The following is a 288,358-nucleotide window of genomic DNA, read 5'->3' on the forward strand; positions in this document are numbered from 1 at the left end:
CTCATTCATAGCATATCGTGTAATCATTTGGATCGAAAAGGAATAGGCTGAAGCTCTGAGCTTATAAATGCCTATCCTTTAACCTTCACATTATTATTATTTACACTTTCTACAACAAATGCTTCTAGCATTTCCACCCAAAAAAGAAGCAAACACAAAACACAAAAAAAATATATATATATGTAACAACAAAGAACCAGTAAGAAAAGAAAAAAGGATAAATCAATAATAAATAGTCCCGATTAAAACAAGGACAAAAAGATCAGTAAATGTTACCTGCATAATTCCATAATTCTCTCTCTTGCATCTTATCCTTCAATCTTGTTGGTATTTACCAATCATGGTCTGTTTTAAACTATTTTTAAACTGTATGATGTTTTTATTTTGTTTAAGATTATCTGGCAAGCTATTCCACAACTTAACCCCTGTAACTGAAATACACATACTTTTAAGTGTTGTTTTAACTGTTGGTTGTTTGAGATTATGTTCCCCCCTTAACTCATATTGCCCATCTCTATCCTTAAACAGTTTTTGTATGTTGCAGGGGAGTGAATTATTTTTTAGTTTATGTTATTGTTTGTGAGGATGCTAATAGCCGCGAACGATGCTGATATTTGATACTGGCCATGCAGTGACCACAGGCCTGGCCCACTCACTCACTCGATTAAAGCCCCCTCTCCCCCCGCGCTGTGCCAGCTGTGCTGGAGGCTCGCTGAAACCTATTCTGGGTAACATGATCGCAACGAGGGTGGAACTCACAGCGGGGAAGCATCTGCTGTGGGACTGGGGAAGCAGGACAACTGTGCTCCAGTCACATGTCATTATCAATGACGAGCAACAAATCCGTGCAGCGGAGGATGACTGCCACGCCAGTACACACGAGAAGCATTCATTCCTCTGACTGCTGACACAGTGGAATACTACCGATCAATGCCGTTGGTGATATGGGAGCTCCTACCCATGTGGCTCGATGACTTTTATCAATTTATTGGGTCCGGTCTAACTTCACAGCCTGTCAGCATATTTTATGAGGCCAAGAAGTTCCAGTTTGATCCCGTACTGTACTGTAGATTCATCCCAATGCTTTCTTTTTCTTTGCTTTCTTTTTGAACTTGTTTTTCATGTTGAGTCTTTCTCCCTACCAGCATCGGTGCTCTAATGTTTCTCCAGACCCCGCGGACGCCAGAGCCACTTGGCACTCCTTTTTAGATGCTTGTCAAAGTCAACAACACACCCCGGACCTCTCCTTCATCTGAAGGAGGCAACACTTTCGCTTTGTGCCAGTGTGAGTGCCCATCTGCTGTCCTGGCACAGCACACGTGCACGTAGATTAACTACCTCACATCACTGCAGGCTGCTCTTGGCCCAACGCAGAGCTGGCCCTGGGACACACAACAACACACACACACATGGATATCACTCCTGAAGTGGGCGGCCTAATGGAGAGGTCAGCTGAGCCGGGAACTACCAGGAGAACCAGAGGAGTTTCACCCGGGGACTGTTCCGACTTGGCTGCCTTCTACATCAGCGCAGAGGGAAACATACTTGAAATATGTAATCACACTGTTCCCCCACAGGTGCTGTGAGAGATTTGTTTTATTTCTTTAATTTAGCCAAAAAGGACACAAGCAGAACAGCTCTACTCACAATTCAGGGCGGCTACCTGCCCACCAGCCCCACGAGATAGGACGGTAGATTGGACCACACTTCAGCAGCCGGGCTGCAGGTCTACGCAGGAGGAAGCAAACAAATTTAATTGTTTTTCTCTCACACCCAAGAAGGCTTTATGATTAATTATTCAGCAAGATTTTTTTCCCGATCCAGGCAGTAAAAGCAACATCTGTCATTTATTTAAAGCCGGGAATCAAGTCCCACACACATTACGGTTTCACGTTTCAATTCAAAGGTCTCTTAGCACATCTGCTGTTTCCAAAACAGGGGATGGAAAAAAGCCTGCTCGAAACAATTGTTGTCCTTTTTCTCCCCCACAGGGACTAAAATGTGTCATCCAAAATGAACTCTTCGTCGATACGGAGGATAAAAAAGCTTTAAACCTTCATCAGTGCCTACTCTTGTAAGGTATCAGAGCTGTGGAGGAGACACAGTGAGGCTAAAATCCAATTTCATACCCAGACGACCAACTTAAACAGTTGAGGAACGACATCTGGCCTGCAGATCTCTGGTGCTGCTTGCGTCTTAGGAAGTGATCCTTTGGGAGGCTGTACGTAATGGAAATAAAGATAGCGTTTCAATTAAGCCAACATATACCACATACGGCAGGAAATCGTTGTATTTTTGCATCCATAGTTAGAAATCATCTGTGATGTGCAGATAACAAAGTTATGAGTAGATAGAGCAGCACACAGGGATAAAAAAGTGAATCCAACTTCATGAGCAAGTGTGTATTTTCCCTGAACACACAAAGACAATCTTGTGTGAAAGAGCTGTAGCTTTTAACAGTTCTTTATGCTAAACTAAGCTAATTATCTTTAAGCTTTGGCTTCTTCTGCAATGAAAGATATAAGGATGCCTTTAATCTTTAAAAGTTATGTTTTTCCAATTAAACCGAAGCCTCGTTGAAGTTGTCTTCCAATTAGATATTTAATATCAATAGTGTGAGAGTGAGCCTGACTAGCTACCCTTATTTTTGATGCAAGAATTAATTCTGGATCGTGTGGATTCAGCTTTGATTTCCAGAGGCGGGTCACAACGCAGAACAAACAGCCTCCATGCACCACTGGATGAACATAAAACCAATGAAAGAAACAAAACGGGATGCAGAACATCAATCAGCCATAACAGCACCAGACATTCTAAATGTGCTGTGGGGAAGCAACCAAGCGATAGTAGTCTTACTTCTAGTTTGCAACAAATCAGTGAGTAAGAACTAAATGCCTCAACTGACCACTGGGGGCAGAGCGCCAAAGGCCAGTCAGTCCTCATTATTAAAATGTCCATATCTGTAGCAGAAATGTACATCAAGCCTGCTGCTTATATTTAATATATATACGCATACATACGCATACACATACACATACACATACACATACATATATATACACATACAAACCCAGTGAGTTTTTTTTTGTTTTGTTTGGGGGGGGGGGGGGGTGACATCCACTGCCAATCCAGGAAGCAAGAGCACACGGAGCCACACGTCGAGCACTGGAAATCTGCAACAAAAACCACAAACGAAACACAAAACCAACACAGAGCCGACCAAAACACGAACAGCAATCGACCCAAATCTCGAAATCTGAATACGGTCTGAGCTAAGCTACCGCTAACTAACCCCAAAAAACTACAGAGCAAGCATGCAGGTGAACAAGCCAGTGTGTGTGTGTGTGTGTGTGTTTGTGTGTGTATGTATATGTCTGAGTGGCTGTATGTGTGTGTGTGTGTGTGTGAGCGTATATATGTATGTGTGGTTAAGTGTGTGTGTGTGTGTGTGTATGTATATGTGTGGCTATGTGTGTGTATGTGTGCATGTATGAATATATGTATATTTGTGTGTGCGTGTGTGTGTGTGTTTATATGTCTATGTGGCTATGTGTATGTATGTGTGTGTGTGTGTGTGTGTAATAATATAGTATAGTGGGGGAGGGGGGGAGGCAACCCCGCCACCCGCGAGCCCAGAGACCGACAAGGAAGAACCCGGAACCCAGGCCACCAGCCTGGTTCAAATAACACTTTCACCTCAATGATAACTGTATGCAGAGTGATGTTTTATTTTATTATACCACATACGGTTATAGTACGTAAAGCAATACATTTATAAATGATAGCTTTTGATTGGCAGCTGGCACAGCCAATGGATAGCCGTCTTCACTTCTGCCTTTCAGTACTTAGCGGTGTTTTAACTTCTGAGCTGTGGATAAAAGTCTTGACTGAGCATTATCATTCATATTTTAAGAAAAATACATTTTGATGTGCTTTTAATTTTACTAACAGGCCGCTGCGACTGGCTGTAGGTTGGCCTGAAGGGTCCGAGGATGAAGTTTAGTTCGGCGGCCCGCAGCTAACCAGGCGTCAGCTAAACGCAGCAGTTGTTTCCGATTCTGCTTTCCGGGAGCTGCTGTGGATCCTTTCATGATCTTTCCAAGCGGACGTCTCCAGGCATCCATGGTATATTAGTGTACCAGGTTGAGCGAGGGGGTCCAGCTGAGCTCGAGTCCTCATTTCAGGTGTTTCAGTAGTGATACCACCTTTGAAAAAACTTCAATCATGACTACAGCAACAATTACTTTCCCTTTGGGGATTAATCAAGAGTTTTTGAATTGAATGTGAATACTTGAAATGGTGATGTTTGGACAGACTTGATAAGAATAAATGCAAGGTGATATTAAATGGCAGTAGGTTAGCGTAAGCTAAGTCGGCCAAGCTAACACGGCTATGGTTGCCAGTAGGTGGGTGAGTTCCAGCCGGCTTCCCGGGCATTTCTCTGCTTCCTATTTTGAAAACTGTCCGAAAAGACACTGAGGAAAACAAGAAAGCGCTTATTTTTACAACTACATTTATTTAAAAAAAAAAAAGGGAAAAAAAAAACAACAACAACAACAAAAACCGACCAAGGTCCCACCAGGGATGAGACAGTTAACAGGGAGAGAGACATTTTTAAAAGCATACAAACCAGCAAACTGTTAATCTAGCAGCATCCAAATGTTGGAATCTCCAAAATCTTCATTTATATATTTAAATATATAGTTTTGTTTGTTTGTTTTTTAATGTTTTGCCCTGGCAACCTATCCATTTTACAACATACACAGAGCTTTATCTCTCCTTAGTGCAGAAAAACAAATACCCTTAATAAAATAAACAACTTTAGGTTAAATAAGCTTAAATAATAGAGTTAAATACAAGACACTTCTGTGGCAGTTATGTACAGAAATAAACACATTTGGCATTGTAATTGTGGTTCACTGGCGCTTGCTCTAATGCTCTAGAAACCACTGCATAAGAACACATTTTGCTGTGTTAAACTGCACACACGCACGCACGCACACAGTACGCACACTCACACATGACTTTATATCAGTGAGCCACAGACAAGGCATGTGTTTATAAAAAGAGAACTAAAAACAAGAAACAATCCATTTACAACCAATTTTAGGCACAGTCTCCTCCAGCTTTAAAAATACATGTCAAATACAACTGATTCTCAAAAAGAAAACTCACTTTTGTGCTAACTTCTATATTTTTGTTGGGTTTTTTTGTCTTTTAAAACACAGTTTTGTAACTACCACTTTGTTATTGCTAAGACATTGTGACAGTGAATGGAAACTACTGACGAATGTGTGTAGGGGGAAAAAGCACCTTAAAACATCAAAATTACTGCCATGTGACCCCTACGTTACAACACGGAGGAAAAGAAAAGGCTGGAACTGATTTTAAAACAAAATCTCTGAACATCAAACCTCAAAACCTTTGTGACTTTGGGAACCAGGATTCCAGAGAGGAAAAAAGGGTCTCAGCTACATTCGTTCCCACCCCAACCGTAGGTTTCAAGACCCCCCACGTTTCCTCCTGGTGCAAGCAGACAGTAAGTACGTCTTCATTATGTCCAGTACATTCCTCCCTCCCTCCCTCTCTCCCTGTCATTCTCTCCGTTTTCTCGTGTCTGTGAAGGTCGGCACAGAAACAGCTGTGTGCCAGTGTGTGCAGTATGATACAGTACAGCTGAGTATACAGTACAGTAGACTGACGTGACTTACGTAGGTAGATTAAATGTTGACTACAGTAAATGAGCTTTACATTCCACTACTGTAAAAAGATCCCGGGAACTCAGGAGGGGCCCCTGGGGGATGCCTTTCTCAATTCCTCCCTCCAGTGCTGGAGGCGGGGCTTCCCTTGAGCCTCGTTTGCCAGGATGGAGAGACTGCTAACGTCGAGCAGCCCTGCACTGCAGACAGAAGGGATCCCACATGTAGGTCCAGATCAGGATTTCAAGTGTTTTTCCTCACAGGGCAGCAGCAGTCTCGTAAGAATTGGACTTTTCAAAGTGTCTCGTTCACTCTAGAGGCTAGTAATTGCCCTGTTCTTTATTTAGTCGTCAATCATCTGGGAGTCTTAAATAGGAATTGAATCAGGGGCCCAGATGGGGTGTACCCCGCCTCCTGGTGCATTTAAGTATCCCCATCAGGGTTTCTTGTCAATGGAGTGAAAGAACCACTCTGTGAACTTCCTGAGCTGAGCTGCTGCTGTCTGGCTCTCCTCCTGCAGTCGCATGTTGTCCTGTCTCAGGTGTTGCACCTCCTCCTGTAGCATGGCCTTATCCTCTTTCTCCTGTAAGCAAAGAAACACAATCAAAATGGGGACGTGCAACGAAAAAAAAGGAAAAAAAAATAAAGGTACAATAAGGGTGATGAAAGCCCTGCTATTACGTCAGCGTGGTGTACACAGGCGGCATTAAAATGGAAAAGCAGCCTTTCCTCTGCTCTGACAGAAGTGCATTTCCTGTCCAGTTTTAAGAACATTAGTGAGGGTGGGGAAACGGTGCACTGAGACACAATGAGCGAAGGAAGTGGGATATGGAATTAGGTGGATGAGTTTGTATAGCACAGACCTCGGGGCACCCATTACTCATTGTCAGGCTGCGTGACACAGACGTGCAGTGTCTGGTGTTGTGGAAAAGAAAAAGGACAAAGGTGCCAAAAATGTAATTGAGAAATTAGCGTCTTATGTGAACTTGCCTTTCTGAGGTCGTGCTGCAGCTGCCTGAGGATGACCTCCAGCTGGTTGACTTTGCCGGTCAGCGTGGATGGAGCGCTGCTGTTGGTTCACACAAGCAAGGGTGTTGGTAAGAAGAGTCAAAGACCAAAACTAGTTTATTAAAAATCAAACAAAATGACACTAGGTAAGTTATCTTCTCTATACATATAGACATTTTGCCAAACTATGTAAAAAGAGTGAGTGCTGCCTAGGCCTGTGTTGAAAAAATCGATTTACCAATTCTAAATCGATTCTCATATTAATTCCTAAAAATCGATTCATATGTCTAAAGATCGATTTATTTATTTGGTTTTTAAAAAAAAATTTATTTATGTATTTTTTTTTTTTTCATCATTACATTACAACTTTTGGTTATTTTTTTGTTTATCCCCAAAAAAGGAATGTTTTGTTGGACACGAGAATAACTGGTGCAATGTTTTTGCCTTTAAATATGTTTAAAGGTATGAAAACATTAAAGGTTAGGTTATAATTGCATAAATTGTCTATATTTCATTACTTTATATACTGTCTTGGGGTTACATTTGCAAAAAATGCTAAAAACCAAATGCTCAAAAATTAAAAACCAAAATAGACCAAAAATGGAACAAATAAAAACGGAATGTGGGAAAAAAATAAAACCGATTTCATCCGTCTCTGTTTCCTCCCTGGATCTGTTTGGTAATTCTGACCCACGATGTTTCTGAAAGCAGTTCTATCAGCATTCTGGGAGCTGATTGGTCCTTACAGCATCATTAGCTGCCAATACTTGCTGTTTAATCTCAATATAATACTAGTAGTAATATTTTGCATAACTACAGTCATATAATTCATGCAACAGCTCAAAAAACAGTTTTAATAACACTAACCCAAATCAATATCGGAATTGAATCGAATCGGATCGAATCAAATCTTGATAATCGATTCTGAGTCTTAAGAATCGGAATCGAATCGATTCTTGACATTTGAATCGATCCCCAGCCCTAGTGCTGCCAGTATCATCCAGTATTCAGCGTTTAGACTGTGCGTGCTGCACAGAGCTGCAACTGCAGCAGCACTTTCCCACCATAATCACTAAAAATGCTGCACCAGGTGAGAGAGAGTGCCGACGTGACACAGATATTTTTAATGCGAGGTAAGTGTGCCCCTTTAAGCTCTCTGTAGTTTGTTGTATTGGAACATCAGTCTGCAGGAAACAACCGCAGCATCAAGGTTTACTTTGCCATTACCAGCTGAGGGTTATTTAGTTACCTTATCTTCTCCATACAATGTGTAGATTTAAACTTATCACATCATTTTCTGGTGTAGTTCTACAAACTGAAGGCGACTGAAACCCTGAATGGAGATGCATTATTTAGTGTTTGCCCGTGACTTACAGAACCTGTGATGTAGACAGGCTGCAGGTGTTGCCAGTAATTCTTTGCAGCAGATGGTCACTTATACCCTGTTTTCTGTTCTTATTTAGAAAATTAGCTCGAGCTCATCAATCTGTTTTTTTAAACACTTCTGGAACGTTGAGATGTGAAACGATCCAACATGCAATAGATATGAGTAAAACTATTGAAGCTATCAATAAGAAGGTATTGATCATCATCTGTTTCAGGTTGTACAATAAGAGACAACTATTGATGTTATGACTTTTTTTTTTAATGCGTGAACTGGATTTGAACCATTTTATTTTTAGGCATAAATGCATATCAGTAGTTGTAGTTTAGACCTCCACTAATTTTTTGTTAGCATTCCCTGCAGACCAGCAGAGTGCGTCACATTTAAGGAACGACATGCTGTGGAAGAGCAAATAATCAAGCAAGTTCACAAGGGCTTCCTCCACGCTTCAATCAAGTTCTAGCTTGGCCTAAAGAAGTTTAAAAGAAAGAAAGGAAGAAAGAAAAAAGGTTCACAGTCCTCCAAGCTTGACAGGCCTGCTGTGCCTAGTAACGGTTGCTAAGCTGTGACTGGACAGTTAGAGTTCAAGAGGAGAATGAGTCCTCACTTTCTATGGGGGTTTGTGTGCTTGTGTGTTTGTGTTGTCAGTGAAGCCTACTCTGCCTCCAGTGCTGCTCCCTCCGCCTCCACGACCCGCCTGGTCAGCTCTCTGGAGATCTGCAGCGCCTCGGCCCGCTGCATGTCCGTCATCGTGCAGAAAGAAGCCACGCGCTGGTCTGGGGGCAGAACAGGTGACGCAAAAAGGTCATGATCTGCCTTTGAAGTCAGAACAGGAAATGTGTTTCATTTTGTCTACAAACTACTAAAATAGACCGGGGCGACACAATTGTGCACACACATTCCTGACAGGATGGGCGATTCATTCACGGTTTGAATGAGTGAATGGTTCTGTTCAAGCATTGGTGCAAAGCCACCAAATTCATCCTGTACTGAGAGGTAATAATCAGACAATAAGGAACAAGGTGCTAACAGGATATCTGTAGACTGTTAAAGACACAGTTAGGTCCCTGTGGTGCATGTGCAGCGCCTTCACCCCTCAGAGTATCCGCTGACAGCTGTTTGGCTCGTAAAGGGCTGGATCCCAGGGAGCTGTAAGACACCAGTCATGCTTGCTTTACCCTATCAGGCCCTTAAGCTTTGTCAAAGCCGCATGGAAAACCCAAACTTGGCATGTTATGCTCGGGGACTGCTCAGTTTTAAGGCGTAATGCTCTTTTCTCTAGTAACCACTCCCTCTCAAGCCCCTGGTCTGAGACTACAGATAGGAGGATCTGCATATTCATAGAAAAGATTAAGCAAGCACTTCCATTAATTTAGCCCCAAAATGAAAGCTAATCCAATCCAAGACAAAAGCGGCTGAAACCCGGAGCTGCTTGTTCCAACAAGGCAGGAAAAGGGAGACCGGGCTTTCATTTACATATGAATGAACATCATCTTCATTTTTGATGGCTGTTTCACAAAGATTAAAGACCTCTCTGAAGGAAAAGATGGGTGCCAAGAGCCAGCTTGTCATTTTTTGCCTGACCTTATGTCCAGAGTTTGTTGACATTTTGACGAAAGTCGCAAAAACAGATTACTGTAAAGAGAAATCCCCACAACTGTGAGTGGACGTAATATTCATGTTTATTTGTGTGTTATTATTTCAATACATACAACATTTGAGTGATTGCACCAAATCCTTGTTGTTGAAATTTACCAAAGCCTATTTCTAATCCCATCTGCTTTTACTTTTAAATGTTAACATAAGACGCAGCTTCTCTTTTTCCCCCCTCCTCTCTTTTTGTGAATGCTGCACGCTAGGAGAGATTTTTTTTTATTTTTATCTCTAAATCATGAAAAATGAAACTGAGCAGTCTCTCAGCATCCAGGCGATTGGGGGTTATGAATGCTTTACAGCTGCGACGACAACCCCCTTCTCCCCCGGCTCTGAACAGAGCTGGTTAAACATACATGGCACTATGGCCCCGAGCCCCGAGCCACTTTCTGCTCAGCAACAAGGCACCAGTTTACTCGCGCTGCCGTCACAACCGCCTTTCAGCTGTCATCCAGATCCTTCATCGTCCACCGCGATTCCACTCCATCATTTGACGGACTCCACACTTTTCAGCAGAACCAAACGAATCAAAGAAAATATCTCAGAATTGACAATTGACTGATCGCAAGCTAAATTATCCGTACAGCGGTTGAGGTCAGTTACAGTTCAAGTGGAACAAAACAAACAAACAAAAAAAAAAACCAAGTCATTGCATGCTAGAGTTACCGCTGTAGATGGGGAATGCACTGATGTGATAATGGCTGAATAAATACTCAAATCAAGCAGAGGTAATGATGATGATGCTGCCCATGATGTGGTTCAGTTGAATCATTCTTTAATGGACTAAAATCAGAGTTTAAATTTGAAAAAGCAATTTTATATTTTCTCAGAGTTCATGTCACATGAGGCTGACCGTCACAGCAACTCTCTCTGGTTAAAGGGGTCTGGTAACCTTCCACCCACAGCTGTTTCCACTGGTACAGGATTTACCAAACCCACTCCAATGGGCCGGGCTGCGTGCCGCGTGACACATACGGGAGCATCCAACAAGCAACCCCTCAAAAGAAAAGATCTTGGATCATCAGGTTTTCACTCCAAAACCGTTGATAGTTGTCCAGCCGCATTCCTTCTCAACAAAACGCTATTTTGGATGTATTTTGTTGATACAAGTCTGGTTGTTGCTCTACCTATGTCACATTCGTCACTTCTCTGATTGGTTGTATGCGTATCCAGTGGCCTCGAGAGGTGTTCTTTGTATTGAGAACAATTGTGGCTGGCCAGGCATAATCTAAATCCTCAAAAAAGATGTGCTTCGGTCATAAACCACTGTTTTCCACCAAAACTCCCTGTGTAACAGAGGGGGAATCAATACTTTCCAATACCTCATATCCAGACTTAATGGACGCAAAGAGAGAAGTCGAAGTTTCCCCAAAACTACCAACACAGGAGCTTAATAGTCTCCACTTGAAGAGATCTGATTGAATGGGTACTTGGTGGTTTTAAGGGTGTGTTAATTGGCTCCATGTCACTGTTGTAAAATAATGTCTAATTTCTCCAGATTAAAGTGCTTGATGGGAAGCTCAGGGCAGCAGTGCGAAAAGCAGAAGGATTCCCCAAAAGTCACCTCCTTGAGCACTTAAGAGACAGTAATAGGAAGACAAAACACACAGGTTACACAAACCTAAGCATGCACGCCAGGGAGCACTTGCGGATTAAAGACACACAAACACTCATGTCAAAGAGAAAGGACATCAACTCTCAGTTCTTAGGTTTTAAGTATCAGTACAGGATGAATAAATTACCCAGGTTTTACCAAGTCTTAAAGTGAAGTTTAAAGTCAGATGAACAACATCACATGACGCGCACGTTCTTATTTAACCCAAACTAAGCATAAGTGTGAAAGTACGCCATCACTGCTTAAGTAATAATTAAGAGGGTAAGCAGTCTCCAGAGCTCACTAATCAAATGCACTTGATTAATTATCAGGAAGTGTGATCTTCTCTATGAAAGTATAATCTTTGGTGTGTTAACACAACGTCAAGGAGGAGATACATCAACAATAGTCCTAAATAGGAATGGGTGATATTTTACCGTTCACAATAAACCGTCAAAAAAATTCCCCACGGTAAGAATTTGTCATCTCACGGTAAAAATGATAAATTGAGGAAATTAGCCAGAAAGAAAGAAAGAAAGAAAGAAAGAAAGAAAGAAATGAGCCTGAAAGAAAGAAAGAAGGAAAGAAATGAGCCTGAAAGAAAGAAAGAAGGAAAGAAATGAGCCTGAAAGAAAGAAAGAAATAAAGAAATGAGCCTGAAGGAAAGAAAGAAGGAAAGAAATGAGCCTGAAAGAAAAAAAGAAAGAAAGAATGAAAGAAAGAATGAAAGAAAAAAGAAAGAAGGAAAGAAAGAAGGAAAGAAATGAGCCTGAAAGAAAGAAAGAAGGAAAGAAATGAGCCTGAAAGAAAGAAAGGAAGAAAGAAATGAGACTGAAAGAAAGAAAGAAAGAAATGAGCCTGAAAGAAAGAAAGAAGGAAAGAAATGAGCCTGAAAGAAAAAAAGAAAGAAAGAATGAAAGAAAGAATGAAAAGAATGAAAGAAAAAAAGAAAGAAGGAAAGAAAGAAAGAAGGTAAGAAATGAGCCTGAAAGAAAAAAAAGAAAGAAAGAATGAAAGAAAGAATGAAAGAAAAAAAGAAAGAAGGAAAGAAAGAAAGAAAGAAAGAAAGAAAGAAAGAAAGAAGGAAAGAAAGAAAGAAAGAAATGAGCCTGAAAGAAAGAAAGAAAGAAGGAAAGAAAGAAGGAAAGAAATGAGCCTGAAAGAAAGAAAGAAAGAAAGAAGGAAAGAAAGAAGGAAAGAAATGAGCCTGAAAGAAAGAAAGAAGGAAAGAAAGAAGGAAAGAAAGAAAGAAAGAAAGAAAGAAAGAAAGAAAGAAAGAAAGAAAGAAAGAAAGAAAGAAAGAAAGAAAGAAAGAAAGAAAGAAAGAAAGAAAGAAAGAAAGAAATATTCCCGTTGATTACACCTTTTGTATTGGTATTTTTTTATCGTCATTTTTATCGTTATTGGGATAAATGCCAGAAATTATCGTGATCATTTTTTAGTCCATACCACCCATCCCTAATCCTAAAGAAGATGCTGCTGATGATTTGAATTCGTCTCTTGCTGCCACAGGTAATGAATATCTTGCTGTCACTGACACGCCACGGTATCTTCTACATACCAGCGTCTTCGAGAGCGAACGTGAGACCATCAGTCCGATAGGTAGGACTTGACTAAAACCACGCAGAGCAAAGTCATGCAGCACCATGAAACCAAGCACAGCAGCAAACCCACATCACAACGGCTACAGCATAAAAGAATTAAGACTTTTTAATGGTCCAGACCTCAAATCCTGTGGTGGCACCAAAGATCCTCCACAATGGTATTAGAGATGTAATAAAACAAGTTCCTGTTACTAAAAGCATGTCAACAAGCCACTGACTCGCAGGGATTACTTTGTTTTCCACAAGCTGCTTCTTCTGCATATTGAGTTAGTTTTAGTTATGTAAGGACTCACCCGGTCATGTGTTGTTGTTCATCGGAAGGCTGTATTTACCTCATTTTAAGACCAAGTAAGGATCAGATGTTGGTTTGTTTTTGTTAATTGTGTCCAGATACATAAAACCTTAAAAAACCAAAGGGTGAAATACTTTCCCGTTGACATGACTGTACAAGTTAAGCAGCCAGAGGGGACACTGGGGGCAGTTAAACAAGGTGCCAGCAGCTTTAGCCGAGCTGGTTACCTTCGAAGGCCCGTGCTGCGTCAACCAGGTGAGACCAGTCCAGGCCAGAGGCAGTGTCTGGGAGGGGCATGAGGCCCGGGTCGTTGAACTTGGACCTGTCCGCCAAGGAACCGTCAGAGAACCAAAACTCACCTGAAGAGATAGGCAGGCATGTTGGATCAGTGTCTGAGCCCGGCCTTGGGTAAGGGAGGGCTAATCTTTGAGTCGCATCAGACGAGAGGAGTTGGGGAGGAATGGAGGGGCATAGAAGGGGGGAGGCAGGGAGTTCATTGGAACTGTTTTATTGAAATTCACCTAAACTCTGCTGTCCAAAATCAAAGCACTTGGCTTTATAATCAAGTTTAAGGTAACTGCAACTCCAGTCTGTATTGGCTTTCACAAATCCTCCTACTGGTTGCAAACAATCACACTTTTCAAAAAGAGAAGGTTGGTATCTAAGTGACAGCACTATAGGCTCCAGTCACATTAAACCAACTTCTCTGTGAATCACTTACAAGGCTGTGTCTGAGGGACGATAAATGACTTGTCTAAGCGAATGTCTTCATGTTTCAATCAATACCTCCTTTCCCTTCCCTCTGTCCCTCCCACCCTTTCTCCCTCTCAGCTTTGAAAGACAGAGAAAGCAATAAACAAGCCCCCGTTCTTCAGAGAGGCATTTAGAAAAGCCCGAGCGGGGAGGCAGAGAAGAGGCAAAAGGGAGCTCGGGGTGAAGCTGACATTCTCTTTTCAATTTATCAAGCTTCTGGAAGCTTGAGTGATTCACTGTTTACCAAATTGGGCTGTTTCAAAAAGGGAAAGGAGAGAGCTGGTATTTTCTCAACTATCCTTCAAAACAATCAGGGATCCATCAAGCTGACAGCTAGAAGAAGCTGGACAGAAAAACATCTTCCCGAAGCCCATTTTTTTGGTTGGCATCTAATGGCGGCAGCAGGAGACGGGTGAGGGACGGTATGGAAATGAGACAGCGGGGACAGAGGGTAGGCAGGCGGGGACTGATGACTGAATGAGACATTATGTATGACAGACACTGTGAAACTCCAGGTGGAATAAAAAAAAACTGACATGTTTCACGTCACACATCTCAAAGACCTGCAGCAGCGCAGGAAGCACACATCACAATTCTCATTGACTCGTGTTTTTTTCTCGGGAACCTGGGTGAACAGCAGGGAAAGGAAAACTAGCCAGCTGTGTGACAGGTGTTTACTTAATGCCAACGGAGTGGCGCTTAGCTTTCAAGTTGCATGCAGCCTCACCCATTTCCAATCAACGGTAATCAACGGTATTTATTGAGGAGTGTTGCTGGAGTGTTTTCACTTGTGCTAAAGGCATTAAAAAGTCACAAGTAACTATATCCTAGCTGTCGTCTGTCACTAGACAAGAGGAAACATAATCCAGGAGCAGCATGCTGACAAAGTGCATATTAGGCTTCTGGGTCTTCAAGGGAGTTCGATAAGAGTTCAATAAGCTTCTCCTCAGTGTTGATCAACTATTGGAAAGTGTTCTGTACATGTTGGATTAGGGCTGGGCGATATGGACCAAAAGTCATATCTCGATATTTTCTAGCTGAATGGCGATACTCGATATATATCGATATTTTTTCTGTGCCATAATTGGGGTTTCCCCCAAAGCATTATAGCATAGCATCTCTGTTAGCTTCATTTTTTTCTGAGGCAAACCATTAAAAAAACAGTCAGTTTTATACAAAGCCTCGTGCCAAATGTCACACAGGTTCCTTTATTAACAGAGGTCTGCACAATATCAAAATGTATAAAACAAATGAAATAAAAATAAACTGCCTGCATATATAGAATAAAAATGCTTCTTGAATAAAATAAAACAAATATCCCTTTCCTGCATAACAATTAAATTAAAATACACTGTGCAATAAATACAATGTAGACAGTAACAGGCAGACTTTTCCACTGAGGTTGACGGTTGTGCAAATAACAAAACATTTGTGCAAATCTCAAATAAAACATTCAAGTCAATTTGTCACAAAATAAGCTACATCAAAATCATAAAAAAAAAAAAAAAAAAATTGTAATAATCGATATAAACGATATTGTCTCGTACCATAACGCGTTTGAAAATATATCGATATATATTAAAATCTCGATATATCGCCCAGCCCTAGGTTGGATCTTACTCACTGAGCTGGACTATCCAGAGTTTCAGTATCTACTCACTCCGCAGGTTGGATCCTCCCTGGTTGTGGATCATGCGAGGAGGCAGGGTGCTGTGGTAAGGTGGCGTCGTGCTGAACAGGATGTCGTTGGGCATGGCTTGGTCCAGCATGGAGCTGCGCGAGCTGGCATGCGACGAAGCCTTGCGGTTGCTGCACACGCTCTCGTCTGACAATGTCCTGTATATGGACCGCCTCGGTGACAGGGTGCCCACTGCTGACACCTGAAGGGGAGGGGGGAGAAGATGTTAATACATCACAAACCTCCATGTGCAGTGTCAAGTTGTCGTGAACAGTGATGGGCAGAAACGCGTTAGAAGTAACGCGTTACTGTAATCCGATTACTTTTTTCAAGTAACAAGTAAAGTAAGGGATTACAATTGCAAAAACAGTAATTAGATTACCTTTACTCTTCTGAAAGAAGGCTGCGTTACTGCTTTACTAAATGCAGTATTTGTTTTGTGAAAATATCTCATGACTTTGCGCCGCTCATACTGACGTATGAGCGGCGCAAAGTCAGTGGTGAACCAGAGACGACATGGAGTGCGAGAGAGAGCAGGAGCATGCAGCGTTTAACGCATGGAATTACAGACATTATTTTGAGTTTGACTCGGTCAAAAGTGATGAAAACATTCTCGTCCGCTGTAAGGTCTGTGTGGGAGGAAAGCTTGTTGCGAGACCCCCGGATTCCTCCTCCCCCACTGGGGCTGCAGCGCCGGCTGCCTCATCAGACTCCAGCGGGAGAACTGCCGGTGGCCCCTCTGCTGCTAAACAGGTGAAACTAGATGTAAGACCAACGGGACTTAGTGCAGCTGAATTGAAGAAGTTCGTCGCAGGTTATATTGTAGTTCAAGTCAGATAGAGCTGTATTTTCTGGATCTTAAAAGCTCCTTCAGTGAGCGGTTAGTGATGCCTCAGTGTTCTACTGAACGACTCAGACGCTCCTTTGTTCCTGCAGCAGTCAGATATTTTAACCACAAATAGCGGCTGTCTATTGTTGTTCTTGTTGTTGTTGTTTTTTAATCTTCTGGAGGTGTATATTTTCTTATATTTATTTATTTATTTATTTATTTATCCTTGCCTATATTCATATCAATTTAAATCACTTGCTTTGAGCAGCCTACTCTGTTGTATGAAGTATCCAATCATGTTGATAAGCTTTGTGCAATGGTATGGAAATGTTTGTATTGTTTGTTAAGTGGATGTTTGTGTTTTTATTGCGTGGCAAAGCAGTTTCCCCTTGGAGATCAATAAAGTTTTCTAATCTAATTCTAATTCTAATCTAATATTTTGCCCGACATAATGTGCATAAATTTAAGACTGAAAATAATAAAAACAAGTTTAAAAATAGACCGTTTCATTTAGCTACTTATTGTCATTTAATTTTATATGGTGGAATATGCACAAAGAATAGAATTAAACTGAAAGTTCTATTGTTTTATATTGTTCCAGTAAAGTGTATTCAGGTTGTGCATCATGTTTTTGAAAAGTAACTAAGTAAAGTAACTAGTAATGTAACTAATTACTTTTGAAAATAAGTAATCAGTAAAGTAACAGGATTACTTTTTTGGTTCAGGGATCAGTAATCAGTAACTAATTACTTTTTCCAAGTAACTTGACCAACACTGGTCGTGAATGCCCCCATCCCCACCGGCCGTGTTCCTCGTCGTTTCTCGAGGGCGACAGGTTCACATGAGCAGGCAGTTGGCCTGTGATGGAGGGGACATCAGAGGACTCTGGCAGGAATCAATTACATTCTTTGCTCTCAGGAAAATGCAAATGACTGAGCACAGCTGGGCAGTGTCTGACAGAGTGGTAAAAACAGGGGACAGGGCTGACGGAGGTGGTGACAGAGGTCACTCCCCTATGGCAACCAGTGGTCAATGAGCTCAATGTGCGAAGCCACACATAGCACAGAAGGAGTATAGGTGCCGTGAAAATAGCTGGAGAAGAAAATGTGAGGCGACAGACGAGCCTGAGATACAGCCATGTGAAAAAGGAAATACAACCTCCTTTTAGTTCTAAGGTTTTATGGATGCAACCTCAGGACAAGTGTGCATGACGTATCCTCTTCCTCTTCAGACATTTCTGTTACAGACTCACTCGACTTGTTGCATGACCAGATTTCAGCCGAGTTTCAGGTCAAAGCTCATCGTCCACATTAAGGTCACTATTTCCACTTTAGTTGAGTGTTACAACGAACACCTTGTTGCTGATGTCTTGAGGGTTTTGTTCAGATTCAAATTTTCAATTTAAAAGATTGTGATTTCTTTTTTAATGCCCTGATTTTCTAAAACCCTAGAATTGAAAAAAATTTGTATTTGTGTTTTTCCTATGACTGTATACAGGACTGTCTCAGAAAATTAGAATATTGTGATAAAGTTCTTTATTTTCTGTAACGCGATTAAAAAAACAAAAAATGTCATACATTCTGGATTAATTACAAATCAACTGAAATATTGCAAGCCTTTTATTATTTTAATATTGCTGATTATGGTTTACAGTTTAAAATTAAGATTCCGGGAATATTCTAATTTTTTGAGATAGAATATTTGAGTTTTCTTAAACTGTAAACCATGATCAGCAATATTAAAATAATAAAAGGCTTGCAATATTTCAGTCGATTTGTAATGAATCCAGAATGTATGACATTTTTGTTTTTTTAATTGCATTACAGAAAATCACAATATTCTAATTTTCTGAGACAGTCCTGTATGTATTTAATATACCACAATACATTCTGGATGGATACAAGGATGCTTTGACATGTAACCTGAAAAATATGAGTGACTAAACCAAAGTCGCCTGTCAGCGTTTTTATGCTGCATTTGATGGTGTTAATGTAAAGAAAAAGAAGGATCTAAACCAGACATCCAGGCCAGACAGTCGTGGGTTAGTCAGTGGATCTGGACCACTGTTGGGCTGTATGGTGAACAGGTCCTTGTGCTAAACCGTGCATAATTTCTGAGTGCGACTGTGAGTAAACACTGAAGGTAGACCCTTGTTACAGCCGTTGCAGCTACGTAACTGCAAAGGGATGTACATCACGCCCCAACCATGTGTGGGACTGACTTATACCAGTGATCGATATATGGTGCTCTGTGACAGTTTGTATGAATGACTTGTACTGCACTGCACCTTCTTTGAAATTCATCCACAGGGGGTCAGACTTTGTGTTATTTAGTTATTGCTCGAGTAATAAAATCATTTTACTCTGGTAGGCGAGCAAGTTCATTTATCAGAGTTTGGCCAACGAGAGCCACCGCAGAGGTTAGGATGACCAATCCCAGATGTTTCAGGGGCTACAAACTTGTCACGAGAAAATAACGCCTGAACATGCAGAAGAATTACACAGAACTTTAGAGGAGCGTTCCTGACTGTGGCCGCAGTTTTGACGGAAGATCTCCTGTTTAAACATACTGAACCGCAAAGACCAATCCCATCAATCATCGTGCCATTTAGCTTACATAAATACAGCAGGAGCAACATCAAAAGCAGCCACAAATGATACGCAGAGCAGTTGTGCAGATGGGTAATTGTCTGCTTTGGGCTTACCAGCTGTAACCAACACTAGACCGGTACCCCCGCAAGCCAACACCCAGCCAGCTCCATTTCAAGGACAGATCCCCCACAAATCCCACGATGAGATTGTTACTAACATCTAGTCTGTCTTTAGAGCAGATATACGTTTATGGCCTCCTTGAACATTTTCCACCTCAACATTACACGCTTGTACACCTTAAGGTTCCTGCTCGGCAAAACAACTTTAATTTTGTTGCCCCTGTATTTGATGCAAAAATAGCAGAGAATAAATGTGCCAATAAACTGAGTTGCAGCAAGAGAAACAATTTCCCAAACAGCCCCAACACCACCTATTCATTACATGCACAGCATCAAATGAGGCTTTCTGAAAACATCCCATCACTGCTTCATTGATTGCGCTGTTCACACTATGGAGAGAATATTGAAAACTCGCACGATTCTCAGTTATTCTCGTGCCTCCTAATCCACCTTAGCTGGCCTCAGTCTTGGCCCCATTTGCTCTATTAAGTTATTTTAATTCCTCAGTAAAACAGCAACATTTTAGTAGTTATGCCAGCATTTACACATGCTCCAGATTTCCCCTAATTTCCCCAACTTTGGTTTTTGCCGTCTACACTGAACAAAGACACCACTGCCCTTTGACGTGCCACTTGGGAGGATGTGTTGGACAACCACCTATTCAGATGTTTTTTTTCCCTTTCTTTTCTTTCCCACAGAGGGTTCAAAACAGGAATGCTGTGGGAGAATAAGCTGTGAACGGCCTTTCCTTTACGTCAGCCACACAATGGTTCGCCTGTCCGTGCAAGGGCCGTCCAAGCGGACACTGAGGCTGGCAAGGAAAATCATGTGCACCTGCTCACCCACACAAAGACTGGCATCGGGTGACTGCTGGAATGAACATTAACCTTTACTGTATCCCCTGATTAATCACTCAGAAGATTAAACAAGTCACGCTATATTATGCAAATGTGAAATGTATCAACATTGTTTCTAGCATTGTACTTCTTGTAACGTGATTCTTTTTTATGTGCCAGTTTAGGATTGAAAACATGCGGTCCAAAAGGAGCTGCTCCAAAAAAAGAGCACCATGTGTTATTCGGGATCATATGTGTGTATGATTGGATTGCCTGACACTGTGCCCTCCCCGATGCATCTCTTGCCTAGATTGCTTTTCTGTGCCCTACATTATCAGACTAGACAGAGCAATTACAACAAAGACCCTGCTGTTATTTGAATTAAACAATCAGTCCGTGGCACCTTTGAACAGGTTACTGAGCTTTCCTTCTCTGCAGGAAACAAAGTTAAATCAAATGAAGGTATGAGCTCCTCTTATTTTAGGCTAGGCGCGAACACTGCCTGGGTCTTTAGTAAGAGCCGTTTTTTTGTACAGCGAGCCAGGAGAAGATAAACAAGACAAGCAAATCAGTGCACTGAGCTGATTCATGTGAGACAGGGCTTGCCTGTGCCAGAGGACATAGCCAGCTTCTCCAGGGGAGTGAAGTGCATTTGTATTAGAATTGAGCAGCATCCAAAAATAGCCCATTTGTCCGTCTCCAGGGTCCCTTCCTGGTTGATAATGGATGTGGGATAGTAAGAACTGGAGATGCAATTAATAGACTCTGCAGGACCCAGGAACACCAAACAACAATGCACTCTGTGAAACTTCCTGCTTTTAATTCATGAAATCCCCACTGAGTAAACTCAGGCCCCTTTATAAATTAAATTAAGCAAACACTGTGCCAGTCTGTGGGGACACAAGGGGTCTAGTGTCGGTAGAGAGAAGCCCTATCAGCGCCGGAGCACAGCAGCTATACCAACTGATAGGGTCTAAATGGTTTTCCTGTACATACAGACTTACCAGCAAGAGCAAATAGCTTGAAGGTTTCCAGTGTATGCTTAAATGTCATGCAATAAATGTTTTAGTACTTTCTATACAGTTTTAATGTGTTTCTCTCTGGCTTTTATAAAACATCATAAATCTCATGTGACTTTGTGTCATCAGGCATTCACTAAATCAATTCCTATGACCTCACCTTCCGACTCCTGTCTTCTCCAGGTGGGCTGTCGGGCAGCATCATCTTAAAGTATTCCTCTTTCGAAATTCGCTGCAGTGATTTGCCGTCTAGTTCAGCAGCCTGAAGCCGGCAGGCTGCCTCTTGTGCGTACAGCTGCCTGCAGACAACACACAGGGCACACAAGAGCACAGCTCATCACTAAGGTCATCTTCACATCGTCCTGCGCAGCAGGCCTTGGGGCCGTCGCAGCCCGGCCCCTGCTACGACGAGAACACTGGCAGAAGTACGGCGTATCCAGGAGGAGGGTCCGCCTACAGTAGCATGCCAACAGCAGGGACCTCCGTGCTCAGTACTAGTCAGGTAAGTGAGGGGTAAGAGGGATGAAGAATATGCAGGTTAATTTAGATGCAACAGGTCCCCATATCCAAATCATTGTTAGGGAAACCGCAGAGAGTGCAGCCAAGAAGCAGTGTGAGGGTTAAATAAGAAAAACAAGGGTATTTGGAAAAGATTACCACAGACCAAAAGGAGTGCTCGCACAAAAAACAAAGGAGGGCACAGGAGCTGTTCGACAGGGATTGGAGAGCAACCAACATGAGGTGACATGTTTTCTTGGCAGCGGTTGTCAACAGTTTTGTTAGAAAACATTTAAATGATTCTGAGTGTCGAGTGCTCACGGGGGTGGGACACGGGGCACGGAGGACGTGTCCGACCTGTCTGGTGAAGGCGTGTGGCTGTGAGACCTCTGCTTTAAGTGAGCAGCCTGAGCATGACACTCTGAGTGCTGCTGGCAGGGTGTTAGATGGCCGCGGGGAGATTCATTAGATGGCTAGACGATGCAACAGCCTGGCTCCGGCGGTCACCTAGAGACAGTACCGCTCAGAGTTGCACTGTTTCGAGCTTTTGGCACCATGGCAACCAATCCCTAAATATCCAAAGTGATACTGAACATGTCCTCGGAAGTGCAGTGTTCTGGAGTCCAAGTCCAGGAAAAGTTAAAGCAATTAATTAAATTTTTCATACTCGTAGTTTTATGCTTCAAGCTATAACTCTATAACTCAGCATCTATTTATAGGTAGTAATGCACACATCAGTGCACACACTTAACCATTTTTCTATATTTTAACAAAAATATCTCTAGATTTGGAAAAGGACTTGGGCCGGAAAATGTTACAGCCATACTGATATTTTTCCAGAGGTGGGTAGTAACGAGTTACATTTACTCTGTTACATTTACTTGAGTAAGTTTTGGGAAATTTTGTACTTTTAGGAGTAGTTTTGAATCACTATACTTTTACTTTTACTTGAGTAGATTTGTGAAGAAGAAACTTTACTCTTACTCCGCTACATTAGGCTACGTTGAGCTCGTTACTTTTCTTTTATCCCTTTTATCCACGTACAGTACACGTCAATCTCATGACATCACCGGGTGATTCTTTGGGAAAAATGTTTGTTTTTGCATGTTTTGTCACATTTACACAGACTCAAACACACAAACAGATTTCTATGAGTTCATGGGCTTGTTCTAGTTCTGCCTGGTTAAAAAAGAAAAGTACAAAGGCTTGAAATTTTGTGCTACTTGTGCTTAATTTATTTTTTTATTTTGTTATTATTTTATTTGTTAAAGTACTTGAATTTACTTTAAGATTATTTTAATTTAAGCTATTTTTTATTAATTTTAATTTATTTTATTATCTTATTGATTTAATTTGCCTGAAGATGATTATTTTGAACTTTTGTCTGTTTGAATGGTTGTTCAAAAAAATCTGACGTTACTCAACAGTTACTCAGTACTAGAGTAGTTTTTTCACCAAGTACTTTTTTACTTTTACTCAAGTAATTATTTGGATGACTACATTTTACTTCTACTTGAGTCATATTATTCTGAAGTAACAGTACTTTTACTTGAGTACAATTTTTGGCTACTCTACCCACCTCTGTATTTTTCTACTTGTTTATGCATGCTCTCCGCGCTCAGTGTGTCACGTGACAGGACCTGCCATACAAGCGGACGAGGGTATTGGTCGGGGACAAAGTGGGTGGGGAAACGTGTAGGGAAGCAGGCTGGGTCAGATTGGGGCCACGGTGTGGGGGGGGTGGGGGACTTAAACTCTGTACCTGGAACGCTCAGACAGCATTTTGAGAAGGAAAGCTAACAAGCTCTCTGCTCCTCTGAAACAAGAAACAGAAGCAAGAGACAAACAACCCAGGGTTAGAGGCAGTGTTGTACATCCCGCATTACATGTAGTGTTAGCACAAACGGGAAAAACTTTTTGGAAAGGAGGAAGAGAAACTTCATTACGTTAGAACAATATCTGTGAGTAATATTAGAGCATTTATCATGAGGCACTGTTATGCAATATGAAATAAAATGGTAGGAATATATAAACAAGCAATGGGGAGTATAACTTAATTACAGGACTTTTTCATAAGTCGGCAGAAGATGACTTCAGAGCATGTGATCAATCACACAGCAAACTCTGCAGCCTAAATGAAATTACTTGGGAGACAAAGCTGACTATTGTTTAGTTGTTTTTTTTTTCCTTTTCCAGTTCAAATCTCAAAGTCTCTCCCCTGAAACATGCCCAGAGCTCACACATGAACACATTCAAGCACATGCACTCAATGCGGACTTCTCATCTGCAAGCTATTTAAGCGTCAGACAGATGCTGTCAGTCATCAACGCTCGTATAACGTCTAAGGAGAGTGCACTTTCTCAACTTTTCTAAACGACTGTATAAATTCCTCCTCCGGGGCGACATTTCTAGCACCTTCTCTGTGGATGGTGTGACAGTGGTGTCTTGCTGTGCGGGTCTTGGCCTGGCTCCCAGCAGATTTGCTGATCTGTCAGAGGCTCAGGCCTCGCAATCCACGGGGACCTGACTTCAGAGGATCGATCAATAACAACATGTGACATGTGTCAAGTGTATTATGTCAGTGGCTTCATTGAGCTTATTTATTTTGTGGCTGTCTGCTTCAATCAAAGCCGGTTTATGCACTCTTGGCGGGCCAAGTCTGAGAGAAGAGCGCTTTACGGCGAGAGCACAGTTCACACCTGGTATTTACATGCTTCTTGGTTGATTTAATCACAGGTGGCCGATTTACACACCTGCCATGAGATTGCAGATGTTATCAGATCTCACTCCGGAGCTACAAAACCAACTAAAAACGGGATAATGGAAAGTTTTTTTTTGTTTAAAGTTTGGAATTTGTTCACTGCTGCACAGATTTGAAATGTAGCAATACAAATTTTACTAAATTTGAGATTTACAGCTTTGATTCAAGGGGTTAACTGTTTCAGAATGATGGACATTTGTTGAACGACCCCCATTTTCATATGGGTAAAAGCTGCTGAGCTAACATTTAATAGTTTGTATTCAAATACCTTACAGCCAATAACAGCCTGAATCTACAACCCATGAATGACGACACATCCTGAGACTCCTCTTCTGTGATGCAGTGCCAGTCCCACACTGCAGCCACGCTCAGCTGTTGCTTGTTTTTATTGAAAAATCTCTTGAAACACATCTTCATGCCAGATGTGAATCGGACCTTTTCTTCTTCTTTTTTTTTTTTTTTTTTAACAAGAGCATTAATTAAGAACGAGTGCAAAAAAAAAAGGAGCCATGTAGCTTTGCATGATTTGCTAGCACCAGCCATAATGTGAACCGTGTGAGCTGGAAGCAAACTGGACTAAATCTGTCATGCTTTTGTGGTATCGTGCCCATTTGGTAATGGTTACTTCATTCATCTTCTGTCTTGGTTTTGTCTCTCTCTCACACACACACTCACCCACACTCTGAAATGTTGGGAGGTCCCTCAGTGCTGTGGGCATCATCATCCTCATCACCATCATCATCACCAGCCATCTTCATGCCCAGTGGGTGTTTGCAACTGGACTGTGTGCGTGTCTGTCCACAGGCCTCTGAGCTGGGTCCTGGGCCCGGCTCTGGACCTGAGCTGCTGGTCTGGGGGATGGTGTACACCTTGGAGGAGTCAGCAGACACACAGTATCTGGCACCGCGGGCCAGGGGACTCCCAGAGTGGTGTGAGCCACTGATCAAAACAGCAAAAAATAAAGCATAATGCAACTCAAAAGTGATCAAAGCAATGAACGAACATTAAAAACAGAAACAATAAGTGAAAATCATGATAAAAACGCATATAAAAAATATGTACATGAAAATATGCGGGGGGCTATGAGCAGCAGACCGGAGCCAAATGTATTTAAAGAGCCAGATGAATTTTTAAACTCAAGATGGTTCATGAATTGCCAAGACTCCTGTTGGCCTGTGGAGGATGACATAATTTCCTCTATGCACTGTGCTCCAGCTAATTCCCCTTTAACCTACTTTTGAAGATGACTCAGTTCCAGTCGATCATGTGAACTTTGTCCTTTCTATATTCCGTGAAATATCAAATGGCAAACCACATTTATGGGTCAGTGCATTGAAGCCACAGAGAGGCTTATTCTCCATTTACTCTCAGTGCTAAGAAGAGGTCCTCAGACATCTGCTGCTGTGACCCCTGCTGATGTTTTTGGCTCTCCAAGCATAACAAGAAAAGGCTCTGCATGCCGCTGTGTAAGTGGTATCAGTGTGAACCGACCCTTGAAATTATGATCAAACAGTTGAAGTTACGCTTTGTTTTTGAAGCATTTGTGGAACAAAATTCTTTCTGCTTGTTTTAAAACAAAAGTACAAATTCTCCCCCATCGTGTACCGGGTCAGACCATTTCCTGATGATTATATGCGTCATTTTGTCACATATCACTTCGGAAACTCAATTAAAGGAGCATGAGGCAGGATTTATGAAAAAAAATGTGTATACGTTTTAAGTTTTCTAGTAATAATGTCAGATGAAGCGTTCCAAACCAAAATGAATGAGCCCTTTAGTGTATCTCTCCGTTGCCTTGTACAGGCTGTGTGCTGCAAAATGTGCTGCAATTCCGGACCGGAATTTCCCGCGCTGTCCTGCGGATGTGACGTCAAATGACGCTGCATGTGCGTTCTCGGCGGCGCACGAGTAAACATTGGATACGCGTTTGAGTCATGGAGGCAGCTTCAACTTGAATTGGGACTGAATGAAAACAGATGCTGACATGGCTCATTTCCTACTGACCAGGTAAGATAACATTGTAAATCATATTTAGAGCTTGATTTGAAAATCACATGAGATTACACACGTGCTCCCGTGCCGGCTTCGCTGTTGGCTGCAGGAACCCCGACGGTCATCGTGGCGCTAATGAGTCTCATTTCTTATTCTTGCCTCATGCTCCTTTAAGATGAAATATGTCGTTTCTTTAATTAATTTCATCATTGATATGGAGGTGAACGATTTGGATTTCAAGTGTCTCGTCTGCTTGGGTTTCCTTCATCTTTCAGATTTAGATCAACCGTACATGTTCATGATGATGCTGTTAAGTGCTTCGGAAAACCTTTAATACTTTTAATCATAAAACATCCTCCTAAAACACCTCGAATCTGCTTTAGGTGGAAGGACGACACACTCAGTTTCCATATTCATGACCATCTGGGTCACACCTTGAAAAAAAAGTGCTCCAACCGCTCCACTGTGTGTTCAGGTGACTCTCTGGTCTCACAGACCATCATGTAAAAAGTGAAAAGCATCGCTGTAGTCCACGTGATGGCGTTAACGCTTTCCTCATTTCTGAATGATGTTCTGGGAGGTCGGTTCTGATGCCTCCCACACGAGCCGATGATCTGGACAGACTGCAGTAACATAACCCTGCATGGCGTCAACAAATAGATACCTATTCTATTTCACAAAGACAGCCTGTGTGTAGCTGCATGTCCAGCCCTCTCTGGCATCCCTTCTCTTTCCCAGATGGTGTGCAGTCTGTTGAGGAGGGCTCGGAGGACAGTGGAGGACTTGCTTCACCCTCAGAGCGGCTACACCCACGGCCGTCAGCACAGCTGGATAAGTGAGGCGGTGGGTCAGCAGACATCGAGCATGACTGGGTGAGAAGGTCAGTAAACAGGCACAGGTCTTGTTTCTGCATCCATGTTTGTCTGTGTGTTTGTCTGCCAGGACCCAAAATGGATTGAATGCTTTGGCAGTAGTGGTGTGTGAATGTGCACCCACGCATTCCAGCACAGTGGATTTTGCTGCGAGCCATGTACCATGAAAGAGGGTGTGAATATCCAAAGCGGACATATCAGCTCAGTGACCCAAGAAGAATTAAGCACAGCAGAACAAAGTATTTCATCAAAGAGACAAAAAAAAGAGAAAAAAGAGAGCAGAACTTGCAGTGACATTAAAAATAATATAAAAAAAAAACGGACAGGAAAACTACAATTTCCTAGATACGTTTCTGGGGCTTCATCATAGCTTAGAAGCTATTTTCTCATAATTTCTTCAAGTTTCTCAAACTCTGCAGGAGGGATTAACATCACTCTTCACTTTCATTTGATATTTTGAGGTAAGTTTAGAGAAAACTCCCAAATACAAACATCCATAACATCCATAACTTCCATAACTGCTGGATTTGACTGATGAGTGTGAACGCAGCATAAACAACCATCTAATCTACATTTATGACCCTTATTTTTTACACATCTGAATCTTAATGCAAAGCAGAGCTTTGCTAGCCAAATTCCCACCAAAGTTTAGTTTTTGACTGTACCAAAGCGGACATATCAGCTCAGTGAGCCAAGAAGAATTAAGCACAGCAGAACAAAGTATTTCATCAAAGAGACAAAAAGAGAGAAAAAAGAGAGCAGAACTTGCAGTGACATTAAAAATAATATTTAAAAAAACGCACAGGAAAACTACAATTTCCTAGATACGTTTTGGGGCTTCATCATAGCTTAGAAGCTATTTTCTCATAATTTCTTCAAGTCTCTCAAACTCTGCAGGAGGGATCACTCTTCACTTTCATTTGATATTTTGAGGTAGGTTTAGAGAAAACTCCCAAATACAAACATCCATCACATCCATAACTTCCATAACTGCTGGATTTGACTGATGAGTGTGAACGCAGCATAAACAACCATCTAATTTACATTTATGACACTTATTTTTTACACATCTGCTAGCCAAATTCCCACCAAAGTTTAGTTTTTGACTGTACCTTGAGTGGGATGAGATCTCGCTCAGGTCTCCGATGCTGCCCTCCGTCACATGACTAGACATGATAGCTGAAGCAAAGCCCTGCTGCAGGTACAGCTTCCCATTATCCTCCTCCGACGCTCCGTCCTCGTGGTGCTCCGCCGCCCAGGGGTGTCCCGCTTCCCCCACCCTGCCCTGCAGCAGCACCCGGGCCCCAGGGGGGATGCAGGGATTAGTGTCTATGCCGCTGTCCGTGGACGCCCCCTTGATGTAAGTGAGGCCCAGCATCTCCGGGTCCATCAGGTCCCCGGAGCCAAAGTGCTTATCATCACTGTTGCTGGAGGCGTTGCTTGAAAGAGTGTTGCTACTTGAGTGACTTGAGTTTTTATCCCCCGTCTGGTGTGGAGAGAGAAGCAGAGGAGGAAAGGTGATGGAAAAATAAAATAATAATCTATCAAACAAGGTCAAATAGCAGATGCAAATAATTTTTCCGGTTGTTTTAACATGCTTGCTGCACCAGATGAGGAGTGGTTTACCCGTTGGGCTACATCATATGTTCATGTGTCCCTGACTGAAGCGACAGCTTGTTTTTGTAAGGGCTGCTGCACTTTTGGCAAGCTCATGGTTATAAGTCAGAAGAAATACAAGCACAAAAAAATGCTGAATGTCACATAATTTTAGCATAATCTCCTTTACTTTGGAAGTGAGTTCAGAAATCCCTATCATCTGGCTCTTAAATCAGTTTTAAAAATGGGATTAATATATTCACCAACTATATTCTTCAGGTCTGATAATTACAGTCAGGAGTCAAAAAATAAAATAAGTGTAACGTGGCCTCAGTGTATTTATCCAATGTCTATCAGTAGCTTAACAAATTAGACTGAGTAGACAGACGGACTCCCAGTAAAGAGGGTAATAACGATTAATCTGAGAAAGTAAACTATAAATTACATGGGATTGGGCTGACATGTTGTCTTTATTATGCGATACTTAATGCCGCTAAATCATGGATGGAACGAAAATCACATCACATCACAAACAGTTGGAAAAACAGGGTCTCTGCATTAGGGAGAAATTGTGCCAAGAGAGCGATTTCATTTTTCATCCACCGGCCATGGTTAATGCAATGATGGCTTAAAGCGCTGACTGAACGAAGTTGTTAGCTATGTCTGCCAGCCCCCGGCATGAAAGGAGTAGGAAAAAAGATTGTGTTGCATAAAAAAAAAGAGGACAGGGTAATAGAGAGAAAGAGGACATGAGAGGCTGAAGCACTTAATATATTCAACCTTTAAGTAAAACCTGTCCCAGAGAAGCGCGTGAGAACCAGAAATGGTGATGAGATGAGAAATGTGATAACTACAGGGGCCCTTTGAAGAGGACAGCACAAACATCTCCTCTGAGCACGTCAATTTAGGTCGCGATTTCTGCAAAGCGTATAAACAAGAGCAATCTGATGATACTTTTTAAACCCAACACCAACAGGAAACTTGTCTGACAGTGCAGATCTGAGCAGAGCAGAGCAGTCTGCTGCAGGCACAGCCTGCTTGGAGGCTGCACCAAACTGTAACGTTTCTAAACTTCCATTAACTTCCATTAACATCATGAGAGCGGCTTATGTCAAATAAAATCAGAGCAGACCACACATTTACCCTGGACAGCTTGTTTGGGGAGTCTTTTCCTCCTTCCCTTTGCTTCAGAGGGTTCAGGATCTTGGTGGAGGGGATGTGCCATTTGGCCTCTGTTGAGCCAGAACAAACTGGGTTTTAGAGGCAGCAGGTCTGAACGGGCAACATAAATCACTTGCAAGCACCTCAACCGTGCCTGCATGGACATGAGACTCGCCTGCAGATCTGGTCCTCTCCAGAGTGGGCTCTCTCTCCCTGCGGATCTCTCCATCCCCTCCCTGGATGTCCCCTGCCCGCTCGTGGAGGATAGGGGATGGACACCTGGTGGAAGAAAGGGCAGGCAAAGGCGAAGAAAAGACTACATTATTTTTGCTCTACAGAGCGAGCTCTGTATTCTGCTGAAAGAAAAAAGAAAGCTTCAATAGATCTGCCACAGATTTACAACAATTAGTTCAAGATCCTTTAAGGTCAAATCACTTGAGCTTATAATAGAATAAAGAAGCTGCCAGAGAACGCTGGCAAGAAGAGACCCCCCTTTCATTTGACTCGATTCACCAAGCGCTTTCTTGCTCGTGACAAAAGGAAAAAGCAGCACGTTTTTCAATGCAGGTCTTAATTAAACCTTTTAGACCTAATAAGGGTTATAGCAAATGAACAGAGGCCACGGCGTCTTGTTATCTTTAACAAAGACTCCAACTAGAGATTAATCAGCGAGCCTGTTGTTCTGCTCTGGAGCAGCTCTGACAGGCCTCAGTGGTCCTTAAGAGTTCACAGTGCACGTTTGAGGACGCTGACAGGAGAGCAGCGGTGGGGGACTCCGCCTCCTGTCAGGGTCTGTAAGCATTCACACGCAGACAGGGGTCGCAGGTGGAGTCACCCTGACACGTTACGCCGGCTGTGCAGACCTGCAGCCTCATTTTCATAAGCAAGTACACATTAATAGATGTATTTTAGATTCAAATCAGGAGAGATCGGAATATGAGATGTAAAGAAAGAAGTATAACAATGTTTTCGCTGACAGATGCTAAAAGACTCGTCCCTGTAGCCTCGACAGAATTTCAGTCTATTGTGATCATTTTTTCTTTTTTAAACAACAATTTCTCCAGCGGCTATGTCCAAAATTGCAGTGTGGTTTGCTGAAGTGGTGCTTCAGTTGCATTAGGAAATAATGAAGGCCCCCCCTCATAATTACTTTCAATGGTAGGTGCCCATCTTTTTTGTCGTTTGAACAGAGAAAAAAAAAGAGGTTTCCAAGTAAAGAAAATGCTGTATTTGTTTTGAAAATGTAATGTCTGTAAAGCATAACTTTAATGCACCACGTGCTTATGTTTATTTGAGGTTGCATTAATATACCCCTAAAAAAAAAAAGAATCGCTGAACTGAAGTCTGAAACCCAATTACTGAAGGGAAAGCATCCATGAGAAAAAAAAAAATCTCATACATGAAACTTATCAACCTCAATTTTCTCTCCTTTATGCTAAAAGCTATTTGTAAATAACGTGATGACTGGTCAGAAGCGCACTGATGATTTGGTCATTTCATGCAGAAAAATTGCTGTCATTTTGTAAAATTGCAAGGTCTAGGGAAATGGTGCCGGGACTGATTGTAGCTGCGTACGCTGCTGCAAAACCCGCATAATCCTGGAGCTTTTACTTGAAGGGATTTAACAACAAAAAAAGCATGCTTGTGGTTCTGTACCCGTCATATACAGGCTGCTGGGACCAGTTGCCACTGCCACACGGCCCTGGATCACTGGAGGAGGACTGGTTGCTAGGGGAGCTGCGGTAGTGCTGGTCTCCCTTATTACACGAGGTGAGCTGGGGATTCTCCATGTCCTGCATTGTTCTGCAGAAGAAACAAAAAACACGCAACCAGTCAGTCAAAAGTGATGAAAGAATATAGTGGTAATTATTTTAAATCTCTCATCGTGGGCATGTTCACATCTTTGACAGCCTGTTCGGTTTAACCAAAGGTCAACAAGTAAAAGGTTTGAACTTAACAATGGTGTTAGAGTCAGCAGAGCATGATTCCTCATTAGTGATTTTCAATATTTCCAACACTAATCCACTTGCACGAATTATTATGAACAAAACCTGGCTACATCACATTCACTGAAGCGTGGTTCTTTCAAACTTATTACACGCATATCAAGCGCGTGGTTATTGGGTGTAAAGTGGTCTGCTGCATGCTGACGTCTCTTGTTTTCCAGAGACAAACAAAGTGTTATAATGAAAAAGCTTCAGTGACTAATCCAGATGGCAGCACCTGTGTGCGTCTGGCGTAAAGGCAGAAAGAGATTGTGAAGGGAAAGTTAACATTTCAGCTCAAAAACTACTCACACGTGATCCATTAGTGATGTTTAGTCAATAAAATAGTTTTACTGTTCTGGCCATCGTCTCAGCTCAGCCTGTCCTCTAGGTGCAGCCCGCTGCTGTAAGCTCACCTAACAGCTGAAACCGAACACCCTGTTGCTTACTTTCACTTGAACAGATAAAAACAGGCAGACGGCCGTCTGGAGTGACAAATAAACACTGGATTTTAAGTCGTGCTCGGTGCCCGGGGGGGGCTCCCTCTTAACCAGCACACCAAATAAGGTTAAATTAGCTGAAATAAAACTGACTGCAAAAACACAGGCGGGATGGCTTTCACATTAAGCTTCCAGCCAAGTCTAGTTGGACATTCAATACCTTTCACATTTGCTTCTTTTCTGCTTCCACATTTGTTTATACAAGACGCTTTTGGACTGCGTTTGTATTAACTTCATTTCCCAACTGACAAAACCATTTTTTGAGATAAATTCAAACAAAAACAATGATTTACCGCAAGCACAAAGGAACGTCTCAAGATTGGCAATGTATTGAAAAATAAAGCAAAAATAATTTAAACATTCAAATATAGATGGATGGAGATGGACAGAAAAAAAGAACTTTATTTATCCCCAAAGGGTAGTCCATTTAAGAGACGGCCCATTATTTCTGCTCCGTCATGAGCTCTCCTTTATCCAGACTCCCATGGGAAACTAATCTGTCAGAAACTAAGCTGCAGAGCACATCATCAAACACGTACTACATTTCCTCTTATTTGTCGGGTTCAGGCACTTTAATGTGAAATGGCAGCGGCTGCTTTTTTGTTCTCCTTCTCCTCCTCCACCGACATTAAATGTTCTGAGAGGGATATCAAATGCAATGTTTCTCTCTGCGCTGCTACAACATTTGAACAGCCACAGATTACAGGCCGGTCTCATTTTGCTGAACGTTGGGCACGTTTTTCTAGCGTAGTGTTTGGATTTTGCTGTATGTGTGATGACATAATGCTATGAACTATTGAAATCCAGATGAGACCAGACCAGTATTTCTCACAATCCTGTCAGAAGAAACAATAGCTGAAGTATTTTAGTGACACAAACTGTCAGTTGTGAGATTCAGTTCATTCAGTGCCATCTCACGCGTGTATCTTACTGTTACCTACCTATTTCAATTACTAACAGTTTGCTAGTTATCTAAAAAGCCTTCTCACATGAATATTAATCTTGTTTTATTGCTAACTCTTTAGAAAAAAAAAAAAATTTTCTTTACTTTTCAGAAAAATTACCACATAATTTATGCTGTTTTATGACTGCAGAATATGTGCCGGTATAATACACCCCTACTGTCTCCCTCTTGACTCCTTCCTCTTCCTCTAACGCTCCCTCTGGGGTGCTTTGTATCATAGTCCAGGAAAAAAAGCAGTCTCTTTGTTTTTACAGTAATTGGATGAGATGAGCTGAGCTGTGTCAGTGTCCCCATCACCTCCTCCTCAGCGGGGTGCAGGAAGAGGGAGGGAGCGGAGAGTGGGAGGTCTGCAAAGACGGTAAGGAACGGAGCGAGAAAGAACGGAGTGCTCCTTCTGCCAGAGACTCTGATTAGACGGAGAAGGCAGCCGATATACCAGGACAGTGAGAGCAGGCGACACCAGGGGAGGTCGGTGTGACACACTGGAAAGGTTATCATGACTGCAGGGGCTTCGCCAGGATGAACAAATCACTGCTTTACATGGCTCAATGGAGATGTCCGAAAAGAGAGGCAGCCTCTGATGGGAACAAAGTCTGAGAGTGGCCTTATCATCTAAAGGGAGATGAAAGCAAGGCTATGAATTCATTTGACTAAAATGCTCCATTTATATATATGCAAATAGCTGAACACAATAACAACTCCTCAAAGTGTCCCTGTGGCTTTCTTCTAAATGAGAAAAGCTGAGAGTTCAAAGATTTCATCTCAAAGGATTACTATCAGACATGGTATTTGATTTTGAGTTTCAGGAAAAACCTCTCCCAGCAGGCTGTACCTGCACTAATGTCTTGAATCAACATTGATTTTTGAAAATAATGACTCTTTATGCCTTAGACCATTGAAAAAAATATATTATCATTTAACAATTCTTTGTTGATATCTACTTACTCGTACTTTCACTGCCATCTTACTGCTAGCTGTGGAAGTATGTGGACAGTGAGGAAAAAGTGGATAATTTAGACGTTTTCAAAGCACATTCAGATTATAGTTAAATATTATGTTTTTTTGACCATTAAAAACCGGTGCTGGTGCTTGTGCTAGGCCGGTTTTAGGCCCAGTTCCAAACTGGTGTTAGCCGGAGTCAAGTTCTCTTGTCTGACTATGTCTGACTTGGCAATAAAGTTTTATTCTGATTCTGATTCTACAAGAACTGGCTTGCTTTTCCACTGGCCGGAGAGCATAGGAAAGCCAGCATGTTCCCTCAGAACACCAACAGTTGGAATCAAAAGTCAATACGTGCAAAAATCTTGTTTGGAGTCCTGTATTGACTCAATGCAACTTTCCACCATCGACATCAACATGAATTTATGGCATTTATGTTTCAGGATGAAAGTGAGTCTTTTCAGAGTCCCATGCTTGCTGTACAGTACACATATTTTTAATTACGTGGTTAAATCAATAAGAAATGCATCCAGAATTTGCTGTTTTACACTCGCAGAGGTTGTTTGGTTGGTTACGATCATCACGGCCCCAGCCGTGACGTAGAGGTTCTTGCATATTCTCCAAACCTTCACAGCAAGGTTTTGAAGCCAGCGTAGCACAAGTTTTCTTGGCATGGAGTCCGTGGTTTTTACTTGTAGTCGGCGGTCGGAAAACAAAAAACTGTGCTAAGTCTGGCAGTAGCACCGAACTAGCACTGGCTTTTGTGGAAAAGCCCTAGTATGGATAAGGGAATATATTGAAATTGGGATATATTCAAAGACAAATAATTCCATATTTGACTCAAAGGGTAACCCATGGACAGGTGTGAGCTCTTCCTATATTATTGTGCCTCTCCATCTGCCTCTCCATCTCTTAAGCTCCTACAAAGTCTGGAGTTGATTCCAAATGCGGCATTATCCTTGGAAAGCTGCTGCTGTGAACCCACAGTATACGTCAGAGAAAGTTTCAGTGGAAGGCGATCCTTAGATCACAAGAACAAAACACATTTATCAGAAGCCAGCAGGAACTTTTAGGAGTGGTAAAATGAAAATAAAAATGCTAATCAGCCTGGACAGAAGACAGTGGGGAGTGATTGTGGGATCCTTCCCATGGAAAGGAAAAACCTTGTCCCGTGAGCTTCAAACCATCCAGTTAATTGAAGATTTCCCCAAGGAGGAAATGGAGAGGATTAACCACAAAGAACAGCTATTCCAAAGCCTAAAGAATAAAAAAGGTCATATAAAACCAAAAAAAAAAGCTAGAGTGGTTCTGGGACAGCATTCATAGTTCTGCATATTAGTGGATGCACATATATCTGCAAACATAAGCTCATAAACCTCATGAACTGTAACTTGAATATGTTTTGGTAAAACTGTTCACATACTCCCAGAACTTATCGTAAATGAACAATTTATGCGGTCGTTCAAACTTCTTACAGTGAGGATTTGCCTGAGTGAAGTCAAGATTATTTTCTTTGGGGTCGAAAAACCTCAGTTAGAAGTGTCGCAGGAAACAACTGAACAACCCAGAAGTTGAGTGTCCTGTTACAAACTCTGGTGCCGTTCACTAACTGGTGTTGAATCGTTAAATTGTGAAGTTTTTTATAATATAATTCGTTTTTTTGGTGTTTATCCTCTTAAATGTACTGTTTTCTACATTTTGGCATGAAGCAGTTTCATTACCAACTACACTATTTTGAATCTCCTGTGATGTCTAGGGGTGGGCAAAAATATCGATATGGCAATATATCGGGATACTTTTCCAGCCGATTCAATATCGATATTCAAAATTTGAATATCAATTTTTTTTTTTTTTTTATCCCCGATTTTTTTCCCATTATATCACCCAGTGCTCCTACCTAAGTGACAGTCCTGGGCATTGCCACTCTCTACCAACCCTGGGAGGGCCCAGCACTGAGCTCAGGTTTTATTTCACGTTTTATTTCATTTTATAATTTATTTTTTATATAACACAATTGCCTGTCCTTAAAAAATGAAAAATAATGGACAGAGGTTTATTTATTTATGGATTTATATCTATAATATATATCTAATTAAAGCAACCTCATACTACATTTTATGTTAATTTCATATGATGTAAATGATATGAAAAACATATACAAATATGTTGTAACTTTAGCTTGTATAGTTATAATAAAACATTGTTTTGACTCAGTTTGTCCCATGAATTGTCACTATAATCTGATGAACGTGCAACTCGGATTTTAAGATCCATCACTATCATCTGATGTACATATATACAACTTGGATTTTAAGATGTGTAACGCATTTTTACATTTTTCAGTGAACTATGTAGAATATAATAATCGGGATATCGCATAATCGGGATATCGCAATGTGTATCGTATCGTGGCTCAAGTATCATGATGCGTATCGTATCGTGAGGTCCTTCCCAATACCCACCCCTAGTGATGTCACAAGCTTTTACATGTTCCACTGTAGCTGGAAACATAAAAGAGAAACTAGTGGAGAAAGTTAAAAAGACTACCTGCAGCCATCTGGTAGTTTCCTATCAAAGGAGGTGCTACGTGGAATAGCTGCTTGATGCTGCTGGAGGATCTGCTGGCACTGCAGACGGTCGGGGCCCTGAGTGGGCGAGCCTCGGGACAGAGCCTGTCCAGCAGCAGAGGGAACGCGGTGCCAGGTGGTGTTTCTCCTGAAAGGTGTCTTGTACTCGCAGGGCGTTCCCTCGCTGTCCACCTTGTACTCCACCATTGGTATCCGGTAAAGCTCGGAGCAGCCCCTGAGACGGAGGGATTGACAAGGACACAAACGTTGGAAGGTCATAGGTGAGTTTCATAAGAGATGTTCTTAATAGCAGCAGTGTTCATAAAAATCTCATGTCAACTTTTAGCCTGACATTAAACAAAAAATCAGATCCGATAAAGAGACGAAACAAAGGGAGCAATTAAAAACATGCCTTGAGGAATTAATGGAAAGACAGGCAGCATTAGTCTGAACAAAATGAAGGCGTCTCATCGAAGACGGGCTGAGGCAAATGTAGGTCAACGCACCTTGAGCGAATAAAGGCGTGTTCTACCTTCTCCAGATCCTCTCTGTTAAGAAAGGGTTTAACTTTAGTGAAAATGAAAAAGCTGGAAAAAAAACGTACCGTTAGAACATTGTTTAACTATCTATTAAACCTTAAGCTATCATCAAACATAACTCCTGGATTTCTCACAGATGGTTTCAAGTATGAAGTTAGGGAACTCAGAGAATAGAAGACAGAAGACCAAGGATATTTTTTTCTTTGTTCTAGTGTAGAAACTTCTGTGATATCCACAGCTTTAAGATTTTAGTGCACCACTGTCATTAAGGATTTAAAGTCAGATATATTTGCAAATCGTCTGCATAACTATGAAAAAATATTTTATGTTTGGCGATTATTGGTCCTAAAAGGTAGCAATTATAGAGAGAAGAGGACAGGACCCAGAATGGAACCCTGTGGTACCCCGCAAGAAAGAAGAGAGTGGGATGAGGAGAAGTCATCCCACTAAAAACTCATATTGGCTAAATAGGAGTTGAACCATGTAAGTGCCATGTCTCTAATGTCTATGCAGTGCTTTATATGAAAGAGGAGGCCTGCTCGGTTTTTTGTCAAGATAAATTGGCACTAGCCTTAAAAAAGGTAATGTGTTGCAACCATGATTCATATTAAAATAAATTAATTTCCTTAACATCTTGACATCTTTTTTTTTTACAAGTTTTACATATTATACAAAAATGGTTATTTTTTTAATGGTCGCGCCACATGATATTTCATAAAATGGACGTCGTCAGTCAAACTTTGTTTGTATATTATGATGGAAATATAAATATAAATGTGTATAAATCTTATACACTACAAGACAGTTCAGAAATCATGCCAGATAGGGCAGAGGATTAATTTAAATACATTTAGAGTGATTTCAAAAAAAGTTTTCAAAACAAGAGTCCTGGTCGGACGGTCGCGCCACTTGACATTATGACGCTTAAAACAACAACAAAATCCCAAACTAGTATTTTTTGTAAAATTCAAGTGAGTCCATATGTGGGACAGGTAGTTCATACATATGGCATTTTTTTTATCCATTTAAACCTTTTTTGAATTGAAAAAAAATCTGTTTTTCAGAAAATATAGGCGTCACGTCATTGACCCATGTACAAACAAGGCAATATTGTTATGAACTTTAATCAGAGTTGACTCAGTACCATGACAAACTTTGAAACCGGACTGAAATTTGTCCAAGACAGAGTTTCACATGAAGATGCTTGTTGCTCTATAAAAACAGTCTTTTGAACCTTAAAAAAGGCAGTAGATGAGAGACAGGTCTGAAACTGGACAGTACCAAGGTTTCTTAACAAGGGGTCTGACAGCAGCACGTTCAAAAGCAGGGGGGACAGAACCAGCAGGCGCAGCAGAAAAGAGTGAAACACCTCCTTAATCTTGTTGGCAGGAACTATGTCCAAGGGCCAGTTGGCAGGTTTCACACGTTGCAACACCTCAGTGAGCAACGATAGTGAAATTGGCTCAATTTCTCCAAATACAGCACAGTTTGTGTTACAGGGTATTGAATCATCACTAAACTTAACACTACAGTTATGTCAATTAAAAGTTACCGTCTCAGTAAAATAATATAAAAAGTTCTTGCTAGTCCTAGGTGAAGCATTAGTAAACGTAGGGGCACAGAGCGTCCCGTGAGTCTGTTGTATTATAACATCCTGGGTTGATGACAGTTGCCAGATATAATAGATGACGGTACAAATCAGCCTCCTTCACAGCCTTCTGAGAGAGTTTCCCTTAATAAACCAAGTGATACAAGTAAGTTATCCCCCTTCCACCTTTGTTCACCTTCCCTGCAGCAGCGCCTCAGGGCCCTGGTATCATTTAGCCAGGGATCCACTCTAGGTTTGGTGCATTTAAGCTTAAGAGGAGCAACAGAGTCAAGGACTGCAAGAGCTGTGGAGTGGAACAAAGACAGAATATTATCCGAGGAAAAGGGAGCGAATACTCAGTTTGGAGTGTAAAACAAATAGGCCATGGGTAAAATCTTGGACATTTTAGTATACATCCCGCAATAGACTGGGAATCAGTCCAGGGTGTACCTGCCTTTTCAACCAGAGACAACTGGGAAAGGCTCCAGCTAAGCCCTGTCTCCTTTTATAGAAAGAAGAGGGTATACATAATGGATGGATTAAAATATTCAGTATTTTGCGGTAAGTAAAGGGTTAAAAGTAGGGTGTACTTGAAAAAGGATGCAGAAAAAAGTATTTTAAAAGTACTTGGGAGTGCAGCTTAGCTTTGCCAAGTCGCATCTGCACAAACCACTAGACTTCTGGAACAGTCGCACGGACAGATGAGAAGTGGAGATGTTTAACCATAATCCACGGTGCCACATTTGATCACAACCAAGCACAGCCCACCAGCACGTCATTTACTGTCATACACGGTGGTGGAGGCTGGGGTGATCACCTTGGCACCTTTTAGTTACTGAGTCAATTATTTACTCTTCTATATAAACAGGTTTTCAGCAGTCAAATCAGAGGCCGTCTGTCTGAGAGCAAAAACAGAAAAGACTCTTGATCTTAAAACGGCCGGGTGTAATTCTAGACCTCAACTCAGGTGAAATGCTCGAGGGGGACCTGAAAGAGTGGTGCACGGACATCTGCAAACCTCAGTGAACTAAAGCAACACTGGCTGAAGTTCCATGACATCAATGTGGCAGATTAATAATGCAACATAAAAACACTTCAGGTTACTAAAGGCAGCGCTGCAAGCAGTTGTATATCTGCCATGCACCGCTTCTAACCTTGTGTTAACCTTTGTTAAACAGTGTTAAATACCTTATGAGATGCTGTAATATGTTATGTTTTGTTGTTCAACTGGGGTTGCATTTTTTTTTTCAAAAAAAGAAAAAAAAGACCAGATGTGTGGGTTTTTTTTAAATCATGCCTTGATAGAAGAAATGCAGAATTATATGAATTAGATATATAGCTCCTTAGATTCATTATAACTAACAAACAATCTAATAAATTATTAGTATTTTAATAAATTATTTGCATGTAATTACATATATTATGTTTTTGCACAATACATTGATTAATTGGTCATATTTTGTATATTTTGTCCCACCATGAAAGCAATCAACTGATCCCAGAAAGTTTAACCTGAAGCAGACCTCCAGATATGGTGTGATGCATACTTACAACAATAAATGTCAAACATACATGTTCGATTGTGCACACAGATGCCCTTTGGGCAGGTCAGATGTACTAAAAAGAAAACTGAAATCATTTAGGGCATATTAATAAGACGTGAAGATCTGTACCTGCCACTTCGCCAGCTAGGGGTCTCCCTCTATTCCCCCTGCATAGTAAGCTTTGCATCCATCCATCTCCATCGCATTTATGCTGAGAACACTGAAGATCTCTCCGAAGGACATGGCTTGTGATGCCATTTCATGCAACATTAATCTCTGGTCCTGGGCAGAGGCTTGGTGTGTGTGTTTGAAAGCACGGAGGGTGGAGGGGGGCTGCTAGGGTGACGGGTAGGGGTTAAACAGCCTGGGTGCTGTTCTAGCTTAGCTCAAAGTATCTCAAGCATGACCCTAATGATTACACTGTCCTCCCCCCCTCCCAGGTCCATTTTCCAGGATGCTCTGAAGGAAAGAAAGCTGTGTATACTTTGCTGTGGTCACACATGTACACACAGCGGGGACCGAACCGAGGAGGGATCGCTAGCTGATTGCAAAGACAGCGGCGAAGGGGACGAGTAATTCATCTCAGAAGGACCCTCTCATCAAACGAGGGCCTGGCGCGGTTGTTTACAGCTGACCTCCCACTGCAGCTGTGAATGTTGTAGGATGCAACTACAACAATCCTCCACCACCTCCTCTAACATGTCTCTCAGATTTGGTCAGCATCCTGCATAGGCTAGCTTCTCCTTCTCCTGCGGTCAAAAATATTTAGTGACTGCATGCATAGTGCATAAATAACTGGTCTGATAATGGAACCGTGAGAGCAATGAATGGCATTTTAGCACCAGATAATTAGAGGTGCCCACAAATGGTTAAAAAGGAAAGTACTTTGTTAGTCGGAGCTGCTGCTCGTGGACAGAGCGAGGTGATTTATTAGATAGACTCATTATCCCATTACTTTCATTGTGAAACCCAGGCTCCTTTCAATCACGTCCGCTCAGGATACTAACAAGATTGTTAAATTCTCAAGACTGATGGCCAATTGTCTTTAAACATGGCTACTAATCCACTCATTACCTTGATTAACTGTGTGTGTGTGGTCAAGCTCGGTTGCCACACATCATTAACTGCCGAAAAGGCTAAGCCTAGGTAACAAGTTGTCAACAGCAAAGGTCTCCGCCACTGTCTCTTGCTGTGCTTTTTGTACCAGAATAACCAAGAAGTGACGGGATGAATTTCTCCTACGAGCCTTATATTCTCCACGAGCACCAATACAACTTAGCTGGAAGCAGCAATATCATTTGTGCTGACTTGATGTGAGTGGAACATGCTTGTTTGCAGAGTCTGGAGGGGCGGGGAGGATTTCACTCTCAGTGTATATAAATCATGGACAAACAGTAGGAAATTGGTGTTTGGTCAACAGTTAAAACTGAGCTGGAGGCTATTGGTGGAGGAGATGGTGTTAGACGTAGCCAGCGAGCCATAGGGAAGATGAGGGAACAAGATAGTTCAAAGAAATAATGCTGTCTGTTGGCTCTCAAGTCCAACAAGACCTGGTGCTGGACAAAATTATGTTACAGTGGTCAACTTAAGCTTGTGGTAGGGCTGTTCGATTTTGCCCAAAAATAAAATCTCGATTTTTTTCTCTCAAAATCCGATTTTCGATTACGATTACGATTATTTTGTGAATTAACAAAAGGCAAAGAAATGATTTCAAATATGCTGTTTTTTTATTGAACATTTGCCCCATTGGGCTTTAAGTGCAAACTTTGCTCTTATTAAACCAAAAATGAATGAATAAAGTGCAAAACTCTGTAAAATAAGTTGAAAAAAAGTTGGAAAAAATATAATAAAATATAAATTTTATCTCTGAAAAAAAAATCAGCAAATCAGCACTTGCAAACATACAGTAAGTTATATTTCCAATTAAATAAAACAAGACATTTTCTAATTAAACTAAACTGGGTCTTTGCATGCTAAATAATAATGCAACCCATGAAGGAGGTAAAGGTGTGTAATGTCAGTCATTACATTTGCTATTCACATTTGCACGTTTTTTGCAAGGAACACGAGCCGGTCTACCGCATCTGGCTTGAGGGATGCCCGGTGGCATGTTACAACGCCCCCTCCTACACTAAAGAGCCTCTCCCATGGGGCACTTGTCGCAGGTATTGAGAGGTATTTCCATCAATCATTAATATGTGTGCAGACAAGGTTAAAAAAAAAAAAAAAAAAAACGATTTTACGATTTTCACGTTTTAACATCGTTCTAATTACATAATCGCGATTACGATTTAAAATCGATTAATCGAACAGCCCTAGCTTGTGGACATCCAAAACTTAAAACAACCTAATTATTCACCACTGCTTGAGATAATAGGAAAAGCCATCCACCCGTGTATTCCTCCCCTACACTCAAAACTGGACAGTTTCAAAATGAGCCTCGGTTAGCGAGGAAAGTTAGCAAATAGTTTTTCTGCCACCGGGTCTTTAGGAACTACAATAGATCAGTGTGACAGCAGGACCTTGGACCCCAGAGACCTGTCACTTCAGTGACAAGCCTGTGAGTGAGAGACGAGCTGATGCATTCCCACAGTCAGTGTCCATGTCACAGCAAAGAGTCACCGAGGTTGGGATCTTGACCAGCCAGCGCCAGACCACTGACAAAAGATTCATTAAATAAGGCGTGACACAAAAGATACAGAGTTGTCAAAGGGACAAAAGACTAACCCATGATTTCTTTTCTCCCCCCCAAAATTGTTATTCAGATAAGAGAAACCACTCTTGTGAAAGATGTGGGAGGATTAGGCCGAGGACTTTGTAATGCAGGTTTTATGGGTTTGGGTTTAGCTGCGTCGTCGTTAGCAGGGTGTTGGCATGGGAAGGGAGAAATCCGGCTTTACTTGAGTGCAGAAGAAAATCCACAATGACTAGTCTGATTACACTTCAAAAGAAAGGTCACAAGTGGACATTTAAAAGACGCAGGCGAGACTCATGGTCAGAATGGCTCTGGCGCAGGTTAGACACAAGTCAAATTCAAGTAATCCACCATTTCAATCAAATCGTTGTGATAAAAATCTAAAATGGTAAAAGAACAAAAACACGCTGGGAGTAAAAATCCTCTCTATATAGTTAATGATTTCCCCTTTTTTTGTTTTTTTTTTTATCAAATTTGTATTTATTTTTTTCCTTTTTCTGAAAAAACAACATGGTGCAAAAAAAAAAAAAAACACCAATACATAACAACAAAAAATGAATAGATAAATGTAATAACAAAAAAACAAACAAATACAAAACAAAAAAAAAAAAAAAAAAAGTAATGCCCATATTATTAAGTATAACAATGCAAAATTAACACATAAATTAAGAGCAAAAATAAATAAATAAATAAATAAATGAAAATAAAATCATAACCCCAGACATTACCCACCCACCCCCTGGATCCTAGCAGCTTTAAATCACATCAATGTGTTTATAATATAACTTTTAACATGGTATACTTAGTTTTCCTTTATCACACTAAGGACATAGAAATTATGTATAATGAATAGTTCTTTTTTTTTGTTGATGCTGTTTCCATATCTTGTAATACTACTTCATTTTAATCCACATTGCACTGATGTTTTTGTTTATCCTTAGGTCTCTGATGACCACATATCAAAACATACAGGCACTGCCATGTTCTGTGCATCACATTCCTCTTTAAAGAGCAAGATCCAACCCCCCATCTTTTTCATCTTTTTCTCATTAGTTTGATCCAGAGCCAACATGTTGAACTTGTTTAAAACTTTTGAGTGTGGCGATGGAAAAGCCTCTGGTATTGTGCTGAACTAAAACCACATCCTGCTCCAAGTGTAAATAAATACAGTCCAAGGTAAGGTTAATCTTTGACTCATATGTCCACTGGATGAGTGAGGCAAATTTTCCAGGCCATAAGTCGCTTTAGTCATCTCTCTTTCCAAAATATTACTTGACAGAATGTCATCAACAAGATGACAACATCAGTCTTCAATGAAAAGCGGAGGACTTCCTATATTACGGAGTGTAAACAATACTGTGAGAGTGTAGAGCAGTTAGGAGGAAGGACACTCCTACCCCCTATGTGTGCTTATAAAAACATGTTTCCCTGTCATGATAGCAGTGTGGAGCCGTGCTACTTTGTCTGGAGGTCACAAGACTCTTGTCCATTGTCCCCAAACCACCCCCGACCACCCCCCTCCAATTTCCCTAAGGCCTCAGGGGGCTAAACTGAATTCCTTTCCTTTGAGATAACAGCGTGGAAACTGGAGCACTCTTTGTCGACTGCAATACTTTAGCAACTCAAAGACAAAGCAACAAAAAGAGATGAGGGTACTCAAGATTCTTCACCTGACCCCTTATGATTTGTTGGAGTCTTAGGAGAAAATTCACAGGACCCAGGATGAACTGCTGCGGTACTCGTGATGGAAAATCTCCCAGCGGGCCTCATCATCAGCGATCAGTTTGTTTTTTATCAAATCTGCTAATTTGCTGCAGGAAATGCAATACATGGGTATCACATTACTTACTAACCACATAAACCATCATAGACTTGTGCTATGCAGAGCATATTTTGGGGTGCAATGTATTTCAGTCAAACCAAGTCAGAAGTCTACAACTGGCACCGCCAGCCTGTCATTTCTCCAGTCCTCCGTCCTGTAACCAGAGCCAGCAGACAGGCGTTTGCTAACACAGAACCTGTTCTGGACGAGGCTTGTTTTGCATGTTTTTGCTTTCCCTGAACTGCGATTAAAATTGCATCATCATGTGTCATCACTGATTGTGGGAGGAGGATTAGACGGTGATTCTGGCAGGGAGGTTGCTCTGTTACATTCACACACGGGCATGTTGACCCGCCATGTGGACGAGGAAATATGTTTCTTCTTTGTTGCCAGGCAAGAAAGCAAAGTTGACGCAGCGTTAAACATGTGCTTACAATGACCTAGTTTACATGCACTCAATAACCTTTTTAAAACCCAAATATTGGTAATAACCCAAATTTGCACGGCCATGTAAACACCAATAACCCCTTTGAATAACCCGAATTTGCTCATATTCGGGTAATAACCCGAATTAACCCCTGGGTTACTCCTTTTAAAACCCGAATATTCGGTCATGTAAACGCCTAACCGAATATTCTGATCAAACGGAACATGAATTTGTTTTCTGTGCATGCTCTGTTTGCAAGGAATCCTGGTCTTTTGAGTCCAGGAAGTTCTTATAAACACGGAGAAACGCAAGACCACGCCACACTTTTGGAGTGAGGAGGAGACTAATCATTTCATAAATGTAATGAAGGATATGAACATTTTGGCATTTGTAGACGGTAGAAAGTACCGGGATAGCGAGATTTACAAGAAGGTGAGGGAAAAGTTGCGCGAAGCAGCATTTGTTTTGAATTTGGATATAGGAAGAAGAAGCCGAAATGACGCTAATTGCGTCATCACATTCTCCGCGCGTCGCTGGTTTGATCCAGATATCCCGAATGATTAATTACCAAGTAAACAGGGATAACCCTGTTTGCTCATGCATGGAAACGTAATATTCCGAATGTTTCAGTAACCGGAATATTAGCAATAATTTTGACTGCATGTAAACGTAGTCACTGACATCTGCGTGTAACACACACGCACGCACGCACGCACGCACGCACGCACGCACGCACGCACGCACGCACGCACGCACGCACGCACGCACGCACGCACGCACGCACGCACGCACGCACGCACGCACGCACGCACACGCACAAATACACACCAATGGCCTGCTTCCATAAAACAGTAATGTACAGTTTTGCATGCATAGAAAGCTGCAAAATGTACCACAAAAACTGCCAGACCACAGTGGTTGTTGCAGGGTATCACAACCTATGGTATGGTACTCTTAAGGTGGAGCTGGCAACACAGCAGTCAGTTGATTGGTGGACAGAAGATCTTCCTTGTGACATGGAGATAAATACATGATGCTCCACTTCGTTCGTGTTTTCTCTCACAAAACTTTTTTTCCAAGAAGAAACCAAACAATGAGCTGGAAGCCCTTTTGTGACTGAATTAAGTTCTTCCTTGATTGTATTTACTGGATACGGTGTGTCACATGGGTACGATATTACTGTTATGTAGTTGAGGTAGCATTCAGCGAACACACCTGGCAGTGGAAACACGAGCTAAATCAGTGCTCACTATTCCCAACTGAACCATAAATACCTGAACTTGGCTGTACTGCTCAGAGGAAACGTTGTTTACTACATAATACATAATACATGATACCCTTTTTGCACCATGCTTTTGATTCCAATGATTAGCTAAGATGAGCTAAGACCATCATTAAGAGAAAACAGGCTTACATCATGCTATTGTTTCTGCTCAATGTGGAACCATTTTATTGTCCTTTTGCGTGACAACGTGGAACCAGCATTTTCTGGTACCAAAAAAAAAAGAGAAGAAAATCTCACCCTGAGGCAGAAGCAAAATAAAGATGCTGCAAATGTGAGTGTGAAAGAGTGGCAGATGCAATTTCACAGTGCTGTCTGTTTTTTCTCAGACAAAACAAGCAGATGTGCCTTACACAGACCTTTATCTCCTCTCATCACAAAATCATCTGAAATGTGTTTTTCTCCTTTTAGTACAAGAGGAATAGACTTGCAGGTGTGAGTCCTTAAAAAGGCACAAAACCCCCGTCCTAATGGCCAGATAGATACACATGGTTAGGAAAAAACTATCTGCAGAAAATGGCAATGAGAGCAGAGCTATTAATCAAAAAGGCTCATCTCATTATCATCAGTGAGAAATGCTGAGCGTCCATGTCTGTGACCGCACAGCTCTGCAGGAGCTTTCTCTCCAGAGAAATCAGAGACAACAACATGAACAAACAGTATGTACTGTAAGCATTTCTTTATGCTGATCGTCTTAAACATGAGAGCAAATGTCAAGTTTGTTACGAGCTGCATGGAAAAAATGACAAAAAGCAACTCTCTGGTATTGCTTTGAGGCTTTTGAGGAGCACCTGCTTCCGTCTCTCTGACTAATGTACCTTTTTAAAAACTGGAGAAAGGCTCTATATGTTTTGTAAGACACCTTTGTCTGAGGTGCTGTTGGCTAAAATGTTGGTGGTGAAGTAAAATGAGAGAAATGAGAGCTTACCTCCGAGGAGTGCCGTCTTCATGAGGCTGGATTATAACCACTTTGACAGTGACAGATGTGCGCAGAAGGTCAATCATCTGCTCGTGAGTTAGGGTGGCAACGGCCACCTTGCAGATCTCCACCAGTCGGCTGCCCTGCCTCAGTCCTGCCTTCCAGGCGAAGCCAAAGGGCTCCACATCTGCCACGATGCCCTCAAAATTGACGTGGAAACCGAGCTGGCCCAGGCTGTTCCGGCGTAAAGTCATTTCTGATGTCTCGCAACCTCTGGTGACAATCTGGAAACAGACGCAAAATGAATGCAGTCATCATCTGAAACAGAGGGGGATCAGTTTTCTTGAGAACTGAAATGATACTGAGACACAAAGATGGAAAACATCTGAGAATATTTAGCAGAAAACAAAGTGCAATACACATACACACTGACGGAGGGTGGGGGGGTAGATATGAGCAAACACACAAAAGAAAAACATGCACATGAGGGAAAAAAATGCAAATTAAACATCTGAAGCAGAACAAAACTTTTATCCTTTGGCAAAAGGACGTCTGAGTATGTTTATTTGGCAAGAAGAAATAACCTTTCTAAATTGCAGTTAATGGCTGTGGCCGGAGAGAGCAACAGAGCTGCTGAGTATCAGCAATAAAAGCCTGCATTACGCACAAACACACACCTGTCCCTCTGGACAGGAACTACAGTAACTCTGTGGATGCTACATGGGTACATGCTGTATGAATGAGAGTATAATTGGCCCCTGGGACATCAAAGTCTGAGTCTATTATCTGGAGTTGTTGTGCTCCAGAAGAGCTCTGGAGCACAACATTTATACAAAAGCACTTTATCTGCATCAACTGGCAGTTAATGAACGCATTTTGTTTTTCTACAGCTTGAAACAAAAAGCGTATTCCCTTCAGTCTCCTCCCAGCAGATCTGGAGACAGCGCGCAGGGACTTGACACTTCGCCCATGGACCTTTGGTGGGAAGGCTGGCTGAAAAGTGAAGTTACTTCCTGTGCAATTATGCCCTTGCATGTAAATTACATTGCCTGCTTTGCTCAGGGGTTTCCAGGCATTAACCTTTGCTTGAATGCAATTCAGGTTCAAACAGAGTTCATTAACCTACTTTCATCAGCAGGAATCTCTTGTTTAAAAGAAAAAAAAGACAAAAATCAATAACCATAGGAACAAGAGAGGAAAGATAATATGTACTGATGACATTTAAAGACCTACTCATTTATCGTGCAAGTGCATGGCAGGGCTGCATATATTCCTGCAAATACTTTTGCGGCAACTGGGATAAAACTTGCACTGCGTGCGATGATTAGTAATCGCCCATCAGATTAGTTGTGGTTCAGTTGTGGGTGAGTGGCTCCATTTGCGTTTGAGCAGCAGCTGCAGTGACACATTAACACACACTATAGATTTTCAACACTCCAGGCTCCCGCTATGGCAGAAATTCTACCTGCTGTGTGAGGAGACCCAACACAACCATGATGCACTGCCACGCAATACAGGAGTCCTCACAGCAAGATCGCAAAAAGTAAAAAAGAAAAAACAACAACACTTCATCAAGTTAATTTAGGAAAGTGACGTGATCCTCTCAACTTCTCTCTGCAGCAGAAACGTAAATGTTCTCCTCTAATCTCGTGAACCAGAAGAGGCATAAACTAAACAAGCATTCAGCATAAAACTTTGATGGAAATTTGCTCTGGTTTGCCTCTGGACGGCTGAAATTGATAGTCCTTGGGTTTGAGGACAAGCATGATCTAACGGGAGACATTTCTGGTCTTTACGGATGATAAGAACAGGAACATGAATCTGTGAGAAACTATGAGTGCCCTTTACATTCGGCATCTCACCAAACTATCTTAAATGGCAAAAAAGAAACAACAAAATTAAATAAAAAAAGCAACAGACTCAAATGTTTCGTCAAGTTGCTTTGCACTGATGCTCAGTGAGAAGTGTGATGGACGGAGCTCTGACCGTGATGACAGCATCTCAGAGCACTTCTCAGAGATATGACAAAACCTTGGCCTTGTACCAGTCCTTCAACAAAAACAACAACAATAATGGAACAGACGCATATCTATCTACACAGTTCAACCAAGGGTCGGCACTTCCCCCAGGGCTGTACATTTGTGTTTCTCATATTCATTAATGCCTAAATCTATGTCAGCAGCTTCTAATGTGATAAAGGATGCTTTTGTTTAATGGGGCAAGAGCAGCTCTGGCGAGACGTTAATGTCTGTAGTGTAGCAGATTAATACTGATTACTTGGTTCACAGATTGGCAGAAATGTAATCAACAAATATTATAAACTATTTGTCATGTTAATAGCTAAATATGCTGTTTTTCTCAGTTATGCGTGGTGGTAAAATTACTTTTGTTTTGTTTTTGGTCCGTGGATTAAGGACAATATTAAGTAATGTAGAGACATTAAAGAGGAGGTAATGTTTAATTGGATGGTTTATGGATTAGATAATGCAATCGTTAATTAATATATTTACTAATCTACCCATAGCTGTGAAGAATTTAGTATAAAAGGCAGACGGACAAACAAAACGGAGCAGGCCGCCCATTTTGTTCAGGAAACAAAACAAAGCAAACGCCAGCACATATGGTCCCCGCGCCAAGAAGACTTGTCTTATATGAGCTGAAAATGTGGCCACCCATCTCAGCAACACCCTGGAGAGCTGGACATCTCCACAAAGCTTTTAGTTGTGCTCTCACACTGGGCTCCTCTGTGCATTACAGTGGGCAATCTGTTCGCTCTGGTTCGCATTACATCACAAGTCCGGCAGCCTGTAAATCCTGCCAATGAAACATGATTCGAGTGAACCTCTGGGACATTTGCAGACACCTTTGGGACAAAGTCTGCACGTTCAGCACATGTGCCGACTGCTGCTGATCCATAGTATATTTATATATATTTTAAATTATGCATAGCTCCTACTTCTAAATATTTTGAACAGATGCAGGGGGAAGTGAATGTAAGAGATAAGCATAGCGAATGAAGAAGTGAAGTCCATTGGCTAATCACAAACGCTAATATATCCTGAAATGTCGTTATATGAAGCAGACACTGTATGGCATCTATGGCCTTTCAAAATGAATCATGGAAAATACTCCCACTGGTTTTTCTGGGGTTTTCTTTTCTTATATTATTCAAATTGCTAAAAAGAAAAAAGCATACGCTCTGAGCACATTTACTTCTGTATAGCACAGTTCATGGACTCTTTTGAGTTTGTGAGTTAGCTGCATATAATATGATAATAAAATTATCTCTGTGTACAGAATCAGATTGAGCAGGAAGCGGACTGTCACTCCCAGGATCCTGACAGGACCGCTGACTTTCTGGACGGAGTTTCGTGGAAATTTCAAAAGGCTTTTGAATAAGCTGCCAGAAAAAAAGACGATGAGAGAGTGCAAGGGCGCATGCAGGCAGCCACAAATAATCTTTTGAATTTTCAAAGTCAACCTCAATGTTATTTGAAGGAAACAAGAGCTTGTCTGATTAGAGGTTCGGTAAACTGGTCATGGATTACAGAATAGGAAAAACAAGCCAAAGCAGCAAGGCAAGGAGCGTTAACAAGAGATTTTCCAGGTTCTGTGCTGGGGAGCAGTGTAACCAGGAGTGGCAAAGATAGCCATGGGATAGCTGTTTCAAAAAAAGAGGAATGTTTTTGATAGAACTGAAGTAGTATGATGTCAAGCCTACTTTATTCTTAGTTTGTCAGACCCGAAAATGTTTCTGTTTCCCGTCCTCCCCATAAAACTGAAACTGTGTTGGTGTCCTGTTTAAACTGCCTACTCTACCTGCACCCAGATATATCCTCCAGAATAAACAATGGTCCAAAATCACATCCTCTCTAATCCTTCGTTCAACTAAATGAACTGTTCAGTGCAGAGAACGGCAGCGGCTTTAGTTTTTTTCTGATGAAAATGCAACAATATCTCATGATGGTGCATCCTCATCCACCTGTGAGCTTAATGCTTGAGTGGATGGGTGACTGGCTGCACATCTCTGCAGAGTGAAGAGCCAAAGCAAATTTGATCATGCTCTCTGGAGTCCAATTAATCTGTAAAACAACTTCACACTGAAAGACTATGTTGAGGACCGGGGGCGAATGACACAAACAGCCGAGGCTCCGTGTGGAGGCGCAGTGCGTGAGACTCGACCGGACAGATGTAGGTTAAGAAAGCAACAATCCTGCTGACCTAATGATGAAAATGAAACAACAATTCTGTGGTGTGTGGACAACCTACAATAGCAAGAACAATATTTGAAAGAATATGCAGAATTTTCTCCACAGAGGCCGCAATTATTCAGAAAAGAAACCACTTGAAGTAAAGGGAGCTATTTCCAAGAAGTGTGTGAAACACGGGTTTGCTGGGTCACTGCAGTTACAGTACGCAGCTCCGTCTTTTAAATGACACCAAATCCTATGTTTGTTTGTATTTATATTCCTCTTTGAAACCAACAACAGGGCTTTGGTGTTGCAACTGCATGGATAAAAATCCTTTAAAAAGGCCAAAATCCTTCACAGGTTCCACATATTTCTGAAAAATGTCCGGGCCTGAACTCTCGTATGTTGCCACCCATCGAATGTCTGGCTGCTGGCCAAGTGTCCGTCATGCCAAGCAGAGAGTCGCCATAAATACGTGTTCTTGACATTTCCAGAAGCAAACAAAGCCACAAGCTGAAAACAGCATGACCAAAAACACCAAGCTAAGACTGTAATAGGCACGTGAAAACATCCCTCGTAGTTGTTTGTTTGCTGACGCACAGGGTTGCATTTTACCGTATACATCAAAACTGTTATATGGATTTACATGTACCGGTACATGCAAATCAAATGAAATCTAAATTAAACGTTAAACAAAAATGAAAATCAGGCTCAGCCCCTAACAAAAGGATTTACTCGCTTTGTCAGACAGCTGCAGTGTTTTGAAGCTAAATAATCTGCTTCCTCTTCTCTGAAATTTCTGCATGCTGTGATTAGCGACTTACACTGCAGGCAAAGGATTAGTGTACAGTACAATCCAGGAGTCATTAAGACCTCCAAGATGACATAGATTAGTGGTGGAGACTTTAAAGGTCTTACCTCTAGTCTTTGCACCATCTCCCGGATGTCTTCGCCGCAGTTGTCGTGCGCCGACAGCATGATACACTCCCCACGCTCGTAGAAGATCTTAATGCTCATAATCCCTGAGGTCCATCCGATCACGTCGCGACACGAGCAGTTGAACACCACATTTTTTGAGTCCTCTTCAATGAGCACAATGAACTCATTAGATATGCCGAGCAAGCAGTCCACGTCCTTCGACTGACCGAAGTCCCGCGTGCAGACGCTCCAAGTGATGGCCCCCACACTCAACAGGTGCGCATCCTTCCTGGGTTTCACCTTCTCCTTCTTCTTGGCCCCAAGATTGATGAAGCTGAATTTGACAGCTGAGTCTATAGTCGCCGTGCTGACAAAGTTTTCCGCTAGGTCCTTCAGGTATTCCTGCCTCGTGCGAGTCGCCATGGCCCTGAACTTCTCAGACTTGTGAGCAGCGTTCTCGCCATTGATGACCTTGGCGAGCAGGAAGTCCCTGAAAACTGCTGACTTTGGGAAAGTTACAGACTTGGGGATAGGGGGGCCGAAGGGAGGAACATTCTTAGATCTGGATACAGCAACGCTGCAAAACAAGATCGGGATCAATATGTGAAATACAGCAACTGACAATTAAAGAGGGAGTGAATGACTATTAAACTGTTTGCACGATGAGCAACCATGTGAGTGCTGAAATGTATTGCTTTCAGGAAAATTGCTTCTGATGAGATGGAGGGGAAGCTCAGACTAATCTTGCTCTGTTTAACAAATGCTATGTTATTAGCAAGAGTGATCTTGACTTAAATGCTTGGGGATAGGGCTGTAAATCATAATTTCAAGGTGTCTCTGAAGATAATAACTGTATCATCCTCTAACGGAGCAGGAGGCTTTTGATTCCTGCACATTACCACGAAGTCACGACCGAAACCACAGAAAACAGAAATCCAGAAATCTCTAATTATTACTATTTTCAATGACGATCTTTCTGAAAGTTCATGTGGAGCCATTTGGGATCAAGACATTAGTGCGAAGCACATCAAAAGATGAACACATTCTCTTTAATTGTAAAGTATGTTATATCCCGGGGTTTGACTTTGTGTAGTACCACTTTCATTCACTCCTCTTTCTCTCTACCAGATGAAGTACAGCAGCTTGAGTGAGCCCCGAAGGTGAGGCTTGTTAAATTTACCTGTAGCACACGTTATCAGTGCAGGGGTTGTGGACTTTGACGATGACAAACACGTGCTGGAAATGAGAGCGGATGTTTTTCGGAGTGAAAGGGAGGGCCCCCGGCTCCTGGAATACTATGGTGACGATGTCATTGCCAATGTGCCTCTTCCTTAATAACTATACAAAGAAAGAGAACAAAAACACGGAAACATTGAACAAATGAAGGGTGAATGTGGTGATACTGTAAAACAGGAGGAAAATTACTGAGAATGACATTCACTGATCAAGATTACAAGTGGCATGAAATCATAAAGGTTTTTCTGAATGTCCCCAAGCGTAAAACTGAAACTGACTCAGCATTTTTACAACACCGTCTATCTCATCTTAAACATCAGGCCTGATAAGCTATTGTTTAATTTTATATCAAGTAAGGCCTGATTTATACACGGCTCTATTTTTCTTGCTTTAACATTTAATTCTTTATTTTTAAATGGAAGATATTTCCACCTCTTCACATGTCATGGTGCCACCTCAGTTGTTGCTGACAGAGATTGAAGACCAGCCTTATTGATCAAGCGTCTAGAAGTGCTTCCACTTAATGTGGACTCACTTCTGCACGTGCACACCGAGAAATTGTCTGTTTATATCCATCTTTTTGGAACGCTGTTTTTTTTGTTTTTTGTTTTTTGTTCTTGCTATTATTTCAATACAATGTATTTTCTTGGTGAGAACTTTGAATAAGCCCATTTAGGGCTTCCTTTCTCACCTGCACATATTTTCATGCTTTTATGTTCATTTAAACTTTTGTACCGTTTTTTTATGTTGTGCAAATAAACAAATCAAATCAAATCACCTATGGAGGTTCATTTTTAGCACACAAAGCTGAATCCTGCACGCAACCGACGCACGAAACCAGCCCAGCTGTTTGAGTACCTTTGCACAGTTTATATCCGACAGAATCACGTTTCATCATGTTTGGATACTGAAAAGCTACAACGATGAAAGGATTTTAAGGTGAAAGTGCTAACTAATTTGGGATCATTGAGTGAAGGGCACAAATTCTCCCAAAACCCAATTTATTTGACAGGTATTGTTGGATTGTGCTGATTATTAACTCCATTCTGCCTGGAATGAGGTTTCCAGTGAAAGTCCTAAAGTGTCCAAAACAAGCAGGATTAGAGGGGACAGAGGTGAATTGGATAGGATGAGGGATGAGTGGAGCCTGCTGGAAGATTAACACCAGGGATTAAGTTAAACTTTACCACTCCATGAAATACAACTGGAAGAGAAAAGAGAAAGACCACCTCATATCCCAAATACTTCACAGGGGTTTAAAAAAAAATGCACTTGATAGATTTATTTCCGCTGTATTTCACATTAAATTATACCTTCCTCCACTCAGAGACTTGCCATAAATACAGTGTATTCAAAGGTAATTTGTCTGCGGGATCATATCCTAGTGTGATACTGTGTGTTCAGGAAGTACTTCCAGCTTTATTGGACCATTATCCACCCATCATCCCCTACATCCACTTAATTCTACTTGTTCACGCAGAGACACACAGAGGCGCATCTTATACCACGCCAGGTCTCTAGGGATACATCGATTAAAATCCTTTAATGGAGCACTGTCACCATGGCAATGCTGATGCTTTTAACTGATGGATCATTACTGTGGTAAGATGAGTCTCTTGGGAAGACGAAGAGGAAGTCTGGATTGGAGATTTCGCAGAAGAAGCTGCTCTGGGACTTATTAGCCCCACTAAACACTCAACACACAGAAGACTAAACAAGGTGGTCTGCTGTCTGGGGTTGGACTCGGTTAAGTGCGCGGATTACCTGCTGGCGGTTGTTGGGCGTGTAGGGAAGCATGGTGGACACGTGAAACATCAGCTCGTAGTCCTTGTAGGTCGTGTACAGGGAGTGTGTGCCGGTGGAGTCGGCTGCACGAGAGGACAGGGAGAACAGGCCCAGTTGTTACGGTCTCAGGAGTTATTATAAATGTCAAATAATCTGATGGATTCATCAACAGAAGTCCAGACTGATGATGTATAGATTTAAAAAGAAATATACTACAGTCCCCCTCCCCCCAGAAAAAAGCAATATGAAACTTGGTCGAGCAGCTGTACGCAGCAGGATTAAATGTGTGTGGACTGGCAGTTCCTCGTAGGGCTGTTCGATTAATCGATTTTAAATCGTAATCGCGATTATGTAATTAGAACGATGTTAAAACGTGAAAATCGTAAAATCGATTTTTCACTTTTTTTTTATTTATTTATTTATTTTTTTACCTTGTCTGCACACATATTAATGATTGATGGAAATACCTCTCAATACCTGCGACAAGTGCCCCATCGGAGAGGCTCTTTAGTGTAGGAGGGGGCGTTGGAACATGCCACCGGGTAGACCGGCTCGTGTTCCTTGCAAAAAACTTGCAAATGTGAATAGCAAATGTAATGACTGACATTACACACCTCTACCTCCTTCATGGGTTGCATTATTATTTAGAATGCAAAGACCCAGTTTAGTTTAATTAGAAAATGTCTTGTTTTATTTAATTGGAAATATAACTTACTGTATGTTTGCAAGTGCTGATTTGCTGATTTTTTTTTTCAGAGATAAAACTTTATATTTTATTATATTTTTTTTAAACTTTTTCAACTTATTTTACAGAGTTTTGCACTTTATTCATTCATTTTTGGTTTAATAAGAGCAAAGTTTGCACTTAAAGCCCAATGTGGCAAATGTTCAATAAAAAAACAGCATATTTGAAATCATTTCTTTGCCTTTTGTCAATTCACAAAATAATCGTAATCGAAAATCGGATTTTGAGAGAAAAAAATCGAGATTTTATTTCTGGGCAAAATCGAACAGCCCTAGTTCCTCGATGTTTAGGTTGGTGAACGTGATCCATGCTTTGTCTTACTCTTGTTATCCAGCTGAGCTCTGTACTTTGTGAAGCCTTTGAGGCGCACCCTCTGACCAAGCAGATCCAGGAACTCCTCCAGCGCCGGCCCAGCGCTCTCGTTGTTGTACATCTCCTCCTCGGTGCTCTGACCCGCCTTGCAGTAAAGCACCCCCACCTTGTGCTGGAAGCTGAGCTGGAAGGACGAACATACACAGAGACTCATTGAGTAAGTATCATTTCCTGTTGCTGAGATATATTCCATACCACACTCATACATGCGGCACATTATCCACTCAGAGCCCGCTTGTGCCTACTTTCCATCATGTCACAGCTAATGCAAAGGCCTTCGGAGCCCTTCTAGGAGAGAGCTGAAATCCCCTTTTGTGAAGCTAGGCCATGAACTCTCAGGAGCCCTGAGCAAAGCATAGATCAAGCTGAGCTATTAGCTGCTACTTAAGAGCAGCTGTGGACCAGAATAGGAGTGAATTAGAGACGTACAGAAGAATAGCTTCGGTTTACAGCTCAACGCTGCACATAGCTGGCAGCAATGTAATGTTGATATTTTCTAAACGACTTCATGTTTAAGCAATACCGATGTTTGGAAAAGCCATACAGCATCTGTGGCAGTGAAATACTAGTAAGAAATATTGAATATGACTCCTATAACACTTGATTCACTCATTATGACTAAGACGAGCCATGTATCTTTATAGAGGCATCATCGTTGAACAAAGAAGAATATTCATCAGCATAGGGCAACAAGCCAAATCTCACAAGTTTTCTCGATAAGAGAGATAATAAATGTGATATGAACAGGTCTTCTGAAGAGACAAGGAAAAAATACAATCTCTGGAGAGATTACTTTTGCTCTCTCGACTACTACGAATCCTTTATAGCTTACGGCGCCCTGATTCCAGCTGATAAAAGAACAAATTTTAAGGGAGAGAAATAAAAAAAGAAAAGAAAAAAATCACACATGAAAGATAACCCCTTAGGTCCGACACCTGTTGCCCAATATCTACAACTGGACCACTGTGGAAAAGTGTCAGCCTACAGGACAAAAAACCCACGGACTAATGGTTTATAAATTGAAACAAAGAAGAACTGCCCTTTTCCTGGTTGCAGGTTATCAGTTCCCAGTGTGCTCTTGACACTGTTGTCATGGTGACTCCTCTATCAGGCAGCCGGGCCTGCACTGAAGCTCCCGGGGTGATGGAAAGCTATTATACCATCAAGCTCAGGGGAAAAGGCATGATGTGCAATGATGTGGTCTTCTATTTTTTATATCTGGAATTATATGGACTCGCTTAACCTTGTGGTCCTCAGACTGGCCTGTGGCAAGAACGATCCCATGGACCTTCGGTGCAAATTTGTCATTGCTTGAAAAAATGCAAACGCATCAGGACACACAACACCTTCCGAATAATAGTACTCCCGGGGTTTAAACGTAATGTGTTAACCCCAGCTCCCGATAATGTGGAGCATGAAAAGTAATTTTATCTCTTTGTATATTATTCCTTTGTTTGTGCTTTCACACTTAACCATGCTGGCAGAAAGATTTCCATTATAGCTTTACCAGTATCTTGTCATGATTCAATCTCGTCTCAAATAAATAAACCAAAGCAATGACATGGGTTAAAAGAAATAAAGATTAAAAAAAAAGCACACAAGTATAAAACTTAGCGGTCAGGGAGAGAAATGAGGTCAACATGGTCCCTGGAGGGCTCTACAAAACACCCAAGGGATGCAGCCGGGTCCAACCTCATAACATGTCTCATCCAGACATCCGACGCTGCAGTGTAGGAGGAAATACATTAAAAGAAGTCCCCTGAACCTGCTCACAAGCCTCATTGTCTATCACAGGGTGCCATGCTGCACAGCTTTCATGGAAAAGCATTTTCCCAGATGATGGAAAGATCCCAGAAAGTATGGAGACAAAATAATGTGGATTCTGACGGGGCCATTTCATAGTGGATCAGCTCTGTATGTTTGAGCCCAGGATGCTCTGGTCTTAGGAGTTTGGTCAGCCAGTTGCTGTGTGTTTTTGTGTTTTTTTGTACATGGAGAAGACTTCAGTGGATGTGCGACTCTGCAAAGCATGGCATTTGCCTCTGACTCTGATTTTCAATTTAAAACCAAAGAAGAATATCCTGAATATGTCTTCTTTTTGCAGAAGATTCTGTCATCTTCTTCATAATTCCGGTCTGAGATCATCAATCTCTACTTGCTAACCCAAGTAAAGGAGTTCAAGTGTCTCATGTATTAGCCAATTAGGGTTGCAAAAAGGAGAAAAATGTTGAGTAATTTCACGAAACTTGAAATGGGAAGTTACAATTAACATCTACTTTGTAGGATGAAACTAGAAAACAAAATCTTCTAGTAAAAGTATGTAGTGTCAATCACAGCATTTTAATTAGTTAATCAACTGAAATATTCTGGAGTTGTTGAAATAATTGACTATCGATAGAAATTAGTAAAAATAGGCCCAATGAATAGATCCGAACTGCTCAATCGGCATGCTAAAGCAAACTATCAGCATCCTGTTTGGAGCGAGGAGAACTGAATGTAGGAAGGATGTTTTATTGCCAGTGATGCTACTTTAGGACTGGATTTACATTACAACTCTCACATATGGACTTAAGATCTTGTGAGCAAATAAAAAAAGGTGCTTGGGTAGATCTAGAATATGCTGGAAGCATTATCCAACCCGGCCTTAGAAAGCTGCAGGATGTCCCTGAAGGACAACACTGCTGGGGGGGAGAGGGACATGTGAAGTGCTCTGCTGAGCCTACTGATCCCAGTACCTGACCTCTTTTATAAGTGAGAGACTCTGGATGTATTGCTGCTTTCTGCTTGACATGTTTAAGTTCAAAAGAACCTATAAAAAAGGGTAACCTCCTGATTCACGACCCAAAATGTCCCACCTACATACTGTATGTGAGCTGCACTTTTCCCCCCACTGCAATCACAGCCTCAGTAGGTGGTTAGCGTCCCCCTTTGAACTTGTAGAACATATAACATTAAAGCTAGAATTATCTTTTAGAGCTGAACCGTGCCTGTGTGGGTATCAGCAGCCTTTTATGAACCCTCTAGGACTTCTATTCTGGACTGCTTCAATCCAGCGGCTGAAGACTGAAAAGCAGCCCTGGTAACTGGGAAATATCCTTCTTTCATTCTTTATTGTTGTTTTAAATGAGAGACATGCAGTGAGATTAGCTTTGTTTGGTCAGAACAATTATTGATTATTGGAAAAGATTAGTAACCTTTTTCTGACCTCTTCAATGCTGCGTTTACTATCCAACACTACTATCCACATTTTCTATGCTGACAGCTGCAAGTTCACCTTATTTAGTTTTTATAATGTCTTTAAGAATCAAGAATTTCAAATTAAAGTTGAAAAACCACAAAACTGACTGTTTCTATTTATTATAATTGTGGTATTTTTTGTGAAAATCTTATTGTTTTATTATTTTACCTAGAAAAATATGTCATGTATGATTTATACCACTGAAAATCACTTTTCAAAATCATATTAGCTGCCTAATGCTTTTTCCAGTCCATCTGCACATAGTCAGCTCCGTCAGTGATCTAAAATGTGACCTAAAATACATTCACATATGCTCCATTCTCTTCTTACGTCCAAATCCATTACAGCAAAGTCCACAACCCCGCTTTCAGGGATATTCTTTCTGCAGTACTGATCGTGAGGATATTGTGAATCTTTCTGCCTGCAGGACACTCTCACTTACCCAGCCTGCTTTCAGATCGGCAGCAGACGCCATTTACCGCACAGAAACACTCAAGCACAAAAAAGAAAGAACGAGTAGTGCGTGTATACATAACAAATAGGAACAGCCCAGATGTGATCACTACGCCGCGGCAACATCAGCTTCCCAACAGAAACACATTAACGCATAACGAAGCGGTCCAAGCCCAGCTCGCTTAAAACAGCAGATTAAAGGGGTGGTTCACATCGCAAACATTTGCATGGTAAGCTCAACATTAATGATTAAAACGGGAGTGCACATAAATACTGATATCCAAATATAAAACTGGCTCCTTCTGGATGTTTGGTTTGAGGTTTGGAAGGAGGAGAGCCAGCTGGGAAACTTTTAAACCCTTCTCAGCCTGGACCCTCCACCTCTTCAGATGGTTTCTTTTTCCCCCTAGTGTGTCAATGTCAGTTTTTACTACAATATTTTAGAGAGTACATCTGCAGACAACATCTCATTGCAAAAGCAGGTAAACAACACTGTGTCAAACAAGCTTCAAGTCAATTATTTAAAAAGTTACTTTGCCAAAAGTCTTCCAACTCGCATGCAACTTGCTTTAGAGAGGACTCTCCACTGATCTTTATTTTTATTTGTGTTGCCAAACGTCACGTGAGAGGGGCTTTTTCTTTTAGAAGAGTCTTTATCTTGTCATCTGGAAAGATTTATGCATGCTTACCAAAGTCATTAAATTAATAAGAAGCCAATCCTCTGATAGCAGAACCAACACTTCAAAATGAGCTAATCCTTCAACTCCTCCTGTTAACTTGCTGTTTGATTAGATGAGAAATTAAAAACCTTTGAGATCATACGATAAATGGATCCGACACCTGTTAATTGAGAGAGCTTCCGTCACTCTCAGCAATTCAGTTTCTAGATGACATAAAGGAAGATGCCATCCTCTGCCACATGCTAGGAGTAATACCAAATCAGCTGCTCTCAAGTGCATCCAGCTGTTTGAAAGTCAGTTTTCCTGATGTCTGAGTAGCTCATCAGTAGAACAATAGAGTCAAGTCTAGGGCTGGGTATCGATTCAAATGTCAAGAACCGATTTGATTCCGATTCTTAATATTCAGAATCGATTATCATGATTCGATTCGATTCGATCCGATTCGATATTGATTTGGCTTAGTGTTATTTAAAATGTTTTTTGAGCTGTTGCCTGAATTATATGACTGTAAAATAACTAGTGAAATAATAATTTCACAATAATTATTGTGAAATAACTAAGAAATAAATAACTCAAACAGGCCTTTCAATATCCATTTAAAGTGCAAAAAAGAAAGAAATTACAACAGTTCATGCAGTAAACAAATCATTTTAGCTTATCTAATTTATTCTGTCACCACGCACACATATTGCCATGAAGCTCCTGGCATTTTTCAGAAGTGTCATGACAAACTGTGTGTCCGACTACTGGGATTAGAGTTCACCTGGCGAAAATGATGGGGAAAAAAAAATAATCAAAAAAAAAATCGATCTTTAGACATAAGAATCGATTTTTAGGAATTAATATGAGAATCGATTTAGAATCGGAAAATCAATTTTTTTCAACACAGGCCTAGTCAAGTCCTAAATGTTGATGGTAACAGAGAGTGGGATTTGTATTGATTTGGTTAAATGTGACATTCCTTCACAGAATTCTTCAAGGTTGAAGAAAACCTCCACAGTAGGGGACCCTCACCCCCCCGGTGCTGTTAATAATAAATGTAAATAACCAGTCACACGGTGTGGACAGAGAAACTCTGAGGGTGCTGCAGAAATGTTAGCAACAGATCCTTGTGCACTGAGCTGTAGGGTGGTAACGGCTTCCACGAGATGCCAAATGTGCATCTGCAGAGTTTAGGGGCTGTGTAAATGCTCACGTAGGTAGCAGGTGTCGAAGTAACACCCAGGCAAATGTTAGGATGCAGACTTTCCCAGCAGACCATTGTATTTTAACAAGATGGGCGGTTTGACTCTTTTCACATGTCTGTGGTTTTAGCTCTGAGGCTGATGGGTGCATTTGCCAGAATCAAAACATTCCTTTAACACTTGCAGTCAGCATGAAGGCACAAGCCAATATGTTGGGGTTTTTTTCTCTCTTTTTATATCAAAGAACTTAACTTGACTCTGCAAACCTGTTCAAATCATCAGTAAATCCAGTGGATCACCTTGGTAGCACTTTAGACCGCAAGTACATCGATGCACTAACCCCTTGCTCGTCGAGTTTGAGGAGTTGCTCCGGGACTTTCGGACTGTTCAGGGCCATCCTCAGACACGGGATGTTCAGCTCAGGGATGACGTATTCCAGCACTTCCTTAAGTGGGAGCCCTCGGGCCGTTCCATGCCTTGCCGTGGATGGAATGGCATCCTCCAGGATGGCTCCTCGCAGGGTGATAAGCTGACAGGGAAGACAGATAGTCAATATTCATTCAGCCAAGCCTGTAGTGTGCCATGTTAAGTCCTACTTGTACTGTGTTATGGTTACGGCTGAGTGTGCTCTCACATGCCGCCTTAGGATTCAGGGCAATTACTCCATCACTTTGCATTTGGACCGCACAAGAAGCTCAAATCCTGAATAATTAACATAAGCTAACTTAGAAGTAAATGTTAAGTGTTTTTTTTATATATCTTAAGCGTATTAATGCAGCAGTAAAGGATATGGCCTGAGAGCATGCACTCTGTGAACTCGTGTTGTTGTTTTTGGAACATGAAACACACACATTTACACCCATAAATCCCGTTTTCATCCCTGTGTACATGAGTTTCATCAGTCAATGGCTATCTGACAGAGAGGCTTTTGGAAAAGCAGATTATTCTACAGACTATGTAAAGAAGGGAGTGAGAGAGGGAACGGGACCGAAGAAGTGAGGGCACTGAGGCTAAATGGTGGAGAAGGAGAAAACGCAAACAGACGGGCCAGTGGTTGAGGAGTTAAAACACTCTCTGCGTGCTACTTGCAGGGCGACCGTGACCCAGATACTGTATATTGTTTTATCATGGGAGTGGTGCTTCAATCTGAGAACGGTGCTGGGTATCAGTGACATTTCCCTGCCTGACGCATCTGTTGCACCTGAATTATTCAGTGACTGAGACCAACCAGCATCAATCAAGGAAAGCTTTCAGTACACCAGGGACACCTAGACTACTCATCTAAGTTGTGGATTAATCATGCTGGGAGTGCACACAGTCATCTGAACAGGAAAATCAACTCTTTCTATTCAATAGTTGTACACACCCAGTAAAATTGCCATCTGGTCCTCCTAACCACGTCTTAAACTTATGTAAACACACCCTCAAGTGATCGACAACACACAACGTAGTACAATGTGATTATGTCTTGACCATGAACTAAAAAAAGTTTTAAAAAAAACAAAACAAAATAAAAACTACCCCATGATCCGATATGTTGAAGAATCCCATTTAGCAGAATTATGTTAATGTCAAAGGCTTTTAAAGGTTTCTGCTTCTAAACTCTACTGTTTAATGCTTTGTAACAAATGTTATGTAAAGCACTTTGAATTGTCTCGTACATTAAATGTGCTGTACAGAAGAACTTGCCCTTTCTTCTATATGATTTTGTCAGTGTCTCACACCACGGCGGAGAGGTTTCAGCTCAGTTTTCTTTCAATTGTGACATAAAGTTCATGGAACGCTTCATATCATTGTCCTGCTGTTTAACAAGACGGCCCCAAAGTTGACTCTGAAATACTCTGGGGTGCAAAGGATTTCATGCTGACTCACAGCCCACATCGTCACCCAAACATCACAGCAGGTATGAGGTTTTTATGCTTTGTTTTTACTTAGTTTATGGGGCACTGTGTATATCCTCCCTTTAGTTTCAATATTTTGTTGTCGTCTTGTAGTTTGTTCACATGCAAATTTGCGAACTTAAGCCATGACGCCATGTTCTTTTTAGGCATGTTTTCATTTTAGAAACATAAAACTATTGCTATGGTTACATCTGGCATCTGGACTGCGTCGGCGAATTCAATCCTTGAAAACAAAATAATAATTGATACATGGCAGACCGCATTTTTCTTTTTAAGTGCAACCAACGTGTGACACACAGACGAAGCCTCATGACAGATGCAACATTCCAGTGGAGTTTTCACATGTGTGCATGACTGGCTGCAAGATACGCGGTTATGTGGATGGAGACCTTTTCCAACATAGACTTGAAACGCTAATGCGGATTGCCAATCAGTTTTATTTTAAAATGGCCTCTTAAAATGAAGATCGACACAGCCCTGGAGAGAAGGAACTGAACCTTGTTCCTGGCAACCTTAAATATTCCAAAAAGAAGGAATACTTAAAAGAGTACGTAGAGTAATTCGTAGAGTAATTCATTTTTAAGGGTGTCCGGATCATTCTTTTTTAAAATACTGTGTTGTCTTAGATTTTTTGCAGTTTTTGTGAAGCGGCATGGTCTGACCAAATTACTATTGATTTCTTTTACACGTAAAACTAGAATTGGTAGAGGGTGTACCTTCTTTTTCAGAGGATTTGATTGTTTTTGCACGTTGGTGTTTGAGAAAATCAACAAGGAAGGTCGTTCACATCGGTTCTGACAGCATCAGCATTTGCATGACTGACAAGAATCGCTGGACATAGAGCGCTCAGAGCAGATTTACTTGTGCAGCTTGACTGAGCTGCACAAGCTGAAAGACCTTAAAATGTCTTTCCTCATACAATATGATAAAAATGAAACATCCAAGTCCTAACTAGTAAAAAAAAAGTACCCCAGAGTAGTGCAGGGAAAAGTGTCGATTTTTAAGGTGGTATAACCCGCCACAGAGCCATGCATTTCCCACCGATTACCTTTGTTGTAGTGTTATGAGCCTTTCTACACAGAAATCACGTTTAAAGGGGACCTATTATGAAAAACACGTTTTGCTTTAACATATATAAAGTGGTCTCCCCTCAGTCTGCCAACTCAGAGAAGGAGGAAAGCAACCAAATTCTGCAGTGTCTGTACAGCCGCCCGGATGAGCCGTCCAGTGTCACGTGACTTCTACGAGCCGTTCAGATTCTGCTCCTGTCGTGACGTCACGACAGGAGCGGTGCGTGAAACCACGCCCACAACTAACTCTGCCGGCCGGAGATTCCGCCATTTTTTCGTAGCGGTGTATCGCGTCATTGCGTCAGGCAGCCAATCAGCACAGTTCCACCTTATCATAGCTGCCCGCCCACTCAGAATCCCAAATAGAGAAGGAGGTTAGAAACGGGGAAGATAAATGCTGCGTTCCATTTACCTCGGAAGTCGGAACTGGGAACTAGGAATGACGTCACAGCCGAGTTATCAGCGTTCCAGTTACAAAGTAGGAAAACAAGATTGTAGTTCGCATATACTACATGAAAAATGTAAATTACACTATAGCAGCATATATATGCCGAACAATACTTGTATACGACTGATTTAGTGTGACCAAAACTAGAATGAAGTGCTACAAATTTTTACAGAGCTCTCTTCTACTGTTTACAACCGGGGCAGCCATCTTGGAATGTGAACTCGGGGGTGGTGAAGACTCTCCCACTTTCCCAGTGGGAAATCCCACTTTCCCAGTGGGAAATCCCACTTCGAAGGGCGTTCCAGTTGAAAAATCCAACTGGGAACTGGGAAATCCCCACTTCCGAGGACAAATGGAACGCGGCAAAAGACATGGCTTAAGGCTGAATTACACTTCTGCGTCAAAACGACGCTGTGTCTACGGCGTGTGGTTTTTGGACACGCAGAGGACACGCCGTCACATGCGCCGTCAGTGACGTGCACCTCCCGAAAATTGTAACTACGCGTCGAGGAGACGCAGACCACACGCAGACCGAGAGGGCTGTGATTGGTTCGTTTGAAAGCGAAGCATTTCCGGTTTCCGGTTTGAATCAGTAGTGAACTTCCAGGGCTTTTTTCTTCGTTTATATGTGATTTTTTTTGTTTTTGTTTTTTGCACAATAGTTGTCCTTATTTCTTTGATTTACTGTGACCGGAAAAAGTCGGATAAACCATTCAGAAAAAGATCGCTAACTAGTGGCCGCGGGGGGTACTGCACCGCGACCAAACGGAGAGACGGAGAAGTCTGAACGATTCGTGACGGCACCACGGGTGCGCCGTGTGCTCTGCGTGTGTGTGACGCAGAAGTATGAAGGCTGAATTACACTTCTGCGTCAAAACGACGCCGTGTCTACGGCGTGTGGTTTTTGGACACGCAGAGGACACGCCGTCACATGCGCCGTCAGTGACGTGCACCTCCCGAAAATTGTAACTACGCGTCGAGGAGACGCAGACCACACGCAGACCGAGAGGGCTGTGATTGGTTCGTTTGAAAGCGAAGCATTTCCGGTTTCCGGTTTGAATCAGTAGTGAACTTCCAGGGCTTTTTTCTTCGTTTATATGTGATTTTTTTTGTTTTTGTTTTTTGCACAATAGTTGTCCTTATTTCTTTGATTTACTGTGACCGGAAAAAGTCGGATAAACCATTCAGAAAAAGATCGCTAACTAGTGGCCGCGGGGGGTACTGCACCGCGACCAAACGGAGAGACGGAGAAGTCTGAACGATTCGTGACGGCACCACGGGTGCGCCGTGTGCTCTGCGTGTGTGTGACGCAGAAGTATACTCAGCCCTTTAGAGACTGAATTTCAAATTTATTTAGCAAAAACAATCAAAAGCTTGTTTTTAAGACCTTTAAGGTGCTATTGCTCACCTTAACCCACTGACCAAACAGAAAATAAGGAGCATGAGGTTGGGATGAAAAGCCATTTGACAATCTGCTGCCAGATCATAGGCGCAGAACTTGGAACAGGCTGTGTGCAAGGAGCTACAACTACCTGACTGGTTCTGAAGGTGACACGATAGTTGTACTGCATTCCTTCCTTCTCTTTCCCATCATCCAGCTTCTCCCTTCGGACGCTCACTGCCACAGGTCCCAGATGGTCATCTACACCAAAATAGCTTTGATGCTCTGGAAGAGATGCAAGAAAGATCATCGTTAGACACTAAAAGCCTTGTTCACACGTTTATGAACGTCATTAGAATATCACTTCACATTACTCAGTACATGTATTTGCTAAAATATTTAGTGGCCAATTTGTAGCACTGATATTAGAGACAATGTTACCCATGATAAGACCTGCCAGCTCTGAAAGAGGTTTCCAGGACGAGTATTAAAAAATAAAAGGAATTCAATTAAATTAAAAAGCACTGTGGCTCAGTGGTTAGCACTGTTGCTCCACAGCGAGAAGGTTCCTGGTCCGACTCCTGTGCTCAGCAGGAGTCGTGCTGTGTGCAGTTTACATGTTATCTCTTTGCTTGCATGGGTTTCCTCCGGCTTCCTCCCACAGTCCAAAAACATGTATGTCAGGTTGACTGACGATCCTAAATTGCCCGTAGGTGTGTGTGCGGGAGCATGCATGGTTGTTTGTCCATATATGTGGTCCTGCAACAGACTGGCAACCTGTCCAGGGTTAGTCCCTGCCATGTGCCTGTAGTGAGCTGGGAGAGGCTGCAGCAGACCCCTGTGAGTCTGAATGCGATTAAGCTGGTATAGAAAATGGATGGATAGATGGATTTACTTGCTGAATTCAAATCCAGGAAAAAAGTAGTTACATGTTGGTTTCACGGTCATAACCATGTCGATTCAGTTTAGAGGCAGAGTATGTGTGCCTTTATACTGCACAAATTTTGCTGAATTTTTCTCAAATCAGAGCTGGAATGTTGTAATGGTTGTCATTTTTCATGAGACCCAAGAAACAGGCTGTGGTTTTTTAATCTGCTGTGTATATTGGGTTCTTTCTGTGTAGAGTTGGTCTAGTCTTCCAATTATCTTGATGCTCCTGATGCCACTCTCCCCCAAAATGGACTGTACATATTGTTATTGTTTTTCTTTCCCTCATTATGTCATCCCTGTAACATTTTGGTTATGCGCTCAGAGTGTACCATTCTCCTCCCTCTCAAAATAAGATGGGACCGGCTCCAACCCCCTTTGACCATCTACAGGATTAAGCAGGTATAGCTGATGGACAGGATTATAAGATCAACATGCCAGACTATTTGTAAGAGCTGTAGATGAAAAAAGAGGAGATTTGTATAAATTATAAATTAAGTATCAAGCAGGGTCAGAAGATTACTGACAGCACATCCATTAGTTTCAGTGACAGGCCACGCAGCCATCAAATCTGGCATTTTACACAAAGTGTGTGATCTCTGGAAAATCATTTTCGAGAGCCCTTGACCTATGGCAGGTTATCTCAAATACTGATGGGCAGTTTATTGGGAAAGGTCCTGCTCATGTTTGTGGTGGCAAATCAAACCTCCAGCCTCAACAGCCCATTGTTCATGAACATGATCAAATGTGATGAGCAGATTACCATTACTTTCATTGCCTCCCACAAGGATGAATGTTTTAATTTGTCGATGCATGCTATTTCTTTCCTCCTGCAACACCCTCAGGCTGAGATGTTAATTTTATGAAGTAAATTTATGATAATCTAACAGGAAGATTGGTATTATATCTGCAAATTAGGAATCTTCGGCAAGATCTCTTCCCCCCACATTTCCAGTAAGGTTGCTTTTGTTCAGTCTTTCTAGGAGTTTTGTGTTGTGTGATATAATAAAAATTTTAATGAACACAAGCAGAGCTTCAGATTTCTTAGCCCGAAGATGTTTTCATCATTAAGAGCCAGAACGAATTTCATGTTTACAAAGGGAATATTATTATACCTGTGTGCTTGCTCGTCTTTGTCTGTGTGTGTGTCTGTGTGTGTGTTTGCTTAGATTATAGACAGGAGCAGAGCTTTGCACAGGCTTTGCAGTGTCCTGAGCAAACACTCCCTAATCCGGGCTAAAGCCAAGGAGAAAGACCTGGACTCAACAGACAACAAAACCTCAACAGGGAACTAGAGTGCTGACATTCACAAAGAGATTTCATCTGAAGTTTAGATTTTACATTCATGCCATTAAGTACATCGCATAATTAGGCTGAATCCTGTCACTTTATAGAATAAACATGAATAATACATGAATTGCACCAAGACAAAGCTGGATCAAACTGAATAATAAATGGCTTTATAGTTAGAGTAGACTGAGGGGAAATGCTTGGAGAGGCTTAAGGTCAAATGTTGGTAGGGTGGAGGTATGGTGTAGGAGGCCGCAAGGCATCCACACAGTAACTACACAATGAATGAGACAGCGCCGGTTGTAGATGAGACATTTATGTCAACACATTTTTAACATCTCACATACTGCTGACAATTTGCAAAAAGCTGTGAAATGGTCGACTTTGATAATAAAGTCAACTAAGGCCAATTTGTAGTGTACAGTGCAGTAATGCTTATAAAATATTTCAAATCTGTCCTACAGTGCATGCTCCATATTTCTGACATTTAGTGCTCTATATTTCAGGTCATATGTTGTCATAAGGCACATATTTTACATCAGCCTCGGTTGCATTATCTAAGTGTCAGCCCACATCCAGCATGTGACCTCAATATGGTTGTCGGGAGAAGCTGCCCTTTGACTCAAAGCGTTGCATCCATTAAGACGGCCGAGGTGGAAACATTATGGTCGCTGAGGGACAAGCAGCACTAGGTGGTCAATAAGATCAATGTTCAGCCCAGGTTGATAAAAGCTTACAGCAAAGAGGTGACATGTGGTCACGTTCGTGCAAGTGTGTGTTTGCGGTAAAGCGCAGGTGCTGACAGACTTGTCTCTGCAATAAAACACCTCATGGAGAGGGAGAAAGCACTCCATCCAAACAAAAAAAAAAAGAAAATCAACAACACATCTTCTTTGAAAGCTATAAGAACAAAACTGAAACTGACAGCAAGGCAGGGGATTATACAGTAACCTGTGCTGCCATAAACGATGAGATCAAACGGCTACAATGACTGAGGCAACATGTAAAATGATTACCAGAAGACGTTTGGTGGTACACTTGGTGAAACCACAAAGCGCATTATTAGCATTAGCATTATTTAGCAGAAGTTCAGACATGAAGTGTGAAAGGTGAAGCAGCTGTGTTCTAGGGGGCTTAAGAATGAGTAATTCAATCTGCTGAGAGCAGCAAGCACAGACAGCGGGCAGAACAGATATGTATAAAGTGGTGATGGGCCAGCGTCAGCGTGGCATTTGCAGCTTTACTCACATAGGTGTTTTAATGAGGAGAGCTGGGACCCCGGCGTACTTTTGCTGACCCCTAAAGCTTCATAGGAGGAGTCCTCACACCCTTGCGGTCCCCATGGGGAACAGCTGCAGCTCACCCTCTCCCTCACCTCTCTCTTCTCACATAACTAATGATAGTATCACTGCAGGGGTTGGAGTAATATCCCAAGGAGGACATGGACACTCCTCTGCCAAGAAAGTGTAACACACACCCTCACACCTAACACAAGTCTGCTATTGTTCTGGACCCAATTTCATATGTTCCTACAAAAATAACCGGGACATCAAAATATTTGACCTTTTGCGTTGAGTCTCATCCATTTGGGGAAGTTTTTCACAAAAGGGATTCTGCAAAATCTCATTTCAAGGAAATGATTTTGCTTGAACAGCTCAATAATCCTCAACAATGAGTAAATCAAATCCTTCTGTATCATCACTGCTGACATCTGTAAAGTCAAAAATGAAATAACATTTTTCATAAGAGTCTCTTACCTCTCCCATAGAAGTATTTCCGGAAATAGTATGCTCCAAGATCAATGTGCTCAATGATGTAGCGTTTGACCTTCTCCCTGTGGATTGGCTGGTTCTCTCGAGGCACCTCTAACACCGACACCCCTGCGTTGGTACAGTGGGAGCTTAGCGATGATTCAAAAGAGCAGCTCTCCGATATACCACTGTAGTTGGCACTGTTGATTCTGGAGAGGGAGATCTTCCTCTCTCCTTCCCCACCGATTTCATTGCGAAAGTGCGGACAGCTCAACACTAAGCCGTTACTCTTTCCATCCCCTTCATCTACATCCAAGTTCTCTTTGGGGTTCAAATCCTCCCTGCTGCCAAGTGGAGACTCAAACATGGGGGGATTGACACTGCTACATCCTGCTGCTCCGGCGTCCGCTCCAGCTCCGGCTCCGGCTCCGGCCACAGCTCCACCTCCTGACACACCACTGGCTTCGGCTCCTGCTCCAGCTGATGCAGCTGAAGCTCCAGTGGTTGTGTTCTTCCTCTGGCTCAGGTTAGCTCTGCTGGCGACGGCTTCGCTGATGTTAAAAAGCACACTCTGGACATCGTAGTGGGCAAAGCATTTTTGGAAGCTCAGAGGTCGCCGGTCGTCCTCGAGAGAGAGTCTCAAGGCATCGCTCTCGCTCTTTATGGTCCGCAGTTTTCTGAACAGAGAAGGTTCTGTTGACTCTGACTTGAGACGTCTCATGAAGGACTTCTCCCGTTCTCTGCTGTAGAGGAAGGAACTGTCCACGTAATCGTAGCCTGGAATGTGGACTATTTCACCCCTGGCAATTTGTGCTGCAGTCTGTAAGCTTGGGGACAGCGAGGCGTCACAGCGCAGCAACTCTTGGAAACCCAGAGGAGGTATGCTGCGATGGTCCAGGTTATCCACTCTGTAGCCCCGAAGCATTGTGAAGAAGCCATCCCCCCCGAGGCCCTGCCGGTCAATGGAGGACGTGCTGCCGTACTCACGGTGCAGCGAAGCTCCAGTGTTTGGGTTAACAGCGTTCTGGTCCATTATGTCCTCGGAGTCAATGTCACTTATGGTGACATCACTATTGCTTCGTTGACGGATGGGATGGAGACCCTTGAGCGGAGAGTGGCAGAGAAGGTCATTCAGGCTGTATTTGTCAGTGTAGTCCACCTCCACACAGACCGGCTCGCCCTGCTCTAGTATGTCCACGGTGTGCTCCTGCTGTCCATTCTGGAAAACTGGTATCACACTCTGGTAGTTCGGGCAGGGCCGTCCATCCCATCCATCTTTCCTCGGTGGCCATTCTGTCACCCTGGCCCTGACCCCCATTTTAGGCACGGCCGGGGCACCGTTTGTTTTCCCCAAACCATCAGGCTTCACCTGCATGCTGGAGGCCGGCGGTCCCATGCTTCCGTTCAAGGCTTTGAGTTTCCTGCTGAAGAGCTCCTCTGACTGCATAGCTCTGGCGTATTCTTCTGGGCCTCCCACAATTCCCACAAGGTTTGATTTGTTATCTGTCACAGGGCTCAAAATACTCATATCCTGTTGGCAGATTCCTTGAAGAGCTGAATTTCAGGACCCGTCTTCATCACATCATGTGATTTGCTCACTGGTGAGCAAAGGTGGAGTCTCTTTCCTGAGTCAAAGAAGCAGCCGCCGTCATAACTCATAGAGGCCGGGTGGCATGACAATTGACACGCAGCATTTGGATGTCAAGGACAAGTGTGGTGAGAGCGCTGAGGGCAATGCAGGATGACAGCTGGAAGAAACAAAAACAGAGAAGAAAATGTTCAGCCCAAAGCAAGCGTTTAAACATTGTAACAGAGACATTTTCATTTCACACATGAGAAACAGCTTTTCTCTATTGTAAATATGGAAAATCCAGTTCAACCGTTAAAAAAAAGACTGCATTGCTGACCTACATTTTCTGTGGCCTGTTATCTTCCAGTAAAGTCTCATGATGGGACACAGCTTTAGAACAATGAAGACTCCTTCACCCAATACTGCTAATTAGTGTGTTTGGGAAGAGAAGATGCTATTATGGGCTTATAACAAGATAGGTGTATATCATTGTTTGTGCTTGCAGCCAATAGTGAACAGATGGTGGTGAAGCAAATTACAGTGACAAGAGGCAGATGTTCAGTTAAATGTTCACATGCACCAATATCTGATCCAACTGTTTACAGCAACACAAATCCTGAAAATTCTGCAGCGGGGATATTTTTGTGTTTTCAATGCCGGTTCCACTTCACCTTTTTATCCGACGAAGTCGGTGGGGAAGAAAATTAACAAGAGTTAAATTGTCCCTGACAAATAAAACAAAAGAAGCCGGTAATATTAAGTGAAACTCACCAACAGGTGAGGGGTCTAGTCTACTCTGCTGCCACAACTTCAGAGGGCAACCTTTAAACTATCTCACATGGTCAGATATAGAAAGAAACTGTGTAAATAAACAGACAAAAGGCTGATATCAGCAGTTATTACTCATTAACCTGGGCATCCAAGGACAGAAGAAAGCAGAGCAAACATTGCATTGCTTTGTCCTTGGACAGCACCTTGGTTTCCTCTGGGGTATTTCAGATGTCAGACATCATGCTGCAAACTCACATGGTTTCCATTATTATTCATGAGTAATGCCCGCACACACCAGCAAAGCACTAGGTAGGTCATTGAGCCGTTTTCATCAGTGGTAGATAATAAGAAGAGTGAGCAACTTCTGGAAAACAAGCAGGATGCTCTCATTAATGTCATCTAGTTATTTTAGGTGCTGCTCCACGTCCAGTGGGAGTAGTGGATGTGAGGGAAGTGGTTGCTCTGGTCTCATCTCTTCATTCACTGAATTCTGCATGGAAGACCAGACTCAACCACAGTGCAGTTAACTGGGAGACTGGGGAGCCTCCCAAACTGACCTAAATGCCTTTTCCTTGTTCTTTCGAGCTGGTGGTGTGCTCATTTCTTCACATTCACATAAAAACCCCATGAGTTACCCAGCAGTCCCTCAGCATCACGAAGAACATGGCACTGGATCACCAGCAAAGACAATTAGCCCTGCTAACTCAACTCCCTAAGATTTTGTTTTGCTAATCATAGCTGAATGCGGGCCTGTTGTTCTGGTACTTTGCCTCAGCCCCAGCTGCGGGCCCTTAATATGACACTTTCTGCTTCCAGACAACTGTTTACATTTCTCTGTGTCATTTGGTGTTAAGGGGCAAGGAGTGGGATAAGCTATTTTAGGAGGGAAATGTGGGCCACATCAAGATTAGCTGCAAACCAGACTAGACAAAGACACCAGGGATGAGTTGGAAACATCTTCGTAATAAAGTATTCACTTCAGCCTGCATGGATGAAATAGAGGTTAATGCACGCGTGACCCAAATGTGTTGGAGCAGGATGGTTATCGAAGCTTCTCAGTCACAGACCAAATCATTCCCCATCTTCTCTTTCCGTTACGAACCAGACTTTATAAACACGGATGCAATAACAAACAGGGACGTGCATGCCATGTCGCTGTTTTGAAATGGGGATTCAAAGACAGCAAGAGACTGTGTTGTGCTATTTCAATGCATATCACAATAAAAAGAACTGCTTTGGGAAATATTTACATCCATTAGAACTACTAAATAATCAATAATGGCATGGGTAACTATCCAAATGTAGCATGTAAAAGGTGCTTATCATTTGAACTGATATTATCTGGATCTTAAGAGCTAGATCGGCAGATATGAAAAGTTTAGTTATTATTCTTACAATGATATTGTTTGTGTAGTCAGATAAAACGGAAATGTCTAACTGACAGCATAGAGTTTATAGGTGTGTCAGTAACAGCTGAGTTACACTTCACTTGCACAGAAATGGAAATGTGTTGATCTGATGAAGAAAGTATTTTTGTATTCTTTGAAAATAACTTCAACAGGACTTGAAACTCGTTTAAGTGAACTTCCAATATAATGAAAGCAAATCAAGAGGAAATGGATTTGAAAGCTACAAACGCTGAACAGATACCACAAGAAAGGGATTTTATTTTCAAAGTGAAGTTGTGTGATTAACAGTCAGCGTCTAACCTGGCTGCGTGTTGTTATAGGCCGCGAAATGGCATGTACCTTGATTTGATGTAGGTAGAGTATGTGATCTAAACAATAAGGTTTACTTTCTGGGCAACTTTAATATGGGCAGGTATTTCAAATCAAGGACACTCGTTTCTAAGCTGCTTACTTGTGCAGATACTTGCAGATACTGAAGTGCGTTCAAAAGAAATATCAATTCCTGTAGGCTGGCGTGATCACAACTTAGTAGCAATCGGACGAAATACCAAAATCTCATCACAAGATTATTTTAAAGTGGGTATTTAAATACTTGAGCTGGAATAAGTGAGTAATGATGTACATTGCATTGGTTGGTCTACAGCAGGACACCCTAGGCCGGAGGTCAATGATCGACTTTGTTGTCGTTTCATCTGACCTTCGGCCGTATGTCTTGGACACTCGGGTGAAGAGAGGGGCTGAGCTGTCAACTGATCACCACCTGGTGGTGAGTTGGATCCGCTGGCAGGGGAGGAAGCTGGTCAGACCTGGAAGACCCAAGCGTATCGTGAGGGTCTGCTGGGAATGTCTGGCAGATTCCCCTGTCAGGGAGGTCTTCAACTCCCACCTCCGGGAGAGCTTTGACCGGATTCCGAGGGAGGCCGGAGACATTGAGTCCGAATGGACCATGTTCTCCACTTCCATTGTTGACGCGGCCGTCCAGAGCTGCGGCCGTAAGGTCTCCGGCGCCTGTTGCGGCGGCAATCCCCGAACCCGGTGGTGGACACCGGAAGTAAGGGATGCCGTCAAGCTGAAGAAGGAGTCCTACCGAGCCTGGCTAGCTCGGCGGACTCCCGAGGCAGCTGACGGGTACTGGCAGGCCAAGCGTACTGCGGCCCGGGCGGTCGCGGAAGCAAAAACTCGGGTCTGGGAAAAGTTCGGGGAGGCCATGGAGGAGGACTACCGGTCGGCCTCGAGGAAATTCTGGCAAACCATCCGGCGCCTCAGGAGGGGGAAGCAGTGCTCCACCAACACTGTTTACAGTGGAGGAGGGGAGCTGTTTACCTCGACTGGGGACATCGTCGGGCGGTGGAAGGAATACTTCGAGGATCTCCTCAATCCCGCTGACACGCCTTCCGTCGAGGAAGCAGAGGCTGGGGATTCAGAGGTTGATTCATTCATCACCCAAGCTGAAGTCACTGAGGTAGTTCGGAAGCTCCTCAGTGGCAAGGCACCGGGGGTCGATGAGATCCGCCCTGAGTACCTCAAGTCTCTGGATGTTGCGGGGCTGTCGTGGCTGACACGCCTCTGCAGCATCGCGTGGCAGTCGGGGACAGTGCCTCTGGACTGGCAGACCGGGGTGGTGGTCCCTCTCTTCAAAAAGGGGGACCGGAGGGTGTGTTCCAACTACCGGGGAATCACACTCCTCAGCCTCCCGGGGAAAGTCTATTCCAGGGTGCTGGAGAGGAGAATTCGGCCGATAGTCGAACCTCGGATTCAAGAGGAACAATGCGGTTTTCGTCCCGGTCGTGGAACACTGGACCAGCTCTATACCCTCCGCAGGGTGCTCGAGGGCGCATGGGAGTTTGCCCAACCAGTCCACATGTGTTTTGTGGACTTGGAGAAGGCTTTCGACCGTGTCCCACGTGGCATCCTGTGGGGGGTGCTCCGAGAGTATGGGGTCGGAGGCCCTCTGCTGAGGGCTGTACGGTCCCTGTATGACCGGAGCAGGAACTTGGTTCGCATTGCCGGCAGTAAGTCAGACCTGTTCCCGGTGCGTGTTGGACTCCGGCAGGGCTGCCCTTTGTCACCGGTTCTGTTCATTATTTTTATGGACAGAATTTCTAGGCGCAGCCAGGGGCCGGAGGGGGTACGGTTCGGGAGCCACTTGATTTCATCTCTGCTTTTTGCAGATGATGTGGTCTTGTTGGCTCCCTCGAGCCAGGACCTTCAGCATGCACTGGGGCGGTTTGCAGCCGAGTGTGAAGCAGCTGGGATGAGAATCAGCACCTCTAAGTCTGAGGCCATGGTTCTCGACCGGAAAAAGGTGGCTTGCACCCTCCAGGTCGGGGGAGAGTTCCTGCCTCAGGTGGAGGAGTTCAAGTATCTTGGGGTCTTGTTCACGAGTGAGGGGAGAACGGAGCGCGAGATCGACAGGCGGATCGGTGCGGCGGCCGCAGTAATGCGGTCATTGTATCGGTCCGTCGTGGTGAAGAGGGAGCTGAGCCGAAAGGCAAAGCTCTCAGTTTACCGGTCGATCTACGTTCCCACCCTCACCTATGGTCATGAACTCTGGGTCATGACCGAAAGAACGGGATCCCGGATACAAGCGGCCGAAATGAGTTTCCTCCGCAGGGTGGCGGGGCGCTCCCTTAGAGATAGGGTGAGGAGCTCTGTCACCCGGGAGGAGCTCGTAGTAGAGCCGCTGCTCCTCCACATCGAGAGGAGCCAGCTGAGGTGGCTCGGGCACCTGTATAGGATGCCCCCTGGACGCCTCCTTCGTGAGGTGTTCCGGGCATGTCCCACCGGGAGGAGGCCCCGAGGAAGACCCAGGACACGCTGGAGTGACTACGTCGCTCGGCTGGCCTGGGAACGCCTTGGAGTCCCCCCGGAAGAGCTGGAGGAGGTGTCCGGGGAGAGGGAAGTCTGGGGATCCCTGCTCCGACTGCTGCCCCCGCGACCCGGACTCGGATAATGCGGTGGACAATGGATGGATGGATGGATGGGTCTACAGCAGGGGTGCTCACACTTTTTCAGCATGAGAGCTACTTATAAAATTATCAAGTCAAAATGATCTACCACCTACTACAAAAAATGCAAAACATATATTTATTTATAAATATATTGAGGATTCTTTATATCGCATGAGCCAATATTGCACAACACAACACAATTAACTATGTTCACTCAAAAAACTAAGGATCTTACCAAGAAATGTTCTTATTTCTAACCTAAAAATGCCATTACACCTGATAACACACATAACTTAAAAGGTTAGGTGTTTTTCCCACGTGTTTCAATTGAACTTTCATTTGTGTCAAGCACATTTGAAGTTCTAGTTAAGTTTTAAGTTAGAGTTTTGGCAGTGTTCAAAATAAAATGATGAGCCCTGCTGTATTGGAGCACATTAGACACCAGTGCTGCTTGTTTTATCCATGAATGACTACGGACCTAAAATTGAAAACTACCCAGTTAGCTTTATTACGTTTTTATTTTTCTGACATTTTCTGCCTTTTCTTTTAGTTAAAACTGTAGTGGGAACAGAGGTTTATATACCGGGTAAAGGCTGATTTATGGTTCCGCGTTACAACAACGCAGAATGGTGCGCGTCGCTGCATACCCTACGCCGTAGGTTACGGCGTACCCTACGGCATAGCCGTGGCAACAGAGCGCAGCACCGCCAGCCGGACCGCCGCTCTCCGCCCTCGCCGGAGAGCGGCGTAGACTCTGCGTCGATTTAACGCGGAACAATAATTTTGGCTTTAGAGGGGAAACATAGGAAAACGGACCAGAAGAATATAGCGTGGATTAAAAATAAAGGTTAAGCACTGAACTACATGTGTCTCCCGTCTGGGCCATTGCAGACTGCCTGAGCATGGCATGTTACAAAACAAACATATCCGCCGCCTCTTTCTTCCCCCTTTGCGTGCGCAGCGCATGGATGTATGGCGCAGCGTCAGCGCGTTGTGTCGCATTAAATGTAGTCCGGGCGTAATACGAGGATTTGAGCTGGTGAAATTAAACGAAAAAAAAAAGAAATTAAACGATTCCTCGAGGCAGAGAAAATTCCTCTATCATTTTTTGTAATCGAATTACTCGAATTATTCGAGGAATCGTTTCAGCCCTAGAAAAAACCAAAGGCTGAAAACTGGTCGTAACTCGCTGACAAGCTAGTTAGTTAGCACTTAGCGCAGTTGTTTGCTCATGCACAGCGACCTATGACCTCAGACAAAATTCAGATGTCATCTGATTGGCTGCCCTGTATATCAATCAAAAGACGGGATGGATGATAGGTTGACGTCAATTTTTTTAATGTCACGCGATCTACCAATAATACCTTTGCGATCGACTGGTAGATCGCGATCGACGTATTGAGCACCCCTGGTCTACAGTGTTGGATAAGCAAGATCCTAACAGGGTTTTAAGTCTCTTTAATGACGAGATTAATTTGAAATGTCTTAAGTTTAAGTTTCCTACACATCACAGCAGCCTGCTGAGCGAATCCCAAATGTCAACTGTTGACTGAAGAGTCTTTCACACTTACAATTAGAACGAGTGACAGCAAAAGGTGTCACCTGCACAAGCAGCTTTGTCAACGGTGACACTCCAACAGAGGCTTTTACGGATGACTGAGAAGAGGAGGAACAAAGAAACTGACACGCTGGAGTCTCACAGCATGACAAAGGAACAGCATGTGTGACCTCTCAGTGTTGTGTGAAAAAGGAGATACTTCAAAAGATAAGAGGAATGCAAGGCTATTAACAGAGAAAGAACAAGAAAAAAATTGGGATGAAATATATCAATAATAAAGTTAATTATCTCCCCTTGCAGAACATTATTTGAATACAAGTAAACATTAACATGACATAGTCTCTTTGCAACTGGTTGTGAATTATTGTCAAAGAAAAAAGAAAGAGAAAGAAAACAAACAGGAGCGTAGACTGTTTATTGTCATGCCGTCCTATCTGTCTGTTTCTGTCTCTACACGGGGTCGCAGCGGGGTTAGCTAGCCTTTATTACACGTCAAAGACGGGCCTTGATAAGCTGGTGAACATGGTGGTCTGTGTTTCCCTTTCCTCTCCTCTATTAACTACTTTCCCCGTGACAATGATTAATGAACACACTTGTACGGCGTCTCACTTCACATCCATCCCCCCGGTTCCCTCAACCAATGGAAAGCGTCACCAGCTACTTGGTCAGCACAATCTTCCTCTCTCTACGTGACCCGACAGAGGAGGCTGTTTTCTGTCCTCCTTTTGTGGCTGTCTGCAAAAGGGAGGCAACAGATGGAGAGTAGGCGGTCTGCTTTTACTAACAGCCCTTTTCTAACTGGAGTAATACACCACCATTATGGCTTTTTAAGACACAAGGCCTGGTGTACAAGGGGAAGGGATGAGGAAGGCAAGATGGGAGAGACAGAGAGGCCTAATTACAGTAATGAACTCATTTTCTGTCTCAGATGTTGGATGGTCTGTCTTTCATCTTGGTTCATCCAGAGAGGAGTGGCCCAGTGCTTATGCCAGGTCTTAAAATAATCCTCTGACATTGTGGCCTGATTAAAGGCCCCACAGATATTAATACGCTGTCACAAAAGTGAACACATTCTGTCCACCACCATCAGATTTATACTTTTCCTTAACTAACAGCCCGTGTCACCAGAGCAGCACACAAGGCGCGCCAGCCAACCTTGACACTATTACAAGACCAATTGACCTCCAAAGTCTTTTGTACAACTTGTACAAACTGTAATTATGGAGAAAAAGTCGCTCTTAACAAAACTGTCATCTTTTTTTTTGTTTTCTTTTAGCTGCAGTTCTGCTAACAATTTAGACATGCTTATGGGATGCATATGTGCTCTGTGAGTGACACTTCTACAACCAACAGCAGAAAGACCTCTTAAAAAAAGGAGATTTATGGAAAGCAAAGATGCCCTACAAGGCAGTACATGACAGATAATCAGTTGAGCAAGCTATGAGGCCAGCGACAAACAACTTTTGTGCAAATCCTACTCACAGCTTTCTACAGTTGGGAACACACTGCATGTTCAAAAGAGGATCACACTGAACCTTTTAAAGTATTCTCATGAGAAATGTCAAATCTTGTCTGTTTTTGGAAACAAAGCCCATTTCAGGCAGAACCAAACATGTCACATAACGACTGAAGTCAGAGATTGCATAGGACTACCTTTCAAAACAACATGTTCTACATAAACTATGGAACCCAAGATTACACAGATTTGGCTGATTGAATGATATAAACACTGTCAATAAGTCTAACTTATTTGCCCAAAATGTCAAAATTAAATGTGTTTAGTCATCACGGACACAATTTAGCTGTTTTGTTTCTACCAATGCAGCCATGAATGGAGAATATTGTTAGACACCATACTGCAAATGGTGATATATTGTGTCAAAGCTGAAGCAACATGTTTTCAGGAGAGTAAAGTGCATTGGCAGCCACAGACGATTACCTCCACACCAGTTTCCACATTCCTCTAAAAAAAAGAAAAGAAAAAAAAGAAAAGTCCTTCACAGTGTCCAGCCGACTGCACATCACATCAAAGTCAAACATGTTTGTTTTGCCCCAGCTTAGCGCTGGGTCAATCTGAGCTCAGGGGTGGACCCAGGCCTGTGATTATAGCCAATTATCTTTAATGCAGCCTTGTGTAATTGAGTCATATTAATGCTCCTCTGTTCGCCGCAGTAAGGAAGTCATAGCTGGCCTCGTCCCCCAAGATGGCTCGACCTTGGGAGCTGAGGCCAAGCCATGATGCCGTCATTCTCTCCTCCTGCAGCCAAATGCGGGTGCAATGTAGGTTAGAGGCCGCAGCGATTACAGAAAATTTCCAGCACATAGACATCACCATAAAGTGACTCAGGCAGCAATACTATGTGAAGCAAATTTGCAAGTGCTTCCCAGAGCACTCATTAACTCATATACCTTTGGTACCTGCCTTCTGCTGCTGTATGCAAAGCAGCAGGAGCCGGTCGGACATTTGGATGTGTCACACTGTGTTCATCATTAACAGGGAGGGCGGAAAAGAGTTCAAGCGGAAAGCAAACAAAAGTGAAGGCACTCTTTTTACGCTTCACTGCCCGCCATTTGATTCTTCAATAAACTTGCAATGAAAACATTGAATCACATTCCATGTCACTCCACACCCACATACGATCAAATCTGAACACAACCTTAGCATTTTGCCCTCCGAGAAGCTGATTTGAAACAATTTGGGAGCTGTTTTCAATAGTCAGCAGATGTTTTAACACTGTGGTGGGAGCAGGGGTGCATGTTTGTGTGTGTGTGCATGTGTGAGACAGAGAAGGCTTTGGGCTGGATAGATATTAAATCTATCACACTTGCAGTACAGGAAGGACAGGGTCATGTCTGGAACCAGACACAGGCATCTCCACTCTGATGAAAACACTTGTTTCTGCTTCACTGGAGCGATTTTTCACCTAAACTGGGTTATTGCAAACGAGAGAGTGAGCTCAAGAGAAGCAGAGGAAGTGGTTTAACCAGAAGAGATGGAGCGAGAGAGAGAGAAGAAAGGTATATGGAGTTCTGCCAAACCTTGCTCAAAGAGATGTGTTTCATTAAACCTCAGAAGCAATTAATTGAGCAATGCTATCCTAAAGAGTTCATTACTGGGGCCTGGGAAACCAAAAATGCCATCTTCTCCGAGCACTTCCATAACTAGAAAGAACATTTGTAAAAAGGATTGTTAAGACTTTGTGAGTGTGTGTCAACATCAATACTCCCACTGACTGAGGCTATGAAAGTTTAGAGCAAAGAAAACCAAAGACACCATTCAGCTTCTTTCCCTTTCATCTGCAGCTCCCACCATTCAACCTCACAACAGGAAAGGATCTCCCACTAGCGGACCCTTAAATTAGCACCGATGCTAAAGCCCTGCTTTTAATGACCAAGCCCTCCCCTTCCTGTGCACAGCAATAACTTTGTGCATGTGAGCTGGAAAGAACCCAATCATCTAACTCCATCCCTTTCTTATTGTGTTCGGCCCACCAAGGGAACACCTCCATGTTTCCAAACAGCCTGCAGGGAGCAATGCTGTGATTTTAATGACAAGTGTGACAGCAGGGACGCCGCCTCTGTAGGTGGCGGGGAAACCAATCAAATGAGTTCCAGCCAGCTGCCTTATCATGACCAATATGTGGAAACTCCAAAAATACATCCAGCCTTATTATCCTAAATATTCACGAGGATGAGAGTTTAACAGCCGCACATTCTAAATGTTTATTTAGGTTAAGTGGGCTTGCATAAGCTTCAGAATTAAAGATAATTCTTCACAAGTGAGCAATTTCACACCATCATCCATTTAAGAGGATATAGGGTTGTGACTGTCACCAAAGAGGCAATTCGCCCATGACACCCCACCCCCATGTAGTTTATTCTATACGTTCTTTCTGCTGACTATCCGTCTATTATTCCCAGATCTGATATACTCAATTGGAAATCGCATTTGGCATGCCTTCATAAGCTCTGGAGGTGTGTCCATCCATGCAAGAGAGCAGAATTTGAAAATGACAGAGGCCTAAGACCCCTGCGATTCACTGATATTCAAAGTGTGCATCAGCTCCAGCTGCACTCCAAGACAAAAAAAAAATATTGGAAGATTATTTAAATCTGCTCCTGGTACAGCTTTAACAGAACAACAAAACCAGATGATAAGAGGGTATAGTGCTGCTCCAAACAGACTAAGATGGCACGATTGAAAGGGAACACTTTTGTTCAAAAGTTGACATTAGCATCTGAACTCCTAATGTTTTGCACAAAACAACAGACACACAGGACAACAGTTCCTTTTTTCAACTATCAGTGCAGTTACATGCACATCTAAATCAAGCTAATCGCTAGGTCGGTGTGTTCGACTCCGCGATGCGAGGTGGCGCCACACACGCTTTTTGCATTGTCATTCTTCTGGTACAATTAGTAAATAAGCGCGAAGGAGGACAACAACATGCGAAAATATGGACACTAACGATGCAGCAGCTCTGCAAATGTCGTACATACTAAGCTGATCATGTTGCAGGTAAGATGCACACAAAGTCTCCGTCTTCTTCTGTTACCGTGTTTTTGTGATGCTGTGACTGTTATTATTCCCGCTCCTGCGGCTCGTCATTTCCAGAAGGGGGAGACCCGGGACAGTCAGTAGCTCGGCTAAGCGTGGGTTGTGTATACATGCCCAAATAACTCGGATTACGACCGCATTATCTGGCACTAATAGCTCGATCTCAAGAGCTTCAGTTCGGTTTGACTACGGTCTGGCTAAGGTGTATAGATGGCTTGTAAAACGTCAAAATCGGTCGAATTAAGGCAACTCGTCGACTTTCTGTTAGTCCATGTAAACGTACTGTATGTCTTTACAGTTCTGTCCATACCAGCTGGTTTTAGAGGGTGGAGTCATACACCTGACTTAGACCCACCTCTCGCTTTCGTGGGTTGTGCTTTTAAAAAAAAAAAAAATAAATAAAATCAGCATTTCAACTTTATATGCCCCAAAATACAGTGCGATGTGAAGTTGGGCAGAGATAAACATGGGGAAGCTGGATAATTCTACCCTAATCTGGGTCTGTGATGTCACAGTATGCTGCAAGTTCAACTCTAATGGTACTAAATGTTTGCGTTACCTTGGAGGTTTTGATTTGGTAGACACCTCTAACAATAAAACCTGCGCTCTTAAACAAAGAAAATACAACTTTTTCTTTGTTACCCAACAGATAAAAGGAATTTATCAGCAGCCCAAAAAAAAAAGTGACCTAATTTAACTCAAAAGTAACTATGATTTATTAATGTTATAAAGGCAATTTGCAACAGTTAAAAAACAAACTCAGCTTGTCATTGCTATGGATAATGACCCAAATTTCAAGTACTGAAAGTACTTCAAATTTGAACAACATCAAGACATGAAAAGACGAGAGAGAATTGTTCCTATAAAAACTTCTGCTAAAGTTTTAAACATTAGTATTAAAATGCTGCATGCACAGCAAGAATATGTACAATACAGCCCACATCTGCACAAGTGACACTGTTAATAGCAGGCTTTACAAGCGCCTCAGCATGTGGGCTTGATTTCCACCGCTGAAATCAAGCTCAAAGCAGGACTTTCCTTTCAACCCTCTTGTGTTGGCTGTAAAGACAAATCACATCTCTTCTTCATTGTACCATCGGCTTTGCCCCCCTGTTTTTTTTTCCTCTCTTTTTTTTTAACAACTCTTCTGCCATTTCCCATCTCATCTCTTATTTGACAGGCTGCATATGTGGACTGCCTTTGCAACCTAAAATCTTGGACCAGTGGAAGTAGAGCGTCATGCCTTCACATTGCAAAGTATGGTGTCACAAGCATATTTACCTAGCCCCATGGACCGTCACAGAAGCGTGTAGCGAGCTCGGCAGGACCATGGGCTTGAGATCGGCAGAGCCTGCAGCAGAGAAATGTTACCGGTTACAGAATAGAAACAACTGCGTGCACAGAATATGTGTGTGTGCGCTGCCACAGAGAGGGGACGGACCGCAGCAGGACCGAGCAACAATTAGAGGCTTCTTGTTTACATCTCAGCGCACATAGACCGAAGTTGACCCAACAACGGAAGAACAATCAGAAAAAGAGATAAAAAAGGAGGTCAGACAGCACTGAGTAAACATATATACCCTCTCTCCGTCTCGTAGTTACTCCGGGCACCATGCCCACAATGCACTGTGGGAAATGCCTACATTCACCACCGTCCAGTCGGTGCCCCAGGTGCACAGATTCAGAGAGCAAAGCAACGATAAAGAAATAAAATAAAACACAACAGTGTCTACAGAGCTGTAACCTCTGGCATGAGTGCAGCTTCAAAAGAAGTTTTTTATGCTCCGTCTGCATTCTGATCTATAAGAATTCAAAAAGAAAAATAAACCCTTTCAGCTGTTCTACTTCTAAAGACGCGACAGACAGAAAGAAAAAAAGGAAAAAAGTTACACAACACCGCCATGAGACTTTTATTCTTCAATAGCAGCTTAGCAAACCTGGATGGCTTTCTGGAGAATTAGGACAGACAACAGCTGGAGTACAAGAGACCATAAAGATATTCTCTGATCCGCATTGTCTGATATCTGTCCTCTGTAGCCGCTGCACTAACACGAGGTCACTGCCCTGCAACAGTCATCTCGCCACACATCATCTGTCAACAGCTATTCTCTCACGCGTAACATTCAACAAAATATAGCTGTTTGCTTTGCAGTGGACGTTGCAGTTTGGACTGGTGGGTGCTCGCTTCTAGCCGAGTTCTTATCAGAAGGGAGCTTTGCATGAGCATGAGTCTGTTTTCCTACACCACAGCACTCATGAGTGTGCTCTGCTCGCTGCTGGTTGTAGGTCTGGAATGTGACGGCTGCACACAGCTGAGTCCGAACCTCAGGGGTCGCTCACGATCCTACACCCGTCCATTCCCCTTGATTCAGGGAACGGTAAACGTAAACCCGACAGTAAAAGTGCAAAAAATGGGGAATTCCTTTCATTTCCTGCAAGCATTTAAATCTCATAATATCTACCATATGCTGTTGCAGAGGAAGAAAGAGACTTCACCAGACGGAAGCGGTTTGAAACATCGTGATTGTGCACAGAAGCAAGGGGAACTGTGGAAAAAGAGTCAAGGGGAATCCATCACTGATCCTTGCAAAATGACTATGCATCGTTTTAATCTCTGCTTTCCTAGAAAAGAATCTCTCAAGACGTTTTCATAATCGCTGACTCCAAGTGAAACGCTGACGTACTGCATTTTTAAATCTGCGCATGTTACGGTTTCAAAAACAATATTCATGCTTCTAAATATTCAAACAGTGTTTTGAAATTCTCTAGGCTCATTAAAACTCAATAACAGACCTCATTTAAGTTCTGAAAAAGATGCAACTCTTGGATGCATCTACATCGACGTTCGTCAAGTGATTCGTGACTATGGCCCCGTTTACACGGAGCAAAAACGGAGGCGTTTTCATGCGTTTTGGCCGTTCGTTTACACGAAAACGGAGCTCAAAGTCACCAAAAACGATCATTTCTGAAAACTCCGGCCAAAGTGGAGATTTTCAAAAACTCTGTTTTCACGTTTGCGTCTAAACAGAGGAAAACGGAGATTTAGGCTTCAGAACGTCACATTATGCAACAGAAACGTCACCAGCGTCATGTGTGCGACCTGTGTTTACAATTAGTTTGGCCACCGTCAATATTTTCTTGTATTTTACCTGTTTTATATTCTAAAGTCACACTTAAAAGTAACTCCACTTCTCTGTCACTCCAAACGAAAGACTCGTTCCGTCTTGGAAGTAAAGCCTGAATTATGGTCCCGCGTTAAATCGATGCAGAGTCTACGGCGCAGGGATATGCGGCGATGCGCGCCGTACGGTGTGCGTCGCCGCGTACCCTACGCCGTAGGCTCTGCGTTGGTGTAACGCGGAACCATAAATCAGACCCCGTCCACACGTAGCCGGGTATCTGCTAAACCGAAGATATTTTCCTACGTTTGGACCTGTCATCCACATGAAAACGCGACTAAACGAATGTTTAAAAAAACTCCAAGCTATTTATTAAATAAATGGTCTCTGCTCTTGACCACCGCTTACTGCGTTACACGACACAGAGCCTACGCCGTAGGGTACGCGGCGACGCGCACCCTACGCCTGACCCTACGGCGTAGGCTACGGCGTAGGGCTGCGTCGATAACGCGGCAGCTCCGTGGCGGGACACGGGGGGGACTCGGGTTCGTTAACTGCGGCTTACCGAGAAGGAGACGCGCCTGCCGGGGAAGCTGCACTGCGGAGGCGCAGCTTCCCCGGGAGCCGCAGATGATCTACAGGTTTGGAATGTTTATGAATGTGGTCGAAAACGCAGATCTTCGGTTATGTGTGGAAGGGTTTTTTTTAAAAACGATATAATGTGGATACAAATTATTTTATAAACGGAGGGGGGGAAATATTCGGTTTTAAAAATACCCGGCTACGTGTGGACGGGGTCTCAGCCTTAACTGGAAGTTACACGTGTCATTTGTTGATGTTTTTTCCAGGATTATGATTTGCTGGCATGACGTTAACAGCTTATTTATGCAGATTCGTGTAAACGAAGAGGTTTTGAAAACGATCTCGTGTAAACAATGGAATTTTTCAAAACGTAGAGGGGGAAATATCCGTTTTTGTAAATACCCGGCTATGTGTAAATGGGGTCTCAATTTACACTGATCCAACCACACCTTGTGAATTTGCTTGAGTTTCAGAAATCCATTGCCAGATAATGCATTAGGACGACAGCCATCCATAGAAAGAAATTAACATTCAACCTCTGAAAGGATGACCTTTACAATACCAAGATTAACATAATTAGTACCAGCAATCCATCAAGTGGGAGCTTAACCATAGTCACGGTACTGATGGCAGTGTCAAATAATCACACTGACAAGGTGTGAGGCTCAACTTTGAGTCAAAATTTCCATTCTGCAAAGAAAAACAGAGCCCCTCCTCTCATTCCAAGCAGAATAGCTTCGGTAACGCTAGCTATGTGTAATACGGGACTGATCATAGGCAGACCTCCTCCGGGTTCAACTGAAAAGGGGAGTCTCCTTCCTAGTTGTCCTGCCAGCTGGCTCTCTGCCCAGCGCCTGCCAAGCAGCACACTACCATTGTCCTTTAGTTGCTTCACGGTGTTCTGAGCAGCAAAAATAGACAGAACAACTGATTCTTCCCTATTCATTCATGAGGATGAATAACAAAAAACTGTCATAATTATACCAAATTAAAAAAAGATTTAAGTGATGTTAAAAGCTGTCACTTAAAGAGTCATTTTAATTCAACTTTAATGAGCACTGACAAAAAGAGTTTGAGGACGATCACCGTCAGGTCACAAAACACTTAGCTGAGCATCATATAACGTCATAAAACAGACGACATCAAAGTCGGGTTGGAGAAGCCCGGGCATAGTTTTAGATCTCATTGCCTGGGTCTTTTCAGACCTAACAAAGTGAAGCTCCTGAATGTTCCCAACAGAAGGAGACCATGTTTGTTCTTGGCTGCTCCAGCGGAGCCCCGCGAACAGAGAGCACTGTGCTGTGGCCCGTCTCCAAAAGGGACCATCTGTCCCCTCCGAACTGGGCCTAGCAACACCAGCCCTCACCGCCTTGGTGACGTGCAGGGTTGATGTGGCCCAGCAGGGCTCCAGAAAAACCACCACTTATTTCCATCAGTACACATCCCTCTGCCTGCCACCTCCAAGAAGCCTGCTGCTTCCCCTGCTACCTCCATACCATTGATAGTCTGTCAGCAGACAGCACTCTCTCTCAGGAAGAGTGGGAGAAGAAAAATGGTGAGAAGAGTCCTCTCATCTTGCAAAAGGAAAGCTGTTAAGAGAGTTGGGAGGTGTTCAGATTGAAAGCTTGGAGAATATCTACGCTCATTTTCCCCTCTGAGGTCAGTCAGAGTCCACGTCGCCACATTATCACAGAGAAACAGGGCTGCAAAAGAGGGAAGTAGGTATGCTGTGGGACACTGTTAACGTTGAGAATAAACACCCTGATGCAAACACATTCACACACACACACACGTCATCGGGGAGCAGTATTAATACATTCTGACCGGGGAAGCGACCTCAGCATGTGTCAGTGGCATGGACCATCTCTCAGTCCTCTCACTTCAGCCGTTCTCCATTTCTTTTCAAACTTTTTTTTTTAACCACATGATGTGGTGTTGTTGACAGAAATCTGGAATTTTTGAGATATTTTAGACTTTCTGTGCAGCAGCTGCAAGCCCTACAGCTGACACCGAATAAGGCTTAGTCCACCAAAGGGAAGATAACTGAGGAGAAAACAGGAATGAGCTCCAAATCACAGACAAATCATCCATTTATTCAACTCGCAAGAACAGCCTCTGCTTGAGATACAAGCTCATAAATTCTTCCTGTGACATGAAGCAAGAATACCGCAGCCAAGACCACTGAAATATGTTCAGTCTCTTTTTGCAGCACTTATTTGGCACATGCATGAAAGTAAAAACAATGTAAGATATCAGCATCCACGATGTTCACCTGATTAAGAGAATCCTTTATCATCAGAGCCATAAAAACTGAAAGAAACGGGAAAGTCCCGTGAGTCACTGTTGAAAATGAGTCCACTGCGGAGAGGCTATCCCAGTGCATTGAATCCATCAGCCACTTGTTGAGCGTGAGCCTCCCAACAACCACCACAGGAAAAAGAAATCCAATGATTTTCACAACAATGACGCTCCAAAATCAACAGGAGCATCGTAACTCTTCCCTCTGCTCCATCACGCCAACATCTAGTTTGGCAAGGAAATGGGAGAAATATCTATAAAAATTAGGAGGGAGAAATAACGATCTGGCAACCATCAGGGAGTCCGGTTAGTGAAATGCATACAGCTGCCCCGTAACGCACACTGCCCCCCCTGTAACAAAGCCACCAACGACTGAATGGGCCTGCAGTATTAGCATATGTAAGAGAAAGTAGATGGCCGAGCTGGAGGGATGGAGGGGGGGATGCTGAGTGTTGATGTTGATGGTTGGGGGGGAAGGGGTAGGCCATGACATTCAAAGCTTCTCTGGCTGACAGGAAGGACAGGGTAGGGAAAAAAAAGGAAAGCAGAGAAGGGTGAGGGGGGTAATCTATTGTTCCCGGGAAAAGATCCACAGGTCGAGCCTATGACCTTCCAAGTTTCTTGAGATGGCTGACATTTGAAGCAGCAGGAGATAGAGGAATCCATTTATCCACTACCTGCCAGACAAATAGAGCCAGCAACCATGACAAACTTAAACACACTGGATAAGGAGGAGCAGTGCCCAAATAAAAAGCGGAATCACACTTGTTTGAAAAATGATAATCCCTCTATCTATGCACCATAAATCTTAAAAAGACATTTGGAGTTAAAATACTGTTATGGTCCTAAAAAAAAAGAGGCAGGAAAATGCAAGTAAAGATAAATGATGTGCTGCCCTATATTATGTGATAAAAGCTGCACTTACCTACTCTGTTACGGCCACATATCATAGCTTTTAGCACAGAATGTCACTCAACATTTTGATTAGTTAGTGCTGGGAGTTGCCAGTCATCAGCTTGTGACTATTATGGTAGGTAAAATGTTGATGCTAAAATGACGTCTGAAACACTTATATTTAGCCACAATAGATGAGCTGCTTAATGGCCAGTTTAAATGTTATCTGTGTTTTATAACCACTTAAATGTGTGTGGACGTCTCAGCCGTAGGTAAGGTCATGTCAGTACTTTCTAAATTCATGAAAGCCTTTAAAAAAAAAGCAGGTTTCTAGTGTGAATCATTTGATGACACATTTCCTCCTGTTGCATAATTTCAGGCAACTTAATTGGCAAAACATAAAAACAGTGTCATTCCTGCCACTTCCTGATGACTGCTTTGCTCCGTCTGTTGCAGGTTGGAGGCAGGGACGTGTTAATAGCAGGAAATGACAGACTTTAATCAAGCTGAATGAGTGGCGGCGGGAACAGATCTTTGTGCCGCAGTCGTCTTTGATGCAGCCTCTGCAGGCAGGTTCTCAGCTTTGATTTGGGCTGAGGGGAAGGAAAGAGTTTTATTTAAAGAGTGGGAAGCCCCAGGAGGTAACACTTAGGAGTTCTTGTCACTGCATCCCAGCAAACAGACAAACCATTCATCAGCCTACACATGTGTGCAGCAGCGCCTGAAAGAAACATAAAGTCCCTCTCAAACAGTGCTCGTTTGCACCATTCTACATTTTTGTCTTTTTGTTGTTTTTTTTCCCACTCGGATTACTGGGTCTGGTGGGCAATTTACATACTGATGGTAGTCATTACACAAATGGACACGTGCAGAATGACCCACACCTACAAACGCTTTTACTCAAAAAGGTGCAACTTTTTTCCATCCGTGCAGGAATTCCTCTAAAATATGGAAACGTTTTGCTTTTCCATAGTTTCTCTTGGATAACAGGTTCAAAACGTTGAGTTCCCTGTATGGTTTCTAAATATCAGGTTAGCTTTGTACTCGATTTGGATCCTTACACGCCCAAAGGAATAATAGAAAGAAATAAACATTTATTTCAAGACAGAACCTCCGTCAAAACAAGAATATAAAATAGTGCTGCATTAAATGTAGTCACATGAGAGCTGGACTAGTTGCTGAACTTTTATCTTTTTACACAACTCCTGAAAAGACAGCAAACACAGGCTTCCCAGGAAGACATTAGTCACTTGTACAGACATCATTAAAACAAATGTATATTGTGTCTGTCGTCAGGCTATTTGCTTTCAACAACAACCCTGAGGCTAACTTCTGTCATTCAATAACCGCCATGTAGAGCCAGGCACACTCAGCATGGCAGTGTGGCAGTCGCCGGGGGTGTGCTACTTCCAGTAAACCAGTTTCGAAAGCATAATGTGGTAAAGAACAAGGGCATTTGCCTGACTGCCTCTATCGGGGGACTTTTAATAATCCGCAGATAACACAGGACAGCCATGTCCACTTAGACCGAGCTCTCGCTCATGAGGACGTGAAGATAGCCAAGCATGTAATGTATTTGCAGGCCAGTATTTTTAGTTCGGCTGATAACAGCATGTTTTGGGAAGACAAGTTTCTCTTGCAGGGTGGGAACCGGGGTGTTGAGGGAAATGGTGTGTTCCTCCTGCAGAGGGGAAAGCGGGAATGGCAGCTGGAAGGCAACAGGCAGACATCTCTGAATCTCACCTCCTCTCTGCTCTCCTCGGTTGTTTTGTGAATCTGTCTAAATTCACCGGAACACAAGCAGCACTCGCTTCACCATCCATCCATGCCACTCCATCCCCGCAGCAGAGGAGATGTGAGGGATGGGGTGTTGGGGCACAAGAGGTGAGGCGGGTGAAGAGTAAACAGCGGCTTTGTTCGCATCCCTCTCTGTTGTTGCTAGGCGACTTTTTCTGCGTATGACAGACCTGAGTGACAGTAGACCTCCCCTCTGAACAAAGATGGGACGTTGAGGGACAGAAGAGAGAGAGGAGTCGAGGAGAGTGGTTATCTGGTGACTGCAGAGAAAAAAACCCTGAGCTGGATTTGGACCGAACAGTTCTAAGAGCTCTCACAGTTTATGGGGAACGAGGAACAGAGAAATGATTGAAAGCCAACATATACCTTCATTTATCTCTGGTTACTCATCAATCATTGATATAAATGTTGTAATCATGTTTCGACCAGCCAGAGGTGGGAGATGAGAAAGAAAATAATCACAAATGCATTTGTCAAGTGAGCATCTGGTTTCAGTTTTGAACTGCAAAATACATGTTGTTGCATCATTATAACGATAGCATAATGACATAATGCAATCTCTAATCGGTCACAACCAGAGAGCTTTACTGTTCACTGGTGGCCATAAGCTCCACTTCCAGCAGCGCTTCAGTTCACCAAGTTGAGCAATAACTAGACAAAAGCCAAATCTCTATGTGCTATGTGCAGCGGATAACGGCCACGAAAGAGGAAAGAAATATACATCACCTGAATACAAAACTTTTAACTATTCAGTAAGTTGTTGCAATGGTAGAAGTGGTTACCTGCTGACAGTTGCCAGGTAAACAGCCGCAGTAAACACTGAACATGACATACTGGCGGGTGAAAATGTCCAGGTAACAACTGTTACTAACAGGTTTTTCCAGTGCTGTTGAACAGTCCATGTTTTATGTTGTTTAGCTTAGCTTGTTGTGTCGCGTATGAGTGCATTTACTTTTCTTAGCTTAGCTGCACATAAAATTGTTTTGTTTTCAGAAACATCCACTTTTTGATTCCTCTTTACATTTCCAATAATTGCATGAGTAGAGGTAAAAAATATTCTACTCCAACTTTATGGGAAGCAGTAAATATTACATTGTTATAATGATAAAATAATACCGCAACAACACCGTATGACCGGAGTCAAATACATAGTATTCAAGCCAAGTTTAAGTGCAATTCCTCCCTTTTACTGTGGTTTCTGTTTAATACAATTCTATCTTCAACTAAACACATTGCACTCAACGTTGGCTCGACCCGTCAGTATACAGCTGCATCACAGATAGTTCTGCTAATGCTAGGAAAAACTAAAATATTTAAGACCGCAAAGAAGCCATTTCATGAATTGTGATCAATAGTTTGACAAATATGATAAAAATCATAATAACTACAAAAATGCCCGTGGCTGAAAGCATCTAGTGTTTTTTCTGGGAGTTTAAGATAATGTAAACATGACAAAACCAATGAAACAAAAATCATGAAATGTAGCCTATAAAAGATAATCTGCAAAAGCAGAGTCATATGATGGTTTGTAAACCAACAAAATCCAAGAGTTTAAATTCTGAGCAGCGGAGTAATAATTCATTGAAGAGAAAAACTATTAAGTACATTTCCTTTTTTTCCCTCCTTCCAAATGACAAGATACATTTCGCATTTGGGCCTTTAAATGATTCACATGAAACAAGGTGGAGTAAAAAATCCCAGGTTCTCAGTTCCCACAGTCTCAGGAATCAGGGCGTTGTTTTAAGTGTTCAAAAGTTGATACGTATCAGCTCTTATTCACATTGCTGCTACATTGTCCACAGTGGGTTGAAAATGTCTTTTCTTTGTATCATTTTTATATTTTTAATTACACTCTGCCATCGACAACAACGTACGTATAATTAGAAATGACAGGAAATTCATCAGAGGGCCAGCATTTCCCACCACAACATACAGGCCAATATATTCCTTGACAGAAGTTTTCAGAAACCAACATCTCTGTTTTGTACGCAGTGAAGATGACATTTTATTTGGGAACGCAGTACAGGTTTTTGACAGGCGCTATAAATAGAGCATGGGGAAAGAAAATGCTGTCCGGAGAGAAGCTTTTCATTGGAAGTTTGGCAGGAGACGGCGTGTCAGATGCCAGTTCAAGGCTACTGCCCTCCTGGTGTCTGTAGAGACTGCAGGCGAAAGAAACAGCGACAGTAGAAATCATATAGTTAATAGCAGAAGTGGCAAACTTCCATGATGCGAGATTACCGCAGAGGATGCCAGATGTCTGCACTACAGTTGGCTAGAAAGGCAGAAAGCAGCATTACAAAACAAGCAGCTTAACAAGTCCTATCCCTCCATGCATCTACCTATTGGCACACTATTGGCGTTTGCACTTGTACCACAACTACAAGATTAAAAGGTGTAAAGACCAGCAATAACAGAAGATTTTTTATTTTACTTTCAAAGTGGTGTCCATGTGGTGATCTGGAGCGCCCGTTCCAGTAGAGTAACTTCCTCCTGTAATTAATGAAGTTCTCCAAAGGGAACAGTTTGATTAAGTGAAAGCTTGACTTATTCTCCACAGGCAGCTCGTCCACGGCTCAGAGAGGAACGGCTCTGAAAGAATTCCTAAGAAGTAGGCGGCCCTGGTCTTCGGTGCAGCTGGCATCTCATTTATGGAGTCACTTTCAAAGCCTTTCTCCAACAAGTGGCATCAAAACACAGATGTTCCCAGGGCAGCCAGCCACCCACATGAGCGCCCGCCCTGTGCTGACAGGATTGGCCTGCGAATGCAGGAAACAACCGAAAAAACAACTGTGCGCGTAAAGCCCCAGACACCCACAACATGACAGTTAAGACATAACTACATCAAAAGTCACACATGAGAGACGACAGAAAAGGACAACAGAGTGGAGGGAAAGAGGGTCTGAGAAATAATGACTTCGCTGAAAGGTAAAATCGTCCACAAGAAGAATCTAAAAAGGAATAAAAGTTCGAGTGAAACAGCAGCACAATTACTAGCAATCCCGAGGTCTCCCGGTCATATTGAAAGATGTGCAATGGTACTTTGAAACCGGGCAGCAGAGCAATTTGACCTCCATCCCGCTCAAAGCAGCCCTGTTAGTGGAGGGGCCCGGTAATGTCTGATCAAGTAGCAGCACCACTATATTGTTTGAGATGCACTCTATGCTCAGAACAGCGTAAAAAACTCTGTGCAGAATTAAGCAGAGTGTGTTTAAGCACCGTCCAGAACCCTGTAAAGGGACATTTAGTGGAGGGAAGAGGAGATAGAGGGAGGCCGTGGCAAATGGTCCGAGATATTTCCATTCCCTCAACCCGTTTATGGAAACATTATGGGAGTAAGGTTCAGTTCTCACGGAGGAGGAAGAGAGTTTGGGAGTCAGGGAGTGAGAGAGAGAGAGAGAGAGGCTGGAGCAAGAGAAAGAGAAAAAGGAGGGACTGTAGAAATGTTGCTCTTAGCTGTTTTCTCTGGAAAAGACCATGCTCGGTGTGTGTCCTTTATTGTCCGGCTCTCCCCCTCCCTAAGGCCACAAAAGGCTCCATTTATCAACCCTGAGTATCTCGCCTTATTGAGAAAAGGCCCTGCAAGGCAGGCGGCCATCGCATGTGCCAGAGTGACATGGCTATTTCCTAGTTAACACTTCAGTCTCAAACCGGGACTATACCCAACACAACCTCCACCAGAGCAAACAATTACCCTCTCCCCAAAACTCTCCCAAAAAAACGGGGTACATCTGTTCTGGATATTTGCATTTCTTTGGTTGACATCACAATGGACCACTTGACTTGAGGGAAAGCGAACATTTTCGGTCAGGCATGAGAAACCCTGTCCATCAACGAAGTCTTTTTCCACCCTTTGGCTTCCTCGGCCGCAGTAACAGCACATCACAAAACACGATTCGTCAACTCCGAGGCGGACGGAGAAACTTTATTTTGTGATTCTCGCTCATCAGTTTCCATTTACTCAATGTTCTCGGGAGGAGAGAGTGGACCGAGAGCAATTTTAGGACATCACAATGTGTGCTATTCAGCAATCTGCAGCTCTAATTGCAGTGAGAGGAATTTTCACATCTCCAGCAGCACCGAGGCACAACAGCTGCAGCTGGCATGGCATGTGGTGGGCGTGTTAGGGGAGGTGTGGCAGTTAAAGGGGTGTCAAAGACTAGCCTCCCGCTGAGCACCACCCACAGGCACACACCTTCACAAACACACACACAAATGCACACAGGCGTCACCATCATGTGTTTGGCTTTTGTCTTCTTGTACGGATTAAGGATGATAATAAAATAGCAAAGCATCAGAAGGAGAACTCTTAGATTTTCCTCATTTTGCTGGAACAACTATGCCCACATACTAGGGATGGGCGGTATGGACTAAAAAATGTATCACGATAATTTCTGGCATTTATCCCGATAACGATAAAAATGACGATTAAAAAAAATACCAATTCAACTCCACCTTTTCAACTATAAATCTATCTCACTCTCAGATCCACCATGTTTGTTACACAAAAACGTAATCAACAGGAATTTATCCTTCCTACTTTCTTTCTTTCTTTCTTTCTTTCTTTCTTTCTTTCTTTCTTTCTTTCTTTCTTTCTTTCTTTCTTTCTTTCTTTCTTTCTTTCTTTCTTTCTTTCTTTCAGGCTCACTTCCTTCCTTCCTTCCTTTTTCCCTTCCTTCTTTCCTCCTGCTCTCTCCTTTCTTCTTCCCTTCCTCTTTTCTCTCTTCCTTCCTCCTTTCCTTGTTTTCTCCCTTCCTTCTCCCCTTTCCTTCCTTCCTTCCTTCCTTCCTTCCTTCCTTCCTTCCTTCCTTCCTTCCTTCCTTCCTTCCTTCCTTCCTTCCTTCCTTCCTTCTTCCTTCTTTTTTCCCTTCCTTCCTTCTTTCCTCCTGCTCTCTCCTTCCTTCTTCCCTTCCTCTTTTCCTTCCTCCTTTCCTTGTTTTCTCTCTTCCTTCTCCCCTTTCCTTCCTTCCTTCCTTCCTTCCTTCCTTCCTTCCTTCCTTCCTTCCTTCCTTCCTTCCTTCCTTCCTTCCTTCCTTCTTCCCTTCCTCTTTTCTCCCTTCCTTCCTTCTTTCCTTGTTTTCTCCCTTCCTACCTTCCTTCCTTCCTTCCTTCCTTCCTTCCTTCCTTCCTTCCTTCCTTCCTTCCTTCTTCCTTCTTTTTTCCCTTCCTTCCTTCTTTCCTCCTGCTCTCTCCTTCCTTCTTCCCTTCCTCTTTTCCTTCCTCCTTTCCTTGTTTTCTCTCTTCCTTCTCCCCTTTCCTTCCTTCCTTCCTTCCTTCCTTCCTTCCTTCCTTCCTTCTTCCCTTCCTCTTTTCTCCCTTCCTTCCTTCTTTCCTTGTTTTCTCCCTTCCTTCCTTCCTTCCTTCCTTCCTTCCTTCCTTCCTTCCTTCCTTCCTTCCTTCCTTCCTTCCTTCCTTCCTTCCTTCCTTCCTTCCTTCCTTCCTTCCTTCCTTCCTTCACGTACATTGTGCATGGATTTAATGCAGAACCATAAATCAGCTTTACACAAAAACATCATCAACGGGAATTTATCGTTTTTACCGCGAGATGACAAATTCTTATCGTGAGGAATTTTTTTGACGGTTTATCGTGAACGGTAAAATATCGCCCATTCCTACCACATACCCCATCAAACACATGCCTATATGTCCTATTCTGCCTAAGGGCAGGTCATCATCATGACCTGTTAAATAGCTTAATTTGGAAGCATACGTAAAAAAAGTATTGACAGGAGAAAAAGTTATCATCACACGTTTCTTTTGCTGCTTTGGGATCTTCTCCCTTGATTGCGCCTCTTTATGCTACCATCTTATCATCCTCATTTCCGAATGCTAATTGGAGAAAAAGGCCCAGGGAGATGGGAAAAATGTATTTCTTTTCTTCCACCAGGAGCCAAGCGCACTGATCGTATCCAGTGTGAACACCCTTTGACCTTTAAAACTGGTAGGCAAGAGAAGAAGGGGAGAGAGGAGGGTTTCAGCAATGGTGAATGGCTTAAACACAAACATTCAGCACTAATAATAAGTATGCTTCTAACTGGAGACACTGCATCTTTTCTTCTACTAGCGTATGCAAGAGGAAATCATTTCACATCAATATTAATGTGATTCCAAATGGCTGGAGTATGATTCTTTAATGCACTTTGACCACAATCAAGCAGAGATCAGGCGCACGATGAGAAATGGGCACAGGAAGGTGCCTGTCCTTTATCAGAGTGCTGGCCAGGATTTACAACAGCACCCTAAATAAGCAAAGATTTCCTTATTCCTCACGTCCTTATCTCTACCCTGCAGCATGCTCTGAAGAATGTCACAAAGATGCAAAATTGAAGGAAAAAAAGACAGAAACTGGGCACTGGCTGCAGTATATCCTGTACCAAGAGAGGATCAGTGACAAAAGGCTTGTTTCTTTTTACATCTTTTTTTATTATTTATTTTGGTTAGGGGTTTTCTAATGTCAAATCAAGCAAGTTTTGATAATAAATGACTTCCTCAAGCTGTTGCTATGATCAGAATTTTACTCAACGTGGCTGTTTTTAACAGTTTAACACACTGTGTTGAAGTTTACTGGGTAACTGTGTCTAACCATGAAATCTGTGAATTCCTATCATCACCATCTTCCCTGAGAGACCACAAACAGCATTGCTATTCAATATTAAATCAATAACAAGCACAGTGCATTATGGGACTCCTGGGGCAAAAAGAGCAGCATGCATTTTTTTTCTGGTGGCATCTGCGAAAAGTAAAATGTTGGTAAAATGACAGGGAATTACACTGCCTGGCCATGGGCATTTTGATTATCCTGCAGAGCAGCAACAAAACATAATCCAGGAACCAATAAATAGTTTAGCAATAATTCACAAGGTCAACAAACAAGGCAGCGACGAAACTGACGAGGCTCTAATGCAGCTCTGCTGAAGACCTGAATGGAGGCAAATGCAATGTGTGTGCTTGAGACCCCACACTCCGGCTGCATTTCTGAGAAAATTAAACTAAATGACAGGAAACAATTAAGCAACACTAGAAAATGTCAAATGTCACCAACTGCAATATTGGATCCCCGTGTGGGACCTGATGACAAGCAGTGCAGAGCGGGGGAGCTACCATTCAAACGCTTGTGTTATTCACGCCATTTCTCCTGTTAAAAACCATCCCCCTACTTTGTTTAAGGGAAGAGAAATCATAAAAGGTCAGGTGAAATGCAGCAGCTCAATGCTTAAACATGGGGTTTAAGCTGGGTGCCAATCAATGTCTGTTTTGAAAATACACTTTAGAAAAAGTTGGTGGATATTAGGGCTGTTCGATTAATCGATTTTAAATCGTAATCGCGATTATGTAATTAGAACGATGTTAAAACATGAAAATCGTAAAATCGATTTTTCACTTCTTTTTTTTTTTATTTATTTATTTTTTTTTTACCTTGTTTGCACACATATTAATGATTGATACCATATTAATGATTGATGGAAATACCTCTCAATACCTGCGACAAGTGCCCCTCGTGTTCCTTGCAAAAAACTTGCAAATGTGAATAGCAAATGTAATGACTGACATTACACACCTCTACCTCCTTCATGGGTTGCATTATTATTTAGCATGCAAAGACCCAGTTTAGTTTAATTAGAAAATGTCTTGTTTTATTTAATTGGAAATATAACTTACTGTATGTTTGCAAGTGCTGATTTGCGTATTTTTTTTTCAGAGATAAAACTTTATATTTTATTATATTTTTTAAAACTTTTTTTCAACTTATTTTACAGAGTTTTGCACTTTATTCATTCATTTTTGGTTTAATAAGAGCAAAGTTTGCACTTAAAGCCCAATGGGGCAAATGTTCAATAAAAAAACAGCATATTTGAAATCATTTCTTTGCCTTTTGTCAATTCACAAAATAATCGTAATCGTAATCGAAAATCGGATTTTGAGAGAAAAAAATCGAGATTTTATTTTTGGGCAAAATCGAACAGCCCTAGTGGATATAGTTACATCTGAAATATTTTTTTTTGAAAAAAAAAAGAAAAGTTACGCATGCTCATGGACAAGCTTTGTGATACGTTTCTGAAAACCAAAGAGCGAAGTGGAAATACAGCAGAAGAGTGGCCCCTAAGAAATAATAATATGCCCGTGTAATATATCCATCAATATCCTGACAGCTTACTCTCTCCTCTGACCTTTTGTGTCTGTTTGTTTCTGCTAAACACAAATTTATCTCAAGTCAGATGTGAGCAGTGTAATTATACAGCTGTTGCCGTGGTCAGATACACAACACCTGGCTACGTATCCTGCAGTTGTGTGTTCAGAGTTATTTGGCCCTGGCCCACTCAGCTCAGTGGTGAACTGTATGTGGCCTCACAGCCCTGTTTACATTTCAAAGCGCTTCCAAAGGCTTCCTGTAAACACGGCCTGGGGAAGGTAAGCAGCGAATGAATACACAGTGTAGCTGCTGGGCTTTGTAAGAATTACAACACAAAGATCTCTTGTTGGGATCTTAACGGCGTCTGGGACTCTGTTTGTCCGATTGTGTTATGTAATCTGATTTTCTTTTGCTCGTTACTCTTTTAAGGCAGTAAACTCTCATGCAGGCTGGCATTAAGCATTGCCCCTCCAGCCCTGGATCTCACATTATTCCACCCCCTGTGGCCAACCTCCAAACATCCACAGCAGCTTTGTCGAAGGGGAGGAGGGCAGCAGTTGATTGCTCCTGCATTGACAGACGGTGCGATTACAGAAACAAGATAGAAGAAAATGAAAAAAAAAAGAAAAAGAAATAGAAAAATCAGGCCACTGTCACTCCAAATTGTTATCCTACGTCAAAAGTCCTTACAAATCACATAAACGGAAAGCTAGTCGAAATGATGTTGTAAAGAAAAGGAAATGGGGGTGAAAGTGAAATAGAATATGCAACTCTAGCTTTGAATTAGTTCTGCTTGACTGAGTCGCTGCTCTTTAAACACATCATACTCCTGCAGCCTCAAGACGAAGGAAAGGCCAGGCTGACTGGCAGCCATGCACAGTTCAGCTCCTTTCTGCTTCAGCCTTCACTTCTTCTTTGTGCAACATAACTTCCCAAGCACACCAACGGCATCATCCCAGGCTTGTCTAAAATATTCACCACCTACTGCATCTTTAAAAGAATAGTCCATAAGAAGCAGCGTATGCAGGTGCTCTAGTGTTTCAGCAAGCTGAAACCTACATAGTAACATCCTGGATTATTCATGTCTACCCTCTGAAAGAAGGTCTTGAACTTAAAAACGAGGGTTGAAATGTTTAGATCTGAAGGGTAATTTTTATTTCAATCCGGTGAAGCTCAACAACAATTAAATGGCTCTGACACTACAAATTAACAGTTATTCCATCGAAAAAGTTGCATATTTCCAACCCTTTTTTGCACCAAAATGAGCATGTTTCTTTAAAAAGTAGGTGCTAGCGCTATAACAGACGTGCACTGCCTCCTCTCCCACTGCCAGTGGAGGAGAGTTTACCTTCAGTGTGCTGATGGCTACTGATGTACTCACAGAACTGGAGCTACATCCACTGATTACTATTTTGTCCCCGGGGCAAAGCCTGTGAAGCACTGCAAAATAAGGGATGGCATTAACTATAACCTAAATGTTATGATGAACTACAACCCCCAATCAGCATTACAGCATTAAAAAAAAAAACCTAGTTTAAATTAAACCACAGAATTAAGGTCTAAATAGAGACACTGGTCTTACAACCAGTAGAAGGGAACCACTACACAACATTTTAATGAAGGTTTTGTGTTCTTGTCAGTTTCCCAGTCTTATCTGGTAAGTGAACAATTAATAAAAAAAAAAAGTGAGTTGTATGCAGTCTTGCTGCTAAGAGAGTCGCATACTTGGCCAGAAACGAGCGTGTCCATTCGGGTGATATGTTTACATTACTCCTGATTGGAGCTGGAGCGGATAAATACCAGAAACAACTGCAAAGTCATCTGAAGCAGAACTAAATGCCAATTACACATTTTCCCACTGCAGACAGACAGTTCTTTTTTCTTTTTTTTTTCTTCTTTTTTTGGTCCAGTCTTAACACAAACTTAGAAACAGCGTAACCAGAGGTTGATTTATGGTGTTGATATCATGCTGTCGCCCACCCACCCCAAATGGTCCTCCAAAATAAAGGATTTTTACACCATTATGTCTATATTGTCTTCTTTGCAACACAACATCCAAGATTGCCAAGTTGCAACACTGCAAACATGTTATCATTCTCTTAAAATTATTTTTTCTTGTGAAATAATCATTAACTATTACCAGTTACTTTAAAAGGGTAATTAATTGGTCCGTCAATACTTCAAGTAAACATCTAAATAATTTTGAAAGCTTTTCCATCTTGTCAAATTAAATTACACAAAGTAATACATCTTGTCCCGTTAGATATAAATTCACAGGGGGACTGGAAAAAAGTGGAAAATTGGAGTTTCCCAGGATAACTAAACTCATTATCATCTAATTTATGGACCAGTGATAACACAAACAAAATTAAAATCCCCCCTCCCAATATTCCTCAGCAACGCTTATAAAAGACACAATGACAAACTACAGACCATAACTGGACTTTCTAATTTGTCTCATGTCAGTGAGCTGGCAACATCAAAAGGAACCAACAGAAAACAGACACTTTCTCACCCTTGGGCTGCTTAGTTAGTATTAGACTTCTTCTAATTAGAAATCCTCCCAATTTGACTCTAATAAATGATAAGATTATAACTCACAAAAAGATCCATATCAGAATTGGTCAAATTGAGCATGTAAAGAGATGATGGATGAAAGCATGACGCGCCTCTTGTATTTTTATCTCTTGTTCCAGCTTAACTCTACAGTATAGCAGCCCCTGAGACAATCTAGGGACTATTTATTTAAATATACAACATACGTTCTCTCAGGACCCTTTACAGAGAGGTCAGGACCAATATTAAAGAAAAAAGACAGTCATTTTAATCTGCTTCTGTAGACTAATCTGAATTTGTGGATAACCTCCTGCTCAGCAACAGTTTAGAAGCCCTTCAGTGAGCTGGTGAGGTTAAGTGAAGGATACTGGGCCCAGCAGCAATGCCTCAGTGCTTCACACGCATACACACCCATCAAAGATGAGCATCTGTCACAGCTCCGCTTCATTTGAATTGGTTATTACAATTATCCTCTATCATAAACAAGACAGTGTACTTGAATGCTTTGAAGCCACTCATCCGATGCATACTTGCTCCTTGGCTTAACCTCTGCCTTACAGTCAAGGGTGCAGATGCCACATTAGCATTTACATTATTGGAGGTTAACATGGTACACATATCTCTAGTATTTTAAACTGTACCTTTAAGGCAAATATGTATACAGTAGTTATAAATATGCATATATATTTAAAAAATAACCCATCAAACTGACATAATTACATCTATCAGTGCAAGCATAAATATTTCATCATTTGATCAGAGTAGAGTGACTAGATCTAGTGCATTCATAAATGTGTGACACATATCCTGAGGCCATAATGGTATGCAGTCTGCAGTCTGGCTCCATCGCACACACCCAGTCCCGTCCACCTATTTAAACTGACCCTTTCCTCTCCGCTACAGTAGGAAAGAGGTATGCAGAGAAGCTTTAAACCAAATCCCTTCTTATCTCCCATTGGTGGCTGGATATGGCTACAGACGTCACTTGTCCCAATGGTGTGATCTATCTGAGGGCAACACAGACTGAGTTGACCCCCTGGGTCACTGCTGGTCCTGGACATTGGGATAATGAGTGACCAGTACTCTCGCTATTCATTGTGGACCAATGACAGGCAAGTAGAAAAAATATGTAGGGATGGGAGGGTCAGCCACTTTTGGGAGGCTTTTCTCAGACATTCCTGTTATTGACACTAATGAGATCCTGAGGGAACTGTAGGTGCAGACATAATTCATCTTGTCAAGACATGTTTTTCTACATGCTGGACTATTACAAATCCATAAGACATTAGTCATTTTTTAATAATGGTGTGGGGGGGGGGGCATTGTTAAATCATTGGCATGGTGACCCTCCGCTGCACATACCTGTGAGGTGAAAGGGAAGGAAGAAAAAAAGAACGCGGACTGGATGAACAGTTGATTTTTTTCTTAATTCTGTAATGGTGCCATTTATATCCTACACCAGAATATTATACCTTTTCCTTCAGATGGAACACAGTCTGTACGTTTACATGCACTTACAAAGTCGAAGAGTTGCCTTAATCCGACCGATTTCAAAGTTTTACAAGCCATGTATACACCTTAGCCGGGCTGAAGCTCTTGAGATCGAGCTATTAGTGCCAGATAATGCGTCCTAATCCGAGTTATTCTGACATGTATACGCAACCCACGCTTAGCCGGGCTAGTGACTGTCCCGGACTCCTCCTTCCGGAAGTGAAGAGCAGCGGGAGCAGGAATAATAACAGTCACGACATCACAACAACACGGTAACAGAAGAAGAAGAAGAGGGAGACTCTGGTGCATCTTACCTGCAACATGATCAGGCTTAGTAGTGCTGGGCGGTATACCGGTCCATACCTAATACCGGTGTTTATTTTTCTTATGATATGAATTTTTCATATACCGTAATACCGGTGAGTAGCGCACACAACGTTGGGAACGCCGCTGGACAGTGTTTCCCCTACCACTGTATGGGCCTGGCGGGGCCACCCGCCAGGCCTAAAAAAAAATAAATCAATGATCATTTACGTTTAGTTAGTACGTTCTGCAACGGGAGTCAACTTGCTTCGTTGCCTAGTAAAGCCTGAATTATGGTTCGGCGTTAAATCGACGTAGAGCCTACGCCATAGGCTACGGCGTAGGGTACGCGGTGACGTGCACCGTACAGGCCGCTCGCTGCGTACCCTACGCCGTAGGCCCTGCGTTGGTGTAACGCGTAACCATAAATCAGCCTTAACGATGCGAGTACCGCTGCTGAGAGCGCGGGCATATTATTATACATTATGGGATGTATAGAGTTTGTAGCTAGCCAACTATGGCGCCGGCCAAAAAAAGAAAAAATATTGCGGGCGACAGACAACATGATATAAAGAAATCTTTCTGCCAGGTACGTGTGTTTGTGTTTGCATGTGACGCTGCAGGGAAGCATGAAGGAAAACACAGCCTGACGACACACCATGCGTCCGCGGGGTCCTAGCGCCAGGCACACGTGAGGCCATGCAAACCTGTATTTATACTAGTGTGGACATTAATGTTTTTCTACAATATTTCCTCCTCATGACAGTAAAATAGGCCATTCTAAGCCAATTTACTGCAGCAATTCCTTTCCAAATCATTAGAAAATGTGGTTAACACCCAGTTGTGCATGAAAAAAAAATACCGTGATATACATTTTTGGTTATACCGCCCAGCACTAAGGCTTAGTACGACATTTACAGAGCTGCTTACAGAGCTGCAGCATCATATTGTCCTAATTTTTGCACGTTGTTGCCCTCCTTTGCTCTTGTTTACTAATTGTACCGGAAGAATGCCAACGCGAAAGTGCATCTGGGGCCACCTATCGTCCTGGAGGCGAATGCACCTCATTCAATAATCGATTGTCTTCTCGCACATGTATACGGTACTTGGATTTCTCTGAACCTCCAGTTTAATCCTTAGCTAGATTGTTGCCAATAGCTTGATTTAGATGTGCATGTAACCAAACTGTGTGTAGCATGTATGCATCTCTGTTGACTGACTGGACTACATCTGGAAATGACTAGCATACAGTGCTGATCATATGTGCTCCATCTGTGAGATCTGTGTTGGAGAAGGAGATTAGCCCAGAAAATGGTGTTGAGTCAATAGGTCACTTCAACAGCAAGGTTTAAGCTGGCGGTCATGATGTTTTCATGAGACACAACACAGCAGTACTGTCTAGGGGTAAAATCCAATGTGTCACTCCTTACTCACAGTGTACGCTAAAACAAAAGGGCTTCAAAGCTGTTTTAATAAATATTTAGGGATGTAGTTCCATTCAATGTTCTGGTTGAAGTCATCAGATACCTAGTCTGGCCAACAAAAACACATGGTCTAGATTAGAGGTCAATCGTGGTGAAACGAATCACCGCCTTCACCCCCCCACTTTACTCTAACATCCAACATCCCCCACGAGTCCCAAAGAGGCTGGCGTGACCAAATGTTGATAGCATCCTCAACAACCAACTGGGAACAAAATTTGACATCTGTTTTTGTGTCTTCTGAACAGCTGATTTTAATGCAAGTGTTCTTGGTGTAACAGCAAGATGCTCAAAAAGCAGCAAAAGTTAACCGATGTAAGAATGGAACAGATACAAGATGTACATCAGGTATGGTGAAGCAGCTGCGCTGGCTAATTATACCTAAAAGGCATCAGCTAATCTGAAACAAAAACACAATAGAGCCGCTATAGCTAAAAGGATAGGTTATCCTTAAAAAGAAGTGCAAAGAACATTGTACATCTCACATCACTGAACGTCTCTTTGGCAATGCTTCTAAATACATCATCCATTTGTCCGCTAATCCAGTCTGCTTATCGACTTGAACGCATCAGAAAACATTAAAAAGTAGAGCGGCATGAGGCCACTACTGCACATGTATCCCAAAGACACACAGGGTACGGCTGAACATCTCCTTTGAGCTTATGACATTAACAAATTTGGTGAGAGGAGGAACTTTTGGGTCTTGTTGCTGTGCACACTGAGATGAAAGATGAGCAAATGAGAAAGCTGTAACACATGGACCTTTTTCAAAGCTGCATATTGCTCATAAAAGGTAGCACACAGTGTGTACTGCATACTCATCACCATTACCACCCCGTACACCAGGTAAGAACAATTATTCTATGGTGTAACCAGAAGCTGGTCACACGACCAGCTCATTGCAGCATGGGTTATAGTATTAGAATTATACTAGCAAGTGAGAGGGGTTTAGCTATAAACTGAGGGGAACGTGCAGATTGGAAACATGTGAACCTTCTCTAACCCTCATCATCCTCTAACTCTAAGGAGATCACGTGCCTCCATCTACAGTGGAGCTACACTTTCTCCAGTCTGCAGCCAGCACTCTCAAGGTCAGCTGCACAGTGGAAATTCTTCCAGAAGCCGCACACAATCCTGGAATATCTCTCCCGCTGCCGACTGTGCAAGTGCTTGCATACAGAATAATACTTGTTGGTAAAAATCAGTACAGACCAGTATTGTGGCATGCAGCTTTGAAAAAGATGCAACATATTCAATGCAGACAACAGAGAAAGTAAAATGATTCTAGCTAGTTTATTTTAAAACTTTTCAAAGAATTGCAGAGGGCTTGTTGCACCTTTTGATACCACATCAATAACAGGTTTTGTTGACACTGTGGAGGCAACAAGTTCTGTCGTACTTGTATGATCATCATTGTCACACATTCGACTTCTAAAACTACAAGGGAAACTTTATTGTTTCAAGCATTTTTCTACACCCTGAATGTCATAAATATTCCTCAATAAGCTACAAACATCCATCACAACCAGTCCTCCGACGGAACAAAGGATAAACTTGGAAAAAAGAAAAACATCATCCTCATGACTTCATCTATGCTTTCTCTAACAGTGATGAGTGGGCTTAAATCCTTCCAGAAATCCAGACTGCAATCAAAACAAAGACTGACGAAATGCAGAAGAGAAAAACTGGCTTTTCAAAACAGGAGCAGGCAGCATGTGATCCCCTGTCTACTGGTTGGTTGGTTTTGAAGCAACAGGCTTTGGTCGGGGGAGGCCTATTGTGACTGTTGGCTCGCCGGCCAGTCAGCCGGCACACACCACACCAGGTCTACCTGATCCTTGTCACATGCATGGGATGCTGACTCTGTTAGGAGTGGGCGTGCCACACAGTGTGGCGTGCTTCTATGCTAGATTGAGGGGGGGGTTAGGAGCGCTTTTTCCCCTTGAGTGTTCACCAAATCATAACTAATCAGTATGGCACGAGTCGACCAGAATGAGAATGGAGATGAACAAGTGGAGAGATCCTATAACCAGCCTACGCTGAATGTACTGTTACTGTTGTGTAATGAGAAATACAAAAAATCTGCCACTACTCAAAGTCTTTTGTTAATAGCAGTGCTAAAATTACAATTTCTTTGTTATGAAACTAAGGACAGAGGCTGGAACTAGTGGGGCATCTCCAAGCACACAGAGCAGGAGACATCCTAAACAGTTCTGCAATGATAACAACTGGATTTGGCCAGAGGGCATGTCACAGGAAGCTGTTTTTCCTCCCGAGCTGACAGGTGCCTTATTGTTCACCTGAGCACACTTTGTGCACATAACTTTTTTTTTGAAAGATATATCTATCTGGCTCAATTACCCATTGTCTGGTAAGTCATGCAGAAGGTGTTCTCGGAAACTGATAGTTCATATTTCTGCCCTTGCTGCACCCTGCTGATGGCGCAACACAACGGATCCCTATTCAAGTTAATGTTAAAAGACTTAACGAGGCCATTTAGTAAGTCTCCCAGTAGATGTACGCTGGTGGCATTGGGAAAGAATAAATAAGTGTAAAACAGTCTCATCTGCAAAAGAAAACCTTGTCTTAAATTATTTTTTTTAATCACCAACAAACTTTGCATTGTTGCAACAAGACATCTTCGACAAGCCAGGAATCAAGTAGGTGTCAAGTATTCAGTATAGAACATAATGAGAAAAGCATGAATCCAAATTAAATCAGAATAAAAGGGGCGAACTCAAAGATAGATGTGCATGATAATGGTAAAAACTAACAGTTCTCCGGGCTCATTTTTACCTTTTGTGCACAGTAATATTACATTTTTCACACTTCAGTAATGATGTCTCTATGCCCATCAGGGCTGTTGTTCAGCTGAAAGATTGGCTCCCTGATGTGCAAACCTATAGTAGCTGGAGTCCAGCCAAGCGTTTCTTATGTCAAAGGAAAAAATGTTAAATGCTGTAGCAGGCTATGGACATACTTTAGCAATATTAAGGCACTCCTGTGCCTACTTAGTTCAGCACAGCTTCCAAGGAAATCTAATCCTTCCCAGGCATAAAACCCTGTGAAAAATAATGGTGTCTTATTGATCTTAACGCTCCAGGAGAGAGAAGGCAACTCTGCATGCTTGATCTGCTCAAATGGGAGCTGTAAAGCCAAAAGGAAATGCATCCAAAATAGCTCAAATTAAGCAATGGCAATTTACATTAACACTTATCAGATAGCAGATAGTTGTGTGTATAGTTTTTCCTTAACTATGGATTGGGTCTTTGTTTTTTTTTTGTCATGTGGAGGTTACATTTCCTACAGGAAGACAGCAAAGGGATATGCTCCTGGGAGACAAACAATATTTGACTTAACCTCCCAGAGGAGTAAACAGTACAGTCAGTTTGAGTTGAATGGTCCACAGAATCAGTCAACAGTGAAGCGAGATTGTATATGTTGTGTACAAGCAGACTGCCACATATTATTTATGGAGATTTTAAACAAGTAAGGCGTTAGGGGAAGTGTTCTTTGTCTGAATGTACAAGCAAGCTCCTACAGCTGGAAAAAAATACTCAAGTAAATACCTAAGCCAACAGCAAGTTGCTTACATAATTAAAACCATATTCCACTCAGGGCCTCTCAGCAAAATTAAACATGACCTGTGAGAACAGAGCTGCGGGCTTGACTTTCAGTAGACATGGAAGCGTTATTACCCACGACCAGTTGGACAGTGACGACTTTACCGCCCCCTATCGATGACATGGGAGAAGTGCAGGACATAAATTCATTCAAAAATGATCCCGTCCACGTCTCCTGCACGCGCAACCTCAACAACCTCCATCACCTTAACCTTTCATAAATTTAAAATACGTTGAAAACAATGAAGCCTGCATTCACAGATACTGAAATATAACTAAACGTGTACAAGTCTATATGCAAGGTGAGCGCGTTCCTCTGGAGAGCGAAAAAGGCAAGTTTAAGTGACTAACATCACCGCTCTTGGACACTTTATGAACAAACAAAAATAAAGGCTATACATAGACTGCAGCTGGGGCGTCGTATCACCCTGTTGCTTTACATTTGTGGCTTAAATTAGTCCAGCTTCGGTCTCTGAGCGCAACTTTATCCTTTGTGTTCACTGCGATAAGCCAGTCCGGTCTCGCTGCGCTCACTTTCCACCGGAGCCCTTTAGTTTCTACTCTGTGGGTCGGTTCAGAGTCGGAAAAAACGCACTAGAGACTCACCTGGAAATGTGAGCGTCCTCCTGTCCAGGAGGTAAACGGCGTTAGTTATCCGAGCAGAGGTAAAAAGCCAGCAGGGGTGGTGGTATTGTGGGCTTCACATCTCCCTCTCTCAGTGTCAGCCTCCAGACTGAAGTAACCTCATCCATCCAGCACCTATCTGCGCGATGACAACTCCGCCCACCCCGCACTCAGACAAAACTCTCACACTTTATTTTTACCTTTTTGTTGTCAATACTGACCAACATTTAAGCCCAAGTTAGAGTAAAGGCGATTAAAGAAGCTGCAATGTAAACAAAAGAAAGGTGTCCTTTATATCCCGGCCAAGCATAAGACTACTTTAGTACAAGCCCTACAGTGGCACCATCTGGTGAACTGCTGAAAAGTTCCCCCAAACTATCTTGATAAATTGTCTTTCTGCTTTACTCTTTCAATATATGACTCTAGGTTTTACATTTAACCGCAATAATTATTTAAAACTGTTAACAGACTGATTCAGTTAATTGTATTGTTAAATGTACTCAAAATAACTAATAAAGTCGGAAATAAGCAAATTGACTGTAGTTGCAGTTCAGGTAAAGCTTTGTTTTCACTTTGCACACACAGACATACACACCTGCCCCCCCACCCCGACCCCCCCTCACATATGTTTATATTCATTATTTAAAAAAAAATGTTTATATATATATATATATATATATATATATATATATATATATATATATATATATATATATATATATATATATATGCATATACACATTTTTTTTAAATAATTAATATAAACATATACATATATATATATATATATATATATATATATATATATATATATATATATATATATATATACATATATATATATATATATATATATATATATATATATATATATATATATATATATATATATATATATATATATATATATATATATATATATATATTCGGCGACCTTGAAAGGCGCCTAACAAATACAATGTATTTTATACAAATACAATGTATTTTATAAAGATGTGTGTGTGTGTATTTATATACTACTAAAAAATTATATGTTATATATTAAATTGATTATATATTAAAATGCATATATATGCTTTAGGTTTTTACCAACTTGGTATTAACCATTAATATGTATGCAGACCAAAAAATAAGATATAATTTTAAATCAAATAAAGGAAACTACATTACCCAGATATCCAAAGGGCACTGATGACGTCAAATTCTCGCGACAGCAGCGTTTGTTTCCATGGAGCCGCTGTGGTTTGACTGGACGGATTAGTGATTTAAGTTTTTTGTTGGACGCTCGTCTCATTTGTTCGCTTGTCTTTTTCAGCATGTCGTTGCATTATGCGGAGACTTTGTTTTCGTTTGAGCTTTTGGCAGACTACATCAGACTCGAGAGGCACTGCAAAGTGTCAGAAAAGCTGGCTCTCGGAGTGCGCCTGCTGGATTTCCCAACGCTGCTCATTTATCAGCACCCGCAGAGCCGCAGAGGCATTAACCAGCCCGAGCAGGGAGGAAGTGAAAAACAGGGAAAACACGCTTTTAACAGGGGAAAATCTTGCCTTTTCAAAATGAGCCTCACCTCACTGCGTGTGCATCTGTCCAACACCCCTCTCTATGTCATGGTGCTGGATGTGGAGGAGGAGGAGACCCCCAGATTAGTCGGCTCCTCTGTAATATCTCTGGCCAAAGCCATGGACAGAATCTGGCAGGATGTGGCTGAATGTGGCATCTCTCATCCCTCTTCTCACACAGAGAGAGAAGTTGCTGGTATATGCAACCTCACAGGGGAGAGGATCGGAAAATTATCCCTAAGTTATAAACTGGTATGTCTGGGGGCGAGCTTACTGCCGCACATCCCAGAGAGGAAGGGGGATGAAAGCACACGTGTGCCTGCTGGAGAACAGCAAGAACGTGTCAAGGAGAAGATTACGCATGGAGAGTCCTTGCCTCTTGGCGGTGGGAGTGTGTGTCTTCCCAGTTTTGATAAGCCGGGCATAAACATTCAAAACAATGGACAAGCCGATACAAAGATGTTATCAAAGAATATTCAGGATGATGATGATGATGAAAGTGATACAGCTCAAAGTCAAGCTGGAGACCATTCTGAGGCTGATTTAACTTCATTCTGTCCCCCTTGTCTGTACTACAGTAATACTGCTGAGGAAAAGAGCCAATATGAAGAGCTGGATTACAAATTACTCAACTTAGATATGGAGGCTTTTACATTTGAAGATTTGCCATCTGAAAATGAAGATGATAAAAAGGAAGTCAAAGGTCCAAGCTCTCAAACGGTGCACGACAGAGTGACTCGCGATCCTAAGATGACAAGTAGTCAAGACACCAGTAAGGTGACGCCTAATGTCCTCAGGGAAGCCTTACAACAGTTACCTCTCTTAAATGCTCTTGTTGCTGAGCTGTCACAGTTGAGCGGTCAGAGCCCCGACCAGTACTTGAGTGTTCATCCCAGTCAAGCCGGGACTCGCAGGCCTTCTTCCGCTGAGCCTTCAGCTGGACATCCAGGACAAACCCCACGCCCACTCAAAACTACACATTTAAAGCATTTACAACACCCCAGAAACTTTTCTACGCCCATAATTACTCACAGATCCGTAAATAAGAAAGATGGCCAAAATGAGACTTTAATAGGGAAGAAAATCTCCAGTAAATCTCTAAGGAAAAAGCTTGTGTATGGAACAACTAAAACATTTAATCTAAGAATGGAGCTAATTGCTCCTGTCAAAGGGAAGCGTTGTGAGGCCATGGAGATGGTACAGGAAGAAACTGTGTCAAGGACAGCCAAAGGAAAGACAATGTCAAGCAGAAAAGCAAAGACGTCCAGCAAAAGAAAATCTGTTTATAACCACATCTCCGACCAGAATGAAAATATTGAGACAGTGATACAAAGCTTCACAGCGAACTCTGAGCCACAGGATACAGTCACGCTGAAACAAAAAACTCAGCAGGAGAATATTCATGTTGAACAAGGAGTTTCACAAAAACTTTTTCTTTCACGAAGAGATTTGAAATTTATTCACATCCCCAGTGTGGGTAGTGACAGCATTCCTCAGAGCAAAGAGGAATATGAACATCACAGCAAATCAGATCCAGCAGAGTCTGAGCCTGACAAGGACGGAAACCAAAGTGAATCTTCACAAAGCAGCAGGCGCAGCAGCCACAAATCTTCATTTTCAGAGTCCAGCATTGAAGGAAATGAGGAAGCAGAGTATATGGATGACTTTGACAGCCTCGAATACAGTGACGCTTTCTCTCCTGATCCGTTGAGCAGCCCTGAAACCTCCAGACCCAAGTCTCCCGTTCACCTCGACCTCTGCAACCCCGACTCGACATCTTTAAGTATCCATAAGAGAAAAGCCCTCCTCCCCGAGCCTGTAAAAGCCCCCAGTTCTCCACACCAAGCTCTCATGGGCACATACGTCGTCCGGCCTCGCGCCCACACCTCCGCTCTCAGCTTCTCCTCTGATGATAATGACAGGGATGGGCAGGCTTCCTTACAAACTGTCGTCTCCAGAAAACCGACAGCTGCAAGTAACAAATCGAAGAAAGACTCTAGTGGTGAGAGCGATATATCGTCAAGTTCTCAAATGGCTGGGTCAGCCAAGAACTGTGACCCTGTCCGAAGATTTTCTGCAGAATCCATCTCCTCATTTGAAGCTCAGGAGGGAGAAGAACTGGAGGACGAGCTTGGATCTCTGGATTTCAGAAAGAAGTATAAACACATTTCCGAGCTTGTTGCCAGCAAACTCCCTGGATACACAATGTAAAGACAAATGTAACTGCACAATGACAGCTAATAATACCAGAGTGACACAACTGTAAGCACTGTAATGCTTGGAAATGGTGTTAAATAAAGACAGGTTTTTTACATATTGGGACTTTTTGTGTCCATATAACATATAATATAATATAATGTTTATTGTGAGGCTAAATCTTAAAGGTCTTTTTGGTAACACATAAAATAATTTCGTTTTTTTTTTTAAATAATTGTCTTTTTAGCAAACAATGTAATGTATAAGCTGCTTTTTTCCAGCAGGTCTCAACTCAGGGGGTAACTCATGATTTCAGGGTATTTCTTTTAAATGCGAACTACTCCAAATGTTTCACATGAGAAGAGTCAAATGACAGATTAGAAATTTGCAATATTTCATTTTACATCCTTCTGTAGTTACGCTTTACATTTTTATGGGCTGTTTCTTTAAGATTAAAGTGTTAAATTCCAGACTAAGCATATGGAGCATTTTTATAAAGGAGTAAATATATACACAAATGCTAAAATTAAGACTACACATAATACATACATAATACATTTAAATGTATTATTGATATTGTAAATATTTGTACATGTGTTTATGTTGCAAAATGATTTGTTATCTACTCAATAGTAAACTATATTTGCACTGAATGCCTTTTTAAATTGGTGTTAACAAGAACTTTATATATATATATATATATATATATATATATATATATATATATATATATATATATATATATATATGTAGTTGATCAGCTTCTAAAATCTTAATAAACATTGAACGCCTCGCACAGCACTGCGCATGCGTCAGCCATGTTTACGGAAGCGCTGCAGAAGCACGTTGGACGCTGATCGGACCTGCGGGACTGAAATGTACAAACACGTCTTTCTAACCGGGGGCCTGTACTACGAAGCGGGATTTGGGGTTAGCGAGGTAACTTCAGGTTTAACCCTGGGTTTTCAGGACTACGACGGTGGTTCACTTCTTAGCGGGGCACATCGCCATGGTAACTTATGCTGAACCGCTAACCTGCTCCGGAGCAGGTTATGTTCGAGATACAGATCGCCGGGTGTAAAAGCACCGCCCACTGACCAATCAGCTCTCTTGGAAAATGGCATGGCCTTTCGAAGAGACTCTAGTGGAGCTTGGTGCGCGGATCGTGAGAGGATCCCTCCGAAGAGAACGCGTATTCAGGGACCACCAAAACCCCTTTGCTTTCCCTGATGAGTACCTGTATAAACGATCCAGAAAAAAAGAAAAAAGAGGTGGAGGAGAAAATAAAAAATAAATCAATCAATGAATAAATAAAACAAATCATCACCCAAAATCCGATGTACAGTCAATCCAAAACTAATACCAATTAAATAAATAAATCAAGAAGAAATCAAAAAGAAGATGCATTTGTAAGGGGATAGCAAAAAAGGGATTTTCAATTTCGTCCCTCGAACATTCTGAGAAGTCACTTTAAAATACTAAATACCCCCCCCCTGAAAAAATAAAAAATTAAATAAAATAAATAAAAAACCCAATTCTTTGGTACAGCATCAGCACAAGTTATCGGTCAACAACAATAGTTATAGAACCAACTGTCCACTGTTGGACTGTCTCAGAAAATTTGAATATTGTGATTTTCTGTAATGCAAACACAAAAACAAAAAAATGTCATACATTCTGGATTCATTACAAATCAACTGAAATATTGCAAGCCTTTTATTATTTTAATATTGCTGATCATGGTTTACAGTTTAAGATTAAGATTCCCAGAATATTCAAATATATGTTTATATCCCTATGAATTTACGCATTTATACAGTCAGCGATCTTTTGCCAGCTGTCTTTCCTGCATTTTGCAGCTGCAACTGTGTTGCTTTTTGCCTGTATTATATGCCTATACTCATCATATTTCCGTAAAATTATTGTTTGCTCTTCGCTACTGAAATAAGCGGCTCTGACAGCGGACTTCTCCATGCTTGCGATTGGTCCTGCGCTGAAAACACCGCCCCTTTTATGTGCACGCGCTCATATCCAGATTGGAGAAACCTGGGTTGATATACCGAGTTGATAACCACCGTCGTGTGACCGCTTAGCGTGATTGCAATTGTCCCGCTTAGTGAATCTGGATAAGGAAAAGATATCCTGGATATGTTGAACTTGCTTCGTAGTACAGGCCCCGGACCTCCAGGTAATACCGAGTATGCCTAGAATGGCTGAAGTAGAAGTCTCTCTAAATCCAAAACAGTCACATAGCTATTTCCACTAACAAATAAAGTATTTAAAAAAAAAAAGCAATTACCGCTGGTTATCCAGTTTACTAATGGTCTGTGTTATAATGGACCGATAGAGGAATAAAGACAGCAACATCACTATGCATGCTGTGGATTAAAGGTGTATTAAGCTACAGTCTTAGGTGATACAGTCCAGTTTACAATGATTTTACAGCGTTTTTCTGACTGCTGTATTGCTTACAGGTGTGGGCAAAACCACCCTGATCCAGAAAGCATGCGAGGCTTTATTGTCGTCAGGAGTGGGAGCTGAAGGCTTTTACACAGAGGAGGTGAGAGGCGGAGGCAGGAGAGTGGGCTTTGATGTGGTCACACTGAGCGGAGAGAGGGGCCACCTGTCCAGAACCAGGTAGAGGGCTTCTCATTTCATCCAAACCAAGTTACCTGCTGCCTTTGATCAGTTTGTTTTGAGTCACCCATGCTTCATTTTTGATTTGCAGAGATGGTCCCGGTGGCTCTCAGGGCGGACGGGAGTACACAGTGGGACAGTATGTAGTTGATTTGCCTTCATTTGAGGGTCTGGTGCTCCCCCTCTTCAGAAATGTAAGACTGCAACACATGCCCCTAAAGATCACAGCGAGCAAAATACTCTGTATACTCCCCACTTACAAATCATCAAGCCTTTGATTTTTTTTTTCTCTTTTCATTGGAAAGAATTGATGGAATAATTGCAAGCTTGCAAAACACGTAAATTCCACAGCGACGTTTTTAGTGTCCGTGGTGCCGTCTGGCTGTCGCTGACCATGATTTATGCAGCATGTAAAGTGAGCCTGGAGTGACGCCCACACATCCGCCACAAAGGAAGGTGTTCTCTACTTTAGCGTCACAAACTTCACTTTCATCTCTTTTAGTCTGCTTGTAATCACCCCAGATTACCAGCTAACTGTAACATCCCAAAACTTTCATAGCCATATAAGCAGACTGTGAGATTTGCATCCATAATGTGGTTTTACTCAATTTCTACCTGTAAAAGTAAAATCATTTTTTACATCCATTTTCTAGGAAAACTAAACACCCAAGAAAAAGTTCAGTTAACTGTCATATTTAGTTGTTTTTATTATTTTTTTGACTGATAATTAAAATGAAAACTGTTCAATTGGTCTGAAAACCAACCAAATTTGTTCAAAGGTTCTTGTTTTAGTGGCTCAGGGGACTAAAAGTTATCATCCAGCCTTGCGTTGGGTAATGATAAACATGTTCCCTCTGAAATCCCTGCCATGACTGGGATTTGAATATGTTTGCATTTTTAAGTGTCTGGGTGAAAATCGCTACGAGCACTTTGCAAACGCATTAAACTCTGCAAACTCCTAATCAGCATTTTCTTAGTGTTACAGAACCTCTTTTGGAGTAATTAATCAGAAGTCTGATAGAAAATAATGATTAATCAAAGCACTAGTGGCTTTATTTTCCACTTTATGAGCCACGTTTATGCATGCAGTGATTTTTGTGTCCCCAGATAGGGTCAGCGGACGGGAGCAGCAGGAAGGTGTTTGTCATTGACGAGATTGGAAAAATGGAGCTCTTCAGCCAGTCATTCATCAGGGCGGTGAGGCAGACTTTAGATAACGCTTCCTGCACGATCCTGGGCACCATCCCTATCCCCAAAGGCAAACCACTGGGTCTGGTCGAAGAGGTGCGGAGCAGGAGAGATGTCAAGGTTTTCACCGTGAGTAAAACGATACTAGCACTCTCTCTGGGGAAAAAAAGGAGATATTTAGGTCAGATTGGGAGCTGTCAAGTCCCCCAATAGCTACAGGACATTGTTTACACTGTATCCATGTGTTTAGGAGGGCAGAAGGACCATACCCGACAGCTATTGTAGGATTAAGTGTAAATCATGCGTGACTGATTTTACAACAAAGAGGTGTCTCAGATGTCAAAATGATTTGCAAGGGAAGACTCAGTTATGGATATTGTCATGTAAAATACTCACTATGCTTGGGTAGATATGGTGCCAAACATGATTATGAGTGATACTGGACAGTTTTTGGGGAACGTGATTAGTCATTTCACTTAGATTAGGTGGTTTGATATGGACACTGTAATCCGAGAGGTTAAAATCCTGCTGTTTTACTGATGTGTTCGACTAATTTCATTTTTCTCCCTTAGGTGTCCAAGGAGAACAGAAATTCTATTCTGCAAGATATTTTAACAACACTACAAGAATCTTTAAAACATCCAGCCTAATGATGCTGTTTACAGTCAGCAGTTTGCGTCTGTTTTTGCTGACGACAATTTTATGCGTGTCAGTGCATATAGGCTTCACAAAACCAGCGTTTTGAATGCTTCTGCAAATTCTTAACAAGAGAGGGTTTTGACCTTTTAGTAGAGTAAGCTGAGGAGCATCCCGAGCCGCTGGAAGAGTTAGCGTGTCACATGCATGTATTTATGTATACAGTTTCTTTCTTTTTTTGCTCTCATACAGCTTCCAAAATGGATTGGACGTTGAATAATTGATTGTGAGATGGAGCACAGCAGAGGAATTCTTTACTTAGCATGTAAATACCCCTCAGTCTCCAGGTCAAAGATGGCTTGGTCCTGGTCCTTTGTCTCACACAGAAACAGCTTTCAGCCCTCAGTTTTTAGGTTATAATATTTGTTTTGCTGGAGAACAAGTGTGCTATTTCTATTTCTATTATTATTATTTTTATTATCATTATCAATATTATTATTATTATTGAGATAAAGAGAACACAAAGCAGGTGCTTGCTTTTTCATTTTTTCCCCTCCACTGGGAGCCCCTCTAGTGTTTGTCTTGTCAACCTGAGGCTTGCCTCATTGGGAACTAATCAATGTTTGAGGTGGCTGCAATCCTTTCATCTTGTATTCATCTGCTGGCATGAACAGATACATGAAAAAAGAATAAAAAATAAACAGTTCTTTGCAAAAAATGAGCAAATCTCTTTGATATTCATATGCAATCTGCAAAGCTGGAAACTGTCCTCATCTTCCACCAATCTTTTTTTTTTTTACGATTAACCTTTTTGTTGGTTTCACATCCTGTGGAACAAACAGCTTAACTTTAGTTGCTGGGATTTTAATGTTCCCACTTTGGAGGTAATGGAGTCTCTATCCACCTTCAGTCAGATTACAGTAAAGGATGAATATTGTTACATCAACAATATCTGAATGCTTTTAAAACCCCAAATCAGAGCAATATTAAGATTGACAGGATAGTGCTCCTAAAAGATACTAATAGCCCTGACACTTACTTTACTCCCATTTCACTCGACTGTATAAACACACTACATTTCATATTTTTGCACATTTCTTGCACCGTAAAGCTTTGAATTCTATTTATGTATGAACTCTGTGTAATGTTCCACAAATATTTTCCGTTTTATTTGCTAATCTGATATTCATGGATGACAGTTTTTTTTTGTTTTTTGTTTTTCCCCTTGTCTGCATATATATTAATGGTTAATATGAAGTTCGGTGAAACCCAAAGTCACATATATATGCATTTTATTCTTGTAATAGAGGTTTTTTTGTGTGTGTGTGTGTGTGTGTGTGTGTGTGTGTGTGTGTGTGTGTGTGTGTGTGTGTGTGTGTGTGTGTGTGTGTGTGTGTGTGTGTGTGTGTGTGTGTGTGTGTGTGTGTGTGTGTGTGTGTGTGTGTGTGTGTGTGTGTTTCCTTCAAAAGCCCGCTTGACAGTCTACCACATTTTGTTGGTCCTTCGAGAGAACTAAAAATGATGAAAAATAATTTTTTTTAAATTCTGCCAAAGAGGACTAAGGTCACCGAAGGTGGAAAGTGAAAAAGTAGGGAAGAAAAGACAGTGATGGGTGCAGTTTGGTGAGTGTGTGATGTGTTGTAGTGTGTGTGAATGATGTATTATTGTGTTTGGAGAAAAAAAAGACCTAAGACAACCAGGTATTAATAAACAGAAGAGGACAAAGAAAAGTGGAAGAAGCATTCTGTTTACCATTGATTCAATTTTTTTTTATACATACAATGGTAAAAGCATATATATATATATATATATATATATATATATATATATATATATATATACTTACAAATATTGTGCATATTGTGAAGATAATGCACGTGTGAAAAGATCTATATGCATGTGTATTTAATATACATATTTATATTATATACATATGCATATAGATCACTTCACGTATATATAAACATACATTGTATTCACGTGCAGATACATCCACACACTTGCATATACTGTACCTACATACAAGCATACACACGCATTTATATACATATATACAAGCATATACATACACAAATACATACATACCCCCACCCACATGGATACGCACCCATACATACACACTTATAGTTTGTAAATGTGTTCACATACACGTGTGCACGCATGTGCATTCACATATACCTACATGCAAGCATACACAAACACACGTACACAAATACATACATATACACAAATAGAGTCCCAAGTAGTGGGGACGTGCAGCAGACAGCCCTGGCACCCAGAGGCCCCCTGGGTCCCGCCAGCAGGTGACTGAAATGTCCCCTGATTTCCTCAAGATTCCTTGATTTGCTAAATGGTACCAGAAGGAAAAAAGGGAAGAAGGAAGGGACTACATAATGTGTCTGCTTTAAGCCTTTTAATGACTTTCTCATGCATTTATTGATAAATGTAAAATCTGCTGCTGCATCTCTGGACCTCAAAGACTTTGTTTTTGTGCCATATTGTTGTTTCAACTACTATTTGATAAAAACTCTTTGAAATAACATCGTCATTATCTTTTTTTCTTTTTAAACCTCATCCAAAACAACTCTCCAGTGCCAACTATTTTCTTTTACAAGTCTGAGATAATGGAACAGGTATACAGTATAATAACAAATGAAAACAGCAAATATACTGTGTTCAGTGAGGCACCAGTCTCTCTCTCTCTCTCTCTCTCTCTCTCTCTCTCTCTCTCTCTCTCTCTCTCCTCCCTCTCTCTCCTTTTTTTTCATATGATCTACTTAAAATAATCTCTCCTTGGCATGTCAGTGATTATAATTACCCCTCCTCTGGTGTATTTTTTTTCCGGCTCCAAAGCACCTTCGGGTCATTTCAAAGTTAAAAGATAAATAAATAAATAACTAAAAACCTTGAAGTGCTGCTTTTCAGTGCTGCTTCTGGAACTGATGTGACCTGTCTGGTTGGCTGCAGAAGGAGTTGCCAGCTGTGATCTGCGTCAGATGCGCCGCTGTGCCAGCATCTGCTCGGCGGCCCGCGCTGACGTCCCGCTGGATCCACTGGCACCAGCAGCAGCACCAGCACCAGCCCTCACTGTAAACACGTCTTCTGTCAATATTGCAGCAGGATCGTTTTGGAGCTGACGTGGCAATATTACATTTCATAGATGCTGTAGTTCTAGAGCAGGCAGCCTGTTGATGGGGGATAAAGCCGACTGTCTGGACTGGAAGGTGATCGTCGGCACCCTGCAGCAGGGCAGCAGATGGGTTACGTAACGGGGACAGGGACCTTGCCAATTCTACCGAGTGGAGAGTGTGTGTTTGCATCTGATGCGTGATGAGGTAATTAGCATCCACACTATCTGGTTTGTCATGTTATGTTTACATCACCCACAGCAGGGACTTCAGACACTTTCTAGGGGTAACAGTTAAGTACTAACTTAACACACACACACATATATACACAGCATTGCTATTATGTTTCTAGGTCAGGGGTCGGCAACCCGCGGCTCTAGAGCTCTCTTTAGCGCCGCCCTAGTGCCTCTTGGAGCTTTTTCAAAAATGTTTGACCTTTTTTTTTTCCTTTTTTTCTTCTTTTTTCTCTTTTGTTCTCTTTCTTTCTCTTTTTTCCTTTTTTTCTCTTTTTTTCTTTTTTTTCTTTTTTTCTCCTGTTTTCTTACTTTTTCCTTTCCTTTTTAATCTCGAAATTGTACTTCAACATTAATCTCGACGTTTCAACCTTTTTCTCGAAATTTTGACTTTTTACTCTAAATTTTGACTTTTTTCTCAACATTTCAACTTTTTTCTTGACATTTCGACTTTTTTCTCAACATTTCAACTTTTGTTCTCGACATTTCGTCTTTCGCCATTTGCCTTCATTCTAAGGCTTATACAAGAGTTTTCATTTTTTGCGGCTCCAGACATATTTGTTTTTTGTGTTTTTCGTCCAATATGGCAACATTTTGGGTTTCCGACCCCTGCTCTAGGTGTACATCAAGAAGATGGCCCCAAAGACAAGCTGCTAAGTGAATGTCTCAGGCACCAGACATCCAGTGCAAAGGACAATGTGAAGGAGGAACCATAATGAACAGAGAAGGCCTTGCTCAGGTATGTATCATTCATTGTCAGATTGAAGAAGCTGCTGACATCGAGAAAAGAAGGACAGCAAGAAGGCATTCATCACGGTAGCACAGGCCTTGACCACAAGAGCAATAGAGGTCAGGGTCTATCACACCAGACAAGACTCCAGCTGCAAACTGTGCAAAGATGCCCCAGAAACAACTCAGCACATTGTAGCAGGATTCAAAATGCTGCAGGACAAAGCATACGTGGAACAACACAACCAGGTAGTGGGTTTTAGAGTACAGAAACATCTGCCCTGGATAGGGGTTGGAAGTACTAAAGTCAAGGTGGGAGAAACCTCCACGGGTGGTGGAGAATGAAAGAGTGATGATCCTGTGGGACTTCCAGATCTGGACCGATAAATTAGTGATGGCTAACCACCTGGACATGGTGGTGGTTTGATTGACGTGGCAATTTCAAGGGACAGCAATATCAAGAAGAAAGAACATGAGAAACTGGAGCAGTACCAGGGGATGAAGTAAGGGATAGAGAAGTTATGGAAGGTGAAGGCAGCAGTGGTGCTGATCCGAGCTGGGAGAGTGGCTCCAGCAGATAGGAACAAGAGCAGAGATCTGGGTCCAGAAGAGCCCAGTCGTAGCAACAGCGCAGATGCTGCGCAGAAGCCTCAAGCTCCCGGGCTTCTGGTAGCGGACCCGAGTCTGAAGAGGGCAACCGCCCCCAGAGGAATAGCTGAGAGTGGATTTTCTTTTATGTGTATGTATATAGGCCCGGTAAAGGTGAAGATGATTCTTTGGGGGGGACATCTAAACATGATTTAAAAACATATGGAGGAGACTAATTTGTTGCATCCAGTTATACATTTAAGCTAACTAAGATAGACCCAGGAACACCAATAACATTGATGTTGGTCTAATCTGCTGTCTGGCAGACTTTTTAACAATGAGGTCACAGCAGGTGATGAAAATGAATGAGATTTTATCAGATGTCCTAATTTCTGTTACTGGATCTTCTTTGGGGTTAAGAGATGTGTATTGATTAAAAGTCTTTCATCTCTCCTGCCATGTTGAAGGATCAGGCTGTGGAGGCGCAGGTGCATCGGGACAAATATTTCGGTACTTGACAACAGCAAACTGTGTTTTGAGCCCCAGGTAGACGCGGTGTGCAGATACACACTAGCGTTTGCATTTTTATAGTAACTGTTGTAATTCTAATAATGACAGCACATGTTTTTATCAGTGCTTATACGAGGTCAGGTTACTGAAAAAAGCCCAAGGCTAAACCAAACCATCCTTTATGGTGTCATTTTTACATGCTGCCTTCAAGTCGCTGGTACAGTTTAACTAAGTGTAGAACAAAAAGTTTCAAACTTTATTTCTTCCTCCTGCAATCAACCTGCTGAATAATGCACTGTTATTGTTGTATTTATTTGTTTACATTGATTACTGATGTAGGCATGTACTGCTGGCTGTAAAGCAAATTGCTCTTCAGGGATAATAAAGATACCTTGGACCATGACATATTTCTGCAGCATATATATGGAATATATGAATGAATCCATATATGTGACTATGTGGATTACCAAAGTTCATAGAAAGGCTTTGAACATATGGTTAGCAAGCTTATTGCATAGTCGAGAGCATGAATTTGTTTCTGCACAAATGCTGTGCAGCTGGAGAAGCTGGTATGCTGTCAGGGGACTTGGATGCATTGATGTGTCCTAGGCAAGAGTAGTGTTGCGTGAAAGGTCAAGCAGAACAGTCTGAGTGAATGTGCAGCTGATCAATGTTCATATCGCAAAGTTGCATTTGCGGCAAATCTGTGGGCCAGATGTTTGTGTGACACCCTGTCACCCTTTATCCCTCCACTCCACTCCACACAGAAATGCAAGAAGCTTACCAAAAATCCAGGACAAAGGGGATTTTGCAGGTTCAGAGGGAGGGGTGGGGTTTTGAGGAGAGGATGCGTAGATGAGGAAATTTCTCTTCAGTTAGAGGACTTTTGGGCATCGCAGGGGTGGGGGTTTAATGGTCTCACTCAAAAGGCCATGAGCAACTGACTGAAAGAGGGAGAGACAGAGAAAAGGACCGGCATTGTTACATCACAGCCTGCTGCACCCTACCCATACTCATCCTTAAAAAAGTGCTCTGTTTTTTTAAGGTGACCACATGATTCGTTGTAAGATGGGGAGCTGAATAAGCTTCTTTGCATCTGTGATGTCAGAATTCTTTGTGCCAAAGGCTCCACGTGGCAAGTGCTTAGCAATGCTCCCTAAATCAAGGTCATATCTCAGGCTTATTTCCTCCGTGCTTTCCCACTAGGCTCTGCATGCCCCCCAGAGTATGACAGACAGACGGACAGACACAGTGGGCTCAGACGTATTCCTAAGAATGCCAAGTAATCACACACTTAGCCATGGCTGTATGTTTAACTTTGAAGTAGTTAAAGTAGTCAAAGGGCCTTGAATCAGACAATTTAACTGAGGTATGGGGAAGATTTACCAGATGTTTATGATTTTAATCAAAAAATGTACCTTCATAGGAAGGAAGGCTTGATCGGTCTTGCTGGCGTTTAGCTAACTCTTGTTGCAAAGTTGTGGACACTTGACCGCTTTGTGAAAAATATTCCCTTTGGAAAATAATTGGAGCACAAAGGAGGTTTTTTTTTCATATCAAAATATCAGTTTCAATTTAATTTAAAGGAATGCTTGATTACTTTCAGACCCGTGTGGTCTCTCCCGTCTCTACTATCAGCAAAAACCACCCACTATAACTTTGGACTCCCGTCCTGTTTTTGCTCTTGTGACAGAACCGTATCACTTTACAGCGCAAACAAATTGCAAACCAACTTGTGCCTCTATTGTTGCTATTTTGAGGGCATTACTATTCTTCCTACGCTCATCTTGTTCTCACGACGAACACTCGCAACATCCTGGCCCTCAGTGGTTCCCATCTTGGTGGGGAAGTCATTTGTCATGTCTGAACTAAAACAGGACGGTGGTACATATTTGTGTGCTGACAGTGCAACTTTAGTCTCTTATAAAAACAATTGGATTAGATATGAAAAAGGAAAATTGGCGGCTAATTTTATGGACAAGTAGTTTGCACTGTTGCCTCACAGCAAGAGTTCCTGGTTTGACTCCCGGTGGGCTTCCTTCGGTTACTCGGCCCTCCTCCCACATGTCCGTGGGAGTGAGTGTGAGAGTGTCTGGTCGTTTATCTTTACATGTGGCCCTCCGATGGACCGATGACCTGTCCAGGGTTTACCCCCGCCTGAGATCCAGCGGACCCCCGGGACCCTGGTTAAGATTAAGCGGGAATAGAGAACGGATGAATGACTTGGGGGAAGTTGTCAAAGAGCTCAAACACTGTTTTAAATCTGGACGTTTAAACAGTTCAAATGTGGGAACACTGTATACGCAGTGTTACTGTTCTCCCAAATGTTTGATGGGGGGATCCACTGAGCTACAATTGCAAGTTTCTTTGTCGGAAGATGTTTTCATGGCTTTTTCTTCTTTTCTGATCAACAACTTTATACCACAGTTATCATGGCTGACTCATGAACATGCTGCATTACGTCTTGAACACAGCTGCACTGCTGATAACAAAAACTAGTGTTGAATCAACAGTTGTGACAAAATGTGGTTCAGATCAAACCATTTAGAGTCAGCGTTTCTCTCGTACGGAGCTTTTGTTTGAAGTCTGGTTCTGCCATGGAAGCTGCTGACCCGTTTCCCGCCGGGACAAAACGTTTCCTTTCCATAAAAACACAACACTTTTCTGCAGTGACAGAGCGCAGGCTGTTTTTACCCACCTCAAGACACATGAACAAATGTTGTTTTATTCCTTTTGGTGTTTTGTTTTAATCTAAACAGCCAGATTGAGTCGTCCAAGGGCCACTTCCAGCCCTTGTGCTGCCCACGCGTGCTTCACAAGCGTATGTGCTGTATTTCCACCAGCCTTCTCGTCGTACACCCAGTATGTTGAAGATAGTCGTCCCGCTTCTGTTAAATTCCACCCAGTGTTAAAGCGACACTACGTAACTTTTCCACCTTAATCTAATATTTCCAGAGTCATTGTGATGGTACATCAACTTCCAACAGGTTTAATGACACCTCTGTCATGGTCTGAGGGGTCTGTATCACCTTCACTGGCACTATGTAACTTTGAGGAGCATGGTAGGAACCCTGCCACACTAAAAAACTACAAATCTTTACGGCTTTGACTGCTTTACGGCATACGTCACTTCCCCCTCCTTCCCTATTCGCAGTCGAGACAAAAATGGGCGGGGCGTGGAGCGCAGAGCTCCGCAGAAGCTGGTAACCCGTTGCGGCTGCAGCAGCTCCACACAACAGACCAGGGAAAAGATCCTAATGGTTTAACTTTTCAACGGTTTCCTGCTCGGAGGCAGAACCACGCAGGCGAAGTATCTGATATAACAAAGTAAAAGAGTGAAAGAGTCGTCGGCTCGCTTTGGATCGCGGCTGTAACGACCAAACACACAGTAAAGCCTGAATTATGGTTCTGCGTTAAATCGACGCAGACCAATGGCGTAGGGTACGTGGCAACGCACAACGTACGGTGCGTGTCGCCGCGCACCCTACGCCATAGGCTCTGCGTCGATTTAACGCAGAACCATAAACAGCCTTAAACCACAAACACTCACACAGACGGGTTGGATCAAAACACGGGTTTTATTCCCCACTTCGCCAGCTGAACGCAGTTGCTGGCCAGCTCTCTGCGGAGCAATTAACCCCAATCTTCCGATAAAACTAGTTTGTTGAGGAAAAAAATATTAACTCTTATTTGTAGCTGCAGAGGAAAAAAATAATCTCACAAGGAAAACAAAAATATTGCTCACGCCTCGGAGCCTCTTCAGCATAATATAGCAGTCAAAAAAAAGAAAAGAGAAGTAAGAGGGATACAAAACATGTACTGTATGTTGTACTATTATACACATTTATTGAAACACATGGCTCTTCAGTAGGGATTTCATATGGATCCAGACCGTTAATAATCATTATTTTCTCCATATACCGCTCCCTGGCTTCCTTGTTTAAGGTATCCCGGTAAATTCCAGTTCCTTTCCAGCAGTTTAACATCTTTTTTTTTGCATTCTGTCTGTTCACTTGGTGAAACAGAAAAGCGTCCCGTCTCCTGTCATCAAAACAAATGCACGCGAGAGTTTTCCGGCAGTACGCGCTGGTGCTCATGGGAAACGTAGTGTTCTTTCTGGTAAAACAATACCGCTTTTGTCCAAAAGATGCCGCCAAACTCAGAAAAGCTGAAAGTTACGTTGTGCTGCTTTAAATATTAGGAGTTAAATAAAGGAGATGTTCCTCCATATCCAAGCGTTATACCAAGGAGACGATAAGGCCGGCATCAGCTGTGCTAATGCACCCGAAGCCTTAGACCCTTCCCAAACGTTGAATAAATCCAAGCGCACCCCCTGCTAATTAAAAAGGTTCCAGAGGAGCTTCACATCTCACAGAGCTAATAAGCATACCTGTAGCTCCTCTGAAGTTGACAGGCGGGCAGGACATGTAAGATGGGATCCGAAGGCTGTGGAAATGAAGCCATTTGATCTGGGGCTCCTAACCACTACTCCATCCTGCTGCCCACCGATGATTGTTCCTCAACCGCTCTTCCCATGACATCACTTTCATCAGCTCCCCGGGGCTGTATGAGGCAGGGAGAGTTAGATTTCAAACGACTACACTAGTAGCTTTGGAGCCTGCAGGTTAAAAGCTAAAATAAATAAATGAGGGGAAAAAAATTAGGAGCATGTCCTCAAGCAAAAAACAAACCTCCTCTTTTATTTGTTCACAAAACGTATCCCGCAACCGCGTGTTTATTTGGATCAGATGGCTCAACTATGATGCCTCAGAAACAACTGCTTCACTGTCCGTCAGGGTTAAAGAGTCACGCATCTATTCGGGGGCACGGGCAGCATCTCCCGTCCACAGCGTAGGAGCAGCCGGAGCCCGAGGACATCTTTCTCCTGCTACACCATGGTGATGGCTCTTGTGATCTCTGCATCTCTTTGAATTATTGTGGCAAACCCTGTGAGTCACTCACTCGGCTCTGAAGCACAACATGGACAGCTGCTCAACTCTCGGAGATGATGTTGCCATGTGGTCGTTCTCTAGTGGTTAGATGGAGGAGATGCAACAAAGTAGAGGGCGGTGCGGCGGTGTGCATTGTGCCACACGGATCCATGGCCCTGTGCTGGACCACAGGCAGAGACGGCCGTCAACAGCGTGCTCACACGCGAGCGTGGTGAGCGCTTGGCTGCAGGGTAAACCGTCCCCCTCAGGCGGTGAAGGGAGCAGTAGGAGTGGAGTGTATAGAGGTCAGAGGCTGCAGAGGACACAAAGATCTGGAGCACGGTGATCAATCGATCGGCTGGTGCCGCATCCCCCCGGGGCCTCAAGGGATGCGGCTGTCGTTGCAAACATGATGAAGAGCGAACACACACACACACGCGCGCACGCGTCTTAATCTCACGTTTTCAGGGGACACACATCAAGAAAACAGGCACCATATGTGCATGCAGTCACCAAGTGAGTGTGCCAGTCTCACTCTGGATGTCATTGTGAATCATTCACTTGTCCTGCACACAGTCCACTAATACAAATAGATTATTGCAGCAGCACATAAAATGACCGATATGGGGCTTTATAAGCAGGGCCAAGTACAGCCTGCTGTATTGTAAATGCATTCAAATAGATCAAAACCACCTCATGACTTTTGGCAGTTCAAAATTAATAAAACCGGATTTTGTTTAATTTTTTTTTTTAATGCAAAAATACCAAAGTATGTTGACAGTATTTATTAGGAGGACTTTTTAAATCCTCTTGCAGATCTGCAGGCTCCTACAGTAACAAGATGTGAGTGTTTGTTGTCTCAAACTAGTGCAAATGGCATGTTATTCCAGCTATTATCCCTTTATCCTACATTTCAGCCGCCGTCAAGCGAAAACACTGCCCAACTGTTCCTGGCACTTAAGCTTCTATGCTCTTAAACTGACAGCTCAGTTGAGCCAATCTCTTTCCCTTGATCCAGCAGTTTCACCCACTTGGTTGCATGGAAAGAGACAAATCTGACTGAAGGCTTTTCAGCACACGTCAGACTCTGTAGTTGCTGTAGTTTATACTTTATAGTTTGTTTAGGGTAAGCATTCACACTTATATGTGTGCATTTGTAATTGTGTTTTTCTTTGCTTTTCTGTTGTTTCTTTGCTTTTCTATTTTCTTTTTGGTTTTCTGGAGGTCGGTAGCCACAAAAATAAAGTTGTTAATATAGGATAGGCTTTTATAAGCAGTTTGCTTCAGCCCATGCCTTTTCAGTCATTGTTCAACACATTTTTGGTTTTGTATGAAATGTTAATGCTGTGCACAATGTTTTTTTTTTGGTGTTGTGTTTTGTGTTGTCATGACTGAATAAACTTCATTCATTCATTCATTCATTCATTCATTCATTCATTCATTCATTCATTCATTCATTCATTCATGACAGAGATTCAAGCTTTCGTCAGCTTTTCTGGTTTCTGGTTTTCCAGGAAGTCTCTCAGAAGGTGTTGCTATATGGATCCGTCTCACCGCCCTCTTCACAGACTATTTTGTAACGCTAAACTGTGGCATTTTGCTAATGTTTCACATGTAGACCTCATTATGCAACCATGTCTGCCGCTCCTCAGCCTGAATGTTGATTATGCAGGTTTGAATAATGTTTCTCAATGGTGGCGGGCTTTAATATGCAAAAGGGAGACTGATGATGTGAAGATGTTCTGAGCCTATCCTTGGCCTTTAATCTCTTTGTTGTGACCTCCTTTCTTCTCAGGGGCCTCCAGAGATTAAAACAAAGCCTGAATAACAGAGATTGTTACCACAAATGTCTTTAAAAAAATACATATTTAATCACAGCAAAAGGAAGAACGTGTTCTTTTGTTTGTTTTATTGTGTATATGGTGGTTGTTACAGCTGGTGCTTTAAAAAGGTACAAGATCAGGCAGTATCAAACTGCTGATTTGTAATGGATGAGCACGGAGGAGGTGGACTGCCGACACAATAGCACAGCAATGACAAAAAAAAAATCTGACTGAGTAAGAGGTTCGAAAAAACAAATCCAATCTGCAACTACACAGTGCACACTAATGCTACGTTTACACTACCAAGCACTTCATCCACCTTTGATTTGATACACCAGTTGGACAGATCTCATTCTTAACTACGAGTATCTTACAAAAGAAACGTCATCCGTGTCCACCAGATGCATCCTGCCAAGACGGAGACGTGATTCAGACCACAGCTGTTATCGCTTTCCCCGCCGACTCCTGTCCCTTTCCTCCTTTGTTGCTGGCTGATTTTTACCGGCGAGTTTCACAGGGAAATGTGCCCCTGTCACACAAATATACAGATATACTGTACGTACAGTCACACAACTCGAATCCCCAAACAGGAAGTGACAGTCAGATTTATGTGTCCATACAGCCCTGAAATAAACAATCAAACGTGATTCACATCAACAGAAGATAAATCTGATATAAGTTGCATCAGGAAGGTGTTGTGAATGTGGGCTAATACAGTATTGTTGGGTTTGCTCAAAAGATAAAAGCACATATGCAAAATGAACGCTCATGTAAAGATTAATTGTGAGGACTCTTTTGGCCCATGAAGTGATTTATAGAAAACACATCAAAAATAAAACTGTGGCATGTCTTTTGATTATAAATATGGTCAGTAGTAGTGTTTTTTTTTTGGTTAGTTTTCGCCTAATATGTGCACTGCACATGAGAAGCTATTTGTAAAACCCTTTTTGAAAGAACATAAACATTTCTAAACTCAGAGATCCTTTTTCCCAAAGAACTTCCTGAAGACGGACTTGTTGCGCGGCCGCGGCAGGCTCGTGTAGCCAATCAGAGCCGAGGCCTCACACGTGTCCTTCCTCCACCCGGCCGACGCCAGCCGTGGAGGATCCGAGCTCCTGCTTCCCGAGCAGCCGTCTGCTGGCTTGTCTCCCAGCACCAGGGTCACGGAGTAGTTGGAGCCCTTTTCCACAGGGGAGTGCAACACGGGTTTGATCTTCTGGTAGGTCGCTGGGAGAGGGCGTAAAAACATGAACGGACGATAAAATAACAGCCACAGTAAAGATGTTACAGATGATCATTTGGGTTAATAGCTACAAACCGACCAGATGTGAAGGAATGGGAGCGGTGCTTGCTGCTGCTGAACCAGTCCTGACTGCTGAAGACGGGGGAGTGAGGAGAGGGAGATGTGTCATCTCTGAATCCCTCACACAGTCTGTGAGTCACTGACTGCGTAAAGCTGCCTTTGCCATCTAGGAAGGGTCAAATGAAGAGCGGAGAGGCTGAGCAACCAAATGTGAAACATTCACAAGAAAAACACATGATTCCATCATATACAATATACACGGATGAAGTACTTTATTCGGAGTACCAGGTGTACCTAATAAAGCGGCCGGTGAGGGACTATCTACTCTCCACTGGGTCAGTTCTCAGTTAGACAAAGCCTGAGCTCCCCCTAGTGGCGCTTTTGTGCACCTGCAGCAGCCAGTTTAGTTTAGTTTAGTTTAGTTTATTGTTTTGCACAGTTTGAAAAATATACAGGAAATATCAAATATAAATACTATAGGTGCAGGAAGAGGCAAAAAAACCCAATGGGCTTATTTGAAGCCTCCACCGAAGTTATTCAAATTTCATGTGTTATAAAGAACACAAGATTAACATACAAAAACAAAAAGTATAACTCCACAAAAGTGATGGCAAACTAATAATGCAATATATAAATAATAAAGAATAAAGACAAAAAAATAAGTGTGTGTGAGTGTGCATGGGATATTGTTTTTACAACTTATGTTACTTATATTGACTCCTGAGCAAATAAGACGGTACACGTCGCTATGAGTGAAACACAAAAAAAAAAAAAAGAACATGTACTACCTTACATTGGGAAAACAGTGCCTCTTTCGTTGGTTGAAACATTTGTTAAAAGCATTCTGAATTTGCAAAGCTAAACTAAAGCCTCAAAAACAAAATCCTTGATAAAACGAAATCCTCTACATACTCCCAGTGGAGCCACTCAACTTCACCGGGGTAGTTGTAGCTATTTTTGATTTTGATTTTGAGGTTTTTTTTCGGTCCATTTAGATACAACATAATACAACATAAAAAAGGTCCAATATCTTAAGTGGCACCGAAAAGGTATAGGCTGAAGCCAAGGCTTATATAAGCCTACCCTTTTATGAACCTCGACCTCGTTTTATACAAAACAAAACTAATAATTTGGGTTCAAACATTGAAAAAGAATGGATATATTGGACAAGTAACAGAGGTATCTAGACAAGAAGCAAAGACAAAAAAACAAAGACCAAAACAAAACAAAAAACATACTATAAATTGCAAGGAGGGATAAATTAAATGGTTTTTGGCTAGAGACTGTAGAGCGCGGCGAGCAGAGGTTAAGAGTAGGGTGTGTAAAAAGAATTTAACATACAAAGTGGCTTACAGGGCACCTGGTATACATGTGCTCGTCTAAACGGCCGCGGAGAGCGGTCGTGCAAACACTTGCTACTAATTGCTACTATCATGGTATTATTATAATATTATCATATCAATGTTTTATATTTATCTAATATTTTATTTTTGAACTTATTTTTGAATTTGGTTACAGTAGTAAATAGTTTTAGTTCATTTTCTAAATTATTCCATAGCTGGACCCCCTTTATTGATACTTTATTGATATTGATACATTGGTAGCTACATCGCTTTTTGACATGCACGAGTGTGCAGCATGCAGTAGCTGCTTCTGATAAACACTTCAAGGGCCTCACCTTCCGAGGAGGGGATGTCTGACCGCTCATCCAAACCTTTTAGGCGACTCTGTGGCCCACGACCACCACATTCTCTGGTGAGGAAGACGACTTCTTTGGCCTGGCCGACCGACGGTGGTTTGTTGCTGGCTGTCGTGTGTGTGACATCACGTGGAGAGGTGCAGTGACAGCTTCGAGGATGACATCTAAAGCACGTGGAGGGCTTTCTGAAGTGAGGAGAGGATCGTAAAATGATCTCTGTGTGTAACACTTGTGAGGAATTGGTAGTAATTTGAGCAGCATCTTACATGGAAACAGGGAGATGTTGATCAAGAGGGACACTCGATGTTGACACAGATGCACCCTGGCCTTTTAAATCCAACAACACAGGAATCACATCAGTGCTACGTTACAATCGTTCTGGTGTGAATGAGCTTTGGCATCGTTATGTTTACCTGTGCTTGCTTGTATTTTCGAGACCCACTTCTTCATCATAAAGTGTGAGGAAGCATTAAAGAGATATTCAGACCCATCCCGAAGCCTGAGTGGCAGAAAACACTCCAGTTAGCATTCCAGATGATGGGAAAATGGGAAAAAAACAGCTATTATTTAGAAACCATTACATTATTACCGTAATCGAAAGCAGTTGGGCTTTTTGGTGTAGTCTGGTGCGGGTAAACATTCTGCTCCTGCGAGGTTCAGTGGAAGGCCACAGGCAGAACTCTGAAGCACATAATGATTATTAGTCGCCACATACACCCTGCCTCCAAAGATTATTTTTTAACTTTTCCTTGCTCACCCGCAGCGTTTCCTTTCTGTCCTGGAAGAAGCACAAGGTGTGTCTATACAGGACAGTGTGGTAGGAGTTCCAGCCCCTGGAGGCTGCCTGTGAAAATAAGATAAGAGTGCGTGCTGCTGACAGTGGATTTAGCATCTGCTGACTGTGGTGTCGTGGCGGTTCCTTACTTTCTTTCCTCCCAGCTGCAGCTTGTGCTTCCTGTCAAGGATTCCCTCCATAGACTGCTGCTCGGGTTTGCCGCTCTGAATGGGCGTAAAGGAATAACAACATTTGCTCAGAATGAGGCATGTTCCTCATCAATCCAAAACTCCCAGATCTTTAATCTCACCAGGATGAAACAGCGCCCCCCAGCGTGCGTCTCCGGGGCCGTCGGTGGCTGGCAGGCCCCGTCCAAGCCCATGTGAACCGCCAGTAGGCTCTTTGACTGGTCCTGTTCAACAAGAGTTTCCCAAGTTACCACTGATGAAACATTTTTCAGGCCTTTAACGCTGATGCAACAGCGATGAAAGCGGGCCAACTAAGGCAGCTAAAGTCTGCAGTGTTTAGCAGGAATCATTGTTTCATTTTCCAGAAACCAGCACTGGCGTGCTTAGTAATGATTTATATCTGCTGCATTAATAAATCTGAGGGTTACAACCCATTTCTGGGTCCACAGAGTTTATTTCTGGTCTTATTTAGTAGAAAACAGCTAGCAGTTGGCGGTGCAGTGATTTATAAACAGTTAATTCGACAACTATTGTGTTCCATGTAGGGCTGTTCGATTAATCGATTTTAATGTAATTAGATTATGTAATTAGAACGATGTTAAAACGTGAAACTCGTAAAATCGATTTTTTTTTTTTTTTTTTTTTTAACCTTGTCTGAACACATTAATGATTGATACCATATTAATGATTGATGGAAATACCTCTCAATACCTGCGACAAGTGCCCCATCGGAGAGGCTCTTTAGTGTAGGAGGGGGCGTTGTAACATGCCACCGGGCATCCCTCAAGCCAGATGCGGTAGACCGGCTCGTGTTCCTTGTAAAAAACTTGCAAATGTGAACAGCAAATGTAATGACTGACATTACACACCTCTACCTCCTTCATGGGTTGCATTATTATTTAGCATGCAAAGACCCAGTTTAGTTTAATTAGAAAATGTCTTGTTTTATTTAATTGGAAATATAACTTACTGTATGTTTGCAAGTGCTGATTTGCTGATTTTTTTTTCAGAGATAAAACTTTATATTTTATTATATTTTTTTAAACTTTTTTTCAACTTATTTTACAGAGTTTTGCACTTTATTCATTCATTTTTGGTTTAATAAGAGCAAAGTTTGCACTTAAAGCCCAATGGGGCAAATGTTCAATAAAAAAACAGCATATTTGAAATCATTTCTTTGCCTTTTGTCAATTCACAAAATAATCGTAATCGAAAATCGGATTTTGAGAGAAAAAAATCGAGATTTTATTTTTGGGCAAAATCGAACAGCCCTAGTTCCATGGTGTGTTTGTGTCTGGATATAAATCAATAACAGCACCTGCTTATGCAGTTGCATTTTTTTAATGCAATGAAAAAGAAAAAGTGTTTTTTTTTATAATTGTAATTTATCTTTAAAATATTGCAACATCACAGTACTACTTCAAACGCCGACCTCACCTTCAAGCAACCTCTGTGCTCTTCCACCTCCGCCCCCACCTTTGCCTCCTCTTCCTCCTCTTCTTCCTCCTCTCTGTATTGATAAACATATCTCCTATTGTCGCCTACATCTGGGAGCTTCACTGGGTCGGACGCGGTCTCGTTCACCGTCATCGAAGTCTTGCCGAGCGGTTCCCTGTTGGGGAAAGCTGCCCAGGACCTCCGGTCTCCCTGGGCCAGAGGGGGCAGATCTTGGGGATCCTCTCCTTTATCGTAACCCAGCAAGCTCTGAACGTGGGACGGCAGCTTGAACTCGGCCACTAGGAGGTTGGGCGCTGAGGCCGTGACCAGGTTTCTGAAGAGCACGGCCTCGTTTGTGGCGGTCGGGGAGGAGGACAGGGTCTCGGGAACTTGCTCTGAAGACGTGGAGTCATTCTGGTTGGGCTGGTACATGATGTCGGAGCAGAAGCTCTGCCTGTGGTTGGCGGTCTGGTTCCAGATGTCTTCCAGCTCTTCCTCCTCCTCCTCGAACTGCTGGTGGTCAAAGTGAACCGGCTCCGTGCTTTTCTCTCCCCCCGAGACTGGAGATGGAGTTGAAGACGTTACGTCGCCCTCTCTGGTTTTAGCGCAGTCTAAACCTCCGACGACCTCCAGGGACACGAGCCTTCCCACCACTCCTTTGGGCCGCAGGTTATCTGCACACGGAGCGTCGGTGCAAAGTTTGAAACCGCTGGAGGTGGAGATGCCGGAGTCTACAGAGTCCTGTCGACCGCTGACGTTCATGGCGGGCTTCAGATTCACCTTCATGTGCGAGGCTTGGTTCACCTGGAGCGCGGGACTCTCTTTCTGCTCGCACTGGGACCCTGCAGGGTTGTGGTGAACGTGTCCATTCAGGTCTCGAATGAGCGCGTGCACGCTGAGGCCCTCGTGTTTATGAACAACGGTACTGGAGCTGGGGGCTTGGTTCACATATATGTGCATCTGGGAAGGCTGACAGGCCCCATCGCCTTCATCTTTATGATCCAACAACACGTTGTCCCAGTCATGCGCTGCAGCCTGCGTGAACTGGGTTTTGGATGAATCGTCACATGCTTCGGTCAGATCATCATGCTCTTCCAACGACGGGGCAGGGGGGGCTTTGAAACCCCTGTCCACATCAGCTATAGACTGCTGTAGTTCAGAGAGGCTGATTTCAGCTGCACCGTGAGCGAAGGCAGGGGCGGCTCGAGTCTGTTTGAAGGAGCTCAGGATTGTGTGTCTCTGAGAGTGAGAGTCTGGATCCGTCCCCCCCTTTTTGGACTCTGGAGGAGCAATAGTAATGATGTCCTGGATGCTGGGGATGAGGGTCATGTCCTTCGGTAGATCAAAGCTCAGCACGGAGCCCAAAGAGAGAAATCTGCATTGGCTCTTCACCGTACCCGGGGAGGCCGGCGCGGTCGGTCCTGCTGATACAGCGTATGGAGTTATGTTGTATTCTCCCGAACACTCCGTCTCAATGTCCTCCACCAGGGAGTTCTTCATATAGGCCATGGTTTCTCCTCCATCCCCATCCTTTGGTGAAGTCTTCTTTTTCCGGCCTTCCTTCAGCGGCCACGTGCGTGTGTCATACGACATGGTCTTGCAGTCGTAATGGTGCATCTCATCGCTCTGCTCATCCACCCCCATGATTTTCTGAATAGTATGTCTGCGGGCGTCTATCTTCCTCTTTCTCTTCTTGCTCATTCTTTTGAGGCTGCTGAAGATGGAGTTACCGCCGCCTCCCGGTAAAGGGTGGAAGGACACGTTGGTAGCCTGTGGTCCAGGTGTTGAGGAAGACTGCGAGGAGGAGGAGGAGGAGGATGGCAAGAAGGCAGGGGAGACCGAGGCTGCAGAGCTGCTCTTGAGACGGGGAAGGGTGATACTCTCATAGACAGGGGCCCCAGCCTGGTTGTTATCCTTGACATGCAAGTAGGTACTTACCTACAAAAAAAGAGAAAATGATATTAGGCGTGTGCTTGCATATTCATTCAGCTGAAACTGTATATTGGGTGTTGCAGATATTTAGTATCTCCACGGTCATACACATGCACGCCGCGGGCTGAAGCCTCGCAGCTTTCTGGGAGAACAAGAGCCCTTTTTATGTGTAACAGATGGGTGCTGGTATGAGAGCAAAAAACTGAATATGATAAATATCTCGCACATCCAAGAACACAATGGGCCGAGGAATATTTGAGCTGCACGCGCGAAAAAAAAACAGTAAATGTATAAAAACTCACCAAAGACAAGAAAAAAAAGGACAAAAGACCACGGACGTGATTGCAGTTGCAGACTTAACCAAAATCATATGTGGCTACACATGCCGTCATACACAGCTGTAATGTCTTGACCTTTCAACTGTGTGACTAATCTCTTGTTTCTGTACGAGCCCCAGACTATAAATCATGTTGTGCAGTCTGGGGGCCTTTTGAAAAGGTTCAGCACCAGTTCCCTGTCTCACGACTCCAGCTCTATTGGCATTTGGGACAAAACTCCTGCAGGGAGCCAATTTGGTGCACAGTTTTCATAGGCCGGGGAGGATGAGGTCATCTGTTTCACACAACTGTGGCAGTGCCACGGAGAGTCGAACATGAGCAGGTTTACATCAGCCTTTTTCGATGAAACGCCAGAAGGAGACGAGAAAGCTTCTGTCAACAACCGCAGCAGGGAGGACGACTGCGTGCGCTTTTCTTACTCATCGCACTCATTCTGTTGCTGTCAGCAGGGCTTTCCAGGTTGAAACGCTGCCTCGTTTAACAAGTTGTGACCCAAAGAAAACAGTTTTAGCGTCAGACAAAAGCATCGGTGGGAATCTCACTATTCACGAGAGTTTACAAAAGACAAGCTGAGGAGACAGAATGATGCTGCTCAGGCAGATTACTGCAGAGATAGATTCACCGTCACGCTCACGTGCTCTCGCTGGAATGTGTGACAAGATCCAGTTTGAAATAAATTTCCCCTTAATCAGTCCACTTGTCTGTTTAATGGCAGAATCAAAATATCTTTCGTGATAAGGTCTTCGTGTGCTTTGTGTTAATCTTCATCTCATATTTCTCTGAATGTACATGAAGAATGTGCTTAGATAAGAAGCATACATTTTTTTTTTGCAGTTTTATGTATTTACAACTGCGGTTGAGTGGGACATTGTGTTTTAACAGTAAAACAATTTGTCTTCCATCACCTTTCTCATGCTAATCAGATTTTCCAGCCATAACCACTTTGGATATGGCGTCACCACATAAAAGATAACATTTTGGCAGAACTTACTGTATTTCCTTTTATGTATGTCTAAGAGAGAGAAGGCAACATTATGCTGCAAGTTAGTAGGATATGCTGCCCCCAGTCGGCAGCTCCACACAGCATGCAGTCTCGGCACACTTGGAGACGCAGCATGCAACACCAGTTCACACTGAGCAATTTACCTCCATTGCACTCTGCCGAAAAATCTTTTTCTTTCGCTTTAAACTACCCAAAGTGTTTTCCAAAAGCCCCTGGCAGCGCCTCCAAAAGTTTTTATGGGTAGAAGATTGAGGCACAGTGGGCTAAGGGAGAGAACGGGGGAAAAAAAGAGGATGTGAAGGCCAAGTGAGACAGTCCCGGAGGGAGATCCGATGCAGTGTTGCAAAACACAGAAGGAACAGTGAAGGCTAGGAACGGAGCACGTGCATTCAGAAAAATCCTGTCATGTCACTTTGGTGTCGGGAAAGCTTTAGTCTGAAGAGTTGCGTTTGTTTCTCACCCTGTGGATGGGCTCAGAGGTCTCCTGCTCCATTTCATCCAGGTCAAGCACCTGCACCTGGCTGTCCCCACTGTTACCAAAGCTAAGGATGAGGTTGACTTCGCCCCCCAGGGGAGGGCTGCTGTGCTCCTTGAGCACCATGATGCTTGCCTTGGAGGAATCTCCCTTAGGACCGCTAACGTTCATGATCTCATATCCATCCTCGGACTGGGTCTCTTCACGCTGCTTGAAGCGCTGCGGCTGCAGGGTTGAAGGATAACCGTCTCCTGCTGCATTTGTTGGGTCTCTGCAACCGCTGACGACATGGGGCTGTTGAGAGTGAAGCGCCTCGAGCTCCGGAGCTGAACTCTGCAGGGGATTTCACAGACAGATGAATAAATATTAATTACTGGCCAATACGAGTTCAATCAGAGTGACGATTCTCAATCAGACAGGTCATGATTAATGTCAGCTCGAGATGAAGGCATTTGCTCGCATGTGAGTTTCCTCAAGATGTTTTACTTTAGTACCCATGACTTCTTCAGCGGTGACTGACTGGTGAGTAATCGTAGAAGCGGGTCATTATCACCTCAAAAGTTGCTGGATTCACATGTGAGTCATCGCGGTCACATGAGTCATGGGGCTAATGTAGGTCGAACGCTCTCAGTTATCGCTGCTCTTGGAGGAGTAAAGGAAGCTACCTATTTTTTCCATGCAGCGGTGCCTTTCTAGTGTGTGCAGTCAAATGTAATGGCGGCATTGCAGCATCAGAGAGGGAGTGACACTAAACAGAGTGGGCCTGCACAACTTACAGACAAGATGACGAGGCACAACATGTATTATTTCATACTTGTACATTTTTCTCTTTTTGAAGGAAAAATCCATATATTTTTATTTATTTATTTATTTCATGCATGGTGGTCAATCTACACACCCATGACCGAAAAGGAGCAGGATGAAGACAAGTCTTATTTTACCTGCCCCTTATTAAATACCAAAACAAAAAGATCAGTCAATGTAACCAATATTTACACTAAAATATACACTTAAAGAGAACCAGCCACATATATCAATAATACTGCTTAAGTCCCAGCCTATTCATGATCATATAACTTAAATATTTTATCTTTATACATTTTTTTGAACCTAAGTAAATTTGTGCATTCCTTTAAATCATTCTGTAGAGAGTTCCACAGTTTTACTCCCACAACCGATATACACATTTGCTTAAGAGTGGTCCTTGCACGCTGATGTTTGAAATTATATTTCCTTCTATGTTCTATAACTTCTGGATTTGAAAAAACAAACAACTGCTGTAGATTACTTGGTAATACTTTTATTTTTTCCCTATGCATAACTAATAATGTCTGTAACTCAACTATTTCTTTAAATTTAATAAGTCCTGAATTAATAAATAATCTGTTGGTGTGTTCTCTGTAATTTGTTTTATGTGAGTATTAAAGGAGCTTGAGGCCGGATTGTGGCAGGATTTATGAAATAAATTTGTATACGTTTTAAGTTTTCTAGTAATAATGTCAGATGAAGCGTTCCAAACCCAAAAGAATGAGCCCTCTAGTGTATCTCTCCTTTGCCTTGAACAGGCTGTGTGCTGCAAAATGTGCTGCAATTCGGTCCCGAATTTCCCGCGCTGGGCTGCGGATGTGACGTCACATGACGCTGCATGTGCGTTCTCCCCGTTCTCCCGTGCCGGCTTCACTGTTGGCTGCAGTACCCCCGACGGCCGTCGTGGTGAAGGGTGGCGCTAGAGAGTCTCATTTCTTAAAAGGAGCCTCAAGCTCCTTTAAAAAAAAACATATTACCGTATTTTCTGGACTATAAGCCGCACATGTATATAAGCCGCATCAGCTCTATTTTAAAAAAAACAATAAAAAAAGATATATAAGCTGCATCCGCTCTATTTAGAAAAAAAGATATGCAAGCCGCAGATATTTATGTTGTTAGATTAGATATTTACTACATGTACAGAAGGATTTTGAACTGTAAATGATGTACATGTTTGTACCTAAATAGATTCTTTCCTAACAGTGTCTTTTAACACGGCAGCAACTTTGCTGATTAAAACGGGACAGAACCAAGAGAAAATAACCAGTATTTATTCATCTATTTATCTGTTTGAAATCTGCTTCTACTTCTATCTGCTAAAGAAGAAGTAGCGTATTCTTCTTTGCATTTATTTTGTCTTAGTTTTTATTCTAATTCCGGTTAGCACTCCCCCTAGCGGTGGAAGAAAAATCCACAGAATAGCCGCACCTTTGTATAAGCCGCATGGTTCAAAACCTGTGAAAAAAGTAGCGGCTTATAGTCCAGAAAATACGGTATATTATGTACATATGAGGCTTGGAAGTAGAATTTCTGTATAGTTTTATCATTATCCTTAAACTAGTTTGAACCAAGGCACGTCCTGTCCTGGATTGGATCTACTGCCACAGTAAACTCCACCTTGATGATTTACCTCTGGTAATGAAGGGAAAACTGTTGCCTCAGAGTAAATGTTATCTTGTGAAGACGCCTGTCTGTTCTTTTTGTGATACCACTGTAGTTTCTGGGCCCTCCAGTGCACCGAGATCCAGCCGAGCATGCTCCTCAGTTCCTCCATGCGCTCTCTCACCTGCAAGATACCGTGATACAAATGTGGATCAAATCAAATCAAATCAACGAGGACTGCGGGCAGTCGGGTGTGTGTGTTTCTTCCTGCTCACCATCTGTGTGAGGTGGTGTTCCTTGTTCAAAAGAGTCTTCTCTGTGTCTGCCAGCTCATCAAACTCCTTAAACTTCTGCTCAATTTGCAAGTCCAGCTCTGTTGCCAGCGGCTTCTGCCCATCTCTCCCAAAGTGCAGGGCCGTGTCTGAGAAAATGTATGATCTGGTGTCTTCTGTCCATGAGCTGTTGGGAGGTGTGGGTGGGGGAAAGGAGGTGGTGTTAGAGACAAGGAACAGGACTTTGAGAAAGAACACACATCGCAAAAAACATGAGAATGGCCAGACTACTCGTTAGGAAGGAGATTCATCGCCCTGTCACACCCAGGAAACTTGCTCTAACCCTCTCAACACATCCGAAATTCCACATCTCTCCCGGGCCCCGACGAGAACATCCTGTACTTTCCTTCAGCGATATTGTTCTGGGCAGATGTTTTCACCCAAACGGGTTATGAAAGAACCTGTGTCTCCACATCCTCACATCCGGCTTACATCATGGCGAGGTAGCTCCTGAAGAAGTCCTGGAGCTGCACGAACTCCCGCAGGTGTGCTTTGTTTTCCGTCACACTCTCCCCCAGCTCGTCCCAAGCCTGCTGCGTCGCTAGGATCTTGGCCTGGAGTGCGTGCGCTCTCTCGGGGCACAGCTCCTTCAACCGGGAGGCTTGGTTCTCCATCTCCTCCGCGTCCTCTCTGATGGCCTCGTGGTCCGTCTGTGGAGAAAATCACGTCTCCCATCAACTCAAGCATCATTTCAACAGCCTGTATCAATTGCGTCCCTGACGATGACCTCATCTCAACAGCTTTATGCACATATTCTTAGAAGTCCATATGGTCCACATATGGGCTGCTGCAAAATAGCAAGCTCGTAATCTGGGCCACTTTTTTTTCTGCTTTTGACGAGGCAGTAATTAATAGCTTTCGGGGCTCTCTGAGAGCAATACTTCATAACATTTCTGAGCTCGGCGGAGCTTCAACAACACTGAGTGGTGGATGCCTGTCTGCTGACGCCACAGTTATTTCAGTTCGGGAGATTAGGTCATTTCTGCTCTTCAATCGTATCAAGTCCAGACAGCTGTGTGCATGTGCGCGCGTGTTTTTGTGCGAGTGTGTGTGTGTGTGTGATTAACAGAACACTGCCCAAAAAATGACTCATACAGAACTTCACCAACCCCGACTCCACAACCGTGTGACCTCTGGACACTCGCACACACCCTCCCAGATCCATGCATAAACACACACACACTCTGAGAGGGACGGGAACAGTGACGCACACCAGCACAAATAAATATCCTGAGCGGATGATAAACTTTTGCATGCTCCACGCGTGCATGTGTGTAATTGCACGGTGCGGTGTATATTGAACGCAACACAAAGCAGGATGGGATGGCATCAGTTGATCTAGGACAGCAGAATCTAACTGGAGGTGAGCGGGGAGGCAGACGAGGGGAGGTTTCCCTCTTTTAGACCACAGAGCAAAAAATCCCATTATCCAAAGTCAATGGATTGGAATGCTGGATTGCATTAGAGGCGGTGAATCACTTCAGATGTTTACAGCGTAATCACAACATGAGCCAGGATGTTCTTCTCACCTCCAGGTGGTCCTGCCTCTCCTGCAGAGCCTCCAGGCCGCAGCGGTCTGGCTCACACTGCATAGCCATGTCTGTCTCCTTCTCCAAGATGTCCAGGCTCAGCTCCTTGCTGCGGCACAGGCACTCCACCACACGCACCGCCAGGCTGGCATGCTAGCGAGGCACAGAAACATCGGGAGATAAGGCCGTCAATAAGTCATTCAACTTTACTCCGCAGCATATGGTTTCCAAGTGGAGTCCTGGACGCCCCTCCAGCCATCTGCGAAGATGACATTTTTGATACCAAGAATAAATCTAATCAACGTTAATACCCTCAGAGGAGGTGGAGTGCTAATTGTTTGGGAGCTTTTCAGGACAAGGTCACATCTAGACCAGATGTGGCTCTTTTAAAAGTTCAGGAATAGAAACACTATTCGGCACCTGTAAGAATGTCGTACCTCGGAGCTAAACAACCACTGGCTCTAAGACCCAGGAACCTGGGGCCAGATTCACCAATATGTTCTTAAGAACGATCTTAAGAAATGTCTTAAGATCTAAAATTAAGAAGTTCATAAGAAAGTTCTTAAGTGCAATTCCTCAATATTTTCTTAAGAACCGTCTTAAGAAATGTCATTTCTTACGAATTTCTTATTTTTCCTACTTTAGAACTTCTTAAAATATGGCTGTATCCGAAATGACATACTAAGTACTACATGCTACATACTGCATCAGTATGTACTGTATACTGCATACTAAATGAAGGATTCAGTACGCCTGTACATCAGAGCCGTCACAATTTTAATAAATGTATTAAAATGAACATATCAGTCTATTGAATTTCATTTTATCTTATTAAGCTACATATGTTTGGCTTTTTATTTAGTGCACCTCTACGTACTTGGTATACAAAATTATATATATTATTCATTTCATTCAGGCTTACCTTTTCACAGAATAAATTTTAAGACAGGTCAAAGTTGTCTTAAAGTTAATAAAAAAGTCAAGAACAAATTTGAGAACTTTTATTTCAAGAATACCATTTATTCTTAAGTTTTTTCTTAAGAAGAAACTTAAGAAGAAAGTTGAGAAAATACGTAAGAACTTTTTTGGAGAATATGACTTCTTCTCTTTTTTCTTCTTAAGACTGAACTTAAGAAAAAAATGACACTTAAGAAGATTTTTTTTTAAGAATGTTTTGTGAATCCGGCCCCAGATCTCCTACATAGAAACGCTTTCAAGAGAGAGTGGATAGAAAAGCCCGGTCCCATCTCCTCACCTTGCTCATTATCCCCTGGATGGCCTGGTCATTGCTCTGTGATCGACCTCTTTCCTTAACGGTGTCGTTCAGCATCTTTACAGCTTTCCGGAGCTCCTCCACAGGATCCCCCATAGTTTCAATTAGGGGTTCCCCCACGCCGCTGCTTTGGAGCTCAAGCAGAGTCGGAGCTGAAGACATTTCACTGTGAAGAGGCTTTAAGATGGAAAGACAGAGAGAGAGAGAGAAAATAACCAACAAGGTTTTTTACAAAACAACTTTATGTCTGTTATTAGATAATAAACAGTGTACATTTTCATTAAAGGACAAAAAAATGACACGAATCAAAGCAGTTTTGAGTTAATATGGAATATGTGTTTGCAGAAAAAATTGATGAAAAATCTCAGAGCATTAGACCAATGTTGAAATAAACTGCTGTTTTATTCCCCTGACAAGATTTAAAAATGTTATTCCATTGATGTAATATTGTAGATTGAGTCCTTGCAGACAAACCAAGGTCATTTTAACTTTGTATGTGTAAAGAAAGTACAAGTAGAGTACTGATGTCATACAAACTAGTGTGTTGGACTCTGAGCATCATGATTTAAACCCCATCACCTCTGTTGTGTTGAAATGGAGGCAGGATCACAAAAACAAATGATTGAAGACATCCAGACAGACCAAAGCTCCCAACAATGCCAAATTCAGATGGGTTTAATCAAGAGCATTTTCTAAACACTTAAAGCTTCGCCTCGTGATGTTTCTCACCTGGCCGAAGCTGTATTGACTAACGCTGCGCTCCTGGCTCTCCTCCAGCTCCATGCACTCCAGGAACTCAGCCAGCATGCGTGTGTCCTGCAGTTCTGAGCTCTGCTGGGTCAGGGCGCTCAGGACACGCTGGTACCTATGAGACACAAACACCAGCGAGGTTGTTTTTAGATGGAAGTCGTACTTTTCTTTTGTCGTCCATACCCACGTACAGATCTGCGTCCCGCAGCAGAACCAGGCAGAGGTGGACAGAGTACTCGACCCCAGTACTTGAGTAAGAGTACAAATACTACTGGTCAAAATTGACTCCGTTACAAGTAAAAGTAGCTCAGTCAAAATATTACTCGAGTAAGAGTAGAAAAGTACTTGCTTTTAAAGGTACTTAAGTATCCAAAAGTAAATGCTTTTAAATTTACTTTAAGTAAACGTAAGAGTAAGAGTAGATTTCTTATTTTCCACATCAGTAAATTACTATATTTTTTCTAAATTAATTGTTGCGGGCGGCTATGTCTTGACTTGTTGCAGCTCTGTCTTGACTTGTTGCAGCTCTGTCTTGACTTGTTGCAGCTCTGTCTTGACTTGTTGCAGCTCTGTCTTGACTTGTTGCGGCTCTGTCTTGACAAACGCAGGCTACTTTGGCGGTATCGTTTTGAGGAGGCTTGGCGTATTTCCGCTTTACGTACATCCCAGTGGAGAGCGTGCACTGTGATAGGTCTCCTCCTTTGACAAAAACAGCTTGTGTCCAATAGGATTTTAGGGAAGAAGAAAAAAGAGCAGACCTGAAAGTAACGAGTACTTTTCAGCCTTCCTAGAAATTTACTCGAGTAAAAGTAAAAATATTTGTCTTGGAAATGTATTCAAGTAAGAGTATTAAGTACCAAAGAAATCTAATACTCAAGTAAAGTACAAATCCTCTGGATATGTACTTAAGTACAGTACTCAAGTAAATGTACTCCGTTACTGTCCACTACTGGAACCAGGGCCACAGTGAGCACCTCGCCGGACGGCTGCTACCATGCTAAAGCACTGTTTATGTTGTCATTTATCATGTGTCACATAAACACATCCTCTGCCTCAGGTCACAACGGTACTTCATCTGTGCAGAGTTTACATTTGAGATGATAGAGGGATCCGTTTGACAGGGTACGCTTTTTTTCAGAACAAATGAACCTTAAGCTGCTTCCTCGTAATATTAAATAATGACATCATACCAAGTGTCCTACAGCTGCTCAGTGAGGGCTTCTACCTGGACCGGCGGCCTCTCAGGCGGGACACACGCGGCTATCTTTGCCCCATCCCACACCCCCACCCTGGAAACACTTCCCTTCAGACATTTCCTTGTCTTTATTTTCCTTGGTCAGCTCGCTGGCCTTTACAGAGTCTGAACCTCTGTTTATAGACACAGGTATTCCCAGTAAACCAGCCACGTCATCTGGTTTTACAGAGACTCCCTGGGAAGGACCTGCCTCGCAACGGCACTCCTTAAAGGCAGGCGTCATCCCGCAAACACGGAGCTGGGGATTCTGACACACACTGACAAGCTGAGGCCGAGGCGCGTGTCACAACTGCGGGTTAGACCTCGCTAACTGCAGCATGACACACAAACGAATACTCTTGAACTGTGCAATTAATGAGCACATGGAGAATACTTCTGCCAACTTGGACAAAAAGGGCAACTCATGAGATCAATGGGTATTTATGTATTTGTGGTTTATGAGGTGAAATTGTTTGTCTTAAATGTGAACTGGTAATTCTAGGAATAAAGTCTTCCACTTCACGAGCGTGGCAAGCCCTAAACCTGTGACCTTCTTGGAAACAGTGACATAGTATATTTCGTGACTAGTGTGACTCGCAAAAACCACCAGCGTCCGATTGTTGGGATCCATCACGCGATGGTTCCATGATGACAAACACCAGGAGGGCCCAGGGGGGGCCCGGCCCTGACCTTTCCTTCTCCCCGTTCCGTGAAACGTACTTTCTTTCCACCTCCTCCATGCGCGCCGGTAGCCCGCGGGTGTGCGGGTGGCTGTAGCCGTGAAGGCGCTCCACCTCCTGCTTGAGAGCGCTGAGCTCCAGACTGCGAGCTGCCACCTCCTTCTCCAGCAGACAGCTCTCCCGCTCGGCCAGGCTCATCGTCTCAGGGTCGCCGGCCAACGCAGACTCCTTCAGGGAGAGCTCCACCGACTCCAGCCAGGCGTCCAGGCTGCCCAGGGCTTGGAGCACTTTCACAATCTGGCCAGAGTAAGAAAATACAAAGCCAGTGAGTGAGTATGCAAAATATTTCTTGTGAAGCCGATTTAACGCACAGTGAAAACAACAAAAGGTCCTGCACAGAGATGTCAAGTAATGAAGTACAAATACTTTGTTACCTTACTTAAGTAGAAATTTTGGTTATCTATACTTCACTGGAGTAATTATTTTTCAGACGACTTTTTACTTTTACTCCTTACATTTTCACGCAATTATCTGTACTTTTTACTCCTTACATTTTAAAAACACTAAAAACTATCCAGTTAAATTGCTCCATCCGGATAGAGTGAATTTGGTTGTGGTTGTTTCAGATGTTCTTGTCCAGTTTTGTTCTTACATCCGTTCCCTCAGATTCCTGCAACTAAACTTGGATGTACATTCCAATAAAGGTTAGGATAAATGATAACATGCCTCTGAAGTTTGACTTTTTGCACCATTACAATACTTATAGGCAACTAGTCATCATATCTCCTGCTCTCTAAAACACACGTTAATGCTCAATAGTACACATATATGGTTCTTTAATATATTTGCATTATACTAAGACGCATTCATTTTCAATGGCTTTTGTCCTTAATGGCTTTTTCCCCCTTAAATTACTTTTACTTTTATACTTTAAGTAGTTTTTAAACCAGTACTTTTATACTTTTACTTGAGTAGAAAACTTGAGTTGATACTTCAACTTCTACAGGAGTATTTTTAAACTCTAGTATCTATACTTCTACCTGAGTAATGAATGTGAATACTTTTGACACCTCTGGTCCTGCAAATAGATGACAGCAACTATACCTGATGGAATAAGATTGCATTTTGGCATCAATGTGATAAAAGACTGCAAATAAATCATCACGCCAGATTGGCCGCTGGTTTAAACTCATAATCAAATTATGTGGAAGCAAACTTTACATTATTTACAACTGTGAGTACACGCCGAAGGCTCTGCCAATAATGACAGCAAAGATTAAACACAGTGGGGTCTCTAAACCATGATTGCAAGCACACGAGCCCGGCTCTAACAGGAGCACCGACACAGGATAATCCACGGCGAGCATAAATCTGCAGAAGAGTCTTCAGAGATATTTCATGAATCTCACCCTGAAGCCCAGTTGCTCTGAGGCCTGCAGAAAGGTAGCATTCCTCTGGTGCCTCCTCTTCAGTTCTTCCCACAGGACTTCCAGCTGGCTGAGAAACTCCTCGATCTTCCTGCTGCCGGGGTGCTGCGCACACACGAGCCCGCGGCCCTCCTGAGGAAGCAGTTTTAGTTAGTTTAGTTTTTTTAGTTTATTGTTTTGCACAGTTTTTTTAAAAAAATATACAGGAAATATCAATGATAAACACTATAGGTGCAGGAAGAGGCAAAAAACCCAATGGGCTTATTTGAAGCCTCCACCGAAGATATTAAAATTTCATGTCAAGATTAACATACAAAAAAAAGAAAGTAAAACTACACAAAAGTGATGGCAAACTAATAATGCAATATATAAATAATAAAAAATAAAGACAAAAAATAAGTGTGTGTGAGTGTGCATGGGATATTGTTTTTACAACTTATATTATATATATGTCACTATGAGTGAAACACAAAAAAAACAAAAAAACAAAAAGAACATGGATACATAAACAACAATACATTGGGAAAACAGTTACAAAACAGCAGTCAGGTGGTCCTTCAAACGTCTTTTGTAATATTTCAGAGAGGACGAGCTCTTTGCCAAGTGGGAAAAATCATTCCACAATTTAGTGCCCCTAAATCTAACCGAAAATTGACCTCTGCAAGTGAGAAATTTAGGAGGATTAAGAGCTGAGGATTGTCGAGTTGAATAAGAATGAATCTCTGAATTTAATTTAAAGTAAATCTTGAACTGTCCAGGAATATTACCTTCACTTGAATTTAGCTTATAAATAAAAACGCATATCTGAAAAATATTGATATCATAAATAGTAAGAGTTTTAAGCTGATGAGCTGGAATTTAGCAGAATATGGACCTAATCAAAAGTTCCTGTTCATTACAATCACACTGGGTTGTGGTGAGGATCTATTTGCAATCGCGCCGCTCATGCAGCCCTTGTGTTTTGAGAGAAACTGTGAATGTGACGATGTTGCCACTGTTTACCCTTTTGACCACCTCTATCCTGGCTCTGTTGTTCAGAATTTCTTGTTCGAGCGTGTGTTGACACCTCCTGGCCGCCTCCAGCCCCTCGAAGCCGGCTATTGAACACACCTGGGTTGCCATGGACACGTTGTCTTTGAGCCAGGACAAAGTCTGAGATGGAAAGGAGAGAAAAAGAGGAAAATGGAAAAGGTTAAAATGATGAATAGAGTGCAGAACAAACAACAAACCACAGATGTAATTTAGCAATGAAAACCAGGGGCTTGACCCGGATCCAAGTGATTGAACTGTACTGAATTAATACTTTATTGATCCCAACTGGAAACTAGTTAGATTATGTAAGATGATGTTTCCCACACTGACCTATAAACCTAGCAGGCAGCTATTAAAGTAAATGAGGGACATGCAGTACTTTAATGGATCTCGTACAGTCGGTCATTAAGCATGAAGATGACATCATTAAAGTCAATGACAGCGAAGGTGGTAGATGCTTGCAGAGTTGCTGATTAATATCTGGTTCTTTTCAGTCACTCAGACATGTTTGTGCAGTTCTGGGGCTTTTATCAAGAAGCATGTGAGAATATATATGCCGTGAGACCGCACAGGCTGTGCTGTCAATCCTCCAGCAGGGCCGAAGGCTAAAGCATCAATTAAATCAAGAATACGTTAATCTTTTTGAAGACATCAAGATGTTTATCCTCCTTGTCGACCATAACTCTCTGTGAATGTAATTACCAGTTATCAACTCACATTTGCGTGCAAGGAAACACTGCATCATTTAAAACGGTAACAACACAGAAGAAGAGAGGGAGGCTTAACAGCTAAAGGGAGAAAATGCAGCCCTGGAGATCAATATTCCAGGATTTATCGAAAGAGAAGCCCTTTTCATGCACACACGTGCACTTTCATAGTGAACTGGTGCGCCTGGCAGGGGTCTGATCACCTTGTCAGCGGACACGGTGAACTTCTGCAGCTGGATGTGAAGCTGTGGGTGGCCTGGTGGGGCCGGGGCGAGCGTAGGCTCCACTCTGGGCTTCCCGCTGCACAGAAAAATACAGACATGTGACTCCGGTTAGGATTTACATGAAGACCTTTCATTACGTAAGTCGCAGCCGAGCTCAGCTGTCACCTTTCCCCCTTCGCTTGACATCTGATGACGGCATCAGCGGTGCTGAAGGAGCCGTCTCCCGCTGCTGAGCAGGCGTGGCTCTCTGATTGCTGCTCCTGGCGTGGGCTGCTCTGAGCTCGCCTGCCACTCCCACACTCAACGACGCTCTGAGGACACACGGGGAAAAGGTTCTGTAGGAAAATCTTGAACATAAAAAACATGGCACGTGAACCCTATTTTGCTTTCTAAGTGGAAGCTGAAACATCTCAGCGAGCATGATTTTTACATTTTTACAGTGAAATTGATTGAAATCTTTATTTCGAGCATATTAAATAAAAAAGGAAAACAATTACACAAAACATCAGAATAGAATACAAATAAATAGTCACTAAACAAATCAAAGGGAAATAAACCTTCATGCCTGAAAAGGAGTATGAGGAAGTAAAAAACTTATGAGGTCCTACCCCTTGTTTCTTTTTCATTTTGCTTGAATACAAAATAAAAATAAATATACCAGCAAGCTTTACTTTCTCAAAAAATATACCTGTTATTACATTACCTGAGCATTATAAATATAAATATACCTGAGCATTATAAATAGATTATATAAATCATATACATATTCAACATATATATATTTAAACATATATATACACATCTATAATAAACAATATAATCATTATTATATATACCATTTTATATATGTACATTATGCTGAATCCCCACACAATCACTACCTCATGTCTCCTCTTCCCTTTATTTGGCAAAAATCTTTGTATTTGCTTTTGAACCTGTAGATGGTTTCAGCTCTTTACTCAGACTGTTCCATAGCCTCATGACACAAATGACACAAATGAGCAAAGATGGGCTATTTTTATTTGAAGAAACCGTGGCAAAGTCAAAGATACATGCCTTTTCTAATGATAGCAGCAAATGTCTACATAAATAATAATAATTACTGTGTGTATTCATTCTAATAAACGTATGTACATGTTAAACAATGTACTCACATGTATCAAATGGTGGGAACATTTAGAAGAAAAGGACATTTTTACATAAAAAAACTACAACTTTTTTATTAAATTGTTAAAATTATTTAATTATTTATTATTATTTAAAGTTAAAACATGCTTTCATTTGACACTCTCCTCATCAGAAATGAGTCCATTTTCATTCTAATAATGATCAGATGAAGAATATGTTTACAGTGATTTGGTCAGTTTGAGCTCTGCGACTACTTTCTACATCTTTCTAAACTATAAATTAAAGTTTTCAGTTAATCTTTAATGAAAATAATCGTGAGCCGCAGCCTGATATGTTTTAGATGAAAGTAGACGTACCATATTTAGAGTTATCACCAGTTCAGAAGTTAATATTACCTTTTATAATTTCATCTTTTTTCAATTGCCTCATTCTTATTGCATTTTTTACCTTTGTTAAGCGTGTATGAACCTGAAAGCTGTGCTTTTAACAATGCTATACAAGTGAGGTTTTCTTGTTATGTCTCATCAAAATTGTCGGAATATTGTTGGAACTTCAATCATATGTACGTTTTAGAAACATCAACAGCATTTGAAGTCAATGCATCCTCTCAAATCTTTGCTTCTGTCCTGTATTTACTCCACTGGTTTTATGTAGCCTTCAGCGTTTTAATGCTTGCTTTTACACGTTTATTATGTTACTATAAGAGTGTTTAACTTTAAACCACATCCTATCTCATTCCAGCCTTCTTTGCCTGTGTGTTGTCTACTCATCTGCTCCCTCCATGTGTGTCTTTCTGCAGTGGGCGCTGAAGTGATGTCAGCCAGCAACTATCACTTCACACCAAGCCCATCTGGTCTCCAGCCCCGGCATCTGGCCACAATTAGCCAAAGAAACAGACGATAGCTGTGTTTACCTCCAGAAAAACGAGGCCGCACTACTGCGGACTCAAAGACGTGGACGTATAGATTAGTGTGTGATCCGTGAACTCATAAAGTGCTGACGCAGACAATAAAGCTGTTAAGACTTTCATCAAATAAGTCGTATTAAACAAAATAAAGAAACCAGGACGAATGCAAACGCATCAAAATCCCTGTGAGGCTACGCAGCCACACAGCTGGATCTTACACCTTTTGTGGAGTCAGATCATGACACTTGAGAAGACGAGTGAAAGTGCTGAGAAAATGACTTTTATTGCGCTTGGCATTAGTTTGGCCTTTGGGCTCGAAGGTTGTTTTTCTTATTTTTCATTTTTTTTATTAACTCTTCCATAAATAGCACCAAGTTCGGCTTCCACAGCGCGTGCATCCAGGCAACTCCCATCTCACAGAGCAATAAAAGCTGCTAACTGCGGCGAAAGAAAAAACTGTGACACAAGGGAAAAAAAAAAACAAACAAAAAATCGGGATGTTTTCAACTCCCAAGCAAAGGGGCAGCTTCTCACACGGCAAAACAAGCAGGGACCCCACGGGTGCACACGGTCAATGACATGAAAGGACAATTGCATTATGGGATAACTCTCAAATAGCCCCTGCATGCATCTTAAATGTCAACATATGCACAGAATTATTGACTTTTAAGATGCCAAAAACTTCCTAAAAGATACCAAGAATATTTCCTTGTAAGTATATGAATGGTTATTGGGGTTACTACGGAAACAGTTAGATCTTCAATAAAGTTTTAGTTGGTAGAAGATGTCCGCATCCTCTGCCAAGTGAACCGCAGTCCATATACAAATAGAGTATTAATTAAATTATTGCATTTTAAACGAATGGTTGAGAGCTTTTTTTTTTTTTTCACCATAAAGTGTAATTTTGGGTCTGAAGGAAAACCCTATTTACTCTGGCAGACAGTCCGACCACGCTCTACAGTCACGACTTGACATTTTTAATGGAAAATTCTGCAACTCTTTTGCCAGAATAAATAACACCCCTACGAGCTCTTCCTGTGACTTCTACACGCGAACAGCCGTAACCTTTTCAAACCCGGGGTTTTTTTAGGTTACTGACACGCCGCTCCGAATCTCAGAATCATCACGAAACCGTAGCGTGTTATCAACAGATTCCTCAGAACATCGGAGGATTCTTCTGAGTGCAGCTAAATAGCTGCCAGGCTGGAAAACTGTTTGTATGTTTGGAGTCAGATCGCTGCAGCTCATTTGCCAGAATCTATTTAGGAAAGCCCAGCTTTAGTTGTAAATCAGGTATTTTCCAAACCAAAAGGACAAAATGCGTCACTTTCTGCAGCCGCAGATTTCGTAGGACTACACGGGGCTGAACCTCATCCTGCCAGCTCCGATGGAGCTGTTTTCTCCTCTTTGGAAGCCACAGTAAAACACCAAGCCTGCTTACCACGCAGCCCTTCAGACGATTCTGCTCCTCCTTCACCTCTTTTCCCATGATCCCGTGTGTCTCAGTTCCCATGTTGCACTGGGGTTCTCGAGCGTGTGTCAGGAGGTCAGCATCTTCCCTGGTGAAAGTGGAGGCGGAGAGAGCGAGCGGCGTCCTGTCACCCCTGCTGGGCGAGAGCAGCGGGAGGTTACTGGGATGCTGACAGCCGGGCCTCAGAGACCAGCCATGAACCCCATCTACGGCTCGGAGGTTTCACAACAGTTATTTGATTTAAGTAGTTATAAATTTAGACGATAAGACAAAATGATGTAATATTCAATCTAAAGATAGCCGACTGATATGAGAGGCTCTCAGCCTGAGAAACGGTTGGGAGGCAGTGACGTTGGTGATGGATGTCAGAGCTGTAGACTTTACTTAGTCGCCACCATTATTTATTACCATGAGTGATACCGTTTTTGGGGGGGTTTTTTGAGCCAGACATAGCGAAGGAATCACAAATTTATCCACGGGCCAGTCCACACTGCTCACCCCACTCAGAAATGTAATTTCTTGTAGCTTGCTTCCAATTTTTACACACAGTTAAATGCATGTCATTAAGTCAGCATCGGTTGTGATGGTTTAAAGAGTCTAATGATGAAAAAGTCTGGGTAGTTACTGTATGCTTATTAAACCCACAATAAATTGTTTTACAAATTTAATAAGAGTTACAAAATATTCTTGTAAACATGGCCTTTCTTAGATTCAGCAGTCTGTCGCAGATGATGTCAGGATTTTAATAGCGAGAAAAGGGCAAATTATGCTGGCAACTTGACACGTTGCCAGGACATTATTCACGTACTACGAGGATCCAAATTCCAAAGCAGCACAGAAAACTGAATATGAAACGCCAAAAAGTAGAACTGTTCTCTGTGTGGGAGCTGATCCCCCAACAGTGAGTCCTTCACATTGCTTATATAGATCGATATTTATAAATGTACCTATATTTCAAAGGTTGAAACCCAAATTGAAATAGGTGTATCAAGTAGGGCTGGGCGATATATCGAGATTTTAATATATATCGATATATTTTCAAACGCGATATGGTACGAGACAATATCGTTTATATACATTTATAAAAAACAAAAAAAATTATGATTTTGATATAGCTTATTTTGTGACAAATTGACTTGAATGTTTTATTTGAGATTTGCACAAATGTTTTGTTATTTGCACAACTGTCAACCTCAGTGGAAAAGTCTGCCTGTTACTGTCTACATTGTATTAATTGCACACTGTATTTTAATTTAATTGTTATGCAGGAAAGGGATATTTGTTTTATTTTATTCAAGAAGCATTTTTATTCTATATATGCAGGCAGTTTATTTTTATTTCATTTGTTTTATACATTTTGATATTGTGCAGACTTCTGTTAATAAAGGAACCTGTGTGACATTTGGCACGAGGCATTGTATTAAAACTGTTTTTTTAAGGGTTTGCCTCAGAAAAAAATGAAGCTAACAGAGATGCTATGCTATAATGCTTTGGGGGAAACCCCAATTATTGCACAGAAAAAATATCGATATATATCGCCATTCAGCTAGAAAATATCGAGATATGACTTTTGGTCCATATCGCCCAGCCCTAGTATCAAGAAATCAGTCATGCAGCACACGTTCTTATGGAAACCTGTTGTATAAATGTGTGAAACATCCATTACGGCATCATGGGGCGAGTGTTGAAGGTGTGTTCAAGGCCACCACAGCTACCTGTAGCACCTGCTGACGTACCTGAAGTCTCGCTGAAGGAGAGCCCAGCTGTCCTTGACCTCGCTCTGCGTCTGGGTGACGCTGGCCGCCAGGCCGGGGTTGAGATTAGACAGCTGGGACACACTCACGTCGAGCATCTACCACACACAGGCCTGCAGGTTAGGTAGAGGAGGCTTCTGCAGCACGTGTCAGGATGCGCCCAAGCAGTGCTGCTTTCAGTAAAAGTGACCGCTCTTACCATGATCTGACTGGCGACGTCTCGCATGTCCCCGTCACCGCAGCCGCCCAGCTCCTTGGATGCAGATATGCTTTTCCTCTGACGGATAAAATAAAAGCAGTGAACCAAACCTATAACTACACTGTTACAAATATTGTGCTTGATCTACTTAAAAAAATTAAGGCAACTTTTTGCATGAGATTATAATGTAGATCAAGAAAGACTTTGTATAAACTACTTAATTTTTTGTATGTAAATAATACATTTTGCAAGTAAAATTAAGTTGACTTTACTTGCAAATGAATTTTGTACTTACTAAAAATTAAGTAGTTTATACAAAGACTAGTCTTGATCTACATAAAAATCTTGTGTGAAAAAGTTGCCTTCATTTTTAAAAGTGGATCAAGCAAGATTATTTTACTGTGGTGTTCTACTTAAACAAATAAAGCATGTTTCATCTAAACGTTGGTTAATCTGCCCAGTAGATTAAAATAGTTAAAGGAAAAGTAAATACAACAAGATCATTGCTTGTTGTTTGTGTGTAAATTCATTTCCTGGGATTACAGAAATACTGCTTGTTAAGGAAAAAATGCACAATGTCTTGTTTTTTGAACAAATGCAGATTAAGTTCAACCACAGCTACACAGAACAAATGCAGATTAAGTTCAAAACTAGATGTATTCATGTAAAGCAACAAACTTCATTTTTAATTGTTAATATCACAGATTTAAATACTGTATGTTATATTTACATGCGCTTACATTTATTTTTTTCAGTGTAGAATTGATCCATAAACATGAATAATTAAACTTTGGGGCGACTTACCGTGCTGTCAATAGCAAATAAGATATTATCAGCCTGTTGGTAGAATGAGGACACCTCAAGTGCCAGGTGAAGCTTTTCGTGGTAGTTTTTCAGATGCGACTGGACCTTCAGCCACCTACGCAGAGAGAACTTTGATTCAACCTTCATGCTGGAGATATTCCACGCAACGTACTTGTTAAAGTTAAGGAACTCAGCGTACATTTTATTGATATGTTTCCTTCTGCTGGAGACGTTTTTTCCTTCTGTTTTCCCTTGTTTCTCCAGTTTTAGAGCCAAGTCGTTGATCTCCTCGTGCAGGTTTCGGTATAGCTGCTCATCCTGCGGGGAATCAGAAGATCCAATCCAAATGTGAGCTCAGCTGTCTGAACCCCAGGAGACATCATATTACTAAGAAACTTCCTTATGGTTTGCAAATGAATCCATTAACATATGAGAGAGCACAGCAGCTTTTCCTTAAGAGTGCTGTTAAACATCTATATTGCTTTGTCAATGTTATGTTAAACATTAGTGGTTCTTTTACTTGTTCCTTAACAAGACTCACCTGTTTCAGATCTAAAATTCTCCTGGTCAACTGCATTTTGTCAACATTTTCCCCTAAGACATTCAACAGAGACTGCTCCTCTTCCTGCTGGCACACATAAAAGTCAGTGTTTATAGCCCCCCATTTGTAAGGAACCCAACCATTATTTCTTTTTAGAGGTGCAGGGATAAAAGCATGTTAACGCTGCTACTGAGGAAGATGCTAAACAGAAACAGAGCTGAACCTACTAATGCACAGTGTAAAGGATGGGTGGAACTAAATGGAGAATATTTCTCTTCCAAGGATGGATATTTTGTAACTTTGTAAGTTTGCAACATCATCATCATAATCGTAGGCTTCTTTACCCTAGACACGGCGTGCAAACAGAGCGATAAACACAGGCCTAAAAAGCATTAGATGATTGCTTTTTGATAATAACAGGCAGATGTTTTACGATGGTGACTATACACAAGCATGTCTTCAGGATACTGAGCTAATTTCCTGTATTAGCAAGTGCTATTTCTGTGCCAATTATCCTGACAGTTGTTGATTAGGCTGTCTCTAGCCCCATTTGCCTCTCGGCCAACTGTTTTTTGGGTAATTTTACAGTTGGAGTGCTTCATTAACTCTTTTTTTTTCTAATTTTTTTTTCTCCAAAACTCTGGCTTTCCTGTCTAGATAAATGAAAAAGGAGGGGGGAAAAGATCTGAAGATATGAAACGCAGGAGTGCATAGAAAGAGAAACATGAAAGTAGAAAATGCAGCACGGTGTAATTAGGAGCAAAGAAAAGAACCCTGCATTTCTGAAAAAAAAACCTTTTATAATACAAAAGATGCCCCTGACTTCAATAACACCGGCTTCAATCTCTGATTTTATGTACTTTTAGACCAAGAATAAAATAGGAAAAGGTGGGGATGCTTCTTACTTTCTCTTTAATCCACTCCTCAAGCTTCTCCACTTTTTTGTTGAACTCCTGCAGGCTCTTTGCTCCACCTAGGGCTCGCGTCTGATTGGCAGCCATCTGCTTCAGCGTCTGCCACTGCTCCCTGAGCTGGCTGAGCTGCTTCTTCACCAGATCAGATGTGGGATTCAGCTTGCAGATCAACTGCTCGCCCATCTTTTGAAAATAAAGTCATTTAAAAAAAAAAAAAAGATTTCTAATTGGGATTTTGGAGAGCAAATGGAGCATCAAGACTGACACAGAACAGAATCGAGACATTAAACACTGCAAACTGACGTTCATGTCTCGGGTACACCCTTGGAAAAGAAAAAGAGGAGAAAAAAAAAGAAAAAAGAAAAAGCAGTTCTTTGTCTGCCCTTCCAGGACTCTCAGGATGTCAAAGAAGATGAATCATTATACATTTCTCCTTGTGTGTAACACAGAGGGTGTACTTTTCTCAAGTCTACAGTGGCCTGCGTGACGATTATGTAATATAAGATCCAGCAGACTCTAACAACACTGAAGACAGGGATTAATGGTTGCATATGGATCGCCTTTATGCGTGAAATAGTTCAAATAAACATTGCGTTTTTGGAAATGTGGTGCTCCTATACGCTTCATCCCTGTGATAGTCACATTGTGAGAGTGTGGTTTGGTGTTGGATGGTTCTGTTACCTGGTTCAGCTGAATCAGTGTGTTCTCAAAGTCTTTAAGGTCTCGCTGAAGCGTCTGTGACGCCTCCTCCCAGTCCTGCAGGGGGCAGTACTGAATATTACATCCATCCTTCAAGTCCTGGAGCTTGCCTTTGATCCATGCCTCTGCCTGCGCCACAAACCGACAAACAAATGTGTTTAAGATTGTGTTTACAGTCAGAGCAGTGATTCACTTGTCCGTAAATAAACCAGAATCCAAGTCTTTTACACCAGAAGTAATGTAGCATGTCGGAGGATAGGAGTGCTTATTCTTAAAGCATTATGGTCCTCTTGATTTGATTTGAGGTCCTCTTAATGATGTGTTGGACCAAAGATGCTCAATGAAATGGCAGAAGGGCATGACTGGGGCAAAATTGTACCCTGAGTGGAACTTTGCAGCTTTATATCCAGTGAAAATAGCGACATGCGATACTTGGAGGTAATCACAAGTGTTTGCCACCTTCTTATTTTACAGCACTTATGCACCGAAGGGCCATATTTTCCCCCTCTCTGCATTAGAGTATTGCTGAAGTTCAGGCACATCAAGAACAGCTCTTTGTTCTCTAATGTCATGTTATGCGGAGCAAAAGTTTCTCTTGGCAAAGGCCTTGACTCTATTGCATAAGTTTTTATTTTTTTCTCGCAGAGCTGCCTTTTCTGGCAACGTTTTACACGGACAAGGAAGGCCAAACAAGCCAGTTGGCCGAAGTCAGAAAGTGTTTGAAAGTGCATGTTTATTTTTCTGAAAAGAACACAGTGTGGACGTTAATGAGCCACCAAAGTTGCTAAAATTGAATGGATTAATAAATCCCGCTGATGTTGTCCTCCCGGTCCTGTCGACTGATTTAATGGGAGTCGAGCAACTGATAAAATCTGCACAACATACGCTTGTTTTTTTTCCTCTACTGTTTCTGTTTGCAGCACGGAAAACATCAACTCCTAGTTAAAGACACACATACGTTGTTATGGCATCCCGTCCAAGCACTATTTCTCAAAGGATTGAGAGTGACTCTACGGTAACCCCTATTTTGAATCCATAAAACATCAAGACCACACATGACACATCCACCAAAGAACTTTTTCTTTTTTAAACTCCAGATTAAAATGTGATGTCACTTCTCCCCAGAGGAGCGGGCCATTAAGTTTACGAGGCCCCCGGGCAACCGTGGCATTTCTGGGTTGAACCGTGGAGTTGAGCACAAGGAAAAGAGCTTGACAAAACAGGCCTGCCCATATCTGCTCACGCTGGCTCCCATGGCGTTGTCATGACCTCATGCAGGAAGTCTATGATTCCTTTGTTTCTTCCTGTCCACTCTCCACAACAATGGTCTGTTTATCAAAAATGTACAGTTGGGCTTTATTCTCTCCAACCAGAAATGGACAGTTAATGTGCTGATTAAACTGAAACTACCTCAGATCTTTCTTTTAAGAATCTTTAGCCACACACACACACACATAAAAAAAGAGCTATGCAGCCCCAGTCTTGTTTCAATCAAAGTTTTAATCGCATCCATTTACAATTTCCAGTCTCATTAAATTACAGAAAAAAAAAAAAAAATCAATCTGCTGATCCTTTCCTAGAATTATTTTCATTTCAACAAGTTTTAAAGGAACCAGACGTTGGCAGAGAGTGCTAATCTTCACACTTTTAAAAACCTCTTTCAACATGCAACTTTTCTTTTCTTTTCTCAAGTAATGCAGCTTGATCTGAAAATACAGTGTGAGTTTGAGTTTGTGCAGTTTTTCTGTTTGGGGAAAGGAGCCGGTGAAGAGGGAGATATTTAGCAGAGCCGCGGCGGGGCCAGGCCGGTCTGCACGGATCCAGCCGTGTTTCTCCATGTGGTGACCTGCTTTGCTCTCTTGGCCCGAACCAGGGGCCTTTAAAAGTCTCTCCCTGGAAATCTCACTTCCACTTTCACGCAATGTAATACTGTAATAATACATTTTCATCAACGTTAGCAGTCGACCAAATCCCTGTAAAACAAGCAGTTCCTTAGATATGGAATATTCCCGGTGTTTGAAGCCCTTTACACACAAAGGTTTCATTCAAAACTTAACTTAAAAGTAAAAGGGTTGCTTGGCTGGTTAAAGTTCACAAAATACTCAAAATTTACTTTCAGTGCATTCATATGACACAACGTTTCCCTCGGCTGACACGTGCAGAATTCAATCCTTGTGTTTGGAAGTGCAGAGCCTATCTCTTGGATGGTTGTCAAAGTGAAGTCTGATGACAAACCCAACTGCTAAACAAAGTGTCTCTTTTGCCAAACTGGCTGAAAAGTGTGTGTGCGAGCTCGGGTGGACGCAGCAATGAGATAACACAAGCAGTTGTGCTGCTTGGCTGGGTCTCGTTGAGCCATAGGCGTGAAGAGATGGAGCCAAACAATGATCTCATGTCTAAATAATTGCTTGTGGCGGCTTCCCCTCCCTCTGCTCCCTCGGCTGAACACAGCTCACACAGTTCTCGAGACAAAATAAGGCCGAGTACATATTTCCCCCTCACTGGAGGGTCATGCGACAGGCAGCTTCCTTTCTGATTTCATCTCAGCAGCATAACTTGTTATTTCTGAGATATGAACTCATACCACCATTTTCTGTTTAGTATCTTCACATCAGAGGAGATGAGAAATCCTGATTACACCTTTTTGGAGGTTTAATTTTAACATGATTGATAACATCTCGGGCCTGTGCAGCATTTAGAAAAGAAATGAGTGGAAAAATGATTTCCTCAAACATTTTCTCAAAAAGAAAAAGTGCTGCATTTGACAGAATGAATAACTGTGGAGGTTGGTGCTGTGCGCACGCGTGCACGCCACTTTTTACCTGCAGCACTTCCTTGTTGAAGAGTGAGTTGCGCTGAGTGAAGCAGTCGCTCTGCAGCGCAGCAGCTGCCAACATCTCCGTCTGTGCGTGTAGATGACTTTCTTTCCTCTCAGCCTCCTTCTTCTGCAGCTCAGGCACCGAAAGCTGCGTGAGGACACCACACAGTCACAAACAAAGTGTTAAAGACGTGACTGCAGTCGGGCTGCAACATTTTCCTTTTTAATGGGATAAACACCAAACATCAAACGGCACATCTGCAATCACTTAAAAAAAGATGGGGACTTGCTCCTTTATTAACTGCACCTTATTGTTTACCATCTAAAGAGGCTGTGAACGTGCGTCAGGATGATCCCCACGTCCATTTGAACTAAAACCTACTGCCAAAAACGTACAGGATGAAATAAACACGACTGGCACAAGCCTCACCGAGGGACGAGGATTCCTGCCCCCCCCCCCAAAATCAGGAAACATCTGGGCAGAAGAAGGAAGCGGGACGGACAGACCCTCTTCTGTCTGACGCTTTTTAGCTCTGCATGTAAACACATCACCCCTAAAGTACTTCAGCAGGTCAAGTTCACTCTTCCTGACGCCACGTGAAGGCATCACCATCACCTCACATGGAGATACATTTATTCTTCTTCTTCTTTTTTTATTCATTTTTGTATATTTGCATTAACGAGTGGAAGAAAAAAACACAGCTGTGTTGTTGTGGTAACAGAATTTCTGTGATAGATTTTTATTTTTTTTCTAAAAAGGAAAATGAGGCAATTGCTGTGTGTTATTATAACCATCCTGCATAAGCCTTTTCTTTTGTTAACATCTTCCCTGACTTCATGTTTTCCAGTGAGCAATGCCTCTGTGAGTCCTGCTGTAACGGAGCACCTCATCCACACGCATCAGGCTTAAACAAGGAGCAGGCCCAGTCACTTACATGTAACACACTACAATGCACCTTTTCTTTATAGAACCGTTTCTTTGATAAACAAGGAACTAACCAGGGTAAATGAAGGCCATATCAGCTGCCTGGGAGGCATTCAAATTAATATTGTTCTCAAAACTTGCATGTTTGTACTCCAAATTATACATATATATCTAAAAAAACTATAAAAATTAATTGATTTGCAGATTTTGTGTAAACCCTAGTAAAATAAATGTGATGAGTATCTTTAAAAAGTGAACTGCATTTCACATTTCTGCCAGCTCGCAGCCTTACCTGGATGGATTTCTCCCCGAGTAGTTTGTCCCTGGTTTGTCCCTGACCGAGCCGGAATTCATCACTGCTGTCTTTACTCAGTAAAACCTAAAGCGTAAAGGCAAAATAAACACTCACAATGATCCCTGACTTCATGGAAAATGCTGGGCAGGGCGAAACAAAACAAAACAAAACAAAAAAGAAAACAGAGGTAGGAATGTTACAAATCACAATTAACATGTTTACAGGGTGCTGGGATGCACGTGCCTGGGAAAGTTCTTCGGTTTTATCTGTCATTTTTCTTAATAATTTCAAGATTTCGGAGTGAAAAAAAAACTGGTGTAATAAAGATGTTATAACATAAATAAAAGTGCCACAAAGAATGATACTGAAATAAAAACAGCAGTTAATTTCTGTTATTTTTGACACCACAGTCGAAAGTAAAAGTATTTCTTCACTAAACTAAAACTGCTGAGATACTAAATACTTAAATAGCTGTAAAAAATGTTTTTTCAGTGTTTTAAAGTCACAAAGTTAACTGACTCTCAATATTATAGCTATGACCAACTTTCTAGTTGTTAAAGTAGCTGGTCTGTATCAGTGAAACATGCCCCGTACCTTAAACTGAGAGTGTGTCTTATGTTCACAGCTCACTCCCACAATCCTGGGCAGATGTGGGTCTGAGGGGCTGGAGATGTTGTTGTTGTTATTGTTGTTTTCAGACGGGCAGCCTGTGACCGAGAGCTTCGCCGGTCCCGCTGACATCGTGTTCCCAGACTTGTCTTTGCTCCCAGAGATGGTGATCTTCTTGATGGATCTGGAGACGGCAGAGGGAGAGACAACGTTCTGGTTGAGCTGGTCCTCTGCTGCCATGTGCTCGGGGTCGTGTTGCACGGGGGCCGCCCGCCTGGCCACCGGTGACCCCCGGCGGGGGCCGTGCGGACGCACCGGGGGCCGGCTGAGGTAGAGGGAGTTCAGGTTGTGCTGCAGCACGCAGTTGTCCAGAGCCTCGCTGGACAGATAAGTCTGTGTAAATTCCTGGCATTTCGGCACAGGGGGAACTGACAGCCTGGTCCCAATGGTGAAGGGCTGCACTTTCCTCACAAAACTCTCAGACATGACAAGAACCCCAGTTAAAAATAAAAAAAAAAGGAAGAAGAAAAATCACTTGAGTCCAAAGAAAGTCTGAAAAAAGTCTGTCACATCCCTTGGTAGACTCTCTCCTCACTCAACAGTTGTCCGGTTGAGCAGAGAATGAGGAGCTGAGCTCAGTTCTCCACCTTCTTGTGCATGTTGAGGACGCACAGCACGCAGCCCAGGACAGCCTCCTTCGACTCCTGGGATCGAACTCGGTCCCAGATGTGGCGCAGCGCGGTCCCGAGGTGTGCGGCGCCCGTGGAGAGGCTTCTCCGGAGGAACTGAGCCAGTGAGCCTGCCAGTCTGCTACTGAGCAGCCTGATAACCAGCGACCGCAGCAAGATGAAAACTGCTGGCATGCTGCCTGACTGTGCTGTGCAAAAGACTTGGGAAGAAAAAAAAAAAAAAAAGAAGAAGAAAGCTCAGAAAAGGAGGGGGAAAGAGGAGGGTTTGTTAGGAGAAGGGATGAAGTCACCACCTCTTCTCACTCTGCCTCTCTTTTTCTCTTTCGTTTGGTCAGGAGCAGCAGAGCAGGGAGCGGAGAGAGAGAGGGGGGGGGGTGGGCTGCAAAACCTGGCTGTCAAAACTTCCCCCCTGAACCCAAACAGATATGCTGCCGTGATAAGAGGCTTGCGAGTATCGGGGTTGAACGCAGGGTCCCCTGTCAGGCTGCTTCAAGCCCAGCGTATGAGGTAATGTCCTCAGCTGAATCACACACACACCCACCCACACTTCCTCGTCCTTACCTCCACTTTTAAAGTGCAGATGAACAGGTTCAGCCTGAAGGTGTTGGGCTCAGTCCCAGCACAAGAATTACAAGAGAAAAAAAACCCTGAGAGCTGTGAGTGTAAAGGAGAGGATGGGTCTCAGAGGTTCACGGCAGTGCAGTCTGTGCAGGAGTGACGGCCCGTCCTCAGCTCCGAGCCTCCTCTTTCTTCATCTCAGAGGAGCAGTTGTCACATATATTACAGCTGAATGAAACAGAGGAGGTGGGGGCGCCCGCCCCCTTAAACCTCGGAGCTGATGGCACGACAAGTGTGGCGTGTCGGGGTGAGGGGCGCGGGGCACCACTCCTTTGTGGCGGCCAGGTTTAAGGCAGCAAATGTTGGGCCGAGTGACCGGAATGGCTCGGGGTGGAGGGGAATGTTGAGGAGGGCACACAGATGTGTCGGCAACAGTTGGGAGAATCTGCCTCCACTGGTGAAAGCATTTCCCATAAAAGGAAGTCTCCCTCCTCGCGCTGCTGCCCCGTGACTTGACCCCAGAACCCGGTCTTCATGGCCCTCGAGAACAAGCACTTACCCAGAACTCAGGAAAGGAAATGAAACTCAGGTTATTCCCATCAGCCCGGCCTTGTTTTTCAACACAGACCTTTCAAATTAATGTTCATGAAAATACCCATTCGGTGTAATTGCGGTATATATAATTTAGAAAGAGAAACATTTATTTGCAGGGGTTTAATGTCTGTGCTGATATGTTATTGTTTCAGGAGGGCAGGAATAGCCCACAGCGGCACAACAGTCTCCCAGCAGGGCTCCGAGTGACAGACGCAGCCCTGGAGTCGACACGGTTATTGATGCTTTTAAAAGAGCTCTGGTTTCATGATGAGGTCATCTAAGGAAGAGTTTTAATGTGTTGCAGCTTGAAATCAGAGATAAATCCTGCACAGGCTGGGTGGTGCTCACGGAAGGCTGGATGGGTGGAGTTCAAGAGGTTTGGCTAACGTTAAAATGACATTTCCTCATATTGCTGGGTGAGTGACTATAAAGTTTGGATTTAATGTGTTCGGTGGGTACACGCTCTGTGATTACAGCTACCATGTGATGAAAAGTTGATTGAAAATCTGAGTGCTTATTTAGAATCTCTCTCTCTTTTCTCTCTCTCTCTCCAACCACCACAATGTTTTATAGCGACTGCGCCGCGAGAGGAGGCTCCTTTATGTCAAAATACATTATCTGCATGTTACTTGTTAAACTGCAGTGTTTTCATTTGCATTTACCATTAATAATGTGCCGTCAAATTTATATTTTTGTTTCTATTGACTTTATTCAATTCAATTACTTGCAGATTAATTTAATGCTACATTAAGATAATAACTTCCTGACTCAAGCTTTATGCCTCATGTGCAAAGATTATAATAATACATGATTTAGTTTTACATGAAAATACCTTAAATGAATGAAAACAATAGAAGGGACTTTTGCAAAAACGCTGCCAGTACATTTGAAGGTATCTGGATTTCCTTCTGCAAATCATTCGCAGGTGTAAGAGGGGTTCATAAGACCTGGAGGATCACTGGTGACGTGCAGCCTGATGTGAGAGCGGAGTTCTTTTAAAGCAATAACTCAATCATAAAATAGCTGGGAACCTTTTCAAATCTACTAGTTTTCTTGCATTTGTTTGCAATAAAACGTGTTCATCTATGTCACATCGTGTAATCAAACTGGAGATACATAGATAAGTATATTTTCTACTGTCGTTATTGAACACACCCCTCAAAGATTCACAGCGATGGAGGAACAAGTACATGAACTCTTGGAGTTTCTCACAAGCTTGTGTTCATTATGAGATCTGCCCAACATGTAAGACCATTTATGTTTGTGGATCCGCTCAGGCACATTTATGGATGTTCTAAAGTTCGAAACCCAAGGACTTCAGCATCACATCAAATCCCTTTCCAGCTCACAGACTCTTGATCGCATCTCTTCCGTGATCTCCTTTACGTGAACCAGCTTCACATCAGCAGATGCGTCTTGTGAATGGAAAACTGAAAACATTTGTGTCGTCTACCTCCAAGAGTATTGCATTAAGCGGACTCCAGGTGTTCACATGGCTGCCCCCCTATTGTTTTTGTTGCGGGAAGTAGCCGATAGGTTCACTTACTTTCTCCCCCAGCCACTGTGAAGGTTCAATACAGACACGAGAAATGTGACACCTCTGCACCTTCAGGCAGATGACGTGAGCGACGTTTGTGCTTATATACACGCTTCAACGCAGCCTTATATTCAGTCATTTAAGGTGGACATGAGGTGTCAGCCCAGATGACAAACTATGAGTAATGTAACATAATAACTGGATCGTGATTGTCTTACTGAAATGATATCGTTTGCATGTTATGAGCTGAAGCACTTTGCATGTGACATAGACGAAGATCAGAAGACATTTGATGATACATTAATGCAGGAAGCCAGTTAAGTCCAAAGAGCTCATACTGTATACCGACTCTTTCTGTCGTATATGTGTTCTTTTTTTTGTGTATTCTTCTCTTTCCAGTGAAGAGTGCGTGTTTAAAATGGATTTAAATCACGCCTAAAAAGGATGTGTTTTACAAGCACACAAGTGGGGTGAGTTACGGTGGTTTAGAGAGGACGTCGTGTGTGAATGACGATACCCAGACCCCTGGGCGACGGAAACAAGTCGATCTTAAAGAGTTTGTATCAGATGGTTTCTCTTGTGACCTTCTTCACGAAAAAAGAAAGTTGAAGCTGGAGACTCATGGAGAGGCATAACCAAAGCTTTTTTTCTCTGTTGCTGAGGGAGCCTTTAGCATCCTCACTTATTAGGACAGTCTGATCCAATCAGACAGGGTTTACATTCAGATCCGTTTAAACTTACTGATGTCATTCTGTTAAGAAATGTAAACATGTCTGTTCCAGTTAGGATGGTTACTTAAGCTACTGAGTGATTTTCCTGGTTAGTTAGGGGAATAAAAGAGACAAAGAGTTGGTCAAGACTTACCAAAAACAGTCTTGGGTCAAAGTCCACTTTCAGAAGTAGTATTCTTAATTTTATAACATAATTTGCCAAAACGAATTCTTAAGATTTTAGATTAAAGATAGACCTTTGTTTCCCTCCTACAATACAAACATTTATAAAGGATGGAAATGTGTTTGCTCAAAGCAACTGTCTGATTAGATTTGAACCAGGTGTCCCCGCTCTGCCAACCCAGTCAGATTATGCTACTGTAACACCTTCCTCATGTTGTTTACCCTGGAAATCCTCCCTCCTTTCCCACAGATCTCATTCGCATCTTGTGTGTACCGTTTCAAACTGTGCTGCCCACATCCTTTTACAGATAATTCGAACCTTAGGCCCGATGTGGCTGGGGCTGCAAATGCGTCACCCGCCTTCGCGTTCACCTTTGGGGACGGATGTTAAAGACGAGCCGGTTCTGTCCTGACAGCTGACATCATTGCCTCCTGAGATGATAATAAAACCCCGATGCTTTCTCAGCGCAACCTCTCGTGAGTGACTGCCCCTTGTTAGATACCCTCCACTTTGTTAGGGTCAGTAAGTACGACTGGAGGGCTTACGTGTTCGAGCAGTGATGTCACCCAGGCTGCCCGCATGAAAGGAGAGTGATAGCTGCGGCCGAGCAAAAGAATATGCATGGGAGCAAAAGGGGGGTCTGTACTTTTCCACTTGGTGTATGTCATCAGAAAGGCATGATCGGCTTCTTGGTCAAGTTTCAGCACAGATAAGATAGAGGTTTTGCTCTGGATCACAATCAGAAATGAAAAAGATGAAGTTTTGAGAACAGTTGATATGACGGGAGCAGAGAAAAGCCTCGCGTGCGACGACAGGCCTGCTCAGGATTCACCATAACACAACATACATTATGGTCAGCTTTATTGTAACACAAAGCTATCTCAATCGAAATCTCTGAAGTCTCAAACAAACAAGATTTAAATCACTTTAAAATGAGTTTGTTGTTAGCTCAGAGTTAAATCCTCTTCTTGCAGTCTCAGATGGGTTTTTTTGGGGGGGTTTTCCTTCCCATTATGAAAGGCACATTTTCAGTATTTACATGTCTGCATGGATTTGGCCCATCATTCATCTCTTAGAACTGGTCTGAACACAATTTATGACTTCATTCAAATCCTCTCGGAAAGCATACACGCTACAGCAACGAGACCTGTTAGCTAAGGTTCCTAGCACTTTAGTCACTGCTTTAATGCAGAGATGATTGTGACACACAGTAACGAAGTTCACCTGAGGCTGTTTGCCCTAATGAGCCTGCATGCTTGTCATCTGACGCTCGCGCACACACACCTGCGGGACCGCTTCGTGGGAGTCCTGTTCCACACATTTCTGCTGAGCATGTCCACTCACATAACAGACACGAAGAGCCCATGCAAGTTTCAATGATAGATGACATCACATGCAATAAAATGCTTCTTTTCTTTCCTCTTTTTTTAAAGTAGGTCAACGCCAAGTTTGTCTCACGAAATCAAAGGATAATCAGAGACTATGAAACCTGACTATCTGCCACGATTATTTTCTTGTTTCTATTGGAACAATAGCCGAATGTTCACTAAATATATTTCCTCTGTAGCTCACATTAATTTGGTGAGTTTATTCAAAGGTAGCATGTTTACTCACATCAAATACCACTATCTCTGACCTCCTCCTGCAGCATTCCTCTGTTTCTATTCACTAACTTTGGCAGCTGTGTCCTATAGTGAGACAAAACACCACATAGAACCTCTGCTAGAAGGTATGTAAAAGCGTATAGGCAGGAGTCAGACGTTGCTTTGAAACAAGAAGGCCTTTGTCTCCGCTCGGACCTCTTTAGTGGACTTCATGTCGCTCTGTTATAATCTGGCGGGGCGAGAAGTGGAGGTGGTGAATAGCGACTGCGGGGAAGTTATACAAGTGTAAGACACCGGGAATCAGAAAGGAAATAATTGAAAGTTAGTTTGTTGAGTCTGTAAACGTTCGCCTGAACTGGAAACCCGCTGATGACAGATAGAGAGCGATGAGATCATCAGTTCTCTGTAAGTGTTACTGTCACGAGCGAGAAACACATTTTCATGACTCCAAGGCCAAATTCCTAAAGGTTTCAACTTAACGAATGTATTTATTTTCCCACCATTCTCCAGGCATGGCTACGTCGGTCTGTCGTGTGGTTCACTACCCGTATCCCAGATGGGTCAAACATTCACTTCAGGCCTTTGATTTGGATTCCCATAGTTGCAAAATTAGGTTTTCATTAGTAAGCATGAGATCACATAATTATCGTGAGAGTGGGATGGTAAATATATTAAATCAAATGACATTATCTTTGTGAGGATGTTACATTATTCCTGCAGGGCTGCAGACCCGTACAATATACATCTAAAGCGACTGCATGCTGTTCTGGTCTGAGTGAAAAACCCCCCAAAAAAGCACCGCAATTCTGTGCATTTTTGTCTCGGTGCAAGTCGAAGCAAACCCTCAGGTGACTGTCAGGCCGAATGCTGAGATGAGGTCACTCCATCATGTGACCACAATAAGTTCTCATGGCAACTCCGCTCCAGCAGCAGGAAGCAATTTTCCCCACATCAAAGGCTGAATAACCGAGAAAAGCTGTATTTTATTTTTTACCCTCTCCAGAAGTATCAATCACCTTGAGAGAAAAAGGTGAACACTTGACCTCTGATGTCACCGCAGCAGCAAGTTTGATGCCTTCAAGACTTCAACTGGAAACTGTTTACCTGGTGGAGTGTTTTTATAAATCACATTCTTTAATCATGTGCGTCAAGCGTGCGTGCTTGACATGTGAGCAAGGTTGCAGGATTGTGAACTCTTACCCTGTGAAGGGGGGTATATATTCATTTATACATAAAAATCTGGGATGGTTTGGCTCTGTAATCACAGTATACATTAAAGCACACACTTTTATTTCTATCCTGTTCATCTGATTGACTTTTAAGAGCTGGTTAGGAGCAGATGATTTTTCATTTTGTCCCAAGATATAAAACCTTAGACCTGAAACAGGGGGGGGGGGGGTTCTTTCTTACATCGCTGCAGTTCAAAAGTCAGAAAGATAAAACGGAGGGGAAAAGTAAAAACGTTTGATCTGGTTGCTTCAGGCAAATTTAATAATAGGCAATTCAGAGTACAGCTTGAGTCATTCTTCAACACTGCTATTGTGATGCTCATTTCTTTAATGTTTTCACTGAGGTAAAAGTTCTTTGTCATTTTGTGAATAAAGATAAACATATATAAATACAATAAATACAGAGACAATGTTGAAAAACCTTTACAGATGTTTACCGACCTGACTGAAAATCTCATCTGTCTTACAACTAGGACATCGTAAACTCCACCCCAGAGTCTGGATTCAGTGCAGGACTCTGGTTTGACAAAGTAGGTGGCCTTGACTTCTTTACATAACAAGCTGGACCTGCCTGAACGTTTTGCATTATTGTTTGCCTCGCTCATGTCACCTCCTGTTCGTGGAATGAATGAGCTCATTGCTGACAGAAGTCTGAGCTAGGCACGGCATATCGATGCTACAAATCAGCCAAACCAGCAAAGCCACACTGAGCAGTATGCTTTGAGAGAAAAAGAGAGACAGATCTATATCTCTCTTCTTTGCACCCTGATTCTTTGAATTATTCACTATTATGTCTAAGTCAGAAAAAAATATTCTGGCTTTTTTTTTAAACTTTCCTTTAAGATGTATTTGATTGCAGGTAACCCACATTCTGTCCTGTCAACTTCATCTCATTCATTCATATCCACCCGTCATTTCAGTCCTGCAACACACTGCAAAATATTCCACGAAAGTCTCAACCATGTAACAACAAATATTGCTGTTCCTTCTCACAACACTTGTTCTGCCTCTGATAGTACCCAGAAATGAGGTTATTGTGTTCCCTTTCTTCCTGCAACACAACTCAGCGTGCAACAGGATGTAATCTTTGGCAGCAAAGCTTGCAAGAAGACTAGTCTTGCAACCATAACCCCCTCTCTTCCTCATCCATCCCTTAAGCATGTGTGCTAAATGGAGGTTTGAATTGTCTTTTTGAAAAATGTGGTCTTGAAGGCATCATTATGTTACTCTAAAATCTCTGCTACCATCATAGACATGTGAATTACCTTTGCCCAGGGCGCTGATAGAACCCAATACCACAACAGAGCCTGGCTTTTGCATTTGCTGTTAATAACAGCCTAATAACAGGGTGCTTTTCATCTTTGGACCACAGCAAATAGTCAATTCAATTCAATTCAATCAGAGTGGTCAAAAGTATTCACATTCATTACTCAGGTAGAAGTATAGATACTAGAGTTTAAAAATACTCCTGTAGAAGTTGAAGTATCAACTCAAGTTTTTTACTCAAGTAAAAGTATAAAAGTACCGGTTTCAAAACTACTTAAAGTATAAAAGTAAAAGTGATGTAAGGGGAAAAAAGCCATTGAAAATGAATGCATCTTAGTATAATGCAAATATATTAAAGAAGCATATATGTGTACTATTGAGCATTAACATGTGTTTCAGAGAGCAGGAGATATGATGACTAGTTGCCTATAAGTATTGTAATGGTGCAAAAAGTCAAACTTTAGAGGCATGTTATCTTTTATCCTAACCTTTATTGGAATGTACATCCAAGTTTAGTTGCAGGAATCTGAGGGAATGGATGTAAGAACAAAACTGGACAAGAACATCTGAAACAACCACAACCAAATTCACTCTATCTGGATGGAGCAATTTAACTGGATAGTTTTTTAAAGGCCGAAATGAAATAGAGTAACGAGGCTGTTTTTAAAATGTAAGGAGTAAAAAGTACAGATAATTGCGTGAAAATGTAAGGAGTAAAAGTAAAAAGTCGTCTGAAAAATAATTACTCCAGTGAAGTATAGATAACCAAAATTTCTACTTAAGTAAGGTAACGAAGTATTTGTACTTTGTTACTTGACACCTCTGAATTCAATGTTATTTGTATAGCGTCTAATACAGTGGTCCTCATTCCTGGTCCTCGAGAGCCGCTGTCCTGCATGTTTTTGATGTTTCCCTGCTCCAGTAAACCCTGATACAGATGACTGTGTCACCAACAGAACTGTGCAGACCTGGAGGAAAGTTTGGTGATGAGAACTTATTAGAATCAGATGTGTTGATGCAGGGAAACATCAAAAACATGCAGGACAGCGGCTCTCGAGGACCAGGAATGAGGACCACTGGTCTAATACAACAGATGTTGTCTCTAGACGCTTTCCAGAGACCCAGAGCATAGTCCACCTCTTCCAGGAAAGATCTGGGGCACTGATAAATCCAACACCTGAACTTTGTGATGGGCTGGCCGAACGCCTCTGTCCAGAGATGCTGACATCGCCTCTGGAGAAGACAAGGCACGTGAATACTGTGGAGTATTTCATACTTACAGGCTTCATGTCACACATACAGACAAGAGAAGAGAACTTTTAACTTCACCTCAGTTGGGACAAATACATCATCACAAGCTTTTCGTCTGTGCAGTAAATTAGGCAGCATTTATAAATGTGACTCTTGCTTCACAGCAGTTTCTCAGAGTACTCCCCTCCAGATGTGGTTCTATCAGCTATTGACGAATGACAGTTGTTGATGCACCGCTGCCTGAGGGAAAGATGGTGTATGTCCACCTACAGGTTGCACCGTTAGATTAATGTTAAGAAAACAAGAATACCAGGGGAATAGCGGCCGTGGCAGGCCGGCTTGTCCGTGACTGATAAGAACTGAGTTTGAGACAGGTGCTGTCCATTCTTTGAAACAACTGTCCCCAGTCTATGAAAGGAGGGAGTAATGAGCTCAGGCTCTCTGAGGGCAAAAATAGAAAGTGAGACACATAATTACAGTTAAGTGCTTCAGATAAAAACCCTTCTTGCTGCCACTTGTCTGGGACTTCTGTTGCAGTCATTCTGAAGGCTTCACAATGCTTATTATAACAGTTCATTCTTAATCGTGGTGATTAACGTCAGTTTTACTAAAAATGCAAACTGTAAAAAGCCAAAATGAAATGAAATGTAAGGTTTAGAGGTTTAAGTGCAATATTACACTTGACTTGGTTTGTGTAGCTGTTATATAACGAGGGGCATTTCCGAAATTTAATTTACTGTTTTACTTTAAAGTAAGAGCCACAAACACTAAATGAGCAAACCACACATCTCTGGTTTTTATGAAGCTTATTTATATTGGTAAACACTTGTTCTATGCGTTGCACTTGCTCAAATAAACCCATACTTTTTCTCACGTGAAATAATTGACAATTGCTAGAAAATCCGATTACATATTTTAACGTAATTCAGTTTTGCTTCCAAATCCTGGTGTACGTTTTTGAAGTATCTTTTCAGCAATAAGATCGGGGCTGTAGAACTGGTCTGTCAGAAGGTTTAGACCCAACACTCACCAATGCCAACCTTCGCTAAAGCATTTGTGCATGTTTTACAGCCGGCGTGGAAATGATAATGCGCTATAAAACCCTTCATCTGTTTAGGATTTTAAGCTTTGTCCAATAACCTGCCTCTCTTCATCGCCTCATGACTTTTCTTATAAAGTACCACTTGTTGGTGAATGGGTAATTGGAAACATAGCTTATCCAATAAAAGCTGTTGCAAAGTACTAATTTAACTCCTAATTCAGAGCAATTCAAATGAACCATAAGCGAGAAAATGACCCGAGGCACATACCAATCTTCTTTAAAAACTCACATAGAGAAGCTCTGTTCATTTAATAACTCTCAAATTAAAGGAAAGTGTATGATTCAGTCATCTGGCCGCAGAATTAGATCATGCTCTATGACATCATGCTGGACCGCCTAACGCTGCAGACCTGATCCAGCCATAGCGGAAGTCAGATCTGTACGTTAGACGTCCGAGGAACACCTCCAGTCCAGCTCTGGTGTCGGTGAGCAAGCCTTTCTTCGGAGTATCATTTGACATTTAACAATATTAAAAGCACATTAGGGTCAGCTCCTCAACAACACAGTATCGCTGCCATGGACAGCCCGAATGTTACTTTGCTCAGGCCCATCCAGTGGAAACACATGGTGGAACACTATGAAAGAACCTCAGGAGTACATAGTAATCTAAAACACAATGACATTTTCAGGCGAGTCAAATTCTGCAATTGAAGATATTTGAAGCAGGTGGAAATCATGCAGAAACGTTTAACCAGTCAAACTGTTCCTGGGTTTTGTTTTTGTTTTCTTCTTGTCGACATCAACAAAAACCCTTTTCTGTGTTATTCATGGAAGTGATTTCATTGTTAAATGTTTATAATAACTACACACTTATGGGGTTTTTTATGCACTATAGTCTAACAGGGAAAACAAAGTTGACCAAATAAGCCTTTACTTAAGTAAAGGCTATGTTTTTCCTCACCACAAGCATTGCAGAGCACTTCCATCACTGTGCGTGCCCTAAAATACCGAACAACAGTTGGTTTTAGCAGTTGTTGTTGACTTGCACAGCTATGCTGCAGTTGGAGTGACTCCTGTTCGCTATGGCAAAGCAGACACCACATGTGTTGGCTGTAAAGATAGCAACCTACGCTGCTGAGCAAATGTGTCAAGTAATGGCTCGGCAGGCGGATGGGTGATGCAGACTGTGCAAATGTTGACAGGTGGGACAGTGACGCAAAACACACATATGAGATGGTGGAAGAGACTCCAAAGACTCTTGAGGAGGATGGGCTGGACTCACTTTGTACAGATTTCACATTGCATCTTTAAAATGACTGCAATGGAAATCATTGTGATGTTTATCAGATGGTCAAATGCTAAAATTAGGGAATAGCAGTCGTAAGTATGATATAATTTTCTCTTAATTGGTGAATGGGCCAACCATCTGTCTGCAGTCTTCCCATATATATATATATATGTGTGTACATATATATATATACATATATGTAAATAAAATACACGTACTACATCCCACACAGTACAATATGTGGTTTGAATACACAAGCTCAAAAACAAAACAATTATCATAAATACCACCCTGTGCTGCAGACATGTGATCATTTAAATAAACGTATCCAGAAATTCCTGTGCCGCTTCCAGACAATAACATCATCTAACTGCAGCTGTGCAACATCAAGAGCGCATAGAAAAAAAAACTGCAGAGTAGACGGTATATATGCTCCGTCTAACCAAACCTGTTTAATCAGAATACATCATTTGTTTATTCTTAAGTGAGAACATTTTCTGTACAGAAGCATTTAAACACTCACTTCCAGACATTTAAACTTGTGAGTGAAAGTCATTCTGCTAGCTGCGTGACCATCGTGTATCCCAGTCTATCATTGGCAGCATGTCTGTCTAATCACCTATCAAAGCTTCGAGCACCAGCTACGGGCAGCTGTTGTTCGGGCAGCCACAAGCACAATATCACCATTGTGCATGACGTGCAGCTGGCATGGGACTGGAATGCTGACACACAATGAATCAATCAAAGCCCCTCCTTAGTGTCGAAGACCTGAGCAGTGATACAGGCAGATCCATAACAGCTGTAGTGCAGATCCTCCGTGCCGTAATCCTTTTACATGGCTCCACTTTCACCTCGGGCCGGGCCATTCAGAGCCAAGCTGATCACGCAAATCCAATGCATTTAGGTAGCGTAATAAAAGATGCATGCTGCGTCATATTTAATGTTTGAGCTGTTTAAGTTGTTTTAGGGAAATTTACTTCACGTGTCACCTAATAGCAAGCATCAGAGTTGTTCCCATTCATCCTTGGCTCCATCACCTGGACCTCTGGTAAACCAGGATTAGGTCAGCCACAACCACATGAACCTCAAATGGAGGCTATTTTGCTCTCCAAACTAGGCAGCCTTCCCAAAAGCACATTCTTTTTTATTGACAGCACTGAGTTGGATGCAGTGTGCAACATGAATGACCTTTTTTAATATCAAACAGAAAAACATACCTAAAAACATCTCGGTTTGGCCACATAATCACACTGGGAGAAGCTAAAGTTGTTTTCACTATTTAGTGGTTGAATATTACGTATGGTTCTATCACCAGCACGGTTTCTTTTTTCCTCTCAAATCGACTGTGTTACAGTGAGACATCCAAGGTTGCTGCTAAATGACTGGCAAAGTTCTGTTAGGCCTTCTTAATACGTGTCATGCTGGTAGAGAATATCAGATTATTGGGAGCACTGCACAAGTGTTTCTAAACCTGAATAACTACATTATCTAGTGCTTTAATCTGACCAATGACACCATCATATTATGGCAAGAGTCAATGCGCTCTAGTTCTGACAGCTGGTTGGCCGTTGCAGCCCCACAGTGCCCCCTGCTGGTGGACCAGCTTATTGCAGGGACATGTTTTACTGCCTTGCTCCTCCAGGGTTGTACTATAAAAGAGACCCGCTATATTACACAGTCGTTACTGATATTTCTGCCAGCTGGGACCCCTGAAGTTTCCTGGCATTTAGCCATACAACCACACAACCACAAATGTCTACTGGCTTATGGGTAATGGGGTTTGCAGAATTATTATAATGATTGTTTATTACTTCTGGAGCCAGCTAACAACAAAACTGTTAGGAAAAAAACACACCATTATTATATATTAGTATTTATTGCATTGTTATAGGGGAGTGAACCAATAATCACTCAAGGCTGGTAGGCATTTTGTTGATGTTTTACTTGCTTATCTTATTTCAATATGCCTAAATTAATAAATGTGACATTAAACAGATACCGTAATCCCTGCTGTCATAGTAAAATAGCTTCTTACCATCCATCCATCTATTTATCCCCTTTATTTCTATTTAGGGTCACCCTGGTTTGCTGGAGCCTGTGCCAGCTCCCCCAGCACGTAAGGCACACCAGGACCAGTTGCCAGTCCAGTTGACATGAACAGTGGGAGATAAATGATCAAGATGTGAGAAATAAAGTTGTAATGTGGAAATTAGCTGCAGCCGTGGGTCGGTTCACAGGGCTGCCAACCGTTCCCAAAGCATTTAATTTGATTTCTTATGTTTTGCCCTTTATGTTGGTGTGTTTCTGGGATCCTGCTTGAGATGGACAAGACATGTACAGTGAAAACATGTCAGTATGGTGGTGGGGGTTGGTGGTCCTACCCAAGAAAAATTGGATTCAGTGATTTCTTAGGCCCTGTCCCAATACTACCACTACCCCTCGTTTTCATCCCTACCCCTAAATTTTGCGCGTTCCCGTGAGGGTAGTGGTGTCCCAATTCCTCTTTCCACCTAGGGGTAGTGAAGAAAACTAGTGTAGTGGCTATGAATCTCTCCCTACGGAGCGAGTGTTTTCCTCACTAGCTGATCTAGGGACAGAAAAATTTCCCAGAATGCTTTTCGTTGTCATTTGCAGACTGAATTAAAAAAAAAAAAACACGGCGGACATTTCTTATTTTTTAGAGAATAAAATCAATATTTTGAGTTAGTTTCTGCATAAAAATGCATTTTGATTACATTTCTAGCGAGAAATATATATTTTACTTTCATAATATTCACTCAGTGAATATACATAATCACTCATTTGCCCGTTTGCCGAAGATCACGCCAGAATAAAGGCTGATTTATGGTTCCGCGTTACACCAACGCAGAGCCTACGGCGTAAGTTACGCGGCGACGCGCGCCGTAGGCCGTACCCTACGCCGTAGGCTCTGCGTCGTTTTTAACGCGGACCCATAAATCCGCTCCGCAGCCAGCAGGCAGAAATCTCGAAATTTTTGGAGCAAATATCTTAACAGGCGTAGCTTCAACTGTTAGATTTCATCTATTAAACCAACATTTATCTTCCTAAATGATTTATTTCAGCCAGCTGTAATTCTCAACAGAGCTGCAGGTTTCTCCCCGAGACAACAGCGCAGGTTGACCTGGCGATCACGTCTGTACTCCGGCTGCTGCTGCTGCTCCGAGCCGGTGGCTCTTATCATCTCCGAAAACATCGGGTCAAATTTCTTAACAGGCGTTATTTGGATAAACTGAGCCCAGGTTGGGGATCTTAACGGTTACTTTTACGCCTGAACAAATATTAAAACTTAATAAAGTTGCATATTAACAGCGCTACAGCTGAAATTAAAACAGCTTTTGGCTCTCAGCTTCCTGATTTTAGGGGTGGTGCTGAAAGTAGGGGTAGGGCGAGTATTGGGACAGGGCCCTGGGAAGATTTAAAGTGCCCTAAAATCTGTCCCTTCTTTTTTAGGGGTAGTGATAGTGAGGGAGGGCTAGTGAAAGAAAGTAGGGGGTGTATTGGGATTGGGCTTTACATTCTAGTAGATTTTAAAGTGGACTACTGGATAAGTATAATAGCTAAATTCATTCAGATTCATAGCCTAAATCCTGACTTGCAGGGCCTTCACCACTAAACCTGGGCTGAGTGTCTATCTAAGATGGACCATCAAAGCACCAAGTTCAGGCAAATATTACAAAAAAAGTGGCAAGAAAAAAATCCCCTTCAAGAGAGAAGAAACCTTCAGAACAAACCTTGGCCCTGTTCGTGTAGGCTCTAAGTTGATTCATTTTATAAAACAGCTCGGCGAATCTGACACTGGCAGTTCAAGGAGACAACAGACAGGCTGTGAATGTTACTGATGCCCTGTTCATGCAGGCTCCAACTCACATTTACAATGTTGTAAAATGCAACTGCAAAAAAAAAACAACAAAGATAATAAGACACAGTACAACCAGACGCACACCAAGACACTATGATATTATAACAACTAGATTAACATAATCTCCGTAAAAATGGATCCGCTCTGTAAATTTTATACAGACTACTTTCCCCTCTTTTATTTTCTCTGTCTCACGCTTTGTAATTTGATTTAATCTTATTCTGCAAGACTATGCGTTGCCATCTTCACCCACAGGCATCACAAGCAGCACATGATTTCATACAACAGCCAGAAAGCAGTGTGGGGTAAGATGATCCACTTTTCACTGTCTACCTCAGTCTGAAAGAAAATGGTCTAAAAGTACAATTGAAGTCAATTAAATTCAGGATCAGGGTTCTTTCTGACTTTACACACCACACGGATACATACGGTGCCCAGAAGTGACAACGTCAGTCTTAATATGTAGAATTTAAAAAACATAAAAAGAGCCGCCATTAAATTTTGTAGCCATATAAAAACTTTTAAGAATTTAACTGAGAAAAAATGTAACTGACTCCTAGTTCATAAAGTTCTAATTTCATAATTCCTTTTTCAAATTTTGAAATTTGAAAAAGGAATTATGTAAGTATAATCTATACCCGCTTTATCCTTTGCAGGGTCACGGGGGTCTGCTGGAGCCTATCCCAGCTATCCCTAGGCAGGGGTTACACCCTGGACAGGTCGCCAGTCCATCGCAGGGCCACATACAGACAAACAACCATGCACACTCACACTCACACCTACGGGCAATTTAGAATCATCAATCAACCTACGCTGCATGTTTTTGGACTGTGGGAGGAAACCGGAGTAACCGGAGAAAACCCACGCAAGCACGGGGAGAACATGCAAACTCCACACAGAAAGACCCTGCTGGGCATGGGAGTTGAACCGGGGACCTTCTTGCAGTGAGGCAACAGTGCTAACCACCAAGCCACCGTGCTGCCCTTTTTTTTTTTAATTTAAAAAAAGTCAAAACTGCTGTTTCTTGTAAATCATAGGGTTTAGCACAACTTTGAATTTGAACTTTAGATTCACAAATCTGGCCTGTTTTCTTCTTAAAACGTAACAAATGGACCCCATGTCATTTAAAAGGCATTAAACTTCCTCATTGCAGTTTTTTTGGGGCCCCAAAACGCAATATTGTGTTGTGCCCTAAAGCCAGAAAGAGCCAACTTCCCTCAACAATCTGGCAGCAGTTTGACCTCTGACTGAAGCAATTTTTTCCAAAAAGTAGTAACACTGAAGATACTCACTGTGAATAAATTAGATGTATTTTCCAGTGAAAGCCCCTGGAACTCATGAAACACCTCTAAATGTTCTCCAGTAACCACTGAAACATGTGATAACGATGATCCCAGAACTCTGAAGCAGTAGAGTTTGCGTCAGTATCTGAATGAAGTGCTGCCCTCTGCTGGAGCTCTGAAATACAACCTCCTCATTCCACTCCTGTTAATGACAGTCAGCATCTGCAGCAGCATCTCTGCCATCAGCTGCTGAAGTCAATGTCAAAGTCAGACCAGGATTAGTGGAAGAAAACTGCAGCATCACCAGCATTATTATTATACTGAAAAAGATTCCAGAAAAGTTTCACAGTGTCAAATATAAATGTAAAAACAATGCACACATTAGTAAAGATCAAACTTGTTATATTTACAATACTACCACTACTACTACTACTACTACTGTCATTTAGCAGACTCTTTTATCCAGAGCGACTGACATCTGAGAGAACAACACAAGAAAGAAACCACATAGGAATATAGGCCAATACTACATAGAAACATATTTACAGTAGTATTGAAAACGAAACATGTTACTATTTTATAAATAACTTCATTTGAAAAGCAACCATTGTGAACTAAGTGGGAAGACGGACAAGAAAAGTCGGAATATAGGGAATGGAAACCCAGATCTGATCTGATAAGTGGTCAGCAGACATGAATAATTATAAATGCCCTGTAAATGAACAAAAGGCCTATAGGCCAACCTCGCATGCATTTGCAATGTTTCCTCTGAATTTATTTATTTAAAAATATTTCAAGTCAGGCTTTGAATTAATGTGTGAAAAAATGCAAAATAACAGATCTAAAAAAAACTAAAGGTGAATAATGCTAAATGTGCTCTAATATGTCTGTGCATGTGCGTAAGCAGGTGCAGTGCTGTTACCTGGGAGGAAAACACCTGCAGCAGTGAAATTTTTTGAACATAATTCATTTAAATGCATCAATCTGGTGCACTTTGAAAAGCTAGAATAACAATTTAAAGTTATTCTATGCAGTCTTCCTAGAGCTAGCAAGATTTGAAAGTGGCGCTTCCTCTAAGCCCCGCCCCCCCCTCCCCCACCCACGAGCGCTCCGTCCAAAGCCTCGCCCCCACAAACACGAACGCGCATACGATTATTAAACATTTTGGACAGCATATTTACAGCAAAACTACCCCATGTCTCATTCACCTGTAAGCGAGGCCGGTTTTAGGGGGGGCACGGGGGGGCTGTGCCCACCCAAACGTGCCCACCGGCGTCTCCATCCCGGAGAGCGTCGGTGAACGGCACGGCAGCGCTGCGGTGCACTGCAGGCTCTAAAGCCGCAGCTACGCCGTACCCTATGGCGTCTACGCCGTAGCCTACGGCGTAGCTGCGGCAACACAGACCGCACGGCACCGCAGCGCGCTGCTGTGCCGTTCACCGGCGCTCTCCGCTCCCGTGAGACGCCTACATCCCCACGGACCCCATACAGCTACCGAGCCGGAGCTGCTGCGGCATTTTCACGGCTGCGGCTGCTCACGTGTCCCCGCGGGCTGCTGCTGCTGCTGCTGCTGGGCAGAGAGCAGCAGCCTCTGCAGCAGCAGCAGCGGACTAACGGCTCCCGCTCCCCGCTCTCACACAGCGGGACCGAGCTTCTCTGGATATAACTACATAATAACTATATACTGGGGTCCGTGGCAGAAGGGAGGGGGGGGGGGGGGGGGGTTACACTGGGACACTGTGAGCCCAGGAGGACCCGTGGGAAGTGAACACGTCGGGCTGCTGGAAGCGAGTGCGCGCATGGGACAGGGCGGGGGGACGTGGTTTAAAATGAAGACATCTGATTCGTTCTTTCCCTTCCTGGACCTGGACCAATCCGTATCATTCGGACCGAATGGGGGGGGCTTAGAGGTGCCATTTTCAAAATTCTTGCTAGCTCTAGGAAGTTGCATAGAATAACTTTAATAGGGGTAATCTGATCAGAATGTTTTGGGGCGGATCACTGGGATGAGTGAAGTTTGTGCAGTTTTTTAGTGTGAGGTAGACGACAATGTACGTGTGAGAGAATCATGCTGGCAACAGGCCTACTTCTATTTCACCATCTCATCTCATCATATGGCATCATTAGCTATAACAATTAAACACACAGCAGTGTATAAAAGCCTATATCATTATACTGTACTCAATTATGACTAGAAAGATATCAACTTTAGAAAATCTTATTTATTGTTGCCACAAAGACTTATTTATGCTTGCTTCACTGAACACAATCCAAGCCATATTCATTGTACAAAATGTACAGTATAACAAAGTCACAACGTATTCTTAAATTAAAACAAAAATAAATCAAATAAAATAATAAATCTTCTCTGGTCTGATCTATTCTCTCCCATTTTGGCTGGAAACATCCCTCTAGCCTACAGCGTTAATCAGTGTCGCCTGACCTTGACATTGGCAAACGTATCGATTACTTGCTCAGGTGTGACTCTCACAAGAACCTCTTTCTCGATTGACATCACAGCCAAGTGCTGGAGTCTGCTTTGCCCCATGGTCCTCCTGAGCCAGGTATGGAGACACAAAGCATTAAAAGACCTTTCACAGCTGCAGCTGCTAACTGGTACGGTCAAGGCAACCTGAAAAACTGCTTTCAGCGAAGGAAACATATCCCCATCCAGTAGGTTGTACACCATAAGCATGTTTTCAATTTCGACAGCCTCTCTCTTGCATCTTAGATAGTTACTAGCAACCCTCACTTCCTCTGATTTAAGGTCAATATGATAATGTACTGCTAGATCAGACAAATATGGCTCGACTAGGAAGACATCTGAGGTTGGACTGCATGCTTGGATGCCTTTAAGCAATTTTTCATTCACACCAGAAAAACGCTTCTCAAGTTCAGAGATCATTTTGTCTACACAAGGAAATAACAATTTCTTTTTGAGTTCTTCTGACTCTGAAGAACCACAGACTTCACTGCGTGCCCCACAAGTTGACTCAACAACAAATCCCTCCATTCGCTTTTTCTTATGCATCCGTGGCTCTGGGATTGCTACCTTGTTTGCTTCACAAAAGGCTCTCGAGGGCCTCGAGAGCCACTGTCCACCTGCATGTTTTAGATGTTCCCCTAGACTTGTAGTTCTTGAGACCGGTTTTGGTCTCAAGACCACTTTTTTGTAGTCTTGGTCTTGTCTCGGGTCTCTCGGTCTTGCCATGTCTAAGACTCGGATAATTGAGATGCCGTTGCACACCAAGGTGACAGAATCTTGTGATCAGCAGTTCTTCCTCTTGTTAATGTACAGTTTTGTGAACTATTTGTATTTTGCATTTGATTTAATGTTTTGGTGCATCTGCATGTGTGTCTGTATTTAATTACAATATTGTGGTGGGGAGGGTTACCTCATGATGGCAGTGGGGGGGGCTCGGGCGGGGCCACTAAGATGTTTTGCGTGTAAATGTTAAAGGGGACCTATTATGGAATCTAATACCTATTTCAAACAGGCCTTGGATGTCTTCAAAAACAAGCTTTTGATTGTTTTTGCTAAATAAATTCAGAAAATTAGAAATTAAGCCTCTGAGCCATGTCTTTATCTTCCCATTCTCTAACCTCCTTCTCTATGGGATTCTGAGTGGGCGGGGCTATGATAACGAGGCTCTGTGCTGATTGGCTGCCTGAATAACGCGATACACCGCTACGAAAAAATGGCGGAAGGTCCGGCTGGCGGAGTTACCGTGTCCTAACTGCACAGGATGCGAGCGAGCGCCAGCGACAAAATCAATTCCATCCATCCATTTGCTTTATTTTCTATTGGACAGTCCTAACTGGCTGCGCAGCGTACCGTTTTGCTGCTTCTATTTTCTTCCTGTCGCTCTTGTTGAAAGCGCTGTAGGAAATGGTCACGGATGAGGAACGGCTGATCCAGTTAGTTGAAATGAGAAGTTATCTCTATGATACCTCCTCATTTCACTACAAAAACCTCAATAAAGTGGCAGCTGGCTGGAGGGAGATGGACAGAGAGCGTCCGATGTCACGCAGTGCGACGCGATAGTCGGATGCTCGCATACAGTTAGGACACGGTGTTTAGTTGTGGGCGTGATTTGCATTTTGGTTGTGTAACTAACTAACTAACTAACTAACTAACTAACTAACTAACTAACTAACTAACTAACTAACTAACTAACTAACTAACTAACTAACTAACTAACTAACTAACTAACTAACTAACTAACTAACTAACTAACTGACCTCTCGAGGACCAGGGTATGCCACCCCCAGTACTCGAGTCGTAAAACAAATCAGGGGGGGTGGTGGATTTTATCATATGGGGACAGATAATTTGTGCTGATTAAAAATAATATAATATATTACAAATAATAGCACTGACCAAAACACCTGCACAAATACAGCAGGAATGACATGGCAGCAATTAAATGCAGCCTTCTGTAAGCTTTAAAAATCCACTGGGTTTACATCAAATACATCAAAACACAAAAATAAAAAACAGTTTTCTGAACTTATCAATATGACTCTGTCCTTCACAGGATAAGTAAAATGGATCACTGCAAAACACTGCACTGCAAAAACTCAAAATCTTAACAAGAATATTTGTCTTATTTCTAGTTAAAATGTCTCATTTTAGTAAAGAAATCTCATTACACTTAAAAAAAGACTCATCACTGGCAAAAAAAAACAACAATTTTCACCTGTTTCAAGTAGATTTTCACTTGAAATAAGTAGAAAATCTGCCAGTGGAACAAGATTTTTTTGCTTGTAATAACAAGATAAATATTGTCCCACTAACAGATTTTTCTACTTATTTCAAGTGAAAATGTACTTGAAACAGGTGAAAATTGTCAAATAAGTTATTTTTCTGGTGTTATTTTTCTGGTGTTATTTTTCTGGTGATGACTCTAAATGTTGAAATAGCAGTAAAACCATATTCATTGATAAAATGACCAGGAAAGGGGGGATGATTTTGACCGTTTTTATTTCAGGGGGGGATGCCATCCCCCCTCATCCCCCCTCAATTCGAGTACTGGCCACCACTGATCTAGAACAGTGATTCTTAACCATAGGGCCGCGGCCCAACGTTGGGCCGCGAGCGCCATCTAGAGGGCCGCAAAAAAAATTCAGTTTTGTAAGTGTGGGCCGCGAGGGCCGCGGGACTGCATAGCAACTCCCAACCAAATGAGGAGAAGACACTCAGCTAGCTGTACGTGTAATAGTAAGAGAAATGGTGTGTATTTACAGAAAAAATCCTTTATTTTGCACAGAGTAGGTTTAGATCCACCAGGATCAGGGATTCTACGGTGTAGGCTCTGCGTCGATTTACGCGGAACCATAATTCAGGCTTAAGGCGGACGTAATTGAAGCCACCATGAGAAGGGGGAAGGGAGGCGTGATTTGCCAGCGATTGCGGACCGTCCGCCCCAGGTGTCCGCCGCGGACGGCGAGACCTGGGGCTCGCTGCCGAGAAGGAGACGAGACTCCCGGGGGAGCTGCCCCGCAGAGGCGGGCCAGAGAGCGGGAGGAGCCGCCCGACTGAGCGGGAGCCGACGCGTCCCCGCGGCCGCGGAGGTCGGCTGCCGCTCGGGCGGCAGCGGGCTCCGTCGTTACTGCTGAAGGATGGTAGATGCGTGGGCTGAAGTGTCTGCTGGACTGGACTGTTGTTGCAAAAGCATCGGAAAGTGACTGCGGGCGCAGCTGATCAGGCTCGGATGAAGCCCGACACGCTGAGTCCTGACAACTGATTAATTTAATATCTTAAATAAATAAAATCTTAAAACACCCATGTTTGAGTCCAGATACAGCTGTGAGGCAGCTTTCTCCACAATGAACATAATTAAAACTAAATATGAGCACCTCCTCATGTGTATGAGAACCTGACACCATCCAGCCCAGATTTAAAGTCCTGACAGGAGAAATTAGAGCTCAGTTCTCTCACTGAACGACAGAAAGTGGGGGCATACGATTAAGGGGAAAAAAAAAACAAACTGCAAAACTGTTCAATTGTTAAGATGTGTTTATATTCATTATAAAAATGTGTTGAGACAATTAACAAAGAAAAGGGGAAATTCAAACTGCTGGTAGAGAAATAAAATAAGATAGCATTTGAAAAATAAAATAAAATCAATTTTATTTTTAAGAGAAAAAAATAGGCTATGTGTAATTCAAGTTAACACATGTTAAGTGGCAAATATTTTTGAAATGTACTTTTTTTAATATAACAGTCAGATGCAGATGTTGATACAACTATGAGGCTACTTGAATATATACACACACATAATATATATATATATATATATATATATATATATATATATATATATATATATATATATATATATATATATATATATATATATATATATACACACACATAATAAATAAATATATATATATATATATATATATATATATATATATATATATATATATATATATATATATATATATATATATATATATATATATAATGATGTTCTGGACCTTCGCTTGAGTAAATCCTCTCTAAATGGACCTCTTAAAGTTTTAGTCGAATACCCCTGCTATACAATTTTAATATTTAATGGGCCCCGGGCCACTCTGTACTGAAAAAATTGGGCCCCAAGGTCAGAAAGGTTAAGAACCCCTGATCTAGAACATGCAGGCCTGCAGCCCTGCAGGCCCTGAGGGAGACTGCATGAAGAGCGCTGCAGTAGCGGCCTCCCTCCGGCAGGGGGCGCCAGCGGCGGCGGCGTCGGTTGCAGCACCCAGAGCTCTCCTGCCTGGCCACCTCTGCCTGTCTAAACACCAGTAAACCACAAGCGACTCCAACCAAAGGTACTTAAACTATACATCGCTATTACTCTCTATTCCTAACCCAGTCGTAGCGCTGATATCGGACTAAATAAACAGTTTCTGCTCCTCTCCTGCAGCTCACGTTAGCCGGCGAGCAGCTACATGAAGCAGGTAGCGGCTACAGATTAGCTCAAACAGAGCCAGCAACAACCTCCTCTAAAACAGTTTCCACTGGAATTATCGTGTATTGATACACTGTTGAGTTTGTTTCTATTGTTTAAGTTGATTTCGGCATGCTGCGTGGTCGTTGACGGTTACCAGGCGTTATCTGGTCTGCAGAGCTGCAGCTCAATGTCACCCGACTGGGCTGTTTGTTGCACATGTGGCTAAAGTGTTTCCTCTTTTCACAAGAGCATTGTCGTGTTTTTGTTGTGGTTGTCAGGAGCTGGTGATCTAGTCCCAATGTCAACAAGTCTGGGTAGTCTGCGGTTCTCAAGAACACCCAGCTGTTGGGATCATGCCCTTCCTTGTTCTCTGAGCGACGTGTGAGAATCAGAATCAGGTTTATTGGCCAAGTCAGGTCAAACAAGACAGGGAATTTGACTCTGGTTGTTTCCCTCACTGTACAGTAAATAGATAAAGGACAGCTCTTATTAACATATTGTAGTGGCCACTCACTAGCAGCACACTGTGTAGTTTCAATTTAAAAACAAGTGAAAGTGCAGCAGTATGAGGTAGACATGGTTATTGAAAGGTGCATTGTTACAGCATATGATTGTGGTTATTATTATTGTTTATTATTATTATTGCACAGTAGGGATGGGCGGTATGGACTAAAAAATTGATCACGATCATTTCTGGCATTTATCCCGATGACGATAAAAAAAATACCAATTCAACTCCACCTTTTTAACTATAAATCTTTCTTTCTTTCTGACTCATTTCTTTCTTTCTTTCTTTCTTTCTTTCTTTCTTTCTTTCTTTCTTTCTTTCAGACTCATTTCTTTCTTTCTTTCTTTCAGACTCATTTCTTTCTTTCTTTCAGACTCATTTCTTTCTTTCTTTCAGACTCATTTCTTTCTTTCTTTCAGACTCATTTCTTTCTTTCAGACTCATTTCTTTCTTTCTTTCTTTCAGACTCATTTCTTTCAGACTTATTTCTTTCTTTCTTTCTTTCTTTCTTTCTTTCTTTCTTTCTTTCTTTCTTTCTTTCTTTCTTTCTTTCTTTCTTTCTTTCTTTCTTTCTTTCTTTCTTTCAGACTCATTTCCTTCCTTCCTTCCTTCCTTCCTTCCTTCCTTCCTTCCTTCCTTCCTTCCTTCCTTCCTTCCTTCACGTATGTTGTGCGTGGATTTAACACAGAACCATAAATCAGCTTTACACAAAAACGTCATCAACGGGAATTTATCGTTTTTCCCGTGAGATGACAAATTCTTACCGTGGGGAATTTTTTTGACGGTATATCGTGAACGGTAAAATATCGCCCATTCCTATTGCACAGTGATTTTGTCTTTAGTTTCTATATTAAATCTTCACTGAAGCCATTATGCACCGGGGGGTTATTTTGTGAAGTCACCAGCTAATATGCTTGTACTGGTGAGGGGGGGCTCATGTCCATGTAAATATGGTTTCTGTATTCTTAGAGTAGTTTCAATAGAAAAAGAATAGAATAGAATAAGCTTTATTGGTCAAGTATGAACATGCCAGACAGGGAATTCGTTTTTTTCACTCACTGAACCCAGATTTAAATAGTTACAAACAGTAATAGACAAATGGCTCTTATTAACGTATATACAATTTTAAAAGTGAAAGGTGCAGCAGTATGAGGTACACATGGTTATTGAAAGGAGGTGCAATGTTACAGCATATGATTGTGGTTATTATTATTATTGCATAGTGGTTGATTACTCTGCAACTCTATGAGTGATGAGAGTTCATCAGAGCAACAGCTTGGGGGAAGAAACTGTCTCTGAGTCTGGAGGTTTTGGTGTACAGAGCTCTGTGGCGCCGTCCAGAGGGGAGGAGTTCAAACAGACTGTGACCTGGGTGTGAGGGGTCTGCAGAGATGCTACCTGCCCGTTTCCTGGTCCTGAACGGGTACAGGTCCTGGATAGATGGGAGGTTAGTCCCATACTAGTACATGCTGGGGATCCTTTGAGGAGATTTTACTGTAAAAATATGCCGATTTTGGCTTTAAAATGGTCACTTTAACCCATATAAGTTCAAGTGGTTTCACCGGCCGTGAGATATAGGCAAGGCAAGTTTATTTGTATAGCACAATTCAACACAAGGTAATTCAAATTGCTTTACATCAACATTAAAAGCAGCAAGACACAATTAAACAGTAAATAAAATGATAAGAAAATAGATAAGATAATAAAAAGTAAGGGCAGTAGAGTGTAGAGAGTATAGCAGGTAAGTATTTAATTTAGGAGTACGCTTCAGTAAACAGTAATGTTTTTATCCTGATTTAAAGGAGCTGACAGTTGGAGCAGACCTCAGGTCTACAGGAAGTTTGTTCCACCGGTGAGGAGCAGAATAACTGAACGCTGCCTCACCTTGCTTGGTTCTGGTTCTTGGGAACCACAACAAACCAGATCCAGATGAACCTCAGGGGTCTGGGAGCTTCATAGGAACTAACAGATCCAGCATGGATTTTGGTCCAAGACCATTCAGGTCTTTGTAGACCAGCAGTAAGATTTTAAACTCTATCCCTTGACTCACTGGCCAGTGTAGCGATTTCATGACCGGTGTAATGTGGTCCAGTTTCCTGGTGTTTGTAAGGACTCTGGCGGCAGCGTTCTGGATCAGCTGCAGCGGCATATAGCCCATCAACCGGACCTGGCTGTTCCAGGTTCGGAGATTGAAATAGAAACATCTATGTTAAATGGTCTTCGGAGGGGGGTTATTTTTAAGAGCAAACAAAGGTTGGAGGTCAGTAATAAAGTGAGTCATGGTGACAGAAAAAGCAAGTAGGGAGGCACATAGTGTGTATTAAGAGCCACGTCTACTTCTGTTTCAGCACGGGATGAATATAGCCTTGTTTCTTTGTTGATTGTTTTTCTTTTTTTTTTTTTTTTACCCAGTTAGTTGTTCTTGGAAATATTTTTCATAAATGTTAGTTTTAAAAAAAAAAAAAAATTCTTAAAACACTTTCTTTTGGTTTTCTCTTTTTCTGTCAAACTCCAAACTTTTTTGACAGCTGGCCTCGTGACTGTATAAGCATGAAACCAACGATCATGGTGGTATAATTAGTGTTTAGAAAATTCTTAGAATATCTCAACAAGCCCTTAAAAGTTAACTGTTTGGTGACTTATGTATCCAGTTGTGTGCAGTAACAGAGCATGTTTTAAATATATGGTAGGTACTCCCTTAAAGATTGCATTTGTGTTATTTGTGTAATTTTGTTTCTGAAACCTCTGGGGGAAGTGGGAGGGTGCAGAGGGGGAGAGAGAGAGCGGGGTGAATAGAAAGAATGAGCACTGGTAGGTGTAGGTCTAATCACCTCTTAAAATACTCTCCCAGCTTAGATACAAGCACTTGCGAAGGCTGTCACAAACACCAAAGCTGAGTTAGTTGAAAGTCCAGTTACTCTTTGTCCTTTCCTTGACTGAGCTTCACAGTTTGCCTTGTTGCTTTCAGAAGCAGAGCACTTCTATACCTCTTGTTGTGATCGCAGGTTTCCGTGCTGCAGCCTTGATGGGGGCGACAAAGCGGGCGACAGAGTGATGGTCTAAGGACACGCAGTCATAGAGGTGCTTGCGCGGGGAATGTTGCGCTGGTCGGTGCACCTTGAAGGAGGGCCGCGGAGAGTCAACCATGCTGCTGTGGCGGTGGGGCATAAGGTGTACTCCTTTGGAGGCTACTGCTCTGGAGAAGACTACGAGACACTTCGCCAAATTGATGTGCATGTCTTCAATACAGGTAGGTGGTAAATGTATGTACACAGATCTGAGGGAAAATGGTCAATTTTTTCTAAATCAACCTATTGAGCTAATTTATCAAGAACTTTTAAGTAAACCAGAGAAATTCAGTTTCAATGAATTGAAACTGAAAACTGAAATGAATTCAATGAATTTCAACTCTTGTGTTGTCTCTGAGAAGTGTAATTATTTATGTACCACACACACTTACAAACACTGATTTTGTATCTTAAGTCTGGACCTAGGGCTGGGTGATTTTGGACAAAAATAAAATCCAGATTTTTTTTCCTCTGAAAACCCGATTTTCGATTTCGATTTTTTGGGTAAAACTACAAAAGACAATGGAATAAATCGTTTCAAATATTTTATCTTTATTTTTAAAGAAAAATAGCAAACAAATTTCCCTATTGGGAATGAAGTGCAATTGAAAGATACTGTAAATCCTCCTTAAGTTTAGTAAAGTGACAACATTTACAATTTTCTTGACCAAACAAAGATGACTAGACGAGCTCTGTCTGTAATGCAGCCAGCTGCAAAAAAGGAAAATCGATTTTCCGATTTTCCTTTTTTTAACATCGTCTTGATTAATAAATCCGATTTAGATTTTAAATCGATTAATCGCACAGCCCTATCTGGACCTAAAGCTCAGTTTAAAACAGGCTAAAAAAGAATAAAAAATGAAAGCAGTCTAAGTGATTTCTCAGCATCTGAAGAAACTAAAAAAAAGTTTGGCAGGTTAAATGTTTTGCTTTAACTATAAATCACTAATACTGCCCTCTTGCTTATCAGTATTTTTAAACAATTGTACCAGTTTGTGTGTCCTGTAAAATGTTGATGCTACACAATGTTGCTCCATGCTTGAAAGGTAAAAACACATGGTTGTTACATCAGGTTGTAACGGGCGAACCGCCAAGCGACTCTTTCTTAGATGTTTGTCAGTTGCACTCACAGGTGTTTTTCTTATAACGTTCTGTCCTGATTCTCCTAAAACCGCTCCCCTTTTCTCTCCTGTAACCCATTTTACTTTGTTTTTGTTTTGTTATGCTTTTTTCCCCTCTGTGGCCAACCAGCTGTTTTAGGGTTTTACAGCTCTTTAAGTAGTCTGAGCCTTTCTCCTACTGCTGTACCATAAAAAGATCTGTGGAGCTAAATCATCAGCTGATTGTAAGTAGAGCAGGACCACCAAAACTATTGTCTTGTTGTTTCGCTTTGTGGTCCTTCTCTTTGATGTCTGTTTTACAGCAACGATTGCAGTTATTTAAAGTCCTTTGATTATTTTCTTTTCATTCATTTGTTCCTTTTTTTTCCTAACACAAATCCTTTCCTTCTGTTCTGAGCCACAAAAACGATTTACACTTTGCTATGGCTTTTACCATCAAACTGTAGATATAATAGGGCTGGGCGATTTTGGACAAAAATAAAATCCCGATTTTTTTTTTCTCTGAAAACCAGATTTTCGATTTCGATTTTTTTGGTAAAACTACAAAAGACAATTGGATAAATTGTTTCAAATATTTTATCTTTATTTTTAAAGAAAAATAGCAAACAAATTTCCCTATTGGGAATGAAGTGCAATTGAAAGATACTGCAAATCCTCCTTCAGTTTAGTAAAGTGACAACATTTACAATTTTCTTTACCAAACAAAGATGACTAGACGCATGCAGCCAGCTTCAAAAAAGGACAATCTTGATTAATAAATCCGATTTAGATTTAAAATCGATTAATCGCACAGCCCTAAGATATAATAAACACAGATACCGGTATGTCAAACAGTTCTGAGAGATGGTGAAATCTTCTCTTTTCATAGAGTAAATGTGGTGTTTGTATCCAAAATGTTATTGCTTTTAGATTTTAGTTGGTAAATAATCTATCTGAAAATTATGTACCTCTGTTGTGCAACTGCACATCATTATTTATTGTAGCTTTGACATTTAAGCTTTTTTAGGTAAATATTGTATCAGGTATTTATGAATAGAAAACGTGAAGTGGAAGGTTATTTGTTAACTTTCTCTGTGTTGGATAGTTTGAGCTTTTGGTAATCCTATTTTATATTTCAGTGTCGTTGCGCTGGATGAAGTTGCCTCCAGTGAAGACAGGAGGACATGAACGCGTCCGTGAAGTGCCATATATGCGCTATGGCCACACAGCTGTGCTGTTGGATGATACAATCTACCTCTGGGGTGGGCGCAACGACACAGAGGGCGCCTGCAATGTGCTTTATGCCTTTGATGTCAGTAAGTAGACCCTCATCTGACTCACGCTGTCAAGAGATGGGCTCGGGGTGCATTTCCTCTCAGGTGCACCTGTTTGATGTTACAGTTGTGATGGCAAACAGGAGATTAGAAGAAGAAAAAAAAAAACGGTTTTAAGTTGGGGAGTGTAACACCTGCATATGTCTGATAGTTTTCCTTTGTTGCATGTCACTCAGATACCCACAGATGGTACGCGCCCAAGATTTCAGGGACAGTTCCCGGGGCAAGGGATGGCCACTCAGCCTGCGTCCTGGGAAAGGCTATGTATATATTTGGAGGTTATGAGCAGCTGGTGAGTCTCCCTCAATCTTCACTGTGAAATTCACTTCCGTTGGAACGTTGAAATGTAATTCAGTTCTTCTTCATGTTGCTTCTTTTACTTTTTTTATTTTTAGGCTGACTGCTTCTCCAATGACATCCACCGGCTGGACACCACCACCATGGTTTGGTCATTAATTAATGCCAGAGTGAGTTTTAATCACTGCGTATCATTTCTGTAACAGGGATTATCGTGGTGGTATTAAATGTTGGAAGGATTAGGGTTAAATATTCAAATAAAGTCATAAAGCATTCAGTTAAAGATAAAATGGAAAAGCAACCGTTTGACTGAATGTTAAGCACAGCTGCGCATCAACAAAGTATTGGTTGTTATTGGGGCTGGCAGCGTTTCTCCACACACACCCAGTGGCCACACTGGCTGGTGAGAAAACCAGCACATTGTTGCAGCTACTCGGAGCTCATTTTTTTGTGGAGCTTGAAAGTCTCTTTTGTTAGTGTTTATAAAGCCACCTGTCCAGAGTTTACCACCTGCCTTTGGCCCAAAAAGAGCTGGAATAGAATCTAACAGATCCATGTGATCCTAAATAGGAATAAGCGGGCGTACATGATGGATGGATGGGTTTGTGTTAACAAAACCAGATTTTTTTTTCTTTCAATATTTATACTTGGAGCAGCTTTTCCATCTGCTTTTTTATGAATTTATGAAAAATACCCGCAAGCGTATGGTTGACTTTGGTGTGACTCCAGACCACCTTTTATTGTATAGCACAGCTTTATGAAGTGGAAACAGATGTTGTTTTGATATTGTATGCTGTGGTTCCCTTGTAACTAAATGTTAGTGTATTTTTGTTCTGTGAATGGCTGCTACTACATCGTGTACAGTGGCCCCACCGCTTCATTGCACCGTAGGATGTTTTGATATGCATGTGTGGTGATTCCTGAAAAGAAGTTCCTGTTTTCTTTGCGGTTGCAGGGGGTAATAACGTCCACTAGATGGCACTGTTTCCCTGTTCTATTAAGATCATGAAAAGCATACAAAGTGTTAAGAAATTGAAAAGATTTTATTATTAGCTAGTGGATTATACTACAGGTTTTGCATTTACAGGTTACTCTCATTTTCCCAAAGCAGGCTGCTTTATGCTCTGTCTCTCCTATACGGCCGCAGCATCATCTGTGTTTCTTTAATGCAAAGGGCACTCCAGCACGATGGAGAGACTTCCACTCAGCCACAATCATCGGGACAAAAATGTTTGTGTTCGGAGGGAGAGCAGATCGCTTTGGTCCCTTCCACTCCAACAACGAGATCTACTGCAACAAGATCAAAGTGTTCGACACAGAGACCAACTGCTGGCTGAGCACCCCTTCAACACAGCCATTGCCTGAAGGACGTAGGAGTCATTCAGCCTGTAAGACACGAACACATGAATCCAATTTGGAGATCAAAATATGAATGATTTCAGCAAAATACCCTTTTCTTTACGGGACTTTTATTCAAAAGTACTTTATCTATTCTATAATACTCCCAAACGAATGTATAGACAGTAATTGTTAAATTCTTTAATTTTTCCGTTTCATTCATCAGCATGGGTTATCATTGTTTGTGTGGTGAGAGTATAAATGGTATTAAATATTCTTTATCTAGATTGCATTTTAACTTGATTTATCTCATTGGATAAATGCAGCTGCTTTCACTTGTGAAAAAGTGTCCTTGATCTTTGTCTTGAACTGTAAAAACTTGTGGTTTTGTGTTTTAGTTACCTACAATGGGGAGCTCTATATATTTGGAGGATACAATGCTCGCCTGGACAGGCACTTCAACGATCTTTGGAAATTCAATCCAGGTGATTTACTTTTCATTTAATTGCGTTTGGGCAAAAGTATCACATTGCTGGAAAGTGCTGCAGTGATTTGCATTATTCCTGGTGGCTTTTTCTCTCATTTTATTTTCAGGATTTATGCATGATCAATGTTTGTCTATAAGGGAAGTGCAGCTTGTTAAATTCTGGCTTGCGTTCATCTATTTTTCTCCTAATTTATCTGCAGACTGTTCCCCGCTCACCATTGTCAGTTTTGCATTCGAAGCTGGCTGCTCTCTTTTCATTATGCAGAGTGTGAAACACAGATTAGATTGTCTACTGGCCAGAAGCACACAGATGGAAAAAAATGACAGTAATTGAGTCTCTGGAACATTGACAAATGTTAACAGATCAATTCTCAACTTAGTTTAAGTGCTTTCCTCAGGGCACCTTTTGCTCTTGTTACAAACAAGATATCGATTTCATAGCTGAAGCAACAAACTTGGGGAAGCACTCGTAAACGTGTACTTGTCCTACATGGTGTTTAAATCACCCGGAATGTTTTATTTTTCTTCCTGTTATGATTGCCTTTGTTTATGCTCTCTAAGCGCCTGCCTGTTTGTAATGATGGTCAACGATGGAGAAAATGGCAGAAGTGATGGACAGTGGCATCAAGTCATATAAGAGGTTGACCGTTAATAAACTGAGGTCATCCATGACACTTATAAAATGATAATCAGTTGGTGCAGCTTTACTGGTCTCACCCTGATTAAAATCTGTAGTCTGTCAGAGTTTGGTATGCGTGCAGCGCTAGGTTTGATTTCCAAATGTTTGAAGTGGCTTGCACTGTACCGTAAATCTCATCTGTGCTCTTCAGTACCCACGCCTGTTCTTTATGCACCACTAGATGGCAGCATGTTCATTACAGGGATAATCATCACAGTCTGACTGGCCCGTTGCTATAGAGATGCAGTGATGTTTTAATCAGCGGGAGACTACACTTCAGCTGAATGGTACAAAAGGTTAAACTTATTACTATTAGTCATACTCTGCTTTAGACCACTAAGGAAATGTATCTGTCTGAAATATAAAGTTGTATATTCAAATAAATGTTGGGTGTGTTTTGTTTTTGTTAGCTGTTAATTGCTCCTTTTCATTCCGCTGTCTATGGGTTATCTCTTAGCAAAGTAGGAAAATGAAGTTTGGGAACGGTTAACACAACTGCGGTTATGCAATTTGAAGCATTAAAAGTATTTGACAATCTAAAAAGCTGTTATGACGTAGCTTCCACCAAACGTCATATAATGTGCTCAAGTGCTAGGCTGCACTTTTTACTTTATTTCACCCATTTTATTTCAAACAAAGTGAACTGGGTGCACATGCCACTACTTTTATTTGGTAATTTTTTTCATTATTGTGTTATTTTATTCTTGTCTTGCCTTTATGAACCGCAGAGGCCTTTTCCTGGAAGAAGATAGACCCAAAGGGGAAAGGCCCGTGTCCACGGAGACGACAGTGCTGCTGTATGGTTGGAGATCGAATCATCCTCTTCGGAGGAACCAGGTAAGGAACAAAGTCTTGATTTCACGTATTTATTTATTTTTTTCTCTCCAACCCACTTTATACAAAACAGAGAAATATTTTTCCATGTAAGGGGTTCAGAGACAGAGCAACTAAAATGTGTTTCCTCCAGGTTCACTTGTCTTTTTTTATTGTAGTATTTGTCTTTTTCTGGTTTTCACTTAAATTCAAAGTAAATTTATGGAGTTCCTTTGATCGGTAATTATTAAAATTAAGTTTTTCTAAAAAAAAAAGACTTATACAGTACATATGATTCAATATCAGTGTAACTTATTTTCTACTAATTTCTTATAATTACACAATTTAAAACGTAAAGTAAGGGGGAGCCGTTGTCTGTCTACATCTACATACTTGGACTCAAAGTTACAAGCTCGTAATTCTTGCAGATGCAGTTCTGTGTGAAAGAAAGTGTTATATGTTTTATGTTTTATGTTTGAAGACTAAAACGAGGATGGGGTGTAAGAACTTTTCCAAAAAAATCATATTACATTATTCTAAGGTGTGATGGGTTGTCTACTCAGAAGTTGATATTAAATAAATTCAGACCACGCAAGACTCAGGGGGATAACCACAACAACCCAAGAGCTACATTTCAGGAAGAAAATGTAGGCCTCACTTACAAGGCTGAATGATGAAGTTCATCAGAGTATAATTCGAAGAACACTGAAGAAGTGGGCTTTACTTGGAAGAGTAGCCAAGAGAAGCTCCTTTCTCCTCATAAAGAACACAACAGCATAGCTTAGATCCTTGTACAATGTTCAACGAACAGACAAACCCAAACGGACATGCTGAGCTACAATGCACAGCACTGTGTTTGTGGAAAAACAAACACCTAAAACCATCTGTTAAGTATGGAGGTGGAGGGGTGATGACTTAGGGCTTTTTTTTGCAGCAATGGGACTTGAGCACCTTGAAGTCACTGAGCTGACAACAAACACCCCTGTTTAGAGTCAAATGTGAGACAGTCTAGCTGGCAGCAAAATCTTCAGCACATTTGTGTCATGCAGAAACTGAATGTTACTTAAACGCTGCAGGAAATCTACACTGATCAAAAAAGAATTTTGCAGTGGCCCAGTCAAAGTACAGAGCAAGACACACACAAATACCTGCAAACATGGATGTACTCAACCTTTCTGAGGGCAAACCTATTAAAAAATAAAACTACGAAAAAAATGGTGACCATAATTTTAGAAATAACCTTTTTTTTCATGGTATGTAGCAAACCATTTGAGATGTGTTTTATAATTGAAAAGTAGTACTACTACTGTCATTTAGCAGATGCTTTTATCCAAAGCGACTTGCATATGAGAGAACACCACAAGCACAAAAATCACATAGGAGGATACAGCTGGATAAGTGCTGGTCAGACTGCTGAGAGTCCAGTTGGACACAGGTGCTGTCATGCCAGTGCTAGAATGTTTTTTTTATAAATAAGAAAGCTACGTCTAAGAAGACACCATCTTGACGTAAGTGCATGCATCTTACTAGATGCCGAAGTGCTCCTTAAAGAGCTGGGTCTTTAGCTTGCTCAAAGTATGAAGTGATATCTAAAGCACTAACGTATGGTTGCTAATCCTGCTCTCTAAGTGCTATAACAAGTATTTCTCTGACACACTAACACACTATCATACTTTGCATTAACGTAGCTGCTCCAGATGTCTTCATTGTTTCTACATACATGTACTGTTTTCAATTCACTAATGCTTTATTAACCCCTGAAGATAAATTATGTAATATAAATTATTTTTGAGTGCTACTTTATCGGGCATTGTTAATGATACTAAAAATTTGATAAGAAATGAAAAAATAAATCTTTTTGTAAATTGACAAATCCAGTTTTCAACTCTTAAAGCCTTTGCTCTCCCTTCCTGCTGAGCTGACATACAGAATACACTTTTTTTTCTCCCTCTCTAAGTCCCATAGTCAAATTCTTATTTTCACAGTGTAATGGGGTCACTTCACTCCAAGGGCAGACATTTATCCAGTATGTGCTCATGTGACATGAGCGAGAACACACATACTAGAAGTAATGCAGCTTTTTGCTTATATGCATTTGCAGAATGCTTTTCAGTGTTGCATGTATTTCTGTCCTGGCATTGTTGATACAAATAAAACATGCTGAACAGTTTCAGGGTGCTGTCATGTTCCCATGAAAGTCAGATACAGGACTCCTGTAGTGACAAATTTCAGATCAAGTCAGATTCTTCCCAGATTAATATCTGAATAGGATCGGCGGTTGGGCTGGTGGTGTCAATGAAGTAAGAGCACAGAGAAAACAGCATTTATGAAAACCTCACAATCATGTTGAACCTTAATTTTTAGGATATTGTTAGTACATATTAAGAAAATATTCATTCATGAATCACCTTTTTATAATTAAATATAATAACTTAAATACCAAGCATGAAAGCAAGTGCACACACTTCTCTCATTGATTTTAAATAAACAAAACAGCATTGTGTGCTCTTGAAGTTGATGGAAGATCAACTATCTTCTCTCTCCAGTAAACCCAGAGCAGAGCCTGCCTCCTGTAGACAGCAGTCTGTGATGATTACCCTTGTTGGCTGTAAGACGGTAGTGATAACCAGCGGCTAGTAGCTCTGTAGGTGCCGCTGGGCTGGTGACGGAATTGTGATAGGCCAGTAGTCAGTTGAGTAATGAGGTAGCTTATGCCATCGGCGTGGTCTAGAGATGTCTGAGTCCTGGGCTACTGTTATCATCAAGACTGCTGTTATCAGGAAAACCCCACGGGGAAAACCTGATGGTTGATCGAGAAGCTGTGGATAAGGCCTCACTTTGTCTACTGGCACCACCGTCCTGGAGGCCGTTGCCTATCACAGATTCAAAATACTTTATTTAGAGCTTAACTGGCCGTCACACAATGCTTAGAAACACACCCATCTTGTACAGTATTGTTTTGCAGTGTGTATGTATGTATTTATGCATGTATGTGTGCGTGTATATATGTATGTATACATGTATATGTGTGTGTGTGTGTGTGTGTGTGTGTGTGTGTGTGTGTGTATATATATATATATATATATATATATATATATATATATATATATATATATATATATATCAATTGTGTGAAAAAGTGTTTGCCCCCTTCCTGATTTCTTATTTTTTTGCACGTTTGTCACGCTTAAATGTTTCAGATCATCAAACAAATGTAAATATTAGACAAAGATAACACAAGTAAACACAAAATGCAGTTTTTAAATGAAGGTTTTTATTATTAAGGGGAAAGAAAAGTCCAAAACTACATAACCCTGTGTGAAAAAGTGATTGTGTCCAAACTTTTGGTCTGTACTGTATATACAGGACTGTCTCAGAAAATTAGAATATTGTGATACATTTCTTTATTTTCTGTAATGCAAAAAAACAAAAATGTCATACATTCTGGATTCATTACAAATCAACTGAAATATTGCAAGCCTTTTATTATTTTAATATAGCTGATTATGGCTTACAGTTTAAGATTAAGATTCCCAGAATATTCTATTTTTTAAGATAGGATATTTGAGTTTTCTTAAGCTGTAAGCCATGAAATGCAATATTTCAGTTGATTTGTAATGAATCCAGAATGTTTTTGTAATTGCATTACAGAAATCACAATATTCTAATTTTCTGAGACAGTCCTGTATAAGTAAGAGGGAGAGATTGCTTTATATTTTATCATTTACAAATAAATGAAAGCAAATGCATAATAAACAGAACATGTGGAGGATGAATCATGTTGGATTTCTTTACACCGACTTGTTGATATGCCACCAAGGACAGTTTAACAAAAGATGATCCTTATTCTTTGTGTTATCCGTGATTTGGTGCGTCTCTCTGGGATTAGTCCAGGATAGGTTTTAAGAAGTCATGATTTCCTGTCGTGAGCAGATAGGGCCGAGGCTGGAGAAGGGAGTGTCACTGAGGTGATGAAGAGTGCAGAGGAAGAAATCAAACACCAGCTAATATCTTCAACATCCTGTTTAAAAGGCTAAGGCCCTTTTTTTTTTGTTAAGATAACAGGCAAACCTGCGTTTGTACCCATGCCAAGAATCCGTATAAGAGGAAAGTTTTTGTTTTGTCTGCAGTATTTCTAAAAAGCAGGATTGTCTTGCTAAGTGGATGCTCTGTTGTTCTAGGCTTGCAGAGGTGTTGTTTTCTGTTACTGTACAAATTAGAGCATGATCCTTACAGTCTCTGCTCAAGTTGGCCACACAGGCTTTTTGACGAGCATTGCACATTAGTTGTTTACATGAGCAAGCTTAAGCCTCTTAGACACAGGAACTCCCAAAAGCACATGCACACACTAAACACACAAATTTGCTCCTGCAGCTTCTTAAAACTAATCTGTTTGCTTTTTCCTGTTTACAAAAAAGTTGTGCCATTACATTATATTTAGTGTTTAAATATCTGTCATGATTTGCAGCAATAAAGACAGCTTTTTATTTAATTGTAAATGTTGGATACTAATTGAATGTGAATGGTACCTTTTTTTTAAAACGGCGATTGCTATGCCTGTCTTGTTTATTTTTGCATGACCTAACAACACAAGGCCAGTGCACAGGGCTAAAAAGTTATTGGGATCTGTCTTGCTGTGGTTGACGAATGTCCGCACAGGCCGCCGTGAATTACTCGCCGGACACCTTGCTTGTGTTTTTTTGTGGGGCTCCTCATTTTCGTGGCTCTTCCGAGGAAATTGTGTTAAAATTTATAGTCCACATCTTGTTTTCCTCATTGGTCGTCCTTTCAGCCTGATCCAGAACAGAACCCCTTCTGCTGATGTTTGTTTTTAGTTTATGATATTTGTTTTACTTGCAGGTATTTGTTCAGGAATAATTTATCACCTTAGTAAAGGACAATAAAACTAATAGGGTCTTTACTTTTGAAAGTGATTATACTTTAAACGGGATTAAACATGGTAAAATGCAAAGTCTTTTCTAGTATGTAAATTAAAGTGCACACGTGAATATAAACAGATTAGCAGGAACAAATACTTTTTAATACTTCTTACACTGAGGACATTTGACTTGTCCGTTTTGGTGTGTATTTGGGTTCATTTAAATAAGATTTGCTGTAGAATGTGTTTCTTTTTTAAAATTTTAAACAAGCTTTCACTTCTTTTAGGGTAAATGAGCAGACTGTGGGTGTATGTGGTAATGACAGACTGGGCATTAGTGACAGTCTTTTGAGTGCCACTTGCGTCAGTGTAAACAGGCTTGCTGAGCTGCAGAGAGGCGCGAAATTCTGCTCCAACTCTGATTTATGACCTTAGGGAGCATTCTTTCTCACAGAGTGCAATTTGATATACCCTCAGTGCCTCTGCTACACTCATTTACTGAGACCTGCTCACTGCTCCACGAAGGACGACCCATGCATGACCAACTCCACCTGCACTGACCTTCACCTACGCTTACAAGCAGTTTCCAACTAAATCCTGTATCTTTCTCATCCGTTTTACACCAAAGGAGGATTGAACATTGCTGGAGATGAAGGCAGAAACATGGGTCATGGGTCTCCTGCTACACTTCCTGGCTGGCATTCATTACACTGTTTAGTTTTTTACGATAAATCCAGTTTGTGCTAAATAAGGAATGAATTTAATCTCGGGAGCAGGGCATCCTATGAGAGGCAGGATGTGAACAAGGACATGACAGATTGGCATGCAGGGAGAGAACAGCTCAAAATCTGTGAAGGGGAGTCTGGCACTGGTTCTCGGGCTATTTGGACATGGCACTGTTCATTATTTCAACCAGTCTATTTAGGAGAGATATTTTCTCAGTGACAGCTATTATGAATCTCTAAAGATCCTAACAATGACTTTTTTTCATCCCTTTGTGCTCCAATATTACTTTGTGATTGAAGCATGGCTGTTTTGTCTTTATTAATTTGTCTGTAAAATGGACCCCCCCTCCCGTAAGCTATTACAGAAGTGACTTAATTCCTACTAAGCGTGTCACATTGCTCTGTGTTCCGATGCCTTTTCAGAAGGAATTGGCCGGTCATTAAAGAGCGCTTTACGAAGCCGCTGAATTTCTCAGTGTTCAGTAACTTTAGTCAAAATGAGAAATGAGATTTTCTGCCTGCATGCCAGTAGGCACATTTCAGGCTTGGTTGTGTTTGTCTGGATGCTCACATGACTGAATGACTCACAGCTTCTCTCGTCGAGCTTACGTCAGCAGGCAGCACGCACACACGCACATGCTCACTTTGGTGTGCCAGCTTTTACACGTTTCTTCTATTTGGCATCATACAGTCATTTACAGATTTAGTAAATACGGAAAGACCACATGTGCTATTTCTAATAATAGAAATATAGTATATATGCTTTAATTTGGTGCCTTTTTTCATGTCTCTTTGTTTTTGAGTCTTTTTCTTACTATTTATTTGAAAATACTTCCCCAAAAAGCTTCTGCATTTATTAAAAAAGTAGAAGGATTTGTGTTGTGCTGCCACTGATGGGAGTGTGTAGTTGCTCTACACTAACAAGATGGAGACCACATAGCAGGTAATCTCATTGGTAGCCAAAACATCTCAGGCCGGTTTAATCCACCAGAATCTCACCATGATATTTAATCTGTGTGGTATTTAAGTGGTCGTTTCAAAACAAAGTATTTGAGCGAGGAAAGTCCTGAAGAGTTCAGTGATTTTTGTTTTGTAGTTCAGGAAGGTCAGAACCCCGGTGCCTTTATCTCCTGCTAGGCCGTATTGCACCTTTATCAATGACTGAAAGGGCAGCTGTTATGATAATCCGGCTGGGTGAGATGTGGCTTGTTATCGCTGTAAAGCATGACATTCCCAATCTCAAACTAAACACTGGGTGGGATTCAGGCAGAGCACTCTACTTGCCCAGCATTGCACCAAAAAAGACATTATTTCTATTTCTATTTATTGTTGACTCTAATAGTCATTGGTGCTGATTCCTTCTTGGAATATATTCAAACCTGCCAACAGGAAACCCGGCTCCGTGGGAAGGTACCTGTCAACACGCCGTAGATTTTGATACCACACATGTTGTAGTTTGGTCTTCAGTGTCAAAAGGGTAGGTTGCAGAAGTTTCCCGTGTTAAGTAAGAGTGTGTCCTCTGTGTGTGTCTTTGTGTTAGTATGTGGAGATAAAACCTGTCAAACAGTGAAGGTGACCCCTACAGGATACGGGGCATCCCGCACGTGGCAGGACAAGACCTCGTGGCAGCTCAGCAACACTGTGATTTACTCTTCAAAGACAGGCTCATGATAGTATTTCATCTGCATCTTAACCCTTCTTAACCCACTAACTGGCTGTATACATTATGGTGTCATAGGGCGAGTGTGCCACAGCAGCTCAAATAAACAGCTTACACAGGTGACTCTTTGTGATGCTCTCGTCGATTGTGAATTTTTGATTAATTGCCATCAGTGAAACCAAAACACTTCTCGGTGATTTCTGGCTGTCCTGCAGAACAACTCCAGACTCCGCAGACGAGAAGAAAAATGACAAGCAAACCAAATCAATCAACCAATTTTATTGAATAACAGCTATTCATTCACAATAAGCAAGACATGCTTAAACTACGTGTTTGAAAGTGAAATAGAGGTTCCTGAAAAAAATAACTAACTCTTTTTGGTAAGGAATCAGTGACTACGTTTACACACAGTCAAAATTCGGGTTATTGCTAATATTCTGGTTACTGAAACATTGGGAATATTCCGTTTACATGCGTGAGCAAACAGGGTTATCCCTGTATACATAGTAATTAATCATTTGGGATATCTGGATCAAACCAGCGACGCACGGAGAACGTGATGACGCAATTGCCGTCATTTCCGCTTCTTCTTCCTGTATCCAAATTCAAAATATGCTGCTTCGTGCAACTTTTCGCTCACCTTCTTGTAAATCTTGCTATCCCGGTACTTTCTACCGTCTACAAATTGCCAAAAAGTTCATATCCTTCATTACATTTATGAAGTGATTTGTCTCCTCCTCACTCCGAAAGTGTGGCGTGGTCTTTCGTTTCTCCGTGTTTATAAGAACTTCCTGGACTCAAAAGACCAGGATTCCTTGTGAACAGAGCATGCACGGAAAACAAATTCAAGTTCCGTTTGATGGGGATATTCCGTTAGGCGTTTACATGACCGAATATTTGGGTTTTAAAAGGAGTAACCCAGGGGTCATATTCGGGTTTTTAAAAACCCGAATATGAGCAAATTCGGGTTATTCAAAGGGGTTATTGTTGTTTAAATGGCAGTGCAAAACCGGGTTATTGCTAATATTCGGGTTTTAAAAGGGTTATTGACTGCATGTAAACGCAGTCATTGTCTAACAAGACAAACACTAGTGACAAAAGCAAAAGAGTTGGATCCGTCCAACTCCATGTTGCCTTTAGTTGTCTGCCGTGTACAGCCCCGGACTGTTGCATGTTTTGTGAGGGTAGCTCACTTTAGGTGAAGGGAACACGGGGAGAACAAGCAAACTACACCGTTTAAGGAAGTCATGGGGGAACTTAACACGCACTCAGCGCCCACAGCGTCCCTGACCCTAAGCACATCCTTCGTACAGAACTATTGACATTAAACTACCTGGAAGATTAAGACACAAATGTATGTATAAATTAACATAAGTACAGATACCGGTTAGCGTATAGGAACCAAATCTCCACCCACCTGACCTGCATTGCTCCTGCTCAGACTTCTACTGGCATCATATTGGTGACTATATTCACACATGAGGTGTGTGAGTGGAGACTTGAACACCCTCCATAAACAGGTCCCTGGTTTGAGGTCAGGACAACAGCGATATTCTGCATCAACCAGGTCTATTGAGGGTATCAGTGGTGCCGGCTTGTTGGGCCACAATGACCCGCACAAAATAGAAGGGTGGCTGCAACAACTTAAAACATCAATCTGTAATTCATTAGTTTGAATCTAAAAGGCACTAGTGCAAAGGACATTGACATGGTTAATAGTAGCAATTATACATAGTGCTTTGTGTTGACACCCCTTAATGCTTTTCATTGTTTACACTGGTCAGCTCCCTTGTATTGAGAAAATGTGTATATACAGTAGAAATATGGGTAAGACTTTATAATAACTATCCGTTATAACTAGTTAATAGATCATTAGTAAACAGTAAATAAGTAAATACGCTATTAATGAGTTGTGAAGTATTTGTTAACAGTCTGTTAATGATTCATAATGATGCTTATAGATAGTTAATAGGTCATTAATAAACTGATAGTTAATGAGTTATAAATGACTTGCTAAATAACAGTTAACAGTTTGTTAAGGATTTATAACTGTGCCTTTATAGATAGTCAATAGATAACTTACAAGCTGTAAGTTAATGAGTTATGAATGACTTGTTAACTGTATGTTAATGATTTATAGCTATATCTTATAAATTAGTAATAGATCATGAGTAAATCACTTACTAATGACTTGTTAAGTATCAGTTAATGACTTGTTAAGAATCAGTTAATGGTTTAAATACGTTATTGGGACGTTATTCTAAAGTTGCAACTATTCCTCATTTATTAATTGTTAGTAAATGAGGAATAGTTGCAACTTTAGAATAACGTCCCAATAACACACATAACCTAATAACTAATACTTAACTAATATATTAACTTACACTTTACACTTTACATTAATCAGTTGTTAATAGTTTGTTAACCATATACTAATCCTGGTGAAACTTTGTAGAAAATCAAGTGGATATTTATTAATTACCTATTAATTATCATTTATCATTGATCTATAAGCATCATTATGAATCCTTAACAGACTGTTAACAAATACTTCACAACTCATTAATGGCTTATTTATTAACTGTTTACTAATGATCTATTAACTAGTTATAACGGATAGTTATTATAAAGTGTTACCGAAATATGAGAGGTATGTTTACAATTTTTCAATCACCCTTCTTTTTACACTTTTACACTTGTCGTTTGGGAGTTGAGGTCCATTCCTGTTGAAAGCACTTTGAATACTTGTACATGAAATGTGCTTTTCAGATAAACATGGCTTGCTTGGTCTTCCCTTGGAAACATGATCTTCTCAACAGTCCTTGTCGATGTTTGATTCGCTTCATGATGTGCTGTAGATTTCAGCAGCAGGCAGATCTGGACTGCAGGCAAACCTGTCAAGCACATGCGTTCTGTGTTTATGACATCACACTGTTGCAGGTCAGGCAGAATGAGGCCTGGCTTTGTCCTCTGGTTAGGGCTTCCACATCTAGAGATGTTGGGGGTTTTTGTGTGTCAATTTTCAGTTTTATACGTCTCTCCAAAGTTTCAATAAACACTTTGCGCATTAACGGCCCCTTGAAATATATGCAAGTCATACATGATAACAGCTTTGATGGTCATCTTTAGCACTTGCAACCCCTACGTCTGTTTCTCGAGGTGTGTTTGCGATGTCCAACGTCACTGTCTGCTGTAAAGTTTGTTTACGCCAGTGTGAAGTCTGTTAATTAAAGGTAGCTGCACGGCTAATTAATCCCAGCATCTTAAACTGAGGCCCACGGCTGAGTGGAAGCGCTGTGTGTGTGTGTGATGCTCACCACTTGAAAGGGCTGTCTGCAGTACAGTGGCAAGGAAAGGTAGCAGGACAGCTAATTTAAGCTCTAACTAATGCGACTGTGACACGCTTGAGCTGCACGAGACGGGACACCCTTCAAAGACGCAGCCAACGCTAACAGCATCATTTCCCGCGCTACACCATAAGAAGGCCTGGTAGAAAAACTTTAGAGAGGGCAGTGTTGCACGTCACAAAAAATAGAGTTGAGTTGAACCCAGGGATGATTGTGTTTTTGCGTTTATTTGAGAACAAATTAAGTCTTAAAGATATAAACTTGTATTTTTTTCAGTAGTAATTCTTTAATGGATCGCTTTAGTAGTTAAGTAAATGTTATTGATAACTCCTCTAATTCTTTATTAGTCTAGCCCAAGCAGAACCTGCTGATTGTCTTTTTCCATCTGAAATAAACTCGCGTCCAGAGATATCTGTAGCACTTCTGCACAAATGTGTGAAGAAATGCAATAGTGGACTATATTGGATAATTTGTTTTTCCATGGTACTCTAAACTACTAAGTATACAAGGCTTTATTGATCATGGCGCCATCACAGTTTCTCAAGTGCCGCCTTAGGCGTCTAAAGTAACACAGCTATGTTTACCTGTCCTTGGTTTCACACGCTGAGATTTCCTCAACTTTCCTTAATCTCTTGATGTTATTTAATTATTTACCTATTTTAACATTATGGATCCATGTTGTTTGCAGTCTTGCATTCAAAAATATTGTTTTGATTTGTAATTCTGTGGGTGAGTTAGACTGTACAAGATAATGGCATACCTCAAAAGACTCTAGCAGTATGATTTCCTGCAGTGCCCCATCCTTGGATGAAAAAGAAAAGGCCTTTGTTGAATGCTCCAGTGGATCTGCTGACTGTAGAATCAGCAGCTGAGTGCTGTTGTCTATATATTCTATTAATATAGTTTATTTCTTTGTCTTGCTTCCGATTTTTATGTACATTACTGGCATCAAATTCCACTTTAGAGAAACTTTCAGTATATTGAAGTTGGCAAGTGAAGACACTAAATATTGTTTGTCATATCTTTAAGAGGCTCCAACAAATAATAAAAAAAACTTTCTTTTAAATTTGGGTTTTTATTCAAGTGTTTTCTTTTAATTTGAGTTGATATTAAATGAGCTTAAAGCATCATCACCCTGAATGCAGAAATTGCAGGTTCATAAAGGTGCTAACATACGTCCCTGTGCTCTAATGAGACTACTTTGTATTCATCAACATTTTCCACGTTGACCTTGTTGCTCGTCTTCAGCTGCAAGCAAAGAGTGAGACTTAAAAGGAAGTCATTTATTTTTCCAAAATGTATCTGCTAGCTGTTATACAACATTTGTCAGCTCCTCTGCTGTATATTAACCAGCTGTGTTCAAGGTCCTAAAACATTATTCAGGCTCCTCTCCTCCATTTTATAGTCGTGCAGGTTGATAACAACCCGTCCTCTTAAAAGCAATGAAATATTTCCTGATAAAAGGAAATTAAATGTGTTTGTCCGTAAGACCTGTTCCGCTAGTTTGCTGTTTTAGTGTCGTGACGTCAAGTCCAACTCCAATTTGTCCGTGGAGACTGAACTTTACACGCATTGCTCGTTAGGGGACGACATCTTCTCTGGCTGATATGAAGTGAGGCGTCTCGCTCTGGGAGCCAGCTGCAGTTTGTCCTCTGCATGGGGTTCGGGTCTGGGCATCTACAGCTTTTAATCCACTGTCCAGCCACCGCCTCGGGAGGGGGCAGAGATAGCTCGCTAAGTCGAGCTGAGACAGCAGAGATTACAGCAACAGAAATGGACAGGAATCTATTGATCTCTGATAACTTGACAATTAAACTCCGAAACGATTGTTACCTCTGATTGGAATCTTAATGGTTGTATAAACCTTTACTATCAGATCATACGGATATAGACTTTGCCATTTATTTAATAAAAGCGTTTTTCTCTAAAAATATGTGTGAAAGTAAAGGACAAAATATGTTTTTACAAGCAGCTTGGCCGCACATCTGACGACCAAGGTGAATTATTTGTAGATGTTTTTTCTTGCAATATCAGCGCCTGCTCTACGTCTTTCATGTGTGTGCAAGACTAATGCCAAAGTGCCACTGCATTAATTTGATGCACGTCTGGCAATCTTGATAAGCTCTTCTGCAGGAAGTTGTAGTATGTGATGAGTTCCTGTGAGCTAGAAGGTTCAGAAAGAGCAGAGTTCGGTAGGAAGTGGAGAAGGGAAAAGGATGCAGATCATATCACTCCAAGAATGAGGATATGGCCAATGAAGACACTGAAAACATTCTTACGACAGGACAGGTTTCAAGTCTTAGAACATTAAGCCTTGATTGAGAATCTGGTGTTTAGTGTTTTTGTTTAGTTTTTTCAACAGTTTTAGAGTTGTAGATCACCTCTTTACATTTTTGAGACCTGTGTGTGGGAGATAATGAGATGGGGCGAGCAGTGCGTTGCTTGAAAGAACTGGCAATTAGGTGATTAGACACCCTCATTGAATGTTGTTTGAAATAGCAACCAGTGTTTTTTTAGCGGGGGGAGCGGCATCACTCAGGACCCATTTCAGACTGGGAACCGCTGCTACAGGGGGAGGAGCACTTTCACACATAGTGATACTTTGCTGATCAAGTAACAAAGTGGCCCATCAAACACCAGGATGCCACATAAAGTCGCACACTGTGACTTTCCCGCTTCTAAATACTGGCAGTCTATCAGACACCTCATGACACCCCCTTGCTCTTTCTTCTGCCTTTATGGTCTGCTTTAACTTTTTCCCTTTTTTGTGGTGTCCAATAAAGCATTACCATTCCCTAATTCACTGCTGAATTTCACACCCAAGTTGAGATTATCCATGAGCATGCGAGAAAGCTTTATCCCTCGGGATGCAATCTTCATCTCACTTGTTGCAGCCATTAAAGCGTCCCCTTATCTGAACCTTTTCACACGTCAACATCCAAAGCCCGTTCCCTCCAAGTGAGCCTGCACAGTAGTTCCCAGCTACTGTAGCGTTGCTTTTCAGTCTAACATCCTACTTTCATAAATAAGGCTCAGCTTCTGCTTGCTATCTCCAACCCCACCACTTGTCAAAAGTCGCCTCCGGCAATACAGAGATCTCACATTGCTGATGGCAAGAGAGACCGAGGTTTATAAAGATGGGTCACATTTTAAAATCTGCAGGTTATTGTTGACAACAGATAATCATTACTGGCCCAGAGGCAGCAAACAGCCAACTGCTGACTCGGCTTCACTGAAGTCCTGGTAAATGTCCCAGCAAATGTGCCTTAACTGTTTTTTTTAAATACTAAAAGAACCACGTTTAAAGGCCAAAACAATTTGGTGATTCAACTAGTGTCCTCAGTCCAAGGCGACTTCTGATCTTCTCCAACACAGACCACTACAGGAGATCCTTCCTGAGATGTGACCCTTAGAGCTCAGAGCCTTTAGGCTGCTGTTTTCCAATACTATTTTAAAACATATGCAGCCACTTGACACAACTGAATGCTGATTTAACCCCATGGGTCTTCTTCACCACCCTAAAAAGGGATTAAGGCCACAATTGACACCCATCACTGTCTATCTTTTAGATTGTTGATGTACAATAATAAGCTTTGATTGCTGTGATGATTTAACTAGTTAAATGTAGGCCTGTGTTGAAAAAAATCGATTTTCCGATTCTAAATCGATTCTCATATTAATTCCTAAAAATTGATTCTTATGTCTAAAGATCGATTTATTTTATTTATTTATTTATTTATTTATTTATTTATTTATTTTTTCAATCATCATTTTCGCCAGGTGAACTTTATTCCCAGTAGTTGGACACACAGTTTGTCATGACACTTCTGAAAAATGACAGGTGCTTCATGGCAATATGTGTGCGTGGTGACAGAATAAATTAGATAAGCTAAAATGATTTGTTTACTGCATGAACTGTTGCAATTTCTTTCTTTTTTGCACTTTAAATGGATATTGAAAGACCTGTTTGAGTTATTTATTTCTTAGTTATTTCACAATAATTATTGTGAAATTATTATTTCACTAGTTATTTTACAGTCATATAATTCGGGCAACAGCTCAAAAAACATTTTAAATAACACTAAGCCAAATCAATATCGAATCGAATCATGATAATCAATTCTGAATATTAAGAATCGGAATCTAATCGATTCTTGACATTTGCATCGATACCCAGCCATAGTTAAATGTTCACACAACCAGTTTGTATGTTTGAACACACTTTCCTATTCAAATGAACAGGAACGTGATTCTGCAGTCCAATTTACATCACACTAACTTCAACTTCATCATTTTAGCCATATTTATATGAAATGCATTTGCTTGATTTAACCTGGACCACAGTTAACTCCAGAGTAATGTTGAAGCTCGCTCTAGATGTTGACGGTGTCCAGATAAAGGTTGCTTCTATAAGTCATGGTGGGTCACCTCCGAGGGGCAAGGGGCGTAATGACTTCCACAGCTGGCCCCCTGGGACGACTGTGCTCGTGCTCAGCACCTCTACTGGCTGCTTTAAGCCAACACCATGTTTGTTTAGGGAAGATTAGCAACGTAAAACCCTTACAACATCCTGAACACGCAGCGAAAGGGAGATGCGATGGAGAGGACGGCAGGAAAGAGGAATAAAGATTGATGGCCTGCACAGCAGTGGAGGAGACTGTTTATTGTGTTCAGCTAGAGGATTTTTTTTTTCCTTGAAGAAAACGAAATTATAGGGAAAAAATATGTATTAGATATTTTTTTACGATAAATTCAACTTCAAAAGAAGACTTTACATGGAAAAAATACAAAAAATGTATAAATCAGTTGGTCCTTACTATAATGTCTTAGAAAAGTCCTGTATTAGGTCAACTTCCTTGCAGCACGGCCATCAGATTGTTGTGACAAGCTCATTGACATTATCAGGACAAGTATCCTCCGTTTCGTGCTCATGGTGGAAACATAATGTTAAACTACTCAGAATAATGAACAGATAATACAAAACAAATGGTCAGTGCTGACTTAAGGATAAAGGGGGGTACATTTCATCAAGACATTGTCATTGGAAAAAAACAAGACAAGTGTGTTGTCTGCACACCTCAGCAGTCCAGCACACCGTTGTCTGAACTTGGCATAACTGTTCCCCACATCAAGGTCAGTTGTAGCGTCTCCCACCTCATAAAAGTTATAAACGACATGCACGCACCATTTCAGTTATAAGAAAAATAACCTGAACAGTCAATAAACCATGTTGGTGTTTATTGTACCACCGTGTACCGATTACCCTCACGTCCAGGGCAGCCTTTCATCTGATGACTTCAGCCCTGCACAGTTACTTACTCTTACCGGTGCCAAACACATGCTGGTTCTTTTTACCCAACTGAGCTCTGAGTTGCAAATTTCAACCAAACCCATTCAACAAACACTTTAAATTAGCAAAATGTTCTTTGTGAAACGTGTGTTTCTAAAATGCACAGTGTTCTTAGTCAAGTTCTGGTGAACATCTGGAGGTACAAACACCCATAGACATATATACGTAGACGCCTCATGACATGCTGGAACGTAATCCAGCGTCGCCGCCATCTTGGATGGGTCTCCTCACTCCAGGCTAAATTAACTACACTGGAGTTAGAGAGTGGATTTATTTTTATAGATATATTTATTGAGGGCAATAAGAGAAAAAAAAAGATTTGCAATAACAATAGAATTATCAATATTTTGCCCTTTTTTAACTTTTCAAAACAATAATTAAATAAAAATAAATAAATAATATTAATAAGAAAGAAAGAAAAAATGAATAAATAAATACAACAACACACCCCTCTCCCCTTCAAATAAATTCAAATGAACAATCAAACTTGTTTCTTTATTAAAATATAAAATTAATTAATTTATACATTTATCAATATGCCATACCATATGTCTTTGTTAAAGAGCATAATACAAAGTCTTTCAGCATAAAAGTGTGTATTTTTAATGTGTGACAGCATCCTGTATCATAACTAAATCTCTGTTTGTAACAAACCAAACCGTGTGAAAATCGGGTAAAGATTCGGGGAGTTATGGATGATTGTAGTCGGGGACAAAACCTTCCTCAGTAGAAATAAATGCACTGGGGCCGCATTGGAGACCCATCCAAGATGGCGGCAGCGCTGAACGCCAGCTCCAATAGGCAGCGTCAGTCTATGAGGCTTCTACGTATATATGTCTATGCAAACACCCACCAACTTAGCCTTGAGCCTTGGATGTTGCCCTCTGCACTTATATTTATTTTATTTAAGCCCTCGCCCTGCTGAGTAACAATAGTTTAGCTTGGTTTAGCAGCAGAATCCAGTGGAGCTGGTCGTTGGCACTTTTTCAAATCTAGACTCCACCATGGCAAAATGGACAAAGGTCTAACTGGATTATCCTTATGTAATCTCAATAACGGGGGTCCTGCTGTAACCCCAAAATCCTCTCTACTGCAGCACCCAGCGCCATGCTGTACTAGACTCAACACATCGCCTTGCGTCGGATCAGCAGCAGATTCACATCTGTCTAGAGTTGTATTACTTTTTAAAGCGCAAAGTTCAGAGCGTGACTGCTCAGTTTTGCCTCCTTGGCTGGAGCCATGCTTGTTAGTAAATATAACCTGTGGCAGTTCAGCCAAGTAATGAGAGACGCATATCTTTCAGGATTCTCCCCACACTGTCATCTTGTTAACATCCATCTGCTCCGTGTGATCAGACAACATTCACAGAACTCTTTTATTAAACTCTATTCACTCGGAGTTGGGCGTTTGTAGTCAAACCGACCATCTTCTCCTGGCTTAATGTTTTAATTTTCAATGCAAGGAAACCGAGTAGCTGATTCTCTGCACTTACACTCTCATCAAGGCTTTTTTATATTGTAGATTTCAGCTTTTATTTAAGACTGAGCCTGCAGAAATGGCATATTGAATTATACATATTGTGTTATATATGTATGTTTGAAAAGATTTGTAATTCAAATCAGTGCAAAATATTATTTTACAGTGGTGTGTGCTGCCTAACGGGAGCCGTGCCCACAGCCCACTGGTTCACGGGAAACAGAATGCATAATGGGAATCCACTCTGTGAGACCAAACTTGGCAGCTATATCCTTCTTGTTATTCTCTATGATAAATATTCATCGTCGGTAAACTGCTCGGTGACGGCACATGTCTTGCTGAAGCTGTCCTCTGGGTTGTGTAAAACTGCACAAAACAATTTAGTCTTCCCGTTTAGAAAGGTCTCTTGGTGCGCTGTTACCTTGTAATTGTAAAGACGAATAAACTGCCACCTGAACATTTTTAAAGTATTACTTAATGTTGCAGAGGTCGGAGCCTGTTTCTTTCTTCCCAAGTGACAATGTTTTGCGTTAAGATGAATTGACTGATTGAATGAATAGACTCATGGGAAGAGAAGCTTTGCAAGCGGTGGTGCCCTCGCTGGGTCACAGGTGTTTTGTGCTTGGCTGTAGCAGGAAACAGATGTGCAGTGATATCAACAGCTGGACAGGTCTGGGAGACTATCAGCATGGACCAGCTTGCCGTCTCACTGCAGCGCTGCACTTCCTGTGTGCTTAAATCATGCCCGTGCGTGATAAGGAGAGCAGAGGCTTCTGTGACTAAGCCTGCTCTTATTGAGAATCCTCTCTGAGTCCCTGCGTGTAAAACGTAGCCATGAAAGACCAGAGGTCGGTGAATGGATGACAGAGCAAATAACTGAGTGCTTGTTGTTTGGTTCTGTTGGAGATTCTGGTGAAGACAAAGCTTTCATTACATAATTTAATAGTACATGTATAGGGCTGGGGATCGATTCAAATGTCAAGAATCGATTCGATTCCGATTCTTAAGATTCAGAATTGATTATCAAGATTTGATTCGATTCGATTCCGATATTGATTTGGGTTAGTGTTATTAAAACTATTTTTTGAGCTGTTGCATGAATTATATGACTGTAGTTATGCAACATATTAACACTAGTATTATATTGAGATTAAACAGCAAGTATTGGCAGCTAATGATGCTGTAAGGACCAATCAGCTCCCAGAATGCTGATAGAACTGCTTTCAGAAACATCGTGTGGGTCAGAATTATCAAAAAGATCCAGGGAGGAAACAGAGACGGATGAAATCGGTTTTATTTGTTCCATTTTCGGTCTATTTTGGTTTTTAATTTTTGAGCATTTGGTTTTTAGCATTTTTTGCAAATGTAACCCCAAGACAGTATATAAAGTAATGAAATATAGACAATTTATGCAATTATAACCTAACACTTTAATGTTTTCATACCTTTAAACATATTTAAAGGCAAAAACATGGCACCAGTTATTCTCGTGTCCAACAAAACATTCCTTTTTTGGGGATAAACAAAAAAATAACCAAAAGTTGTAATGTAATGATGAAAAAAAAAAAATACATAAATGAATAAAATACAAAAAAAAAAATCAAAAAAAATCGACATAGACATATGACATAAACATATGAATCGATTTTTAGGAATTAATATGCGAATCGATTTAGAATTGGGAAATCGATTTTTTTCAACACAGGCCTATACATGTATTGTTAAAGCCTGTGTTGGTTCATGCTCATGAATGTGGAAAGTGTAAGGAGTTACTCTAACCTTACTGAAGTCATGTTTGTTCTCTCCACAGCCCGTGCCCAGAGCAAGGAATGGGAGATGAATTTAACCTCATGGATCATTCAGACCTGTATATCTTAGACTTCTGTGAGTATCCTTGTTATTATTCCCGTCTCACTGTTTTACTTTCCGGTCCATAAACTTGCAGGTTTGCTTGTCATTCAGAATCCGACGTAAACGTTTCTCTACGTCTCAAATAGCACACTGGCATAACTAGTTAGCAACTTGCCTATAAACACGAGACCTACAAATGAATGCCAGTGCTGCTCTGTAACTGCTGAATATGATGTCTAACAAGTCACACATCAGCTTAAAAAGAGATTATTCGAATGCTGGGTAGACAACCTGCTGGCTTTGTATAACCAGTACTGGAGTTGAGGGGGGATGAGGGGGGATGAGGGGGGATGCCATCCCCCCTGAAATAAAAACGGTCAAAATCATCCTCCCTGTAAAACTGCCATCCCCCCTTTCCATCCCTTATGTCATTTCATCAATGAATGTGGTTTTACTGCTATTTCAACATTTAGAGTCATTACCAGAAAAATAACTTATTTGACAATTTTCACCTGTTTCAAGTAAATTTTCAATTGAAATAGTTAGGAAAATCTGCCAGTGGGACAAGATTTATCTTATCATTACAAGCAAAAAAAATCTTGTTCCACTGGCAGATTTTTCTACTTATTTCAATTGAAAATCTACTTGAAACAGGTGAAAATTGTTGTTTTTTCCAGTGATGAGTCTTGTTTTAAGTGTAATGAGATTTCTTTTACTAAAATGAGACATTTTAACTAGAAATAAGACAAATGTTCTTGTTAGGATTTTGAGTTTTTGCAGTGATCCATTTTACTTATCCTGTGAAGGACAGAGTCATATTGATAAGTTCAGAAAACTGTTTTTTATTGTTGTGTTTTGATGTATTTGATGTAAGCCCAGTGGATATTTAAAGCTTACAGAAGGCTGCATTTAACTGCTGCTATATCATTCCTGCAGTATTTCTGCAGGTGTTTTGGTCAGTGCTATTATTTGTAATATATTATATTATTTGTAATCAGCACAAATTATCTGTCCCCATATGATAAAATCCACCATCCCCCCTGATATTTTTTTTTTACAACTTGAGTACTGTGTACAACACATTAAACAGTTATTGCAGGTTCAAGTAAGTCATCTCACATCTTTGCAGCAACACCACTATTCTTAGAGCACTGCTTCCTTCCTCGCCAAAGCCTCTACCTAGCCTTGGCCCTGCTCTGTTATCACATATTGAGTACTTCCGTCTCACGGACGACCAAATATAGCCAGTTCCTGGCGGTGGGGGGCACCTTGCACTGCTTTTAGGGCCCAGTTAGGGTGTGGAGGTGGGCTTACACGGGGACTGGCAGTGCCCGGTGGCATCCCCCGTGGCATACGCCTCTTCACGTCACGTGTGTCCTCACTCTGTTTATCCCAGAGCATATGGTGCAACAGCCACCACGAGCAGAGAGACAGGAAGTGTAGGTATTATTAGAAAACAGCTCTGTAATACTTGACACATGCAGCGGTATAATCCATATGTGAATACATTTGTTTGTACCCATTTAGTATTTCCTGAGGTAAATACTAAATGGATCATGATGATTTTTACGCCGTTAAACAGGAAACTAACCATTTCATTGAAGGATTGTTGGTCTGTTCTGCTCAGCGCAAGTCTGAGTTCCCACAACTGAACTTGATAGCATGACTATGATTGATGGCTCTGACTCATTACACTTTCTCTTCTTTTCAGGCCCTAATTTGAAGACGTTATGCAAAATAGCTGTTATTCAGTACAGTCTGGAGCAGTCAGGACTCCCGCATGATATCAGGTCAGACGAGCATCCTATTCTCCTCAACGCTGTTTTATCATAGACCGGATGGATTATTGTTCATGCTGTTTTCTTTACGATTGTCATGAATGGCGTCACTAACGAGGTTATTTATCTAAAAAGAAAATTATAAGTCATTATCCTTCATTTAGTGTAACATTTGGACTCGACTATGTTGCAGCTAATGGTCTCAGAGTTTATGTATAGAAGAAAAAACATCATGAAAAAAACATAGGTGCACATTTGTACACATTATAAAGAACATGCTGCAAATTAGCATTATACTAAAAAAGAAAGTGCACATAAAACCAACAGATTTTCGTCAGAGAACATCGTGATATTTTGATGATGTCATTTTTCCGGGAAATATATCTTAGACGGGGTATGAATGTAATTCTTACTCCTGATGGAGAAACTATTGGGATTTATTTATTTATTTCTGTTTGCATTCTTTGAAGAGACGGTTTAATGGGGTGTGTAATGATGGAGATCAGGACAGGAAATAAGGCCATTCAAGGACCTTTTTATTGAAGATGCTGCAGAGGAGTTACCACAAAAGTGTGAAAGCACTCATGTGACTTAAATGACCCCGTGTGATGGCTGGAACTGAGAACACGGTCATTTTAGCTGACACTGATGGGCTTTAAAACGCTTTTCATACATGACTTGTCAGACAGACTCAAAAGTTTGAGCAGCAATTTTGATGCAATCACAAGAAAAGTTCAGACTGTAAAGACAAAAAACTTAAACTAATATTTTCATTCCCATCGTTTTTATGTGTTCGTGTTAAAGTCGTATAAAACAGAATTTTCCTGTGTTGTTTTTAATGAAATCTGTTCTGCCCCTAGTATTAGTTTAGTTTATTTTGTTTGGGTCATTTACATTTTAAGATGTTTGCATATACACACTATATGTTCAGTATACACACAGGTATAAATATATATATTATATATATGTACACATTTTTTTTTTTTTTTTTTTTTTGACCAAAAAGGTATAGGCTGAAGCCTCATGGCTTATTTTGCCTATCCTTTTCAACAAAAGGCAGACTTCAGAAACAAAAGCTACTAATAAAATGAAACGAACGAACAAAACAAAGAAAATAAACAAAGAAGAGAAGAAAATAAATGTGGTCACTCACGATTGAGGACAGTTGCAGGAGGAAAGTTGCATAATTTAGACAGTTTAATACGAAGATCATTTATATATTTGTGTTCTATATTTATCCATTATTTTAGATTTATAATTTTTTTTTAATTTATAATTTATTTAGTATTATATGGAGGTTGGGAAAAATGTGGGTAAAATTAACTGACTTTTTTATGCTAAAATAGCTCAATAAATGTGTAGCTCAGTCTTTGAGGCAAGTGTGTTTTAAAACTGGGGCTTTTTTTCCTTTTTCTGCTCATTGGTCCGACGGAACCCGATACTAATTACTCCTCTCAACCTCATATCTCCGCACCGCCACTGCCACCTTACATGCTCCCCTCTTTTGGTGTCTGCAGTTGTGTTTCTAACCCTTGAAGGGTTTTCAGTGGGGTCGCAGCACTCTGGTTAACTCCCTTTTGCCCCTCAGTGGCATCCAGCCCCAATGCCAATCTCCCCTCTTAAACACATATGCACAAAACAAAAAAACGAACAAAGCAGTTGAGAGGGAGTGAGTGTGAAACCAGAGCCAGTGATAACAATCTGGAGCTCAACCTCTGACCTGTCATCAGGTCAGCACTAGAGCCTGTTGTCAGCTCCTGCCCCGATGCTCACGTTACAGCGAGGCCTTCCCTCAGCCTCGTCCACAACAAAGCTCTTCATACGGACAAGTTAAAGGGGTGTAAAGGGGGCAGGGGCCATCACACCTACTTGATTGTAATTGCAGTAGATTAACAGCATGTTGTATATTTCAACCCATGTGTGATCTTGATGTTATTATAACTGGGAACAAGACAAAGTCGGTGAAAGTGTGACAATTGTCAGGTCAAAACGTTTCCAGAAACCTGGAAGGAACCACTAAAATAATTCTTATCAAAAGAGGGTGACACTTTCTTGCCTTCACGTTCCTCCCAGGATCCTCTAATCTCTCCTGTCGTTTACTCCAGGTGGGAACTGGCAGCCATGACGACCAACAGCAACATCAGCAGGCCCATCTTCTCCTCGCACGGTTGACGCAGCTGAATGTGAAGCAGAACCGGATCTGTTTCAGGAAAAACTGGACTCTTATCTTTCTAGTCAACTGAGCTCCAAGGAACTTGTGTTTTGAGTCGTCCGGATCTGTATCTGATATATTCTCCACATTCTACATGTGAAAACTCTACTGACCAAGATGTCCTGTGTTAAGACTTCCTTGGAAACGTTTGGCCTTGCCGCGATGAAGGACATTTTACCCACCGAGACTCCAGCTGCGCGAAGCAGATGTTGCTGACGCCTTTTCACCTTTTTCCTCCTCTTTCTAGCCTCTCCAGGTATCCAATCAGCCTATGATAATCATAGACTTCTAATGTTAAGCACAGGAAGAGGCACGACCTTCAGCCAAAGGTGTTGAGAGCTAACCTCTTTTGAGGATATCATCAAGATGTCAAATTACATGAAACGACTACTGTCAACCTTCAGCTGCAGATGTAAAGAGGCTGACTCGCGGTTGTAATTTATTCATAAAATCACCTACAACGTCCATGAGCAGACTCGACTAAATTAATATGCTTAGTTAAGAGCAAGAAGGCCGAATGTCCGAGACTACGAACCTGGAGTGTTATGCTTATAAAAAGACCTTGTCTTTTTTTTAACGTTTACCTATTCACCTGCTTCATTATAACGTGAACGGCACCCACACTTCTCTCTGGTGTCCGTGTGATTTTACAAGGCAGCCGAAGAAAGCTGTTTGCCCTGAAAAATAATCAAGGCCATCTACCTCCCCCCCAAGCATGCATCATTGACTCCTTAGGACTTCCTGTACACGTGGCACCTGTCATTCCCTCGACACGGAGAGGCTTTCCACAGTCTGCCTGGTATTTTTCTGAAACGCTGCAGAGAACTGTCGGACGGCCCGGCTCGCATCACTTCTCTACCCTACGAGTTTGTTTTCAGTGCCAAATATAGAAGGGAATTTTGATGCAAATGCGTGTGGAAGCTCTCGGTAAGCCCACAAACAAATCCTAGCCGCCTGCTCCAGTTTGCCTCTTTCTTTCGGGAAACTCATCACTATTGCCAACTTTTCCACTAGTACCTACTCAGCCCAGCGCCTCGGCTCCACTCAGCTCGGTCTGGTGCTTTCCCACTAGGGGTCTAACGTACCGAGTAGATACTCTTTCTGTAACTATTCTGCCGAAGTTCTAAGCGGCTGAGTCGGGCTGTGATGTCATCACACTACAGGCCACTGATTGGTCGAGGGGTTGGAGTCAGACGTCTCAGTCAGGATGTGACATCAGTGAAAGAACGACTCTGACGGCGACTTCTTGTTCATTTTATTCCACCAGCAACGGCAAAGAAGTCCGTTTGATGATCCAACTCTGAGGTGCAGATGTTAATAAAACTGGTGGCTGAGGAGAGAATTAAAAAGGGATCTAGACGGACGTAGGGCTGGGCGATTTTGGACAAAAATAAAATCCCGATTTTTTTTCTCTGAAAACCCCATTTTCGATTTCGATTTTTTTGGTAAAACTACAAAAGAAAATGGAAAAATTTGTTTCAAATATTTTATCTTTATTTTTAAAGAAAAATAGCAAACAAATGTCCCTATTGGGAATGAAGTGCAATTGAAAGATACTGTAAATCCTCCTTGAGTTTAGTGACAACATTTACAATTTTCTTGACCAAACAAAGATGACTAGACGAGCTCTGTCTGTAATGCAGCCAGCTGCAAAAAAGGAAAATCGATTTTCCGATTTTCCTTTTTTTAACATCGTCTTGATTAATAAATCCGATTTAGATTTAAAATCGATTAATCGCACAGCCCTAGACGGACGATAAGGAACGACCAGATCTACCAGGGGCTCTGTCACTTCATAGCTGCTCGGTTCTACATCTTTAGTGTTGTTGTCGTTTAGATCACGCTCCTACTTCTGCTCCAGGTGCTGAATTGTTCTGGAAACTAAACTGGGCCAAGTTGAGCCGAGCTGAGACGAGTAGAGCCGAGTAGGTTCTAGTGGAAAAGTGCCATAATATGTGTATAGTAGTACTTTTTTTTTTTGTTGTTTAATAGACAATCCTACAGCTTACAGAAAGCCTCTTCGTGACCGGTTTATTCATAATAAGTGAAACGCAGGAATCTGTGTTTGTGTGGAGTTCTAAACATGGGCAGCAAATGTTCTGAATGCATAAGGGCTGTTATTAGAAAACTAACACCTTGCCGTTTGAAGAGAACCTGGAAAAGCTCAGAAAGAGCTTGTTTTAATCAGGTAAAGAACAAGGTTATGTTCTATATTTTTGCTGTTATTAACAAATCCCATAAAAAGACCAAAACAAGCTGTGTGTAATGCTGTCTCTCCACACCTTCATTTTTTATCTCTGGTGCTGTCGACCTCACGTTTTTGTTTTGTTTCTATCCCCACTGAATCCCAGCAACTTGCTGGACTATATCATTTTTAACAGTGCTGTAACTCAGCGGTGGAGTTGCTGCACGTGTGTGCGTACAGTCTGACAGCAGGACATTTTGATATATCGGAGTGATGCAGATGGACCTTGTTGGACGAATTCATTTTTGCTTTTAATCTCTGTGGGCTGTAAAACTAAAACAACATCAGATCTGCCCCATAAATCTTAATAAGCAGTGCAGCATGACATGAATGACTTGGTGATGGTTTGCAGCCAGGAGACTTGGCAGAATGCTGGGTTTTTTTTTTCCTATTAACCTCCCACGCCCCCTCCAAATAATGGATTTTATTTGCATGTGGTCCAGAGCAGAATGCTGTAGAGTTACAGGTAGAAGTAGAAACTGTCCCCACACATTCATGAGCTGCGGCTCGGCTTTTCAGTCCTGTTCTTTGGGACCAAGTTTGCTTTTTCTCTCTGGCCAACCCGTCAGTCCGATCTGTTCTGTATCAGTTTCTAATAAGCTGATTTTTGTTCAAAGGAAAATCAGCAAGGCTCTGTTTCCCAAACATCAGGATATAACAACACTGACCTTCATCGTATATGTTTACAAAAGAAATGGAGCGTAAAAACAGTCTGTAAATACAGATTGGAGTCACTAGTTAACTGCACTATAGCCTATTGTGGCACATCTGGCCTTACAGAGATGAGAAATGTAAATGCTGCTTTTTGCCTGACCAGACTCCAGAGTTTGACATGTTTGAACTGCCCAAGTCACGTCTGAGTTTTTATTTCCTGACCAGCGGTGCCAATGTGACTCGGCGAGTTTTTACGCCCTCTGCACTGCACGTGCATGTGGACATTATAGTTTTTTAGTTCCCTCGAATGACTATACAAAGCTGAAATGCAGTAAAATGACAGAAAAAGCTAATTGTGTGTCCTCACACACGCAAAAAAAAGAACAATTTTCTTGCAAACAAATGAACAAATCAAACTGTTTATGAGGCACCACATGGGTTCTGGCAAATTCTGAGATTTCCTCTTTTTTTCATTTTTCTTTTCCAGGCTGTGGTGTGAAAGTTTTAGTTGAGGATTTTGGTCCCCCGCATTGTTGTGAGGTTATGAATGATGAGATTTTTAGTGTATTACAAGAATATGACATAAATGTTCATGTGAGCAGGAAAATAAAATATCTGCCCGAGTTTCCTCAGCGACGTTCATCCTCCAAGCTGGTGAAGTGTAAACTGGCATTGCACTTTTAAAGATACTGATCTAAACATCTTGGACAATGCAAGTTTCCAGCTCTTTCTGGTGTTTCACGTGAAATCATATGAGGAGGTTTTAGCTGATCAGTTTAACAGGTTACTAACATTGCAGGGGCGAATAAATAATAAATAATACTAAAATCATCTGTATGTTACTGCCTCAACTTGTGACAACGCCTCTCAGTGCTGACAAACTTATGTGGACTAATTTGATACCAGTAGTTGTGCTCCATATTTAGGGTTTTAACAAATACTAAGAGGGGGGGAAGGAAAAATAAATAAAAGTATGGATTTATGTTGTATTTTCAGCTATTTAGGCACCGGATCCTTGTTTTTATTTGATGTCTCTTTAAAGGGGCTTCTGTGTCTGATGATGTTGGTCAGGACTTCCTGTGCAATATGCTGTAGAAATGTATCAATAAACCTGAAACATTTTGAGTCGATGACGTTTGGATCCCTTGTTTATTTATAACGCAAATTAAAAAAAAAAGGTTAAGGCAAAATAAGTTTTCTTTCACAGCAGAGGGGCTTCTATCGGAGGCAAGGATGTTTTCATGTGTCATCTTTGTTGCTTCTCTCGTCCAAAACCAGCCCCTGTGTTGGTGACGTCATCACTGATTTTAAGGGATAATTACAAAATGATGTTTCTGATTGAATATGAACTTTAAGATCATCACACATACAACTCTAGGAGAGGTTCTCAGCCTCATACAAAAATAGTCTTTGTTTGGATAATTGCTGAGAAAATTAGCTTATGGTTGATATAAGTTTTTATCAAGTCTGTAAAGCTCTAATCAGGCACAAACTGTTTTATGTTCAATGTGTGCGTGTATCATGACGACAGAAATGGGGGATTTCTGAGAACAACTAGATGAGTTGATGAGGCCGAGCGGCCTGGAAGACATCACATTTTAAAGGAGCATGAGGCAAGAATGAGAAATGAGACTCATTAGCGCCACGACGACCGTCGGGGTTACTGCAGCCAACAGCGAAGCCGGCACGGGAGAACGTGCATGCAGCGTCATGTGACGTCACATCCGCAGGACAGCGCGGGAAATTCGGGCCCAGAATTGCAGCACATTTTGCAGCACACAGCCTGTTCAAGGCAAAGGAGAGATACACTAGAGGGCTCATTCTATTTGGTTTGGAATGCTTCATCTGACATTATTACTAGAAAACTTAAAATGTATACGCATTTGTTTCATAAATCCTGCCTCATGCTCCTTTTAAAGTCTGATGTTCTGCTTTTCAGAGCGTATTTACATTGAAAGAACCTCATCACATCCTTGAAACGTGGCAGACTCTCGGACTGGTCCAGGGCTGCTGGAGCAGAGAGCTCAGCCGTAGCAGAACCTCCTGGAGGAAAACATCAGGACATGTCCACGAGAAACCGGGTCCACGAAGAGTTGAGTTGGAGTCCGGAACTGAAATGATTAGATTTAGTGGAGGGACTGGAGGCGGTCCACGTGAGACCTGCCCAAAGTCCCAGCTGAAGCTGGGTCTGCAAGTCCTGCCGGCTGATGTGATCAGCAGCTCCCCTGGATGCAGAAAACATTTTTCTCACTTTGCCACCCCCAGACACGTAATCTTTTTTTATTTTATGCCAACTATGTAACCAAGGAGAGATATTTCTGTTTCATTCAGTAAATTTTGATTCTTTTCATCTATGTTGGACCTGATTTATGCAGAAATGACTCATGTTTTTTGCATAAACACTAGTTTTATGCAGCTGTTGACTGTTTCTGAGCTTTTTATTTTCTGATAAAAGGAAGTTGATTTTCTCAAACACAATTTCCACTAGTTTACAAAGCAGTGTGAAAGGCACAGAGAGACGAAACCTAAATATAAACAGTTATAGGACTGTTGATGCCCAGTCCTCTGTTTTAGCTAGAACAGGGGTCGGCAACCCGCAGCTCTAGAGCTATGCGGCTCTTTATCGCTGCCCTAGTGGCTCCTGGAGCTTTTTCAAAAATGTTTGACCTTTTTTTCTTCTTTTTTTTTTTTTTTTAGTTTTTTTTTCTTTTTTCTTTTTTTTCTTCTTCTTTTTCCTTTTTTCTCTTCTTTTTTTTCTTTTTTCTTCCTTTTTCCTTTCCTTTTTAATCTCGACATTTCGACTTTTTTCTCAAAATTTTGACTTTTTCTCGACATTTCGACTTTTTTCTCGAGATTGTACTTCAACATTAATCTCGACATTTCCCTCGAAATTTTTACTTTTTTCTCGACATTTGGACTTTTTTCTCAACATTTCGACTTTTTTCACGAAATTTTGACTTTTTCCTCGACATTTCGACTATTATAACTAATATAGATACATGCAGCATGTGTTGTCTTCATTCTAAGGTTTATACAAGATTCTTCATTTTTTGCGGCTCCAGACATATTTGTTTTTTGTGTTTTTGGTCCAATATGGCTCTTTCAACATTTTGGGTTGCCGACCCCTGAGCTAGAACATATATTCTCACTTCTCAGAAATAAGTAGGATTAAATGGAGTCTACATTTCTCAAACGACATGTTTCTACACTTTAAAGATGAAAGATGTGTCCAGTTCCCAGCCCATTTGACCGACCAACATCTCCTGGATGTACAGTATCTGGTATTGAAGTTTGCAGGTATCTGAATCCTGTATTTACTTAGTTTCTGCTCTTGCTGAGAGCCAGCAGCATCTAGTGCAGCCAGCCTGTCTGACGGCCGTCCCCGTCTGCCTCGGTGGTACTTGGGGCAGTCACGGTGCCACCCCAGCCCACCCCACCCCCCGCTAGGCCCGTGCACTATCTAATGAGCAGCGTGCGCCTGCTTCGGCGTGGCTCACCCCTCTCAGAATGTGTAACCCTGAACCTCAGCTTCAGTCTCCAGTGCCGCTGGTGGCCCGGCAGTTTGTTCTTGTCTGTCAGCAGCCGTGTGCTATAAAGCCAGCGTTATCTGCAGTGTTAAGTGCAGGCCACAGACGGAGTGTCAGCTTAAAGCCAGCCGGCAGAGACACCCTGTCCCGCCTGGTCACACCGCACACAGGAAGCAGGACAGCGCCGGGTCCCCATTGTCTGGCCCCGCAGCCCTGCCTGCATCTGCAGCAGCAACGCAGGCGCTAATGCAGGGAGACACTCAGCCAAATGACTCTCTAATTTCCCCTCAGGACTCAGATGATCCCACTGGCACTTGAGAATCAGACTAAGGATTTGTTCAGAGTGATTTGTTTTGTCTTGTCCGACCAAACCGCTGCCCGGACCCCTCACCCAAGTTCTAGTTCTCTGCTCCCAACGATGCAGAGGTCACTAATTTGAGGATTTGGCCATAAAGAGGACTGAAGGAGTGTGAATGCTTCGAGGAAAGAGGGAAAACAATGGTTGCAGACAGAAAAAAGAAACATTAAGTCTTAGTAGTCTCTTTTTAAATGCCATCATTCCTCTAAACTTAGTTATATTGTGAGCAGTGTCTAAGTTTCTAGTACACTGTAGTTTTGATTTGTGATACCCATAATCTGTTCATCTGCTAACGGGCCTAATTTAGAGGGAGAGGCTGCGATGCTCCGTCTTGGTGCGTCATTATTCAAACCTGTAGCTTAATTCCCTTCCAGCAGGGCTTTAATTGGGTGACTAATACGCACACAGTTAAAGCCTTCTGAAGACAAACTCCCATAGCTCACCGACGCTCAAGTCTGTGCAGAAATTAAACAATGATGCAGCAAGCTGGTGTTCTGCTCGGCGCTTAAATGTTAATAGCGCCGCAGTGCAAACTTCTTATTCATTTTCATAAAACTTAAAGTCAACAACAACAACAGTATTGTGTGATTACAATAAACCTGCACGCTCAGCATGTTCACATTCTCCTGCTTTATTGTTAATGACCTGACGTGGAGGGATATGTGTCAGCCATACACACCGTATGTTGATGTGTGACCCCTTTCAGGGGGAAAGGCTTATTTATGTCTTTAGACTCGATTTGGCATTAAATGGCTGGTTCAATTATTGTCTCATCACAAAAGTAAGTCCATTATCAGACAAAAAAGTCAAATTGATCCAGGAGTTCAGAAAGGTGCTTTAAATTCTGATGCTTTATACCAGTGGTTCCCAACCTTTTTTCCTTGCAGCCCCCCCTACTTGTGTCTAAGACCAGCCGGGCCCCCCGACCCGTACGTACTAGCACCAAAAGAGTCTTTAATTGAAAAAATTAGCATTAATTATGTTTTTTTGATACATTTCCCTTTGGTTTACCCTGTATACATATTCCTTCCTTTTGTGTCACCAATGTATAAAATACGCACAAAAAGACATACAAATATTTATGAAAAGTCTCTTTTAATATGAGAACAAAATGTTTTAACATTTATCCTTTAAAAACCTGTTGAAGTAGATTCAATGTTGAGTAATGATATAATAATAAGTAATGAAATAATTTCCTGTGTTTGTCACCAGTGTATAAAAAAACACAAAAAATATTCAAGACATTTATAAATTATTCCTAACAATGTCTTATGAATGACTCATTCGCAAATATAATTTTTACAACTGCATAATTTTAACACTGCTTTATACTGATACCCCCCTCGCCCAACCTTTTTTATTTATTTTTTTGGTCAGCTAAGGTGTAGAAGTAATTGCTGAACTGTAAAAGGTGGAGAGTTTCTGCGTTAGGACCTGCAGGCTGTGAGCCTGCTTTTCACCCAAAGTTGGGTTTTTTAAACTTTCACTTGACATAAACAGTCAGATTCATTCCGTAACACCTCCACAACTGCAAAGCCGAGGCAAACAACCTCCAGTTCTGTCAATAAGACACCCCGGGAAAAATTCAGAAATTTAACAGGCCCACGACTCATAGCAGCGAGTCTGTGAAATTGATTTTTTTTTTCTTGTTTCAAATTTTCTAAACTGTTGGTAGATATAAGGCACCACAAATGCTGCATCTATTAAGTCATAAAATCTGAAGCAGCCTCCCCAGTGAATGCTCGACTACCCCTCAAAAACACACTCCCAGAGTCTGCACAACAAGCACAGGAGGATCCTGGAAGACAATAATATTAGAACATTTCCCCGACCTTGAAATCCCAATTTTAAATGGTGTGTTTTAACGGTGTGTTTCAAACACACGTAAAATGAAGCATCACTTAGGGGATTGTCAGACCCCAGCTGAATCAAATATTCTGTTTGTGCAGGAAGATTCCTATAAAAAACAAAATAAAGAGATTCTCTGAGTTACTGGTGTTTCACCTTAGTCACGGTTCGTTACCAACAGCAAACATGTCCATGTAAAATGTTTAATGTCTCCCATGATGGGCTTTACAGCCTTTTCTGCACATTGTTACCTTCTCCTAATGTGAAGGCTTGTTTTGTGCAAGTATTTTAGTTTGCACTGCCTAAGATTTTTGTTGATATGGCTCAGGAAGTTTCCTTATAGAGGTCACCTTAATAACAGTGTGGTTTGTCCAATATTTCACAAAAGGGAAGAAACAGATTGGTATATTAGCATATTTTTATTTCCTGCAATTAATCATGTTGTGACCCTTCAAATTTCTCTCATGACTAACTGTTCGAGGTTAGGCTATTGTAAACGGATCAAAAAGAGCTGCAAATGGACCTGCTTAAAAAACAACAACAAATAACTAATTAGCCATGATGCTTCATTATTAAGTAGGAATTAAACTGCAGTAGTGCCTTTAATGAGCCGCAGCACTTTTATGTTATGTAGGCTGAGTGATCTGGATCCAAAGCCATTTTCAGCAAGAAGACTATCTAGACTAGACATTTTCCTTTGACATCAAAAGTGAGTAAAATAGTCCATATGAATCATTGAAAGTTGCTGACTGAAAAATGGATATAAGCAACTCCAGTCTCGGTGAAAGCTGCGGGTTTTCTGTCTTTCCAGCAGTTCAGAGGAGAAGCCGAAGCCTCTTCAGCTCCATCACTGGGGCTGGTTAAATAGATCCCTCCATCTCCTGGCTGCAGCTCCAGGAGCCGCAAATCAGAGCAGCCGCAATATCACTCTGTTAAACACACTGCAGAATATTTCTCAGCTTTTAATGACACCAAACATAATCGGCAGCTTTCATTTGCGCGCAGTATCACAGGTTATTTATAGCTAGGGCTCGTTTCACTACGAAGAGTTAGGGCCATGGAGTAGAAAAAATATTGGAGAGGGGAAGTTTTTTTTTATTGTGCACTTCGAGAAAAAAGTCGAAATGTCGAGATTAATGTTGAAATACAATTTCAAGAATAAAGTCAAAATTTCGTGAATAAAGTTGAAATTTAGCCTTTTTCATGAACATTTCAACTTTATTCACGAAATTTTGACTTTTTTCTCAACATTTCTACTTTTTTCTCGAAATTGTACAACATTAATCTCGACATTTCGAGTTTTTTCTCAACATTTCGACTTTTCTCTCAACATTTCGACTTTTTTCTTAACATTTCGACTATTTTCTCGAAATTGTACTTCAACTTTATTCTCGAGATTTCGACTTTTCTCTCAAGATTTGACTATTTTTCTCGAAATTGTAGCCTACTTCAACTTTATTCTCGACATTTCAACTTTATTCTCGACATTTCGACTTTTTTCTCGAAATTGTACTTCAACATTAATCCCGAGATTTTGACTTTTTTCTCAACATTTCTACTTTTTTTTTTCAACATTTCGACTTTTTTCTCGAAATGGTACTTCAACATTAATCTCGACATTTCGACTTTTTTCTCGACATTTCGACTTTTTTTCTCGAAGTGCACAATGAAAAAAAAATCTTCCTCTAAAATATTATTTTTATTTTTCTCCTGCCTGGCCCTAATACTCTCCCGTAAGTAAGATTATCTCATTTAGAGTTGTTTTTTTCTTTTCTCGTGCTCCCCAGGGCTGCTGTGATGAAAGGTGTCGGGTTTTAGGCTATAAAAGGAGGAGCACGCCAAGTGCTTGACACTCATCATCCAGACTGGAGGCTGGAGAAGGTAAGGAGATGAATGAGCTGCAGCTTTGACCTCAGGGAGGCCAGAAACACTCGCACAATTCATTAATAACCCGATAACCAGTTCTCATTTAAAGACCATTTTAAAAGTGGAGGGAAAAAAACAACTACAACCAAACATTGCCTTTTTGCGTATTTGGAGACGCATTCTTATGTGTGGCGGTGCGCATTACAGTCCATTTGTGTGTGTGTTTTCCATCAGGTGTTAACAGAGACGTCGAGATGACTATTTGGTGCAACTCCTGCAAATGTCACGTCAGCTCCCCGTGTACTTTTCACCATCTGCCGCAGGATCAGCTCCGCTCCTTGTGCAGGAGGTTCAGGTCAGTGACTCTCCTTCAGTTCAATTATGGTTCAGCGTTAAATCGACGCAGAGGCTACGGCGTATTGCGCGCGTCGCCGCGTACCGTACGCCGTAGGCTCTGCGTTGGTGTAACGCGGAACCATAAATCAGCCTTTACTCTCTGCTCCGCGTCCCCAGCGGCTCACAGCACATGGCTGATGACAACAGAAGAAATACAAATAAAACGCACGAGAAACTCATCCCTCTCACATCCACCCATAATTATACAATCACTTCATTTTAAAAGTAAAAATATCAGGCTGTTCAGATCTTTTTTTGTGTGGCACCATTCTATGACCTCCCCTTGATTAATATAGCAGCTTTTATTTAGAGTTTATTTTGATCAAAAATTAACAGACTGGGGTGCATGGATAAAATTATCCTTTTCTATCCCTTTCTGTGTGTGTGTGACGTGGGGCGCCCCACTCCCAGGACACCCACTTTATAAGGTAATGAAGGGAGCATCACAAGCCCAGCCTTCCTTTTGTGTGTGACGCCCACGCCGAAGCCCTGGCAGCTATAAAACCCCAGGCTCTGTGTGGATGGGCCCAGACAGATACTGATCACGCAGACAAAGTCTGTCGAGAGCAATCATCTCTGCCGCAGACATCACAACAGCCTCTCATATCAGCAGTTTCCATAGGAACCCTTGATATTCAAAGTCCGCTTCAGCTCGTGGGGAAGAGGTGCCAAACTGAATAAGTGACAGAGAGGCTGGATTCGTTCAGGCCAATAACGCTTTTACTCATCCTCATTTTACTTTTTTCCTGCTTTTTCCCCCCCCACATTTGACACATGGAAGAGAATGACTTGGGATTGATTTTTTTTAAAACGCAAGCGTGGCAGTAGGTTCTTTTTTGCCAGTGTTTAGAGCTCCTCTGACCCCCCGGTGACCATGGTCTCTCACAGATCCACCAAAGGAGCATCCAAAGCCAGACGAGACCACATCAACCATGAGATCAGGAATATGCGGGCTCTGCTTCCCATCAGCCAGGAGGAGCAGGAGCGCCTCTCCTACCTTCACTCCATGGCTGCCATCTGCACCTACATCAGGAAGTCCGTTCTCCTCCAGGGTAAGTTTTCACACTTCAGTTACAGTTGCATCCTTTTAGTGTTTTTGAACTTATAACCTACATTTACCGTGTAAAACAACACGAGCCTGAGTCTGAATTTCCAGCTGGCGTAATATCAAACATGACCGTCATGACAACCTTGCAGGGATGTAAACAGGCTGAGACTGAGTTCTCTCTGTCATCCTTCAGGGCTTCCAGGTGGGCAAAGATCCCACTGCTCTCTGCCGTACGAGGCCTTTCTCGAAGCCCTGCATGGCTTCATCCTCGTCACCACCGCCACGGGCAAGCTGGTGTACGTGTCTGAAAATGTGGCTGAATATACTGGCGTCTCCATGGTGAGTATTTGTCAGATTTAGCAGCAGCTCTCTTCACCTGAGCATGTGTTGGTTTATTAACGGGAGACCCCGTAACTGTTCCAGGTAGATGTGCTACAGGGAGACACGTTATATGACATGGTGGAACGGGCTGATGTGGATGTGGTTCAGTCAAATCTGGAGTCCGAAAACAACTTATCACCAGGTAAGGACACGAATATCACTTTAAGATTGCTTTGTGTGGCATTTACAACTGATCATTGTCCGAAGCCCTTTGCTTCTTTGGAGATTGATAACGAGTCTGCTTCCTTCAAAATCTGACCTTAATTATATTCAGGGAGGCTGAATTAGAGGTTTAAGTGACACAGAGTAATCCGGGATGCCACACAAAGCTTGTAATTCATGGTACATTTTTCCAAAAGAGTTCTGTCTTCAGTTACTTTAAGACTACACTGTGGTTTTACGTCTTCAGACCGGAGCTTCGTATGTTGCATGCAGTCCTCCAAGGCCTTTAAGATGCAGCACGGGAGCTGCTGCTCCATGCTGGTCAGAGGGAGCTTCCAGTTCTTCCCTCGGCCCTCCCCTGCAGCCTCTCCCCCCGGCGAGCTGCTGTTCGTGGCTCTCTGCACCCCCACGGTGAACCGCCTGACCGACTCCGACTCCCACTTCTGTCACAGCTTCAGCAGCACCCACAGGCTGGACATGAGTTTCACCCGTCTGTCTGACAGGTAGGTTTACACATCCTCCTCCACGTTGATGATGGTCAAACCATCAAAATTAAATTGCATTTTCATATGTTATCCTGCTTTTCTTTTCCAGCGTTTTGTACTTTTTGGGGTACTCAGCGGATGAAATGACGGGCCGATCGTGGTACAGTTTTGTGCATCCTGAGGATCTGACTCTGTGTGCAGACTCTCACAGAAGTTTGAGTAAGTGTACAAACCACTGCAGGAAGAAGCTACTGACACAGATACTGAGTTATACTTTTCATTTCACCATCAATATTCACGTTAAAATAGTATAGCACATGTCTCAGAAGACATGACCAGATGGTGAAGCTGCAACAAGAAATTGTTTGTTTTTCAAGTATTTAAAGTGGAGAGGGAACTTTTCATGTTGTTTTGAGCGTGACTCAATCTGAGGTAGGGCTGGGCGATTTTGGACAAAAATAAAATCCAGATTTTTTTCTCTGAAAACCCGATTTTCGATTTCGATTTCGATTTTTTTGGTAAAACTACAAAAGACAATGGAATAAATTGTTTCAAATATTTTATCTTTATTTTTAAAGAAAAATAGCAAACAAATTTCCCTATTGGGAATGAAGTGCAATTGAAAGATACTGTAAATCCTCCTTGAGTTTAGTAAAGTGGCAACATTTACAATTTTCTTGACCAAACAAAGATGACTAGACGAGCTCTGTCTGTAATGCAGCCAGCTGCAAAAAAGGAAAATCGATTTTCCGATTTTCCTTTTTTTAACATCGTCTTGATTAATAAATCCGATTTAGATTTAAAATCGATTAATCGCACAGCCCTAATCTGAGGATTTGTTTTTTCTCCCAGTGATGGCAGATAAGGGGTCCCAGGTAGAGATGGTGCTGAGACTCCAGTGTATGGATCTGTCATGGACCTGGATCTACGTTCGAGCTCACAAGGACTCAGAGTGCCAGAGTATCATCTGCACCAACTTCATCATCAGGTACGACGAACCTCTCAAACAGACCTGAGCTGATGGCGTTTTTGTGTGAAAACCCCACCGTGTGACTAGGGCTGGGCGATATATCAAGATTTTAATATATATCGATATATTTTCAAACGCGATATGGTACCAGACCATATCGTTTATATCGATTTAAAAAAAAAAAGAAAGAAAAATTATTATTATTTTTTTTAATGATTTTAATATAGCTTATTTTGTGACAAATTGACTTGAATGTTTTATTAGAGATTTGCACAAAAGTTTTTGTTATTTGCACAACTGTCAGTGGAAAAGTCTGCCTGTTACTGTCTACATTGTATTAATTGCACAGTGTATTTTAATGTAATTGTTATGCAGGAAAGGGATATTTGTTTTATTTTATTTAAGAAGCATTTTTATTCTATATATGCAGGCAGTTTATTTTTATTTCATTTGTTTTATACATTTTGATATTGTGCAGACCTCTGTTAATAAAGGAACCTGTGTGACATTTGGCACGAGGCATTGTATTAAAACTGACTGTTTTTTTAAGGGTTTGCCTCAGAAAAAAATGAAGCTAACAGAGAAGCTATGCTATAATGCTTTGGGGGAAACCCCAATTATGTCACAGAAAAAATATTGATAATATATCGAGTATCGCCATTTAGCTAGAAAATATCGAGATATGACTTTTGGTCCATATCGCCCAGCCCTAGTTGTGACACCATTGTTGTGCTCTTACAGCGAGACGGAGGCCACATTTCTGCAGAAGAAAATTAGCAGCGATGCCTTCAAGCCGTCGGCCGTGCCGGATCCCCACCACTGTCCCCAGCAGGAGCCTCCGGGTCAGAGCCACGGCGGCGCGTACGCCAAGAGGCAGAGGACGTGGAGCAGCCAGAGTGAGGAGCCGGCCGCCCGGAGGAGGAGGGTGTCTGAGCAGGACGTGTACTGTGCGCTGTGCACCAGCACGCAGGGCAGCAGCTGTGACAGCCCTGTTCTGTTCACCCCTCCCTACAGCCCGGCCTCCTCCAGCTCCCTCCTGGACCCCGGAGAGCTTAGCCATGACCTCCTGATGGCTGCGAATGACTGCACCGATCAGCTGCCGTCCTCTCCCGAGAGCTCTCCCTCCTACTACTCCTACCCAGAGGCCGCGCTCACCTGTCACCGGTCACCCGCCGGCTCCCTCCCTGCAGCCGCCGAACAAAGCCTTGATCACGGAGACCTGCTTGCTCTCAGCACCCTCTCTCCTCTCTCGTCCTCCTCCTCCCCGAGCTATGATTTCCAAGCGTCCCATGCTCAGTTAGTCCCAGACTGTCTGTCCGTGTCCGACATGTGTGAGAGCCCGGTGGACAGCGCGTCCCTGCATCCGGACGAGTTTGACCTTCTCGAGCAGCCACAAGGGGGCGGTTTCGTTCAGCTGCATCACGTCCCCCATCAAGAGTTCCCATTACATCCCGGTCTTCTCCCACCCAACCAATCCTCCTCGTCAGAGCCGAGCCAGTACAACGAGAGGGAGCAGGCGGAGATCAGTATTCTGGCTCAGCAGATCTCCTCACTGGCCAGCAGCTTTAACATGCAACACACCATGAGCGTGTTCCCACCTGCGGCCCCCGACTCTCTGCCCCCGGCCTGCGACTGGCCCCACAGCGCTCCGCTCCCCAAGCGCCAGCCGGTCCACAACACCAGCCTGCTCGACAGCTTCCTGAAAGACCATAACACGGCCACGAGGAGAAGTAGCAGCTCTGATGTCGTCCCCTGCAGCTACCAGCAGGACCTCATCAGCAGCAGGAGCGGCTCCATCCAGTCGGAGCACGGGCCCCTCGGCCTCATCGCTGAAGACTCTCTTCCCGCAGAGCAGTTCACCAAAGACGGCATGGCCGAGGAGCGCTTCGGTCTGCAGCTGGGACTTCATGAGCACAACCCTGAGTTGCATCAACTCCTCCACTATCTGCAAAGTGTCCTCCACAAGGTAATTTCATCAACAATCCCAACTACTTTTTTTTTTTTTTTCATGTTTCTTTATTGGGTAGTCCATGTAATGCATATTACACAATAAACATTCTTTTAGAGTGTTCGACAGAATACCCCGTTTTATATTTTACCACACACACAAAAAAACAAAGTAAAATAAATAAGGACACAAAACTTAACATAACAAACACCCCAAAACACACACACTGCAAAATACGTATTGTAAACACGTCCCAAAGTAAGTACCAATTACCAATCAAACTCTGACTGAAGACAATAATAGTAGGAAAAATAAAGTAATAAAATAAAATACAGGACACACAAAACAAAAAATAAATAAATAAAAAAATAATAAGATAACTAAATAAAAATTTAAAATAAACAGACATAAGAGGAACCCTAAAAAAAATAGACATGGTTATCAATATCATACTTCCCTATAATTAAATTAAATCAGATTAAATTAATCTTCCAAGGATGCCAAAGAATTAACAAAAGAAAGAATAGGTTCCCAAATATAAGAAAACTTATCAGAGCAACCCCTAATACCGTATTTATTTTTCTCTAAATATAAAAAGGACATCAGGTCTTTCAACCAAGAATTGGGAGATGGAGATTTTTGGTCCTTCCATTGAAGTAGAATACGTCTACGAGCTACAAGAGAGGAAAAAGCTATTATATGAATCTCCTTCTTAGTAAAACTATTAAAATCTTCAGATACACCAAAAATAGAAATTAAAGGGCTAGAAACCACCGGTTTATTAAGGGCTTTTGAGAGAGCTACCCAGCTACTTTGATATAGTAACTGTACAACTTCCACATGCATGGAACTGAGTGTTAATAATAATACCTTTATTGTTATTTTTGTGTTCTTTCAGATGGACTTGCTGAAGAAAACCTGTACTGAAATAAGTCTGTGACTTACTGTGCTACCACTTGTATGACATATTGTCAGGGCAGCCTTTCCTACACTGGACTCACAGAGGAATATGAACAAAAAAAAAAGAGGATATCTTTGGTGGATCCCATCTGCTGGTTCTCCGAATGTATCGTTCGTCAAAGTAAACGTCAAAGTAAACCGAGACCGATCCTTTGCCGTCCCCGAGCAGCAGCTCTGTCTTCATTTATCAACACTGCTGTCTGTCGTGTTTTATGTTTCGCTCATGTCTTATATTTTAAGAAAGAGGGTACTGTGTAAAAGTATAATACAAAGTGAAATGGTGCTCTATTTTTCTTCTGAGTGCCCACAGTTTACTGTAAAGCACTTTATCCGAGTCACTGCCAGTTTTATAACAGAGAGGAAACTTCTGGGGAACACTACCTTGATTTACCTCAATGAGCTTTAACACATTAATCATTCCTATTGACAGGAACATGTGTAAATAAGTTTTAAAGTGCCTTAAATCATTTATTGATGATTCTTTTATATGTATAAAAGCTAATTCCAGATTTGCTGTTAGAATTGAACCTTTCAGAGCCGACTGTGCTTTCAGAAGTGTAACAAAGCAGCAGCAGGACACAAATAATGATTGTAAAAACAACGCCTACCTCAGTGGTACAGCTAAATACACTCCAAATGTAGGGTTTTATTCATTTATTTATTTGTCTTTAAACACACTTTTTCCAATTATTTGTGTTTTAAGGTTTTATTTAACTGCAACACGAGTTTCAAATGTATAAACTGATGTTTATTCACTCCACATTAGTTCCTTTTACGGCCATGGTACTACAATCCTGTATGTTTGAATGTCTGACGTTGTTGTGTTGCTCTTGCAACAGAATACTAATTGTTTTTTTTGTTGTTTTTTTTCCCTCCCTGGGTGTTTAAAATGTAAATAAACCAAATGATAATACACATTGGATCTTGAATGTCTTCGCAAGTTTTCTTCAACAAAAAGTCCGTCCAAGAGCAACGTGAAGGACGGCTTTTTGTAATTTTGCTGCAAATGAATGCTTTCAAACAATCATCTCGCCTAATTTAGTCAAATTATAATTTCAGTTTATAGTGGCAGCTAAGGTGACCTAAGAGATTGGCAGGAAATATTTTATATATAAAACCAATAAAGAAACAAAGAGTGTAATGAGTCCAAAATAAAAAGAGGCTCCTTCAATACTTGTTTTGGTCTCTTGTTTATTCCTTTGAGATAGAAATGCTGTTTAAACACCTGCGATGTTCCCCAGCTAGTTTCTAGCGTTGTAGTTGGAGGCTGGTGGGCTTATCAGAGGTGCCTGCTGTGGCTGTAAACAGACGAAAACGATGGGAATGAACCGAAACAATAACGCTGCAGGTCATAAAAGCAAAACAAGGACCTGAATGCTCTGGAGAATTAGGGGGAAATTATCCTCACTGGGATCTACAGGATGTGTGACACCTTTCACATTACAGTACTAGCTTGAGCTGTCATTCTTGCAAAATATTGGCTCGTGCAGTTATAAAATCCTACTTAAAAGTAAGTTAAATATAGAAAACGGGTCTATTATGCTACTGTTTTAATGTGTACTTTCCCTGTATTGACCAGACTGCAGCCGAAGCTCAGCGTCTGCTGGGCCCCTCGGCTCCACATGGATTTTCACATATTATGGCTGCTCGTGGCATAAGTGCATAAACTGGACACGGAGGAATCAATTCTGAGATTAGGCATATGTGCAGAATCAATACATGAACGAATGAACATTTAGATAAGGGATACTGAGGAGACGGAAATGAAATATAGCACCAAAAGGGAAACACATCCGTGCATGAACGTGAGCAGCAAAGCTCACAGGCGGCTCCACGGTCACGCTTTTGGTGCAGTTTGTGCAATGCAAAGCCTCCAGCTTCTCTCGGGCAAGTCAGAGCAACCACTAGATGGAGTGATAGCACCAGCAGCTTCCCAGGGACAGAAATGCTGCATGCCAATAGAAGAATTTAAACAGGCTTAAAATTAAGTGGATTGTGTGTGTGAGTGTGTGCGTGTAGATTTTCACTGCAATGAGTGCTACAAAGGACATCGGTCAGTCTATTCATAGGTAGGTGACCAGATCCCTACAGTTATCCATGGAGATCTAATTAAGAATGATGCCTTTTGAAGGGTGCAGTGGCATATAAAGTTCCTAACAAGTCCCCACATCTGCTGTGCTCCAGCCTTCCTGCAGCGCTCGGTGTTACCTGGAACAATAATGATTTCCCAGAGGAACCCTGACACCGTGTCTGTGGCGTTTGTCCACACGAAGCAGAGAGAGGGGAAAAAAAATAAAATGAAAAATGACGTTTGCGTCGCAACAACACAAACTGAAACTCCTGTGTCCTTTCAGATTATACCACGCAACAAGACAAGAGAGCTGGCAGGTTTCCACGCATGCACGTCGTTACACAGCTATAATTAGAATGCACATCAAAGGCTGTTTCCACGTGAAATCAATGGCGAACACAGAAAATATAAAGACATATACCACGGATTGAAAAGTAAAAGTGAGTTAAACATGCACGAGGAGAAAGATACAAGCCGCTGATACAGAAGCCCTGTTTTTACAATCTATGAGGAAACACAGTCAAAAACATTCACTTTATCTCGTTAGCTTGGTTTAATGTATCACCTAATTACACAGGCGGCCCTCCTAACTCCCTGATATTGAAGATGATGTTAGATTAAATTAACAAAATCTATGCCTCACAAGCAGGGTGAATTACCGCCGGAGTGTGGCGGTGGAAGTGAAGGATGAAACACGTTCAGAGGATTCACATGTAGGACCTGAGAGTGGTATAGATGCAGCGCAAGAAAGCTGACAAAAGAGAAACACAGACACAACTGTCATCTGCCCTACTTCAGTAGCTCCTAAAGTGCTTTCTCAGGTGGATGGCTGCAGGGCGGAGGCTCAGGGAAAAGCATGTCAGTGCATTTACACAGAACGGTTCATAGCTGAGATTCCGTCCAAAGCCTCGCCTCCCACGAGTAGCTGGTTTTGCATGTATTGCCTCACCAGTGGCTTTTCATAAATGATTGCTTCATTTGCTTGGAAAAAAAGAAAAAAAATCCCAATTGAAACTTTGACTGATTTCATACAACGGGGCCTCAGGTGGTACTGCCGTGTCTTCGTTTATTTACCATCTTTGTGCTCATCTTGTCGCTGCAGCCGGGCTTGAGGCCTCCACTGAAAGCTAATCTCTGGATATACATTTATTCTGAAATCAATGGAGACGCGGAAAGCCATCCAGCTAAGCATGTGATTTGTCTCTTTTGCCCCGGGAGTGTTTGGCAGATGGAAGCTGAACACAAATGATAGCCACCAATGTCACAGGAAGGTGTTGCCACCAGGGAGACCTGAGCCGGTACTGTATGTTAAACCCAACCTGCCTTTTCCATCTCCCCACTCCAAGAGGTAATCCTGCACGGTGTGCCAGTTATTTCCTCCCTGTCTCACTCAGCAAGGCAAACCTGTCCACTGTTTTGTTTGTTTTACATTTCCATGTGTATAATACTTTCCCCCCATTTTTCAAAGGAGGCACCACCTGACTGGTGTTGCCTAAGACAACGCACGCTGACTCTGGAAGTGGGTTAAACAAAAACACAAAAACAGACTGCAGACGGTTCCTTCAGGACCCCTCCTGCTCATCCCGTTGCCATGCCTGAAAGCTCAGCTCTGATTCCACGCTGGATTCCACTCATCAAGAGTCAACATATCCTGTTAAAATTCACGAGAGAAAGGCCTGCCAAGCGGAGAGGGGAACGGAGATGGCAGCCCAACTGTGAACAGTTCTTATATATCTGAATGTTTGATTTGTTTCCTCTCCCAGGGAGATAACTCATGGCACGGCAGCTCTCCTTATAGGAGATGTGAACATCCATCATAGGCAGGGCTTGATAACCATGTTGTCCTTGTACACTATGTCTGGAGTAAATGACGACATGTAGCACCAGGCTTGCCACCCGTCCCTTGAAATACGGAATTGTTCCGGTATTAGGAATGAAAAGTTGCGTTCCGTATTGAACCAATACAGACATATATTATGCTCTGTTACAACCAAAAACGTAATAATGGCCAATAACGTAATAACTACCAATAAAGTAATAATTTTGGCCATTTCAAATGTAATAAGGCCAATAGTGTAATAATGTGCCAATAATGTAATAAAACTTTTGAGCCAATAACGTAATAACTTTTTGCCGATAATGTAATAAGTCATTACATTATTGGCTGGTTATTACGTTATTGGCCTGGTATTAAAAAATTATTACAAAATTATTACATTATCGGCAAAAAGTTATTACATTATTGACTCAAAAGTTTTATTACATTATTGGCACATTATTACACTATTGGCGTTATTACATTTGAAATGGCCAAAATTATTACATTATTGGCAGTTATTACGTTATTGGCCGTTATTACGTTTTTGGTTGTAACATGCTCTTATCTATTTATGTCATAATATACAGGTGACGGTCTGAAAATTTGAATATATTGCAAAACTTAATTTGTCTTTTCATTCAACTTAAGGTGAAACAAATATATTATTTCCCACTACATGCAAAGTGAGATATTTCAAGCCTTTATTTGTTATAATTTTGGTGATTATGGCTCACAGTTTATGAAAACCCCAAATAAAAAATCTCAAAAAAATGGAATATATTATGAAATCAATAAACAATTCAATCATCAAAATTAAACAAATAAAGGCTTAACATATCTTGCTTTGCCTGTAATGAGACTATGTAATAAAAATACATGTATTAGTTTCACCTTTTAAGTTGATTTATTGAAATAAATTAACTTTTACACCATATTCTTCACCTGTAGGCTATATTATACATCCTGGCTGATGTGGACGTAGGAGGATATTTCAGTTGCTATATGGTTGGCTGTCTGTACAGTCATGCAAGTTCAACGCTATTAAAGCCCTTTAAACTTTAAATCAAAGTGTTTTGTTTTTTCATATAAAATAAATACATTTCTATGCATTTTAGAAGTTTTGGGGATGTCCCTTTTTTTGGCGCCTGCTCTGCTGAAATCGGGGTGTCCCTTATTTCTATTTCTGAAAGGTGGCAACCATATGTAGCACCGTGCTTCACAACCATCCCAAACAGATTTCTATGGATTTACATTACCTTCTTCTTTAAGAACTAACAACACCGGTTTGTTGTCAGGGAGGGGAAACACTCCCCGTGTGTTATCTACCTCAGTGTGCTCAGCCTCCAGCATTCAGGCTCAAAGCCGTGCCGGAATATACACGGGCTCATAGGGTTTATTTCTCTGCAAGATGCAATTTGGCTTTTGAAGTTCCGTAGTTAAGTCAGGGAATTTCAAGTTATGAAATTGAAATGATTATTCCTGGTTTCTATATATACGCACCGTATGTATTGTACCTGTATGTAGGGCATGCATTTTAACATGTTTATCACTGCACTCGTGCACAACCCCAGGGGTCGATGCAGGGAAACAAGAAGGCGTGTTTTCTTTTGCAGGGCTCTGAGGCTTGAAAAATTATAAATAAATACAAAAAAGAGAGCCAATTTATTGTTATGGGGGCAAGCAGGGATTTAAAATAGCTATGAATTCATCAATATTTACATACTAGAAGTAAAGGAAAAATGATTCTATATACCCAACCAAGTGTTTGAAATTATAGTCCATATTCCGTTGAGTGAATGAGGTTTTAAATGTGAAAATAAACAGCTGAAGATGTAGTACGTGGTGATAGACACAGGTATTTCATGCATACTCATTTAAAGCTATTATAATTACATTAAAAAAGTATTATTAACAATTTTACAGAGCTTTCTGAGAAGGGATGAGGTACATTAGACACATGTTATCAGATAATCAAATCAGACTTTGCCAGAAGCTTTTGCAGAGTGGAATGTTTGAAGGAAGCGAGAGAGAGTGGCAACACCGCTGTTTGTTTGCTGTCATTCAAATCACTTCATAAGTTTGTAAACTCGTAGCATTTTCATCTTGGTTCAGTTTCATTGCACACAGAGAAAAAAAATCCAAACAAATAACAAAATGCATCCCTTCAAACCCTGCGAGGACATCCTCACTGCTAAAATGTCAAATGTAAATTCAGGAAGAAGATCCAGAGGACAAGCAGATCTAAAAAAAAAAAAAAGGCAATTTATTTCTCCTGGACAACAATGAGTTCAGTGCGATAACAAACCAAGACTGTGACTTATTTCTCCTGTTTCTCCCCCTTTTGTTCTCCAGAGTTAAGGGACACAAAATCTCAACTTATTCTCCTTCCAAGTTTTAAAAGAGACCTCATGTGACTGATATCATTCTCAGATTTTCTCATCTTTCCCAGCTCCTTTGGTTCATCTCAGGCTGAGAAACAAGAGAGCTCTTTATGAACTCAGCCAGCTCTTATTTTTAACCCAAATGGCGGATCTCACACTGCAGACTATTCCCACTGTAGATGCTTTATGAATTTGCACCAAATCATAGACGATGATGAAATGAAACATGCATAAAAATAAGATGTGTGAACACACCACGTTTGAGTCTCAGCAGAGGCCTTTCTGTGTGGCGTTTGTAGATGTGCATCCTTGTTCTTTCTCCAGCTGAAAATGAAAGGAGCCACGAGAGCGGCTGAAATTAGTTTATTAAGATATCTCCCTTGCGCCTCAACTATGACTCCCCACTGTTTCTTCTCTCTCATCTATTTATCCTAATATATTTTAAGATTTTATCTCCTGAGCTGTATCGGAGCAAACTCTGAGCAGCAAAACATCCCTCTGGGAATCATTCAGTCTGAAAATGAAGCACAGCGATGACTATGGAGGAACAATTTAATGCTCTCAAGTTGCCAAAAATGAAATAACAAAATGTGCATTAATTGTGCAGATTTGTGAAATACATAATTTAGCTCAATTTGAATCCCACAGGAATACATCAGTGCATCCAATCATGCGATTCAACGTTTTTGGTTCTGTTTTGGTACATATTCCAGACCTGGATCTTATTTGATTCAAGATTTCCATTCCTGGAGGTTCGCTGCCCATTTGTTTTGTTCAATTACTGTGCTCATCTGTCGAACCGAATCACGCAGCAAAATAAATTTGAATACATTTCAGGCAGACTAGAACCTGTAGGTGTGAAAGCGCCCTTAGCATGTCTGAGTCCAGTGGGTAGCTTACAGACAGAGATAAAATGGCAGCTCTAACGGAAAAAGCCTAGCTCCCTTTTACAAACAGTGACATGGGAAGAGTTAACAAGGCACCACCTACAGATCTTAGAGGAATAAGAAGTTAGGATAAAACCAGTTATTCAAAGCAAACACGTGAGTGACGTGTTTCTGATTTATAGGTCTTGGTGACAACTAGAGACAGTGGAGGGAACCTTTAATAATACCTGTGCATGGTTCATAAATCACAAGTTCAAATCATAGATTTTATTTAAGAGATGGGCTTGAATTGAATATGTTTAACCTGAGCATCAAAATGAAGGCAAGGCAAGGCAAGGCAAGGGAAATTTATTTATATAGCACAATTCAACACAAGGTAATTCAAAGTGCTTTACATTGACATTAAAAGCGGCAAGACATAATAACAAATGTGTAAGAATAAGAAAAGAAGTAAAATAATAAAAAGCACAAGCTGTTAAAAAACAAATAAGGGCAGTAGAGTACAGCAGGTTTAATTTAAGAGTACACTTCAGTAAACAGTAATGTTTTTAACCCTGATTTAAAGGAGCTGACAGTTGGAGCAGACCTCAGGTCTACAGGAAGTTTGTTCCAGTAGACCTGAAGGTTGAAAGAAGAATGTTGTTTTTTTTTTGTTTTTTTTTAGTAGATTCAGACTTAAATGTGTAATATCCCTAGATAGCCTGACAAATTTAGAACCAACATCACAAAAACAATTTGGGGGACCAAACAAACAGCAACAACAAAAAAAGGCTCAGAGTTTCATCGGGATGTACAGCTGAGTTATCAGTGTTCATGATACTGTACATCGTGGTCCTGAATAAGCTGACCAAAGGGTAGCATGTCAATGGAGAACAGAAGGGGAACTACGATTGATCCCTGGGGTACGCCACTACTCAGCTGAGCTGTTGAGGGGATTAAACTATTCAAAGTGAAGTGAAATGTTCACTTGAAGACATAATTAGTTAGAATAAAAATAGTGGAACTTTTAAAAGTGAAACACAAGGGGAAAGTTGTTGCTTGAGTTTTGGATTTTTCTTATATTGTGAGTTAAAGACTCCTTAAGGGTGGAATATACACGTGTGTCCTGCGTTCGTTTGACGCGTCATTGTGCACTACTCCAGAAAACCCTGAACGCGACCCGCAGTTCACGCCCTGCCCGCTAGTGGTGCCGGTCCAGGTCAGAGCACCTGCACCAGCAACAAGTTACCTGACACAGTGGGTTAAGCAAGCGACTCATATACTGAGGCTACAGTCCTCCTGCGGCGGGCGCAGGTTCGAATCCCGGCCTGCACCCCTTTGCTGCATGTCATCCCCATTCCCTCTTTCTACCACCTTCCTGTCTGCAACTTGAATAAAGGGCCACTAGAGCCACAAAAAATCTTTAAAAAGAAAATGGCAGAATGTTTGGAAGAGAGGCTGGCTGAGCAGGTGAGCCTTTATCCTCAAATTTAAGATGTGACATTGCTACTTAACTGTGACAAACATTCGTGTCAAAACAGCTGGCGGCACAGTTCACGAGTGGAAACAACTGCGTGACCATTATGTCCGTGCTTGCCAGAAGATGCAGAGCAAACACAGCGGAGATGGTGCTGATGCTGTTTTGTCCACCGATCATCAAACATCTGAGCTGGATACAGATGTTCCTCAATCATCGCCCGACCAACACCAACTTTGCCCCAGTTGTTTCGGTAAGTGAGTGTCCCGACAGCATGGGTGTGCATAGCGGCATTAATATATCTATATCTGTCTCCAAAGGGAAACATATCCAAATGTAATCAGGTTAGAAGCACAGCGATGACTATATCTGTCATCGCTGGGTTGCCAGGTTATCACAGAATGCGTCCGCCATAGTACAACTGTACCAGTTACTGTACAAGTTCTAGATCAGGGGTCGGCAACCCAAAATTTTGAAAGAGTCAATTTGGACCAAAAACACAAAAAACAAATATGTCTGGAGCCGCAAAAAATTAAAAGTCTTGTATCAGCCTTAGAATGAAGACAACACATACTGTATGTTTCTATATTAGTTATAACTGGGGGAAGATTTTTTTTTTCATTAAAAAAAAGTCGAAATGTCGAGAAAAATTCCGAAATGTCGAGAAAAAAGTTGAAATTTCGAGAAAAAAGTAAAAATGTGGAGAAAAAAGTTGAAATGTTGAGAATAAAGTCAAAATGTCGAGAAAAAGGCGAAATGTTGAGAAAAAAGTCGAAATGTCGAGAAAAAAGTCAAAATTTTCAAGAAAAAAGTTGAAATCTTGAGAAAAAAGTCGAAATGTCGAAGAAATAGTCCAAATTTCGTGAAAAAAAGTCAAAATGTTGAGAAAAAAGTCAAAATTTCGAGAAAAAAGTTGAAATGTCGAGATTGAAAAAGGAAGAAAAAAAGAGAAATAAAGGAAAAAAAGAAGAAAAAAGGAAAAAGGAAAAAAAGAAGAAAAAAAGAGAAAAAAAGGAAAAAAAGAAAAAGAAGAAAAAAAGAAAAAAAAAGGTCAAACATTTTTGAAAAAGCTCCAGGAGCCACTAATGCAGCGCTAAAGAGGTGAATGGTTGAATAAAGTAAAAATAAAAAGTGGAGGGAAACCTAGCACACAAAAGGTAATTGCAGGTGTAATAACAGTGCGTGAGGGGTGGAGGAATACAAAGAAAATAGAGGGAAGAGAACGAAACAAAAACAAAACAGCATTTAATATGAAACTGATCTTATGCAGGAATGCAAGACCAAGAAAAAGCTTCACTACCTGTAGCCTTCTGGACTGGCCTCCAGTGTGCTTTCCCCCAGTGTCAAAACTCCCTGAAGTCGTTTGTTATTTTTCTCCAACTATCAATCCTGCTGTTGGCCACAACTCATCTTTGGGAGCAGTCCAGATAGCTCGGCATACTTCAGGCCCTATACGTCCTACAGTTGCTGCTCCAAGCTTGTAACTGGCTGCTGAACTCGGTAGCTCATCCTGGTCGCCATGACAGCCAGGGTGACAGCCAGGGTGACAGCCAGCAATGCAACGATCTCCTCTTCATCCTCTGTTGCCATGTGGTTTATTCCTGTTCTACAACCTGTTTTATTATATACTGCTACTGTTGCTACTACTGCCCCTTCTACTGTGAAATATTTGATTCTTTTTCCAACTCTTCTGCCCCCAACCTCCAGTATGACGCTTGCTACGCGAGCGAAGTAGGCTCACAATGCACCTGGTTGTGTACACTGACGGACACAAAGGGATTCCAACGCAGGCTCAAACAGGAATTATATTTCTAGCCTTTAATATAACAGTTGTCCTTCAGATTTCTATTGAAAGCATTAGAGATTTTATTCTTATCTTGTTCTTGTGCTTATTGAACTCCTTGAATTGAGTGAAACTATTACATGAATGTCTTTACCAGCTAGAATAAAAAAATAAATAACACACCTCCAAGTCTAATTTGACTGCATGGCCCATTTTATGAAATAAAAGAACAGAAAATACATTTTTTAACAGGTGATGGATCTTACATCATAGTCTTCACCTATACAGAGTTTTTCAAAAAATTTCTGATTTGAGTAACTGTTCACTGACGTGGCACTACTTTCTAAAACTGTGCTATTTCATCCATATTACATTTTACTCTGGGGTTTTGCGCTGCAAGATCTTGTCACTCAGTTACAGGTAAGGACTTTTATGCCCGTAAGTCAACATTGCGCTGAATTATTCATAGTCTCAGCCACCCTTTCACATCTGCTTAGCACTAGTGGTAATTTCCCATCCAAACAAGAGGAGGACAAGATAGCAGGGCACTTGTCTTTTCATCATTGTGCTGGAGTAGGTAGAGGAAAAACACCATGCTGTCTTAGTCACACCATATTAAAATTAAGGATTGTGTCTTCCCATTCTGCCAAAACACGTCTAATCCATCAGGGGCATAGACTCATCATGACCTTTGAAGGTGTTTTGAGGGGCCTTCATGGATCAGATTTGCTATCTCACATCACACAATCACTTTATTGGAGTGAGCTGGATTAAATTTGGAGGCCATGCAGCTCAACCACTCAACTCTGTTACAGATTGCATATATTTCTGGATAATTTCTGGAGTATTTTTGATGGCGCCGTGCTACCAACCATCATCCTTTAGATGGGTTGTAAAAGTACCGGTAAGTAACATCGCTGTGAACACCAGAACCAGAACAGAGATGTGTAGGGGAATATTTATAAAATATAATAAACATAGTTTACATTTACAATTTTGATGAACCCTTGATGTGTCAGTTTTACTGAATATTATCTGCCCACATGCAATTTGAATTATTTAAACATTTCCACAAAATGAGCCTCACTCAACAGTGAATTTCCACTGACAGAACATTTTTTCTCTTCCTCTCAGTCAAAGCGCCCTCGAAGTCCAACGAAATAACCAATTGTGTGCAGTTGCTAAAGGAAAAGCATAAATATTTGGCCAATCAGCATCACCAAATTTAATGGTTTGGGTGCACTACAGATATTTGGTTTGGTACAGTGCTAAGCTCTGGTCAGTCAGTCAGAGAAATGACGATAGCGACCAAATTCAGTGAGATCTTTGTTAAACTACCCTTTTGAAAGAAGGACGATGGTGGAAATAAACCATGGAGAAAGGTGAAACCTACAACAGGTTTTAGAAGAAGTTGGCTCCTACTATATGTAAATTGACAGGCTCTGGGACAGCTAATGCACTTTTTCCCCTGGATCATTTTCAGGAGTGACAGGTGTGATTTGATGTGGACACAGTTTGGACAAACTGATTTAAAGCCTCTCTGAACGCACCAGGAAGCATGAAACATCAAGAGTCCACGTGGAAAACTGTGTAAAGCTCTATCGGAAGGATTAGCAGAGCAGCCCAGCTGGACGATGTACAAAGTAATATCAAAATAAACAATTTTATATAAATTAACCAAAATAATATAGTAAAACTATGTTGTGTATTTGGTGTCAAATGTTGAGATGTTCCTTGTTGTAAACTTCTCACGTATAAAAGTATAAATAGAGCCTAATATAACTGTACATTGTTAATTAACTTTAACAATTAACTTTATCTGTGAAACTTCTGAGTTAATTAAATTATTATTGTGGAATTGTTATTTTCAGACTGTTCATTTGAATGCGTATACTGGACTAGGGAGGACAATCTATTGGCATGCCAGCCCCACCAAGATTTGTTTTCACCAGCCGCCACTGCATGTAAATATAGTTGCTACTGATGGAAACGACGATGGTATCAGTATCATAAATGTGTTCTCTATTCCCTGATGTTTTTACATGGATACATTGTGGTCACATTGGTAAAACAATCTTCCAGCTGAAGATAAAGAATTAATTAGTTGATTTGTGAAGATAATATTACAAAGTTACCAAAATCCAGTGAACAAATCCCTTACCATTGGAAGACATTTAACCACAATTTAATTCCCTATGGTGCCACCTTGTGGTATAACAGCGTCATTACAGGAACATCTTATTCAATCCCAAATTGTACGATTTCCCATCCTTTACACCAGTGGCGTAGCCAGAAAAGAGACTTTGGGTGTGCACCAGCAAAGACTGGGTGTGCCAAATTTTTTTTCAACAAAACTAGACGTTACACCTCCACAAACATTCAAAAGCATATATATCCAACATTATTAACAGTGCAAAACATATCCAGATGTTGTGTGTGCTTTCAATATATAATTATAATAATATATATAATATAATAATAAGTAATATAATAACCACACTTTATGCATGTCCTAAAAAAAATCATCACAAAAACATAACCACACACACACATAGCTGCCCAATGAAGCAAACATAGTGAAATATAACACACATGCACTCAGAGCCATAACGTATCCACATTACGCATGATCAACAAAGCTATTTAACCAGAGGTAGAACACAACTATTTGACTTAAGGTTGGCCTGATGGTTTTATTATAAAACTATCAGGCCGACCTTAAGCCAAATAGTCGCAAGGAGCAGTCAATCACTCGATTCTTTCTCTCTCTTCCTCCCTTCTTTTTTTCTACCTCTCCATAAAGTTACCGTCAATCCAAAACACTCGCGCTCCAGCGCGTGCTCGAGGGGGCGCGCATTGGAGCAGCTCATAGTGTGTGTGTGTCGGGGAGGAGAGAGGGGGGGCGGGTGAAGGAGCAGAGGGGCGCCTATAATGACGTGCTGCTGTTATTAATCATATACATTACACACAAACGCTGTTAAATACAGAAAATGCACATTTCAAATCAAATTTCATTTCAAATCAATTCAAATTTTTTCAACATGAGCAACGAGAGGCTCCTCAGTCTCTCTGTGAGCGTCGTCGCTCTGACGGCTCTGGTTTCTGTTGACGACTAAAAAAAGGCTCCACGCAGCAACTTGTAACAGCCAATGCTATCAGAATACGATGCAAACAGTTAATCTTGGATAAAACATCTTTGTCGCAGGAGTCTAAGACTTCAATAATGGACGGGAACTCATGTCCGCCATCCACTTTCCGTTTGATGAGTTGTCTGAAGGCTGATTTATGGTTCCGCGTTACACCGACGCAGAGCCTACGCCGTAGGTTACGCGGCGACGCACACCGTACGTTGTGCGTCGCCGCGTACCCTACGCCGTAGGCTACGCCGTCGATTTAACGCGGAACCATAATTTAGGTTTAACAGTCCAGCTGCCGCGACACATCGCCTGACGGGGGTTTTACATGCAAAAATAAGATTTTTTATTTTGAATTATTTTGAACATCATGATTACATACTAATAGCCTAGATTTAGAATACAACATGTTAGTAAGACTATACCAAAAAACAAAACAAAAAAAGCATCACATTTTTGGGTGTGCCAGCTGTCTCTGTGGGTGGCACTGGCACACCCTGGCACACCCGTGGCTACGCCACTGCTTTACACATACTTGTTTGATGTTTAAATTTGGTCTCTATGCACCCAATTCTTTCACTGCATATTTTTCTTTATTATTGTGCCACTTGAAGGGAACTTCAATTGCTGCGAGCAGTAGCCATATTGACTCTGAAAGTGACGTACATGTACGTCAGTGTCATTGTTAACCAACATAAGCAAGTGTGGGCGAGCCCTCTGGAAGCCCATAGAGACCACACCAGTGTTGCCAGATGTAGGATTTTTATCGTATTTGTACGATAATCGCAACCTCTGTACAATGTATGATCAATAGTTCAAATGTAGGATGACATTGATTTGGAAGTGCCAGAAATGATAATGCATGATAGTCTATGGGAGAGATGTTATGCAATTTAGGACCTGTCTGATTTTGCCCCAAAAGAGGCGGTACCAACGGTGCTATGGCTTTATGCTGATTGGTAAAATAAAAAAACGGAAGAAGCGCAGATTGTTAAATCTGTCATGACGACTGAGGCAGACCATTGTGAATGTTTGTCCTTGTGGTGGTGCGTCACCAAGTCGCTCTTATGAACAAACTGCCTCTGCTCTGTGGGTGTTTCTTTTTCTACAATGCATCCTACTGCCTTGTCTGTCCCAGTTAAATGCACATGTACCCTACTGGCTGTCCATATGACATAATCACTCATTAGGCCAGATCTCCGTCTCATGGTCCTTGCCCCTTGACCAGAGGTCGACATGAGCACTATATCTTTCTTACTTTGCCAGCGCTCAGGTTTTTTTTTTATTTTTGTTGGCACTAGTGGCCATTATTCAAAGTAGGTGGACAGGAAATGGTAGAGGGAGGGTGAAAACACACAGGAAAGAGTGATAGACCAGGATTTGAACCCGTGCCGTCTGCACGACAGCTAAAGCCTCTGTAAACGGTGCCCTGCTCAACCCACTGAGCTATCCAGGGCCCAGCACGCAGGCTTTCTAACATGTCTAACCTTCCCCTTCAGTAGCTCTCAGGTAAAATCAAATCGCACAGTTAGAGCTTCACTTCCTTTGTGTATCAATGTACTTATAGCAGACAAGAGCCTCTCCATAATTCATCAGTTATTCTTTATATGGAATATTTTTGGTTGACACAGCAGTTTGGAGAAAAACCCCTGAAAATTAGGGATTTTTAAGACAATGGGCAAACAACAGGCCCTTCCTGCTTTCTCCTCACAAAGGCTTGAAACAAGGCAGTTTCACTTCCCATCCTGAATATGCTATAGGGATATTCTGAACACCAATCTTAAATCCAGTTGAGTCATTACACAGCCTTTATTTACAATAACTTTAAAAATAATGTTTCATAGCAACTTTGAGGACATTCCCAGACTTTATCTTAAAAAAAGCACAATTTTGCTTATGTCCATTTAATATATTGGGCTAAAAGTGTATTTATTGTTAATCTGGTCACCAAATGCTTGGTATACCTGTTTCTATTTTTAATTCTGAATCCATACATACCTCATATGTTAAAATTTGATTATCTAATCAAAAGTTGTAGCAGTTTACATATTTTACGGTCATTTTTTATCTATGTGTTTGACACTTGGACTCAAATTGTTCTATAGACCCTAAACTTCAACTTGGAAGTGAAAACCAAACTTTAACACCAATTTGAAATGACTGAGCCTTAAACGATCCCACTAGAAGATTTAGTCAGCTGCATAGGCTGGTGTGGAGTTTTGAGTTTGTAAACTCTAAGAGATTCAAGGCTACACATGCAGAATTGTAGGATTCACATTTGATTTGGGGCTAGTGACTCTAATGACCCACAGGAATTGAGGGAGGGTCGGTGATTCCACCGACCCTCCCTCCAAACTCCATAAAGGTCTATTCAAAGTGACAAAAATTTCAGGAAATAAGGTAAAATGTCTTCAAGAGCAAAAGAAAAGGAAGTCAATTTGCCTTGTTTCAAGCCTTTGAATAATTGCAGTGACCTCAATTACTGAGAGTCTCCTTTTTCCTTCTTTCAGTTTTATTGGAGGTCAAGGCAGAAAAAAAAAGGTTTTCTCAAACTAAACATTTTTGCTCCAAATGGCTTTTTGAAACCTAAAACTTAAATTGCATGTGCCTAGAGAACGAAGATACATAATCTATATTGTTGATAGCTATATTTGCCTCAAACCACTGTTCTCTCTCCGTCCTCGGTAAATGTTTTCGAGCATGTTTTGCATTTTTTTGAATAATGTGAACTCGACTTAATCTGACTTGACAGGCAGGAGTGTAAAGCTATATTGCCCTTTTGCTGTGTGACTCTGTGCGGATACTGTGTGGGATTTTTAAAATTCATCACATATCACGAGAGCCTTTCAACGCTCTGTTAGCTTGGGTTTAGCCCTCATCAATAATTCTGATGGTGAACCTCTATCAAAGGCCACGAGGCCTCAGCTCATGCATAAGTAGACATTCTATTCAAAAGTTTCCCCTCCATGCTTCTTATTGAGAAGGAATTTATATTCATAATGGTTACGATGCTGATGACCCATAGATTCTTCTCTTTCCTTTTCTCTGAAAAACATTTACATCTGCACATTCAGATTTTTGACTGCAAACAGCTAAGTTTTGTTATCGCTGAAGACACGATTAAAAAAGAATCTGAGGCATTTCTGAATCACACGTTCTCAGCGGTAATCTTGAATAACGTACGAGTTGAGAAGACTTTTCTGAATAAAGTCCCACTCAAGCCAGCGACTGACAACACAGTGGGAGCAGAAGTCTGCCGACATCAGAGGGGGCTTCATACCAAACATGAGAGGAACTCTGGGTAATACTGGTGATGAGACGTGAACGCTTGTGACATCAAAACTCTGCAGAATAAACTCAGCCAGCTTTTATGAGCGGGTGGGGGGGGGTCATTGCGTGGGCGATGTACGAGACCGAGGGGATGTAAAACAAATGAAACAGGGCACCTGAACACCTCAGTGACAGGAAACGTATAAAGCTCCTCTCCTCCACTACTGAGTTGAGCTGTGCGCGTTTATGTCAGTCTTTGTGTTTTTTGTTGTTTTTTTTTTATGTAAGTGCCAAACACATGCTGGGTGGCAGCGGATGACAGACTCTCAATTCTTTTGTAAATCTACAAAGTGTTTGAGATAAAATAAATTGTTGTACAGCCAGATTTATCCGTGTTGATGCGTTTCATTCTCGCACTTAAGTCACAACTCTTCCCCCTTTTCAAGTACAAAGAACTTTGAAAAGTATTGCCATGGAAACAGTACAGTGCTCAGAGTTCTGTAGGTAAAGGTGGGAAGACAGAAGCTCTCGGATAATTTTACCGCAGATTACACACGGTGACATGAACAGGATATGGTGTTATCGGGCTGCCTTGGAGACAGCATGTGGGCCAGCGCGTGAAAGTCTTTATTATAAGATGAAGAAACGAGCAGGAAAGCACCGAGGATTTGGAGGGAAAGCTTTATTTCCCCTGCTTCAGGACAAACTAGGCAATTTCTTGACTCTTATTAGTAAAGAATTGGTATGATTATAGCAAATAGTTTCTATAAAAATGTGAGGAGTAAAGTGTTTTCCATTGAGGTAGAATATCCCTGATGCTGAGGTTTTGTCTCTGATATCTTTCCAGTTATTTCAACATTCTATAGGTGTTTTATCTCCTTTAAAGACATTCTTCTTCCCACTATTTAGCTCGTGATAGCCCTCATACGTGATCGTAGTAAGTCGGAGCGCTGCTATGGGGACACTGTAGCTAGGGTTGCCACCTTTCAGAAATAGAAATAAAGGACGCCCCCGATTTCAGCAGTGCAGGAGCCAAAAAAAAGCCCCAAAACTTCTAAACTGAATAAAAATGTGTTTATTTTATATGAAAAAACAAAATGCTTTGATTTAAAGTTTAAAGTGCTTTAATAGCATTGAACTTGCATGACTGTACAGACAGACAACCATACTAGTAACTGAAATAGCCTCCTATGCTACGTATGCCCACATCAGCCAAGATGTAATATAGCCTACAGGTGAAGAATATGGTGTAAAAGTTAATTTATTTCAATAATTCAACTAGAATGTGGTGTAAAAGTTAACTTATTTCAATAATCCAACTAGAATTGGAGGGGTAAGCGCGTCGGTTGCATTTTGTCCGGTTGTTGTGGACTCAGGCGTCTACGATAAACTACCAAACAGAAGGTGTGAAGATGGAAGCCCAGTCTGGCGACCCGTCCGAGTGCTACGAGTTTGACGCCCCGTCTCATGTTGTGGATTTCAAAGAGCTCGTAAATGCTGAAACCGACGACAACTGGTTTGATTGTCAGGCCCAGGGAGCATGTGGCCAGCTTATCACCCCTCAGAGACCTGCCCAGCACGCTAATGAACCCGTGGTCGACGTAAACCCTCAAGTTGGGAGAGATGAGGACTCTGGTCAGAGTGAACCCACATCTCTGTCCTCAAACATCGTTACATCCTGGGGACCGGAACCTAAGAATCCTGCCCGACCAAGGAGGAGGACGGCTGCCGAACGCCCTGCACAGCCACGCAGGGTTTCAAAACGTAAAGAGGTGTCCAGCGGTCAAACTGCACCACCATTAAAGAAACAAAAAGAGAGTGTTAATCAAAAATCCGGAAATGGGCAGCTCAGTGTCGGACCTGGAAGCCGCAGGAGTACACGCCTAAGCAGTGCAAGGAAGACAAAGAAGATCCCCGAGGCAAAGTCCACCTCCTCACATGCAGACAATGGTAATTTGGGTCCAAACAAGCCGAGCAGCACTGAAGAGCTGGAGATGGAGCGCATCAGAACCCTTCAGAGGGAGGTGGCTCTGCATCGCAAGAAGAACGAGGCCAGCTACAAGGCTGCTCTGGCTGGCGATACACTTCCAAAGAAGATGGTCCTGTCTACGACTGTGCCTAAAGACTTCCACTTCAACACAGACACTCGCATCAAAGCGTCTGCTTCAAACACAGCGCATAAGGAAGTGGACTTCATCAATCAGCTTCGCAAGCCTTCCTCCCCAGCAAAGGCCAGGAAAGGAGCCACGGTGCCCAAACCCTTCAATCTGTCAACGGGCAACAAGAGAAAGGAGGTGGAGTCAGGCGCCTACGTGTCCGTGGCTCAGCAAATAGAGCAGTTTGAGAAACGGACCCCCATCCGTTACCATCGGCACAGTCGCCAGACCCAAGAACGAGGACCATCTCCAGTGAAGGCGAACCACCTGAAGCTCACGCAGCCTCACTCCCCTGCTCTTATGACACGTCGGAGAGGTCGACTGCCCACCGTGAAGAGCAGAGCAGAACAGGAGGCTGAAGAGTTGGAAAAGCTTCAGAAGTTTAAAATCAAGGCCCTGGAGCTGAACAAGAAGATACTGGATGGTGCTGAGGAGCTGAAGAAGCCACCAGTGAAGGAACCCACCGTACCCGAAGGCTTTGAACTGGAGATTGAGAAAAGGCTCCAGGAGAGACAGACCAGCAAGAAGCCCCAGGAAGATGAAGAAAAGCCTCACAGCTTCAAAGCCAAGCCAATGCCCAAGAGCATCATGGAGGGAATTGTGGGACTGCCAGACAAGAAAGTGCAATATCCAACCGTGCCAGAATCCCCGGCGTTTGCCCTCAAGAAGAGGGTTCGTATGGAGCGCAAAGTTGAAGAAGTGAAACCCCCGTCCCCAGTGAAGGCCCATGCGGCGCCACACTTTGGCCTTTCATTCCAGCCCCGGCTCCCAGAAAACCACCACGTGGAGGTCTGCGCGTTCTCCTTCGATGAGCGGGAACGAGAGAGGCTCATCTTGAAAGAGAAGAAGCTGGAGGAGATGCGAAATAAAGAGGTCCCGCACTTCAAAGCCCAGCCACTGCCAGACTTTGATGCAGTGAACCTCCCTGAGAAGAAGAAGCTGGAGCCCACGAAACCGGAACCCTTCAGACTGCTCATAGACCAACGGGGAGCTGTGAAGAGCAGCCGCTGGGAACAGATGGTAAAAGAAGAGCAGAAACAGCAAGAGGGTGCAGCGATTTTCAAAGCCAGGCCCAACTCGGTCACTCATAAAGAACCTTTCCGGCCCAAGAAGGACAGCCGACCTGCAGTAGTAGTGGAACCCTTCGAGCTGGCGACGGAGCGCCGGGCCCGGGAGTGGCAGGAGTACGAGCGGCTGGCCGGTGAGAAGGAGGTGCTCCGGGCACGCATGGAGGCGGAGCAGAAGAAGGAGGAGGAGCAGAAGCTGAGGGAGGAGATAGCCCAGCTGCGACAAGACCAGGTCCACAAGGCTCAGCCGATCAGACACTGTAGACCCGTGGCGGTGCTGAAGAGCGAGGTCCCTCTCACGGTTCCCGAGTCCCCAAACTTCTCTGACCGGTTTCGTCTGTGAGCAGCCGCCTGCTTTGCTTTTCGATTTTTGAGATTTTACTCCTGCTCTACTCTTGTCCCTATGTATTTTTTATGTTGTCAAATAAGTCTTTTTTGTGGTAATTTAGTCAAATCTGCCACAACTTTAGCTTTGACTTGTTTTTATTCCAAAACTTTCCAATAAGTACTTTCATTTTGTACTAAACGTTGTATAAATATGTGTAAAGTTTTTGTTATGTAGTCATTAAACCATCTTTCTCACATGAAAAAAAAAAAAACCCCATCCTGGAGGGATGCGTTGATATCGGTTATCCCTAAAGAAGGGAAAAATAAAGAGTACTGTGAGTCATATCGCCCAATATCAGTTTTGAACGTGGATTATAAAATATTTACATCTATCATTACAAAACGACTGACTGATACATGAAGATCAGACAGGCTTTATAAAAGGAAGACAAACGCAGGACAATATCAGACGAACCCTCCATATTACAGAACATATAAATAAACACAATATAAGCGCTGCTCTGATCAGCTTTGATGCAGAAAAAGCTTTTGATAGGGTCAGCTGGGCCTTCCTGTATAAAGTATTAGAGAGAATGGGATTCAATGATAAATTCATTAAATGCATAAAGGCATTGTATACTGACCCATCAGCTAGAATTAAGATAAATGGACATCTGACGGACGCCTTTAAATTGTACAGAGGGACTCGCCAAGGTTGTTGTGCTAGCCCCGCCCTCTTTGCGATTTTCTTAGAGCCGCTCGCTCAAATAATAAGACAAGATGAAGAATTGACGGGAATCACGATGGCAAAAGAAGAACACAGGATAGGCTTGTTTGCCGATTACATAATTACCTTCCTTCTGGACCCAAATAAGACGTTTATCAAATTAGTAAAGACTATGGAAGAATACGGATTGATGTCAGGCTACAAATTGAATATATCAAAAACTCAGGTATTGACATTTAATTATAAACCAAGTAATGAAATCAAGAAGCAATATAACTTAAATTGGAACACTAAGTCAATAAAATATCTAGGAGTTCAAATAACCAAGGAATTTGACAAAATTTACGAGCTAAACTATAATCATATAAATGATAAAATACAAAGAGATGTAGCAAAGTGGTCAACATTAGTATTAGACTTCAGTTCACGAATTGATGTGATCAAGATGAATCTCTTGCCTAGGTTGCTATATCTCTTCCTATCACTCCCAGTTAAAATACCAGATTCACAATTTTCAGCATGGGACAGGCTGATATCAAGATTCATATGGGCAGGAGGCAGACCCAGGATAAGATTTAAAACCCTTCAACTGGACAAAGAAAGTGGAGGATTGGCGTTGCCAAGTCTTAGAGAATACTATTACGCTGCACAGCTACGATACATAGTATATTGGTGCTCCCCGAGTTATCAAGCCAGATGGAAGGACATCGAAAAGAATATGAGCCGGGTCCCCCCACAGTCTAGATTAGGTGGAAAAGAACATATGGATTTTAAGGACGAAAATACAATTATGAGAGAAACATTTGAAACATGGTATGTTGTGATCAAGAAATACAAGCTGACTGGAGAGAGTAAGCGGTTGATTTGGCCTTCATACACATCTAGATTCAGTCCAGGAATTTCAGATAGGACCTTTGAAAAGTGGAGAGATAAGGGGATAACAGCTATGTTTACACTTACAGAAAAACAACACTTTAAATCATTTAGACAACTTAAAGATGAATATGGATTAGAAGATCGTGATTTATACAGATATCTGCAATTAAGACACTTCTATGACACAGAAATTAAGACAGAAATTTCATTGGAAGGGAATGATGTGATTGAGGTGTTGACAGGAGCTTATAAGCAAACTCCTTCAAGAATTGTTTCCAAACTGTATAGAGGTTTAATGAAGCAACAGGGGAGAAATACAATGTATGTAAAGGCAAAATGGGAAAAGGAATTAAACATTGAGTTGTCAGAGGATGATTGGCACTCCATGAATAAGACCCAACACACGTCAACAAGCTCCAAAGGATGGAGGGAATTTGGTTGGAAAAATTTAATTCGATTTTTTATTACTCCAACAATTAAAAATAAACAATTGGGTGAACGACAATATTGTTGGAGACAGTGTGGGCAATTGAGTGCCAACCACTCTCACATTTTCTGGGCATGTATAAAAATGCAAGCATTTTGGGATGGGATCCTAACAGCCATGGAGAAAACTTTGGGATATAAGATCCCTAAGGATCCACGAGTTATGTACCTTGGACTGATACCAGGGGATGTAATAAGCAAAGAAGACATATACATCGTTAAGATTCTATTTCTTGCGGCTAAGAAAGCCATTACAAGAAATTGGCTGAAAATGGACCCACCTGACCTGAGACAATGGCGTGATATTGTTGAGGAAATACGATTAATGGAACAGATTACCTACAGTTTACGACTCAAAACAGAGCTATATGAAAGCGTGACCACATTACCCCGGTTCTGGCCTCCCTGCACTGGCTTCCTGTTCATTACAGAATTGATTTTAAGATTCTGCTGCTTGTTTTTAAATCACTGAATGGCTTGGCTCCCCAATACCTTAATGAACTTCTCCACTCTCACACACCAGCCAGAGCTCTGAGGTCGTCAAATCAGTTGCTTTTAGACGTCCCGAAATCTAGGCTCAAAACTAGAGGTGACCGAGCTTTTGCGGTGGCCGGCCCTAAGCTGTGGAATAGTTTGCCACTAACTGTTAGATCTGCCCAGACCCTAGTGGTTTTTAAGTCTTCTTTGAAAACTTATTTATTTTCTTTGGCTTTTAGTGTGTGACAACTTAGTTCCCCACATCTGTGTGAAGTGATTGTTTTTTATTGTATTTTATTACTATTTTATTGATCATTTTAGTATGTTAGTGATTTTATTGTTTCTACACTGGGTACTGTGTTTTTCTTTTGGTATTGTTTTATTCTCTTGTATGCTGTACAGCACTTTGGTCGACCTCAGTCGTTTTTAAATGTGCTTTATAAATAAAATTGACATTGACATTGACATTGACATATGTTGTAAGATGGGCAAAATGGTGTCAATATGTAAGACAGTAGTGACCCCCCCCCCCCACCCGTTTTTGTTTTTGTTGTTTTTCTTGTATCTGTCTGTTGATTTTGTTACCAATTGAAAAATGGAAAAATAAAGTTTAAAAAAAAAAAAAAAAAAAAAAAAGAATATGGTGTAAAAGTTAATTTATTTCAATAATTCAACTAGAATATGGTGTAAAAGTTAATTTATTTCAATACTTCAACTAGAATATGGTGTAAAAGTTAATTTATTTCAATAATTCAACTAGAATATGGTGTAAAAGTTAACTTATTTCAATAATTCAACTAGAATATGGTGTAAAAGTTAATTTATTTCAATAATTCAACTACAATATGGTGTAAAGGTTAATTTATTTCAATAATACAACTAGAATATGGTGTAAAAGTTAATTTATTTCAATAATTCAACTAGAATATGGTGTAAAAGTTAATGAAAATACGGTACAAATCGTGTGATTATTTGTGATCTGGACCAATAAAGGGATGGTTAAAGGTCAAAGGTCTCCTCCGGTCTCCTCCGGTCTCCTCAGGTATCCGGTCTCTGCAGCCATGCAGTGGCGTCAATTCAGTGGAAGCTAAGGTATGGGAAGGTTACGAGTCACAGAACTTAACTAGAGTATCAATCAACACGTCCAGCAAATACTCATCACAGAAGTCTCTATGGAGCTTATCTGTGTGGTCAAGAAAATTTGAACTTTTTCAAATGCAGTCTCGCTCACTGCAAAAACTCAAAATCTTACCAGGAATATTTGTCTTATTTCTAGTTAAAATGTCTAATTTTTAGTCAAAAAATCTCATTACACTAAAAACAAGAGTCATTACCAGAAAAATAACTTGTTATTTGACAATTTTCACCTGTTTCCAGTAAATTTTCACTTGAAATAAGTAGAAAAATCTGCCAGTGGGACAAGATTTATCTTCTCATTACAAGCAAAACAATCTTGTTCCATTGGCAGATTTTCTACTTATTTTAAGTGAAAATCTACTTGAAACAGGTGAAAATGGTTGTTTTTGAGTCTTGTCTTAAATGTAATGAGATTAAAAATAAAAATGAGACTAAAAATGAGACATTTTAACTAGAAATAAGACAAATATTCTTGTTAAGATTTTGAGTTTTTGCAGTGTATAATAACTAGTGAAATCGATCATGTTGTTCTTATTTGCATTTGTAGTTATTCCATAGATGTATTTAAAAAAACAAACATTTACATTTAACCCTTGAAGCAAAGGTGTGGCGGCTGCCATACCTTGCCATACCCAATTGACGCCCCTGCAGCAACATGTCTCAGGTTGTGTACAGCTCTTGCCACAGACTGTACCTGTCTGTGGGTCGTAGAGCTCACCAGTCACACTCATCCCCTTCCTCCCTCTGACATGCACCGAATGGCTCCGCGCTCTCGCAAAAACAAAAATCAATGACGATTTCCCACGGCTAATCAAACATGATCTCTTTGGATTTTGAACACAATAGCAGTTGACTCAAATTAAATGAAGCCCATTCGGTGTTAAAGCAGTCACTTTGGCCGTTCAGCAAGCCACAGCAGGAGCAAAGCAGAGCCCACGGCAGCAGTTTCCTCCCGCCGGCCTCACGCTCCGATGTCCGTGTTGTTATCTGATCCGAGGTTCCTGGACCAACATGAAAGATTGGGGTGTCTTCGGGGAGTTCCTGTGATGAACGCTGAAGCACTGACACAAACATGATTTATAGTCCTGTAGCCACTGGAGGTGTCCTGCGTGCGCCACATCAGGAGATGCCTTCCATCACATCAAATTTGCTTTCATTGGATTTTAGCTCAGGCGATGACTCACACCACTAATGAGGCCCCCACAGGACACAGCTCAGCCTACAATTAGAGCATTGTTTGATCCCTCGCTGCAATCATGTACACAGCTCTTCATCAGAATGTAAATTGTGCAAAAAAGAGTTGTAATTGTTAGCCCATCACCCCACGATAAAACCCTTCTGACTCCAATCAAATCAAACTGCTCTGTGGCCCAAATGTGCCTTGTCATATTCTGATCTCTCATCTCACCAGAAGCAGCATCTTCTCACACTTCAAGCAGCACAAAGAGTTTTAAAATATCACAGTCAATTTCATCTGAAGAGTATTTGATTGGTGTTAGGATCCAGCTCCTGCGGTTTTCTGGCTCAACCATCTTCAAAACCCAGCTAAAGGAAGTTTGGACTCCTGTGTCAGTTATCTGTCATGACAACTGCTGTACTCGCTGACTTCAGGGAGCCTCACAGGAACAGTGAAGCCAGCACACAGAGCTACAGTGAACATTGTGGCAGATGAGACTAGAGACTTAAGAAACTTAAGAGAGACTTAAGAAAATAATGATTGGAGAGTAAATGAGACAGAGACTGAACAAGAGTCGATCTTTGTAACAGCATTCACAGCTATTTAAGACAGTTTGAAGCAGTTTGTAAAAACAACTGAACCTCCATACCTGAAGGGGAGCAGAGGTGTCAAAAGTATTCACATTCATTACTCAGGTAGAAGTATAGATACTAGAGTTTAAAAATACTCCTGTAGAAGTTGAAGTATCAACTCAAGTTTTTTACTCAAGTAAAAGTATAAAAGTACTGGTTTCAAAACTACTTAAAGTATAAAAGTAAAAGTAATGTAAGGGGGAAAAAAGCCATTAAGGACAAAAGCCATTGAAAATTAATGCATCTTAGTATAATGCAAATATATTAAAGAACCATATACTATGTACTATTGATTGTTGCCTATAAGTATTGTAATGGTGCAAAAATTCAAACTTCAGAGGCATGTTATCATTTATCCTAACCTTTATTGGAATGTACATCCAAGTTTAGTTGCAGGAATCTGAGGGAACGGATGTAAGAACAAAACTGGACAAGAACATCTGAAACAACCACAACCAAATTCACTCTATCCGGATGGAGCAATTTAACTGGATAGTTGTTTTTTAAAGGCCGAAATGAAATAGAGTAACGAGGCTGTTTTTAAAATGTAAGGAGTAAAAAGTACAGATAATTGCGTGAAAATGTAAGGAGTAAAAATAAAAAGTCGTCTGAAAAATAATTACTCCAGTGAAGTATAGATAACCAAAATTTCTACTTAAGTAAGGTAACGAAGTATTTGTACTTCGTTACTTGACACCTCTGTAGGGGAGCCACCCAAAATACCTTAATTTCTTCCGTGCCACTTTTTAATATGACATAATTTAGTTTCGTGTTTCTGGCTCCATCCGAAGTGACATCTCATTAAAAGTAAAAATGGGCCACATGAAATATACAATTGAAACTGAGACAAGCCAAACTCTGAAGATGTGATGACTGTAGCTGAAGCCGTCAAATCAGTCATGATGGCTATAAGAGTGTTGAAATGAATGAATGAATGCATCTAGTCCGGAGCGAAATGCTTCAAACAAACTTGTCATTTGTGGGTTGAAGCTGTCCGGGATCGGTTTGTGTACAAATATTGCCCACGTGCGGTGGCGATTCAGTTCTTTCAGAAGATTGTGGAAAGTGCTGAGATCTCCTGGAAAAAACTGGGACACAACATTTCCATTTGTCTGCCATTTAACATTATTTTGATTATTTATATATTTTTGTCTTCGTATCCTCGTAGAAGTCAGCTGTGCTGCAACATCAGCCATCTTACATTCCAGAGCTCAGCAGAAAGTGGGCTGGTGCTTGCTAATTTTGGAGGTGTAGCCAGATGTGTCAACGCAGTGCGTTACGCAACGCTGCAGTTACTTGGGACAGGAGCATTTTTCAGCTGAATATTCAATGCATTTCTATTATATTTTATTTATATGGCATCTACTACAATACAAGTTGTCTTTAGGTGCTTTCCAGAGACCCCGAGCATGACCCTGACCCCTGACCCCTGACCCCTGGGCCAATATTATATAAACAATGGCAGGAAAAAATCCCATTTATTGTATAATATAGTTGACTTTATTAATACCCGTAGGTAGATTTGTTTTGCAGTAGAAGAAGGCATCTCACACACAATCTTTACAGTCATTAATTTGACACAGGACAAAAACAATGAACAGGTTTGCAACAGCACAAGACAGTCATGGCAGGTACTCACAATGCTCACTGAACAGAATAAAAGTAGATGTTGTCCACAAGGCAAAGAACAATAAATAGAAGTACAAACCAAGGTCAGGGTTTCTAATAAATAGAAATAAATAAGTTAAAAGCAGGATAGACCTCAGCAATAAATAAAATGCGTTAAGATTTGTTTAAAAGAGAGACAGCAGCAGGGACGAAGCTGTTCCTGTAGCGTGTGGTCCTAGTTCTGCGGACTATAAATCTGCATCCTGATGGCAGTAGCTGGAACTCACTGGCTAAGGGGGAGCTAAGCTTTAAGAGGGAAGAGACCTGAAGCAGGACCTGGCTCATAAGGGGGGACCCTCCTGCCGGAGGCCAGCCGGGCCGAGCAGGAAAAGGGATACAGGAGAGAGATGATGAAGAACAGAGAGAGGAGAGCCACAGATATATTGTCATTGACATACTGATGCTAGTTTAGTAGCCATGTTTTATCGTTCAGAACAGCCTCTAATATTGGTTTTCAGTGCACAGGGAACTGCTTCAGAGCTGAATATAGCTGGCTATCTTAATCTGGCAATAACTGAAGCACCAGCTGCAACAGTGGTAAACACTGAAATGAAACCTCCGTGCTCAGTTACAAGCAAGAAGCTAAGGGTACTTTCACACCTTACAGGCTTTAGTCCATTTAAAGCCGACCTAGGGACATTTTCCAGATTGGTGCTCTTTATTTTGTCTGGACGCAGCAGTCACACTTTGGTGCAGACCAAACGAAGCCACTGAGACCCCAAAGACCAGTGGACACAAACTCTGACACAGTCCTCCATATTTTGTTTGCAGAATTAATTATTTCATGAGAGAATATAAAAAACGCCAAGACAATCAACTACTGGTACGTGTCATAATACAAACAGTATTTCATAATCCACTTCCACAACACAGGATCCTGTTTGGTCCTGCGGCAAATAAAAGTGGCCAGTGAGCACTAAGCACATTTTGTGTTGTTTGAAGTGGCGCATTTAGATATGTTTGGATTTTTCTGAATCAAATGGGAAGAAATGAGGTGGTTATTAGTCCGCTAACTTAGCTGCTCTTCATTACAGCTCTATCTAAACTGGAATATTCTTGGTTTAGCAACTTGATCTGCAGATCAAGTTGAACAGGATTGCAGCGCCATTAGAAATATGTGTTACGCTGATTTCTTGTTAAATTGTCTGGAATCTGGAAGTACGTTAAAGTTGGCTTCCAATTTGAAGCTTTGGTTTTGGGCCTTTTAACCCACTATTTAGTTCAAGAAAACAGGCAAAAGAGATATCTGAAGGAAGATGAGATATTTTTTGAAGATTAAGCATCTGATATCAAGCTAGGTGTTTAATGAAGGAATAAACTTTTTGAAAATTTAGGCATCAAAATTATTGATCATGGTCAGTAAAACATTATCAGATCCATAACAAAGTACAAACCCACGTCAGAAAAGTCTGGTATTTAATTTATTTCGTTAATATGAAGTAAATGCTTGGAATAACCTATATGATGAAATAAGATTACTGCCGCTATTTTGATTTATGAGATTTTATTTTGGGTTTCTCAGTTGTTGTGTTGTGCGCAGTGCTTTTATTTTGAAAATCCCTAGGAACTAATGGGGTTGTAAAGTTTCCGCCCAGTTAGTGAGTAAAGAAGCAAGTTAATTCAATAAGTACTGATACACAAGTCCTCATTTCTCTCCTAAACCCGGCTCAGCCAACGAGGTATGTTTATGTTGACGTAGTCATTTTTATCTATGCATTTTTGTGCATTTATAACTGGTTGTAACTCGCATGTTTATATATTGTTTATTTGTAGTTCGACTGTGGTCGTAGTGGCACGTTTGTGTGCATAAAGCAAATATGTGAAATGTCAATACAACATCGTTTAAGGCATCAGTAAATAACTCTTTAATGACAATGGGAGGAGAGGAGTGATAATAGCTGTTTACTGAGCATCATTGTGTAGCAGCAGAACAAGTTGCTGGTATGGAGGGAAGACAGGCCATCTTTTTAGTAACAACATAATTATAACCTGAATAAACGTGGTATGGTAATGCTGTGCCTAAGATCTCTATGCAGGTGAATTATGTACACGTCACTATGAATGATAAAGGCACTACGAGTTTCCTGTTTTGTTTTCTTTTTTTAAAGAAATTAAAATATAAACCTAATGAAAATAAGGCCTTTATGAAACATTTAGGTTGATATGTTGGCCAGTGTCTTAAATGCCCAAACGTTGTTGAATTACCTAACTGTGGTGTTGGGGGTCTAAATATTTTACATTTTTGCAGATAACTGGATCTTTTTTTCATTTCCTTAAATAATTTTCTCAGTACATGCAGAGGATAATGAAACAAAAACGTGTCAAAGATGATATTTGTGGGCTCAGTGTGGATGACAGGTAGGGAGCTGCGCTGGAGGAATCTCTAACCTCTTCTGTCTACATGTTGTGAAGTCAACATATTGTCAAGTAAACACTGAATCTTTTTACTGAATATTGCAACTATTATTGTGTATTTAAAAAAAACACTATTAAATGTATTCAGATCAGTTGTGGGAATATAGCTATGAGATAAAAGCCGTTTGAAGGTACTTTTGGTCACTCAAACTCATCCACCTCTCCCTCTTTTACTCCAACTTTATTTGCCCCTTTAATCGAGTCACAATAATAATAATATAATTATTTGTGGTATTACTTTTATCGTGATGTTTGTTGTCATACATACCTTTTTTATTTCTTATTACGGGATGGCACAGAGGTCTCCGAAATTCATGTATCAAATACATTTGACATTAAAGGGTTAAGAAATCAGAATTAACGTTTAAATCGAAGCGTAAAACTCCTAAGAATCAACAATTGTTTAATATGATTTCTCTTTCATATTTTCTTTAGCAGGTTTTTCATCACAGGGGAACCAATTTCTTTGTTTTTTGGTTTTTCCTTGAACAATAAAACACCAAGATCAGTTTTTTATAACTTATCTGCAAACATGAAATACTGGCTTACTATATTTAATAAGTAACAAATGAGTCACAAAATATTTTCAGATTTTCTATCATATGGTCATGTTGTCAATTGTTTGTTGTTTTTTTTTTAAATCGAGTCTTCTCTTAATAAGAATACGTCATATTTTTAGTATGTTTGGTAAAAGCACCCCAGTGTTTCTCATGTGCACTTTCTCAACTCTGCATGAAATTTTATTTGGGCTTTAAAGCTCATTTAGTCGTCACATACTGTATCCTATCCTGCGGTGCGTGGCCTTTCAGTCACAGTGCCATTACTGGACGAGAGCCAACATGACTGACAGGTTTAGTGGGTGGTAGGGATGTGTGTGTTCCCCTGAGCTGGTGGTGTATCAGTCCACAGAGCTGTTGTTTCCTCCGCACCTATCATTCAGGAGCAGTTAGACCACGTTTGTCCACATGAAAGGTCACTGCCTCTTTCTGTGTCTCCAGTGTCAATTTTGACAGATAGAAAATGCTGCTCATGTGCATAAATCCTGGTCACAGTGCTCGGGATGTTCAGCTGCAGCACTTTATATGACACTTGGGCTCCTGAGAGGCAGGAAGTAAGAATCACCTCACACATCCTCACCAGCAGGGACTTATAAGTGAAAAGCCCCACGAGCATGGAATAGATTTCATTTTTCCCAGGCCCTGTACTGAAGCTGATGAAATGACTCTCTCCTTCACTTGGCAGAAAGAATCAAATATTAATTAAAGTTAATCAAACTTTGCAGATTATAGAAGAATAGAAAGAGGGGGAAAAATGGACGAGTGCACATCGGCTTTATTCATGGGATGTTGGTGCGTTTAAAGTGCTGAGCAGCCTTTTTGCTGAGGTTGGAATTTCAGAGTATTAGCAAGTTATTAACTTTGCCTAATAGGAAAATCCTGCTCTTGGAATGCAAACGAGGTGAAAGGGGTGACAATGAGAGCGTAGCGCGCCCACTTATGGGTTAGTAATGATGTGTTCATTCAAGCACAGGGCACAGCAACCCCCGCATCCATAACCGCTGGTCCTACATGGACTCGTCAAAAGTCCAGCCAGAGTTTGTTCGACTCATTGTCAAAACATAGAATCTCATGGATCATAAACAGTTGTTTTTTTATTGGAAAACGACAGAGGGATTCCTATTTGTTTCTGTCCTGTGAGGTTTCCTTGATGAGGATGGCACTTCCATTCATCGCTGCTGGATCATGAGTGCTGGATCATTTTTATTCATGTTTTTATTGATTTTACTGGGTGGATTTTTACAATTATGAAAAAAATGCTGTGTTAGGAGCCCGACTGTTGTGAGGTGACAGGCTGGGTAAACCCTGTACGGTTCATCCATCCATCACAGGGCTACAAACAGACAATAACAAGTCATTTGATCTCACCAATCAACCTGACATAACTGTAGCAGGGAGCTGGTGAAAGAAACATGAGAAAAGGCACGCAGGTCCAATGTAAATGTGGATGTGTGCTTGTTGAAAGAATCATGACGATGGCACATAAAAGGGAATGTATCACTAACCACATGAAAGGGTCGTTTGTGTGCAGATTATAATCAACTGTTAAATCGCTTTAACTGACTCCGCTGTGATTCAGAGCTCCTGTGATGTGATGACACGTCTGTCATATCTGTCATGTGTTATCTGCGTCAATGTTTCAGGGAGCAGTAAAGAATAACTAGCTTTATGCATACAAATGCACGTGCACCGGCACGAACCATATGCGCAGCGAGAGATTCCCGCAGCACAGTTGGACGGACCAGCTGCAGCTCGATGTTTACTGCTGCAGCGTGGAGCTTTGAAAGAAACTGGTGCATTCAGACGGGCCAGTTGTAACAAAAACGACTGATGGAAGTTGAAATGATAGAGACAGAGTTCTCACTTCTAAGAATCGATTCACCATAAACTCCCACAAGAGTTGTTCCCACATCATTTGATGAAGGGGTATCTGACGCTTCGGTCTGTCCCTTTTCTGACCCCTTTGTCACAACACTAAACAAAGAGACATGTTTGTTCATGCTAGGGACAAAAGAGAGCTGGGTGTTTGTCAGCTGTGAGCAGACATCACCCACGGTTTCCTGAAGAGTGCATTAGAAGCATCATTTTCGACGCTCTGTGTGGTGCCATATTTCCAAAGCCTGATGCAACACGACCCCGGTTACCCCAAACTGGAGCGAGCAGGCCTGGAAACCAGCTTGACCACGCCCTGCTCAGCTCAGTTACCACTAACTAACGGCTGGCGAGTGTCACACATTGGCCATGAGGATGTTCACACCCTCAGGTGTCAGGTCATATCCTCTTAACTCAGAAAATCCCATCAACATTCAGATGCTTGTCATACATCACGCATACCGCCGGCACAGAAAGCCAAAAAGTGTCTTACATATTGCAAACTATTAGTTACACAAGAATTTGCAGCTTGTTTACGCTTTTGCATCGAGGGAACGGGACTCTTCCACAGTTGCTAGGTTACCGTGTGTAGTCACAAAACTTCCATCACTTTGTGTTTAGGTTTCTGGAGCATCTCATTGTTACATCCTGAGCTACATGGGATGAATGTAGCAAATCCTGAATGTAAATGTTGGACAACTAGACTTATGGGATCTGGAAAGGCATTCATCTCTTTTCATTCATAGGATGAATGATTTAATCATTTTATGGCTTAACTGAAACTAAAGTTGCCTTTTTTTTGAGCATTTATTCCATATTTTAGATTCCCAAAACTACTGCCCCACAATCATCCGCCTGATCATGATAAAAAAAGCAAGGAGCTGATAAATTATGAGCTCATAGATATTCAGTTGCATGAATATCAATTTAAAGAGGTTTTAGGGGCAAATTGAATCAATCATTGATATGGTAAGTGTTTTTTTCTGTAGTCTAGTATTGACGAGACTATTTAGACTTCTTATTGAGAGAATTTAAAAGGTGACTGATGTAAGCACATTCAATAGACTCCCCCTGACTGCCAAGCTCATTGCTCTGTCCTACTTTAGTGCCAGTGCAGGACATTTATTTTCAGCGGCGGCGTTGACCAAGACCAGAACATGCAAACAGCTTGGAATTGAACGGAGCCCAGTCCTCAATAACGACAGTGGAGATGGCAGCCGGCCTGCAGCCCCAGGGCTTCAGACGGGAGCCTCCCTCTGCTGTCATGAAGGCTTCACAGACTGCAGCAAACTCATAACACACAACTGTGTGTATTATTTCAAACTCGTTCCTTGACCAAAATGTCAATTTGCCTGCATTAGTAGTTTCTAAAGTTGGTAATTGTTTTCAATTTTACTTGTGCGATGGGCCTAAATAATGTATAAAAGTCAGCCCCATCTCTCCTAACTAAAAGTGCAGTTGTCATTCTGGAGCTCTGTCCAAATATGTTGTGAGGATTGTTATATCCTATACCAGGGGTCGGCAACCCGCGGCTCTTTAGCGCCACCCTAGTGGCTCCTGGAGCTTTTTCAAAAATGTTTCACCTTTTTTTTTCCTTTTTTTCCCCTTTTTCTTCTTTTTTTTCTTCCTTTTTTTCTCTTTCTTTTTCTTTCTTTTCTTGTTTTTTTTGCTTTTTTCTTCTTTTTTTTCCCTTTTTTCTTCTTCCTTTTTTTTCTCTTTCTTTGTCTTTATTTTCTCTTTTTTTCTCTTTTTTTCCTTTTTTTCTTTCTTTTCTTGTTTTTTTTCTTCTTTCTTTCCTTTTTTTCCCTCTTTTTTTTCTTCCTTTTTCCTTTCCTTTTTAATCTCGACATTTCGGCTTTTTTCTCGACATTTCGGCTTTTTTCTCAACATTTCGACTTTTTTCTCAACATTTCGACTTTTTTCTAAACTTTTGAACTTTTTTCTCGAGATTGTACTTCAACATTAATCTCAACATTTTGACTTTTTTCTCTAAATATTGACTTTTTTCTCCACATTTTGACTTTTTTTTCGACATTTCTCCTTTCACCATTTGTCTTCATTCTAAGGTTTATACAAGACCTTTCATTTTTTGCGGCTCCAGACATATTCGTTTTTTGTGTTTTTGGTCCAATATGGCTCTTTCAACATTTTGGGTTGCCGACCCCTGTCCTATACAGTGCACTCAAGAGTGGCGCAGTGAGTGGCGCTAACAAAAACAACGCCAGAGAAGCTCCAATTGCGCCTGAAAATCACCTCTTATCCACTATTATGGTGCATTATTCCAATTCACTTTGCTGGGGAGCTCTGGGAAGCTGTCAATGGGCTGAATTCATCATCAGAACACAATTTCAAACCATTGACAGCTTCCCAGAGCTCTCCAGCAAAGTGACTTGGAATAATGCGCCATAATAGTGGATAAGAGGGGATTTCAGGCGCAATCGGAGCTTTTCTGGGTTTTTTTGTTTTGTTTTGTTTTGTTCTAGTTTAGTTTGACTGGATAGCTCATCATAACCTATGGTAACTAAAAGTATGCATTATAGGTCATACACAGGTTACCGCACTAATTCTGATGAAATCTGCCCATAAATTCTCGTGTCGGATGTCGCCACGGTGACCACGTTTGAAACAAGTGCTGCTGGACCTACAACAGTGAGCTGATGTCGGCTAATTGGCACTTGGGTCATCACACCTCACATCGGCCGGGAGGGCGGCTCGGGTGAAGGTACCGGCTGTTCCGACTGTTGCCAGGACAACGAGCTGGAGGCCTCTTTGTGGTCAACCCATGTGGCAACCTTCATCTGTGCATGAACGCACGCGCTCGCCCACCGTTAAACTCTGCCTTCCTAACTTTTCCTAACACATAAAACTAACACACATAACTAAAATATGTTATTGCATGACTGAGTATTCTCAGCAAGACTTTATTAATAAATGAAGATACAGACTAAAACATGGTGCTCCTAGGAGATAAACAGAGTCGTTGGAGCTGGTTTTAATAAGCTCAGCGTGAACTCCAACACTGGTGATTCTGACTCATCAACTCATCTGCAGCATCAGTCACTCGCTCAGCGTCATTGATTTTAACTTTTAACTTGTCAGTGGTTGCAGAGGCATTCAGAGCAAAAGCAGTGACATAGCAGAGGTTTTCCAGTGGAAATTGTCCTCTGTGACTCTAACACCAATGCATTATGCATGTAATAATGGAAAAAAATAAAATAAAAGGAGAAGAGAGAGAGAAAAGTAAGAATAACCTCAGTAAGAAAAAAGCACAAAGTAATGAAGGGAAGTTCACAAACTCCTGAGAGCAAAACACAGAAACAGGAACAGAGGGGGGCGAACAGAAATACAGCAGCATTTAATACAAGTATACTCTATAATAAATGTGAAAGACAAAATGTTTTAAAGTAAATTACCCAGAGAACTCGAGAGGCACACAATTCAAGGGTAAAGCTAAAAAAAAAAAGCCTCAAATTATATTTAATATTTAATAGTTTCATATAATTTATTAATAAACTCAACCAACAGATCATTCTTGATGAACTATTGTGCCCGCTGACATGAATGACCATAAAGATAGTATGTAGCAACGTTTGCCAAAACTGCTGCAGTTTCACAAAACAAACAAGTAAGTTGAACCTTGTTTTGATTCAAAGTATTGTAACACATCATAAGCTAAATGACTCCATGTGGGTGGATCCCCCGCCGCGTGCGCATGAGTGAATCTAAGACCAAACCTTCTGCAGCGATGGAATCACAGACACAACTCGCTTTTCACTTGTTAACGTGAACGTTTTACCGTGTTACTGTCATCATCCAGGCGGATGGTGCAGTTACCAAAAACCAGGGTCCTGAAAGAGACTGCGGCCCTGAGACTGTGGCTCTGCTTCTGCATCTCACTCGTCGGTTCAGGGGATGACACAAAAAATACAGGAATAGGAATTAATACAACTCAGAGGAATGCAATATGTGAGGAGAAACAAAGAAAAAAAAAACCTTAAGAACTTCAGTGGGGTCTCTGACAGTTTAGCATAAAAAAAGAAATTATCTCAAATTGTAAACTTTTAAGATTATGTGTAGAGCAAAATATACTTACTCATCAAACATGGAAGCAGCTAGTGGACTGAAATGAGGATCTTGTGATCAATCAGAGCATCACTAAACATAATCGGTGTGTCTTAGTCCACAGCTTGAAACCACAAAACTGCTCTGCTGAGTAAAGCAGACAGTAATTAACTGTAAGTAACTGGAGTACAACACTTTTTTTCTGACCTCTTGATGTGTCAAAAAGTCACAAAACATTCAGGAAATGACACACACACACAAAATAGATGATGGCAGCAATTAGCAGACATGCTTCGCTCTTTGTGCTGCGGCTTTTTTTGTGGCGCGCCGGTTTGTGCTACGATTATCAGCCGAACATGTTCCAAAACCTCTCCGAAATGTCACTGGAAGCAGTGACTTTTTAAACGACAAGCCGCACGCTGAAACACCTGCACGTAAAAGCCTCTGCATCGCTTCCACGACACATTTAATGTTGACTGCGGTCGCAGATGTGCTTTACAACTAATTTTCCCGCTCCTCCAGTGGCGTCAATTAAGTTGCAGCTAAGGTATGGCAAGGTTACGAGTCACAGAACTTGACTACAGTATCAATCAACATGCCCAGCAAATACTCATCACAGAAGTCTGCTATGTAGCTTATCTGTGTGGTCAAGAAAATTTTAACTTTTTCAAATTCTGTCTCACTCACATCCTGCTAACGTAACTATGAACACTACACTTTAACAACGTGTTGATCAAGTCAGTCAATGCGCCTTTACGCAATACGCATCCGTTTTCGGATAGTTAGAGAGCAGAAATAGCGTATCTGACAAACGCAATTTAACTCATTCTGTTCACTTCATTCACTATGTCAGTGCAACAATATCACATGGACATGGAGTGGCTAACAGCCTCGTCAATAGCCTGACTCTCGCTTTCCCAACCCGTTCCTTCTCCCTCCGCTGCCGGGGCAACATTGGACCCATCATTTGCCTTCTTTTTTTGAAAAACATTTTTGTAAGTTAGTAACACTGCAAAGTGCGCTAAAAACGAGATTGACCTAGCGACCACTGTCGTCAGGGACGCTGGGACATCACATTTCAAGATATGGGAGGGGGGAGATACAGGTGTTGGGAAAGATAATACCTAGTGAAATCGATCATGTTGTTCTGATTTGCATTTTTAGTTATTTTACATGTATTAAATAATAGTTGGCCCTGCGATGGACTGGTGACCTGTCCAGGGTGTTACCCCTGCCTCTCACCTGAAATGAGCTGGGATAGGCTCCAGCAGACCCCCAGGACCCTGCAAAGGATAAAGCGGGTATAGATAATGGATGGATGGGATAAATAACAGAATAATACAAATAGACACAGAGTAATTCCATAAATGTATTGAAAAAAACAAACAAAACATTTACATTTTCCCCTGAAGCCAAGGTGTGGCAGCTGCCATACCCAATTGACGCCCCTGCGCTCCTCCGAATTAAGGAAATATTAAAGAGTCCATGACGTTCAATCATCTCATAATCAACTCTTGATAAGTCACAATGAAAAAGGTATTTTTACAGTGATTTCTGATGTTTTCTGCTCAGTATTCAGATCCTTTGTGAAAGCACTCCAGGTTTCGGTCAGGTACCTCCTCGTTCTGATAATCACCGAGAAGAGAAGATGTTTTCTGAAATGGAGAGGGAACGGTAATGTGAACGAGGCTCGGTTTTTCTTTAAAAGGGCATTTTGAAAATGAATTAGTGCATTTGCTGATGACAATTGTCAGCAGTTGATTACATTTAGAAAAGGATTCTGCAAATGTATAATTATGTTGTCACTTTAGATTAATGATAGAGGCAAGGTTAACCTGTTAAATCAAGAATAGAAGACAATGAGTGAAGACTGAAGGGATTTTCTTTTTTTGTCCATAACCATTATGTCTCGCCTCCACATTTCTTCGTCGCTGGGTTTTTGGTGGAACAGACAAATATCTTAACTGATTCTGATCTCAGGAGACTATTAAGAGCTCCAGCAGAGTTGGCACAGTCTGGGTGATTAATTTCTCACCGGATGAGCTGACAGTCTCTGCACCCTCACCCTAAGCTGATCGCCCAAATGCCCCACGCTGAACAGTTCACGCTCTGCCTTTCTGCTGCTGCTGGAAATCACAAAATATTAGCGATAATTAGAGCAGTTCATGTGACAAAAGAATAGCATTAATTGGTTCCTAATCAGGTCACCGCTCCGCTGCTGAGGCGTGTGGGAGATTAGATCGCTTGATCCATCCTGAAAGTTGTGGACTATTTTGTGTCTCTGTCTGTAGCTTGTGCGTCTTGAGATGGTGTCGGTAGTCATGGGCCCGTATCAGAGATACGCTTCCCTTCAGTTTCAGCTCCTACCGTCTACTTTTCCCTAACAAAGCCTCCTCCTGATCCTCATGCAGCGAGAATTAGCAGGAGTGGTCATATTTCTCCAATTAGAGCTCATCTTTTTTTTGGCTCACTGTTAAATCCAGAATTGAATTTTAAAAATGTTCCCCTCACGTGTATTTTAAAGCCCTTAATCCCACAGCTCCAGTGATTTATCGTGTGAAGTTTCTCAGAAAGGGCTCTGAGGTGACTTTTGTTATGAACCGGTGAAGTATGAATAAATTCAGCTGATTTTTATTAGCACTGTTATTTTTAAACCTAAACTAGGAAAATTCCACTAAAGGAACATAAATATGGAGTGAAAGGAAAAGCCTGTGAAGAGGAATAACCAAAGATTGAGTGAAGGATTGGATGAGGCCAGCCATCTGCATCACATTACAACAAACAGTGATATGTAAGAGATTTAGAATTAGTGATTTAACTCAGGGCTTCATGATAACCTGTGTCTACTGAATGTGAAGTTTACATTACAGGTATTTTAATAACCCATCTTTCTCCACACAGGCGTAAATATTGGCGGTGCAAGATGCCGTCAGGGGCCCATGAAGGAGGCAGAAGAAAAAACGTTTTTGTGAATGGAATAGTCCAGTCACCTTAACAGGCTACCTGTTATGTGCAAGATGACGTGATGACATCAGGTGAGTTTTCAGCAATAAAAAAAGTAAACAAAAGAAAATAGATGACAAAAATTGCATAGCATCATATTTAGCTAGCCCAAACAAAAAAGTTGCGCACAAAAGTCATAAAAGAGAAAAGAGCCAGGAGGATGTTAAAGTAAAAATGACAAGATTTAAATGCTCACTACAACCGAGGAAAAAGCCTTGCTTTGCAGGGGAAGTGTGGCCAGCCACAACCTTAGACATCATGGTGACCATAGCAGTTCTCTATAGTGGCTGTGCATGTGGCTGTGCATGTGTGTGTGCATTGTGTGTGCATATGTGTGTGCATTGTGTGTGCATATGTGTGTGCATGTGTGTGTGCATTGTGTGTGCATATGTGTGTGCATGTGTGTGTGCATATGTGTGTGCATGCAGTGTGTGCTTTTGGTTTGGGGCAGGGTGGGGGCAGAAAACAAATATTAGCAGCGGGGCCTTTCACCATGATGTTACACCACTGCTTCTCCATGTCAGTGACCCAAAGCCACGGCTTGCAGCAAAAACACAGTCCTGTGCTTAACGGTAATAAACTGATCCATCTAACCATAAATGAGCTTTTTTCACAAAATGCATCATGCATTTTTTTTCCAATTCTTTTTTTCCTGGAAATATAGGATGTTATGATAAACACAACAATGCACCATTAATCCACTGTTGTCAAACGGGGGTTTTGATTTTCCTTTCCAACTACACCAGAAGTAAAACACTCATACGATCACTTTACGCCTGTTGGAGACGTCTTCACTTTCTTTTGTATCAACTCTTCAGTTAAATATGCTAAACATTCTTCAATTCACATTTTATTAGGTTTTGATTTTATTCATTGCACTGAAGGTGCGTGCTTTTGCTTAATACCTTCAATTACTTGGAAGTAAATGGGTTTTCAACATGTGGCTGAAGTAACGGACCTCAACTGCACAAAATGATGCAGCACCGACATCAGGACACATTTTTAGTTCACAGTGTCATTTTTGGCTTAATAAAAGCATCAACACTCCTGAACACCTTTCATTAGAAACCTGTATCATCCTTACATGCTATTGTCGACATGGGAGCCTTTGTGAGCATGTTACCATGCCGACGTCAGCATTTACTTCGGCGCACCGCTGCTCCTAAGAACAGAGACGTTAATATAACTGTAGACCGCAGTGCCTCAGAGGATGAATGCAGGAAATTTTATGACATTGTTCATCACGTACTTCATTTAGAGCTGGTTTAAAGAAAGTGTTCATTAGGTGTTTATCCTGTCAACACTAAAGTGCAAAACACAGGTTATTGTCACCCATCTACCAGCAGTAAAAACATTTCTTTTGTTTGTCATCTGCACTGTCTTGTTAATTTTGCTTTTAGCATTCACTTTGAGAGTGTCTTTTTTTCTTCAATAATTATAAACAAATAAATGCACTCATGCACCCGCCGGCTGGTTTATTGGGAAATAAAATGCGCTTTGAGTGTTCATTCATACATATAAGACCCAGCGACAGATGAGATTTTAAATGAATGCATGAATGAATGAATGAATGAAGGGAATGAATGAATGAATGTATACATACACAGAGTTTCCACCAGGTAATCCCACATCATGTTCATGCTGATTTAAACAAGGATGAGAGAGAACTGCAAGGTGAGAGCAAGAAAACTCAGAGTTTTTGTTTTCACATTGTTCGGCTCCTTCCAGGGTTCCTAATCTGAGATTAACTTCCTCAGGGGTTTCACTCCACGGCAAACACAATTTCCTACTTAACATCATTTGATGTCCATAATTACTTTGACCAAGACAGCCTTGGGTTTGGCTGCACGATCGGACAGGAAACTGGAAATCAGAGCTCAGTCATCCCCTTTCCTCAGTGTGATACCAGATTTTGGCAAAAGCAGATAAAGAGATGCATAATCTTTTGTATAAAAAGCGCATTTTACCCGCAGATTTATTGATATATATTGGCTGGTGATTTACCTTCTTAGCATGAGAAAAGCAGCGTGAAGCCGTCAGAAGAGCGTTGTGATTAGTTCTGACTGGCTCCCTCCGGTAGCTCAGATAATACTGACGTGCCTCTAATTGATTTCCGTGGGATCTTCTGGCTACCTGGCATGGGAGGGAAGAAAAAGCACGCTGTGTGTTGTATGTTTGCAGCTTCCTACCAATCAGCGGTATAAAGATTAGGGAGTGCTTTTAATCCGCCCTCTATTCTCCTTCACATCCAATCAGTCCTACCAATGAAGAAGCTAAGTAAAGGGGAAAGTGCTAATAAATGAGCATTTATGAAGTGTCTCCACATCAGCTCAGCACGAGGGTGTGAAAATGGAGTTTCAGTCAATGGGAAATGAATAATGAGAGAGAAAACTGTCTTGTAATTTGCATGTCTTCAGGTTTTAAGCCGGCTTGAGGCTGACTACACTTTGCAACTGAGACATCCCTTTTTTGCCATTAACAGATGAGATAAGACAAGTCGTGGCATACTGATTGGAGAGCATCAACATCTAGGTATGCATTAGGGATGGGCGGTATGGACTAAAACATTTATCACGATACTTTCTGGCATTTATCCCAATGACGATAAAAAAAATACCAATTCAACTCCACCTATTTAACTCTAAAAGAATACTAAATGCTACTAAACTACACCAATGAAATTGAATTAATAAAAACCAATTAAATGAGTCCACCTGTACTGCAAAACTGTAATGACTCAAGCTCCTCGCTCTCCGCCTTCCGCCATGTTTGTTACACAAAAACGTCATCAACAGGAATTTATCCTTTCTTTCTTTCTTTCTTTCTTTCTTTCTTTCTTTCTTTCTTTCTTTCTTTCTTTCTTTCTTTCTTTCTTTCTTTCTTTCTTTCTTTCTTTCTTTCTTTCTTTCTTTCTTTCTTTCTTTCTTTCTTTCTTTTCTTTCTTTCTTTTTTTGTCCTTCCTTCCTTCCTTCCTTCCTTCCTTCCTTCCTTCCTTCCTTCCTTCCTTCCTTCCTTCCTTCCTTCCTTCCTTCCTTCCTTCCTTCCTTCCTTCCTTCACTCCTTCCTTCCTTCCTTCCTTCCTCCCTTCCTTCCTTCCTTCCTTCCTTCCTTCCTTCCTTCCTTCCTTCCTTCCTTCCTTCCTTCCTTCCTTCCTTCCTTCCTTCCTTCCTTCCTTCCTTCCTTCCTTCCTTCCTTCCTTCACTCCTTCCTTCACTCCTTCACTCCTTCCTTCACTCCTTCACTCCTTCCTTCACTCCTTCCTTCCTTCCTTCCTTCCTTCCTTCCTTCACTCCTTCCTTCCTTCCTTCCTTCCTTCCTTCCTTCCTTCCTTCCTTCCTTCCTTCCTTCCTTCCTTCCTTCCTTCCTTCCTTCCTTCCTTCCTTCCTTCCTTCCTTCCTTCCCGTACGTTGTGCGTGGATTTAACGCAGAACCATAAATCCGGCATTACACAAAAACGTCATCAACGGGAATGTATCATTTTTACCGCGAGATGACAAATTCTTACCGTGGGGAATTTTTTTGACGGTATATCGTGAACGGTAAAATATCACCCATTCCTAGTATGCATCAGTAATATTTTCTCTGCATGAAGACTGACAGCCCTGGGTTGATTTGCCTTTCCCTTTTTAACTTCATGGCCACAGAATATATGTTCATCTAATGAATGGGTGAACTTCATGAAGTACAAGGATTTCTGCTTTAAATTAAGTTTTTTTTTTTTTTTAAATCTCTTTAATCAAGTAGCCTGGTAGCCCTGCCAGCCTCAGGTGACTGAAGTGGATGCGTTACGTCAGATGTCAGGTTCAAGGAGATGTGTAGAAAAATAGAGGGAAGGCCAAGTCTGAGCCCCCAGCTGCTTGCATGTTTGCAAAAACACGTGGGAGAGACACAGGCGGCTGCTTTATCGTCAGGTTATTTGTAATCTTTATTCATACTTCATGCATCAATAGACTCATCAGTATGCTGTTACAAATCAATGATTGTAAACTAACAGGCCCTTTGCCAACAACAGCCGTATCCACAGGGGCCCGGGGGATCGGTGAGCCCTCTGAACTCCTCACCTTGCATCCAACGCAGGCCCAACGTTTATCAAACATTCATAGCCGCAAAGTCTATTTGCATCAACACAAGACCTGCAATCAATTCCAGGCTGCAAGTGAGGTTTACCAGGGAGGGGGGGGGGGCGTCAATAACTTTAAGATTCACTCACCATTTCATTTGTAGGAGGCGAGCTCCTGCATCCTGCGGTTGGTGCAGGATGCAGCTGCGGTGACAGGCGGTGTTGTATTCTTCAGGGCTCGCTCTAATTTAGACGTGTGTGGTCGCAGAGCTGTCTGACTGTTCCCCACAGACACTCCTGCTGTTTGTTTAATATTGATCCCCTTACTTCCCTAACAGTCTTTTAATGTTTCTTAATTCAGTGCTGTGATAACTTTTATTCTTGTCGACATCAAATGTTTGTGGTTACGATCAAACAACCACAGATTTATAATCTCGCTATGTTTTAAAAGCCCCTTTTGCCATTTTGTCTTCAATTTTTATTCCAGCTTCAGGGTCACAACCAAGATTAAACCCGGGGAGGCGACGGCGCTAACCACCCACCGCCGTGCCGCCCGCTGTATCCATCATGATCAGCTATAAATATTCCGGCGTGTCACACCTCAGAGGGCTTCAATCATAAACAGCACGACAGGCAGCGATGCTCATCACCCTCCCATCCCCACTCAACAGGTTAGTGCAGCAATTGCACATTGAACACAAAACACTTCAACTCGGACGCAGCCTTTCTATGTGGCCACCAGATTTTTATTACATCCGCCACCAACACTGTAAATCTGAGTTACAATGAGGAGTAGCTGCATAGCTCATCTCATAAGTGCAGATATGACTGATGCTCTCAGTTACACTCAGACATGAAAAAAAGTGGCACAAGGTGCAAAATCTTGACTCAAACTGTAATATAACTTACCCGACATGAGTTTAAGTAATACCATGGAGTGAAAACAACTGCAAGTCTATCGTTAGAAAGTAAGGGGTGTACACTTGAATGACATGAATCAAAGCAGTTTTGAGTGAGTTTGCAGCAAAAGGGTAGCTAATGTTAGCACAGGGGGCCGTGAAGCTACTTCCAAATAAATTGCTATTGTAAGCCTCTGACAAACACTCAAAAATGTCATTCCATTGAAGTGATAGTGTACATAAGGTCCTTACAGACAAGCTGAGGCAATTTCAACTCTGTATGTTTACGGAAAGTGTATAAAAAGGTCTGTGCAGATATCTGCTGTCAGGCATCCTGTTATAAGTCCTGCTGACTTTGGCGCTTTGTCCGGATTTTTTAGTCCCAAAGTTAGGAACCTGGGAGTTATTTTTGATAGCTTCTTAAAATTTGACCGACAAGTGGACAATGTTGTGAAGACAAGTTTTTATCAGTTGCGTCTTTTAGCCAAAGTAAAAACATTTTTGAGCCGTCACGATATGAAGAGAGCTGTCCCCGCTCTAGCCAGCTCCAGATTGGACTACTGTAATGCACTTTATGTTGGAATTAAAATTAAAACGTATTTATTCAGGGTGGCTTTTAATACCCAGTAGTGTGGCGACACTTTTTTACTTGATGTTTTTTATATGTTTATATATTTTATTCTTGTTTTATTTTGTTGTATGTTATGTAAAGCACTTTGGTTCACCTTCAGGTTGATGATGATTGTAAGGTGCTATATAAATAAAGTACATTTACATTTACATAAGTCCATGCAAGTTTACCACCAATATCGCCCAAACTACCGTCAATGGCTTCAAAACAGGAAGAGAGTTCACGGCCTTTGCTTCCAAGCTGATTATTTTGTCATATGTAAATATCTCAACTCTGATCCAGGTCTATGAAGCAGATCAGTTTGTCTGTAGGGACAAAACCATCCCTTCAATGGAATCAAATATTTCAGTCCAACTCAAAACTGCTTTGATTCATGATGTTTTGGTCCCTTACTGAAGTTTATACTCTTTACCATCTAGTAATAGATTGTTATTTATGTAGGGATGGATTGGGAAGCCTGATTCCACCAGGAACAGCTGATCGTGTAGTTCTCATTTTTAGCAGCGCTGTAACTGAACTGCATGTTACCTTTCCGCAGCAGCTGTATCAATCGGACCATCGGTCGTGTTGCTTTCCATAATGCTGACTTTGGCATATTACGTGCCTCTTTCTTGAACTGCAGTGATAAAATACGCTCGCTGTACTTTGGTATTCCCGTGAGATTTGGCTGGAAGGACTTCAGGCAGCTAGCAGCTTTGTGAGACTTTTCTTTTTTAGATGCACTAAATGTCCTCGAGTTGGAACGGTTTGTTGCAAGTTTCCCGTTTTACTTTGAGAAGTTGGCATTTTTCAATAATCACAAAAGTCGAGGTTTTTGGGAATGTCCCTGTGCTTAGTCAGACAGATTTAAATGTTGAGTTGATGGCATCAGATGAAAAGTCCTGAGATCAGATGGTCTTGACTTAATGCCAAATGAAACATGAAGGGATTGACGCAGCAAATAGACTTACTTATTCACTGAGCTGTATGTTTGTACTGTTTGTGTGCCGCTGCAGCTGCACAGACATCTGTTCCTGATTTTTACAGCAAACATTTACTCAAGTGTGGTGGACTGAGAGACAAGTGTTGTCCTTCTAAATGCTACAGGCTTTGCAGAACGCTTTCAAAGAGATGCTATTGCATACAAATCTAGACAAACTCTGCAGCGTCAGGACAAAAAAAAGCAGCACACTAGGAGACATCTGGGCTTTGGTAAATAACAGTTAAGCTCTATATCATGTAGGGTCAGCCAGGATGTATAAGCAGCTAAGAAGCGGTGTGATAATCCTGGCGCTTACGTTACAGGACTGTAATTCTGTAGGCCGGTTTGCTCCCTCAGAGATCTGAGACTCCAAGCAGAACCAATTATATGCAAATTAACACATCAGCACTTCTGGTGTACTCCTCAAGCTTTTAAAGAGGAGACACTACAAGTGAACAGATATCCCCATGAAAACAGTTGATTAATTACATTAACACTGTTATTTTCGATAACCCACACGGCTAAATATTATTTTTAATTCTGCAACTGAAAGTCTGTCTAATTAAATCCGTAGGCCTGTGCATGATGGAAATCCTGCCTAACTTGGTTTTTAATGTTAAAAAAAAAAGAAGAAAAAGCATCAGCTTGATTATTTGATTGTTGCAAATAGTCATATGTATACCATTTTATTGATGGTAAATCCATTTTAAAGAATGAACTGAATAACAATAAGATGTTACTTTGCATTGTCCTGCTTTAGCTGAGGAGGATGCATGATGACGCATCTGAAATTGGTCAGGTACCGTCAGAAACTTCCCTCTCAGTCAGCTGATTGGACGATGGAGTTTCCTAACAGCCTGATTTACTGTGACCAGCTGGAGACATGAAGTACATGGCAATGACTTCACCGACCCATTACTGTTCAGACATTTGTCACGTTAGCATCGATGTTCCTCGTGGGAACGTCGAAGACAAACCCAAAACGGACACGCCGGTGATATTTGCCATTTAGCCGGACAGTAAATCAAGCGAGGTATATCCCTGAAGTCCTCTCAGAGTTAGTGTTCTCACCACAGCGTGTCATAATCCAATAACATTTTTTCTTTTTTGATTTTGTGGCTCTGGTGGCCTTTATTCAAAGTGTAGACAGGAAGGGGGGGAGAGAGAGAGAATGGGGACGACATGCAGCAAGGGGCCGCAGGCCGGGACTCCACCCTGCGGCCCCAGTACATGGGCCGCTTGCTCTAACCACTGTGTCACTCAGAGGCCCAATAACATTTAACAGTGCCGTGCAACAGTGCAAAGAAAAAAAGCAGCTCAAAACATCACTTTTTAACATTTTTTTTAAACTTACAGAATAGTTGGTGTCAGACTCGCAGAAGTGTAAAACTAATATTTGACATCACCTGAGATTTCCACCAGCATGAGACGCCGCACGACCACAGTCCCTGTTTACTTATAAAAACCTTTTGTTTTGCTATAAAAGTTCATATGAACCACACAAGCAGGCTGGATCGTGTTAAAACCGAGGTGGATGGAAGTGATGACAGTTCAGCTGCAGCTCAGAGCAGATTAATGCCCATTCTGACAGGTTTCTCTTGTTAATTTGGTCGAGATGCTGATTGAAAATAACTTGCAGCAGCACAGTTATTGTTGGTAAAATCACGTAGGGAGAAAGTTGATAATACAACCGTCTTCTGAACAGCCCGAGTTAAAGGGGACCTATTATGAAAAACAGTTTTTCTCTTGCTTTAACATATATAAAGTGGTCTCCCCCTCAGCCTGCCAACTAAGAGAAATTCTGCAGTGTCTGTACAGCCGCCCGGATAAGCCATCCAGTGTCATGTGGATCTACGAGCCGTTCAGATTCTGCTCCCTTTCGTTATGTAACCAAAATGCAATTTGCATCTGGCCTCCGATGCGTGAAACCACGGCCACAACTAACTCTGGCCGGAACAACAACAACAACTCCGCCGGCCGGAGCTTCTGCCATTTTCTATGCGTCATTCAGGCAGCCAATTAGCACAGAGCTTAATTATAATTACCCCGCCCACTCAGAATCCCGCATAGATAAGGATGTTAGAGAATAGGAAGATAAAGACATAGCAAAAACAATCAAAAGCTTGTTCTTAAGACATTCAAGGCCTGTTTAAAATAGGTATTAGATGTCATAATAGGTCCCCTTTAAGCCAGCACCGCTGTAGGTCCCTGTCCGTGTCATTGCATCACTTTGAAATTGTGACGCGTTGAAAGTTGGCGCGCACGCGTTTAGCTGCAGTTTGATTTCATGAAAGCCTCTGTGTGGCTTAAGGGGTTTAAGTGAAAGAGCCGTTACCACGCGGCTGCACCTTGAAAAGCCGCAGGTCAACTCTACACAGAGTAACGAGTGTGCAGTTGTGTTCCTTTTCCATCGGAGATTACGTTTAAACCAAATTGAACTAAACCAATTCTTCCGAGTCCAGCTTTTAATCCGTATTTCGGGTCAGGTTGGTTGTCGAGGGGTTTCTTCCAGGAGATAAGCCTTCAAGCGAGGAGGGCTGTGTCATCATCCACTCTGGAGTTCTCACCTTCCCTTCCTGGAGTGCCGCCGGCAGAAAGAGCGGCTTTATTTACGTTTTTAGGAATCGGTGCAGATCCGGAGCGAGACTCCGGAGACCCGTAAAGGGGCGCCTCCAATGCAGATTCCATTTGTTACATTTATGGGTTTTGTTAGTGCGTCTCCTTTACGACGGACGAGTTGCAATTGAGTTTATGCACGACTGTGTTAAAGACAGGTGGCGACGACATGCAGGGGACCTGAGAGGGATTTAGATGAAAGACGACGCCGGCAGCATTCTTGTCATCACCTCTGAACCACGGTGGACATTTCCAGTCCTTGTTGTGCATTAATTATGACACCTGTATCTGAGTGGCTCGGGAAAAACTGCAAGATAAGAGGAACTGTTGAGCCGTCCCAAGATGAAGACAAATCCTGATGACTCTTTCTAATTTACCGCAGGAGAGCAGTTGAGAATCAGCTCGAGCGCTTCAGCTGCAGCCGAAGGGAATGAACTGATGCCGCTGAGCTTAATGGCGTTAGTGTGACAGCCGCAGACGCGGAGTTCGGTAACACCATCCATGGCATCCTCATCCATCCCTTTATATCTCTGACACACAAGCAAGATGGGTGGGCCATGTCTTATACTAATGGGCCTTCTTTTCTAAGTTTCATTTTTCACGGCCTGTAATGTCTCCGCGCTGCTTGGGACTAAGCCGTACATATAGATGCTGCAATCACCTAAAGACGTTTCTCCATCTCAGACCCAAGAATATAACCTTTCATTGGCACTTCAGTAAGACTAGAAAATGTTTTGCAAAGCTACAGCTTTGTGAAAATCCAGCGGAGACTAATTTTTCGACTTGGATACAATTTTCTTTTTCTTCCTTTTTGTACTGCAAAATGCTGTTTTATTTATGAGCTTTTTTAAAACAAAGAAGCATAACACCTTTTCTTGTGCCTCGGAAAAGGATTTCTTAAGGCTATGTGTTAGGTTTCTTTGGTAATTTATGCATAAATTAATTAACATGGACGGTAATTTCAGCAGCATTGCAGCAAAT

The 288,358-nt window shown here is 41.7% G+C and overlaps 7 protein-coding genes across 20 annotated transcripts; 4 read left to right on the forward strand and 3 right to left on the reverse strand.

Moving 5' to 3' along the window:
- Positions 1–4,505: 4,505 nt before the first annotated feature.
- On the reverse strand, positions 4,506–111,098 carry LOC133464030 (signal-induced proliferation-associated 1-like protein 2). Of its 7 annotated transcripts, XM_061745957.1 has the most exons (24): positions 110,978–111,098; positions 85,378–85,447; positions 71,286–73,027; positions 67,463–67,596; positions 62,852–63,040; positions 56,906–57,080; positions 55,819–55,922; positions 53,999–54,156; positions 52,819–53,395; positions 47,720–47,994; positions 37,401–37,442; positions 36,875–37,129; positions 31,596–31,742; positions 30,115–30,218; positions 29,922–30,010; positions 28,295–28,668; positions 24,994–25,257; positions 23,320–23,373; positions 21,220–21,358; positions 15,648–15,867; positions 13,462–13,593; positions 8,750–8,867; positions 6,690–6,768; positions 4,506–6,282 (listed from the first exon to the last, which is right to left on the reverse strand). In XM_061745957.1, the coding sequence occupies exons 3-24, from the start codon at positions 72,805–72,807 to the stop codon at positions 6,136–6,138; spliced, it is 5,298 nt and encodes a 1,765-aa protein (XP_061601941.1). In that variant the 5' UTR covers positions 72,808–73,027; positions 85,378–85,447; positions 110,978–111,098; the 3' UTR covers positions 4,506–6,135. The 7 variants fall into 7 exon arrangements, with proteins under 7 accessions (XP_061601941.1, XP_061601943.1, XP_061601944.1 ...); XM_061745959.1 differs by lacking the exon at positions 37,401–37,442; XM_061745960.1 differs by lacking the exon at positions 23,320–23,373.
- A 1,145-nt stretch (positions 111,099–112,243) lies between these two features.
- Positions 112,244–120,522, forward strand: ntpcr (nucleoside-triphosphatase, cancer-related). Of its 2 annotated transcripts, XM_061744866.1 has the most exons (5): positions 114,479–114,761; positions 117,225–117,387; positions 117,479–117,581; positions 118,495–118,704; positions 119,148–120,522. In XM_061744866.1, exons 1-5 carry the CDS (start codon positions 114,479–114,481, stop codon positions 119,223–119,225), a joined length of 837 nt encoding a protein of 278 aa, XP_061600850.1. In that variant the 3' UTR covers positions 119,226–120,522. The 2 variants fall into 2 exon arrangements, 1 of the variants encoding a protein (XP_061600850.1); XR_009784349.1 differs by lacking the exons at positions 118,495–118,704; positions 119,148–120,522 and having other exon boundaries at positions 112,244–114,761; positions 117,479–117,578.
- A 10,655-nt stretch (positions 120,523–131,177) lies between these two features.
- Positions 131,178–165,586, reverse strand: LOC133464018 (spectrin beta chain, non-erythrocytic 5). Of its 6 annotated transcripts, none has more exons than XM_061745934.1 (34): positions 164,950–165,586; positions 164,353–164,439; positions 163,140–163,283; positions 160,300–160,446; positions 159,610–159,801; positions 158,705–158,788; positions 158,363–158,481; positions 158,164–158,278; positions 157,360–157,437; positions 157,143–157,258; positions 155,377–155,539; positions 152,066–152,211; positions 151,880–151,976; positions 150,940–151,089; positions 149,920–150,069; positions 148,551–148,807; positions 146,576–146,711; positions 145,829–146,023; positions 144,574–144,726; positions 143,477–143,694; positions 142,988–143,171; positions 142,741–142,896; positions 140,289–140,636; positions 139,972–140,091; positions 136,556–138,493; positions 135,241–135,342; positions 135,080–135,154; positions 134,913–134,999; positions 134,745–134,836; positions 134,569–134,654; positions 134,422–134,482; positions 134,135–134,340; positions 132,476–132,622; positions 131,178–132,380 (listed from the first exon to the last, which is right to left on the reverse strand). In XM_061745934.1, the coding sequence occupies exons 1-34, from the start codon at positions 165,448–165,450 to the stop codon at positions 132,127–132,129; spliced, it is 7,104 nt and encodes a 2,367-aa protein (XP_061601918.1). In that variant the 5' UTR covers positions 165,451–165,586; the 3' UTR covers positions 131,178–132,126. The 6 variants fall into 6 exon arrangements, with proteins under 6 accessions (XP_061601918.1, XP_061601920.1, XP_061601917.1 ...); XM_061745936.1 differs by having other exon boundaries at positions 155,413–155,539; positions 158,705–158,791; XM_061745933.1 differs by having other exon boundaries at positions 158,705–158,791.
- Positions 165,451–166,388, reverse strand: LOC133464019 (protein myomixer-like). The gene is made up of 2 exons (XM_061745940.1): positions 166,215–166,388; positions 165,451–165,853 (listed from the first exon to the last, which is right to left on the reverse strand). The coding sequence occupies exon 2, from the start codon at positions 165,825–165,827 to the stop codon at positions 165,600–165,602; it is 228 nt and encodes a 75-aa protein (XP_061601924.1). The 5' UTR covers positions 165,828–165,853; positions 166,215–166,388; the 3' UTR covers positions 165,451–165,599.
- Positions 166,389–188,793: 22,405 nt separating this feature from the next.
- Positions 188,794–225,951, forward strand: klhdc3 (kelch domain containing 3). 2 transcript variants are annotated; one of them, XM_061744718.1, is made up of 11 exons: positions 188,794–188,898; positions 192,534–192,778; positions 194,836–195,012; positions 195,207–195,322; positions 195,426–195,497; positions 196,502–196,715; positions 197,064–197,150; positions 198,560–198,668; positions 217,892–217,965; positions 219,644–219,722; positions 221,816–225,951. In XM_061744718.1, the coding sequence occupies exons 2-11, from the start codon at positions 192,625–192,627 to the stop codon at positions 221,880–221,882; spliced, it is 1,149 nt and encodes a 382-aa protein (XP_061600702.1). In that variant the 5' UTR covers positions 188,794–188,898; positions 192,534–192,624; the 3' UTR covers positions 221,883–225,951. The 2 variants fall into 2 exon arrangements, with proteins under 2 accessions (XP_061600702.1, XP_061600701.1); XM_061744717.1 differs by lacking the exon at positions 188,794–188,898 and adding an exon at positions 188,968–189,027.
- Positions 225,952–232,674: 6,723 nt separating this feature from the next.
- npas4l (neuronal PAS domain protein 4 like) lies at positions 232,675–245,018 on the forward strand. Its single transcript, XM_061746073.1, has 9 exons — positions 232,675–232,775; positions 233,705–233,868; positions 234,058–234,203; positions 234,288–234,387; positions 234,655–234,910; positions 235,002–235,111; positions 235,745–235,880; positions 236,604–237,828; positions 245,013–245,018. The coding sequence occupies exons 1-9, from the start codon at positions 232,675–232,677 to the stop codon at positions 245,016–245,018; spliced, it is 2,244 nt and encodes a 747-aa protein (XP_061602057.1).
- An 11,888-nt stretch (positions 245,019–256,906) lies between these two features.
- Positions 256,907–259,269, forward strand: LOC133463259 (targeting protein for Xklp2-like). Its single transcript, XM_061744699.1, has one exon. It carries the CDS (start codon positions 256,984–256,986, stop codon positions 259,135–259,137), a length of 2,154 nt encoding a protein of 717 aa, XP_061600683.1. The 5' UTR covers positions 256,907–256,983; the 3' UTR covers positions 259,138–259,269.
- Positions 259,270–288,358: the final 29,089 nt, after the last annotated feature.

The sequence above is a fragment of the Cololabis saira genome, chromosome 17 (assembly GCF_033807715.1).
Source record: "Cololabis saira isolate AMF1-May2022 chromosome 17, fColSai1.1, whole genome shotgun sequence".
Classification (NCBI taxonomy): domain Eukaryota; kingdom Metazoa; phylum Chordata; class Actinopteri; order Beloniformes; family Belonidae; genus Cololabis; species Cololabis saira.

Excerpts from the sequence above, each read along its gene's own strand:
- LOC133464018 (XM_061745933.1), bottom strand. The coding sequence starts at position 165,450 with ATGTCTGAGAGTTTTGTGAGGAAAGTGCAGCCCTTCACCATTGGGACC. Across the intron at positions 134,655-134,744 it reads CCCAACTGCTTTCGATTACG|GCTTCGGGATGGGTCTGAAT; the intron begins GTAATAATGTAA and ends TCTGCCACTCAG. Across the intron at positions 132,623-134,134 it reads AGACATCCCCTCCTCGGAAG|ATGGCAAAGGCAGCTTTACG; the intron begins GTGAGGCCCTTG and ends GACCCTTCCTAG.
- klhdc3 (XM_061744718.1), top strand. The coding sequence starts at position 192,625 with ATGTTGCGCTGGTCGGTGCACCTTGAAGGAGGGCCGCGGAGAGTCAAC. Across the intron at positions 196,716-197,063 it reads ACGTAGGAGTCATTCAGCCT|TTACCTACAATGGGGAGCTC; the intron begins GTAAGACACGAA and ends TTTGTGTTTTAG. Across the intron at positions 217,966-219,643 it reads CCTGTATATCTTAGACTTCT|GCCCTAATTTGAAGACGTTA; the intron begins GTGAGTATCCTT and ends TCTTCTTTTCAG.
- npas4l (XM_061746073.1), top strand. The coding sequence starts at position 232,675 with ATGACTATTTGGTGCAACTCCTGCAAATGTCACGTCAGCTCCCCGTGT. Across the intron at positions 235,112-235,744 it reads AGACTCTCACAGAAGTTTGA|TGATGGCAGATAAGGGGTCC; the intron begins GTAAGTGTACAA and ends TTTTTCTCCCAG. Across the intron at positions 235,881-236,603 it reads TGCACCAACTTCATCATCAG|CGAGACGGAGGCCACATTTC; the intron begins GTACGACGAACC and ends GTGCTCTTACAG.
- LOC133464030 (XM_061745957.1), bottom strand. The coding sequence starts at position 72,807 with ATGAGTATTTTGAGCCCTGTGACAGATAACAAATCAAACCTTGTGGGA. Across the intron at positions 30,219-31,595 it reads CAGCAGCCTGTATATGACGG|GTGTCCATCCCCTATCCTCC; the intron begins GTACAGAACCAC and ends TTCTTCCACCAG. Across the intron at positions 21,359-23,319 it reads ATGCTGTCTGAGCGTTCCAG|GCAGCTGTACGCACAAGAGG; the intron begins GTACAGAGTTTA and ends TGTTGTCTGCAG.
- LOC133463259 (XM_061744699.1), top strand. The coding sequence starts at position 256,984 with ATGGAAGCCCAGTCTGGCGACCCGTCCGAGTGCTACGAGTTTGACGCC.
- ntpcr (XM_061744866.1), top strand. The coding sequence starts at position 114,479 with ATGGGCAGGCTTCCTTACAAACTGTCGTCTCCAGAAAACCGACAGCTG. Across the intron at positions 117,582-118,494 it reads TGCTCCCCCTCTTCAGAAAT|ATAGGGTCAGCGGACGGGAG; the intron begins GTAAGACTGCAA and ends TTGTGTCCCCAG. Across the intron at positions 118,705-119,147 it reads GAGATGTCAAGGTTTTCACC|GTGTCCAAGGAGAACAGAAA; the intron begins GTGAGTAAAACG and ends TTTCTCCCTTAG.
- LOC133464019 (XM_061745940.1), bottom strand. The coding sequence starts at position 165,827 with ATGCCAGCAGTTTTCATCTTGCTGCGGTCGCTGGTTATCAGGCTGCTC.